This window comes from Urocitellus parryii, chromosome 4 (genome assembly GCF_045843805.1).
Source record: "Urocitellus parryii isolate mUroPar1 chromosome 4, mUroPar1.hap1, whole genome shotgun sequence".
Lineage (NCBI taxonomy): Eukaryota > Metazoa > Chordata > Mammalia > Rodentia > Sciuridae > Urocitellus > Urocitellus parryii.
In genome coordinates this window covers 187,391,315-187,641,692 of record NC_135534.1, presented here as the reverse complement: position 1 = coordinate 187,641,692, position 250,378 = coordinate 187,391,315, and the positions used below count along the sequence as shown (strand labels likewise).

General features: G+C 38.6%; 6 protein-coding genes and 1 non-coding gene across 11 annotated transcripts; 5 read left to right on the top strand and 2 right to left on the bottom strand.

Annotated features, from left to right (window-relative positions):
• The first annotated feature begins 13,622 nt into the window (after positions 1-13,622).
• On the top strand, positions 13,623-96,558 carry Tmem245 (transmembrane protein 245). 4 transcript variants are annotated; one of them, XM_026391155.2, is made up of 18 exons: positions 13,623-14,238; positions 21,606-21,723; positions 23,219-23,320; positions 31,655-31,771; positions 34,283-34,519; positions 36,275-36,444; positions 37,858-37,881; positions 42,061-42,165; positions 48,969-49,051; positions 53,151-53,241; positions 60,291-60,389; positions 62,330-62,461; positions 68,330-68,452; positions 68,581-68,726; positions 81,261-81,361; positions 82,830-83,004; positions 84,395-84,589; positions 91,585-96,558. In XM_026391155.2, the coding sequence occupies exons 1-18, from the start codon at positions 13,657-13,659 to the stop codon at positions 91,628-91,630; spliced, it is 2,646 nt and encodes an 881-aa protein (XP_026246940.1). In that variant the 5' UTR covers positions 13,623-13,656; the 3' UTR covers positions 91,631-96,558. The 4 variants fall into 4 exon arrangements, with proteins under 4 accessions (XP_026246940.1, XP_077653199.1, XP_026246941.1 ...); XM_077797073.1 differs by lacking the exon at positions 31,655-31,771; XM_026391156.2 differs by lacking the exon at positions 60,291-60,389.
• Positions 96,559-97,966: 1,408 nt separating this feature from the next.
• On the top strand, positions 97,967-162,911 carry Ctnnal1 (catenin alpha like 1). 2 transcript variants are annotated; one of them, XM_026391127.2, is made up of 19 exons: positions 97,967-98,231; positions 114,040-114,229; positions 120,353-120,540; positions 122,667-122,786; positions 125,491-125,580; positions 126,594-126,764; positions 130,199-130,399; positions 132,366-132,452; positions 135,846-136,004; positions 136,344-136,436; positions 140,888-141,038; positions 149,101-149,138; positions 153,934-153,984; positions 154,074-154,228; positions 157,803-157,851; positions 160,730-160,786; positions 160,931-161,044; positions 161,678-161,761; positions 161,893-162,911. In XM_026391127.2, exons 1-19 carry the CDS (start codon positions 98,100-98,102, stop codon positions 161,956-161,958), a joined length of 2,196 nt encoding a protein of 731 aa, XP_026246912.2. In that variant the 5' UTR covers positions 97,967-98,099; the 3' UTR covers positions 161,959-162,911. The 2 variants fall into 2 exon arrangements, with proteins under 2 accessions (XP_026246912.2, XP_026246913.2); XM_026391128.2 differs by lacking the exon at positions 122,667-122,786.
• A 552-nt stretch (positions 162,912-163,463) lies between these two features.
• On the bottom strand, positions 163,464-170,238 carry Abitram (actin binding transcription modulator). Its single transcript, XM_026391129.2, has 6 exons — positions 169,906-170,238; positions 168,826-168,877; positions 168,003-168,132; positions 165,241-165,317; positions 165,057-165,126; positions 163,464-164,965 (listed from the first exon to the last, which is right to left on the bottom strand). The coding sequence occupies exons 1-6, from the start codon at positions 170,114-170,116 to the stop codon at positions 164,828-164,830; spliced, it is 678 nt and encodes a 225-aa protein (XP_026246914.1). The 5' UTR covers positions 170,117-170,238; the 3' UTR covers positions 163,464-164,827.
• Positions 170,239-170,305: 67 nt separating this feature from the next.
• On the top strand, positions 170,306-226,395 carry Elp1 (elongator acetyltransferase complex subunit 1). Its single transcript, XM_026391126.2, has 37 exons — positions 170,306-170,457; positions 173,605-173,809; positions 174,761-174,913; positions 176,507-176,588; positions 177,342-177,422; positions 179,487-179,572; positions 182,268-182,364; positions 182,692-182,782; positions 184,081-184,204; positions 184,883-184,976; positions 188,942-189,172; positions 190,257-190,427; positions 191,993-192,092; positions 194,681-194,863; positions 195,654-195,760; positions 196,172-196,275; positions 197,240-197,293; positions 197,380-197,485; positions 198,012-198,127; positions 198,698-198,771; positions 199,157-199,235; positions 199,326-199,405; positions 200,526-200,663; positions 200,770-200,855; positions 201,069-201,217; positions 202,797-202,920; positions 203,754-203,851; positions 204,973-205,174; positions 207,517-207,578; positions 215,465-215,527; positions 215,827-215,887; positions 217,766-217,879; positions 218,923-219,034; positions 220,138-220,265; positions 220,727-220,881; positions 222,766-222,841; positions 225,932-226,395. Exons 2-37 carry the CDS (start codon positions 173,660-173,662, stop codon positions 225,994-225,996), a joined length of 3,996 nt encoding a protein of 1,331 aa, XP_026246911.2. The 5' UTR covers positions 170,306-170,457; positions 173,605-173,659; the 3' UTR covers positions 225,997-226,395.
• LOC113184458 (small nucleolar RNA SNORA42/SNORA80 family) lies at positions 216,355-216,488 on the top strand. The gene has a single exon (XR_003300997.1). It is a non-coding gene; the product is annotated as a small nucleolar RNA SNORA42/SNORA80 family (small nucleolar RNA).
• A 3,600-nt stretch (positions 226,396-229,995) lies between the features above and the next one.
• On the bottom strand, positions 229,996-231,318 carry Actl7a (actin like 7A). Its single transcript, XM_026391177.2, has one exon. It carries the CDS (start codon positions 231,316-231,318, stop codon positions 229,996-229,998), a length of 1,323 nt encoding a protein of 440 aa, XP_026246962.1.
• A 2,973-nt stretch (positions 231,319-234,291) lies between these two features.
• Actl7b (actin like 7B) lies at positions 234,292-235,548 on the top strand. The gene has a single exon (XM_026391176.2). It carries the CDS (start codon positions 234,292-234,294, stop codon positions 235,546-235,548), a length of 1,257 nt encoding a protein of 418 aa, XP_026246961.1.
• The last annotated feature ends 14,830 nt before the right edge of the window (positions 235,549-250,378 follow it).

Genomic DNA, 250,378 nt, shown 5'->3' with positions numbered 1-250,378 from the left:
TGTTGTCAAAGTCAGCATGCATTAAAGTATGCGTTGTTAACAGACATGATTAAGTATGTCAGCATGATTAGGTATGTGTTATAATAGACAAATTATCTTACTAAAAATTTAAGTCATTTTAATACTATATGAATATTTGGGGGGATTTTAGAGATTTGGAGCCAATAAAAAAAGATTTTTTTAAATTAGAAAATGGGAAAATGACCCATAAAATGAATTCACCCAAAGTATTCATTCAAAATGTTCAGGCTTGTGAATTGGTCTGGCAGTCAGCATCATTCATAACAATGCCTTGATGTAATGTGTTTCCTTTTTTTAAAAAGAAGCCCAAGTATACCTTTGTTCCTAACGTCTGTGCTAACCGCCCACTAGACAAGAGGGGTCTGTGGGCACAGTCACACTACTGAGAGGCACTTCCGCGTGGTGTTCTAGAGTCCTCTGACTTGCCCCAGTTGCTGGCTATGACTTTGTGTTTAAATCGCACTGGAGATTGTGATCTCTAAAGCCACCTTTGAGATATATGTCAGAGGTGAAAGGCTGCCTGTGGGGAAAGCTTTCACATTCTTCTGGGCCTGAACCAAAAGAAGGAAGACCTTGATGCTTTGGGACATCTCACAGTTAGCAAGTGCTTCCAAGAGATAGAGGAGAAACACCCCTCACTGCAGACAGGGAGAAATAAAATGACATCAGGTGAACGATGGAGCTCCAGATTCAAGCCCATGATGACACCTGACTACCAAGACCTCAATAAGCCCTTCCTGGGTGGTGGTGGCTGAGCCTGGCCTGTGTGTCACCTTCTCAGCTCTAATGGTGGTTTAGGAGTAAGGATATTGAGTATGCGGGAACCCACATTGTAAATAAGAAGGCAAATATTTTTGTATTTCACTCTCTTATGTGTATAATAATTGATCTATAAATAGATTAAAACAAAAAAAGAGACTTCAGTGAGTAGCAGGAAAAAATGAGTGGAGAATCCTTCCACTTACATTTCAAACCAAACTACTTATTTCACTAATTCACTCCTTTGCTTATGGCTTTGCATGTCTATGCTTAACACTTCCAGTGACTTCTCCTTGCCCAAAGGTAAAACACAAAGTTGGTGAGCTCTGCTATCATCCCCTGCTGCTCTCCATCACTAAGTCCCAGCAAGACTGAAGGACTCTGGGTTCTTCAGACCTGCCCACTCTGTCACACGTCCCATGTTCACTCACTCTTTGCCTCCTGTGTATGATGAACAGCCACTCATCTTTCAGGTCTCACCTTAGTTACTTCTTCCTCCAGTCCCCTGGACGTAGGTTAGGTCCCTACCCAGTGCTCCCATAGCCTCCAGGGGCTTCCTCCTCATAACACTCACCATATTTCATTTTAATCACTGACTTTGCCCTCCCTGCTGATTCCCTAATGCAGGGTCTGTTTCTCATTACTCATCACTGAGCAGACACTGCTCCACAGTAAGTACTCAGCAAACATGCGTGGAAAAAAATAAATAGGTGAAGCTATGGTGTGACAGCATATCATCTTTGGTTCAAAAGACATGTATTTCATATACTTTACCAGACTGGCCAACATTTTTTTATTCTTCTATCTTCAATTCAAACCATAAATTATTCTTTTATCAAATGCTGAACTTTTTTTTTTTTTTTTTTTTTTGGTACTGGGGATTGAACTCAGGGACACTCGACCACTGAGCCACATCCCCAGCCCTATTTTGTATTTTGAGACAGGGTCTCACTGAGTTGTTTAGTGCCTCGCTTTTGATGAGGCTGACTTTGAACTTGTGATCCTCCTGCCTCAGCCTCCCAAGCTGCTGGAATTACAGGTGTGCACCACCATGCCCAGCTGAGCTTTGTCTTTTGAAACAGAAATGGGAAGATCCTTAATAACAGTGCTAATAATTTGCCTACAGTGAACATTAGTTGACTCCTCGGCTCCCCACAGAATTGGGTTTTGAACCTAGAGGGTCATACAAATTAAACACTCTACCATTGAGCTACATTCCCAGCCCTTTAAAAAAAAATTATTGTGATACAGGTTCTTGCTAATTTGCCTGGGCTGACCTTGAACTTATGATTCTACTGCCTCAGCCTCCTGAGTTACTGGGGTTAGAGGCATACCACTACATCCAGCCTAGTTGACATTTTAACACAATAATCATTGTGCAGAAGTAAAAATTCACACAGACTAGGGAGGCAGAATAGTATTTGTCCGTCATCTCAGAGAATCATCAGTTGATAGACATGCTAAAATTAAAACTCTATAGACTGATTCCTTCCATTCTTTTTTTTCCCCCAAATGCCTGAATGGAATAATTGTAAATAGCTGAATGTGGTTAGTGCTGTTCTAAGCACTTTATGTAGATTAACCCATTTAATCCTCACGACCATAGGAAGATTCAATTATTAATCCAATTTTACAGATGAAAAAAAAATGAGGCTAGTCATTTGGCATAAATCACCACAGCTGGTAAGGACTTTAGAGAGCATTTAATCCATGCATTTATATTACAAGGAAACAGCAAAGGCACTGGGGGGGTGAGGATTTCCTGCACCTTCATGTGGATTCACTAAAAGTTGTATTCAGTGAAACCTGCTACCCATATTCAACTGAACTAGGTGCCTTTTTTTCCATTTTAGTAATTTACATTGAATAGGAGGACTATTTATAGTTATATTGGGAAAAGAAGTACATTTTATTTTGTATTAACTTTCTTTCCTGCTTAAAAACATTTTGATTACTTTACCAGTCGTTTTAGTGCTTTTTTTCTCACAATTAAAAAAAAATTGTTCTAATTAGTTAAACATGACAGTAGAATGCATTTTAAAAAAAAGTTTATTTATTTATTTTTTCATGTGGTGCTGAGGATAAAACTCAGTGACTCACACATGCTAGGCAATTGCTCTACCACTGAGCTACAACCCCAGCCCCAGAATGAATTTTTTAAAAAATTAAATAAAAAAAAATTAAATTAAAAATTAAATTAAAAAATACTATACACATTAGGCAAAATGGGACGAATGTATTTATCTTAGTTTATTTTAAAAAGTGACCTGCCTAAAACCTAAGTCTATATTCTCGCTTGGAATCCAATGACCTTTTTATTTTTTGTGCTACTGGGGATTGTACGCAGGGGTGCTCTACCACTGAGTTATATCCCTCTCACTTTTTGTTTTTTATTTTGAGATGGGGCCTTGCTAAATTGCAGAGGCTGACCTTGAACTTGTGATCCTCCTGCCTCAGCTTCCCCAAAAGTTGGGATTATAGACGGTGTCACCAGGCCTGTCTCCAATGCCCTTTTATTGCTCTACTCTAGTCTCAAAGGTGAATTTATAAACATGATTTCAGATAAAATGTAGGAGCTATATTTAATTGTGTTGGGTTGCCTTTTGTCATTAAAGAATTTAGAAAGTTTGGACAAGTTAGGGATGGATTTCCTTCTATCCTAGATGGAATTTTCTGCTATTTCTGTATTAAAGGTTAATATCTATATTAGGATTTTGTCTTAATAGATATTACCACTGAGGTTACCACTTAGCTCTAGCCAGGGTTTGATAAATTTTTGTGTAGCTGGGCTGTAAGCATTTTCAACCTTGCACTCTGTGTCTCACTCAGCTGTTCCATTCTGCCATAGACAGCATGTAAATAAATGAGCATGGCCATGTTCCAACAAAACTTAATTAACACAGAAATTTGAATTTCATATCATTTTCACATGTCACAAATGTTCTTTTGATGTTTAAAAGCCCTTTAAAATTGTGAAACCCATTCTTAACTTTGCAAGCTGAACAAAAACAGGAAGCAGGCTGGTTTTGGCTTGTGTACTATGGTTTTCCCACACTTGCTGTTGGTCAGGAACACAGCAGTGTATCATGATCTGTGGTAAATTATATGGCCAACAATTTATTATAGGCTTACTATAAAAATATTGAATAGCTTATTTTAAAAATAAATTATAGTTGATTTATTGCTATAAATAAATGGCATAGCCAAGAATGATAGCACACAGCTGTAATCCTAGCTACTTGGGAGGCTGAGAGAGGAGGATCAAAAGTTCGAGGCCAGCCTGCGTAACTTAGTTAAGACCCTGTCCTCACACAAAAGATAATTAGGACTGGGATATAGCTCAGTGGTAAAGTGTCCCTGGGTTCAATCTCCTGTATCGAAATAAATAAATAAATGGCATAATGATATTCCCATGCACTTTATTCTAATATTTTTTTCTGGATTTGATGTAAAACAGGTAGGTGGCAGTAAAGCAGAGAGCTGGGTAAGTTACGTATTTTACCTAAGCTGTGGCAATCATGAGCGACTTTTACTATTGAACTGCCCTTCACAGTGATGGTTTCAATGTGTCAGAGTGATTTATTTCCCTGAAGTAATTTTAAGTTTTATCAACATGTGCTACACCCACAGGAGTGTTTTACACATGTGACATGGCATCTACCTTATGTAATGGAAAATATTTGAGAACCAGGGCATGAGGCCATATGCTGAGATGTGTATACTTTGTTATCGTATATATTGTATATCTTTTCTCTCTAAACAGAATTGGTTATGTTTAGTGAATAGTTTGATGTTCTCGGTGTGTTTATATATATATTTGTACATACCTGAAGGGGTGTGGGTGTGTTTATACATAAATGCATATATATGAGCATTTAAAGGTCTTTATCAGGGCTGTTTTTGTTTCTGATCTCATGAATACTTTAAAACCCATGAGATAAAGCATTATGTGTATTACAGGGTAACCTACCCTTGAGTTTATAGCAATTTAGTTTATAGAAAGGATTCCTGTAACAAGGCTTGCCTCTTCCATTCCATATTATATGAATTGTTAAGAGCGTATAAAGTATCATTGTTGAACTTGACTGACTTTTCTATACCGTTAGTGAAGAAACCACGACTAGTGTTAGGTAACTGGCATGTCGATGCAACCTATACATGCTTCATATTTAATTAGCCTCCTGATTCACTTATTTAATTAGAAAATTATTTAGTTTCAAGTTGGATTTCTTTGTTTCTATATTTAATGATGACTTGCATATAAGTTCTTTTTCATGAAAATAGTAGCTAAGCCAATGTGATTTTAAATATGTCAGGTGACTAAAACTTTGTGACTCGTTAAGATTTGGGGGGATTTTTTTTCCCTTAAAATACACTGTTGCTTGGTTAAATGTTGTTACTTTTCTCCTGGATATTTGCTATTAGGTGAAAAACTATTCAGTTGGATTCTTCTGGAGAATAATCAATTCATTGAGGTTATGGGGTACTGCAGTGGTGTGGCATTTGCCCAGGTCACTAGAGTCCTTACTGTTTCATCACCTAGAATGTCCTGGTCACCTGGATGAGTGACACAGCTTCGCCACATGCCTTATTCCCCCTGACGTGTTGATGTGCTGGAACAATCTGGGATCTGGGAGTATTAATATACTTTTTTGAGCCTGTCTAGAAAATACTATTTTGTAAAAACTATGCCTTTAAATAGACATTGATGGGTTATATTTGTTTTATAATAATTGTGTACCAAACGTTCAATTGTGATTGATTTTGAGATTACATATAAATGTATATTTATAAGCCTGTTCTATGTGAATTTTTACTCAGACAATGTGGTACATTAATTACTAAAAAGACATGGATTTCTATTTATGTAAAGTAATGGTAACAATACTCCTAAATGCTGCCTAATGATTATTCTGTCCCTTTGCTATCCATACTTTTATCTTTAGAGGATTATGTTACTGTCAGAATATATTAACGAGATTTAAAATATAAATTCTCAACATAGTTTGAAATCCTTCCTGTTGATGTAATTAAAATTAGTTTATAATTCTGTATTGCTTTGCCCTGCATTTTTTTGTTTTTCCGTTTCTTTGTTTTAAATCCTTTCACTGCTAAGTCTCCCTCAAGGCTCTCTGAATCTACAGACTGTGGAGAAGATGGCAGCCTGTCTTGTCTGACCAAGAGGAAGATCACATTGTTGTAGTCAGGTAAAAATCCCTATAGAGGAGCCATGTGCAAAGTAAATTTATGTTCATAGCTTCATTTTAATACCTTATCAAGTTTTAAGTGGAGGTCTGTAATCCCATTTCGAGCATATCCGTTGGTTAATTGCACATAGCTATCTCTAAGAATTTCAATTAGGAGCCTTATTGCCAACTAAATCATATTATATCTTAAGAATAAATAGACTTCATTTGAAGAGTCTAGTGAGTCATCTGGGAGGTTTAGAAAATATAAAATGCAGAAGCTGAGCTACCAGTTCTTTTGGGACTAGGTTGAGAAGATCATGTGTTATAAAAGAATTAGGCACCACCACATTCTGCTTTACAGCCCCTAATCCTCATCACAAAACCCCAAACATTTTGTCCTTGTTTGGTATTATAGTTGTTTCCTCTGATATTTATTTTGCAATATCTTCAGTGGGTAGCTTAGTTGCCAGACCCAACCCTAGCTTCTGTTGGACTTGGAAATTTTGGAGGCTCCATCCAGGTATAAGGGCCAGCAGATAAACTGAAAGAGAACTGGAATAGATTTGAGTAACTGGGAAAGTTATCTGCATCCAGAGGCTCCAACCACTCATTCCTTTAATAATTGTTTATTGAAGACTCTCATATGCCCATCCCTCTACTAGATAGCCACACCTAGAAGACTCCAAGAAGAACAGTTCTTGATTTCTAACTCTAAGGAGTTCAGAGCCTAGTTGGGAAGTCAGCCACGTAATACCATGACAGTACCTCGTGGTGAATGCAGTGGTATGGAAAAGCCTGTCTGGAATCCAAACCTGGAGCAGGGGTCCTTCCCCCACTCCTAGGGCCATCAGGAAAGCAGGCAATAATACTGAAGTTGAGTCTTAAAGAGGAATGCTGTGGAATGAATGCTTGTTTCCTCTCAGTATTCATATACTGAAACCCTAATTCCCAGTGTGATGACATTTGGATATGGGGCCTACAGGGAAGGATCAGATCACAAAGGAGGAGTCATGATGGGATTAGTGTCAACAGAAGAGACAAAAGAGAGTTTGCTTCCTCTATCTGCTCTCCACCATGTGAGGATACAGCAGGAAGTCAGCCATCTTTGAACCAGGAAGAGGGTCCTCACCAGAACGGAACACTGCTGTCACCTTGATCTCCAAATACCCAGCCTCCACAACTATGAGTAATACATTTCTGCTATTCAAGCCGCTAGTCTGCAGTAATTTGTGATAGCAGCCTGAACTGACTAAGACAAAGTGGTAAGCGTAAGCAAACAAAGGGTATTGGGAGGCATCTCCTGGAAAAAAAAAAAAAGAGTGCAACCTTAGAAGAAAGACCAGCAGGAAATGTTCTGGAACCACTGTCGTTCAGCAAGGCTTGCATTTGTTCTCTATGGCTCCTGCAACAAAGTATTACAAATTTAGTGACTTAAAAACAACACAAATGCATTCTCTTACAGTTTGGAGGCCAGAAGCCTGAACTGAATCTTATGGAGCTAAAATTGAAGTGTTGGCAAGGGCTGATTACTTTAGAAACATTTCTTTCCTCTTCTAACTTCTGCTGGCTGCTGGCATTCCTCAGCCTGCGGTTTCATCACTCTAATCTCTGTCTCCATGGTTGAACAGCCTTCTCTGCTATAGTCTAATATCCTTCCTCCCCACCTTTTTTTTTTTTTTTTTATTTTGGTGGTAGTGAGGAATAAACCCAGGAGAGTGAGCTACAACCCCAGCCCTTTTAATTAATTTATTTATTTTTAAAAAATATCTTTATTTTGTTTATTTCTTTTTATGTGGTGCTGAGGATCGAATCCAGTGCCTCACATGTGCGAGGCAAGCACTCTGCCACTGAGCCACAACCCCAGCCTAACCCCCTTTTTATTTATTTATTTATTTATTTAAACAGGGTCTTGCTAAATTGAGGAGACTGGCCTTGAACTTAAGATCCTCCTGCCTCAGTCTCCTGAGTAGCTGGGATTATAGGCATGAGCCACCACACCCAACTCACTGTTCGAATTTCTATTGTAAGGTAATCATTTTAATCAGGTTCAGTTCTTAGCAGCCAAGTGCTCTATATACAGAGGCCCACGGGAAGGGAAATAATGCCTACTTTGGCTATATACTATGCTAATTACTTATGTACACTAGTTCTAATGCTCACAACATCCTGGCCACATAGATTTATCACCTCTGTTCAAATGTGGAGACATGCTTAGTAAGTTAACTTATTCAAGGGTACACAGCAAGGAAGAGACAGCAAGGATTACAACTCAGCTCTGTCTGCCTTACAAGCTTATATTCTAACAGCCTTTACAATAATATATGCTGTATTCATTTTTTTTTTCAATTATTAAAAATAAGATGTTCACAGTACTGAAAGAAATACAGAGAATCTCACTCACCAGTTTCCCTCAAATGAGGGATTCAGATGTTTGTGGAAATGATTAGAATATTACATAGTCCATACTTGAGTGAAGGTAAATCAGGCGCTACATGGGCACAGTGAGGTAGCTGCCAATTTTCCCTGGATCTGGGACATTTCTCCAAGGAGGTGACTGTGAGCTGGAGCTAGAAAGATGAATGAGGATTGTCTAGATAGACGAGGGGGAAGACCTAGGGCCCAATCATGTAGGGATTTATATACCATGGAAAATAGTTCATTCTTTTGTTATGAAGAACCACCAGTTTTTTTTAAGCAAAAAAGTGACATTTCTAAATTTATATATATATATATATATATATATATTCTTTATTTAAAAACATATAATTTTCACTTAACATTCTTTTTTTTCCTCTAGGAACAGTGATTTTATTTATTTATTTATTTTAATTAGCTATGTGATAGAAGAATGCATTTTGATTCATTGTACACAATTGCAGCTCAACTTTTCATTCATTTGGTTGTATACAATGTAGCATTGCTCTGTATGTGCAGCCATACATATACCTAAGGGTAAGGATGTCCCTCTCATTCCACTATCTTTCTAGCCCTCTAAATTTATATTTTAGAAATATAATTTTAGGCACTAGAGCTGTTGCTCAGTGGTACAGTATGTGTTTAGCATACTCAGTGTCCTGGTTCAATCCCCAGCAGTTGCCAATAATATCCTTGTAGAGAGGGGACAAGACTGGAAGCCAAGACATCTCTTAGAAGAACATTTTGTAGTTGAAACAGCTCAACAGTGGTGAAGGGTCCAGAATGGAGAGTTCTGTATCTGGCTGTCCGTCCTATGGAGACAGAAGAGACATCCGAAGCATGGTGCTATTTGGAGGAACTTGCTGCTGGTACTTGTTGCCCAATTTCAGGGGACACCTAATGTGAATAGTAACTCCAAGTGTGAATAGTATCCCCTAGAATTGTGTAAAGTGGTGGTCTTGGACCATAGGGTGCTCACTGCAGTTCTGGGTATTTGACATGCTATTTGTAATTCTTATTGCCACCCCACGAACAAAGATTATGTTCCCTTTATGGGTGAGGAAGCCCAGCTCAGAGATGCTGTGTGCGATGACAGATAAGTGATAGATTGGGAATCTGAATGCATGTCTGTCCAATTACATTTTCATGTAGTTTCTTTCTGCACTGTACATACTAGTTTATATACATGACACACGACATCGTAAGTTCTGGACTTTGTACCAAATGGATATTCAGCATATTTCTGGAAAGGTTTGCAGAAACACATGGAAACCCAAAGACAAACACATACAATGTCTGGAGAATCCCTTCTCTGCCTGTGTGGTCACATCTCTGGAGTTATTATCTTTAGACCTCTGGAGCCTGTGGACATTTTGTTAAGAGATGCCTTTTGGCTTCTGTAGGACAAAACAAGCCACTGTCATGTTGTCACCATGTCCCAGCACTGTGTTGCTGCTTTATATATGTGTTCTCGTTTCATCTTCATAGCAACCTTTCTTATAAACCAGGAAGCTTTCTGCTGCAAATAATGAAAAAACCTACTCCAAAGAGACTTAAATGATGAGAAAATTCATTGATTCATCCAACAGGAAGATGAAAGGCAGTCTGGTCTCCAGGTCAGCATCTATTTTACCTCCACTGTATCCTGAGGTGCCCAGGGAGCTGTTCTTTTCCTGAGATCTTCAGCATGAGTCGCCATGTGGTGTCAGCACAGAGAGCCCAAGCAGCCCCGCATTTTGGAAGAGATACCTAAAAGCAGCTGCCCTGTGAGCTAGAGATTTAAATTAACCCTAGGTTCCCTCTCAAATTCAGTTATTAGGTCCTGTGTCCCAGCAGTTTAAGTATTCTCTGTTTTCAACTACATGAATGCTCAGTAGAAACATCCCAGAGTTTCAATAGCATATCTTGCAGAAAGCAGAAGTCGGCTTTTGGGAACAGATCCCATTCATTCATTCTCAGCCAATCTTAGGGTGCTTCTACTCTGTATTATGAATGTCCTATGCTGTGTCAGTTGCTGGTGACATCGAAATGAAGCAAATCCAATTCTTGTTCTCTGGGAGCTCTCTAGGAAGACAAATGCATATACTACTGACTTTGACTTTGGTGTGGAAAGTATGATCATAGGAGGGGTGAGCAAAACCCTGGGGGAGGGGTGAGCAGAACCCTGTGGGAACCCCACCTCTGTTAGGCCATACACATGTTAGTCTAGTTAGTTTGTTCATTTCTGTTAAAAGTTCTGCCTGCCACCTATTGGTTCTGTTCTCTTGGCCATTAGAACATTTTTTTTTTTTTTTAAATTCAGTGCTGAGGATGGCACCCAGGACTTCACACATGCTAAACAAGCACTTTACCACTGAGCTACATACCCAGGCCCCATTAGCATGATTTTCAAATGCTCAACAATTTTGCTTTTCATTGAGACTTGGAAACAGAGTTCTTGTCGTGAGCCAGCCATGGGCTGTGTGTGTGAGCTGTGAGCATTTGAGCGCATGCAGGCACTGGACTGACATTGCTTCCCTGACTGGGCCATGCGACATGTTTGTGTCCTTTGCACTTGCTCTGCCTTTGATCCCACATAGCACCTGAGATGGGTGTGGACTTTCAAGATGTCAGTCAATCTGCTGACCAGACTCATCCCCCTGAAACCTGACCCTTTGCCTTATTTGGAAAGAACATTCCATTGAACCTCCCCTTGTGTGCCTCCCTATAAAAATAAAGAGTCCAGGTGCAAGCTCTCTTTTTCCAATGGACCCCTAAGGTGGAGAGCCATCAGGGATTTTGAAAAGGTATTTCTGTGTGCTTGCATGCTTTCTTCGCTGTTTGCTCAGTTATTGATGTAGCCAGATTTTGTGAACCCAGCATAGGTCGCCAGCCCGGCTAGCTGGCGATAAATTTCTAGGACAGGGTGTTTTTGATTTGCTGAAGTGGGACCCCAACTCAATTAAGGCAATATTAACACCCCTGGTCTTGTCTGGTTTGTTTGTATTCATTGATAAAACTTTTACAATGTAAGAGCTCTCCTGTAGTTCCTGGTGGAAGAGTCTGGTTGGAGGAGGACGGACAGGATGGTTTGGTCATTTCCCCTCAAATGGCCATTTGTTTAGATGACAAAGGGGCAGGAGTGGATGAGATTATTCACGAGAGGATTTATAATACATCAGGCACAAGAGACTTGGGTTGGGTTTGGCTGACAAAAGTGTACCGATTTGGCAGTTAGGGAGAAGGAATTCTTCAACTCTGAATGGAATCTAGCTCTGCAGATTAGAGTTTGAGAACAGTGATACAGAACACTGCAATCTAGAATGGGCACTGAACTCAGTGAGCTCCATTGGGCAGCAGGGCGACACAAAAGGCTAGTGGTGATTCGGGTTGGTGGTGATTCCTGTCTCTGATCTCATATGAGGCATTTCCTGTGGGACCCCTTAGAAGTGACTCAGGAATTTTTGGGAGGGAGGTTGAAACCTTCTTATATAAATAAGATCTTTAGTCAGTGAAAATGGGGACTGAAAGCTAATGTGACCATAATTTATGATTTTGATCTCAGAAGTTAAGCAGCAAAGCAAAATGCAAGAGCAACTGAAGGAAGCATTCATTGAGTCAAACTCCAAAGGCCACCAGAAAAACTGTGACCTGAAAGTGATAAATGAGATACTAAGGAATTTCTTTATTTTTCACTTCATTTACCAAATCCCTTTGTCTCCAAGACTTAGTAAGCAAGTTTATTCGTCTGAAAACTGTTTACTTTAGAAGAGAGACAAAACTTATGTTAAAGTTAATATAAAGATGTGTTGAAAACGGGAAAGGAATAACTTGCAGGGTTTGAGCATTCACATATTGATTGTTCAGTAAAGGCTTTCCATTGCTAAACTCTAAAGATAAAAGCACTATTTTTTGTGTATTTTTGTAGATAGAAGGTTTGGATTCCAGCGCTTTTCCAACAGAGCAGAAGCACCCTGCACTGCCCAGAGCTTCCTCTTGTCCACAACATCCCTGAGGCAAGAGCTTCTATTATTATCATTCCCACATGACAGAAGAGACATTGAGGTTGGAGTATTAATACCCCGACACCCAAAAAGAAACAGTGGCAGTTTAAGACTCTGATGGAGGGCACTTTGAAGTTTGGATTGCTCCCATACTGATGAGACAGGAAACACCAAAGGGACAAAGGATAAATGCACTTCCAGACCTTGTCTCATGGCCACACAGCAGCCCGTAGGAGGCTTGATGTGTGCCATCTTCAACCAGTGTCAGTTTTGCTTCTAAGGTCAGTGTGCCTAGTACATGTTCTCCTGAACAGCTGCAGTAATTTGTTTTTAGCATAGGGCAAAATGCTTGAGTTGAGTATACCTATGGCCAATTAACATGCCCACCCCTGCAAATAACCAATAAAAAGAGCTCCCTTTTGTTCAAGGAGCCAATCTTACATCTCCTTTTAGGGGCTGTCTCCCTTCCTAAATGGAAACCCCAATAAGAGGCTTGATGGCATATTGGCTTGATGGGCTTGATTTCATTTCCATTCTCATGGAGTTAAAAGATTCTAGTGTTTGGTAGCACGGACACCAGCACACGTGGTTGTCAACAGCGACTGCACATTACAGTGCTTTGAGGAGCTTTAAAAACTGCCACAATATTCCGTGGTCAGACCAACTAGCATGGAAGATAAGGGTTACAGATGCGGGAGCTAGAGTTTGAATGCCGCCTCTGCTGCTTGGTAGCGGTGACCTTAGCCAGGTGCTTGACTGTCCCCTCGTTTTTTCTATTTGTAAAATGAGTATAACATCTTTTTTTAAGGGTTATTTTAAGGATAAAAAAGTTAATAGTAGTGAGGCACTTAGAACAGGGTCTGCCACACGATAATCGCTATATAAGATCTCGTCGAATACATTAGAGTGAAAACGGCGTTTCTTAAATCAGTAAAGCAGTCTGGGCAGCGGTCTTGTGCAAGTATTCCCCGCAGGTTTTCTGTCTCTGTACATAATAGCTCCTTTTCTGGGACCCTGCCTCCGCAGTTGACATCAACTGAAGAGGGAAGAGAGCTTCTTATTTTTTTTCCTGGGATTTGGGAAACTCATTCTCGGGATCTGCAGCGACCCACGCGCGCGGGGCGGAGCGCTCGCGGGGTGCCCTGGGACTCGTAGTTTCCCAGGAGCGCGCCAATGGCCCAGCCGGAACTACAACTCCCATAAGGCCGCGCGGCGCCACCCCCGTCCCCTCCCCCGCTGTCCGCCTGCTCTCGGCTCAGCCTTTCGGCCGGGGGGGGGACAGAGGCGAGATGGCCGACCGCGGCTGCCCTGCCGAGGCGACTGGCTCGCGGAGCTCCCCGCGTCCGGACCACCGGGCCCCACGCGCGGCCGGGCCGGGCGGCGGTGGAGTTGGCGAGACCCCGCGCACCGCGGCGCTGGCGCTGCGTTTCGACAAGCCCATCAAGCAGGCCTTTTACAACACCGGGGCCGTGTTGTTCGTCTGCCTGTGCTGCGGCGCCGCCGTGCTGGTCTACTTCATCCTCGAGGCCTTCCTGCGGCCGCTGCTGTGGGCCGTGCTGTGCGGCACCTTCCTGCACCCCTTCAAGAGCTCGCTGACGCGCCTGGGCCGCCACTGGCTGCAGCGGCTGCACCGCGCGCACACCCCCATCGTGCTGGCCGCGCTGCTGCTGCCGCTCTGCTTCGCCGACTACGGCGTGGAGGCCCTGGGCGAGCAGGCGCTGCGCCGCCGCCGCCTGCTGCTGCTGCTGGGCGCGGGCGGCCCCCTGCTCTATGGCCTCTACTGCCTTGGCAGCTACCTGGGCGTGCAGGTGCTGCTGGCCCACGCGGGCGCGCTCATCTGCCGGGGGCTGGACTACTTCAGCAGCCTGTGGGTGAGTGAGCGAGTGGCGGGCCGGGCCCCCTAGGCGGCTTGCCCCTCCGCGCACCCTGGCGTGTTGGGGCGCTACCGTGCAGTTCCGACTCGTTGCGAAAGGGCGACCAAAGGTCCTCACCTGTGCTGCAGTGAGGGTCGGCGCCTCCTGCCTACCTACACCTGGAAATTTGGCTTACTATCTTCCAATTTGAGGCGGGTGCGATTTGCAACATCCCAGGGCCACAAGTGCCCTGGCTGAGAAGGCCTGTTGCACTTTGCGGGCAGAGGCCCCAGAGAGGGAGTGATTAGTTTTACTCCGGGTTGGAGAGGGAGGGCTGCCTTGGCCACTCTTAGTTATGTAGATCTGGGTGCCAGAGCTGGATGGGATCCTAGAGTTCAGTTTGCTATCCTACGGATAGGAGAGGTGACTTACTACCAGGCCAGGACGAGTTAAGGACAAAGAAAAGACTGGCTAATTCAGCTTTCTCAAGTCCTAAACAAAACTTTCTTCACAGTCAGGTATTGCCTCTCAATTCAGGTCTTTAATAGAGTGTGTGTGCGAGGCCCTGGGTGCTGAGCGCCCACACTCTACTTCTGGGGAACTACTTTTGTTGTGTGGTGATCAAGGCACACATCCCTTCCTGCCTGGATTATAGCGTCCTGCTGGGTGAAGGAGGTAGATTTGTGATGCTCGGATCATCACGAGTTTACTCTTTCAAAACCAGGGAGCCTTAGAATTGGAATTTCAAAGATAACCTTTTAACACACTTTCCAGCTCGGTCTTTTGTGGGCCGGTTTATCCACATACTTACTGGGAACTATTGAAAACAAGTGGATAGTTGAGCTTAAGAATGTTAAGAATGTTGATCAGTACTACAGGGGCTGGGGGTATAGCTCAGTGGTAAAGTGTGCTTACATGTTGGAGGCTCCTGGGTTCTGTCCCCAGCCCCCCAAGGAACAACAAAAGCGCCCCCCACCAACCCATTTAAATAATTAGGTTCAGTGTTACTTAACCTAATTAAGTTGGTTTTGAATAGCCTGAGGTATTTGGTAGGGTGGTTAATCCCAGAACTCTTCTCATGCTTATGGATACCATCTCTCAGTTCCACTTTTCAGTTCAGATTTAAAGTTGGTCAAACATGATGTTAGGACCTTTTTGAGGGATTTAAAAAAATGCTAAGATGCAAGCTGTGTCTTCCAGGTGCATATATAGTCTTATATGAGATTTATCTCTCTTTTTTTGTTGTGGATTGAACCCAGGGCTTCATGCATATTAAACGTGTGTTCTACTTTGGTCCCCCCTTATGTAAGCCTATTCTAATGGAGACAATTATCTGCATATCAGACATTTATCTGATATGCAGATAAATGTTCATTACCCACCAGTTATGGGCCACAGGCTCAGAAGTCACAATTTTTTTTTTTTTTTTTTTTTTAATGCTGGGAAGTGAGCCCAGGGCCTTGAGCATGCTACTGCTCTACCACTGAGCTACACAACCCACTCTGTGGTTCATTTTTACAGAGCACAGTGCTCTTACCTTGTATCATGGTTTACTTAAGTGGATTGAATGCCTCATAGAAGGCAGTCTACTGTGTGCCCATAAGAAGAATGACATGCTTGTTATCCTCAAGAAATTAATATTGTCAAAATCAGACACATTTACAGATTCTGCTAACATTTCTGACTGTTGATACTGCCCGAGTAGCATAGTCAAACTGTAGGAAATCAGGAACAGAAAGATCTGTCATGTATGACTAGTAAGTATTTTCATCTGGAGCAAAAAGAGTTTGTAGGTTAGGTGGACAGTTAGGGGAAAGAGAGGCAACTCTGCCAGTCCCTCTTCAGATGCTCAACTCAGTGGAAAGAGTTGAGGAAGTGGGTACCTGGGAAGAAGTATCTGCAGTTCAGTGTGTGTAGCTTTGAATATCTTTATACTGAAAATAAACCCTCATGTTTCCTTTTTCTTGTGTGGGTTGTAGATGGTGAGTCGCAAGGAAGGGCCAGATAGATTACTGGGGGTTGGAGGGAAAAGGCTCAAACTTAATTTTTTTTTTTGTGGTGGTGGTTGTGGTGGCAGTGAACCAGGGCCTTTGTATGCTAAGCATGTGCTCAGCCACTGAGCTACATAAGTCAGCTGTTGGTCCACAGTGATGGGAGCAAAGGAGAAGGGGCTTAAAAACCGGAAACCTATAAATGAGCGGGAAGTGAGTAGGGAGTGGTAAAAGCTCTACATGTGAGAATAGGGACTCTGCGTTACCTGAATTTGAGAGAAGCAGGCTTAGAGTTTTGCTGAAGTAGTGCTTAGGGCTGGGTAGTTGAGTTGGGGTAAAGTATACTTGGAAAACAGAGTCCTTAGCCCTCTGTGGAAAGTGCTGATTAAGGCCTGACCTGCAGCAAGATGGCTGTGTGACCACCAGGGGCCCTCTCTGTAATTCTCATTGTCCACAGCAGTTTTGTTTTTTGAGCCTAAGCAGGGTTGCCTGGTACAGAACAGCAGTCTTTATGCTTTCTAGACATCTTGTAAATGTGAGCCTGCTGCCGAAAAGAGGGATAGGTAAGAGAGGTAGAGAGAAAAATTACATTTGGGTAATCCACATTTTGGTGAACTGACATTTCATACATTTAAGATCCAAGGGTTGAACATTTACCATGTGCCAGGCACTGGATTAGGTTTTTTCATGGATGTAATTTTGTTCTCAGTCCTGTGAAATGGGAGGAAGGAATTTCATATCTGAGAAAACTAATTTAGAGGTTGATCTGTGCATGCTCTCAGTTAATGGCCTTCATTGGACCTACCAGCAAGTGAAGTCTTGCTGTCACCAAAACTCTAGTAACCTTCAGTAAGGATTTTAAAACGTTGTTCCCATTGGCTTATGTTTAAAAAAAGTTTTTAGTTTGATTTTTAAAAATGTCAATTGACTTTAGTTATCAGGAAAAATAGGATTGGACTAACCACAACTGTTCTCCCAAAGATCCCTGGATTCTAGTTAAGAAACCTTAGTCATTCTTTCTCTGTTGTGTCCCTTTATCTGTGTAGTTTTTGCAGGTCCTTTCCAGTTTTCCTTTGTAGTGTCCTGAGTGCTTGTTCTTTTCTTTGTCACAGTTTATCTTTGTAATTCCTCTTTTCTTAAAAAAAAATTTATTTTTTAGTTGTAGTTGCACACAATACCTCTATTTGTATGTGGTCTGAGGATCGAACCCAGGGCCTCGCACATGCTAGGAGAGTGCTCTTACCACTGAGCCACAACTCCAGCCCCCTTTGTAGTTCCTCTTGATGTCACTTTGGATCACTTCAACTCTTTGTCTCCAGTTTCCTCCTAACCCTCCATTATGGTTATAGGTAAAAGACTAATTAATTCATTATGTTATGAGTAATTCCTTTCAATAATAAATAAAATAAAAATCTTAGAATATTGTCCTGACACTGATTTCATAATGCTTAAAAAAAAAATTGGGCTGGGGATATACTGTATTTTACTGCATAATCCTCGCAGATTTTATGCCAAGCTTTTTGGCAAAAAGTGGGGTATGACCTTTATTTGAAGTTTTTCTTTAAAAAATTTTTGTTGGTATTATTTAAAAATAATTTATTACTAAACACTCTTTGCTGCAAATTAGGATGCATGGAATATTTATAAATATGTGTGGTAAATTATGTGGTAAATATGGTAGCTCAGTGGTAGAGCACTTGTTTAGGATGTGCAAGGCCCTGGGTTCTCAGCACATATTCCCCCGAGCCCCCCCCCCCCCCCGAAGTTTTTGTTGCACCAAGCAGACATGTGATTCAGCTTGACCTCTCCTCATGGTGTGGAGTTGTGCATGATAAATCTGAAAAACTGATGACCTCCCTTGCTTCACATTTTTTGTTACTGTTGTTTGTTTTTGGTACTGGGATTGAATCCAGGGGCACTTAACCATTGGGTTACTTCCTCAGCCCATTTTTTTGCAAGTTGCTTTAGGACCTCACTAAATTGCTGAGGTTGGCTTTGTTCCCATCTCTCCCCCATTCGTTCAAACTTAATAGAAAATTTGAAGACTGAGCTGGACCCAGTGGCGCATGCCTGTAATCCCAGCAATTTGAGAGACTGAGACATAAGGATCACAATTTTGAGGCCAACTTCAGCAACTTTGGCCTTAAGCAGCTTAGCTAACCCTTGTCTCAAAAAGAGTGGTAGAACTCCTCTGAGTTTAATCCCCAGTCCCATTTATAGTTTTGCAGTAGTAATAGATTTCTTTTCTTCATAGTTTCTGTTCCCATTGTTTTCATCTTAATTTAAAAACAACAACAACAAAGCAAACAACAACAAAAATCAGGAGATGGACTTGCCTTGTGATCTGAGACAGACAAGACCCTACTCTTGGCCACTCAGTCCTGGTTGTGTAAAGTGACCATGGGCTTGGCTGGTATCTAAGTTTCTGCTGTTGGGTTTGCTCCATTCTACTTCTAAACACTGCTTAAGTTTGTTCCTGGTTACCTGGTAGCAGTGAAGAAGTTTCCAGAGCTTAGTTCTTTCAGTTAAAGACCTTTATTATAAAAAATTCTTGACTCTTAAGTTTCCATATGACAAAAAGAATAGTTCACAAATTAGAATTAAGCTATTTTAAAGGAGAATGAAATACTTGAAGCAATTGCTGATTCTGGCTCTATTAGGGCTTGGGTACCATAATTTGAGACTTGTTTTCTTCTCTCTGAAAAAGACTTAGGAAATGTTCTGCAAAAATACACTACTGAAGCAAGCCAGGTTTTTCCAGTTGATGCCCAGATGACAATAAATAGCATGAAGGCATAGTCTAAAAGGAATCTCTACTTAATGTTTTATGAACTTAATATGTTGTTTAGCCAGGATCATGTGGTTTATCATTACAAATGAAAGGAAAATGTGATTGTTGATTAGTTTGCTTTATTTGCAGTGCTAAGTAAATTTTGTTAACTTTTATGCAGCTTAGGTAGTATCTGCACATTAGTACTGAAAATGACTATGGATTATGTACTTTGAAAAGGAGACATGGTTGGTATTTGAAGAAAATAAATTTGGGAACGTGTTCCCTCTTATCTCATTGCTTCATCGGTTTATGTGTAGGTGAGAATTCACACATGAACAGATTTGCTTACAGGCTAAATATATCTAAAGTTGACTTGTTGACCTCTGGCTTCTGTGTTAGTGAAGGTTTAAGAATAAAAAACTTCATAGGGGGGCTGGGGATGTGGCTCAGCGGTAGCGCGCTCGCCTGGCATGCGTGCGGCCCGGGTTCGATCCTCAGCACCACATACCAACAAAGATGTTGTGTCCGCCGGGAACTAAAAAATAAATATTAAAAAAAACTTCATAGGGGTCTGAGACTAGGAACTATATGGAGACTGGGAAGGTGTCTCATGCTAGGCTTGGCCTGGCAAGTACAGAGGTACTGGGTAGACCCTAGTACTGCAAGAATAATGAAAAAGAATTGTGTATCAAATGTGAAAATATATTCATTTTCACTGTTATTTAAAGAAAATATTTAATGATTTAAAAACTTGACTCTTATAAAATGTGCTCATGATATAAAAAACGATTTAAGTAGCCTAGAAGTTTATTTGTAAATGATCCCTTTTCTTTGCCACTGTCCCCAGTATAGATGTTGCTATTGTTGGCTGATATACAGCCTTTTAAATTTCTATCTGTGCCTTAAAAAGTTAAGGGTTTAAAAAAATTTTTTTTAATGGATTTCAAATATGTATTTCTGTACTTTCTTCATTTTTCCTTGTATTGTGGACTTCTTCCTCTTTGGTGCTTATATAGACTTATTTCTTTTTAATACTGCTGTAGTAGATGTGCCCCCCCCCCATGGCTTTTAGAAAGTGTTTCTGACAGATTATCTTAGTTCTGAGGTTATATAAGAATATTCTGATAAACATTTTAAATAATTGTAGAATCAGTGTTTAAAGTCTGCTGAGGGCAGACTTTCCTACCTTATCATCCCCAAATTATGGCCAGCAATTGTTCAAATGTAGCTTATTCTATTTTCAGAGTACTATCATTTGTTAGAAAACTTTATTTTCATATTGAGCTGAAATTTGTTGCTTCCTAATTTCCATTTATTATTATTTCTGCTTCAGAACCGCAGAAAATTAAGTTTTAGACCTCTTCCATGTGACATTTTTCTAGCTATTTGAAGACAGCTATCAACCTTGATATTCTATTTTCTTTTCTAAGCTGCTTTTCTTTCCCAGCTATATGTGTATCACATATGCTATAATTTCCATTTTCTTTCTCAGCCTGATTTTATTGTTCATGCAGTTTGATAGTGCAGAATTCATCGAGACAGTCACTTTCCGTGATACTAATATGGTCCTTAATAAATAGTCAGAAGCTATGAACCATTTTAAGACTTAAAGATTATATTTATTGATAGATATGACCACAGTAATGTAGGAGATGGGTTCTTTTTCCTTGTAATAATGCTTAATTAATTTTTTTACTTAATTATTTTAAGTAAAATAACTTTTATTTATTTATTTTTTATACTTAATTATTTAAGTAAAATAATTTTTATTTATTTATTTTTTACTTAACTATTTCAGTAAAGTCCTTTAATTTCCTTGTAATATTTTTTTCTTTATGTTCTGAATTATATCTTTTTTGTTTTAATTTTTTTTCCAGGTTCATGTCAAACTTAAATTTTTCATTCTTGGACTGAATTCTTGGTGTTCAAAGAGTGTGTATTTCTTCCATCTTTTATAAATGCTCTATGAAATACAAGTTCTGTAGGCTACACTGGTGTACCGTGATGCTTCTTGAGGCCTAGTCATTCAGCTTTAGAGAGAGAGGATGGTTCTTCTGTTTTCAAGTCTTGCCATTTCTTTCACTAGTAATGTTTTCATGTGCACTACTTCAGCTTTATCTCAGAGGGTCACACCTCAGCTAGCTGCCTAATTCCTTTTACAGTGACATCTGTTTGATGGCCTTTAAAAAAAAAATCAGCACGGGCTGAAATAGAATCTTTTTAGAAATCTTTTTTCTCCTTTTCATTTGTTTTCCCTAAACATTAATCGATGTTGAAAACAGAAATTCCACAAGATTTGGGTTACAATTTAAATCCATGGTTTATTTATTGAATATTTCACTTTAAGTATTTTTATACATAAAATGGGTTTTGAACTTTAATGTCTTAAGTTTAAACAATATAGTTTTTGTTTTGAATATTTAAATATTGCTACATGAAATTTCAAATGCCTGTTTATCTCAAAATAATTTATCTAAACAGGGGAGGAGACCTAGGCATGAATCTTCTCTGCTGTGTGCAGAGCACTGTTGGGATACTGATGCTTACAAATGTTGTATAATTGTTTACTCTTTTTCATGTATATGTATTTTACAGCTTTGTCTATATTTCATTTATTTAAGATCTGGACGTTGGTAGTTGGCTATGTGTTGACTGTTTCATTCAAGTGGAATACAAGCACTGAACGCTACTTGAGAGCAATTTCAATTCCTGTCTGGATTATATTGCTTTTTCATTTAGGTGGGTCCCTTCTTTTTGGAAAAAAAAAAAGTCTGGGTTAAGTTCAGTAGAGACTATGAATGAAAGTGGATTCTTTTTAGTGCTGTGTTGCATTTAAAATTCTTTTTAATTTTTAGAAAATGTTATGCTTTAGTTTTTTATTAATCTTGAATGAAAATGATATTCTTTTAAAATATCTTTTAATTATTTCAGTAAAGTCCTTTAAAAGTAAATATATCTTAAAAAGTAGAACACGCATGACTGTCATTCGTGGCATTTTGTTGACCGTCCTGCTTGGCATATGGATACGCATTCAAGGACTAGGAGAGGCCCCCATATATCTCGCAGTTAAAAGGACTGAAGATAAGAGGGGGGAGCTGAGCCAGTGGGGCTGGGAGGAGGTGGAGATAGAGATATAAAATGTGAAGGCCGGTTTCTCATAGTGGAAGGCTTTCTGTCCTGTGAAAGAGTGGTTTAAGCAGATCTCTGTAGTCATAGGTAGCTTCAGAGAAAGTCCTTGTTCCCCATAGAGACTGTCAGGTGTCCCAGCTGCTCTGAGTAATGAGATCCCTGTTGTGTGAAACCACCCACTGTCATCTGGGGGGCTGCTAGGATGTGGTTGAGTGATTTTTTTTTTTTTTTTTTCAGCATGATGCATATGGTTGGGACTTTTTATTTCCAAGTCTGAGTTGATGGGAATAATAAGTTCTAATTTAAAAAACAAAATTCAGTGGTTTCTAAACAGAAAATAAATTTATTTAAATTTTTTTTTTTTTGGTTTTTAGACTATCATCTTCTAAATTAATTTTTAGAGCTATTGTTATAAACAACAACAAAAAACAGTCAATTGAAAATGTCTCTGCTTAGAGTCAGATGCTGCACAAAGCAGCCTTCTTTCTCTAGCTTTGTTGAGTTGGAGTACTTCAGTTTATCTGTAAGATCGATGGTCTTACAGACTCCTTTTGACCTTGGGGAAGGGAGAGGAGGGAGGCAGGCCAGTATGTCCATGTGGCTCTGATGGACTCAGGCAGGTGGAAGTGGTTAGAGACATTGACCTAACCCATAGCAACCTGTTAACACTTTACTACTGAGGAGCATACGTTGAAGCTTTTGCCGTGTCCTTTTGGGCCATTAGGTTCTCTCTTGAAAGAGAGGTTCACACCCCGTGGGTATTTTCAGAAAATCTAGTCAGGTTCCATGACTTCAGGGTCTGTTCCCGAGTCTGCTCATTTTGGGGTCAGGTGGGTGGTTGAGTTTGAGTTCATCTTTAGAATGGACTAGATTCCTTAGGCAGTACAAGCCCATTAAGGGCAGGCTGGCACGAACCTGAGCGGAGCCTTTGAGAGCAGGGAATGGCGGTGTTCTGTTTATGGCCTTTAAAAAGCTTTTTCCCTGTGAAATAATTTTGTAGTTAGCATATATACTAAATTATTTTGTCAGTCAACAAAACTGTTTCTTTATGAACATGTACTAGGTTTTGATTTAACTAAAAATGTTAATTCTTAATGATTTTCAGCATCCCTGGCTGGCTCATGGAGAATTCCAGTGTTCCTGGTTATTGTTTTCCTGATGTCTGTGGGCACCCTGTACGAAAAACAGAATGGAAAAGAGTCTGCTGGTAAGAAATAGTGCATTCTGTGAATATTGTTCTTAGAAGAATTTTGGAGAATAACTTTTATTAAAAAAATGCTATGATGAAATAGTTTTAAATCTACTTAAAAAAACCTGTAGTGGTTTCTAAACAGAAAATAAATTTATTTAAATTTTTTTTTGGTTTTTAGACTATCATCTTCTTTTTGTACACCCTTTCCCCAGTACTGGGGATTAAACCTAGGGATGCTTTTACCACAGAGCTATATCCCTAGCCCTTTTTATTTTTTTATTTTGAGACAGGATCTTGATAAGTTGCTGAGGATGGCTTCAGATTTGTGATCCTCCTGAGACTACAGGTCTGCCAGCCACACCCAGCTCTTCTTTTTGTATTTTTTATTGAGATATAATTCGTATAATATACAATATACTGTCAACCATTTAATGACATTTAGGATATTTACAAAATTATTGGGCAACCCTTAGCTCTCCTAATTCCAAGACATTTTTGTCATCCCAAAAGGAAACCCCTACACATACATTAGGACTTCATTCCTTTTTATAGTTGGATAATATTCCATCATATGGATATACCATATATTGTTTATCCATTCATGAGTTGCTGGATGTTTGGGTTGTTTCCATCTTTTTTTCTGTTCTGAATGGTGCTGCTATGTTTGAATAGTCATTTTCAACTTTTTAATTTTTTTATTTTTATTTTTTTATTTTTTATTTTTTTAAATATTTTACATTATTTTTATTTATTTTTTTTTAAAGATTCATTTTTTTTTTAAAGAGAGAGTGAGAGAGGAGAGAGAGAGATAGAGAGAATTTTTAATATTTATTTTTTTTTTAGTTCTCGGCAGACACAACATCTTTGTTGGTATGTGGTGCTGAGGATCGAACCCGGGCCGCACGCATGCCAGACGAGCGCGTTACCGCTTGAGCCACATCCCCAGCCCATTTTTTTATTTTTTGAGGTAACGGGGGATTGAACTCAGGGGCACTTGACCACTGAGTCACTCCTCAGCCCTATTTTGTATTTAGAGACTGGGTCTCACTGATTTGTTTAGTGCCTTGCTTTTGCTGAGGCTGGCTTTGAACTTGAGATCCTCCTGCTTCAGCATCCTGAACCACTGGTATTATAGGCATGCACCACTGCACCTGGCTCATTTTCAACTTTTTAAAATTCCTTTTTAAAAATTTTTAATTTTAATTTTATTTTTTAACAAATACATAAAAATTGTGTGTATAAACTAGGTATCATGCAGTGTTTTGATACATGTATGCCCTTTTCAGTTCTTTAAGGTATATATGTAGGAGTGAAATTACCAGGTTATATGTAGTTCTATGTTTAACTTTTCCAGGAATTGCCAAGCTATTTTCCATAGCAGCTGCACCATTTTGTATCCCACCAGCAAACATGAGCGTTCCAGTTTCTCTATATCCTTGCTATTTTCCATTTTTTATAATGACTAGTATAGTGGATATGAAGTGGTATCTTGTGGTGTGGATTTCTGATAGCTAATGATGGTGAGCAATTTTTCGTGTGCTTGTTCTTTATTTGCTTATCTTTTTGGAGAAATGTCTATTTAGATTCTTTGCCCTTAAGGTTGTTTGCCTTTTTGCGGTTGGGTTTCAGGAGTTCTTTATATGGTCTGGATACTTCCTAGATATATGATATGAAAGTATTTTCTTCCATTTTGGGGTTGTTTTATCCTCTTGATAGTCTCTATTGATGTGCAGACTTTTTTATTTTTGATATCTAATTTTTCCATTTACCTATTGTTGCCTGTGCTTTGCCCACCAAGGTCATGAATATTTATCCCTAAGTTTTCTAATGAGAATTTTATGTTTTTATCTTATATGTAGGCCATTGATTCATTTCAAATTAATTTTTTGTTGTTGTTGGGGTTTTGGGGATTTAACCCAGAGCCTCTTGCATGCTGGGCAAATGCTCTGCAACTGAGCAATACCTTCATCCTTTTTAAAATATTTCCCAGGCTGGCTGCAAATTTGTAGTCTTCCTGCTTTAGCCTCCCAAATACCTGGTGTATCTGTACCTGTCTGTAATCCACATTTTATACTTATGTCATAACATCTTTCTCTGTCAGTGAATATGCTTCTACAGCATTGTTTTTAGCATCTTCATTTTATTTTAATCACATTTTATTTTAAACACACTGGTGTGTTTGTACAGCTTCCTTATAAAGGTGTTTTAAAAAACTAATTGCTTTCTGTTTTATTTGGTAAATGAATAATGCCTGATAATTGTAAGATAGCTTGTATCCATAAATGTATGTTTCAAACCCTTATCTGAAACAAAGAAACCTTAATTACATACTTTGACAGTGGAAAATAGGGAATATTTTATTTTCTATTTTGCCATTTTTTTAAGTTTTCTATTTTCAGCCTGTATTCCTATTCATAATCTGTTAGATTCTGTGATTATATATCAGACCAATGGAAATAAATTTCCTGTCTGGGCATCTAGTGTAGAAAGCTTGGTAGTTTTGCTTGTTCCTCAGGTTAGTTTTCTTTTTCTTCCTTTCCCCTAGTTGTGGGTCATTCAGACAGCTCTTTACCTCTCACCTGGGGTGGCTTTCTCTTTTGATTGCTTTTGCCCAGGGCTGATTGAGTAGGGTCAGCTCTTTGTAGGTTCTGTACCTTTGGATTCAACCAACTGAATATCATAAATATCTGGGAAAAAAATGACATCTGTATTTAATATTAACAGATTTTTTTTCTTGTTATTATTGCCAAGAAAATACAGAATAACAGCTATTTACGTAGCATTTACATTTTACCAGTATTATAAGGAATTCAAAGATGATTTAATATGTATGGGAGGATTTGTATCTGTTATATGGAAATCATGTAAGGAATTTGAGCATCCTCACAGTTTACTTTTATGGAGGTTCTGCAACTCATCCCTTATGATATCAAGGGACAGCTGTACCTTAATCCAAGAATATGATTAATGCAGGTTTAAAACAAGGGTTTCAGCTGTTTTTTTTTTTTTTTTTTTTTAATAGAGTATAAATTCTAGTCATCTGGTAATGATAGCCTAGAGAACTGTGAGAACAAGAATTCTAAAACCATGGGGAAAAAGAAGACCAGGTCGGTTATTATTGTCAGCCACAAACCTGGAATGGTGGTGTGTTGGCATGCAGGTTAGATTTATGGTATTTGTGTTCTTGACTATGACAATGAAGGAGATTACATCGTTGCAGAGTAGATGTTGAGAGCAGATTTGGAAATGTTGGTTTTCCTTGTTTTGTTTTTCTCTCATTCTACCCACCCCCTTTTTAAAAATATTTTTTAGTTGTCAATGGATCTTTTATTTATTTATATGTAGTGCTGAGGATTGAACCCAGGGCTTCACACATGCAAGGCAAATGCTCTACCACTGAGCTACAACTCTAGCCTGCTTCTTGATCTGGAATTCTTTTATGGTCTTCTGGTCTTAATGCTCTTCATAAAATAAATCTATAAAATATTTTTTTTTCTAAATTTCTAAATATTTTTCCTCATGCCCTTAGAACCTTGTTTCTTTATGAATCAGAACTTAGCCTCCCTTGTCCATAGTGGGGCTGCTTTTTCCTTCCCTTGTGTGGATACAGTTAGGTACAGGATTGCTTCCTGGTATGGCCTGGCCTTGCTCTTGTGCGCCAGTCCCCTGTGTGGATATCCTTCTTTATGTCTTCTGAGCTTTGAATCTTTTGCTGCTGTAGAAGCTTTTGTAGTCTATGGTTCACTAGATTCACAAAGTTAGTTCTCTCGATTTCATTAAAATTCAAAGCATGAGTTTGTTTAGTTCCTAGATCCAGAAAATTCTTACGGTCATTGCTGAGTTAGTTTCAGTAGTTTCTCAGTGGCTTTCTCTTGGACCTGGGGAGCTTTTTCATTGTATTTTCTGGAAATCCAAGGTAAAATGTAGGGGAAAATGTTTCAGTGACTATTATGGGCTGAGAATTCTGTTTTTAAGTGTGCTCTTTGTAAATCCACCAACCAACTAACCTACCAGCCAAAACCCCCAAACCAACCAAACAAAAAATAAGCAAATAAAACTTTGTAAAACTTTGTAAAATTTGTTCTTGGAGACATTTAATTTCAAAGGTTAACCAATCACAGTCACAGAGATGAAGCTAAGATTTAAAACCAGTGTTCTTGTTCCTAAGCCCAGTGTTCTTTCCCTTTCCCTGGTTCTTTCAGTAAATGACAGTTATGTAGTAAAAAAAATTAACAACTACTGATCCTTCTTGCACTAGTTGTAGTTGTCAACTCCTTCATTCTTCATGTTGGCCCTGTTGGTGTACCGTGGCCATAGGACTTAGCTTCTCTGCCTCCTGGATTCCACAAATCTCAATCAGAAACTTGGTTTCTTAGTTCATTTTGTATTGCTATAACAGAATAACACAGGCTGGTATCCTGAACAGGACTTTATTGCTCCAAGTTCTGGAGGCTGGGAAGTCTGATACCAAGGTGCTAGCATCTGTTGAGGGCCTGCTTGTTGAGGCCCCACATGGCAACTCAATACTGTTGGTCTCTATCCTATAGTACCTCTTGATACTGTTACATGGTGTTTAAATTTCAGCATGAGTTTTGGAAGGAACAAACCATAGCATCTGTGTCCTCTTGGCCTGTGAGAGAAGAGAAACCTTAACATTATTCCTATCTCACTGATGAGGTTCTGTTGCCTCTTCAAACATGCCATCTTAGCAAGTGGGTGAGATTGGTATTATAGTTATTTTACAGATGAAGAAACAGACTCAGTGAGCCATTTGCTCTGAGAGATTTCTTGGAAAGTAAGGGAAATAAGCATCAGGTGTATCTTTAGTAGCCTGGGTACCCATCCTGAGAGTACTGAACACAGCTGTCTCCTGCTCTTCCTGACATTGGTAATTGTGACCAGAAGTACCTTTTCAGGGAGGAACTGATAGTTACCTAAGTTGTTTGGGATAATATGTAATATGAATGAACAACTTTGGCCCAGGTAAGCTAAAATCAGAAAAGGAAAGGAGAGAACTAAGTTTCTTACTGCTCATCTCTTGCTCCCTGATTATGGTTATTACTATTTAGGCAGGTGCTGAGAAACTTCTGGTCCACATCCCGGTCCTTCTGAAGTGATGCTAGAAGTGATCTAGAGGGAGATGTATCTTTCACATTGGTAATGGAGACAGAAGCCTACTCAAGGAGACTTTGCAAGCTGGGGAGGCTTTATTTGGTATGCTGTGCCTCCTCCAGCAAGCATCTTTGGATATATTTCTGGCAACTGCCACTATTTTGTGAAAAAGAACAAAGTAAATCAAGAGGTATCTCCTCATTGAGATTGTTTTCAGAATATATTTTCCCATGATTATTTAACATTGAGGTACCCATTGTTGAGTTAGTCATATTAATAGATTTTAATCTGACTTTGTTTTTTCTGTCCTGATTGGTGACTGCTTGTTTGAACTTGTGTAGAGGTCTCACTGCATACTGCCCTCATCCCTGTGGAGACTGACGCTTGAAACCTTGGATGCTCTTTTCTTTTTTGTTTTTAGACCTTGAGTCCCAAGAATGTGTTCCCTTGTTTATGTGCCTATTTTTAGCTGGGAATTTTTATCTAATACCACGACCTTGACTAGAATCTCAGTCCTGGCATACTTCTGTCCAGACCCTTGGGTTTTTGAAGTGCTGAAGGACACCACTAGGATAGAAGTTATTAAGATACATGTGTGTTTGATAGGAGCAGTTATGGTCTTATAGCCATAGTTTTCAAATGATCTTTGTTGATTTTTCTGAGTGCTACTTTCATGCTTTTTTAAAGTGTGAGGTGTTCTAAAAATTGGCTGAACCATTCGTATGTTAACTAGAATGATAATCACATAATTCTCATGGATGTAGCTAAGAGTTATTGAATGTTTATTGCATATTTTACTGACATCAAGTTGGAGAGTTATTCTTAAGTCACAGTTTTGAGGATTTAATTTCCTTTAGTTTTCCTCAAGTCTTTCAGTGCTATGTAAGATACTTATCGCTGTGGGAGAGCTAAAAACCTCTACTAAGGGGAAGAGACTTAGGGAAATGGCTATCCTGTGATGCTAAGGGGTGAGTGGTACAGAGAAATATTGTGGAAGTGATAGGACTTGTGCTTACATTTGATGCCATCAAAGCCAACAGTTTTGGTATAGATGATGGTGATAATTAAGATTTATTGGGCATTTCCTGTATACCAGGCATCATTCCAAGCGTTTTATTCAGACAGACAGACACACACACACACACACACACACACACACACATACACACAGTTTCACTTGATTCACATGTGAAGTAGGAATTTATATGAGCCCCATTTTACACATGAGGAGACTGATGTGTAAGAACTTGACCATGGTCATCCAGGTAGTAAGGACTGGACCTGGGATTTGAACTTGGGCCATTTTGGTTCCTCACCTGTGCTCCTGCTCCAGTTGTCTCCATAAGTCATGTTTTTTCTTTTGAATCTCACAAAATACCAAATTTGTAATTTATCAACATACACTTTTTTTGTGTGATTAATTCACATATGTCTCTTGCATCAGGCTCCTGGAGGCTGGGTCTTTGTCTTTATCCCTCACACACATTATAGCAAGTAATGAGTACATAAGCCTTTGCCCTCTTTTTAAAAAATTTGTTCTAATTAGTTATACATGATAGCCATAGTGTCATCTTGGCACCAGCCCTTGCCCTCCTAATTGTCATCTTGGAAGGAACTTGGAAGGATAGGTGAATAAGGTCCCAATCCAAATATATAACTTAGACTTTCTTCTCAGACTGTGAGTTTAATTTCTTTCCAATTGCCTGAAAGTAGACTTCTTTCCTGCCCCTGCAATATGTATTGGAGGAGGGATAGGCTTGAGGTAGGTGAATGCTTTTGATCCTGATATCTGACTATATCAGAGTCTTCTTGGGCTCTGGCTTGCTTATTTCTGTTTGTATGTGGTGCTGAGGATCGAACCCGGGCCACACACATGCCAGGCGAGCGCGCTACCGCTTGAGCCACATCCCCAGCCCTGGCTTGCTTATTTCTGGCAGATGGCCAGCCTTGAAATTGTTGGTTATGCAGAGCTAATTTGGAGCTAAAAGTCACTGGCTTTCTGAAGGGTTGTGGTTCTTTTTACTTGCTTGGCAGAATTCTCTGTTGTCACACTGAATATTGGTCTACCAAAGGTAAGGTCATAGATGTATGAGTGTGGTTGTATGATTCGGTGAATAAAATGGCCTGTATTCTTCGATTGTGGACAGTAGAATCCATTCTAGATGATATAAATAGTAAGAATTGTTGGTTAGAATTTAGAAATTTCAGCATGTGCAATTTTTGGAAACTAGGCTTGGCTCCAACAAAGGCAGGAACACTGCAACCAGGAGAGCCGCTCAGTAACACCAAAGGACAATTCATACAGAAGACATGGCTGCTCCTGCTGGCCATTAGAAATCAGATAGCAGAATTCCTGCAACTTTTGCTGAATTGCTGCAGAAAATTATATGCCTCCATGACAATTTGATGTGAAAGCTATGTGGCTTCTAAATTACAGAGTGACACTCTGTCGTCCAAGCCTTGCACAGGTGTACTGGCTTGATAGAAACTGCATTACACGTGAGATTTTCATTGTAAGGAGTCTAAGAAATACTTATTCTTTGCTTTCCAGCCTCTAGTGTGCAAGAAAGCACACTCATACCTCATGTTTTGTGAACTAATCATCTGCCATAGCAGATCATTGCAGACAGTCCTTGTTTGTCATAAGTGTTTTATTTGAGCTTAATGTAAATGATTAGGCTTGGTACTATTAGGAAGTTAACACGGGAATATATAACATGAAATGAGGTCATGATGTTTTTATAGATTTTCAGAGTGGTGGATTTTGCCTGTGCTGAATTGTGTGGTTTTTGCATAATATCCATGTATTTGCATGTTCATTTAGGAAATGTATTACTGAGAACACCAATTGTGGGGTGTCTGTGCTAGAACCTAGTAATACAAAGGGTAAGACAGTTTAAACAGCTTTTAAACTTGGTGTGGCAGTGTTTTTTCATAGAAGTGTGTATTAAAATCAACTTGTGAAGTTAAATATAAGCTCCAAACTTCAAATTTATATATGCAGTATCTCTCACACCCACCAGCATCGTCTCTAAATGAGAAAGACTTGAGCTTTTAGCAAATTGTCTTGTGATTTTCAAGCATTCTTCCTCAGTGAAGAACATTGGTCCATTGGGTCAGAAATAACCATTTTGTTTTACTGTTTTTGAAAATTTAGGATTGTTTAAATTTGCAACCTTTATTTCCTGCTTTGTTCATTTGCTTCAAACACTTTAAGAACGTGTGCTTCTTTTACAGGGGCAGAGTTACCAGGGCAAGTAATCTCCATGGCAGCGTCTACTCTAGCCAACTTGGCCATCTCCATCACGGGTTATGAGTCTAGCAGTGAAGACCAGCCCTCCACTCAGCCTGCAGGTGATTGAGGTCCTGAGGCGTTCAGAGTTATTCTGGAAAATGAGATCTAAATAGAGGATGGAGTTAAGAAGAGTGCTGCTTGTCTTGCTGGTCCTTCATTTTTTCTCTCTAATGACCATTCTTACACCATTCAAGGCCACCTGTCTTTGTCCTCATGTCACTTTTTCATACATTTAATTGTTTACCTTCTTGAGTTTCTTATCTTGGCTCTTCTACCACCCCCTTTTTAGAAATGCTTTTTTTTTTTTTTTCTTTTGTTCTTTGTCACTTTGATTTTTCTTTTCTTGGTGTCTTATTTACCTTTTCCACAGTCTCTGCCTTAGGCTGTTTCTCATCTCCCATTTCTTTATAGCTGTCACTTCTCTTGCATTGATTTATTTTGTTCTATTTCTTTGTTACTTTTTCTTTTGCTTCCTTTTCTCAATTCACATTCTTTTTTTTGCAGGGGAGGGGTATGTTTTCATCCATTTCTCTGGCATTCTTTCTTTTATAAAAGTTTGGTTTGCTTGCTTTATGCTGTGTATATTGACTGATCCCTGAACTGACCCCCCCTACTTATTTACTTATTTTCTGTGGCCTGGCTCTTGGAGTCACAAGCTCCTGTGAGGTGCTCCTGGTAGATTTACATCTGAATATGTTACTGTGCCCTCCCAGAGCTTGAGAATGTGGAAAGCCGCCTTGGTCTGTGCTGACACACCTTTCTGAGCTGGAGCCATTTGGAGTTAGGGAATATTTATATTGAGCTGTTGGTGAGGAACTGACTTTAGACACAAGTGGAAGGAAGCAATCATACAGAGAAAAGAACCAAGAGTAGTAGGAGCACTTATATATATATATATTTTTACACATTGAATCATGTTCTAAAGTGGAAAGAAGATGATGGGTTATGAAGTGGTTATTCTTCCAGATATCTAACATACCCACCAACATAGTGTTTCCAAACTAGAAAGATAATAAGAGAGCAAAGTCAAACAAAATCATGCTATAACTAGCTTGGCTCCTAGCCCTTACTTCAGGATAGAATGCTAGTCTTAGTAAGGTGAGCTGACTTACTGTGGTACAGAGTATCTCAGCAGTAAAGTTTATTCACAGCTAAACATTTAACATTAAAATAAGCACTGAGGAAATTATGATAGAACATTCAGCTGGATACTCTGTGGCTGCTTATAAAAATGATGACATAACAGGGAATTATTCATTCAACACATATTTAATGAGCACCTACCTACAGCAGGTCAGATACTTTTCTGTGTGCTAGGAATTCAGTGGAGGAAGAACAAGATAGACAAGGTCTTCGCCCTTTGGCTGACTTTGTTCTGAAGTGAGAAAATGGAAAAAGATAAGTGGAACATGATATAACCAGGTGAAGCTGTGTAAAAGACTAGGGCACCTCAGCAACTTAGTGAGACCCTGTTTCACAACAAAAATATAAGGGATGGGGAATGTAGCTCAGTGATTAAGCACCCCTGGGTTCAATCTCTGGTAACAAAAGAAAACCAACAAAAAATAAAAAAAACAACAAAGATTGGGGCAAATAGGTTGATTATAGGTATTCATTTCTGTGTTTTTTTTTAAGACTTTCCAAAATATGATTTACTTTTGTAATTAATATTTTTTTTAATGGGAGGCAAGATGAGGTATATGGACTAAGATTGAAGTATATGGACTAATATTGTATTAAAATTTGTATGATTTCTGGTGTATATGGTATGTCTTGTCAAAACTAGGAAGCAGAAATAATTTATAGTAAAATGTAGCAATTGTTACATCATTAGGAAAGAAGAGTGCCTTATGTGAAACAATCCTGTGTAGTTTGCTTTATTTGAAAATTTCTCAACCCACAATCTCTCTTTGTTTTACATCTCACTCAAAGAAAAGACACATTTGAAAGTCCTGGGTTCTTTTAATAGCAATTGGTTCTATTATAGGAGAAATGACACTAAAAAAGTCACATTATGTCAGAAGCATGTCAATACATCTAATCTAAATTTCTATTGAAAGAAGAAGGGGGCTGATGTTGTAGCTCAGTAGTGGAGTATTTTCCTAGCATGTGTGAGGTCCTGGGATTGATCCTCAAGACTGCAAAAGCAAAAATATAAGAAAGGAAGAATTCCTATATACAGAAATTCTTGTATATGTATTTGTTGCTTTATGTGGTTTGAATAATTTTTGATTATTATTATACTCAGCTACATTGTCATGTATTTTTCTCTAGTTTACGTAAATGATATGTGTATATTAGTTATAAAAAACATTTCATCTTCCAACAGTATTTCCCAACAATTTCCTTAGATTTGACCTCTGAAGGTAGCATAATTCTCCACAAGTTTTTCAGTGTGTATAAAAAGATTTGTAAACACATACAAATCTTTTTGTCTTTTTAGACATAATGATATTATATATTCTGTCAGAGTACATTTAATAATATAGGGCAGGCTAACAGATTGCTCTGTTACTGTTTCTTAAAGTGGACTAATATGATCTGTGATTTTTTTTTTTTCCCCTTTTCAGAAGCCACAGACAAGGAAGAACCCCCTCCAATGCTGTCTGTCTCTTCCTCACCATCCTCCTCTTCCTCACCCTCCTCCCCTTCACCCACCCTGGGCAGACAAAGACCTGAAATCGGAACATTTCTTAGAAAGAAGAAAACTAGTGACATCTACTTTGTGTCTCTTGTTTGGGCCATCGTTGTTGTCCAGATCTGGTTGAACCTGTGGATTGTGCAGTTGTTGCCCGTGCCTATTGCAGGTCATTATCTGGTTAATTAAAATCTGCTCTTGTCTCCAAAGATTCCCCCCCCCCCCCTTTTTTTCTTTTTTGACTTTGGATTTTAGCATTTGATAAAATTTTATTGTCACTTTAAAACAGTTGTATATTTGCATTTAAGTCATGGAACAAATGTTATTCTGGAAATTTGTTACTTTGATATTTCATTAATATTTCACCCTTAAGCACATATATACTTAGCTTCTCATTGATTGGAAATCTGTTTTCTACTATATCCAAAAGCCTAAATTTCTTTTCCTGTATGCCTTTTGGATCACTAGTTTTCACCACTTCTTATTCTCATTGTATTGGTCAGCTAATTAAATCTTAGCCATTATATTAAATGTTTATTTTGACCAAACACTGTAGAGTGCTGTCCTGAGGGAACATATAGTATAAATAGTTGAAATTTCTGTTTCTTATGTCCTCAAGAGAACTTCTGGTAGGCACTTAGAACAAGATGCAGTTAAATTAAACAAGTCACCGAGAACATACTATGGCTCTGCTTCTTAGGGCAATTATAGAAATGCTTAGTGAAATGTGGTTTAAATTGCTATTCTAGATTGTTCCATCCTTTTTTGGTTCTGCCTGATGATTTCCTTGTGCTGGCAAATCATGTGTTGGGGTTGTTAGAACCCCATTTTTATTAAGGTTTGTTACCAGGAGTTAAGTTTCTCCTGGACATATCTGAACCTTCTGGTCATCAAAGGAATTTGATATGGTCTTGGGAGGGCAGGCTGTAACTAAGGTGGTCCCTCAAATGCTTTCTACAGCCTGTGATATCATGGAGATATCATGATATCACATAGATATAGAGCTTTTCTAGGGATTTAAAAATGCTAACGAAGGAATTGTTGAACTGGTAAGCAGTACAGAGCTCATGGTTCAAAATAGGAAATGGATCCTCTGGTTATAAGGTCAGGGCTAAGAACACAAATCCCTGGAGTTAGGGAAATTATAGTAGATGGGAGCAGTTATCCAGGTCCAACCTTCAAGGCAGGCCCCACAGATCTGTAACACTGCCTTCTGGGCCCTCTACCTTCTGAGTTGTCTTTATTAGGGGGCTTAACTGCTTGAAGGGCCATTGCACTGCCTAACTCCAGGGGGAGACATTCCCATTGTGGTTTCCTGAGGTCCCCACTGAAATTGTGCAGTGCTGTCTGAGGGCTGCTTGCACTCAGCTGACTTCTTTGCTCAGCCCTGGCATCTGCTCAGATGTGCAGAGCAGCATCAAATGAGAAAATGGGAACACACTTGTTACCCTGCAGTCGCATAAAATCATGATGTGTGTGAAATACCTTATATTTTTCTGGTTGCTAAATGTCAAAACATCTAAGGAAAAGAACCAAGTTCTGAAAGAACAACTGTAATAGCTAGAGAGATTAGAAAATATCAGGGGTTAGTTTTCTTTATTTAGGAAGGGGAAGAGTATGGGGACTGTTATAGTTACTGAAACCTGCATGATAAGAATATCTTGTATTTATGTGAGCTGTAAAATAATCCCTGACTCCTCCGAAGATTCAGACGTCACAAAGAAGATAGTATGTGGGTGGCAGGGACTGTGTGAAAAGTTACCTGGCCAAGTTCATCTGTTTAGAACTTGAATTCTTCCACTTCTCCCTTTTTAGCATTGATCTTTATTTTAATAATAGTTTAAGTGTTTTAGAAAGGAAATTAAGGAGTCTTTTCATATTATACCTTTCTGATCTGTATTTTGTTTGCATATGTATTTTATAGTGTGGATCATCAAAAAGCTTGTTATTCACTTTGGTGTTGTGGACTTCCTGGAGAAGCGCTGCCGGGTTTGGTGGCAGGTCATTGAGCATTTCCTGAAGGAGCGACAGGAGGCTTTAGCACCGTGGCCAATCATTGGGCTTGGGAAATTCTTGTTAAAAGTTGACAGCAAGGTATCATATTTTAAGAGCTTGGTCCAGAGTTTATATGTTTCATGGTTTGAAATGTTTCATTCCATGGTATTTAGTGTTTTTTCATAACTGTTGATGATACATTTAACATCTAATTCAATGATGAAATTCTGAAATTTGGTATTATGGTTCATATAAGGATAGAATGGATTTATTTTAAATAAGTATTATGTGGTTTTCCTCTTAAATATGGGAGAAAAGGATTTTATGGAGTACCTAGTTCAACTCTTTCACTTTTTTAGGACTAAACTGAAATCCAGAAATGTTAAGTGATCTGCCTAAAATTATATAACTAGGTAATGGTTCAGATCAGTGAGTATTTTTGGAGTAATTCCTGTTTGTCAAATATTGTGCTAATTTCAGGGAAGGTCAGGTGAATCATGGAAAACCAGATATAGTAGCTCATTTAGTGGAGATAAACAACAATTCATGAAAACCCAAGGTTTAGTGGGTTAAAGAATGTGGACTCTGCATCCAGACTCTGGTTTCAGATCCCACTTCTGCTGCTTAGTAGCCTTGTGACCTTGAACAGGTATCTTTAACTTTTCGGTGCCTTGGTTTTCATTTCAATAAAATGGGTATAATAGCACCTACATCATAGAATCATTGTGAAGGTTAAGTGAGTTAATGTCAACCCTATGTCAGTGCCTGGTACTCAGTAAGCTCTATGTAAATGTTATCTAATTTACTTTATATACTAAGTACAGGATTCAGTGGTAGCACCAAGCAAGAAATGACTTCTGTTGATAAGGAGGTGGGAAAGGGAAGTTTTACAGAAGATGTGATGGCAGGGCAAGTTTTGAAGCACAGAACAAGTTTTGAAGTAGGAGTTCATTAGGTAGATCTGGCAATCGCATAGGGTAGAGCCAGCATGGTGGCACTTGCCTGAAATCTCAGCCATTTAGATTCAGAGACAGAAGAATTCAAGTTCAAGGCCAGCCTCAGCACTACTTCCTGAGAATCCGTCTCAAAAACAAACAAAAAAACAAGGACAGGGGAGTAGCTCATTGGTACCATACCCCTGGGTTCAGCCCTCAGCACCCCTCCCCCCAAGAAAAAAATAGGTAGTAGACGCGGCAGTAATAGCAGGTAGATGGAGCAGCGCAAAGGCAGACACTAAGCCTGCAGCATTCAGGTTGCTTTATGCATTTTATTTGTTGGATTACCAAGAATGCTTACAGCTCTCATCATCCCAGTCCTTGTTGGTCATAGAGGAATGCTACATTCTCTTGATTTGAAGCTTCTTAAATGTGTTATGGTTTTCTCCTAGTTTTTCCTGACAATTTCCTTCTCATGCTCTCAGTGACTTTCTTTTCTTTTCATACTGTAATTGCATTCTCTAATGATGTTCCACTGTTCTTATCTTCTCTTTCTCACCTTCCCCCTATCCTCAAGCTCTGGCACTGGCTAAATAAGAAGGTAAATGAATACACAGATGTTGGTTTTTACTATTGAATTCTATAACCTGCTCCTCCCCCAGTATCTCCCTTTTCTCTCTGTGTGTCTGTCCATATGTCAAACTAAGCTTCTACTTATATAAGCTATGGAAGGTCGTGAAGCATGAATACTGTCACAGTTCAATTTGCTAAAACCTCAACAAAGACTATTTAGGATATGGAGGATATCTCCTTGCTCCAGTGCTTGTGAGAAGGTCTGTCTTGTGGTCTTTGATTTCCATGCCTTTCCAGCGCTGTGATGGGGCTCCTCTAGTCTCCTCTGATGTATGCCAGCACATGAGGCGGCAGTTACAAAGAAAGAGCTTTTTTACTTTTTCTATAAATAATTCTTAAAAATGACAAGTCTGATATATTTGTATGATTTCCTTGGTTAGTCATTTTATTCACATACACACATAGGCACATGTATACACACACACACACACACACACACACACACACACACACACAAAAGAACTAGTATTTCAAAATTTGATTTTTAGCTTAAAACAGATTGTAGTCATGGCCTGTGACATCTAATTTTTTTATGTTCCCAAGGCATGGAGTTGTGTAAGACTCTAAAAAGTCTTCAGTGAATATTTTATAGCAGGCCATAAGAAAAATATGGTACTTCTTTGCAATAAGCCAAAATTAGACTTGCAAATGTAGTGGTTAGGATTTTTTTTCCTGTCAAAAGGAGGAAAAGGAAGACTTTGGCAATGCATAAATTTCAACTTTGGATTGAAAACAAGCAATGTATGAAATAGACTCCCCCAGTCGCACACATATATGTTGTATACTTGCCCATTCCTTATAAAACTAGCATGAGTAGATGAGTTTAATCCACAGCAAGTGATGTGCAGAAAGTCACGTTTTCTTATTTTGATCAAGGTAGATGATTTTGTATATTTTCCCAGTTTATCCTGAAGAAATGAAAATTGTTCCCAAGGAAAGTGAGAAAGGAAAACTGACTTCATTAGGTTAAATTTGATCTATTGTCAGTAGACTAATGAGTTAGATAACCTTGATTCAAGAACTTGATTCTAAACTGCATAATTAGATTAGTTAAAAAGAGTCCTATTACCTCAGCCATCAGGAACTTCCCTTTTCTTGGATGATTCCATGTAGCATGTGTGAAGCATTGTTGTGGAGTTAGAGTAACTGCTTGAAATTCTGAGTGTGTTCCAGGAAAGCACATAAATGAAGACTGTTTTACTGCATTACAGCCAAGGTCAGAAAATGGCAACCTTGGGTAATTTTGATACATAAAATGTACAAGTGGAGTGAATTAGGAAACTGATTCAATCAAGAGGACAGGGCAAGAGCATCCATCTTATGGTTGAGTGAAATGTGATCTGTTTCTCAGGGCTTATTTGTTATTTATTAATACTATTCACACTAAGACTCAAGTAGGAGCTGGTTAAAGAAGTAAAGCAAAACGTGGGCCTGGGGTAGGAAATAGAAGAGAAACTCAGTAGTGCTTGATGAAGTCAGCTTAGAGGTTTTTTGAATGGCTTTTGGTGTAGGTATAAATTACAGACATTTATCTTATTTTAAAATTATCCCCTTCCCCTTAAAAAAAATAAACAACAACAACAAAAAGCCTCACATGTTAAAGTAATTGGTCACAGCCTGGAAGCACTGGGGGATTATTGCTTGAGGCCCTGCAGTTTCCATGAGCCAGGCAGGGTGCTGGGTGGTCTGGTGTTCACTGCCCACAGCAGAGCATGGGACAGGGTCAGCTTCCTGGGATGGCATGTCTGGCACGTCTTTAGGAATTCTGTTCTCTGGAGCCATCTGCATTGCTTCCTGTGTCCACGTCTCTTGTTCTGTCTCTGAGATTCTGTTTATTTGTGGGTCTCGTTCTATTCACTTTATCAGGGGTGTGTTGTCCTCCCCCTCTGAGTTTTCTATCCTTTTGTTTTTTTCTGCTCTTATGGTCCTTAGTTATTTATGTACCAACTCCCATGCCCACATTTCTTTTCTAATAACTTTTTCTATGCCTTTTTATTCTTTAATAAGTCTTTTTCTGTCTTCTCCCGCCTGTCTTCTCTGTTTCACTGTCTCCCTTATCACTCCGTTCTCAGTTTAATTTTAGTTGACCATAATGTGAATTAAAAAAAAATAGCTTATGTGTTGCATCTTAAATAATTTTTTTTAATTTTTCATGAAACAGCTAAATATCCCTGTTATCCCTTGGGCATAAATTTTTATTTAGGCAACCTGGGTATAGGGCATGTTAGTTATACCAGGGGCATCCAAAACCTTCAACAAGTACTTTATGCTTAATTTCTGACAAAATTGGAATTGGGAAAATTCTACCCTAGCTTAAAAATATGAAGTTTGATTTTGTAATCTTTGTATACATAATATGTTTCTGGATTTTCTGTTTTATATGTTACATACCCAGCTATAAATTTAGATTTCTATACTTTCTAAATAGAACTTAATTTTCATTTAAAAATACATTTTGGGATATGACTTTTCTAAAGAAAAAAAACAGAAGCTCCTATCTTATTAGTGGATATGAATCTAGTCATAATTCTCAAATTACTATATGCTTGCTTTCTCAGCTATATGTTAATTGAATGCTTGCCGTATGCTTGGTACTGTTAGATTTTGGAGATACAAAGAGGAGTAATGGACGAAACACTAGCCCTTTCTTCAGGAAGTTGTCCGAAGAACTGGGGGTTCAGCTGGTTGCTGATTGTGCACTTTTCATTTCATTGATTTTAGAATTTACCTTCAAAATCAGACATCTGACCTTCCATATCTTAGAAACTTGTTATTTCTTTTTTAATCTCTGCATTGTCTTTGAAGCTTTGGAAGCATGCACTGAAAATTAACTCTTCTGTTTGAAGCTCTAACTGTCCAGATTACAGATTAACTTTTTATCTTTTAGTTCACCTTAGCATCAATCACTTAATGACAGTGTCTTTCATGAAATAACAGATAAGAGGACAACCAGCTTATAAGCATGGTGTAGAAAATAAATGTAGGAGACGTGGTGATTTTTTAGCAAATATTCTTTGCTCTTTTAACTTACTGTTCAGAGAGCATGTAATTCAGATTTAAATTGATAATAACTTTCTTAGTAATGCTATAGTTCATGTTGGATGGAGGAGTATAATGTAATATCTTAGTAATTGTTACTCATTAAATTTTAAAATGTTAAGTGGTAGCTTTGCACGGCAGGAGTTTTTGAAATCTATGGAATTGTTATATATTCTGCAGACAGAAATTGTTTAACATGTAGGATTATTTGTGGTTGTGAAAGATGAGGGAACTCATCGTCAACATATCAGAAATAGCATTTAGGGGGAGAGCATAATTTTAATTATTGATGAAGGAATGACCATTACATTGATTTACATTTGATTAATTATAATGTCACAAAGCTTATGTTTTCAAAAGAATATTTACTTCAAATGGAATAACAGTCTTTTAAGAGCACTTTATTATAAAATCTTTCAAATGTAGAAAGATTTAGAGAATACTTAATTTACCTAACCCCCAGTTTGATAACACTACCTAAATAATTACCAATTTGTGCATCTACCTCCCAACCCTCCTATCCACTCCCTGTAACTGCTATCTTGAATTTGCTATTTATTTTTGCTTGAACATTACATTTTTTATTATTACTATCTTTATAACCATAAATAAAGGGAAAAACATTTCAAATGTTACTGCGATTTTTACTTTACTCCTATTTTATCTGTGTAATTTAGGGCATACCTGTATTATAAGAACCATAATTTTTCTAAAGTCATCTATGTCTCCCGATTAATAGTCAACTTCATGAGATTTTTAGGTCAGCTAATGGATTTTCATTGTTTTGTTGGAACATTTACCATATGATAAATTATAATTTGAATTGTAGATATACCACACTATGAAATTCAAACATAGATATGGGGTTATTTGCCAGTTGACTGCCTTTTCTTAGCTATGACTGTAATGTACTCTTCCCATAACACACAGTAGTAAGAAATAGTTAGTTTACTTTCTAAAGTTACTTACAGCTTTTATTGCTTTAATTAGTGTGCCATAGTTTGCTTTGCAATGTTGAGATTTATATTTGTGTTCATGATACTTTAATACATAAGTGCTTTTATTAAGTTGTATTTTAAAGATAATTCTCTTTTTCGTTTCTGTGCAGATGATCATCTGGTTGGAGAAGATGTTAGATAAAATAATTAGCATTTTCATCATATTTTTGCTAGTAATAGGAACCCTTCTTTTAGCCCTTCTCCTGACTGCAAAGGTAAAGCACAACAATTACTATTCTCACTAATAAATTCATAATTGTTAGAATCATGGTGTAGATGATAAGCCAGCAGAAGAGACGTGGAACATGTTACTTGACTTATAAGTATATACATAAAAACTAAATCTATTTATGATGTGTATATTAATGATTTTGCAATGAATTTGCCTAGCATGTTTTCTTTTTAAATCTCTTTTATCTGCATTTTATTTTATCATCAAAATCCTCAGGAGGAAATGCAGATAAAAAAATAACATACTGAAGAACAAATGCTGTTTTTTTTTTTCCCCCTCTTTCAGGAGAATTATGGACTATTCTCAAGATTCCTAATCTTTTCACTAGATCTGAATTCTTTCCTTCCTCACTCCCTCCTTTCTTCCTTCCCTTCTCTCCTTTCCTTTGTTGTGATGAGGCCTTGCTGTGTTGCCCAGGCTGGCCCCAAACTCCGGGGCTCAGACAGTTCTGCCTCAGTCTCTCTACTAGCTGGGACTGCAGACACATACCACAGGACCTGGCTTCAAAATTTCTTGAGTAGCTACTTCCTTTTTTGTCTTGTTGGTCTTTTTGCTGAAATCCCATAAGGTCTTTATTTCTTTCTTTCCAGATTGTATTTCCATTCTCCCCTTTCATCTCTTCAAAGAAATCCATTTCCCAAAGCACAGCTAAAATTTTTTTCTACAGTGATATCTTTTATTTACTTCAGGTTTTTTTCTCCCCCTTTTACTGTGCATTTTAATCTTTATTTTATCTGAACTCCTAGATTTTGGTTTGTTGTTTTCAAGGGATTGTAAAGCTTACATGAAATCATGAATATAAAAATTTTTCTTACAGTCTTGTAGAGATATGTTTGTAAGTGTTACTAACCTGATAACCTGATAAGCAGCAGTTTTCTAAAGAATTGTTTTTCTTTTTTTTAATTGTAGATGGACAAATACCTTTGTTTCATTTATCTATCTCATGTGGTGCTGAGGTTCGAACCCAGTGTCTCACACATGTGCTGCAAGCCCTTTGCCACTGAGCCACAACCCCAAACCCCCCCAAAAGAATTGTTTCTTGTCAGGTGGTGTGTCCTCTTACAAGTCCTGTTCTCAGCCTCTTATGTCCTCACATTTATCTATCATTTATTCATAGACACTTGCTCTCTCAGGACTCCTGTTTAAGCTGTGCAGTTCTTATCTGTTCTTTGGGTGTCAATCATATATACTCACTTGAATTTACTGTACAGATTTCATAGACTTTATTTTTGTCATATTTTGCCTCAACCTGCTATTATTGCGGTCTTCTAGTTCTAGGAGAAACCTTTCATCAGTTGAGCATTTCATTGTTCTTTTCGCTCCTGCTCTTTCTTTAATTTTTTTTTTAAATTTTTTAGTTGTAGATGGACATAATACCTTTATTTTTTAATTTTACGTGGTTCCGGGGATCGAACCCAACGCCTCACGCATGCTAGGCAAACGCCGTACCACTGAGCCACCACCCCGGCCCAGCTCCTGCTCTTTCATTGGGCTTCTCCTCCCTTTGCATGTGGTCTTCTTGCCTGTCCGTCTCAGTTATGCTCTTTCAACTTTTTTTTTCCATTCTGTACTTTTGCTTCCCTGAACCCCCATAATAGGTCTTACTGAATTTCTTTCTTTCTTGTTTGGGATTTATGCATACTGAATTTTTGAGGGAGCCTTATTTTGTCTAGTTTATTCTCTCTCTAGTAAAGATGTCATTCTACACAACACAGTGACAGCATCCTCTCGAATGTCTAATAGATCTCAAACGAAACATCAAAAACTGAATTCTAGACCTTCTCTCAGGTATCTGGTCTTCCCATTTCAGTAGGTGACAACTTCATTCTTCTGCTTGCTCAGAATACTCTCAGGATCATCCTTGACTACTTTTTTTGTTTTATATCCACATGTATTTTGTTAGAAAATGCTTTTGGGCTCAATCTTACTAATATATCCTGGGATAACAGGATAAGGATGTCAGGTCTTTCTTTCCATAGAAAATAAGAATAAAAATCTTTAAAATTATTAGCAACATCATATAAAGGCATTGGAAAACAACCATCTAGGAACAACTGGGGGAGGGTTGGCTAATAGCTTGGTGCTATTTGTATGCTGCCTTGTGTAGGCAGCAAAACCCCATAGTTTTTCTGTCAGTTTTTCCTGAGGGAGGTGTCCTTTGATACATGGGAATGTGTAAATTTGGGGTGGTCCTGTTTGCCATTATTTGCTCTTGTCTTTGCTAAGCCAATTGGAGGTGAGCAGCACTTCAGAGATTTGTGGGGTAATATCAGGTGTTCTAATAGACATATAATTAGCATCCCAGAAGATGAGGAGAGAAAGAAAAAATAGAAACAAATTTTGAAAAAAAAATTGCTGAAAATGGTTGAAAACTTCCTATATTTGGTGAAAAATATTAACAGATCCAAGAATTTCAACAACTTCTCAGTAAAATACACAAAGATGCCCAGACACATTGCAGTGAAACTGCTCAGAGCCAAAGATAAAGAAAAAAGCTCAAAGGAAGCAAGCAAATTACATACAAGGGTGCAGCAATCCAGTTCATGGCAGTTTTTACAACAGGGAACACCAAAAGACATGGGAGCAACATCTAAAGTCATGGAGAAGGAAACCTGTCAACCAAGAATTTTATATTAAGGGAAACTTGAGTAAAAACAAAATAAAAACATTTCTAGATAAACCAAAACCGAGGGAGTGTGTTGATAGTAGACCTGTGCTTTAAGGCATGCAAAAGAAACTCCTTTATACTTCAGAAATAATTTGGACCCAGGGGAAGGAATAAAGAGCACTTGGTCGGTATGTGGGTAAATATATGTCCTTAAGTTTTCCTTCTCTTTTTTTGGAAATTGTTGGTTTTTTTGGTGGGCCTTTGGTTTTTTTTGGTGGACCTTTGGTTTTTTTGGTGGGCCTTGCACATACTTAACAAATGCTTGACTACTGAGCTACATCTGTTGGCCCTTGTTATTTTTTACTTTTGAGATGAGTTGCCTGAGCTAGCCTCAAATTTGCAGTCCTCCTTCCTTAGCCTCCTAAGTAGCTGGGATTACAGGCATGTGCCACTGTGTCCAGCTTCCCTCTCTTTTAATTTGTTTAAATAACGTGATTATTTAGAAAAATGTAATACCCTACTGTGGGCTCTATAACATATATAAATGAACTATTTATAAGTAGTATTTTTACATGTAATATAAAGAAGAGAGCTGGGAACTAGATCTATTCTGGTGTGAAGTTGTAAATATTTTTGTGGATGTAAGTCATTAACTTGAAGTAGATTTTGATCAGTTAAATGTGAACATTTTAGATAAATACAACCACTAAATAGTGTGAAGTTTAGGAAAACTAAAATGATAAGCTAAAAATATTTGCTGAACATAAAAGGCAGTAAAGGATGAACAAAGGAACAGTAGAGATAGGTCACATAGAAAGTAGAGAGTAAAATAACTAAAAAAATCATTAAGAAATATTATTAGGGCTGGGGTTATAGCTCAGTTGATACAGCACTTGCCTAGCATGTGTTAGGCACTGGGTTTGAGTCTCAGCACCACAAATAAATAAATATATATACACACACACACACACACACACATATACATACACAAAAATTTATATATACACAAAACATTTTAAAAAATGAAGGTATTGTCCATCTACTGTAAAAATATTAAAAAAAGAAATATTATGAGAAAAATAAGGACTTTTTATAATATGATGTTGCAGTAAGTTATAAGTATGTATCCTCCTGATATCAGAGCTCTAAAATAAAAACATCCATAGTTAAAAGGAGAAATAGACACATCTATGATTTTAAAATTTTTAAGTTTTTTTTTTTTTGGTACTGAGGATTGAATCCAGGAATGCTTTACGTTGAGCTACACCCCTAGTCTTTTTTCTAACTGAATTGCTGAGGGGCCCATGAAGTTGCTGAGGCTGACCTTGAACTTGGCATTCTCCTGCCTCAGTCTCTGAAGTTACTAGGATTATAGTCATGCACCTCCATGCCCAGCTCAAATCTATGATTTAGTTTGGCATTAAATACTCCTAATAATAATAAGGAGATAGAAAATTAGTAAGGATATTTAGAAGTCCTCTGAAACACTGTCAACAACCTCAACTTAATTGACAAATAGAATTACATTATTACATTAATTGACAAATAGAATTATTTTCATATTTATAAATATGAAATACTAGGATAAACAATACTTAATAAACTTGGAAATCTTAAAATTCTAGAGCATGTTCTTGGACAGCAGAGCTAAATTAGAAATCAGTCACAGAAATCTAGGAAATCCCCCAAATACTTAGAAATTGAGCAACACAAAAATAATCTGTAGTGAAGAAGGAATTGCAAAGGAAATTGGAGAATACTTTAAAGTAGATGTAAATTAAACTGCTGCATGTCTCAGTTTATGAGATGCATTTAAAACATTCCTTAGAGGGAAATTTATAGCATTAAGTTCTTAAATTAGGAAATAAGAAATTGGTGATCTAAGCTTTACCTTAAGAAGGTAGCAAAGAAGAGCAAATTGAATCCAAAGTAAATGGAAGGAAATGATAAAGGTCAAATGCAAATCAATGAAATTGGAAGTATAGAACAGGAAATAAACATTAAGATAACAAACAATTTCTTTGAAAAATATAAAGAAAATTGATAGACTTTTATCCAGATTTATCAAGGGAAAAATAGATAACAATAACAAGTATCAAAGAGGAAATATCTCTGCATGTCTCATAGACGTTAAAAAGAAAATAAGGGAATATAGTGAACAAATTTGGGTCACCAAATTTGATAATTTTGATTAAATGAAGAAATTCCTGTGAGGAAGAAATGGAACAGAATTGAAAAGAAATAGAAAAACTGAATAGTTGTATACTTAGAAATTGAATTACTGCCTGCAAATCCTTCTACAAAGAAGAGTTTTGGCCCAGATGATTTTACTGATAAATTTTTATTAAAAATTTTATCAAACATTTAATGAAGGATATTACCTGTTCTACAAAACACTTTTCACCTGTCAGAGGAAAAAATACCATTTTCCAGCTCATTTTATGAGGCCGTTGTTGCCCAGACACTAGTCAAAGACATTCATGGAAAGAAAACTACAGATCAATATTTCAACAGATGCAAAAATCCATAATAAACAAGAGTTTAAGTCTAGCTATATATTGAGGATGATATACTATAACCATGAGGTTCATTTCAGGAATACAAACTTGGTCTCTCAAAACAGTCGGTTAATGAAAGCTGTATCCCAAATGCAGTCCCTGCTTTCCTCTCCACCACTGCCCTGCTGAAATCTATCACCAGCCTTGATTTAGTTCAGTACCCTCCCAATAGAGCTTGCTGCTTCATTATTTACTCTGTTCTGTATGCAGCATCCAGATTTACTTTAAAAACTTTAAGTAACATGTTACTTCTAGGCGTTAAGTCCCACTAAATGAAAGTTAAACACTTCTTAAGAACTTATAAGGCCTTACTTGGTCTGGGGCTTTTTTCAGGCATTCTCTGTGGGTTGATTCTCTCCTCACTGTGTTTGAAGTTTGTCTTCCTTTTCAAGCTACAGTTGTCTTTTGGTGTTCTTCCCACTTTTGCTGGGGCCTGATAGAATTGGAAGTGGGTTGCAGTGACTGCTTCAGTGGCTGTTAGTGCAGGTGGACTCTGTTCTGCTCCACATTTTGTCATGTGATTTGTTCTAGCATTTTTTGCCACTTGGCTGAGGTCATACACATCCCTGTGGGAAACTGCCCTCCTCTTTACAAGGTTTCTTCAGTTCCTTGCATGTTCTTGAACTTCACGGAGAGGGAGAGGTGAGGAGAAGAGGGTATGGTGAAGCAGCACCGTTGATCTTTTTCCTGTGATTTATCCGTTTCTTCTCTACTGTGGCTTCTGCCCTCTTCAGTCAGAAAAGGATAAGGATTTGGTTTTCTTTCGGCAGATTTGTGTGCTACATGTGAATCTTAAGGGTTTGTCAGCTCTGGGTGTGGGAGTCACTTAGGAATGAGCTGTCAGGCCTCTTGTGCTCTAGACAGTTCTGTTTCTTTACCTGATACTGTATTCCAAGTGGCACTGAATTGTTTCTTTCCTTGTTTTGGTGTCACAGATAAACTTTTCCTCATCTGGTGCATTTCTTTTTTTCCCCCTCATTTCCTTGGTTATCAGGCAAGGCAAAGTTAGAGGTGTAGTTTCAGTTGGCCTTTTTTTTTTTTTTTTTTAAATATTTGTTTATTTTTTAGTTATAGATGGACACAACATCTTTATTTTATTTTTATGTGGTGCTGAGGGTCCAACCCAGTGCCTCACACATGGTAGGCGAACGCTCTACCTCTGAGCCACAACCCCAGCCCTCAGTTGGCTTTTTGTATTTCCTCAGTTGCTTATTTGCCTGTACATCTCACCTAGCAATATAATTGTTAGCTAATAGAATGTCATGTTGCATATGTAGTTACAATATGTATTCACACACGTATATATGCAAACTAAACGTTTTGTATATGTATTAAAATACATATCCTTGTATTTTAAGTAAAATACATACCTGTTTGTGTTTTTTTTCCTCAAGTAAATTGTTGAGCTTCCTGAGGACAGGGAACTGTCATGTATTTTTTATTTCTTTTAGTGTGTTTCATAGGGCATGTAAAGCAACTTTTCAGTGCATATTATAAATTAATTAAAACCAAGATGCGTAATTATGACTCTAAAAGCATTGCTCCAGTTAGAGTAGAAAGTTAAATTTTAAATTAGTTTTATTAATTACTGAGATTCTTTTTTCTTTATCCATAATACAGGTACATCAAGAGAGTGTACACATGATTGAAGTCACAAGTAATTTGATTAATGAAACCCTAGCAAATCACCCTGAGTGGGCAAAGTAAGAATATTGTTTTGGGGGAAAAAAAAAGTAGTGATGGATGACCTAATTTCAACATCTGTTGGCATGAAATGATCTTTACCATTACTGCTACATTAGAAGATTAAAAGATAGGGTTTGCCAAAGCTTTGATAAATAATATTTTTTTTTTCGGAAGAATGGCATGTAATATGGGAAGAGGAGGGGCAAGTGCTTAAAATTTTAGGACTAATGTTTGATAAATGACTTTTTTAAGATGGGATCTTGCTTTATTGCCCAGGCTGGCCTTGAACTCATGATCCTGCAGCCTTAGCTTCCCCAGTAGCTGAAATTATAGGCATGCACCACTGTGCCAGCTCCATACCTTATGTTTGAATTGAGATTTATATATTTACATCATGTTTATAATTTCATCTACCTGATGTCATTTGTTTGCATAGTGACTGAGGTAGATTGAAGAAATTACCCTCATTTTAGAGATGAAGGACCAGGATTATAGTTTAACAACTTGGGATAGTAATTCTCCAGTGGCAATCAGTACTTACAACCAATGTGTCTATCCAGCTGAAGGGAACCATACACTATATGTGTGACTCCTCAACTGTCTATGTAATTCTTGAAATAGTTTCATATTTGTAATAATTTGGGGGGGGGGATAGGCAAACTTGGCCCAGGATCAAATCCATCTGCCTGTTTTTATGAATTTTTTTTTTTTTTTTTTTAAGCACAGCTCTGCCCATTCATTTACTTATTGCCTCTCACTGATTTGGGACTTTGAGCATTCAGAGTTGAGTAGTTGTGGCACAGAGAGCCACATCTGCAGAGCCTAAGGTTTTTATTCTTTAGCCTTGCACAGAGAAAGTTTACTGATCTCCTACCTCAAGGAGTTCTGTATACTTGCTTAATTTAACTTGTGTAAAAAGGGTTTTAGGTCTTTGTGGGGAATGGTAGCAGAGTTATGCTGTTTACCTACATTATACTTCATTACAAATGGCATGGCCTGCTCTATTACCCTTTTTAGTCACTAATTAAGTCAGGAAATAATCTGATTTTAGGATTATAAATTGAAATTTATGTTGATTTTCTCCTTTGATTTCTTAATATAAAGCCTGCTTTTGGTATTGCTTGAACTTTCTTTAACATCACATTTGAATATTCTTAAAAGAATTCCTTTGAAAATGTATTTCTAATGACTTACCATATTACCTAGAGTATACCCAAGTTACTTGTCCTCAGTACTTCTCGTTAGTTTAAAATTGTGGCATATCTATACAGTGGGGTATTATTCAGCGTTAAATACAATACAATGGGGGTATTATTCAGCGTTAAATACAATTGAACTAATAGTACACGTACCAACATGCAGTATGAGCATGCTGAGTGAAAGACATCAGGCAAAAAAAAGACTATATAGTGTATGATTTTATTTATGTAAACTTCCAGAGAAAGCAAACTCTGCAATTTGTAGTGACAGAAGGATTACACATTGGGGTAGGGTGGGCTCCAGAGTGGGTGAAAGAGGGGTGCAAGGATGTTTATTTTCTTGACTAAGATATAAGAAGCGGGGGCTGGGGTTGTGGTTCATCGGTAAAGTGCTCGCCTAGCACATGTGAGGCCCTGGGTTTGATCCTCAGCACCACATATAAATAAATAAAATAAAGGTCTTGTGTCCAACTACAACTAAAAAATAAATATTAGAAAAAAAGATATAAGAAGTGGAAGTGTTATCAGATTTCATTCTAGAACAGTCTTCCCATCTGCATTGTGGGATGTAAGATGTAGCCCTTGAGACCAGCTGAGAATCATAAAACCTGATAAGAGGTTGTAAAGTCCTGGACTGTGGACAGGTCTAGTGGAAGTGGGCAGGAGAGATAGAGTTGTACAATCTTAAGGAGATTTGTTGGTTGTGAACTAGATATAGGAAGAAGAAATCTAGTGTGACTTGCTTCTGGCTTAAGAAATTAATATATGATGGTGGATTCAGTAAGACAGGAAATGGAAGAGAGGTTTGGTGGGGAAAATTCACTTTTTTTTTTTTTTTTAATTTAACCTGTTAAGTTTTAGGTATTTGCAGGAAGGATAGGTGGAGGCATCCAGGAGGCTAGGTGGGTATGCAGTGCAGGAGAGAAATCAAGGATATAGGGAAGGAATTAGCAGTTGGTGTGAGTCCAGAATTGGAGGTCTGGGTTGCATTAGAGTGTATTAAGAAAGAATGTATGTGATGCACACAGAGGACCCTGGGTATATGCCCTCTGGATTATCTCTGGCCTTTAAGACTGAAAAGAAAACCATAGGTGGCAAAGGAGAATGAGAGAAACAAGAGGAAAGCCAAGGGCAGAGAAAATTTTAAGAAAGCAGTAGTGGATAGCAGATGTCAGATTGCTGCAGAAGGGCTGGGGCACATGCTTAGTGGTAGAGAGAGAGTCATGCTGAGTATGAACGAGGTTTGGGGTTCAGTCCTCATTATTGCCCCTCCCCCCAAAAAAGGCTTCAGAAAAAGTAAGAGTGAGATTGGATGTAGTGACTACAGTGTATTCAGTTAGTAGAGCAGAACCTGATTAGATTACTTTGTGTTAAATTATGGGGAAGAGAGAAAGTGGAGAAAGTAAGTGTGAGCTTATCTTTCCCATGTTTATCTGTGAAAGAGCAGCTGATGGTTGAAGGGAGGTGAAGAGCAAATTTAAAAAAATTAAGATGGAGGAATCTCATTTATTTGTTGAAGGGAAGAAATTGGTAGGGTAGAAGGAATTGAAAATATTAGGAGAGGGGTAATTCTTGGGACATGTCTCTGAGGATAAAGCAGGAGATGAATCCACAGCACAAATTGAGGAAAGCAGATCAGAATAGATATGAATATAAACCCTTGAGTTTAGTGGGTTGGAATGGGGAAAGTGGAAAATTAGGGCAGTATGCCTTTGAGGTAAGAAGTGAGATCATCTGTCCTCTATGCCCTTTATGTTCTTTTAACATAAAATATTTTGAAATGAGAAAGCAAGGAATCAACATGATCCATCTATTAGGGTTTAGGAAAGAGCCACCTGATCCAGGCAAGCCTTCTCCCAGGTGTTGTCCTCTAGGGCTAGTCTCAGTATTATAAAGGATTCCTATTCTTTGGCAGTCATTCTTCTATAAGGCAAATAAACCCAAGTTCTTTCATACTGGTTTTGAATTGTAATAGCGGCACCTCTATTGCTATTTTGAAAGCACAGTAGTCAGAGCAGCCCTAGATCAGGTTGTTGTAGACAGGTGTTTTATTTATTTGGTTTAGCTTTTGAAGTCACATGAAGTTGCAAGACATGTATAGGGAGGTCCCCTATTCTCTTGATTCCACCCCCTCCAGTGTTGTCATTGTCCATAACTATAGGACAGTAAAAAAACCAGAAAATTTGCATCGGTGCAACATATTGTCTTTGGACTTTACTGGTTTTACATGCACTGTATGTGTGTGTGTTTACTCAGGAGTTCCTTACATCTTAAAAAGATCTTTAGTGGATAATAAATTGAAAATAATTATTTACCCTGTTAATTTTCTGAATTCTTTCTCAGTTTTTCACTTCCTTAGATCAATGAGTCTCGATTTTTCAGTAGGTCCAGGGTTGGCCCCAAGCATTTTTCTTTTTCTTTTTCTTTTTTTTATGTGCTGGGGATGAACCCAGGGCCTTATGCATGCGAGGCAGGCACTCTACCAACTGAGCTATATCCCCAGCCCACATTTTCATTTTTCTAACAGGTTTTCAAGCAGTTTTGGTGCTGCTGGTTCATGGATCGCACTTTGAGAACTTTGTTCCAGATTTTGACTATCCCAGTGTTCCAGAACTACTTCTGGTGCTGAAATAGGCAAATGACCCAGATTATATGTGAACAGAGAAACAAGGCAAAGTGGAATGAAGGAGGAAAAGTGGGTCTAAATGCTAAAGAAAGATCGAAGGGAAATTTTGAGTGTAACAATTAGGCCAGTCAGGCCCAGATGTCAACAATCCTTGCTTGTGATGCACATCTGTGTATTAATGACTGATTGGCATTATTGCTTCCTAAAGTAACACATCATGTTTAAAGTGTTTTTGGAATGGTACACTAAAAATATCCTTTTTTTTTTTTTTCATTTTTTATTTTAAATTAGTTGGCTTCCTGAGGCTCAGGTGGTCCAAAGAGCCCTGAATTCTGCAGCTAACAATGTCTATCAATATGGGCGAGAATGGATAACCCACAAGGTAAGGAAAGAGCCTTTCTGTGGCTTTCTCTTTGCAGGGTCTCCGTTGGTAGTGACTTCTTGCTTCGAGAAAGCATAGAGATTCTGTTTGGAATGATTTCCATTTTTGAAATAAGCTTAAATCTACAGGTTGACAAGCAACAAAATGAAATTAAAGCTCTAGATAATCACACCAAACAGTGCTAGTAGCCTCAACAATCTAAGAGGTTACTCATTTACTTTCTTCTTGAGCTGGATCTGATTGTTATTATATTTTAGGACAGAATGATCACTAATCTTGGATGGTCAAATAGGGTCAAAGGAGGAGAAAAAGGTAATAAGCCATCCTCTTATCTGCCTGTAACAGTGCTTGGCAGTTTCCGATTAGGTTCATTTAATCTTTTCAAGAAAGCTACAGGAGTCTGAATTATTTTGCTTGCTTTGCAGATGAGGAAACATACTCAGCTAGGCTGGGTAGATCCCTGTTGGTCATATAGGAAATCAGCTTCAGGCTAATGACCAGCTCCAAATCCTTGTTCTTTCTGCCATAGTGTGGTAGTGGTGTGTGCCTGGAACTGGAGAAAGTGCTTTCATATGGCACTTGAGATAAACTTTGAAGGAAGGGCAGATCAAGGAAGAGTGTATTTTAGAAAGGGTAGTTAATGTGAGCAAAGAAGCAGAGACAGGAGTGTTCTTGAGGAGATGACCTTGACTGAAGGGGAAGGAAAGACATCAGTTGTCACAGTTGGAGATTAGCTTCTTCAGTATGGGTTTGGGATATCCTTTTTTTCTCTCCTACTGTTGCCCATGGGAGTAAAGTTTTAATATACTGAAGTAATTAGAATCATATGGTGACAAGTTTTTTTGCAGTGAGTCTAGTGGCTGGAAAATTATATTAGTATATGATTTCTTGTTTGAAAGCAAATCTCTTCCTCCCTCCCCAGAATTATGGAAGATATATATATGTATGGTAATCTATTAACCTAAAGATGAAACAAGTCTGGTTAAAAGTTGAGAGAGCCACAGGTTGTAGTGCACACCTGTAATCCCAGTGGCTTGAGAGGCTGAGACAGGAGGATTATGAGTTGAAAGCCAGCCTCAGCAAGGCTCTAAGTCACTCAGTGAGACCCTGTCTCTAAATAAAATACAAAATAGGGCTGGGGATGTGGCTCAGTGGTTGAAAGTCCCTGATTTCAATTCCTGTTACCCCCCAACCCCACCCCCCAAAAAAAAAAATTGAGAGAAAGTTGTGCCTGTCCCTTCTTTAAAAAAAAAAAATGTATACATGCATATATTTATTTTTTTATATATGAGATAAGCATCCACAAATTTATCTTTTACTTATCTTAGAACTGTCATAAGAGGAAAATCCAGCCATTGCAGAAGATTTTCAGCTTTCTAGGACATGTTATTTTGCTTAAATCATGGCATTTTATTCTTTATTAATATATCTGGGAGAAATTTTTATTCTAGAATCCTTATCTTTCTGGGAAGAGTATAAAGTAGAGGGAATTTTGGGTAGCCGGAGACATGGACCTTAGATTTTAAAGAAATAGATATCAAGTTACTTAGAGAAAAATAGGTATAAAACCTTCTAAAATGAAGATGATGGGCATTTAATCACAAAAATTATAAAATATGTGTGATCTTGATTTAAAAGATTGAGGAATAATATCTAAAAACATTGAATGTTCATAAAATGGGATATATTTTAACCATATAAAGGGATGAAGTAATGATGAGTGTTACAGCATGGATTATTCTTGAAAACATTATGTTAAGTGAAAGAAGCAGTCATAAAAGAATGTAAGATTTCATTTATATGAAATGTCCTGAGAAGGCAAATTTATAGAGACAGAAAATAGAGTTATGATTTCCAGGAGTGGTGGGGCTGGGGAAGAATGAGGGAGTAACTGTTAATGTGAATGGGATTTCTTTTTGGGATGATGAAAATGTTTTGAAATGATATATGGTAATGGTTGCATGCTGTGAATATACTAAGAATCGTTGAATTGGGTACTTACATGAATTATAAGTCCTGTGAGTTATATATCAATAAAATTATCTTTAAAAAACTGCAGATGTAATTTTCTAATGAGCTAAAAGTCTTATCTAACTAAAAATCATATAAGAAGAATTGGGTTGTAAGAGCTAAAGTCCAGAGAGGCCTGAAATAGGGGAAAACATCATTCCCAGAAGAGTTTTTCAGGGTGTATGTCTGGTCTGCCTGTCCCCAGCTTATGTTGTCAGCCTCATCTCCTGTGTCCCTTCATATTGTTTGGGTCATACGTGGACCTTCCAGTTGGCTTTCTTCACTCAGCATTCTTGCTTGAACTACCCTTTCTACTTTTTATGTCTTTAATAAAAATCTGGGATAGCAAGAGAATAAATAATGTTTACTCTGTCCCTCCTTCCATGATCAGAATGAAGAAGGTTCCAGTCAGCCATAAACAGGCCCCACACTGTGCTAGGTGTTAGGTGGAAATGGTAAATTACAGAGTTTCCACTCTCCCAGGGATTACACTCCAGTGAGAGGAGACCGTCATCAAGCATGCAAACAAATGAAAAAACTCAGGTGCTAATAAGTGCTGCCTTATTGAGTAATGTGGTGGAGTGACTGAGCATGATGCTTTAGCTAGAACTCTAGAGAAGGTCTCTGAGAAGGTGACATTTCCATTAAGACTTAATGATGAGGAGAAGTCAGTTGGCAAAGGATTAGTAGAAGATTGGGTCAAGCTGAGGCAGCAAGGCAAGCCAAGGTCAGGACAAAGAAGGTGGGGGTTTTATTTTAGTTATAAATTTAGGCATTATGCAAATTACATAGAAGGGGATGTGACCTGATTTAGGATGTTGGACCTTATTTTGGCTGCTTTATGGAGAAGGGGGCAAGAAAAGGAGAAGACAGAGAGGCCAGATAAAAGGTTATTCTAATAGCAACTAGGTTTGTGGCTCAGTGGTAGAGCACCCGCCTAGCGCAGGTGAGGCACTGTGTTCGATCCTCAGCACCACATAAAAAAATAAATAAAAATAAAGGCATTGTGTCCACCTACAACTAAAAAAAATAAAAATTAAATTTAAAAAGAAAGGTTATTCGGATAGACCATTTGAGAGATGTTAACTACTTGGACCAGGGTTGTAGAAATATAAAATGGAAGAATTGGTCAGATTTAGGATTTTCTTTCTTTCTGTTTTTTTGTTTGTGGTAAGAGGAATTTCTCATAGATTGGACATAGAACGTAAGGAAAGGAAGTTTTGGTTATTAACTAGAAGAATAGCTCTGATGGAAAAGATGTGGAGGTGATAAAAGGGTTTAGGTGACGTGGGTGGATCAGTAATTAAATTTGAGGCATAGTTAGTTTGAGTTACCTATTAAATATCTGGATAGGACTGCCCTGAAGGCAGGTGGACATACAGAGTTGGAGTTCAAGGGAATAGATGGCAACTTAGGAGTCATCAGATGGGGCTTCTGCTGTGTCACCGGGGGTGAATGTGGAACCCTAAGGCCTGATCTACCCAAATGTCAGGTCCAAGCTTTACTTTGTTGGGTATTCAGGCTATAGGAAAACCAATTCATTGAGAAGATTTATTCTATATATTATGACTACAGAGTCTTGGGAAGTAGATGAAGATGAATGTTCTATGTCATGTAATATTAAAATTTTGAAGTTAGAAGACATTTGCTAAGTCAGATCACTTCAAGTGTGTTGAAGAAAGCCTGCATATATTATCTTCCAGACATTTTGATTAAAGTATTCACACATTTATTTCATGCAAAAAGAGTAGATGTTTATACCTTTTAAAGTGGATTCACCAGATACATTTAAAAGATTCCTTTCCAGAGGCCCTGAGATTAATGGAACATGACATATGTGGACCCTGCCCTTGTAGAACTTTGACTCTGCTGGGGAAGTCAGCCATTTAATTCATGTTATGCATGATTGATTTTGGCAAAGGAGAATAAATTATTCTAAAGGAAATAAAATAACGTAGAATAGATAATCTGGGTAAGTCAGAATATTGTTTCTTTGAATTTTTTCCTTTTGAGTTTTGTGCTGATGTTTTAGTTTGTTAGTAAATTGAAATTATTTTTGGTTTAGAAAAAGCATTGAAACAAGAAATTATATATAATGTCCCTCTTATTGATACAGGCATAATCCACTCAGTTCCTGTGTTAGATGGTTGATGGATGGACTTTGTTTGATTTTGCCAGAAAATTATATTCGTTGACTCTAATGGTCACTATGAAATTGGAATGAGGAAAATACAAAAGGTGAAAAAAGAAAAAAGAATTATTAGATGGTACCCATGAGATTGGATGAAGTGGCTTCTATTAATTTGCAAGGGATGACATAACAAAGTGCCACAGACTGGTTGGTGTAAACCATGGAAATTTATTTTCTCACAGTTCTAGAGGCTAAGTGAGATTCAAGTGTGGTCAGGGTTGGTTTTCCTGAGACCTCTCTCCTTTGGCTTCTAGATGTCATCATCTTCCTGTTTCTTCACCTCCTCTTCCCCTGTGTGTGACTGTGTCCCAATCTTTTCCTGTAAGGATACCAGATATATTGGATTAGGACCTATGCCAATGGCCTCATTTTAACTTCATTACCTCTTGAGAGACTCTCCCAAATACAGTCACATTCTGAAGAATTAGGACTTCAGCATGTTAATTTTGGTGTGGACAAGTACAGCTCATAACATGGCCTAAGTAGAGAGGGCAGATAGAAGAGGATCACAGGTAGACTCCCGGAGCACTTGAGGTTTTGGAGGTCAGAGAAGGAGCCCGTGGACTGAGGCATAGTCCTGAGGTAGAATGAAAGCAACCTGTGCAGCCCGGAAGCCTAGAGAAGAAGGTATGTCAACAAAGACCTCCTCAGTCTGGCAAATGCTGAGATTTCAAGCCGGATGAGTACAGAGAATTGCCCCCTGTCTTTATCATTCCCATTTTAGACATGAGGATGTTTGCCTTCTCAAGTCATTTTCTGATGGCTTTTAATGCTTTCTTGCCTTTCACATATAGAGAGCATGTCATATACTACAAACGATATGTGCCCTTCATTCATTCTTCGGGGGATAGCAATGTTAAGTCCATCAGACTCTGTTCTCTAGCCCAGTCTTCCTTGTGACTTGCACTATGTATTTAAATGAGCAGGACAGCGTTCTGGGTCTATAATATTCTGCTATAGTGGATATTACCAGGATTTTGGAAAGAGTGTTTTATAATATGTTTGTAAAATTATGCCATTTTGTCCTTTAATGATTGTGGTATTTAGCTGTTGTGCTGAGAGTGAGACTTATAAAGAGATGCCTGCTTAAAATAGTGCTTTACTTTGTAAAAGGCCACCGTGTGTGCACGACCTAGATTGATGCCAACTAACAATTTTAGGGTTTTTCTGGTGAGGGAGAGCTCAGAAACTGATGGGAGAATTGGTAGGAAGTTAGTGTCTGACAGTAATGATATATACAAGACTAAAGTAACTAAAGGAAATTAGATTATGGGCACTTGTGGATTTTAATAATTTTGAGTAATTTGCTCGAGGAGGTGTTCTTTGTTCATAGGTTATATATACTGTAGTTGAAATAACGTTAGAGTTTTTATCCTGACTGCTGTTTAGCTTCGTTACCCCCCCACTCCCCACCTCCTCTTTTTCTTTTCCTGGTGGTGGGCATTGAACCCAGGGTCTTGTGCATGCTAGGCAAACACTCTCCCAGCTCATCAAAACCATTTTCTATCTCTTGGGATTGTTGTAAAAATCATCTGATGTAGGTGAAAATACATTTGTAAATTTAAGCTACATAGAGATAGATGGCTTTTATTATATTCACTAGTTTGTGTCTGGTTTATGAATAAATCAGGCTTATATTTACATCAGCTATGTCTAAAAACTGGCACCAAAATCTGTGAGACCAACATCAAATGGACTAAAGGTGAATTAATATACAGTGTAAACCAGAATGGAAAAATGATCACCTACTAAATTATCTGAAAGTTTTCAGTTAATCCATAGACTTCTGGGAAATTGTTATATCCATATGATGTTGGAAAGTATTAATTGATACAATCCTTTTAGAAGACTGTTTATCAATGCATAGTCAGAGCCATTGTTTTCTTTGATTCCTATTCATTTATTTACTGTTAGTGGTAAGAAAAAAATAGCTATATATAAAGATTTATTTATGACATTAAAAATTGGGAGCCATCTATATGATCTATGAGTGGGTAATGATTAGAACTTAATGGTATAATATAAAAATATTAAAAATAAAGATGATAAATGTCAAAGATGCAATGTTTATGATGCAAAAGACCACATAGATTTCTGAGAATAGTCTATAAGTAAGTAGAAAATTGCAGAGGAAAAGGAAAAATGCAAATAGTTGTATTAAGGGAATGGAATTACAGATCAGTGTGTTTTAAAATTGTCTTTAATATTGCAATATGGTTTTAGTCTGATCAGTCATAGTTGTCTGAGGCATAGTTGTCTCAATGTACAAACTGAGGGAGGATTTGTGTTTATTGCTAAGGTCCTAAAATTTTACTTAAATTTCTGTGAAAATTCTTAATAATAGAGATATGTATCTCTATGATTATAATATGGTACATTGTATATATTACATATACAATGATACATTGTATTATGATGTGTGTGTATATATATATGTAAATATTTATATAAACATGTGGTACATATGCACTGTATAAATATATATATATTTATGATACATATGCATACATATATATGATACATATGCACTGGGGTCATAGGGTTAAGATTTTTCTCTGGGTACATGAGCCCAGAGAGGTCAATAAGTATGGCTTCATTTGTACCGTTTTCTTATGTATCTCTTCGAGACCTGGGAACAGAGGAAAGAAAAAAGAAGCAAAAACATGAGAAAGGAAAGGGAATTTACTGGGAATATTGAGAAATAGAATATAAGAAAATAACACAGTGAGGCTAGCCTTAACTAAATAGTCTGGAACATTTTAGTTTGGTTTGGACAAATGAAGACCCAGCCTGTATTGAGTTGTTACCTGAATTATTAAATCAGATTATATCTGTATTTTTTTCCTAGCTTCATAAAATTCTAGGAGATAAGATGAATAATACAGCTGTAATTGAGAAGCAAGTACTAGAACTTTGGGACAGACTGTATCATTCTTGGTTTGTAAAGGTAAGTTATCTTAGCAAAGGATATTCATTGTAAACTGAAGTCCTTTTAATGTAATTTATACATTCATTGACTACATAGGATTGTATTCACATTGGCTTTTCATTTATTGAAATTCTTAAATAGCAGGATCTTAAGCCTCAGGTCACTAAAAGTCATCTTATGTCAATGGTTTGTCCCCTGGCAGAACTTGTTAACTTGGGTTATCTGTTGTATCATTATTCTGTCCTCTGCTTGTTATAGATGGCATCTTGTCCTCCAGACTAACTCTATGCAGTGGAAATGTAATGTGAGCAACATGTTTGGAGTTTTTTTGTTTGGTGCTAGGCATTATACCCAAGGTCTTGTGAATGTTAAGCATGTGTTCTACTGAGCTGTGTCTCCAGCCCTTGCAAGCTGCATGTGATATTTTATATTCTTTTTTTAATCCTAAGCTTTTGAAATTTAGTGGGCATTTTATACCAAATAGCACATCTATTTTGGGGCTACCTACATTTTAAGCTTTTAGTAACCACAGGCTAGTTGTTCCTGTTTTGGACAGTACACTTCTACCTATTTAAGAACTTTTCTCTGAGAAAGTGGAAATAGTACTAAAAGTTTAGAGACCTTTACTTTAAATCAACCTTGTGTACTGTTTATGTACTTTTACTTCAGAATTTGTGATGGAAAGTAATGCAGTTTTTCACCTAGTATAAAAATGATGGATTAGAAAGCAGCGTGTTCTGCTGAGCTGTGCTCCATACCAGGTCCAGTGGCTGTCAGGAGCTGAGCTCTGCATACTGAAGGGCAGAGGCATTGGTTCTTTCCCAGGTTGATGTAAGGAAAGGAGGAGCAGCTGTAAATCTCTTAACCTGGGGTGCAAGCAAGGGGAACTGTCTTTAAACTTGAATTTGTGACTTACTGACCTGTTTTGAATGTATTCTCTTGCCTTTGTATGAGTTGAGGGAATATGGTACTGGTTTTCTTACCTTTCAAAGACTGGGAGTTAAGACTTTTAATGGCAAATTAGTTTGAATATCATATAATTCATTCTGATTGCTGAAGAACCAGGTAATTATAAAGGTCATATCTATGTCCTTTGCCAACTCTGGGGCTTCTTAACAGAGTTTCCTATGCCTCACCCTTTTAGTATAGATCTATAAATAGTATACTCTTTCTTTCTTTCTTTTTTTTTTTAACCTCTTTCACCAGGACCTGAGTCTCTGCATTGTGTAATGGATATTAATATCATGTTTTAGTTGCAAAAATGAGAGAATGGAAGCACATGCAAAATATAAGAACTTCACCCTGAATTTTAACCTCACTTTGTTTATTCACATTTTTTTTCCAAATATAATTATGGTGGCATCCCTACCAGTGTTGTTCCCTTCCTGATAGATGAATTGCATTTTCCCCCTTATCCTTGATTCTTTGTTATAGTCACTTTGCTCCTCCTTTTATCTTGTACAAAAGACATTTTTCCTTCTTCCTTTTTGAGACTGGCTCACTGTGTTGCCCAGTTGATCTCAAGCTCCTGGGTTCAGGCTATCCTCCTGCCTAATCTTGGATGGCTGGGATATAGGCACATTATTACTGTGCTGGCTTTTGTATAGAAGGTTAATAACGGAGATGAGGAAGGAGGAATAAACAAAGGTAGAAGACCAAGAAAAAGGTGGAGGAACTAAGAAGAAAAAGGTGAAAGTGAGTGGTGTTTTAGAATTCTGTTGTATATATTGAGTGTTTCAAAAATGTATTTAGGAAAGAAGTTCTACCTAAAATGTAAATGGAAAAGTGTTACATTTCATTTCTTTAGATGTCTTTACTTGATTTCTTAAATAATATAAAGGTTTTTCACCTTTGAGTATTTCCTGAGGTACACAGTGGACCTAAAGCAGAATGGGACATTTATACTTTCACTCTAGGTTAAGATGGAAGTTTCATGTTTGAACTGTTTTGTCTCATAGAATGTAACACATTCTGGAAGGCACAAAGGACATAAGATGCATGTAAGTCGTCAGAACAGCTGGCTGGGAGACATTCTGGACTGGCAGGACATCGCCTCCTTTGTTCACGAGAACATTGAGACATTTCTTTCGGTAAGGAATAGTGTTTATAGTTATGGTGGACTTACAGATTAAAAACAGAACTCTAATTCCGGGTTTTCTTTACCCAGTATGAAGCCTTCAGTTACTCCGTTTTTAATACCATGACATTTATAGGCTGGAGAACTCTTTTTTTTTTAGTTGTAGATAGACACAACAACTTAATTTTGCTCATTTACTTTTTTATGTGGTGCTGAGGATTGAACCCAGTGCCTCATACATGCGAGGCAAGCCCTCTGCCACTGAGGCACAAACCCAGCCCAAGGCTGGAGAACTCTTCCTGCACTAGAAAGATATCCAAAAGCAGTTTTCTTCAGGTGTTCGTCCCCTGCCTTGCCCTGTTGAAACGCACTTGTAAGATGCTGAATCCTGCAGCAAGTGAGTGAAGCTGTGGGCTCCCATGTTCTCAGGAATCCTCGTCACCCAGGCTGACCAGAATGTTCCCAGCTGGACATTAGAGAGATCTGTTTTTCTAGTGGGCGAAGCCCTTGACATATGGAAATATGACTCATTCATTACATTACAGAAATTGAATATGTGAGGACTTAGCTTGTTGTCTTCCCCCCTACTTTTCTGTCATGTACCATCCACTTCTGCAGCCTTATAGCATTGCTGAGTCTTAACGTCTACTCTGCATCATTCTGGAGTAGACTTTGTGGGGTGTTTTGGCATGTGGTTAGTCACAGAGATGAGAATGTTCCTGTGAATAGACTAGTGGATTCCAGTAAATTAACAAAAGTTAAATTTTTAAAAATTCAAGCTTTATCTAAGTAATAATTTTAAATTTTTAAAAATTGAAGCTTAATCTAAGTAATAATATAGTTGAAAAGTCAGTGCTTTAAGATTTTTATTAAAAAGAAGTAATGCCTTGTTCTTTGCTTCCCAGAGACAACTTCCAGAGTTACTTTCTGTTCCAGAAGCAGCTTTCCCTGGGTGTTTACCTCTGGATTTCTAAAATAATGCTTACACTGCCCTTTTTTGTTTTTGCTATTTTAGGTATTATCTTTTGGCTTCCAAATATGGAAGATGAAGGTAAAGATGTGACTTCTTCAAGTCCTTCAATGCCTTCTAATAACTCCCTTGTGATTTTTCTATGATTCTCCTCTTGCTCCCTGTACCTGCAATCACACTCTTCCCTTCCTCTCACTCCTCCCTGATTGCTGTAACAGTTTACAGTTAAGTCTATAAATCATGTCCTTCAGTTTTTATTTTATAGGGTTTTTTTGGTCTTTTTTTTTTTTTTTTTTAAAGGGGCTTGTATTGTCCAGACTGGCCTCAAGCTCCTGGGCTCCAGCTATTCTCCTGCCTTAGTCTTCCTAGTAGCTGGGGCTACAGGTGTGACATACCTCACTAAGCGCTTATGTTTTTGATAATCCTTTCTCTATGTTTCCTCTAGTCCAGTGATTCTCAAACTTTTGATCTAAAGATTCCAAAGTGCATATTTATCTCTTTATTAAATAACAACATTATGTGTTAATATATAGAGTGTGCTTTTAGTTTGTGAAAAATACTGTTTTCTAAAATGAAAAAAGAAGTACTGGCAAGAGTGGCTTTCTTTAAATTTTTCAGTCTGTTAAACGTCTGTATTCTTAAGTCTGCTCTGCCTCCAGTCTGTTGGGATTGTTTATTTGGTTGAAGTATAGGAAGATCATCCAGTCTCACACAGGTGTCTAGATAGAAAAGAGAGAAATCTTTTAATAGATTTTTATTGTGGCTATTCTTTGATACTACATCAAAACTCAATTAACTTTTAAAAGGTTAGTTGCAGGGTGAAATTTAAAATCGTATCTGTGATCTTTTTGTATTCTCGTTTATTAAAGTCTTATGGTCCATCTTGGTTGGGAGTGTTTCAGCCTTGTGTGCTTTGGTAGTATACACTGATCATTTGGAATATCAATTCACTGGTATCTGTACATCTTCAAAATATTGATACTTTGTAGTATTAAAAAATTATGTTCTTTAGCTATCAAGGCCTCAACACCTGATAAAAATTTCCAAAATTAACTTTTTTTCTCAAAAGCTCAAATTTTGTTGTTGACCACAAATACTGGGTGATTTTTTTTTAAGTGACACTTTATTCAGTTGTAAATGAACTTTATTCATTTTGAATTCACGTGAAAATGGTATTCAGTGAGAAGTTCAGCTAGTTCTGTTCCCAGGTCAGTCACACAAGTGCCCTTCCTCAGAGGACTGTTGAACTTAAGTCAGTGAGTGGCAGGAGTGTGTTTTGCTTACTTCCCCTTTCCTCACACAGAATGTTTAAAAAAAAAATAAAGACAAGTATTCAAAGATGGATACTAAATTGAATTAATGACTTTTCCTGCTGCATAGAGTATATGCTTAAGTGAAGCTGGTGCCAGCTGTGTGGCGGTGAATGCAATGAACTCTAGAACAGTCTTGTGCCCACTGCCTTGATTCCTGCCATGTCCTCAGCAGCTCTGCCCATCATTGATTGTCTTTATACCACCAATGCAGAGGCGAATGTGAAGTAAAGTACTGGCTTGATTATTATTAAGAAAATAGCTTTGGCTTCACATAACCTCAGAAGCACCTTGGGGGTGTGGGTTGTCCAGGAGCCATATTGTGAGCATCACTTTCTAAAGTGCCTTTTAGTCAAGTGTCGGATTGCTTAATTTTATAAACATCTTTTGTTTCCCTTTTTAGTACTCCCACCACCCCCTCCCAAGTGGCTTCAACTTTACTCTGAAATCTTGATTGAATTCCTATTTCTGCTATCATACTTGTAATTTCCAACAGCTCTTTCTTATATACCATGCCTTCCTTTGTTATTTATTTGAGAATATTACTAATAAAAGTTGCCCTCTGTTTGTTCTGAGTCTCACCTTTCACCTTTGAGGCTATCCTCAGATATATGTCTGGTGACCCTTGGCAGTTTGATGCTTTCTAAGAGTGAAACAGCCAGTTTGAAGGTCTTCAGCCAGGTCAGCTTGTAGAAAAGCCCAAGGGTCAGCAGGTTCTACTCAGTTTATGGACCTTCCAGGCAATTTTTTCATGCCAGTGCATATCCAAGATAACTTATTGTCTAATAATAAATACATTTGAATGTTTGTTTCCCCCCAAAATTCAGGTGTGTTAACAAGAAGTTATTGACTCCTTTTTTTGTCTTACTTTGAGCCTGCAATAGTTGAATTTTAAAGGATCTATTACTGACAGATGAAGTGCTGTTACTGAATCAAATTAAGATAGATGATACAAAAGAATTATTTAAATTTTATAAATTTTTATGGAAAGAAAACAAATGGGCAGGTTTTTGAAATTAAAACAATTTAGCCATGAAGTCCCTCTCCCCCCCTAAAAAAGGACACAATTCTTATGTCTAAACACATTTAAATATTGAGTAGTAGTTCAGGAAACAGATTATTTAGTGTTTTTTATATAAAATATTTTATGACAAATATTGTGCTAAGTTCTTTAAAATATTTTCTAAAATTTAATTTTCATAAAACTTCTGTAAATCTAAGATAATTGCTTTCATTTTGATAGGATAGTGGCATTAAAAATAACAGTAGATATTCAGATTCAATTCTTCTTTCATTGGTTCCAGAGACCATACTTGCCATAATACTGCAATATCTTTCAAACCATATTTCATACTCTAGAAGACTCTGCTTTTCATAGTCTTATTCCTTTATGCTTTTATTTGCTTTCTGATCTTGTAGTCCATAGGCAACTTAGAGCCAGTCTTGTTTGTGGACTCTTCCTAGTGATTTCAGAACACATTGAGGTTCCCCTACATTTTTTTTTTTTTTTATTTTGACCTCTGCATCCCTATAATGTTCTGTTTTAGTCTTTTTCTAAATTGCTTCTTTTGAGTCTTCATGAGTTCCATAGAAGGTGTGCTAAGGACTCTCAGTAAATAGCTGGGAAGTCATATGAATAATCAGAGGTTATGTGGTGAGCAGTGGACTCGGGGTGCAGGGATGCAGAACAGCTAGAGGATGGTGAGGCCTCCTTGATCATTTCTTACCCACAGCAGAGACCACCTTTCATGAATATGCTGCTTTATGGCTTAGGTGTCTCCTGGGTTTTTTGTAAGTGTTTGAGGACCAACTACTCTGTTCTTGACATTTTTTGAATTATGTTTGTATCCTTGACTAAATCAATAGTAAACCTGGCTCACGTTTTCTGCTTTTGACCTGAGATATATTTATTTACATAAATCTGTTTCATTTTCAGGTTCAGGGGCTTTGTTACTATTTCTGCCTTTACTAATTTCCTCTGTTTAAGACTGGCATATAAACTAGAACTGCTTTTTACCTTAAGATTTACTTAAGTTTCTAGGAATGTCCTTTCTTGCTTTCTCCAGCATATTCCCTTTTTTTTTTTCAAATAAGAAAAGTTACTTGAATTACTTTAGTACCATTAATATTTTCAACTAATTTCTTAAAATTGCCACAGGGTATTTTCCATAAGTGTGACCCAAAAACTATTTAAAAATATTTTTTGATTAAAAATTCCAGAATGACTGAGCCCCCAAAAGAGGCTTGTCAAAATCACAAAGGCCTTGTTGGTTTGTTTCTTGGAATCAGTGGCATTGTTCATTCATTCTTTATCCCACCAGGTCAAACAGTCAATCATGCATATTTTTGTAGGCATTGTGAAACACTCTCAAGATTTTATATAAGGAGTTTTTGTAAATGAAGCCAGCCTGCTGAAGTTCTCTTATGAAGATTGAGCTGAGATCTGCAAGAAAGGCTGAGGGCAACAAAACATGCTTTTATAAATGATATATTTGCGGTAGGAAAGGAATGGATGGGCCTTTCATAGAACAGATGGTCTAACATGAATATATGACAAAAAACAGATCTGCTGTTTTCAGAAATGGCACCAGAATAACAACCAGGCCCTCTGAGTTCTTGCCCCAGCCCTGTTTCTCCTCCTTAGTTCTGTGCCCTTGGGCAAGTTTTTAAAAACCTGAGCTTCAGTTTATAAGTGTATAAAGCAAAGATGATATCATCTCCATTTCTTCCCTCATAGCACTGTTATGAGGTTTTTAGAAATATCTTGAAAACTGTTAATTAATGGAAGGTGTTTTCCTGACTACATATTTTGCTTCCATGTTTTTCATTACGAGGGAGGATAGTCTCCTTGGGAAGAATAGAGCAGACACTACCATAGGTAATTGAAGTTCATGAAAAGCAAGGCATTAAAAGCATGGAGGTGGGCTGTAGACACTGTTCATTTCTTGGCATATTTAACATATAATAGCTATCATCTTGATATAATGTTTTAGTGAATTTGCAGGGAATACATGAACTTAAGTCAGTAAGTCTCAATATAATAATCATGGTCTATCTCAGGAAAGAGACCCTAGTGATTTTAATGGTTGTTCCTGTGGTATTTTTTATATTTGTAGTTGAATCTAAGATGGCAAGAATGGAATGAAGCCGATAATACAATAAGTGCTAGAACTTCATGGCCTGTACTTTTGATCCTACAAGATAAATATGTATACAGGATGTATTCTGACATATTCTCCTGTAGACATTTTTATGTGCATTCTATTTTTACATAGTTATAACCATACTATATAAATTTTTTGTATTCTGCTTTTAAAACTTAGTGTTATTATAATCATTTTCCTATTATAATAGAAATGTTTCTAATAACTACCTGCTATTATTTGAAGTGGATTCATCATAATCTTGTAACCATTTTCCTTATCATTGAACATGTAGATGTTTTTGATTGACACCCCCCCCCCAGCCGCCCTCTTAAGAAGCTCATAGTTCTTGTCTTTCGATTATGGTAGTAAGACACTGTATTCAAAGCAAACTAGATGGCTGTAGCAGCTCCTTTCATGAGGATGAGTTCTGACATCCAACTTTCCCTCCTTGACAGATCTTGGAGTCCCTGTGGATAGTTATGAGCCGGAATGTGAGCCTGCTGTTTACCACTGTCACCACGCTCCTGACCATTCTTTTCTACAGTGGCACTGCCCTTCTCAATTTTGTACTCTCTCTGGTATGTCTGTCTAGATAAGTACTTGTCACATTCTCCACTGAAGCATTTTCTTGGTTCTGTTTGCATTTGTGGCTGTCGGTAGTTTCCCAGATGTGATTTTTTAGGAGATACTATCCTTTTTTTTGCAGATAATTTTCCTGACCACACTATTTTATCTGTTAAGTTCCAGTGATGAGTACTACAAACCAGTGAAGTGGGTGATAAGCCTGACACCACTATCTCAGCCAGGCCCATCTTCTAATATTATCGGCCAGTCTGTGGAAGAAGCTATCAGGTAGGGGTAAGATTTATGCTTTTGTTCTCTTCACCAACTGCTTTCCATGAGAGCCTCTTGTCTGTCTTGAACTTCCTAGTAATATTCATCACTAAATTAGTGAAAGACTCTGGTATTCTCAAGATTTTCATCTCATTTTGAGAAGATGCTATAAGTAGTACATATGTTAATAACAAACAAACAAAAAAAGCTAGAGTTTGATTTCCAAAGATGCCATGGCCTGCTGTCCATCAGCAGCTCATAGTCTAATTCTTGTTGTCATGCCACTTGCATGGGAGAACCCCCTTCTTCCACCACTTCACTTCCTCAGAACCTTCTTCTGTTCTCAGGAATTCTAGCTTAGATCTGGGAGGGCAGTAGATGGCCTTCATGTTTCTTTCTGTCTCCCACTGCAGCCAGGCTGTGCCCTCTGCAGGGACAGGTTGGATACTGGAAATGCAGTCTTTAGTTCAAGTCAGAAGCTCTGTGTGCATAGTAGGTTCTGTCCAGAAAATTCCCTCATGCCTCTGAGGTCCTTGTATGGCAGGCTTGCTCTTCGAATGAGGTTCTTTTTCAACTTGTACACTCCATAGCTCTTTCAAAGCCACTGGCTTCTAGACCCCATTTCTTTCTTCTCTTCCCCATGCCTAGTAGGGAGACGCTTTTTGCCGTATAGATCTCTCTCAACTCATCCCCCACTCACTTCCTCTTATTACTTATTAATGTGACTCTATATTTTTTACTCAAGTTAAACCCTAATATCATCCATTAGAACTCTTCTTTCTAGTAATTCTTCTTTCTAGTTACTAGTAACTCTAGTAAGTTATTAGTCAGGTGGTCTTAAGCTTTGTTGAATAGTAAATCTTAGGCATTTCTGTTTTCCATATACATTTTAAAAATAGCAATATTTGGCTGGATGTGGTTGTGCTATTCAGCTATTCCCAGCTATTCATGAGGATTGCAAGTTTTAGGCCAGCCTTGGCAACTTGGTGAGAACCTATCAAAAAAATAAAATAGAAAGGGCTGGGAATGTGGCTCTGTGGTGCTTGCTGCACTTGTCTAACATTTGTATTTTTGAGGTCCTGGGTTTAATCTCCAGTACCATAAACAAAAACAAAAATACCGATGAATCAACCACAAAGTATTGTTGGAATTAGCCACCACAGAAATCTTGATTTGACCTGACTCACTAATCTTAGCTTACTTTTCCATGTAACAGGTAGGGAGAATATATCATTTCTGGAAACTTCCTCAGTTTCTAGGTTTTCTTGTTAGTCCTGCTAACAAGGCATGGGTAAAATCTTCACAGATACTAGTGAGATTTAAAAAAAAAAAAAAAAAAAAAAAAAAAGCTCTTAGTACTCATATGGTGCCCTGGAGTATCTACATGGGTTCATCCATGTAAAGATTCCAGATGTGGGAGTGTGTTATCCAACAGGAGCTGGCAGAGTGATGCTGTCTTTAAGAATGTATTATTAGCTTTAGTATCCCACCTAAGTCTATGTGAGCCTGGGGCATCGTCCTTACCTTTGGGTAAATAATGGAAATTGCAACAGTAGGGTTTTTGTTTGTTGTTTATCTCAGATATTTTTCTTAATTAAAAAAAAAAGCATATGCAAATACTCTACCAAATGGAGTATTTCTTTCTTTCCAAAAGGAAAAGGATGTTGACCCAGCCATATCAGAGACTGGCAGCAGTCCTCCTGTCCATGTGACTTAGCAAGCCATACAGAGGAACATGTACCTTGCCCATAAAGAGCTTTAAGAAAGATGGTACTTCATTTCCCTAAAGTAACTGACTCTTCACAAAAGTTTTTTTCTGTTTTCAAATCACAATTCTTGAGTTTTCTCTTACTTTCTTAAAGTATACCACTTTCTAGCTGTCCTCTAAAATGTCTGTTATGGAGTCACCCTTTTTTTTTTCTTATTTTTATCTTTTGGACATCAAATATTGCTGCCTCCTTTGTTTGGAATTTAAGTTTTTAAGTCTTGGCTGCTAATAGATCTGTGGTCATGGTAAGTACAGCTGTAATTTGCACCTGTATCCAATTGATCAAAAGTGCGTATCCTGTTATTCCATGATACCGTCTTCCAGAAGAAGCTGGTTGGGGTAGAAGATCATGAATTAAATTTGCAGTATTGTTTAGACCATTTATGTAGACACATGCAGCTGGCAGCTGTATTCGGGCCTTTAGCTCAGGGAGACTTTGAGATTAGGAAGAGTGCTGTAATCTTCAGATATATGAAGAAATGTGTTTTTTTACAAATTAGTTTGGCCTTTTCTTGCTGTACACTAATTATGCAGTATGCCAGTAGCCCATGAGTGGTTCCAAAGTATATTAAGACAAAAACCATTTCATTTTTTATCATACCATTTTTAATACAGAATAAAAATTCAACAGTTTTCAGTACCCAACTGTTGGTACTCAAAACTGATTGATTTTTGTGAGTCTGATAAATCTGTATAGACTAGAAAAAGTGTTAATACTTGAGCTGTCTTTCGGATCAAAGCTATATCAAGTTATGTAAAGATTGTAATTCAAGATGATTTTTTGCAGTCTGTGTACTTTGGGTTATTTCTTTATTAGGTCAAATTCTGTGTAAGTCTTACAATGGATTCCTCTCAAGAGCCTTTAGGATAACAGTGAGCTATTTCTAAGAACTCTTGTTAGATTTTTTCATTCTGAAGGATTGTGTTCAAGTAGGAATATTTCTTCATTGAGAGATTTTTAAGAGGGAAAACATACAAATGATTATGAAAATATTGTTTTTAAAGTGCAGCTTGGTCTGTAAATTTTCAGTGATAACAAGTTTCATAAGCAGCAGTCATTAATCATCATCAGTGTTGTAGTTAAGTGGAAGTCATTAAACTTGTTTTATTTGATCTGTTAATGTGTTAAAAGTGGAATGAAACTGGAGGCTAACTGCATGACCAGACAGTGAAAGTATCTGTTCCTGAAGCTTTGCCTTCTGATTTATGTGTCTCCTGTATGATCACTGTGCCATTGAATTTTTGAACCTTAATTATTACTGAATCAGTATTCTCCTAAATTGAACACTTTTGTGGTTAGGTTTTCATTTCATGGATTTTTGAGTTAGTGGCATGCATCCTTTATCCCTAGACCATTTTCCTCCCTTTAGCAGCATGTTGTCTCCTGAATGTACACATCACACCCTTCTTCCCCGATGCTCCCATTCTGCTTGCTCTGGTGGAGATATTGCACATTACTAAGTTGCATGTTGTCACGGCCTCAATGCAATTTAGTGTGTGTGATATTTTCACATGAGTGCATGCACACGGGTATGGCTCTTGCTTGCTGGTATTACAACTTTGAATGCTGGTGGGTGGAAGTCCTACTGGTGAATTAGATGGGAGAATGTGTGTACTGTAAGACTTTGAGTTGGAAAGTGAACATACTTCCACTTTGACACCCCAGTTTTGGAGAATTTTTTAAATCAGCATTTCTGTTTTTTACTTTGAGCAAATTAAATAAGCATTGGAAAGAAACTTTCATGCATTTAAGGGTATGAATAGCATTTGTTTAAATTGTATAAGGAAGAGTTTAAAGCTTTAAAAAAGTATTTTCATTTATTTGCGATCTCCTAACATTGAATTAAAGAGGGAGAATTGATTCTGCATATATGAGAAATTTAAATGAGCTGGAGTTATTAAAAAATAATCAAGACAATAAATACCTGCCTTTTAACCTACTTGATTAAAGATTGGGTCTGAAATACCTGAACCTTTATCTTTTTTTAAATTTCCAATGAAAGTCACCTAAAAATCTTTGTCTTATGTGTAATTTCTCACTGTGATGGTTTAGAAATTGCTACATTTATTTTAATGGGCTTGTAATAGAACTAGTTTTGAGATATGAATGTTTACAATTTGTCTTGGTAATTGAAACAACCTGTTGTTATATTTTTAGCATAGAGTAAGCTTCCATGATCTACAGGCATTGTTAAGGACACAAAACATGTATTAGTGGTATAAAAATAATTAATATTGCTACTGCCAGCATCTCCAGATGATTTACTGAATGACAGTGTTGTGTGCTTCTGCCTGTGACAGACTCAGAACCGTTTTTGTGGGAATGGAAGCTTTCTGTACAAATGGCTCTTTCCTGTACCCCTCAGCCAGTTTTCTGGGCCTGAGTGCACATCATGACCATTCCGCTTACACTGAGAATCCATTGTCAACCAGGTTTCAGTGCTTTGTACTGTGGAGCTGAGTCTCTGGGCCAAATGAGCCACGAATGGGAAAGAGGGATGTACTTTCTCAGGAGAGGTTAGGTGTACAGACAAACCCTGGAGATAATGCAGGTTTAGTTTTAGATCATTGCAATAAAGTGAGTTATGTGAATTTTTTTTGGTTTTCCATTGCACATAAAAATTATGTGTACCCAATACTATAACCTATTAAGTGGGTAATAGCATTCTATCTGAAAAAACTTTTGTAACTTAATTTAAAAGTATCTTATTGCTGAAAAAGGCTAATAATTATCTGAGCTGTTGGAAAAATGGGTTTCATAGACTTACTCAACATAGTTGACACAAATGTTCAATTTGTTAAAAAAAATTGCTTTACAATATCTAAAGTGCAATGAAGCAAAGTATAATAAAGGGAGCAGGAGGGTACTATTCCCAATTGGAGTTTTATATGCAATGTCTCTGAGAGCTCACTGTTTTCCTTTGATAGCTCACCTCTTGCTTGAGACACACTGTTGCAGTGCTGGGAGAATACTGGTAAGGCTGATATTGATAGCTGTTGGTTGTCCTGGGAAATGAGAATCTAGTAGTCTGTCTGCTTTAGGGTGGGACCAGTGTACAGAAATATTGTAGAGTAGACAGAATGTGATTTTTGGACTCTTCGCTTCCTTGCTGATTCTTCCTTAGACATGTGCTTCTTATGTGGCCACAATGTATGGCCTTGTGTACTTCCAAATGCGCAGAGGTTCTTGACTGATTGTAATTCTCCCAACCCCAGGACTTGCTTCAGAATCTCATTTCATGAAAAGCAGGTCTTCTGATCCAATTCTTACCTTAGGTGAGGCATTGCTGGATTGGAGCACTATGGCCTGCCTTCTATTAGAGAGGTGCCCTTCCCTGGAATGGTCTACCACAGTGTGGGACAAGGGAATATATGTGTAATAATGGGAGGTCTCTGTGTGAGGAAGTGGCCTTGTTGAAAAGGGGGAGCCTCCAGCTCGGTGGCTAATGTCAGTTTTTTCTTCTGTTGTGCTAAATCAGTCCTGCTGAGCTACCAAAAGAGAGGAGAGAAAGAGTTTCCAGAATATTCTGAATTTGATTCTCATCAGTTGCTGATTACTGGAGAGCTTAAAGATGTGGTTAAAGAACAACTGTCAGTCATCTTTGAAGAATCACTTGTAAAGAAGGGATCCAAAGGGCTGGGGTTGTTGCTCAGTGGTAGAGTGCTTGCCTTGCATGTGGAAGGCACTGGGTTTGATCCTCAGCACCACATAAAAATAAAATAAAGGTATTGTGTCCATCTGCAATAAAAAAAAATATTTAAAAAAAAAGAAGGGACCCATAAGTCAGAACATAGTCAATGCTCTTTCTCCCACCCCCCAAAGAAAGGGTCGAGGGTGGAATAGGATCATATGTTATATAAACATTGGAGTGATGAACCTGATTTAGGTTTTCAGTCTGATTCTACAGTATGTGCTTGATCATATGGTTGTTAGCAGTTGTAAAGGGGGAAAGGGCAATGCTTCATGGCACCACAAATTCACACAGCCACCCAGAGGGAATGCCACAAGTTCTGACTCTACTGGGATTTTTGCAAGAGATTTGACAAAGTGTGTCATGTTTTTTGTTGACAGCAAGGCAGGGAAAGTTCTCACTGAATTTGAATATCCAAAAAAGTGTTGATTAATCAGTTGATACCAACGAGTGAATGAAATGAAGGAATTGTCTTTCATTGGTATGATTGTAAGAAATATTCTTGCATTGATTAATAATTTCTGGTAATCCCTTTAAACTATATTATGCACATTGTTAGTTATATGCCAGATAAAGTTTTAGTTGACTCTGAGCGTAAATTTAATGGGTGTTAGGTGATATCTCTTATTGATTTTATTTTGCATTTCCCCAATGATTTTGCAGTCTCTAACCCAGAGCCTTGCCCATACTGGCAGGTGCTATGCCACTGAGCTGTATCCCGTACTCCCCGCAAAAAGTCCATCTTTGTACCTGTGGTTTGAAATGCATGCTTTATTTTATATTAAATGTCCACATACAATTTGTTTTACTTCTGGACTTTGTATTCTTTTATCTTATGGTTTGTCTATTCATTGGTGAGTACCACAGGTCATTAATTATAGGCACATAAAAACGATTTTTTTTTAGTATGTGCATGATTCTGATTATCAAACTAGGGCCTCGCATGTGGTAGGCAAGCATTCAGTCTACCACTGAGCTATATCCCCAGCTTCCAGTCCCTGAATTTTAGGTTCCAGAGAACCCAGAGATGAGTATTATAGGTTATTGCTTTTATAGCTTCATCTGTATATTGTTCAGCTAAACAAAACTTGCTGGCATGCTACTTGCATTGTATTAGTTTCCCATTGCTGCTATAATAAGTTGGCAAAAACTTAGTGGCTTTAATAACATATACTTTTTATTTTTTTAGTTGGGAGGTTAGAAGTCCTAAAAATCAGGAGGGTTGTGCTTTTTCTGTAGGATGTAGGGGAGAATTTGTTTTGTCTTTTCTAGTTTCTAGAGGCTTCCTTCATACCTTGAATTATGGCTCCTCCCTCCAGCTTCAAGGCCAGCAGCGTGGGATTTCTGATCTCCCTGTCTGAGCTCTACTTCTGTCCTAATGTCTCATTCCCTGACTCTCACTCTGTGCCTCCCTCTTCATGTTAATTTTTTTTGTTTTGTTTTTTGTTTTGGTACCAGGGGTTGAACCCAGGGCCACTCAACCACTAAGCCACATCCGTAGTCCTTTTAAAAAATTTTTTAGAGGCATGGTCTCACTGAGTTGCTTACAGCCTTGCTAAGTTGCTGAGGCTCACTTTGAACTCATGATTTTCCTGCTTCAGCAGACTCCCGAGCTGCTGGGATTGCAGGCATATGCCACCACTCCTGGAATTTTTTTTTAATTGAGATAAAATCCATATTAAACTCAATATTTTAACTACTTTAAAGTATATATGTAATTCAAAGGTTTGTAGTTCATTCACAGTTTGTACAACCAGTGCCACTAATTCTACACCGCCTTACTCACTATATAAGGACTTTTAAAAAAACATTTTTCTTTTTTTAAAAAATAATGTACAGTTGATAAAAATATATATTTTCTGTGTATAATTAAATGTTTTGATATAGTGCATAAATTGTGAAGTGATTAAATCAAGCTAATATATCGGTCATCTCATACATTTGTTAGTTTTGTTGTGAGAACACTTAAGATCTACTCTTTCAGCAAATTTCATGTGTACATTATTATTAAGAATAGCCACCATGCTGTACAGTAAATCATCTGGACTTCCTCATCCTGTACCTACATATTTGACCTTTTGACCAACTCTCTAACCCCCTACTCCCAGCCTCTGGCAACCACCTTTCTGCTTTCTGCTTCTTTGAGTTCAGTTTTTGTATTCCACATGAGTGAGATCATGTGGCATTTGGCTTTCTGTGCCTGGCATATTTCACTTAGCATAATGTCTTTCAGCTTTGTCCATGTTGTTGAAAATGATAGAATTTCCTTCCTTTTTGATACTAAATAATGTGGCCTTGAACGTGTGTCTTCACATTTTTTTTATCCACTCATCTGTTGATGGAAACCTAGGTTGGTTGTGTATCTTGGCTGTTGTGAATGGTGCTGCATTAGGAACATAGGGCTGGGCGTGAAGCTCAGTGGTAAAGCATGTATGAGCCCTTGGGTGTGATCTCCAGCACTGCAAACAAAACCAGAAATCATGGAAGTAATCGTTTCAGTTCATTTGGATTGGATATATACCCAGAGGTGGGATTGCTAGTTTTTTGAGAAAACTCTATAAATGCCATTATTTTCCATTTGACTCTACTAATTTACATTTCCCCCAGCAGTTCCCTTTGTCTACATACTCACCAACTTTGCCTTTTTTTTTTTGATGGTGCTGGGGATTGAACCCAGGGCTGTGTGCATGCAAGGCAAGCATGCTACCAACTGAGCTATATCATCAGTCCCCCTTTGTCCATTTTTAAATTGAGTTATTTTATCCTACTGACTTATTTGGATATAAACCTGTATCAGTTACATGTTTTGCAAATATTTTCTCCTAGACTGAGATTGTCTTTTCATTCTGTGGATATTTACCTTTGCAGAAGCTTTTTAGTTAGATGAAATGCCATTTTGACTATTTTTGCAGCCTGTGTTTTGGGGGTGTGGGTCATATGTTAAAAACTCATAGCTTACACCAAGGTCAGGGAGTTTTTCCCTCTGTTTTCTTCTTGTAATTTTATAGTTTCATGTCTTAAGATTTAAGTCTTAAATCTATTTTGAGTTGATTTTTATATATGATATGAAAATAAAGCTCCATGTCATTCTTTAGGATTTTAGTAATTATATTGGTATAACTAGGTAATTCAAGATTCTTAATCACATTTATCAAGTACCTCTGTCTTGTGAGGTGACAGTATCACAGGTTCTGGGGAAAAGATGTAGATATTATTGTGGGGCCATTGTTCATGTTACCACATGTATACTTAAAAGTAAATGTTAATTTCTCTTGAACTTCCCTTTTCTAGTATGCAAGGCTCTGGGAGTTCACACTTCTAGAGTTTTCATCAGAATCCCTTAGGTGTTGGTCAAGTATACACATCTTACAAACTCTGATCAGAATACGTCAGTAATAGCTGCTGTCTGGTGAGCACCTGCTGTGCATGGGGTCAGTTACTAGACGCTTTAGGTGCACTGCCTTTTAGCTTTTCATGAGCTGAATTGCTTTTTCTGCCAGTATCAACTCCCATAAAGCTGTTCAGTATGAATTTTGATATCACACTTTGAGGAGATACCTTGTGGTGGAGGTGTTGACTTCTGGGATGATGTCCATGGACTGCAGATTTTTTCTGAATTGGGAGATCAGAATAATTGTTAGTGCTTCTTTTATAAAGGTAAATAAATAGACATTGTGTAACCCAGGGTCCACTCCTAGATATTTATCAAAGAAAAATGTTGACAGTGTATGTTTACACAAAGATATATACTTGAATATTCATAGCAGCTTTATTCATGATAGCTTTAAAACTGGAAACTGACCAAATGCTCATCATCTGGTAAGTAGATAAACAAATTTTGGTTTATCTATATAATGGAACACTACCCAGCAGTCAAATGACGGACTACTATTGCACTCAACAATGTAGATGAAGCCCAAAAGCATTAGGTGAAAGAAACCAAACACCAAAAGCCACATAATATCAATCAATGTAATGTACTGCTGAATTACACACTTAAAATGATTAAGATGACAAATGTTATATTATTCCTATTTTACCACTTTTTTAAAAAATGCTATATAACGTATGATTCTGTTTATATGAAATTCTAGAAAAGGTAAAATTTATAATGAAAGAAAGCGTATCTAATGGCTGTTAGAGGTCAGGGGCTGGGAGGGACTGACTACAAAGCATATGAGGAAACTTTTTGGTGATGGAAACATTCTAAATATAGTGTTGTGTAACTTAAGTCAAAACTTAATTGCACACTTAAAGTTGGCAAGTTTATTATTTGTAAATTATCGTTCACTAAAGCACAAAAAGAGAAGAAAACATGGTTAGGAATTTGAGGGTGTTGAAAATTCAATCTCCTAGGATTTTACTTTGCTGTTTTCTAAAGGTTGTGCATAAGATCCTAAGTAATGCAGTAAAGGGGAATATATTGTTTTTTCACCCCTCATCAGGTTCCATGAATATGTTTAGTAGCTACAAACAATATATAGTGCATTTAGGATCCACAGAATTATTTAAAAGTTGCCTTAACAAGAATATCACAATCAGCATTCCCAGATGTAGAAGAAAGGAGACAGTGTGTTACTTCCTACTTGTGGTTCCTTTTGGAATGAGCTTCGCTTGCTTACTACCAGAGGGGTGATTCATTTGCAATATTGTTTTAAAAAAACCTTTTTTTTAGTTATAGGTGGACACAATGTCTTTATTTTAATTTACTTATTTTTCTGTGGTTTATCGAGCCCAGTGCCTCACCCATGCTAGGTGAGCACTCTACCACTGAGCCACAACTCCAGCCCTCATTCGTAATATTTTGTTGTAACTTGGTGTCAACTTATATTTGTCTTAGACATTTCTACATATGTAAGGTAAGATCACATCAGTATCTTTTCACCTTGATGTTTCTCTAATTCTAGGCAAATTCCATTCTTTCTCTCTCAACGTTGTTATTCCCTCCCTCTCAATAGCTTCCTTCTTTTGTGCTCTCTGGGAATATGGCACTCTGTTAATTTTGCTCCCATTACAGAAATACTTTCATTCCCTCTGGCTGGTATGTCTTTGTCCTTAGGTCCCTTATGAGAGCATAGCCAATTGCTTGGTTTCCTCTACACTCGCCTCTCAGGAATATCTTGTCCTCTCCTATAATAGTCTACTCTGAAGCACCTCAGATCTCTTGTTCTAAGCTCTCATTAAACCTCACCTCTCATTTCAGCTTCCTTTAGGATGTTTCCACAGGCCATTTTGTTTTGTGGTTCTAAGAGACTGAACACAGAGGCACTTTACCACTGAACCACATACCTGGCCTGTTTTTATTGTGAGATAAGTTCTCACTAAGTTGCTGAGCCTGGCCTTGAACTTGTGATTCTGCTGTCTCAGCCTTTCTAGTTGCTGGGATTACAGGTGTTTGTGACCTGGCTTCCATTTCCTGACTTACCATTGCCCAAACTAAACTTAATCCCTTTTCTTCTATTCCTCTTCCATTGTGTCCTTCTCCACATCTTTGAGACACTGCCACTCTTTTCCTTAGGGTTAAGGTCTGAAGCTCTGCCATTTTCTCTTTCCTCTGACTCCTCTATTCAGTTACTTTTCAGATTCTATTTCCTGCAGAGTCTCTCCCCTTTTTGGTCTTTTTGATGCTGCTTTAGTCTGGATCCTTGTTGTCAGCGTCTCATGACACCTTTAAGATATTCTCACGTGAAAGCTTTTGGTAAGAATGACAGGTTTGTACACTTGGGGAGCCACTGTGTTACAAAATCCATGCCTCAGAGCCCTGTTAGGTGGCTGAATCACCAGATTTCAGAGCCTGACTTCCTTGGAGAGTACACCTTGTGGTTCCCTTTGCAGAACAGTTTCCTTGTGTGTACACTTTCCCCTTTGCTGCCTCTGCTTTTTCAGTTACAGCTTTCCCACTTCATGAATACATCAGTGCTCCCTTGTTCCCCGCAAAGCCCAGGCTTTTATAGTTTGTGATACTCTTGAGATTATTTCAGGTTTCTGCTTTTGTGCTGTCTCTAGTCAGGTTTTCCCTCTCTTTACGCAGTCTTGTGTTACTAATCTTCCAACCAAAATGCAAAAAGAAAGTGCCTGATACTCTCTTTTCATTAGAGAGAAATTGAAAGAACAGCTCTATAAACAGAAATTCATGTGCTAAATTCCTATATTAATCACTAAATATGTGTGTGTTTTAGCTTCCTTGTGTTTTGCTCTCTGATTTTACTTTGGGGCTAATTTTGTCGTTGTTCATTCCCCCCCAAACCCCCATGACCTGCCTTATTGATAACCCTTATAGCAGAAGTTACTTTGTAGACTTGGTTGCTCAGTTAAAGAACAATGGGGAAATTTGTTAACAAGAAAAGAAAGATTGATGAAGGTTGGGATTGTATCCAGGGTCTAGAGCATGCTAAGCATGTGCTCACTGAAATATATGCCCAGCCTAATTTGCTTCTTTTCTTCCTTCTTTCCTTTCCTTTCCTTTTCTTTTTTCTTTCTTTCTTTCTTTCTTTCTTTCTTTCTTTCTTTTTTTTTTTTTTTTTTTTTTTTTTTACCAGTGATTGAACCCAGGGTTATTTAATCATCTGAGCCACATTCCCAACCCTTTTTTATTTTTAATGAACTTGCAATCGCCCTGTCTCAGCCTCCCAAATTGCTGGGATTCATAGGTGTGGGACACCATGCCTGGCTCATTTGCTTTTTCTGAAGAGAAGGGCTGGCCATAGATGGGTTTCTAACCTTGGACTCATGGTATTCACACTTAGGAAATATAGTCAGGAAATAGTCATTGCAAATGAGTTATCTGCTTCAGAAGTGTAAAGTTGATGAAAGTGTAAAGTGTAAAGTGGGTAGGGTATTTTAGTGTTCTGTTGATCTTTTCATCAGAGAGAAATTTAAACAACAGCTCTATAAACATGTTAGGATTTTAAAATATAAAGTCTTTGTATTTCTTTGCAATAAAATGAAACAACATTCTCAGGTTAGTATAAAAATTGAAACTTTGACCAGATTTGGAATGAAGTGACCAGAAGCCTAGAAGTATTAATTTTTCAGAACCCCTGCATGATGCTGTATTTATTTACTTTTTCTTTTTATCTTTGGACATTCTAGAGGGGTATTTGATGCTTCCCTCAAAATGGCTGCCTTTTATGGATTGTATACCTGGCTGACTCATACTATATTTGGCATCAATATTGTCTTCATACCATCAGGTAACAACCATATCGTCACTTCCACTGCCCTCTAAGAAAAGTTAGACTATTTGACATATGTTAGGAAATGTCATTTTCTTTAAGTTTAGAATAAATTTTGTAATTTGAGACCTAATTTAGTTCAGATTAGGAGCAGAAATATGGCTTGTATTATCCTTTTTTTTTTTGTTACTATTTTCCCAGTGGCTAGAACCACACCCAGCACGTGTTAGCACTTATCACACACCTAGCATGTAACTGGTGCTCAGTATATCAACTAACCCAAAATAGCTTTGTCCTGCCCCAGGGAGAGGATGACTGCATCTGGGAGCACATAGGCTGAATCTAAACCTGTCATGATCTGTTCTGGTAATGTCTCATTCCATAAGTACTAGGTGGTTTAATGACCTTTTTGTGCTTTTTTCCTTTATGTAATCTCTGTTCCTGTCCTTTGGCTTTTTCTTCCTTTATTTCTGTTACTCCCTGTTTTCCTAAATATTTCTGCATTCCACATTACCTCTATCTTCATCTCTTCCACTTTTCTCTCTCCCCTCCTTCTTTACCTTCTTTCCTTCTTGGTGTCCACAAACCCACACTGTGATGTACAAGCACTCTGAGAACATGTGAGGGTTCTTATTCCATAATCACCCTGAGAGGCAGTCAGAGTGGTGATGTTCATGTTGTCTAGATGAGAAACCAAGGTTTCCCAAGGTCACACATGTGTTTAATGGTGCCAGAGAGAGAAAGACAGACACACCGACCGACCGACCACTGAGCCACATCCCCAGGCCTATTTTGTATGTTATTTAGAGATAGGAGCCATTCCTCCTTTAGAGCAGTACCATTCCTCATTGATTTGCTTAGTGCCTTTCTTTTGCTGAGGCTGGCTTTGAACTCAAGATCCTCCTGCCTCAGCCTCCGGAGCTGCTGGGATTATAGGCATGTGCTACTGTGCCTGACTACATTTCATTTTTATTTGAAGCAAAGTAAAGAATATACATTTATATCTGGGTATTAGAAACTGATTTCTTTTCCCTCCTCTCTCTTTCTGAGCCGGGGATGGAATTCAGGGCCTTGTACCTTGTACCGGGGATGGAATTCAGGGCCTTCTACCACTGAGCCACACCCCAGGCCTAGAGACTAATTAGCTTTTGCACTCAATAAGAATGTTGATAAATGTGCTACCCTTTTATAGGACTGTATTTTAATTACCCATTCAGAGTAATACCTGCAGAACACTAAGATTTTATCACTGACGAACAGATTTACAAAGTAGACACACACATTATAAAGATTTTTAATGACAAGTTTTAAGGTATTAGACTCTTATTTAACTGAAAAATTCAGTTAAATAGGGCTTATCAGTCTCTTAAAATTAGAGTTTGTGAGTTTTGGTGGATATTTTTAAATAGGGAGAGATTAGTTTTTGCTGCATTGTGATTATTTTGTGAGAACCTTGAATATCTTTTCTTTTTTTGTGTTTTATTAGCCTTAGCAGCAATACTTGGAGCAGTGCCATTCCTTGGGACATATTGGGCAGCAATACCCGCGGTTCTAGACCTGTGGCTGACACAAGGCTTAGGATGCAAGGCCATTTTGTTGTTGGTTTTTCATCTCTTGCCAACATACTTTGTAGATACTGCAATTTATTCTGATATTTCAGGGTGAGTAGTCCGAAATTACTGGTGAATGATCGAGCAGTATGTATTGGTTTTTTGAAGCAGTTTTGTATTTTGAGGGGAATGGGGTTTGGGGAAAGAGCTGATAAAAGGAATTTTCAATAAAGTAGTCTTTTAAATTTTAAAATAACATTGTTTATAAGGTATGTTATATATTTTATATTTTGTAAGGTACATTTTATCTCAAAAACAAAGACAAAAAGGATATGGCTCAGTGTTTGAGCACCCTTGGGTTCAGTCCCCAGTACCACACATACACACACAGAAGACAGTATGATTCAGTGATGAATACAGGTTAAATTTAAGACAGAATCAAAACCTTGGTCATATAACAAGTATCTTTTCATTTTGCTTTTTTGTTGTTGTTGTTGTTTGGTACTGGGTTTGAATCCAGGGATGCCTACCACTGAACTATCTCTCCAATCCTTTTTAATTTTTTATTTTGAGACAGGGTCTCAGTAAGTTGCTTATTAGGGCCTCACTAAATTGCTAAGACAGGCTTCAAACTTTCAGTCCTCCTTTTCTTAATTGTTGGGATTGCGGATGTGTGGTTTCTGTGCCAGCCATTTTTTTTTTTTGGTTTTGATAACTTTGTAAGAATTGCATTAAGTAAATCAAGCCAATTGTCATTTAGTCATATATTCAGATTCACATTGCTTATTAGAATTTAGGTTGTGACCAAAAGTTTATGGCCTACTCAAACTGTTTAGTACACTGAATTTTTAAATAAAATAAAAGGTAGAGTAGACAGGGTCAGTGTTTCCAGAAGTAGTACTCTTCAGTTAAATTATGTAGAGAGTAATTGAATACTAACTTGTTTTCTCTTTTTAGTAAATTAGAGTAGAAAATAACTTATGTATAAGAACTCTGAAGTCCCAAAGTTCCAGAGCAAAAAGAGACAAGCAACTCTATAAGCCAGCCTTAGGGAACTGGTATGCCTAAAATTTGAGAGAGAAAATTAAAGGAGAACATCAGGGTGTGGGTAACTAGTTTAATAGATGAGTTTTGAACACTAGGAATAAGTGTTTTCATTTATTTAAACTTTGCTATATATTTTATATTAAGGTAAACAGTTCTAAGTCAGCATTAATCTGCAGGGACCCACCTGCACTGGGTACAGAATATCTGTTAACAGTGCTATTTCAGTTGTAAAGAGGCAGATGTCACACACTGGTGCATGGGCAAGTAAAGTCTTATATCTTGATTTTCTTACCATCAGTGATCAGTTATCTTCATGGAGGAATTTAAAGAAAGCCTGCAATAGATTAAAAAGCCCAGTGTACTGAAGAATGAACATTGGGTTAGAAAGATTTTTCAGAGTTGTGTGAGGTTTGTTTGTTCATTCACAAGCTAATCCCCGTGCTCTTTTTTCCAGAGGTGGCCATCCTTACCTGACAGGCTTGGCAGTAGCTGGTGGTGCTTACTACCTTGGCCTGGAAGGGGCAATCATTGGGCCCATACTTCTCTGCATCCTTGTGGTTGCTTCCAATATCTATAGTGCCATGCTAGTGAGTCCCACGAATTCAGTACCCACGCCAAACCAGACCCCATGGCCTACTCAGACTCAGCGGTGAGTTCATGCAGAATGATCATAAACCACATGTGAACATTGAACTGTCTTGTCTCTGTATTTGGTAAATAAATTATCCAGGCTTGTCAGGATAAAGGTGTTTGAATACTAATGCTGTGAAAAAGACTCTAAAGAAACAAATTGTTTTCAGATTGGGTTTCTTATGGCAGGAAAAATTTAAAACTATATTAGATCAGAATTGTTAATGTCATAAAAGACCAAAAATAAGTAAATTTAAGAGAGATTGTAGGGGGAGACTCAAGAAATTGGACAACCAAATGCAGCACATGAATCCATGGTAGGTTTCTGGATTGGGGATGAGCAGAACTTATAAAGAACATTTATGGAACAATAGGGAAGATTAACCAAGGACTGTGTTTTCCATAATATATAGTCACTGTTAAATTTCTTAGATTTGATGATGGTTTCTTTTGGCTATATGGGGGAATGTCCTTTAGGGATAACATGCCATGATTTTTAAAAACTTATTTTCAGACAGTTCAGCCAAAACAGAGTGGGGGGCGAGGAGGGAGGGAGAAGGAAAGAGAAAGGACTGTAATAAAACACTGGTGAATCTAGATGAAGTCTTATGGATTCCTGGCCCCCCCACCCCCCCAACCCAAGTTTTCATTGTTGCATTATAGTTTGTTGTTAAATATTTCTACATACACAGTACAGGTATTAAAATAATAATTGTTCTCATCTGTTATCACCAGAATTTCATAAAGTAAATTATAATGTTTAAAATATTTCCCAATTATTTCATAATTTTGTTATAATATTTTATTTAGGCATATCTTACGGTGATATACAAATCCTCAATATATTAAGACTTATGCTAATGATCTTTGTTATATATTTATATTCACGTAACTACCACCCATATCAAGATACAGAACGTTCCCATTATTCTGGACGCCTTCCATATGCTTCTTCAGTTAGGCCCCTCTGCCTGCTAATATTCTGACTGAGTCACTTTAGTTCTGTGTTTGAACGTCATCAATGTGTAAACTCTTAAGGGAGACCTCTTTTGATGTACATTCTGTCTCTGGGGTTTACCATTCTTGTTGCACTTTTTTCCCCATTGTTCATTTTTTCCCACTGTTATCTAGGATTCGAGTATATGAATATACTACAATCTCATTTATTCAGTGTAGTATTGACAGGCATTTGGTAATTTCCATTAATAGCTGTTATAAATCGAGATGCTCTGACAAAGTGGAACATCTGGGTATACATCTGGTTTAATGTTAATAGACTCTTGCAAAACAATTTTCTATGTGGAATACCAAAAATTACATTCATAACAACAAAAGTAAGAGGGACAGTGTAAGAATAGATTGTAACTTTCCAGAGTCTTTATTGCATCATTCTTATTATCCTCAACTGGAAAACACAGTTTCTCTGCCTTGGGTTATTCTAGTGTAATTGAGGAGTCATTGACAAGTTGCTTCTGACCATGTACTTAATAACCATTTTATATTATTATATACAATTCTTGTATATAATTCTTGTATATATACTTCTTCTAAGTGTTAAAGAGACATGGTCTTTTTTTTTTTTAAATTTTATTTTTTGATACTGGGGATTGAGTCCTGGGGTGCTCTACCATTGAGCTACACCCCAGCCTTTTTTATTTTTTGAGACAGTTTCTTGCTAAGTTGCTGAGGCTGGCCTTGAACTTGCAATCGTCCTGCCTCAGCCTCCCAAGTCATTGGGATTACAGTTGTATACCTCCATACTTGGCAAGACATGATCCTTTTAACTCTGAATAAGTGAAGTAGTTTCTGAGTTAGAGTTGGTTGGTCAGAGGTCCATTTGAGCTAATGCAGTACTCTCACAAGGTAACAAGGAAAAATTGGCTTCCTCAGCAAGAATAGATAGAGGGGGACCTACGAGGTTTTGACAAAGACCTTACCACTTGGGATGTGATGACACTAGGATATCTTTTTCTGCCTTTACCTCTGAGAACAAAGGCTTTCTTGGGAACCAGAGATGCCAACAGACTGTAAATTGAAAGTAACAGAGAGCCCTTGCTAAGTTGATACCTATTCTTTGGGCTTACTGAACAAGTATAAAAAAGCAACATTCATTAGTGTTTTGCTGTTACATTTGAAAAAGCTTGTTAATGATTCTAAGTTAGTACAGCAATAATTAATTTTTAGCTGAAGCAGAAGAAACTAATATGAATAGTTCAAAAAGCAAAAGACCTGTTCCCTACTTCCTCTTCTGAAAGTAAGCAGCTGGCATGGGGGTTTGAAGAAGGCAGTGTGAGGACCACATAGCCTTCATTGTGTGTTTTTTTTTTTTTTTCCTTCAAAGTTAATAGGAAGTTTGAATGACTTCTTAAATAGTAACAAGCATAACTTTTCTAACATTGGAACTTACTGTGTGCTAAGTTTTGTGATAAAAATTTTACACGGATTGTCTTATTTTTCTTAGTCTATGCAGTATTTTTGTATGCCATGTTTGTAGATGAGGAAATCAGGTTTGGAGAGGGTATCTTGGCTGCATTCACACCCCTGGGAAGCCCACAGGCTGGTGTATTTCAGCTTCTGCTGTTTTTCTGCCTTTCCTTCCCTAAACACTTTGGGGTACCAGGAGAAATGCAGTATTCTCCGGTTTACTAGCTCAGTAACTGTCCCCTCACTTTCCTATGTCATGTTTGGTTGTCCTTATTACTTCCTATGTCCTCATTCACTGTCTTTACTCCATCCTGCCAGTATTACCTCAAGTTTGCCCTTGTGCCTTGTCCCCCATTGCCACCACTGTTCTGAGCTGGTGCTTCTTATGGATCTGTTGCAGCCCCGTTGGTCTCCTGGCTCATCTCTCAGTGACTATTCTAACTGTTCTTTAGTTTGTTTTTCATACTATGGCTAATGTGGTCTTTTCAAAATGCGAGCATGTCTAATCACGAAATTGTCTTACCAAAAATGGCTTCAGTGGTTTTAGGAGAAAGATAACATGCCTGATGTGGTTCTCAGAGCTGCCCTGTGTGAGCTGGCCCAGGCCTGCCTCACTTTTGAAAGTCTAATTAATAGACTCATGAAACCAAAAACAGATCAGATAAAAAAAAGATTTTTGCAATGTGACCTTAAGCCTGATTTAAAAAAAAAAAAAAAAAAAGGATGAGATATAATAAAGCCCAACTTTAGAACTTCATTCCAAGTATTTGGAAGGCAAGGGATATGAATAACTGTGATGCTCTGTCACAAGGGTTGTACCCTTGGCTGTGCAGAAACAACTAAGTTAAGTTAGTCTGTTAAAGCTTTTTATTTTTATATGTTTAAATTTCTCTCTGCATTTCTGGGAGACTGGGAATCAACAAATCTTGTTGTTAAATCAGAAAAGATTTAAACATTTCCGTGGGAGAGGAATTTGTAGAAGTCTCATTGAAACTTAAAAGGAAACAATTCTTGAAATGTTTTCAAAGAGCAAGAGATGGTGAGAAATTACAGGGCAAAATCCCTGTTGCTCTTAGAGGAGGTATAAAATGTTAACATTCCTCTGCTCAAATCCCTAGCCACATATGGTCCTGTTCTGGACTGCTCGTTTTCAGATGAGGAATCATACAACTGTGGTTCTTAGGAGCACAATAATCCTTATGGTTTGGAAAAGAATGCTGTATGTAGAGGGTCTAGATAGGACATTATAGTGCAAGGTATTGAACTCAGGCCTCTTGCGTGCTAGGCAAGCTGTCTACCTCTGAGCACATCCCCAGCCCAGTGTTTTTAGAAATAGCATCAATGCAGTGCTTATCCCTTTGTTTCTTCCTAATCCAGAAAGTTACAGTTTTTTAGACCTTGCCGATTAAAGCAATACCTCTTGGATAGGCCAGAAACAAGTAGGTTATAGATTTTGTCTTCCTGTATAATTTGAGGTTTGCTCAAGATCAGTGTTACCTCAGTTGGATTTTATATGCCCCCCACGATCAACACGACACCCTATATACCAGAGATTACATTGAGATGGAAAATGTTTATTATCTATTTTCTAAGCTTGTTTCACTTTTTTTTTTTTTTTTTTTTTTCTTTTGAATGCTTCTCCAGGCTTTCTTGGCCTGGAGGCAGCTCTGAATAGTAGGTATGAATTTCAGGGTTACAGCTAAGCCTTCTTGTCAACAGAAAGCAGTCACTAGGATAACCACAGTCTTAATCTTATTTCATGCATCTTTGCCCAGAGGCAGAAATTTTCATTCATAATTTAGAGGAAATGAGTACTTACGACTCAAGCTTCCAGATATCTTAGAATTTTTAAAAGATGTAGAAGGATGACTTAAGAAACTTACTGGGTATTGGAAAATGCTTCATGTTATTGGCCAGCTTTGGGTTATTGATTGTAAAAAATTTTCCAGGTCTTCACAGCATTGAGTGCTACCTGAAATTCCTATTGTCAGAAAGAGCTTGCTGTCAGATTTGCATATAGAAGTGTAAAAACACAAATTTGGATGAAACTGAAAATTAGACATACAAATAGGAATCTAGAGCAATGATTCTGGTGGGGGTGGGGGGAGGGGTGAGTTTTCCCTTAGACATCTGGCCATGTCTGGAGACATTGTTAGAACTCTGGATAGAGGCTAGCAGTGCTGCCTTTCAAACATCCTGTATGGCACAAAGATATCAACAGTGTCACTATTAAAAAACGATAGGTAGATAGATAGAAGGAATACATATAATGTTCATGTATGTGTAAATCTTTATTTTTGGACATTCTTTTCAGAACATGAAAATATTTAAGGAAACAACATTCATTCCAATTCTTAGACCTGTCAGCATACTTTTTTAACATGGTGAGTTTAGTTATGTCATAAAAGCCCTTTCAAAGCTCAGGAGGCATAGCCAGGAAGCCTACCTGTTTCTTAAGGCTGTTCTTTTAAGAAGAGCTCCGCCACTGAGAGTCATGCTTCAGAGGTGCAAGAGCTTAGGTCGCAGTCCTTGAAAGAGCCTTGGGGTAACTGAGCATCCTTGAATGTGCTTTCTCTTTTGTGACATTTTACTTGTGTTCCTCTTGACCTTGAAGTACTTTCTCCTTTGTGTTAAAAGTTTAGTCTTCTGTTTATCTCTGGCTTGCCTGTCTAACCCTGTTTGTTGGACTGAAAATCAAGAAGACAAAAGGAGTCAGGGAGGTAGCATGATTGCAGAATTGTATTTGAAGTTCAGATAATTTGCTCTATGATTTTTTTTTTTTTTTAGTTGTAGTTGGACACCATACCTTTACTTTATTTATTTACTTTTATGTGGTTCTGAGGATACTGAGGATAGAACCCAGGGCCTTGCACATGGTAGGCAAGCACTCTACCGCTGAGCCACAACCTCAGGCCCTGCTCTGTAAGTTTTTAGGTGATTGTATCTAATGAAAAATGTTTGCCGACTCTTATTTCTGCAGTTGTGAGCCATTCCCTGAAGGTGGAATGCTTAACCTTGTCTTCTACTTCAGCTTTATTTTTAATGAAAATGTTGAGCAGTTTGTTTTTAATAATCAATACTTGGTTATTGGTATGAAAATAATATTAGCTTTATTTGACTATTAGGGAAAAAAAATCTAAAAATGAACAACATGCTATAGTGATGTGGCCACAAACCAATATAATTAGAAGACATTAAAATTCTTTTGAAAAAGTGTAGGCATTTTAAGGTTATTCTTTTTTACACTCCTAATTGGTGGTATTGTTAATAAAGGAGCAAAGAAATTTTATGTAAAAGGATGGGAATAAACTGTCCTTCATGACTATATCACGTAAGAGATTTGCTTGTACGTAACCCCCAAACCAACCCACTATCAGTGGAACGCAAAGTACCAGTGACTTCAGCTAAAATACTCATATCTTGCTGGGGTAAAATGTCCAGAGGGGAGTCCAGGGCCAGTATGACTATTTTGTAAACATCTGGGCCCAGCTTCTCTTCATTCTGAAGTGCTGCCAGTTGTGACTTGAGGCTCTATGTTTTTTGATAAACCCTGGCCTGGCCATTAGGCTGTCAATACAGATAGAAATCTGACTGGGTGACATTTACAGCTTAGACATGTAAATTTTGTATTAAAGGCAAGTTAGCAGAGCTGGTGCAGTGGTGGTACATGCCTGTAGTACCAGTGACTTGGGAGGCTGAGGCAGGAGGATGGAGAGTTCAAAGCCAGCATCAGCAATGGCGAGGCACTAAGCAACTCACTGAGACCCTGTCTGTAAATAAAGTCTACTGTCCCTGAGCTCAATCCCTGATCCCTGCCCCCCCCCCCCAAAAAAAAAAGGTCTGGGATATAGCTCAGTGGTAGCTTGAACCCCTGGGTTCAAGCTCCAGTAACAATAACAACAAAAGTCAGCTTACCGAAGGCTGATGTATACAGAAGACCACCTCCATCCTGTCCAGATATTGCCTTCCAGTTAGCAGCATTCACTTAACACGTCTGATGTGGTCAGAAGCTGTACAAATCATTGGATTAAAAGGTTTGCCCCATTCCTGAACCTCATCCTTCAGAGCTTGGATTCTGTTGGATCACTTTACTGTTTTCTAATAAAACTTATCCATTCAGTGTTTAATCTTTTATCTCTGTTTTTCTCTTCAGTGTTATCATATTCTCTTTCCAGCAAGTAAAAAGGTCAAGGAGTTGAGGGAGATTTTTCTTCTCTTTTAAAAAATTGTTGTAACACCCCAAGTGGCATAACACTTCGACTTACATCCCATGAGTCAAAACTTGGTCAGGTGGTCAGTCGTGTGTAGTCTCGAGGAAATCTGGGGAAATAGTCTTTTGAATGGGAGATAAAAGACTCATCAAGAAACTGGATTCTTGTTAGTAAAGAATGAGGGACAACAAACAGACTTTGAACAATTTCAGTGAAAATGTTAAGAAAAAAATAGTGGCTGTATAATCTCATCAAGGCTCTCAAGTTTATAAAGTACTGTTGTCTGGTGACTGTTTAGATGCTTCCTCCAATGTGACTTTGTTGCCTCCACCCTCTTTTCCAAAAGCAAAACTAAACATTCTGTCTTTTCTTCTTTTAGGACTTTTCGTGACATCTCTGAAGATTTGAAATCTTCAGTAGACTGACTTGGTTTCACTGCAGTGGTTTCTCTAGGAAATTTCACCTTGACAGTGAGTTCAGCTGAGCTGAGGCCTTGTGTCCTTTCAGCTGTGCCTAGAAGGCAGAGACAAGAAAAGAAGCCTCCTGGCCTTCCATACAGAACACCTGGACAAGAGAAACTCAACTGAGGGCTGCTTTGCATTTTAAAACATAGAGTTGAGACTTCAGAAATGTGTTTGCTCACTTAACTGTTGCTAAGATGGCTTGAAGTTTCTGTTTATACACTGACACCGTGGCTTGAATTTTTCCCACTTTGATTATAGTAATATGTATTTATAAATTCATTTTAAGAATTTGAAACTACCTGCTGTTAAAAATACATACAATGACATTTTCTCTTATTTTAAGAAATCAGTTCATAAACTTTTCTATGACAGTCACTTTTCAGTGAAGAGGGCTTTCACTTTTGAGTATGTAGTTATGTGAGCAAGATTACCCTTCTTGAACAATGTACTGTTTCCTCTTTGAGAAAAGAACAAATCTTAAGTGCATGGGTAGGGAAGCGTATTTGATGTTCTGCTGAATGTTGCAACCAGAGGAGATCCAGAAAGTCTGAGGCTCTTCCTTCTCCCTCTGTCCGTCATTACAGTGTTACCAAAATAAAACTTGGCTGCCCACATTAAATTTAAATACATATGAAGCTGCTATGAATGTTAAACAATATGAAGGAATTCATGCTCATTAAGTTTTTTCTTTTAAATGCTTAAGTGAAAACTCAGGTGTAGCGGTACTGATTTCTAAATGTATTCCCTATTATTTGGAACTCTGCCAGGTAGTTATTTAGCAGTATAATTTTTTATTTATATCTTGTCACTTAGCACAGTGCCTTGCACATAATGACTCTAGATGAATGAATGCTTGCTGAACTGAATTGTAACTTCTTAAATATCTCAGATATTACATTAACCAGCATAGTGCTTTACATTTTATACAGTCCTTTTACACATATTATTTCACAACCACTTCACATTAGCATTCATGTAGCTTTTTATTATTTTACAACATTTTACACTGATGGGGAAGGTAAGGTTCTGAAAAGTGACCACTGTAGTCACATAGTTTAGTGAGATTTGGCCTCAGCTCTTTCTGACTCCTTAGGTCTGCATACTCTGTTGTACTAGGGAGTGTTCTTTCTCTATCTTTTGCAGGTTCCCCAGTCTTGTGAGCCAGAATGGGTGCTGGCATTTGTTATGTCTGCAGACTTGCTCTGCCGTTAATCACAGTGCTGGGACTGAAGCCCTGCCCTGTGCTTTGTACCCTTTCTACCTTTTAGAATAATCATCAGTCCCATCCTTTGCTCTCAAAGGAATATAGAGTAGAAGGAGTTTATAATGTTGAAGGTTTACTTTTTTAGAAAACATTTAAAAGTAGAAGTTTTTTTTTTCCTAAAACATCTCACTAAAAATTGATAATTTATTTGCTTAACTTTATTCTTATACTACTTAAACAAAAAAACCCATCTAGAAAAGGTTACCAAGATGTCTTTCTTTTTTTTTAAAATATTTATTTTTTTAGTTTTTTAGGTGGGCATAATATCTTTATTTTTTATTTTATCTTTTTATGTGGTGTTGAGGATCGAACCCAGCGCCCCGCGCATACCAGGCAAGCATGCTACCGCCTGAGCCACATCCCCAGCCCAAGATGTTTTTCAACTGTTGTTCTATAGTAGACTACCTGTAGATCTATTATTTGTATTATAAATCCTTCAAAATTTATAATGTGTTATTCCATTAAGTGTTAGATTTGACCACTAAATAGCTTATTCTCTTCTTTAGTCATTTATTCAGTGATGCATTTGTTCATTAGCACATTTTTCAAGAGTTTGCTAACTCTAGGTTCCATGCCAGGGACTGTACAGGGTGGTGTGATGACTCATAAAGAAGCGCTGTCACCTTAAATCTTAGCCAGATCATGTGTAATATTAAATTAAAAAAGTTTGTATTAAAAGGGTTAAAAAAGGAAATCAAGTTTGTTTTCCTTAACTATATACTGGTAAGTTTATAGGTATAATTAGCACACGTTCATAAGAGGGAAATACTATACACAGTGAATAAATGTGTGTATACAAATTATGTTCCTTCAAAATGCTTTTAGCTGTGTAAGGTGATATTGCAAAAGACTAAACTTGAGCTAATATATGACTGTTGCTGGGATAATTATTAGTATGAGTATCAGGTTCTTAGAGAGGAACTCTGAGCTGTGAGAGAATAGTTTCAAGCTGCCAAAATTAGCAACAGTGATGTAATACCACCCTGAAATATCAGGAGCAGAGGTGCCCCAGAGAGCTTCACAGTCCTGATCAGGAAACTTGAACTGCTCTGTTGCTATAGTGACAGCGTAAGGACTGGTTCAGTCCATCAGCTGGGGAAATCTGAACCTGAGAGAAGCACCCCAGCATGTGTCCTTAGGTACAGGGAGAAGGTTTTATAGAATTTCCACAGGATGTAGTTAGAGATCAGGTGGTATGACAAGGCAGGTATCAAAGATAACTTGTCCCAAAGAATCTCCTTCAGAATTTAACACAGAAAGAGAAAGTTTCCCTAGGAATAGACAATGTAGCAACAAAGTAGATGTAGCTTCAGTAAAATCCGAGTACAGAAATCTGTCCAAGTATCTTGTGTTGTATAGATTTATTAAAAATTACTTTCAGGTTCACTATTAGTTGTACACTGAATGGTATGGGGGTTGGGGAAGATACACTCTCTGCACACAGAAATGCTCCTGTCTTTCCAAGCAATAACAGGGAATAGGATTTTCAACATAAATTCCACATCCTGTAAATCCTTTTTGAATCCACATTCTGTTCCTGGACAATTTCTGTTTGACTGCCTTAGATGCTAGTCTGGATATTGTCAAAATTGCAAGATATTCTAACCCCCTCTTCCATGAGAGGCAGTTAATGAGCAGTTTTTTTCTTGGTCTCAGAGAGTAGTGTGGATTGACTCTTAACTGTGGAAACATTTGCAAATCACATTATATTGAGACCCTGTATTTAAACAAACTTTAGCTTTTGGAATTCGCAGCTGTTTATTCCAGTTAAAGGCCTGCTATAGGGCTTGCAGGTGAAGTTTTCTGACTAACCTTGGTCCTAACATGAACCCATTGTGACTTATCAGGACTATCTAGTACCTCTAGTTGCCACCTTGCTTATGTTAGTACTTCAGGAATGTGTCACTGCTGGGCTAGACTACTCAGAAATTCAGGCCATGAGGGGTTAGATTAGAGCACACTGATTTAGGTAAGCTATCTAGAACTTTCATCCTAAGTGTTTATGTGTAAAATGCTCAAGACTGCACATTCCAGTCTTGACCTTCAGTCCTCTCTGAACTCTCCCGGGACCCTTAAAGAATACTACAGTAGGGCTGAGAATACCATTTTCACAGTTGAAATAGCTTCTGGCAACATGCTTCCAAATGCTACTTTGAGTTAAGGATACATACTTTTTATTTTTATCAATCTGTTGTATTTATACATTTTACCATCAAAATGTATTCATTTCATTAACATTGATTATTGAGAATCTGAAGAAAGTATCTGAGGCCACTACACAGTTTTTTTTTTTTTTGATAGTTTAAACATAAAAGAATTGTAAATCAAGATGTCCTGTCTAGTTACTCAAGATGTCCTGTCTAGTTACTAGAGTGATAGAAATTCTCTGCTAGAATGGGTTGCATATAATTAGGTGATCCTGTAATTTTCTAGAGAAGGAAACAAATGCCTGGGTGAAAGTGCACACACACAGTCAAGTCATGGAATTCAGAATGGAATACAGTTCCTGTTTCTCTCAGTCCATGTTCTATTTCTCTTCCTTTTTTCTCATTGTTAAGCAGCTTTTGGCAAAGTGTTTTTCTTAATAGCGATAGTTCCAAGATATGTTGATGTTATAAGAGGAAAAAGTGTGTGTGTGTGTGTGTGTGTGTGTGTGTGCGCGTGTGTGTGCGCGCGCGCGCGCGCACCATGCTCAAGTAACATTGAGGAATGCTGAGCTTCTTTTCCTTGGGATTTCTAAGAGTTCTTAACATGCTATGATAACATTGTGAATTTATAAGAGGAGACAATTACTGTTTGACTTTAGATTGTGCCCCCCTCCTCTCCTTTTCTCTGAGCATTGCATTTCAAAGGACTACCGTCTCTTGGGAAATACAGCTCTTGTTGAAGTTTACATCCCTAGTGGTTATACTGAATGGTGAATGTGATATCCTGCAATCATTTATAAATCTCACACTTTAGTGAGATACTAGAAGCAAGCATATTTGCCATTCAGAGCTATACTTTAAAGTATAGAGGTTCTTTTTCACTGATGGTGTGTAAAATCAGTATTTGTGTTTGATTTTGCAAGTTTTTCAAGGATCAAGTAATGTGCAAACACAGTCATATAGATATTACATTTTAATAATGTTTTGTATGGCACTTTATGGTTTTTAGACACCTTTGGGAACAACCCTGTGAGCTAGGCAGTATTATAATCATTGCAGATGAGGCACTGGAGGCTCTGAAAGGATTTTTTTTTTTTTTTTAGAATTTCCCTCTAAGTTTAGACCACAAAAGGATGGAGCCAGAATTTATTTGCAGAACTTCTGACTCCAAGTCCAGAGTTCTTTTCTCCACACCTGATCACTTATGCTTCTAAGTTTAGATTTTACAGTGAAATGTATGGAAGCAAATCTTAGAGTAACATCATTTTAGCTTATTATGAAATACCAATTCTTTTGTACAGCAGTGACCCAGATGTGAGCTCTCATTGTGGCTATTCCAGAGAAAACCCTTCTTTGTCCTTTGCAGTGCCAGTTGTTGAGGTGACTGGAGTGTATTTCAAATACCATTTGGTTGTGAAACTAAGATTGGACATAGTTGTAATTACTCATGTATTCTTTGAAAATGTATCATCTCCACATTCTCAGGCAAAAGAGAGAGCTTGAAAGTAAACATAGTCAATTATGACAAATAAATATTCTTTATTCTTACACAAATGCTGTTTCTTAGCTTTAACTTGTTCTGACAACTACTGATGTAACCTCTTTGTAAAATGTAAAATATTTATATTTTGAAATAAAATTACTGCTGTTGAATGGTAACCTTTGCCTCTTGTTTCTTGAGAAATTTGATCTTTAGTTGTACTACATCCATCTCTCAGGCCTTATATCCTAACTTCTCTTTTTGGCACCAGTGACCACTGAATTTTTATGAAATTTGATCAACTTGGATGAGGGAGGTATGTCTGGAGAGTGGATGTAGGGCACTTTGAAAAGATGCTAAGGGTCCCCAGCTGTGGCCGAATCCCTCATTGCACTGGGGAAATGGTTTTGTGATAAAGAAATGGTGAGGTGCATGGCTGAGCTGTAGGAATTGGAACTGGAAGAGAGTTGAATTAAGGAACTGTACTTTTTGAACAAAGAGAACAAGTCTAAGCTTGGCTATCATCAATGCCTAAGATACCTGTGTAGCTCTGGGAGAGGAAGCTGGACCAAAAATGGAAGCACTGCTAAACACATTTCAACAGTGCTTGGAGAACAGCGCCCAGCACCTCACTCAGATTGATGGTACCCAGCTCATTAAGTCAGTTGCTCAAGTCTAGAACTTCTTCACAGGGTGAATGCTTTTGACAGCCTCCGTTTGGCTTTCCTTCTGGAAAAAAAGGGGTGTTCCACATTCCCTCCTATTACCTGGGCTCTGTGTAAGTAAAATTTGGGCTCAGAGAACGATTCTTAACCTTGCCAGTGACTACGGTCAGAAATACACAACGATAATCTTTGCATTGACCTGTTAAGAAACTACTCTGTCCCTGGAGAAAAATTAATTTTGAAAGTAGTTTAAAAAGTGTTAGGATTGGACAATAGACAACGCTTTTTCATGCATAATTTTGTTTTGGAGAATAAACAGCCCGAAAGATATACCATCTTGCCGAGTACCCAGATATTCCCTATCGCGTCATCAACTGTTTTCATTTTCAACCCAAGTACTAGAAATACATGCATAAAATAAGGGTGGAAAAGGGACCTTCCCTAGAGGCTCAAAGACGAGAGGCCCCGCCCCCTGACTTTTTCAGTCCAGCGCAGCTTCCAGAAACTTTTGCGGGGGTTTGGAATTGATTTCGGACGTTATCTATTGGGAAGATGGGAAACTTTGCCAGGGACCTTGTCCTCCTGGGAGGCTCTCAGCTGTCCTGCTTCTGGTTTGCGGAGAGTTGGAGAACCCGCCGCCGAGGGAAGGGGGCGGGGCCAGGCGAGGGGGCGGGGCTGGGAGAGCCGACTGGAGTAGGTGGGGCGCTGGGCGGGGCCGGGCCGGGCAGTGGCGCGGGCCGGGGGCGGGGCCTGCGGGGAGCGGGCCGCGGGCTGCGCGGGTGCAGTGCGGCGGCCGCAGAGCCGTGGGCTGACTGGCTGTGGGCCGCGGGCCCGCAGCGGCGCGGAGAGCAGGCTGCAAGACCTGCGCGGGGTCATGGCTGCCTGTCCCGGCCCCGCCGGTACTGGAGCAGTCCACGCCGCCGGCCCGTCAGGCTTCGCCTTCGACTCAGAACTCGAGATCAAAACTCGGTCGGTGGAGCAGACGCTGCTCCCGCTGGTTTCTCAGGTAAAGCGGCGCCCGGAGCGGTCCCTCTTCTCCCTCCCGCGCGGTCCGCGATGGCGGCGGCAGCTCGCGCGACCCGGGCGGACCAGGCGGGGCGGGAGGCAGCCGCTGCCCCACATTCCGCGCGCGCGCTGCGGCCGGGGTCCACCGCCTGAGTGGGCTCGCGGGCTGGCCGAGGCCGTGACGGCCCGAGACTCGACGGCCCCGAGTCCGGCGGCCCGGCACAGCGCGCTGAGCAGCGAGGCTGCGGGACCGCGGTGCGGAGCCTGGCAGGTGCCGCCCCGCCTGTGCCCCGGGGCCCGCCTCGCGGTTGCGGCCCCGCGGGCCCTCGGCCCAGCCCGCGGGTAGAGAGGACCACCGCGGGGCCCCCTGCACCCTAGGACCTGGTTAGTGGCCGTTGCGCGGCCAGTTGCGGTGGTCAGCTTGCATGCCGGACCACAGCCCCGGAGGTTTGCTGGAAATAGGTCCTTCCTACCAGCCTCCCAGTCCAGCGTGCTCTCCAGAGGCCTTTGTCCCCTTCCCCTGCCGTGTGTGGGCTCGCCCAGCCCCATCCCCTCGACATGTCTGCCCACTTCTGCCTGCGTTTGTCCGGCGTGTTGGAAGGGTGACGGGAAGGACTGCCTCAGAGTTAATCCGGACGCACACCTCTGGGCCAAATCCCACTGAAGGATGCGTTGTTGTATTTGTCCGTCCTAACTGAAGTCCGGAATCAGCTAGCTGGTGCACTTAGTGTTAGAGATTTTGTAACTCTGAGCTGAGGTATACATAGCCCGAGGGCTAGAATTCCTCACTTAGATCTGAGGTACTGTGCCAAGCACTGTGGGGACTGAAGAATTATGTGCCTTCTTAAGCAGCGCATTGATGATGCGTGACTCATACCTAGATTGTAACATCTTGGTGACTCATACAGGATTATCAAGATTTTAAAGAAAGAAGAAATATTAAATTATCCAACTCTGCATTTAAAAAAAAAAATTCTCTTTTACAGCATCCTTGACACCTGGCCACCAGTATTCCCTGATTAACCATGTTCAGTGATGGGGAGACTGAAGCTGTTTGTAGAATTTTAAATGCTCCCTTTCTCCATCCCAGCCTTGTAAACATTTGAAAACAGCAGTCTTCCTTGTCCCTAAATTCTTGTTATGCTGATTATTTAAATATGCAGCCCATTTTCTCCACCTGTTTCACATGGCTAATGGAGCAGTGACCCTCCCTGGGCCTCCTCTCCTTCCTGTCTGATGGAGGCACTGACCAGTGGGATGAAGTGCTGGGATCCCTTAGTAGTGTCTGCTACTTTCTGTCCTTAGTAGTGTTTGTATCTTTCCTTCCCCTAAAACACCACTACCACCACCACCAGGACAATCATCAACCGAAGTGAGAAACACTGAAACAGTTTTAAGAGACAGGAGAGCAATGGAGTTTATACTATGTTATTCATTTATTTAATAATATTATATGCTAGGCTATGGTGTAAGCACTTTGGAATTAGAACATTCATTCTTAGAACAATTCTGTGAGGTAGATAAATATATATTTTCATGATACCGAGAAGGAAATTAAAGAAGAGCAAAATCAAGTAACTTGTCATTAGGACTGTCAACTCCCAAGTGCTACAGTGAGGTTTGCACCCAGGCAGCATCACTCCAGAGCTGTGTGTTTAGCTACTACTGTATGCTGTGTCCCCTCTAGAGAGTGGAAGCAGTGATGAAGTCACCTGTCATGTACAGAGAAGAGTCAACAGTGGAAAAAAACAATGGGGGCAGGTTATTATCTGTAGAAATGATAACTTTTTATAGTATCACTGCTAAAAACCTGAGTCCTAGGAGATACATTGTATAATTCTGGGGTGAAAGGGTGGGGAGAAAGAGGAGGAAAAGTGAATGGCAGCTGAGAGTTAATTAGAGGTCAGTGCCACAGAGGAAAAATACCTGTTTTTTTTTACCTCCTCCTGTCAAAGTCAGGGCAATGGCTTAGTTTCTGCATCCCACACATTATGCACAGCTGTTTCTCTGTCGCAATACTGTAACTGATATTCCTAATAATTGTCCTCAATAAGAAAAAATTGTTTCACTTAATATAAAAAAAAAATATATGAAGCATGGGTAGAAAACTCTGTAAACAAGGTGAGTAGGAAAGTGTGAAGTATAATTTAGAACAGTTTGATAGTTTCAGTGAGTGTTAGGAGATTAAAACTTCAGTTCTCTGAAAAACATATCTAGAAGTTTTATATTTCTAAGGATGTTGCATTATTATCTATTTTTTAAAATATCTCATTCACACAAGGATATTGTAAGTACTTGTTTTTTTTTCTTTTAAAATTGGGTACCAGGGGCTGAACTCAGGGGCATTTGATTACTGAGCCACATTCCCAGTCCTATTTTGTATTTAGAGACAGGGGTCTCACTGAGTTGCTTAGCACCTTGATTTTGCTGAGGCTGGCTTTGAACTCAAGATTCTCCTGCCTTAGCCTCTCGGGCTCCTGGGATTTCAGGCATGCACCACTATGCCGGGCTATTTTAAGTAATTGTAAGCAAGGATTTATTATGTGCTTACTTACTAGTTGCTGCTCTTTAAGGGCATATATTTTAGTTGGTAAATAGGATATGTATAGACTATCCCATTCCAAGTATCAAATGAACATCATCAAACGCTAAGTGCTCTGAGAACTTAGACAAGGCACAGATATCTGGGAGTGATGGTGCACACCAATAATCCCAGATACCTGCAGGGGTGGAGTGGTGGCTGAGGCAGGAGGATCAAAAGTTCCAGACCAGTCTAGGCAACTTAGCCAGACCCTGTCTCAAAAGAAAAAATAGAAAGCCATGGATGTATCAGGAACGATGCTTTGGAAGAGACAAGATCTTGGGGTAAATAAATATTATTAGCACTGTACAGTTTAATAGAGAGTTTCTATTTTGGTTTTGTCTTACTGTTTTGACTCTCTTAGTTATAGGTCTTATTCTAGAAATGCAAGATGGTATCAGTATTAGAAAAATGTGTACAATTTCTGTCTTAACAGACTAGAAAAAAATATGTTCCTAACAATATTCAGACAAAGCATTTAGTTATATGCAGCTTCTAATCATGATCAAGAATACCTAACAAGCTTTAGTAGAAAAAAAACAAAACGTTTCTTTCACCTAACAGAGCATCTACAGAAAAGTTACAGTAATATAGCAACAATCAGATTTAAAACAAACATTTCTATTAAAACTGTAATCAACTATTGACTAGCACACTGTACTTGAAACCCTAGCTGGTACAATAAGACAAGGAGAAGAAATAAAAGGTATAGAGATAGGAAAGGAAAAATAAAAAATGTCATTGTGATATTATTATCTACATAGAAAGCTTAAAAGAGGCTATGAATAAATGATAAAAATTAGAAATGTTCAGCAACTTCACAGAATATGGAGTACTATAATCAATTTTATTCCTCTACATTAGTAATTAACAGAAAAATACTTCTAAAGCCAGATATAGTAACAACAGAACAAAATATGAGGTTCCTAGGGGAAGAATGTGTATCTCAAAAGAGTGATATCAAACTTCATGGAGAAAATTTAAAACTTTTATCAAAAGCCAAAGTAGAGTTAAATAAATGAGAGAAAAATACTGTATTCATGACTAGGTTGACATGAAGTTATAGACATATTTCAGTTTCCTTCACTGACCTACAAATTTAATGCAATCCCAATGAAAAATTTATTAGGATTTTTGGGTAGAATTTGATTAAAACAGTTCTAAAATTTTACATGAGATAACAAAGGACCAAGAATAGTGAGAATGGAAATAAGTTGGGTGGACTTGCTGTAGCAGATTTCAAGACATTATAAAGCTATAATGTGAAAATAGGAACAAAGAGGACAAACTAGAAAAAAACTATAGTAGAGATACCTGGAACAGATCTCGACCTGCATGGAGACTTGGTAAATGACAGTTTTTGCTCAGCGAGGAAAGGAAGAACTGTAAAAAATGAGATTGTGATAATTTATCTAAATAGAAATACATGAAATTAGGTCTCTGTCTTGCACTATGTTAAAAAAAAATTCTAAGAAACAAGAAAGAAAAAGCAAAAAAAAAAAAAAAAAAACCAAAAAACCAAGTATATAAATAGGAAAGTAAAGACTTATAAAACAGAAAAATAGGGCAATATCATTATTATGTTATCATGGGAAAGGATTTCTTACTATACCAAAAGTACAAACTAAGAGAAGATTAATTAATTTGATTCCTTTAAAATGAAGAACCTCTGTTTATCAAAAGACATTATAAGCCAGGTATAATCATTATACGCCACTTGTGTAATCCTAGCTATTTGGGAGTCTCAGGTGGGAGGATTGCAAGTTTGAGGCCAGTCTGGGCAACTGAATTAGAGAGACCTGTCTTAAAAATAAAACATAAAAAGGGTGAGGGACAAGGCTTAGTGGTAGAGTGCTTGCCTAACATGTCTGAAGCCCTGGGTTTAATCCCCGTAACTCAAAAATGAAAACTTAGAGATGTTATGAAAGTGAAAAGATAAGCCATAAAGTGGGAAAATATGATTGCAACACAGATAGCCAAGAAATGATTAGTAGTCCAGAATAAAATACTCCAATGAAGCAAAAATAAAAAGATTAGATGTTGAAAGCTGTTAAAAGCAATAGTTTTCTTACAGAAGAGGAAACAAATGGATAAAAGATATTTACAAAGAAGTTCAAATTCATTAGAAATATGAACCACAATGAGAACAAGTGTTGGTGGGGAAAGTGGAGATGGTGGAAACATTAATGTCAGAACCATTTTGGAAAACATTTTGGTGTAATCTATTAAAATTGAAGGTGGAGGTTGAGGATGTAGCTTGGTGGGCTTGGTGTGCTTAGCATGGGTAAGGTCCTGGGTTTGACTCCCAGCACTATAAAAAAATAAACCAAAAATAAATGTAAACTTAATATAAAAGTTGGTGTTACCAATGGCCCAGTAACTCCACTTCCAAGTCTTTACCTCCAGAGAAACCCCTGCATACATATTAGAAAAATTTCTAGGAATAGGGATAGCATTTTTACTTGTAATAACCCCAAACTGGAAACCACCCAGATGTCTTTTAACAGTAAATATCTGAGTAAATCGTGCAGTGTTCATCCAGTGGGGATACTTTGTGCCAGTAAAATGAACCACAGCTGTAATTATCAATAGGGATGAAATAATGTTGAGTGAGAAAAAATTAGGGTTCAAAGCCAGGTGAAATTAAATCATACATCCTTTAAGGCTGCACTGTATATGCAACAGTTTTAGGGGAGTAATGAATGCTACATCAGGTGGTATCTTCTGGGGTGAGGGAGGACAGTGATATAGACAGGGAGGAGCCTGCAGGACAGACACATGGGCTCTCAGAGGTATTGGCATTTCCCCCTTAAACTAGGTGGTGGGTACTTGGGTCTTCCTTTCATGTTTTTAAACTGTGCATATTTATATTACATATACTTGTCTGTTGCATATTTTAAAATTCAAACACTTTTTGAAAAGCCCTAGGCTAAGAACCAAAGATATGTTCTGCACAGCAACTACCCACCTCCTTTAATAATCACTTTATTCCTATCAAAACTCACATTCCAGGTCTTAAAATGTTTTTATCCAAGGAAGGGAAGAAGGATATCTGCCACAGAGCTCCACCCTAGTGCGGAATGTTATTCTACTACCTACTGGTCTTTTCCTGTCTGTGATAGATGTCCTGCATTCACCATTTCTAGACCCTTTACATTTCTAAGGTAGCTCATTTCATTTTCCCTTTTCTCTCTGCATCACCATGGAAACACTTAGAATCCTTTTTTCAGAGAGTAGATGAGGGGTCTTCTCTGCTGTTTGCCAATTTATGTATGTAGATATAAGTGTTTTTAATTGCAAAGATAAAAAAAAGCCAAACAGTAAATTGGCTTTGTTCTTTTTTTCCTTAATTTGCTTTCTTGCCTCCCCACAAGTAAGTAAATAAACTAAAAAAGTCCTTTTAAATCTAGGATTTGCTGTCAGTTTTTCTACAAATTAAAAACGTCACAAAAATGAGTAAAGAAAAGAGATTCTAGAAATCTAACCAGTATAATGATGTCTAACAATTAGGTTGCGCTAACTGTATAACAAGCACTATTTTAAATACAGTCTTTTACATTTATTCATTTATTTTTTCCACACAATAACCTCATGGGATGGATGCTATTAGTATTCCCATTTTTAAAAATGAGAACAGTCCCAGAAAGAACTAGCTGCATGGTCATGAGGCAGAGCCAGGATTCAAACCCAGGCAGAGTCCATGCTTTTACTGCTAGCATATACTTTCTTGTAATTTGTACTTCATGACACACTTTGTCAGAAGGTATCAAGTAAGCCCTATTTCTTATTCTTTTCTTCCATTGCAAAGTTTAATACATCAGCTCCTCTTTCTTTCCCCATGGGATGCCTTCTCTGCCCTCTTTTCTAGCTCATTTAGATGTTCTTTCTGGAACATTTTTAGGATTTGTCAGGAAACTCCAACTTGTGACTCTCAATTTAATATGCTGCCTATTTTTCAAGAGTAATAGCTGAAATTTTATTTTATGTGATTTTTCAAAGCACTCTCATAGCTGTTTCCCCCTTGATCCTTGTAGGTAAGAGAGACAACTTCCTGGCTTTGTGACCTTGGGCAAATTCTTAATCTCTTCAAATTTCATGTTCTTTATCTGTAAAATGAGGGTAGTAGTATTATGTACCTATTAGATATTAGAGATATAAGCCTTAAAATCCATTGTCTAGTGCCTGGTACTGTTGTGCTTAATAAATATTAGCTAGTTTTATTTTTTGCTTAAGGAAATTGAAGTTTAATTTAAATTTTATAAAACTATATATTTAAGTTTGTATATTTATAAAACAAGACTGACAAGACTGGAAAGAATTATGCCAAAATGCTCACAATGTTATAGGATTATTAGTGATTTTTATTTCCTGAAGTTTTCCTATATTTTTTATTTTCTCTTTTGAATGAAATCATGTATAACTTTTAAAACTCCCTTTTTATACAAGATTGAAAATAATTTTAGGAAATAAGATTTTTTTTTTCTTGGTGGTTTTTGGGATTGAACCCAGGGCCTTGCACATGCTATACAAATGCTCTACCACTGAGCCACAGTCCCAGCACCACTTTTTATTTCCTATTTTGAAACAGAGTCTTGCTAAGTTGCCCAGATTGGCCTTGATTTTGTGATCCTCCTGCCTCAGCCTCCAAGTGGGTGGAATTGACTATGTGAGCTATGGCACCTGGCAAATGTAGTTTTTTAATAAGTAATGTGTTGAGTCAACTTAGCTCCCCTAAATGTCATATCTTTATTTAGATCAAACATTATCCACACTGCTTTGAGTAAGAGGAAGACAGCCACACCTAATTATGCACTGGGGAGGATGCTTGCAGTGAAAGCCAAGTGTGTGCTTGGGAACTGAACAATGGTTGGTATTTTAGCCTGATTGCAGGATCTTTCCTTTATCATTGAAAATTTAGAACTTTATGTAAATAAAAGATTTAATGAACTCTCATACTTTGGGCTGCTATGAGAAAAAGACCATAGACTAGGTATCTTAAACAATAGCAATTTATTTATTTATTTAAATTTTTTTATTAGTCGATCAAAACATTACAATGATCTTGACATATTACCCCATTTGAAGCAATTTATTTCTCACAGTTCTGAGAGGTCTAATCTCAAGATGCTGGCAGACTCTGTGTCTGGTGAGGCCTGCTTTCTGGATCACAGACAGGTATCTTTTCACTGTCCTCAAAGGGCAAGGTTTTTTCTGGAGACTATTTTATAAGGGCACTAAAGCCGTTCCTGAGAGCTCCATACTCATGACCCAATCACCTCCCAAACCCCCACCTCTTAATGCCCTAGCAGTGGGGCATCGGATTTCAGTATGTGAATTTTGAGGGGACATATTCAGTCCTAGCAACAACTTCCACTCCTTTTCGCTCCAGAATCTTCCAAGGTGGTAGGTTAAAATAGTCAGTGGTGGTAAAACTCACCAGGTGTGGAGAATGGCATAGGTGGTGCCAATACGTTTCGTAATTGTATCCTGCTTCCCAGCACCATGACCCACAGTCATCCACAAAAATGAACTGTAACAATTCTTATTTGATGTGATTACATAGTGGGCTTTTAGGTAACTTTTTATTTTATTTCCTGTTTCTTAGTTTATTTGAAAGAAAGGATTCTATTTCAATAATACTACTACTAATAATAAAAATTGAAAATCTCCAATAAAGGAAAGAGTACTGGATGGTTCTGGTGTCAGATTAACCTGGGTTCATATTCTAGTCTACTTATTAGTTGTGTAAGCCAAGTGCTTGATTTTACTCAGCCTGTTTTCTTTAATAATATATAAGGATCAAAGAGAAAAAACACAGTATGCCTTTGAATGCTTTCCATGCATTGGGTAGTAAGTTATACCCTGTGCTTTCGTCACTGCATTAAATCCTGTTAACATTAAGGCAGAGAAGGGAGTGTAGCTCAGTAGTTAAAACTGGGCTCTGCATGTAGAATATCTGTATATAATTCCTAACTTTTCTAATCTCCTTGATGTCCAGTTTCTTCATTTGTAAAGTGGGGACAATAATAGTACTCCTTTCATTGAGTCATTGTGCAACTTTACAGGGTAGTGTGTTCAAGAGTACAGTCTCTGGAGTCAACCTGATTCCAAATTCCAACTCCATCCCTTATTAACTGTGTGACTTTAAATAAGCACATTTTAGCATCACTTTCCTTATTTGTATAAAGGACACAGTACCTATGTCCTAAGATTATTATGAGGGTTAAATTAGATACTTTCATGTGCCTGCCACATAAGAGATGTTAGTGTTACTCCATCTAGTCTGTTTCTCATACCACACATTTAGGGGTCATCTTTGATACAAACCAATTGAATCCATCAAGATATTCCCCAGGGCTGGGGATGTGGCTCAAGCGGTAGCACGCTCGCCTGGTATGCGTGCGGCCCGGGTTCGATCCTCAGCACCACATACCAACAAAAGATGTTGTGTCCGCCGAGAACTAAAAAATAAATATTAAAAAAAAAATTCTCTCTCTCTTCTCTCACTCTCTCTTTAAAAAAAAAAAAAGATATTCCCCAGTTCACCGATTTTCCTTCCCCTTGACTATTGTCACTTTATTTCACATTACCATCATCTTTTGCTTGAACTATTGCAACAGCTTTCTAACTAATCTAATCTAATCTTAGGAGCCAGAGAGTTCTTTTAAAACACTCACATTTGAGCTGGGTGTGGTGAGGCATGCCTAAATCACATTAGTTTAGGAGGGTGAGGCAGGAAGATTTCAAGTTCAAAGCCAGCTTCAGCAATTTAGCAAGGGCTTAAGCAATTTAGCAAGTCCCTGTATCAAAAATAAAAAATAAAAAGGATTGGCATGTGGCTTAGTGGTTAAATACCTCTGGATTCAACGCAAGGCACACACCCCCCCCCAATAAATGAATTTAAAAAATAAAAAAACCCTACATTTAATATTGTGTTGGTTGTTAACTGTTGCATAACAAAGTACCCCCAACCCCTGCCAAACATAATGGTTTAAAACACCAACCAGTTGTTATCTCAGTTTCTGTGAGTTAGGAATGTGTGAGTGGCTTATTTGGGTTGTTCTGGATCACTCGTGTCTGTTAAATGGGGTGTCAGAGTCTTGATAGCTATTGGCAGAAACCTCAGTTCCTTACCAGGAGCCTTCCCCTTGGGCTGGTCAAGTATATTGATGACATAGGAACTAATTTCCCCTGAGGGAATAACTTTAGAGACAAAAAGGGAGCTGCGGTGACTTTGTGGCTGATCTTCATGGGATGGAGAACACTGTCGCTTCTGCTTTATTCTTTTAGTTAGAAACAAGTGGCTAAGTTCAGCCTGCAATCAGGAAGAGGAGCATGAGACTCTGGACATATTTTAGAGATTCCATACTCCAACTTCTGTTATACATTATTTACTTTCATCCCATCTGCTAACTGCCTCTTCCTGTCCTAGCCCTCCCCAAAGCTATGGCATCAACTAGAAATCCAGGATATTGGCATCTAGATCTGGTCCAAACAAGGGGGTGATAGCTGCTATTGTTGCTGCTTCTCTTCTTTCTTCTGCTCCTCCCTTCCCTTCTTCCTCCTTACCTCTCTCCTTCTCTTCCTCCTCCTCCTCCTTTTTTCTTTGGTACTGAGGATTGAACACAGAGTCAACCACTAAGCCACACCCCCAGCCCTTTTTGTTTTTGAAACAGCATCTTGTAAGTTGCTGAGGCTGGCTTTGAACTTGCAAACCTCCTGCCTCAGCCTCCAGAGTTGCTGGGATTACAGGTGTGCACCATTGTGCTTGGTGAGATGAGGCATCTTATTTATGTAGTTGTTCCTTAAGTGTAACTCCTTCCAGCTATAAGATAACCACTATAGACTCTCTCTCTCTCTTTTTTAGAGGGCAAATAGAAGTTGAGAGAATAGGTATTGTATTTTTGCCTAGAAGCCATTCTTAATTTTAGCTTGGTGTGCTATTTGGTTTATAGCATTCTGAAATCCCCCTGGGCACAGACTGATAGTTCCTTGGTTTTGACTCAAGTCCTAAGAATAATGTTTCATCACTGTTGGCATTGCCTTCTCCTTTTGCCATCCTGTTGGCATTGTCCTCTTTCATGAAAGGTAGCCCTTGTTTGCAGTTGATAGTTTTCTTAGCTTGCTGCTTGTTCATGGAAGCTTGGGGGTATAAAAGCTTCCTTTCATTTTGTATCAGTCTTTTTTTTTTCTATTCAAGTTGATGATGTTTTTGCCAACATAATTATATTTATGATGTTGGTCTCTGAGTCATATTGGACTCAGTGTATTAATTAGACAAAAGCCATATCCACAAGTCTCTTTGAGATAAGCTCTTCTCTAACTGGGCTTCTGCTGGAACTGCTTAGAAACAAAACCTCTTAAGTGTCTTAGGAAACTTGTTTCTTTGGCTCATACTGAGATTGTAGCATAAGATTTATAGTTATACCCTTACCTTTGTCTTTAGATCGTGCTTTCTTGACAGATTTTTGCCTAGAAGCCCTTCTTAATTTTAGCATGTTGTACTATTTGGCTATAAATTTTCAAAATGAGTAAGTTCTGGCTTGCTTTTTAAAAAATATTTATTTTTTAGTTTTAGGTGGCTGCAATATCTTTATTTTATTTTTATAAGGTGCTGAGGATTGAACCTGGTGCCTCACACATGGTAGGCAAGTGCTCTACCTCTGAGCCAGCTCTTGCTTTTATTTCACAGTGTTTCCTTTAACTTTTCTCTTCTCTTGGATTTTACTGTAATCAATAGGAAAAAGCCTGGTAGCACCCTCCAAGTCTTCTTTGACATCTCCTTAGCTAGATCACTGAGTTCATTAGATACATTCTCTTCTTTCTATACTACATAAGAAGGATCCCCTTTTTTCTGTTTTCTATTGAGATTTTTCTCACTTTTCATTAAGCTTTCTCTTATAACGTCTGCAATGATTTGGTTTCTTCCCACAACTGATAATTTGTAACTTAACTGCCCTGGTGCTATTATCAACTTTTGGGAGGTGATTAGGTCATTAATGAGTCTAATATAAAAGAGGCGGAAGGAGCCTATTTCCCCCTCCTACCATGCCAAGACACCATCCACCAAGAGATGGCCCTTACCAAACACTGAGTCTTATGGAGCCCTAATTTTGAACTTCTTGGCCTCCAAAACTCTATGTAATGAATTTCTGGTGTTCATAAATTACCCAGTGTAAGATATTTTGTTATGTGCAGATTTGTAGAGCACAAATTACTGTGCTCTACAAAATTTCTTCAACAATCTTCTAGCTTTTTAAGAAATTATTCAGAGAATTAAACCCAGGGCCTCTTGCATGCCAGACAAGTGCTCTACTACTGAACTACATCCACCATGGACACTTGGTGCTTTGACTCACTCCTTAAAGTCCATTCAACTTCCACATACCAATTTCAAAGCTACTTTTACATATTAGGTTTTGTTATCGAGTTACTCCAAACCAGGTTCCAAAATTTGTATTAGTTGTATATTGACATGAAACAAATTCCCCCAAATTTAATGCCTCAAAATAATAATTATCTTACAGTTGCTGTAGGCCAAGAATTCTGGAGTTATTTACTTGGTGGTTCTGGATTCAAGTCTGCCCTGAAACTGCAATAAAGATGTTTGGCTGGGCCTGTAGCAGTTCAAAGGCTTGACTGAGCCTGGAAATCTGCTCCCTGGTTTGCTCATCTGGCTGTTGGCAGGAGACCGCAGTCCTTTCCTTCCTGTTGTCCAAAGTCCTCACCTTGTGGGGCTCTCCATGGATTTGTTTGAGTGCCTCCATGAGACGGCAGTTTTGTTGTTTTTTTTTCCTACTGTGATTGATCCTAAAGAGTGGACAGGTGAGGTGGAAGTCGGGGTGTGTTCTGTGACCTTCCCTCAGAAGTACCCCATTCTTCCATTCTGGTCTGTTCTTTGAGTTGAGCCCACACTCTAGGGGAGAGAGATGAGGCTCCACGTTTTCAAGGGAAAAGTATGAGAGAATTTATGAAGACATTTTAATACCACTACAGAGATCATACCACTTAAAAACATTTCAGTAGCTTCCTGTGATGCATAGAATCAAACAGATTCTTGACTCCAATTCCCAGCCTTCCATGGCTAGTTCTTACCATCCCATGTCTTGGACATCGGTTTTAAACTTGCCTCCTTGCTCAATGTGCTTTGACCACCTCTGACCTTCATTCCTACCCCTGCTCTTCATTCCTACCCTTCATTCCCTGATTGTTCCTGCTCCCTAGAACGCTTTATTCCCTGGTGTTCACCAGCCTGGCTACCTGCTACTATTTAGATCTCTGCTTAAATTTCTTTTCCTCACAGAAGGAAGACAAACAATCTCAAGCAGCTACACAGATTCTTTAAATCATATTATTCTATTTAAACATTTTCCATAGCATTTACATTAAAGTTTTTTTCATTTCCCATTATTTCCATACTTTATATTATTTTATTTATCAATATTTTCCAAAATGGAATTTTTGTGTGAAGAGTTATGAACACGTTTAACACAAATCGTCAACTTGCTTTCCAATAAAGGGATACCAATCTACGGCTCACTGCTGATGATTGTGCTTTCTCTGTTCTTAGTCTTTGCATTTACTAGCTTGGTCTTAGTGGATTAAAGGGTTTAACATTTAACATATGAGCTTATTTTTTTCAACTTTTATTTCATTTTACAGATTTCTATTAAAATAAATCATTTCCTAAAAATAAATGAATATGTTTTCAAAAGTTGAAGTTGGGCTACTTAAGTCTGTACATACCTCCTCTATACATTTTTTTGGGGGGTGGGGTATACTGGAGATTGAACTCGGGCATTCTGAGGCACATCCCCAGTTCTTTTTTGTGTTTTACCTAGAGACAGGGTCTCACTGAGTTGCTTAGGGCCTCACGGTGGCATTAAAATTTTTGGTGACCTCTTTATGTAATTATTGTATCTCCCCACCTCCCCCATTAGAACGCCAATTCCATGAAAGCAATGGCTTCTGTTTTCTTCATCACTGTTCATCATTGCCTAAAATTTTACTTGGCATATGATAGTGTGCAGCAAATACATTATGTGTGATGGAATTATTGGGCTTCTATACTGTAAACCTAATGGAAGCAGGATCCTATGAGTCTTACCTATGCCCCCTCAGGGCATCTAGTAGATACTAAAACTATGTTGCAAAACATTGTAGATGTGGAAATTTAAAGAGATTAAGGATATTTTGCTAGGTCATTTAGATAATGGCAGAGAAAAGATTCAAATCAAGGCCTTTCTATTCTAAATTCTTAATACCTGACATACAAGCACATACTAGTTTCTCAAAGGATAAGAGTGATTCCCTTTCTCTTCTCTTAATTCTCTATTGTGGTCTTTGTTAATGTGCTATATAAATAATTTCAAAGTTAAATTCTACATACATTTACTAGTTAGAATCTATGTTTTTCATGTACCTTTCTTTTCATGTACCTGGGGATGGAACTCAGGGCCTTATCCATGCTAGGTATATACCCTACCACTGAACTTTACCCCCAACCCTCATGCAATGTTCTTTAATAAATATTTTTCATACTTCAGCATAGTTCATGTATTAGTTTTCTGAATATTTTTTAAAAATTATGTTTGTTTCAGTGATCTGAACTTATCTTTTTTTTTTTTTTTTAATTTGGGGACCTGAGACCAAGTGTTAAAACCCTTGGTATTTATTTTACTTTGAGACTGGTGCAACAAAATTGAGAGAGGACAAAACATAGAGTACACTGGTCATGCTAAATATTTAATTAATTCTGTAACTACATGTGACACGTGTACTACTTGGTACAACCCATGTACCATGGTAGGCCATGGTGTGGACTGCAGTGGAGAGATGGCTTCACCTTCACAGTGGCTCAGGATATGGCAGAGGAAGCTAGACCTGAAGTACTTGGTTTTCTGTGAGTTCTGTGAATGTAATGATTTAGCCTCTCCTTTTCTCCTGCCTAAGATTTTATTGAAAGATCTGGAGAGCTGCTAGAACTGTGTGCCCCAGATAATTGCCCTCAGGTGCACTTGGAATCATAATTAATGGAAGTATTGTCCTGAGGAATGATGCAAGATACTTTGCTGGTGTTGTCCCTGGGTTGAAATATCGAAAATTATTAATATATTGATTTAATCTATTGGGCTAGTCCACTGCTGTGCTTGATTTTCTTATGTGATACAACTTAAAAAGTTGAGATAAAATTAAAGCTAGTTTAATTAGAGAAATGCAGATTAAAACTGCATTGAGATTTCATCTCACTCCATTCAGAATGGCATTTATTAAGAATACAAATAACAATAAGTGTTGGTCAGGATGTGGGGAAAAAGGTACACTCCTCATACATTGGTGGTGGGACTGCAAATTGGTGTAACCACTCTGGAAAGCAGTATGGAGATTTCTCAAAAAACTTGGAATGGAACCACCGTTTGACCCAGTTATCCCACCCTGGATATATACCCAAGGACTTCAAGTCAACATACTATAGTGACGAGGCCACATCAATGTTTATAGCAGCTCAATTCACAATAGCTAAGTTATACAATCAACCTAGGTGCCCTTTAACAGATGAATGAATAAAGAAAATATGGCACATATGCACAATGCAATATTGCTCAGCCATAAAGAAGAATGAAATTATGGCATTTACCCATAAATGGATGGAACTGGAGACAATTTTCCTAAGCTAAATAAGCCAATCCCCCAAAACCAAAGGCTAAATGTTCTAATATTTGAATACTAACACACAGTGGCGGGGGGTGGGTTGTAGGGAATAATAGACGTACTTTGGATTTTAGACAAAGGGGATGGGTGGAAGGGAGGGTCATGAAACAGGAAAGACAGTAGAATGAACCAGACGTAACTTTCCTGTGTTCATATGTGAATATATCACCAGTGTAACTCCACATCATGTACAACCACAAGAATGGGAAGTTTATACTTCATGTATGTATGTATGTGGAAAAGTTTATACTTCATGTATGTATGTATGTGGAAAAATACATTCTATTGTCATGTATAACTAAAAAGAACAAAGAGAAAAAAGTCTGGTCTCAAGCATAAACTTTTAACAACATACCTGTCACATAGAAATGATGATGTTTGAGGAGATAAACATGCTTGTTAGCCTGGTTTGGTCTTCATGTCTGTGTCTTGAATTGTTCTGCTCTATCTCAAAAATAAATACAAATATTATGTCTCAAAGAAAAAAAATTAAAGCTAGTTGCATTTATCTTTTTAGATTACCACACTTATTAATCATAAAGATAACACCAAAAAGTCTGATAAAACTTTGCAAGCAATTCAGCGTGTGGGACAAGCCGTCAACCTGGCAGTTGGAAGATTTGTTAAAGTGGGGGAAGCTATAGCCAATGAAAACTGGGATTTGAAAGAAGAAATAAGTATTGCCTGTATTGAAGCTAAACAAGCAGGTATGTGAATATTGATTTTGAAGTCTATTTATACCAGTTTTATTGCTTTGGATATGACGACAGACTACTGTTTTATTATGAGTAAAAATGTATACTGATTTTGGGCCTTCTGATAATAGACGCCCCGGACATTGAGGACCTGGATTAGCTTCCAGGAATTTTGAGCTTTTCTTGGCTCAAGTTCTAAATCTGAAACATAGGACTCTTTCACTGGTCACACTGGTGACGTGTCATCCTCACCATCAGCTATTGAGATGAGAGGGATGCAAAGTGTGAAGCCTGGGCTCTGTCCTCAAGGAGCAGGGTAGCCTACCTCCTGCCATGTAGAAATGTTACAACATGAGTGTGTGTCCATACTCTATGGCAGACAAATCATCATGGCTTCAGACCTTATATTGTTATAGTTCTCTATATAGCTCGTAGTCCAGAAGCATTTCAGAACCCGGGGTGTTTTGAGGACTACAAATAGTTCAGTTTTGTTAAACTATCATTTATGTCTTTATTCTTTCAATAACTATCTACTGAGTGCTGGCAATAACCAAGCATTATTCTAGGCTGTAGGGGTGTATCCATGTACAAAAGTCTGCCCTCAAGGAGCTTGTAAATATGAGTAAATATAGGGTTGGGGATATACCTCAGTTGGTGGAGTGCTTGCCTTGCATGTAAGGTCCTGGATTAAATCCTCTGCACCACACACACACAAAAAAAAGATCTTAAGTATCTTAAAAGGCAACTGGTGGTTTCGATATAGAGAGTACATTTTAGGGGGTCTGATGGTAGAATCAGAGAAGTCAGTCAGAAGGCTGTTGCAGTGGTCCAGGTGACAGATAATGGTGAGCTAGGTTAGGTGAATGCATTTGAGGTGGTGCAAGGCAGTAGCATCTGACTATGTTGTCAGGTGAAGCAGATAGGACTTGCTGATATTTTGGATAGAATGTGACAGAAAGAGGAGATGTGCATACTGCAAGGTTTGGGGTATGGACAGCTGGGTGAATGGCCAGTTCCTGAGGTGAGCAACCCTGAGAGAGGAGCAGGTATTTTGGAAGGGTCTTTAGGGGAAAGGTATAATAAGATTAAGTAAATATAGAGGGCCAGTTCATACATGGTATATGAATGATGTAATATAGTCTTCTATCAGTAATAGGGAGTCATTGAGGAATTTTGAGCCAGATGAGAGAGACTGTTAGAAATCTTTTTGATGGTAGATGCATATATGAGGACAGATTGAGAGAGGGTTGAGAAGGAAAGCAGAGAGATTAAAATGGAAACATTACAGTAAAAACAGCCAGACCAAGACAGTGTAATAGGGTTATAAAGAGCGGGGAGAGGGCACAAAATACTCATGAAGGTTGTTGGATCGGTGGAACCAGATTTTTGACTAAAGGAAAGGGAAGATCTGGTTTGACTCTCGGCTTCTGGCTATTTGCTGGATTACAGAATAGGTCTTATGTGAGAGGCAGGAGAGAGAGACTTATTCTATTCATAATTTATGTTTCCTACTTTAAAAAAGGATTTGAAATAGCTTATAATGAAAAAAAAAACTGAAACTTTGGCAAACATGATTATTTTAATTAAGCATGAAATTTATCTTTGTACTTCCTGAAAGGCAAAACAAAAATGTGAGAAACAAAGGGTTATATAATTCTTATTGTTTGCTAAAAGGAAACAAACCAGCTTGTGAGAGGAGAGAGAGAATTTTTTCCTGGCACTAAATTATTATGTGGGCACTTATAAAAGCCATTACATAAGACGGGGGACAATGCACAGAAAATGCAGAGCCATTCTTCATATTGTTTCTTGTAACAACTATTGATAAAAGCAGGAGTGAAGCCCTTTAATGAAAGGGTGTCCGGAGTCCTATCTTTATTGGCTTTGTGGTGTGCCATTGTGCTTAGGATAGGGCAAGCACAAAGGAGGACAGGAAATGGTGACAAGCTCTGGTGGAGTATAGTTCTCTGCAAGTACTGTAAGCTCAGGCAGCTGCTTAGCTGGAATCTTTTGGAAGCCACCAGATGTCATGGATGCCACACATCATCTCTTCTTATTCAAGGTGCCCTTTTCTCTCATAGTCACTTTGTCACTCAAGTAAGAGAATGAGAATGGAACCTCCACATTTTTTTTGTTTGTTTGTTTAATGTGTATAGATTTAAGACTTACATCACTGAAATGTTTCTGACCCAGTTAGTACATATGAACCATTTTCTCCTCTGGACAACTCAGCATTCATCTGAGGGGAATAATGAAAGTGGTGATAGAGCACGAGAGCTGTGTGTCAGATTGCCCATGTGCCAATCCCACTCTTCCCAATGCTAGCAGAGAGACTTTGGGCAAGCTACTAATTTTTTTGATTTTTTATTTGTTTTAATTAGTTACACATGATAGCAGAGTATATTTCAATTCATTGGACACAAATGGAGCACAACTTTTCATTTCTCTGGTTTAACATGATATAGAGTTACATCACATGTGCAGTCATACATGTACCTTGGGTAATGATGTTCACCTCATTCCATCATCTTTCCTACCCCCGTCCCTCCCCGATTTGCCCAATCAAAGTTCCTCCATTGTCCCCATGCCTCCCTCATTGTGGGTCACAAGCTACTAATTAGTGTCATCATCTGTAAAATGGGGCTTTTAGCAGGGGGTGATGTTACGCATCTATAATTGCACCTACTAGGGAGTCTGAGGCTGGAGGATTGCAAGTTTGAGGACAGCCTTGACAATTTACCAAGATACTATTTCAAAATAATGAAAAAGTAAAATAATAAAATAACATAAAATAATAAAATAAAGACAAAGGATGTAGCTCAGTGGTAAAACACTTGCCTAGAATGTATAAGAATCTGCGATCAATCCCCAATACTGGAAAAAAAATTAAAAAGTGCTATTATTGTTCATAGAGTTATCTTACTGTAGTGCATATATGCATTTGACACATAGTAATGTTCAATAAATATTAGTGTCATTATAATTAGTTTTTATTCTTTCACTGTGTTGAACTCTTGCATTGTATTTTTACTTTTTCCTTGGCTACCGGGCAAGGTTTATATTTTATATGGAGGATCAATTAATTTAAATGTTTGAGTGGCTTTGGATTTTCACTTTAAGACAGAATACTGGTTGCATAGTAAAAGAAACCACAACCATGAAGCTGTAAGACAGCTTTGTGCTTTTTCAGAGAACTAATTTCTGAATAGGCTACTCTGAACTCTGAACAACATTAAGGAAGTACTTAACTATGTTGGGAGTTGATCAAATGTTACTATCTCATGTATTTACGAGTTAAACACCTGGGGTTCAGTCAGAAAAAAGGAAGGGTTAAAATAATACATATGTGTAAGCTTACGTGATATCTTTGGTGATTGAGATTAACAGGATAAATTTTTTCCAGAGAAACAGAGGAAATGATTTTATTTTTTCAGCTATTGCTGGTAGTATACAAACTGATACTTCTCTTCCTGTCCCTTTCTGTATTCATTTGGGTTTGATTCTAAGTGCTTTGTTTATTTTGCCATAAAAACTGTTTAATAAAAACTTTGTATTGCTGTAAAACAAATTAGCTCAAAGGTAGCAACAGAAAGTTGCAAATAGTATCATCTCTGTCAGTTTCTTCTTCTTTCTTCTTCTTTTTCCTCTTCCTCCTTCTCCTTCTCCTCCCAGGGGTACTCAATCACTGAGCCACATCCCTAGCCCTTTTTAATATTTTATTTAGAGACTGTCCTGCTGAGTTGCTTGGGGCCTTGCTTAGTTGCTGAGACTGACTTTGAACTCATGATCCCCCTTCAGCCTCTTGAGCTGCTGGGATTACAGGCGTGCCCCACAAAGCGTGGCTCTCCCTCAATTTCTGAGAGTCAGGAATCCAGGATTTCTGGTGGGGCAGGGGTTTTGGGTCACTGGTCTTACCAGGTTGCAATCAAGTTGTCATTTGGGACAGTTGCATGAGACTGCAAGATCTGCTTCCAGGCTCCTTGACTAGATCGTGGATTGGCTGCATTTGCTGCCTGTTTCTCACTGTGCAGGTGTTGCTGTGTTGAGGGCTGCTTATGATATGACAGCTGGCTTCCCTCAGAGAGAGAACAAGATTATTGTCTCTAATTTTTTAATAGCCTAACATCAGAAGTGACCATCATTTCTTTTACACCAGCCCTGCTTGGATGAGAGAGGGAGCTACATGAGGATGTAAATACTAGTAGTTGGGGATCCTTGGGGGCCATGTTGGAGACTGGCTACCATAGGCTTTATCTGTTGGTAAAGCTTCAGCTATTGCAATTATACTGTCACTTTCAAATCAGCTGACTAGTCTGCATTTGGGGGCTTATGTTTTGTGTATTCCTGTATCATTTAAAACTGTTTTCTGAAACTAAATTTATCATCTCCTTTCCATGCCCTTCTGATTTTCTTTAAATGACTAAGGTTCACAATCTTGAAGCCATTTTTCACTATTCCTTTCTTTTTTTTATCACTGACCAGGTACTAATTTTATATTTTCTTTTCTCAGTCTCTCTCAAACCATCTTCTTTCTATTCCTGTGGCTGTCATTTCAAAAGTCCTTACCACCATGATTACTGTGGTAGTCTAGTGTTAAGTCTCTCACTTCCAGTCCATTTTATGTGCTCCCACCAGATATGCCTTTCTAAATACTGACTTTGTTTTATGCTTGTGATCTGTCCTTTAAGGTTCTATCTAGTACTTTTGCAAGATCCTTAGCCTATTGGCTGAGACATTATTGTATGTATGGAGTAAAATTGACAGGAGAGCGTTTATGAAAGTCTATCACTAGATATACAGGTTTATTTAGAACTTAAAAATTATCTTGAAGACTACAAGATGATAATTCATTATTTTAAAAATCTTGTTGACTTTAATAGCAAGAAGTTTTGGAGGTTACTCTAGGTTTTGTCTTTGAGGAGAACAAACATTTGTGTTGTTTTTGATGAATATTGCTTTATAGAAATGAAATAGAGCTAAGCATAGTGGTTTATGACTGTCATTCCAGTGACTTGGAAGTGAGGCATGAGGATTAAGGCTGAGGTAGGAGGGTTGCAAGTTCAAGGCCATGTTGGGCAATTTAATGAGATCCTGTCTCAGAAAAACAAAAAGCCGAAAGCAAAAAAGAAAGAACCAAAATGAATGGTGTGGGAGCTGGGAGGTAGCTCAGTGGTAGAACACCCCTAGCTTCAATCCTTGTGTCACTAAGTAAATAGAAACCAAACTATTTGATGATACCAATGAACAATTTTTCTTTTTTCTTTTCTTTTCTTTTTTTTCTTGGTACTGGGGATTGAATCCAGGGGTGCTTTGCTATTGACCTTCATCCCTAGGCCTTTTTTCAAGTCAGAGCCTCGCTAAGTTACTAAGGCTGGCCTCAAACTTGGGATCCTCCTGCTTCCCAAAATTGTTGTTGTTATTTTGTTTATTAGGATTATGTCACTTCACCTGGCCTATAAGAGAATTTTTCTAGAGGGTTGGAAGTATATCTGTTTGGTAGAGTGATGTGCACTGGGCACCACAGGAAGTGTGAACTCCACCTGAAAGCCTGAGAGAGAGGGTCAGCCCAGGATTTGAAGTCTTATGGGGAGAGCGGAGGGGGGGGGGTTTCTTTGTTTGCTTTCCCCACCCCAAGTCCAGGCTGATGAGCAGACAGTCTTCACTTCTCATTGACCATATCAACCCTTGGGGCCCAAAGCCTTGTCATTCTGCTCTCCTTGGATGACTGTACAAACCTAAGCAACTTCAGGCCAAGCTTCTGCTTTCTATTCTGGATTTAGGTTCTTTGGTTTTTGTCTCGTATGACTTATTTTACTGTCTTGCAGAGGAGGAGGCTGTTAGATTGTAGAGTTGGCCATACTACTAGAAACAAAAATTCTGTTTTGTAAATGGGGTGGAAGCAAAAGTTTGTCAGTTAAATTTGTCACAGTTCTAAAGAGTGTGCTGTTATTTTGTTATTAGAAAGCTTCATTTGATAATTTCTCCAATCATCAAGAGAAACCATTTCTTGTTCTTGAACTAATGCTGCAGAGTCAACTTTTCCTCTGTCATGCGTGATATCCAAGATCAGAAAACAGTTTGGATTTTTACTTAAGTGTCTCGTTCCCAATGTAACTCCTCCCCCACTTTTCTTAGGAGAAACAATTGCAGCGCTTACAGATGTGACCACCTTGAATCATCCAGAATCTGAAGGCCAGATCATGATTTTTACAGACAAAACAGGAGTTATAAAGGCAGCAAGATTACTTCTCTCTTCTGTAACAAAAGTGTTGCTGCTGGCAGACCGAGTAGTTATCAAACAGATAATAGCATCGAGAAATAAGGTACTTGCTTTTCTGATATTGCAATACTTTTGTTTAAAAGTGTTTCTCTGGGTTAATTACATATAATTTGGCAGTACTTTTCTATTATAATCATTAATAGTACTAATTGTGTACAGTTTAAGAGTAGTGTTTCTTCTGTCCTTTTTTTTAAATAATTTTTTTTTTAGTTGTAGACGGACACAATACCTTTATTTTATTTGTTTATTTTTATGTGGTGCTGGGGTTCAAACCACTGCCTCATGAATGCTAGGCAAGTGCTCGACCACTGAGCCACAACCCCAGCCCTGTTTCTTCTGTTCTTGCTGTCATTCCTAAGTAATGTGTGCACAAGGCCTAAACTTTTGAATGCAAATATAGTTTCTTCTCTGAAAATCATTGTCTGCTTGCTAAGGATTACTGGAAAAATGTAGTAAAACCTAGTTAGTAAAAACCTAGTTGCTGAGTTCTTTAGTATGTTTTTTCTAAGTCAGAATGTAACAATTTATAAGCTTAAGACAAAATTAAATCATCCGAGACTATAATCATCCATAGTAATAAAATTTTCTGTGTGTAGCATCCCTAAACATTCCTGAATAATTACAAAACTCTTCCAGTGTCTTAGTTGATGGTTATACTTCTTGGTCATCTAGGAACCTGGGGCATGTATGATAATTTCTTTCCCTGGATGGTTCCCTAGCCAAGAAGGAAGGCAGTCAGCCAGGGAAGGGACTGTCCCAGTACAGTCTGAAGACAAAACCACCTGATGAGTATTGAGGAAATCAGAAAGTATAACTTTAAAGAGAATAAGAAATTGGAGAGGTGGATCAAGCAGTGCTAGAGGAACAGAATCAACTGTCTTCTCTTTGAAAGTTGGAGGCTCTGCTTGGTGTGGAAATCTTCCTTATCTCTATTAGTTTCCTGTGCTTCCTGAGCTGCTAGGGCAGCTTAATATGACAAATATCCATCATATTCTCATTAAAAATAAGTAAACACAGGATATCTGTGTTTTCTTAACCTCACTAGGTCTGACTAAAGCTAACTCAGTGCTGTTATTTTAGAGAAATATATTTGAAAATATGTTTCACATCTATTTACATCATTTCTTACATCAAGAAAATACATTATCTGTGGCTCTGCTATAGATTCACATGTCTATATTCACTTCTGATCTCTGAAGGTTCTAGGCAATGAATTTATTTAGCATTGATAATTCTTGATTAATCTAAACTTTTTTCCTGCTCATAAATCCTGAACTTCCTTTTCTATTCCTCATTCTGCTGATGACCTTCCTTCCATTTTACTGACATGATTGGGATTCCTCCAGTTCTGGTTCAGTGAACCATATAGCTTCTGTGTTGTCTTTTATCTTCACTACATTCTTAGTTCTCAGATTTGATTACTGTATTAGTCCATTTTCTGCCACTATAATAAAATATCTGAGGCTTGGTACTTTATAAAGAGAAGAGGTTTACTTAGCTCAGTTTTGGAGCTGAAGTTACACAATCAGGCAGACCCATTTGTTCATCCTTTGGTGAGAGCTTCCTGGTGGCTGGCATTACAATGGTGGAAGAATGTGCAGAAGAATCACATGGCAAGACAGGAAGCCAGAGACCACGGAGGGGCCCTGTCTTGTCTTCAAAACAACCCGCTCTCAAGGCAAGGCACCTTGTGAGGAATGAATTTATCCCTTCTCCTGGAAGTATCCCCAGTGACCTAACCACCTTCTAGTAGGCCCACCTTTTAAAGGTTCCACCACCTCTTACACTCCAGAAATTGTCCTTCCAGCTCAGGACACACTGAAACCACATCCAGGCTGTAGCAGCGACCACAGTCCATCCCATTCTCGCCTTTGCTATTGGCTACATAAATGATCTTTCCTCTGTAAATCTAGTCATCTAGAAATTTTTTCCTTTTAATTTTCAAGTAAGCCCAAGTTTCCTCATCCTCAAACCACGCCATTCCCTAAGAGATCATGACCTTTGAACCAGCTTCTCTGAGCACTTTCTTTCCTGTCTTCTTTTCTGGTTCCTCCTCCTCAGCGTCCCTCTAGAATTTAGAATCTTCCTTTTTTCTTCACTCTCCTCAGCCTTGACAGTCTCAGTCTCTTTTATATCTATTATCTAATAATAAAATATTCTGTTTTGCAGGTTCTCGCAACTATGGAAAGACTAGAGAAAGTTAATAGCTTTCAAGAGTTTGTCCAGATATTCAGTCAGTTTGGAAATGAAATGGTGGAGTTTGCACATTTAACTGGAGACAGACAAAATGTAGGTATCTACTACACTTCAGAATCTTTAGATAAAGGCATAATTTTTGGTTTGGATAAGGTGTGGTCTTCGAAATCCCTTGCTTATTAATCTATAACCTTGGTCTTAAAAACACCTCATAAATGAGCCAGGGTGTAGTTAGTTGGCCAGCATATCATTATTGGACACATGTAACCATTAAATATATTCTCACTAGGAACACTCATACGTGCCTGCAAGGCCCAACTCGAGTACTTTCTCTTTTGTGAAGCTTTCTAATGACTCCTCTACCAGGGCTCAGATAAACAAACGGAGCCATCATTCATATTCTTAGAGTATTTTCTTATGTATTTCTGTTTTTCTTAGCACATTAGGTTAATGGTAATAACCCATTATTTATTTGCACTGGCTCTGTTATATGCTTGGTCCTTAATACACATGATCTCATTTAATTCTCAAGACATTCTTATGAGGTAGGTATTGCTATTATTGTCTTACACAGGAGGGGACTGAACCTGAGATGATAATTCTTTGCTGACAGATGAACTCAGTTAAATCTGATTTTAAAGCCTGTCATTCTCATACTACAACATAATATCTGTTTTTCATGGATTTGTTTCCCAATTCAGACCATAATCTCCTAAATTTGGGGATGTGGAAACCCATATTATATTCGGGACTGGCTTTTCCTTGTTGGGGAATTTGTGCATCTGTCAGCAGATTCTTGAGATGCTTCTAGGAATGGCCATATAGGTCACTTCCTTAGTTTTGGATGTGAACTTTCCTGGTTGCCGCAGAGTTGGGAGATGAGTAGTGGCTTGGAAAGAGCAGGCTGGACAGTGGTGTTAGGCTCTAATCAAGCTCTCTATATAGGTACCTTACTGCTTCATTTTCTGTTCCTCTGTCTCTGTTTTTATAAAATATTTTTTGCTTTTATTTCTTTTTCTCTCTCTCCATCTTCTTTATCTTCCTCTTCCCCTATAAAATTATTAGCATGAGTATTGTTATGATAATTATATATTATCTAACATTTTCTCGATGCAAGCATGGTGTGATTTTTAGGTTTCAAAGCCACCTCTCTTCAGTTATGCTTTCTGCTGGATCCTCTTTGGCATCTGGATGTATATGGAAAACTAACCATATTTTAATTTGTAGTTAGAAATTTGGTATGGAGAATGTATATTTTTTTCTAAGACTATTAAGAATATGATCCAATGTTTTAAAAGGGTCGAGGGCTTTAACTGAAGTTATCTGTTTTAAAATTTAACTCTTCAGATGCGGGACCCCTAAAACTTACTAGCAGAAATTTTGGCATCTTTGTGATTGATAAGTGTTATCTCTGGATCACTTTCATGGAATATGTCCAGGGTAAAAATGCTTTCTCCCTTAGTATAGTTAGAATATGTTGAAAATAGATGTTGGTCAGATTCATTCATTCAATTCACTTAGCAGGTATTCATTAGCTGCTTACTCTGAATCAGGTTTTAGTTTAGGTATTGGGGATACAATAGTAAATAAAAGAGATTAAAAAAAACCCTCTTCCCTCACAGAGCTTAGATTTTATTTTATTTTTATTTTTATTTTTTTTACAAAAAATTAGTTTATTAAAGTCAATTATTTTCCCCCATATTTTTTATTGTTGCACATAATGATAGGATTTGTCATTCCATATTCATTCATTACACATACTGTAACAATATAATTTGGCCAATATCATTCCCCAATATTTCTCCTTTTTCTTCTTTCCTCCCTTCCCCATGGATTGCCCATTGATGTTCATGAAATCACCCCTCCCCCAACTTTTTTTTTTCCCTTTTTCTTCTCTAGCTTCCATCTGTGAGAGAAAACATACGACCCTTGACCTTCTGAGTTTGGCTTATTTTGCTTAACATAATTGTCTCAAGTTCCATCTATTTTCTTATAGATAACATAATTTCATTTTTCTATTTTTTTAGTTTATTTTTAATTTATTTTTTAGTTTTAGGTGGGTTCAATATCTTTATTTTATTTTTATGTGGGCTGAGGATCGAACCTAGTGCCTCACTCAAGCCATATCCCCAGCCCCTCCTTTTTCTTTTGGCTGAATAAAACTTTACAATGTGTGTGTGTGTGTGTGTGTGTGTGTGTGTGTGTGTGTGTGTAAACACCTACCACCTTTTCTTTATCCATTCATCTGTTGATGGACAACTAGGTTGGTTCCATAGTTTAACTATTGTGAATTGTGCTTGCTATAAACATGGCCTATATTGCTATAGTATGGTGATTTTAATTCTTCAGGATAAGTATCAAGGAGTCACATGGTAGTTCCATGCCTGGTCTTTTGAGGAACCTCCATACTGATTTCTATAGTGGTTGTACCAATTTACAGTCCCACCAACAGTGTAAGTGTGTTCTTTTTTATCCACGTTCTCTTCATTATTTATTATTATTTTTGGAGCTTACATTTTAGTGAGAATGGGAAGAGACGGTAAAACAAAAATTGACAACTATTAACTAAAACCTTGGAGAATGGAACTGTGGATATGGGTGTGGGGACTACTGTGTTTAGAAGGAGACCGTAACAGTTCATAAAACTTTGTCCTGGGTTCTTTTTCTTTCTTTGTTTCTTCCCCCGCCCCCCCCCACAATGTTACTGAATTTTTAAGTAATGTTGAATAAATGACTTTTCAGAAATTGGTTTGTTTATATGATCTTAAACGGTTCAGTGATATTATTTCATCTTTAGGATTTGAAAGATGAAAAGAAAAAGGCAAAAATGGCAGCAGCTAGGGCAGTTCTTGAAAAGTGTACAATGATGCTTCTCACAGCTTCAAAGGTAAGAAGGTTTTTGTTTTACTCTGTTATAAATTGTAGTCAGAAAACCCATTAAGTACATCTAATTTATCTATTTCATGCCTTTATAAAGATTAAAGTGGTGACTTAAAAATTAGGCCTTGAATAGTCAAATCTCAGTTATTTGCAAGAATGCTGACTTTCTGCTCCAGCTCCAAACAGTGATTAATCTGCGTGTCAGCCTTGGAGGAGCAGCTAGGTGGAGAGGCTGCTGTGAGTCAAGGGCTGCCAGACATGCTTGCTCCTGCAGGGAGCCAGCCCATGTGCTCTAGAAAAACGCTGGGCAAGTTAGGATTGGTTAAGTAACAGTGCAATGTGAATGGGCCCTTAGTTTGTTTATTCTGTAAATTCATACCTCTAATTCCTTTATCTCCTTTTCACAAAATTAACAATCAGGAGCTTGTATTTCCAAATAGCAGTTGGCCCGCAAATTGGTACAATTCAAGAATGAACTAGCAAGTGTCTCATTAGCAGTTTTTTTTTAGCACCACCTCTCTGCTAGAGTACTTACTCTATGCTGGGATCAGTGAGGCCACAAAAACAGAGACTTAATGAAGCCCATCCAGACAGCTCCATTCATATTTAGGCCCTTGAGTACTTTTTCACATACATCATTTTTTGAAAGTCCAAGTTGTAGCTGTAGTCATGTATCATCTTGTTTATTTTTTTTCATTCTTTTTTAGTTCTTGCATGTGTAAGGCAACATTTAAAAAATGGTTTTAATCATAATGCAGAAATAGTTTTATTTCCCCCAAAGAATTTCAGGCAAGCTTATTGTTGAAGTGTACAGATACAGTTTTGCACTCTGCGTTTTTCACTTAACCTTGCTATCGCTTTTTACTCATCCTGCTTCCACTCTAGTGAGGAGAGGCAGCTGGGGGAGCCAGGGACCCAGGAGACTTGGGTAAAGAACCATTTTTATTAGCATGACATGTTCTCTGTAAGATTTTGTGGGTCATGAATGGGTCACATATTAAGATTTTCTATTATTTGAAGACATGTCTCAGGCATCCCAACTGCGAATCAGCTCATAAAAACAAAGAAGGAGTGTTTGACCGAATGAAAGTGGCATTGGATAAGGTCGTTGAAATTGTGACTGACTGTAAACCAAATGGAGAGTCTGATATTTCATCTATCAGTATTTTTACTGGAATTAAAGAATTCAAGGTAAGAATAAAGAAAGTATATTTTTTTCCTTTCATTTTAAGGAAGTATTGTTATGTAAGGTACCATATTTTTGTGTAAAGATTTACAGTGATGCTTCACAAAAGCAAATTTATTTCTTTATAGCAGCATTACTATATACAAACCTAATATTCAGTAACATTTGGCTTAGTATTTTATTTACAAAAGATAATGGTCTTTGCTTATAGTAGCTGCTCTGGCCCTGTTGAGCTGTATGATTTAGTCATAGCCTCCTGTTTAGAAGAATGATCTTTCCCCCCTTTTTTTGAGCAATTCCATACCATCCATGGTGATAACAGTCAGCAAATCATTTCTGCTAGGATCTCTGCTCTTCCTTGTAAGGCTAATATTTGAGACTGTAATATTATAATAGTATTAACAATTAAAATTTAAAATAAGCAATAATACTAAAAGTTATTGAGTTCTTACTCTGTGCCAGTCCTGGTCTGAGTGCTTTAAATGTGTGAACTTATATGCATCACAGGAACTGTTGTCATTGTCCCCATTGTATGGCTGAGGATACTTAGACACAGATGAGATTAACTAACTAGCTAGAAAGTACTAGAGTTGGGATTTGAAGCTAGGAAGTGTGGTTCCAGGCAGTCTGACTTCTTGTGGAAAGTCTGAAAGATAAAGGTGTTCTCTGGGTATGGGCAGTGTCTGAGCCAGGAGGGCCCCAGGAATACATCTAGTACAGTGCTCTCATTTAGCAGATGCAAAAACCAAGGCCCTGAGAAGTTTTCCAACATGCTGAGAGTTACCCCACCCCTCATAAACAGGGCTGAGACAGGAATGGTGTTCTTTCTAGCTTACTATACTTAAAATTGTATGAAGTAGAGAAAGTAGCAGAATTATTTATTTATTTATTTATTTATTTATTTATTTATTTATTTGGTATTTAGGATTGAACCCAGGGATGCTTAACCACTGAGCCATATCCCCAACCCTTTTTTTATACTTTACTTAGAGACAGGATCTTGCTGAGTTGCTTAGGGCCTCACTAAGTTGTTATGGCTGGCTTTGAACTCATGATCCTCCTGCCTCAATTTCCCTAGCTGCTGGGATTATTGGCATGAACCACCATGCCCAGCAGAGGCCATGTTCTTTATAAATATTGTATTTAATCCCCCACTGCCTTTTTTGGGTGGATGTATTTATGTCCCCACCCCCTTTTTTAGGAAGAAAGCTAATGAATGGTAAAGAAGGGAAGTGGGACCTTCTGTAGATCCCAGGATACTCTAGTTCTCAAATCTGACCTTTCAGCTTACACCTCTAGGTTTCTTTCTTTCTCTGATGCCAGTCCTACTCCTGCATCTCTTCCTGAGGGGACAGAAGCTGCAAGGACCAGTTAGAAATGTTGTTTCCGAATCTGAGAGATTAGTTTTCTGATTCCCTCCTCTTACAAGTGCTGAGGGAGGAGATCTGTTGCCAAGCATCGAAGGCTAACTAGGGAAACAAGTGGGCTTAGAAGCAGATCTAAGCCTTGCTTCTTCGTTTCTGGTTTTAGAGTAAGCCGGAACAGTGCTTGCCTGCCTCTGCTGCTGACCGCCCTTGCTGCTGACCCTTTCAGGATGAGGCACTTCAGAGGGCAGAGGCTCATTGTCAGTGGCTTCCTTTTGGCATTTTTTTTTTTCCTGATGGGGAATATAATCTGTACAGGGAAATTGGGTTCTTTTCTGTATTTGGTATTATGTATAAATGGACAAATCTTATGGAAACACAAATCACTAGCCTTCAAAAAGTTCTACCAAACTCTACTAAGTTGCTGTCTAAAAACATACATGTTCTCTTGAAAAGGAAAGTAACAACCTTATTATAAACGATGTGAGATCAACATGACTATTTTTTATGTTTTAGTTAAGTTCTTAAATTCTGATGCTCACAGTTGATTCTATATCTCACTATAATCCATGTTCTTTCTTAGCTTAAAAGAAAAAAATCCTGTAAACCTAAGAATGAGTGATTTACTGAATTTTGGTACTCCCATATAACCTCTTGATTTTCCCAAACTTTTGTATATTCATGGTTCATGTTAAAATGGGTCATAGGTAGGGTTAACTTGCAATATTTGTGACAGGACTTTAAAGTGCATAGCAAATGTAAGCCATCCTTATCAGCATGTTCATCATCGCCACACTCCTTTTTTCCTGTTGGCCCCCCCAAGTTATCTCTGTGACATATTTCATATTTCAAACTTTCGTATGGACTAAAAGTTAAAGTGGCATAGTGTGTCTTCAAAAGCTAAGAGAGGGCTGGTGATGTGGCTCAAGCAGTAGCGCGCTTGCCTGGCATGCGTGCAGCCCAGGTTCCCAGGTTCGATCCTCAGCACCACATACCAACAAAGATGTTGTGTCTGCCAAGAACTAGAAAATAAATATTAAAAAAAAAAAAAAAACCCCAAAAAACTAAGAGAGAGAGAGATTGCACAAATGAGCCTGTGTTCATACAGTCAGGCAACTCCGGACATAGGATGACTGAAGTTTTTGGGGGGTTTGGGAGATGAGAGACTGTTAGAGAGGTTTATAAAGACAAGACCACAGAGGATTTTGTGCTATATCATAGAAGTCTGGGCTTGATTTTGTAGATGGGAAAGAGCTAATTATAGGTTATATGGCAATAGAAGAGGGCTTATGTTTTGGAAAGATTATGTAGCCCCTCTGATTGAGGTTATCTGAATCATTGAGGTCTATTGGAGACATAAAACAAAATGTAGGGAGACCAATTAGATGACTAGGAAAGTTTTTTTATGAATTAATAAAGGAAAATTGATGTTTTTCCCAGTCTCTCTGACCCTCCACACCTATCCCCCGGGCTCAGTACATATTCATGTTTGGGTGTAACATATCTTACAGAACTTTGCTTAGGCATTTTCTCAGATGTAAATTAGTTAAGTTTTAATTAGTTAAGTTCTTAAATTCAGAAGCTCACGATTGATTCCATACCTCACTATAATCCATGTTCTTTCTTAGCTTAAAAGAAAAAATCCTGTATACCTAGGATGGAATGATTTACTGAATTTTGGTACTCCCGTATAATCTCTTGATTTTCCCAAACTTTCGTATTTTCATGGTTCATGTTAAAATGGGTCTTACGTAGGATTAACTTGCAATATTTGTGACAGACTTTAAAGTGGAGGCTGTTTCATTTTTTTCCTGCCAGTTGCTATGTGATGCTGCTCTTTTTGTCTTAGCAGTTACTGATCTCCTGGGAATGTCATTATATTAACAACTCTAGGAATGAGGCTATGCATGTCCCTGATGACTCTTGAAGAATGTGTTCTCCTGGGGTAGTGAAAAGTATAGTTATCATTGTAGGCTATATTTCCTCTCAGCTGGGAAAGAAATTGATAGTGTTTAGCCCATTTTTATCAGGTGGGAATATTGATTCACAGGAATGTATATTCTTTTTATTCTCAGATGAATATTGAAGCTGTACGGGAGAACCCTTATTTTCAGTCCAAAGAGAACCTTTCTGCAACATTGGAAGTCATCTTGGAGCGCACGGAGGATTTCACGGATTCTGCTTACACCAGCCATGAGCATAGGGAACGCATCTTGGAACTGTCAACTCAGGCGAGAATGGAACTGCAGCAGTTCATTTCTGTGTGGATTCAAGCTGTAAGAACTTTTTTCCATCAAAGTAAATCTTATATAGTAGCTTTTCAGTAATGTTTTGAGACATGTGGAAGCTAACATAATCACCAGGAAGATGAATTTGGTCAACATGAAATGAGGATGTCCCATCTCTTTTCTCCCTCCTAGTTTGCCAAAACATCTTTCCCATCCAGCATTCACAGTATGTGACATTTTCCAGGCCAGTCCGGACTCTGCTACTGTCACCATGTTTAGTTTGCCCTGTTGTTTCCACTCTTCCACCAAACTCACCTCTACAAAATTTCTTCCCAGAATGCTTCTTCAGAGTGAAGCACAGAGGGGTAGATTCCTACCTAGAGGTTCTTGGTATCTGACTCTTACTGCTGGAGCCATGCATATGTGTACAGTTCTTAACTCTGAGGACAGCTGATTGATAGACACAGTGCTATAAGACATTTGCTGAGGTTTAGATGCAATGAAGACAAGGGTAGATCCCTCTAGCAAGTAAAAATCTTTCATTCTTGGACAGATTCCTGGTCTAAATCCATTGGCAGCTGTTTAGTGGACCTCAAATAGGTTATTAGTGTGCTTAAAATATGGGAGGCTCTTTGGGCATGACTGGTAAAGAGAACAGCAAGTGTGTTCTCCATCTTTCTTAGCAGTGGATTGCAAAATGGAGGGACAGGCCTGAGGCATGTCGTTGGCACCATTTATATGTTTTTTCTTAGATCTAGGCTATGTCAGAAAAGTATTTCACATGACATATAACACACAGCAGAAATAGAACTAATCCAGAGTCACAAACAAAAGCTTTGGCTGTAAAGATGAAGGAAGGTGAATATGGTTGAGATCATGAAAAACAAAGCAGCCATCTACTTTATGGTAACTGAATTGATTTATTAATGAAGAGTAGATATGAATTACAGATTTCTCAGATATTTTATTGGCATCACAACAGAGCAAATACTCATTAAGGAGGAATCTTACCGTAGAGTGGTATAAAAGACTTAAGCAATATTTTGTATTTAGTTTGAATTATCTATGTGACATTTAACACTGTAGATTACTGTTAAATTTTAAATTAAACATTATAAAGAGCTTCTTGTGTTGAAATGCTCTGTTAGAAGCCTGATTCTACCAATTCTTACATTTGCAATTAACACCCTTCACATATTTCACAAGCACTCAGAGCTTTAATTCTGTACCAGATATACTTTTTTTTTTTTAAGCAGTTCTTACTGAGTGCCTTTTATATGCCAGGCACCAGAAACTTAAAGAAGAATAAGATACCCCCAAAAAAAAATTTTTGTAAGAACATGTGTTGAGAGGGTTTTCAATAGGATAAGTTTGTGCTTAGCAAGAGGAATCAAGAAGACTTCATGAAAGCACTGACATTTGACTTTGATTACTTATTTAAAGAATTGAACACCTCAGACCTGCCATGTACTGTGCCAGGTACTATGGATTCAGTGGTGATCTTAGTCTTTGTGGAACTTTTATAAGCCTAATGGTGAAGAGAGCCTTTAAACAAACAAATATAAACTAAAAATGAAATATATAATTGTGAACTGGAATGATTTCTTAGAGAAAAATTTAGAGTGTGTTTGAAAGAGGTTCATGTCTAGATTGGGAAATAACCTGAGAAGGCTTTTTGAGAAAGTGACATTTATGTAAGGTCTTATAGTACTTTGATTTTTAACTAGGTTAAGAGTGAAGGGGATGAACATTCCAGATAGAAAATGAAAGAGATTAGTTTAGGCATGAGTTTATTAAAGAAAATGAGTTTTTAAAAATTCATGTGTTTATAATTAGTATGGAAAAATAACTAAGATTTTATTTTCCACTTTAACCATAAGCAGGTACGTTTTAACAATATACTTTATTATATCAAAAGATATAAATTATTATAATTTACAATTTAAATGAAATTTGAATACTAGATTTAAAAGATGACATAACATTATATATATGTACTTCTTAAAATTTTTAGCAAAGCATCAAAACAAAAAGTATTGCTGAAGAATTGGAACTCACTGTTTTGAAAATCAGTCACAGTCTCAATGAACTTAAGAAAGAAGTAAGTATGGTTTGAAATTTAGCCTCTTTTAATTTTCAGTATGAATGAAATCCATGTGTATTAATGTGTGACTAGAAAATGGATAAAATTTTTCCCTTTGTCATAGTTTGAAGCCACCATTTATTTGTGTTATCATTCTCAAAGCTTATACATGAATACTCACAGCAACTTCATTTTTAATGGCCCCAAACTGGAAGCAACCTAAATTTCCACAACAAGGGAATTGATAAATGACTTTTTCTGTAACTCTACCAAGTAGTACTTGGCAACTTAAAGGAATAGTATGTAGCAATCTGGATGAATCACTAAAACACTATACTAAAGGGAAGAAGAGCCAGGCACAAAATATGTGTGTGTGTGCGTGCGTGTGTGTGTGTGTGTGTGTTTGTTTACATTGTGAAAAAAAGTTCTAGACAAGGAAAAACTATTTTTTAATGACAGAAATCAGATTAGTGGCTGCCTGAAGTCAGAAATTGAGGGATGTTAACCGATGCAATGGTGCAAGACTAATCCCAGTGATTTGGGAGGTGAGGCAGGAGGATCTCAAGTTCAAGATCAGCTTTGGTAACTTAGTAGACCCCATCTCAAAGTAAAAAAAAAAAAAAAAAAGTCAAAATACATAAAGGCTAGGGGATGTAGCTCATTGGCTAAGGGCCCATGTGTTCAATTCCCAGTACTACTACAACATACAACAAAAACAAAACAGAAAAGAAAAGAAACTGGGGGATATTTACTACAAAGGGGCATAGGAAGCCTCTATAGAGTAATAAACTAATAATATAATATTGGTTATAGTAGGGTTATATGGCTTATGTGTTTGCAAAACTTATAAAACTGGGTTGGAGTTGTGGCTCAGTGGTAGAGTGCTTGCCTAGCATATGTGGGGCTGGGTTTGATTCTTAGCACTACATATGAATAAAATAAAGGTCCATAACAACGAAAAAAATAATTTAAAAATAAAAAAACTCATAAAACTGTACCTTTAAGTTGGATATATTTAAATTAACCTCACTAGAGATTTCCCTGTTCTTAAATAAAAACTTGGTCATCTCATGACTTATTGGATCACTCAGGTAATTGGAAGTTCTGTGGTTACTTTAAGACAGGGGTTTGTTCACAAACTACCTCTGGATTGTCTGTTTTCCTAAGTAGTGTTTTGGGACAAAATTCTGCCCACTTTGTGTGCAGGCTATCTACTATTTTCTTTCTGTAATAGCACAGTAGAGAGTGAAATGAAGCCTGTGTGGCCTGTAAAGCCTAAAATAGTTACTGTCTGCCCATTTATAGAAAATGTGTGCCAATCCTTACTTTCAGTGTTAAAGCACAATCTCAGTTCAGAAATCAGAAGGTTCACTCCAGTCTTCATTCAGTGGTAGGACTTCTCTGCTGCTCCCAGCCCCTGGCAGAGCTTTTGGGAGAGATGTGTTCTCTTCTCTTTTCCACTCCCCTCATCCTCCACAGTGTAGCTGCTGTTACTGATTTTCGCAGGTTGTGGCACAGGGAGAGAAAAGAGAAAGATGGGGTGGAAAGTTCTTAAGGACTAGTTCCCCTGTAAGACGGCTTTGGCCTTAGTAGACCCTTGAAGCAGACTCTGTCTCATGGATGCTTGTGTGTGTCCCTCAGAGGTTCTCCTCAACACTATAACTGCCAAGTCTTATTACTCTCTCTACTCTGAAGGGTGCTTGAAGAGGGCCTCATAATAAGCACTTAAGCTCTTCAGAGAGATCCTCCTCATAAAAATTTCTCCCTTATCTCTGTTTTCATAATTCTTTTATGTTTTTTGAAGTGAGTCAAAGGCTTAAATTGGGTTTTGGATGTTTCTTTTGTAAATTATGTGCATGATGATCTGTTTCACATCTCAACTTGGTTCTGACACCTCTGTTGAAACCTCCATTCAAACCCGCCATTGAACTTAGAAGAAGGTCATGGTTTTCTATGCCTTAAAACAAAGCCTACCCATACTATTTCATCCTATTCAATTTTAGCTAAACTATTGTTGAAATCCTGTACTCTCAATGCAGCGTGAAATCCTTTGGTGATAGACTGAGGGACTTTTCATAGGTTTCATTTTCTTAGCTCTTAGATGGACATAACCACATCAACCTATAAGGATTAAGGGAGCTGAAGTATATAAAGCTGCTTTCAGGACATGGCACAGAGCATGTTTGTCTCTTTTTCTTTTTCTTCCCTATGGTTGTTAATGGCTTGTCCCCAGAACCATTTGTAAGAGTTATGTGACCTTGGCAAGTAACTCAATCTCTATGGACCTGTTTCATAGTCAGAAAAATAAAGGGTTGGCAAAATAAAGGCTTCTCTGAAGCTGGTTAAACAAAACCTTATACAATTCTTACATGGCTTTAGTTTTTAAAGGAAAACAGTTCTTAATGTCTTTGTTTCTGGCTATTATTATTCTCACTTGGTTGCTGAATGCAGACAATCCTATTGTTAATTTTGCAGAAAGTCCTGTAATTTGAATTAACATTGGATTATTTCCAGGAAAAAAGAAATTGCTTCATTTAAATAGGCTTAATTCAAGTCGAATTTTCCTTAGAATGATGTTTTTATGAAAAATAATCTCTTTCAGGACAACAAATCACCTGTTACATTATTTTAAAAAAGAGGTAAGATAAGAAGAAAACATTTTTAGAGTTAATAGTGTTCAGAAATATTCAGATAGTGAGCCATGCTTAAAATCCATTCCCCCACAAAGTCAATCATTGCTTTAGGGTTTGGGATACCTTTGTATCTGTTATTTCCATCGGGATCCACTTTATTATTAGAGAAGAGAGTAAAGTTCTGGATAGCAACCATCATTGACTGTACACCACTGAGAGCAGGGACTGGGTCCTACTTGTCATGCATGTCTAGCCTCTAGGGCAGTGCCTGCCACAATATGGGTATTTAATAACATTTCATTAAATATTTAATTGAATCTCACATTGACACTTCTTCAAAAGTGTGCTAAAAGACTTCTTAGTGATCATGAACTGCCATTTGATTTTTCCTCTTAGCACCATATAATACTTTCAATACTGTGAATTCCTCACTAACTCTAAGAGTAGCAAAAACACTGTTGACCAAGAGAGAAGCTGTGTGGGAAAGAGCTGATTGATTATAGGATGAAAGAGCCCTGGCTGCTCTGCACTGGATGGCCAGGTCACTTTCCCCAGACAGCAGTATCACCAGCCCCAGGAGATGCAAGAGGAAAAGACCTCACCTGGTCCTTGGGAGGGACTACACTCTCCAGGGCTCCACAACTTCTGTTACATCAGCCCATCAAATGGGACTGCTTTGAGGCTTTTGTTCTGTAGTTCTAAGTGCTTGTCAGGTGATTGGTGACAAAATGTATTTTTTTTTCTTTCCTTCATTGCCCTTCACACCCAACATCTGCAGCTTCACAGTACAGCAATGCAGCTGGCAGCAGATCTGTTAAAATACCATGCTGACCACGTGGTTTTAAAAGCATTAAAACTTACTGGAGTAGAAGGAAATTTAGAAGCTTTGGCTGAATATGCCTGTAAACTCTCTGAACAGAAAGAACAGCTTGTTGAGGTGAGTAATAGGTTTGCTTGCTAAAGAAATTGTAGTTTATGATACAACAGCTAAACAGGAGAAAATGTTGAGTACAGTTTTTGGTTAAAGTCCTGATCAGATTGGAAGTAGAGATAATATGCTATGCTTTTATTTGTTCCCACTTTGACCCTAGAGAGTCTGTTGGTGAACAATATAGCTTTTTAATAATTTTGGTAATATGCAAATGTATTCTTATAGATTTTAATAAATTTTATTTGTAAAATTTAACTTTCTTTATAATTATGAAGTAATAATTATGAAGTGTAATTGTGAAGGATGTGAGTATGGAAGTTGAACTATAGACTTGTTTTCTTGTAGACCTGTCGATTATTGAGACATGTATCTGGGACAGAACCTCTTGAAATAACCTGTATACATGCAGAGGAGACATTTCAAGTGACTGGCCAACAGGTAGGCTTAATAGCAGATTCTTTCCTCCATATTATGTCTTATCTGATTGCTATAAGAATTTTGAGGAAGGAAGGTGTAAATGGTTCTGCATAACTGGAGGCCAGATCTACTAAGAGAAAGCAAGATAATGGACTCTTCATTGGTAATATGCTGGAAATATGGCTGACATTCCATTGGATTATATAGTTGTCTGTCAAATTGGAGATTGGCACCCTGAAATTCTAGTTTATAACTATTTTAAATGAAGCTGTTTATAATGCTTTAACATGTTTGGAAGTAAACTACCATTATGTAACGAACCATAAGAATAATCTCACATTTCAACCTAATAATTCCTAAAGGTATAGGGGGATTTAAAAAACAAAACAATTCTTGTTACATTATTTATAATAAAATTCAATTGAAACAAAAACTATTCTTAAATTAGGCAAAATATTTGAAAATATGAAATTGTAATATATTATAATGTTAAAATAATAATATGATAATCAGAATTAGCAACATCAAAATATTTTGTTACAAAGTTAAAAGAAGTGGTACACAGATTTGTGTATATTCTATAATTGCTACTATACAAAATGTACATACCCGTGAAAATGATTACATGGGAATATGCAGAAGTTAAAATTCTGCCTATTTAGATTATGAGTTATTTTTCTAAATTTTCTATTAGTGTTACTTATTCTTTATAATTTAAAAAGCCTTTTTAAAACTGATATCCCATTTGTTTATACTTGGGCTTGAACTCAGGAGCACTCAACCACTGAGCCATATCCCCAGCCCTTTTTATATTTTATTTATTTATTTATTTTTTGTGCTGCTGGGGATTGAACTCAGGGTCTTGTGCATGCAAGGCAGACACTCTACCAACTGAGCTATATCACCAGACTCCTTATATTTTATTTTGAGACAGAGTCACACTAAGTTACTTAGGATCTTGCTAAGTTGCCAAGCTGGCTTTGAACTTGTGATCCTCTTGCCTCAACCTTCCAAAATCACTGGGATTACAGGCATGTGCCACTGCACTCAGCCAGATATTCCATTTAATATTGTCTCTGTCAAATTTTATAACCTAAAGACAAAAAAAAAATTATTCTTTTTTTTTGAGCCCAAGCTCTAAAATAGTTTTCCAGATGTTCTTATTTAATTTATCATGGTCAACTGAAAGAACTTGCTCTTAAATTGCAATTTTGAATGATGGATGTCAAGTTCCTGAATATTTGAGTTATATCCAATAACAGTAAAAGTAACCTAGAGACAGTTAAGTTGTAGTCCTTTAGCATGTTGGAGGCTAGAGGGAGATTACATGCCTCCTCTAGAGATCTGTGTCAAAAGCTTATCATAGAAGTGGGAGCTACCTTAGTCAGCTTCCGTAATGATCATATATATGCAGAATACTATTACAAACAGGGCATCTCTGCTTAGCGGGTGAAACCAAGGCTTTAATATCTGTCTGTACACATGAGGGTCAGCCCACTTGCCTTGGTAACTAATATATTTTTGAACTGGAGTGTTTGGCTTTCTTGCCATGTGCAATCAGTTCTTGTTCCTATCCTCAGGCTTTATTTGCCATCCGTTTTCTGCCTATGTTACAAATAGCATTTCTTAAGTACTTTGTTTAGAGAGTGATTATTACATGAAAGATAAAATATTAGCTGTTTCATTAATTCATTCATGTAGCAACTAATACAAGATCAAACATGAAATACCCAAATAACAGTGGCTTAAAGCAATTGGCTGCTCCCTTATTGATAGTCCTGATTGGTGGCATGGCTTTCCTCCTCTTGGCAACCTAGGCTTCATCTTGTGACTTGCTAGCCTGCAGGACCTCAGACTCCCTGCTGGGTCCAGTGCACTGAACCTTCATATGGGGCAGGGAGAGAGCACTGAGGCGCATGAGAGAGGTTTGAATGGGCCAGGCATGGAAGTGGTGGCCCAGGCTAAAGTGAACAGAATTTAGTCAATGGCCATACCCCTTGTGGAGAGCAGGCTATCCTGCTGAGTTACTCCACGATGTATAGACCAGACTGTGTTCTCAGACTGTGCCTAAATCTATGTTACTCCATTTTATAAAGCAGTAATTTTACCATAAGCCATTTTGAGTTTTAAGTGTGAGGTGGAGTGGTCTTTGTATGGTTATAACAGACAGGAGAAACTACCCTCTGCTGAAGTCCAAGGAAGAGATTTGGAAGTTCACTGCTGTGGTGGAGTGACTCTATACTTAATTTTGACAAGTAAACAACTACCATCTGCTTAGTACAATGATAAGGCACAAACTGTTAAATAAATTAATTGTGGTAACAAAAGTGACCACCTGTGACTTATTGAATTAGTCAGAAGCACATGAATGCATGGGTGTATCACACTCATACTGGAAAAACTAGGCCCATGAGCCCATTGAACATTTTAAACCACCAAATGAAGCTATCCCTTTGCTTGAGACCCATAAAAGGAGGAGCACCCCAAGTCTAGACACAGCCACACTCTGACTTCCTCACACTAGACACAGCCACACTGTGACTTCAAGAATCAGTGAAGGGAAAGGGAAAAAAAAAAACAAGAGAGAGAAATGAATTAAAGTAGATGGGGTAGAGAGAGAAGATGGGAGGGGAGGGGAGGGGAGGGGAGGGGGGATAGTAGAGGATAGGAAAGGCAGCAGAATACAACATACACTAGTTTGGCAGTATGTAAAAAAGTGGATGTGTAACCAGTGTGATTCTGCAATCTGTATACGGGGTAAAAATGGAAGTTCATAATCCACTTGAATCAAATGTATGAAATATGATATGTAAGAGCTATGTAATGTTTTGAACAACTATTAATAAAAAAAAAAAAATCACTTGTTGTGACTCTTGCCCAAGAAAATCTCCACAGCAGTGAACTTCCAAATCTCTTCCTTGGACTTCAGCAGAGGGTAGTTTCTCCTGCCTGTTATGACCATGCAAAGACCATTCCTAGCTGACACTCTGAAACTTATCCTCTTGCAGGATCTTGACCTAAAATAAAATCCTATGCTTTGATAGCTCTGTCCCCTGAACAAGCTTTTTGTCTGGTTCCCAATCTCATCTGACCACATACAGTGACTCGTTGCCTTTCTGTTTGCTGCTCTCAGTTCAGCCTCTTGAACCCCTGTGGCTTTCTTAACCTTTTCTTAGCCTTTATGTAAATTATACATATAATTGTGTAAGGTGTGATATGTGACTTGAATGTATTAGCTGTTTGAAATTAAGGCTGGAGGGCTGGGGATGTGGCTCAAGCGGTAGCGCGCTCGCCTGGCATGCGTGCGGCCCGGGTTCGATCCTCAGCACCACATACCAACAAAGATGTTGTGTCCGCCGAGAACTAAAAAATAAATATTAAAAAAATTCTCTCTCCTCTCTCTCTCTCTCTCACTCTCTCTTAAAAAAAAAAAAGTAAAAAAGAAATTAAGGCTGGAATAACAGAACTTGTGTTTGCCCAGTTTATGACTATCAGGTGACCTGCAAGTATTCATCCATTAATGAAAATGAATTTATTGTTATTCAAGAAATTGTGACATTGTGGAAAGACACACGTTTGGTCTCTGTTAATGATACAGCTTGCTCATGATACCCCTCTATCAGGGAGCCTGGGAAATATAATCTTGCTTTGTGTCGGGAGCAGGGTGGTGACAAGATTTTGATGAAAACATAACTGTCTCTACAATAATTCTTTAAATTATTCACACATTTATTTAGCCCATATGGTGGTATGTAAAAGTATGAGGCAGATTCTTGCCCATTTTACTGTTTTGTGAGAGGCAGGATGATGTGGTGGAAAGAGTCTGGACTGTGGGTCAGGTAGATCTGAGTTTACTCATCAGCTCGGCATATGCTAGATACAGGTCCTTGGAAAAGTTACTTGGCATCTCTGAGTTTCAGTTTCTTTAGCTATAAAATGGGAATAATGCTTATTTGAGAAGGGTAATATTTTGTGTGTTTTTGAGGATTAATGTACATCAAACATTTATAAGACACAGTGTTTCGAGCATGTTATTATCTACTATGTACTCACAGATGTGTGTACATGTTACTACTACCAGTACTACGGTCTACCTACCATTACTCCTGCTGCTTCACCACTATTACTTTCTCTTCTACTACCATATACAGTACACTATTTGTAGTCAGAGTGTATGTCTTTGAATTGTGCTACAGAAATAACTTTGTTGAAATAGTCTTCCTTGAATAAAGATAATTGCCCCTTGAATGTAGGGGCAGTAATGTATACTGTTTATCTGTAAGTCGGATTTAAGAAACACCAGGTCTTATTCTATTGTGTATCTCTATATTACTAAACATAGGGCTTGTAGAAATTATTTAATAGTTGTTTTTTGAATTGAATTGAACAGTACAGACTTAAGTTTGGTCTCCAATGTGATTCTGAGGGCTAAGATTTAAAAATCCATGCCTGTGTATGTTGTGTTTCTTTAGATAATTTCTGCTGCCGAAACACTGACATTGCATCCATCTAGTAAAATTGCTAAAGAAAACCTTGATGTATTTTGTGAAGCTTGGGAATCTCAGATTAGTGACATGTCAACACTGCTGAGAGAAATCAATGATGTGTTTGAAGGAAGACGAGGTGAGAAACTGTCCACATATTTTATGATTTTTTCTCCTTTATGTTTTATTATTTTAATATAACTCCATAAGTTTTTTAATTGGAAGCCTCAGATGCAAAATGAATTATCATGTTATAACCCAGCTGAATAATTTCTTGAATATCTGCCACAAAAAATGATAAAAATATTTTGTCTTTATTTTTAGTATCTAAACAGTACCATTTGTGGTATAACATAGTAGGTTTCTCTGAATTAACATTCTAGCTTTCCTATTGAAATATTATTTTTAAAATTTCTTCTAAATCATTTTTAATTTTAGTACAAAAGCTCTTCTATAATACAGAGATTTTCTGATTTAATTCTACTAATTTCATAATGAAATGAATGTAGTTATTTGATTTTTGAATTGCTTTCCTTCCACTTGGATGGAACCTCTTTCCTTGATGACTACATAAACTTGGAATATTGCCTGTGGTGGGTAAGTTCATTGGTATTTCTACAACATATAGACTAGTACCATACATTGTATAGGAAGGCATCATTTTTGCTCATTATTTTCATAACTACTGGGAATTTTATTTTTCCATTGTGTTGTGTGTTCTGTTATTTGTTTATGCATTTTTATGTATATATACATATATTTTTTTCCCTTTGAATGATTTCTGTTAGTGTCAAAGCATGATTTAAAAAAATAAAATGTCATTTAAAGTTATAATATCCAAATTACATGTTTACTTTCACTGAAGATGAATATTTAAACACCTCATTAGAAAAACCCATTCAGAATGAATGTTATTTGCTTAGAAATCAGGGAATGATAGACCTTCTAGTTATAACATAATTTGTAAAGTATAATAAATATTTACTGTGCTTCTATATTTAAAGATTTCTGCAATAGCTAGTGTGGATGGTATATCACTTTGAAGCTTTGCTAAAGGATTTATAGTTACAGGGATCTTTATGTGAGGCAAGTTTTGTATGTTAAAAGGTTAGGTCCACATTTAAGGAAGTATCACTTAGCCGTAGGGATTGCTAGGAAATGAAGAGAAGTGGCTTGGTGTGGTGAAAGGACACCTGGTCTGGGAGAGCCAGAGCACCTGCTAGGCTCAGCTCCTTCTCTAGCTGGACTCAGGCAAGCACTCCTTGCCCTGGCTGTGAGTGTCCTCAGCTCAGTGACGAAGGCCATCAGCTGAGTGGTTTCAGAAGCTCTGCCAATTCTAAAAGTCTTTTGTGAGCACTCCATGAAGTTGATGTCCTTTTGAGCTTTGGGCGAATGAGATTCCATGAAAAATAAAACCACAGGCTACTAGTGTCTGTGTGGGTAACATTATAAATATGATATTTATATTTATATTTGGAGGCATATAAATCATAATAATATAAACATACAAATGAAATACTGAGAAATTACTGTGTGCCAGGTTCTTTGATAAGTGCTAGACATGCATTATCTAATTTCATCTTCTCAGTGACTCTATAAGATTATATTTCCATATTTTATTTATGATAATACTGAGGTTTGAAGAAGTAATGTCAGTGTTCCACAGTGAAGAAGCTACAGAGGCCTGGGAGTTGTGCTTTATCTAAATGAAGCCAAAGATAAATATTATCAGCCACTCATCCACTCTTATCACTGAGGTATTCTGATGGAAATGAACTGATTCTGTGAAAAATGCTCACAACTGCCATGCAGGGTTTTACTCTTGTCTTTGAATTTTTTCCAGAAATGGCTGGGAGATCCCAAAGATGATGTTATAGCCCTTGCTCTGAAGAGCAAGGAGCAAGCAGTTGAGGGCCAGAAGACTGGATCTTTGTTTTAGTCTGCTACTTATTAGCTGATGATGGGGCCGTCTAAATTATAGAAGATATGATTGGGTATATAGTATATTAGTAATGGCAGCCTAGGCACATTACCTGGCCCTTTGATTTTTAGTTTTTTTCTTTTCTTTTTTTTAATTATAGATGGACACAATACATTTATTTATCTATCTATCTATTTATTTGTTTATTTGGTGCTGAGACTTGAATCCAGTGCCTCACATGTGCTAGGCAAGTGCTGTACTACTGAGTCATGATCCCAGCCTTATTTTCAGTTTCTTTATGGCCATAAATGAAATAATTTGTCATGGTACTTGCAATATATAAATGGTAAGTAATGTGTTCTTCTGTTTTTACCATTAGGTGACCTCAAAGAAGTCCTTTAACCTCTGTTTCTCAGGTTCCCATCTTTAAGGGCCTTAGCTGAGTATGATGGCATTCACCTGTAATCTCAGTGACTCTGGAGGCTGAGGCAGGAGGATTGCAAGTTCAAGGCCAGCTTCTGCAATTTATTTATTTATTTATTTTAATTTTTTTTTTAAAGAGAGAGAGAATTTTTTTAATTTTTTTTTTTTTTTTAGCAGACACAACATCTTTTTTTTTTATGTATTTCTTTTTTTTTTTTTTTTTTTTTTTTAGAAGAGAAAAAAAGATCAGTATACATTGATCAAGGGAACAATTCATCACAAAGACATAATTATTATAAATACATAAGCAATATCTTGGAGCAATCAATTTTTAAAAACAACATAATTAGAGAGAAATAGAAACATAGGCCACAATAAATATATCATCCAGATTTTTTTAAAAATCAGCAAAGAAACATCAGATTTCCATTGTACTATAGACTGAATGGATTAAACAAACATCTACAAAATATTCCATGCAACAATTGCAAAATATACTTATTTTCTTCAGCATACACAAAAAAATGTTTTCCAAAATAGACCATATATTAGGCCATGGAGCAAGTCATACCAAATTTTTTTAAATGAAATACTTTTTTGGATTTTATCTGATCACAATGAAAAGAAACTAGAAATAACTGCAGAAATTACACAAACACATGGAGATTGAGCAACACACTACTAAATGAACAATAGGTCATAGAAGAAATCAGAAGGGAAAAATTTTTTTTTTTATATATATATATTTTTTTAATTGTTGGTTGTTCAAAACATTACATAGTTCCTCATACATCATATTTCACAGTTTGATTCAAATGAGTTATGAACTCCCAATTTTATCCCGTATACAGATTGCTGCATCACATCAGTTACCCTTCCATTGATTGACATATTGCCTTTCTAGTGTCTGATGTATTCTGCTGTCTATATTATTCTCTACTATCCCCCCTCCCCTCCCCTCCCCTCCCCTTTTCTCTCTCTACCCCTTCTACTGTAAATCACTTCTTCCATTTGAATTATCTTGTCTTACCCCTCCTTTCCTCTTATATGTCATTTTGTATAACCCTGAGGATCGCCTTCCATTTCCATGCGATTCCCCTTCTCGTTTCCTTTCCCTCCCACCTCTCAACCCTGTTAATGAAAATCTTCGTCTCAAGCTCTTCGTCCCTACCCTGTCCTTGTTTCCTCCCCTTATATCAGAGGAGTCATTTGGTATTTGTTTTTTAAAGATTGACTAGCTTCACTTAGCATAATCTGCTCTAATGCCATCCATTTCCCTCCAAATTCTATGATTTTGTCATTTTTAAATGCAGAGTAATACTCCATTGTGTATAAATGCCACATTTTTTTAATCCATTCATCTATTGAAGGGCATCTAGGCTGATTCCACAATCTTGCTATCGTGAATTGTGCTGCTATGAACATCGATGTAGCAGTGTCCCTGTAGCATGCTCTTATTAGGTCTTTAGAGAATAGACCGAGAAGGGGAATAGCTGGGTCAAATGGTGGTTCCATTCCCAGCTTTCCAAGAAATCTCCATACTGCTTTCCAAATTGGCTGCACCAATTTGCAGTCCCACCAGCAATGAACAAGAGTGCCCTTTTCCCCACATCCTCTCCAGCACTTATTGTTGTTTGACTTCCTAATGGCTGCCAATCTTACTGGAGTGAGATGGTATCTTAGGGTAGTTTTGATTTGCATTTCTCTGACTGCTAGCGATGGTGAGCATTTTTTCATGTACTTATTGATTGATTGTATGTCCTCTTCTGAGAAGTGTCTGTTCAGGTCCTTTGCCCATTTATTGATTGGGTTACTTGTTGTCTTATTGTCTAATTTTTTGAGTTCTTTATATATTCTGGTTATTAGGGCTCTATCTGAAGTGTGTGGAGTAAAGATTTGTTCCCAGGATGTAGGCTCCCTGTTTATCTCTCTTATTGTTTCTTTTGCTGAGAAAAAACTTTTTAGTTTGAGTAAGTCCCATTTGTTGATTCTAGTTGTTAACTCTTGCGCTATGGGTGTCCTATTGAGGAATTTGGAGCCTGCTCCCACAGTATGTAGATCATAACCAACTTTTTCTTCTATCAGATGCCGTGTCTCTGATTTAATATCAAGCTCCTTGATCCATTTTGAGTTAACTTTTGTGCAAGGCGAGAGATAGGGATTCAGATTCATTTTGATGCAAATGGATTTCCAGTTTTCCCAGCACCATTTGTTGAAGATGCTATCCTTCCTCCATTGCATGCTTTTAGCCCCTTTATCAAATATAAGATAGTTGTAGTTTTGTGGATTGGTTACTGTGTCCTCTATTCTATACCATTGGTCCACCCGCCTGTTTTGGTACCAGTACCATGCTGTTTTCGTTACTATTGCTCTGTAGTATAGTTTGAAGTCTGGTATCGCTATACCGCCTGATTCACACTTCCTGCTTAGTATTGTTTTTGCTATTCTGGGTCTTTTATTATTCCATATGAATTTCATGATTCTTTTATCTATTTCTACAAGAAATGCAGCTGGGATTTTGATTGGCATTGCATTGAACTTATAGAGAACTTTTGGTAATATCGCCATTTTGATGATGTTGGATCTGCCTATCCATGAGCAGGGTATATTTTTCCATCTTCTAAGGTCTTCTTCTATGTCTTTCTTTAGGGTTTTGTAATTTTCATTGTATAAATCTTTCACCTCTTTTGTTAGGTTGATTCCCAAGTATTTTATTTTTTGGGGGGATATTGTGAATGGAGTAGTTGTCCTCATTTCCGTTTCAGAGGATTTGTCGCTGATATACAGGAATGCCTTTGATTTATGCGTGTTGATTTTATATCCTGCCACTCAGACACAACATCTTTATTTGTATGTGGTGCTGAGGATCGAACCCAGGCTGCACGCATGCCAGGCTAGCTCACTACCGCTTGAGCCACATCCCCAGCCCCCAGCCTCGGCAATTTAGCAAGGCCCTGAACAACTTAGTGAGACCCTGTCTCAAAAAATAAAAAGTGCTGGTGATGTAACTTGGTAGTTAAGCACCCTGGGTTCAATCCTCTATATTCAAATAATAAGGGCATTAGACTAGATCAGAGTAGGCAGATGTATAGCACGAGTGTGTACAGAATGAGTGCCACTCCTCATTCTTGTCCCATGACAAATACTGCAGATTGGTCTTGAATTTTTCTCACACTGAGGTTATTACATGGACCCCCGTTCTTTCTCCACACAGTACTCTACCATTCACTGTGGATAGAACAGAACTGAAACAGGAGAATCTTGTGCTTGTTTTGGACCACATGTTCACTGTGGTTTCTTTTACTTTTAAGCTGGATAGGAATAGAGGGCAAAACAAACAGGTACTTAAAAGCAGACTACAGGGATTGGAACTTCCCTGTGATAAATATGACTAGCTGGTGGTAATGGTAGCTAGCCAGATTATATAATTGCCTCCCCTTTTGGAGAATAGATGTGACCATTTCATGGTCTGGGCATTATGGAACATCAAGCTTAGATAATACAAGATTCCTTGCCTGAGCTAGTTATCCTTAAGTAATGATTGTGTCCTCCTTTTCATAGCTTATTAAGGCCCCATTTTAGAGATCTTATGGATAATATTCAGACTTTGAATTAGCTAGGTGGTAAATTTTGACATTTGAAGTGACCTGAACATTATTTTCTGTTAGTCTTCATGCAGCTAAGTCAGGCACTTTTTATATTAGAACCTGGCTATAAGACATGAAAATAGCCTCCCATTTAAGGGGTTTTCCCTTAACAATTCTTTTTTTTTTTTTTTCCTGGTACCAGGGATTGAACTCAGGGGCATTCAACCACTGAGCCACATCCCCAGTCCTATTTTGTATTTTATTTAGAGACAGGGTCTCACTGAGTTGTTTAGCACCTCACTTTTGCTGAGGCTAGCTTTGAAATCTTGATCCTCCTGTCTCAGCCTCCCAAGCCACCATGTGGTGTGCCACCACACCTGGATCCCTTAACAATTCTGAGTTCAAAAAACTACTAATAAAGTTCTCTTACAATTCTGATATTACAGAGAAATTATTTAAATCAAATTATTTTGAAATACCACTGGCTGACCCTTAGCAATAATTCATTTTTTTCTTTTCCATATTTCTTATTGGTGCATTATAGTTGTATACAAGGGGATTTGTTATTATATACTCATACTTACACACATATACCAATAAAATTTCATGAATACCAATCCTCAGTATGTCCCCTGTCCCTCCCCTTCTCCCTCTCCCTGGTCCCTTTCCTTTACTGATCTCCTTTTGATTTTCATGACACCACCTACACACATATACCTTTCTTTTCCTTTTTCCTCTCTAGCTTTCACTTGTAAGAGAAAACATGACCAGTTACTTTGAGTTTGGCTTATTTTACTTAACATAATGTTCTCAAGTTCCATCCATTTTCCTGCAAATGACATAATTTCATTCCTCTTATAGCTGAATAAAACTCCATTGTGTATATATGCCATGCAATAATTCATTTTGTAGATCAGCTCTGTCCAATAAAAATAGAATGCAGCCCACATATATTATTTAAAAATTTCAAGAAAACACAAGAAAAATAAAAAAACAGGTGAAATTTGTTTTAATAATAGGTTTTATTTAACTTAGTATTTTCAAAGTATTATTTCAGTGCATAATCAATATTTTAAAATTAGTAAGAAGATATTTTACATCCTTCTTCCCCCTTTGTACTGTCTTTAAAATCTGGTATTTTACATTTACAGCACATATCAATTCAGACTAGCCATGTTTCAAGTGCTCCATAGTCACTTGTGGCTAGTTGATTCCATACTCACTAGGGCAATACTAAATGAAACTTTTAGTATTTGTATAAACTATTCTGAGACCAACAGGTGTGCCTTGTTCATATAATAGTCATTCTATAAGAAAATGAATGATTAAGGGCTCTTATGTTTTCTTTTATAAGGTTAGACTATATGAAATTTGTTTTGTAGTTTCCAAGTGTTTGTACATGATAACACTTTAATTTGGCTCAACTTGATATATTATAGCTGAACACACTTGTTTTCCTTCAAAAAGCAATACTATTCAAATTTCATCTTAAATTCTTACACCAGAAACCACAAACTAGTTTTGAAAAATCATTTATTATTTATTGTAACCAAGTCTGTACATGATCTGGGAGCTAGAAAATGATAAGACCATGATGAAGAGGACATTGCCTGTTTCCTTCCTTTCCTGAGTTATTATGCTTCATGCCATATGTCAATTCACAGCCAAAAAACTCTATTGTTTGCTTTATTTCATTTTCCTGGGCTGGGGATGTGGCTCAATGGTAGAGCATTTGCTTAGCATGAACAATGCCCTGGGTTCAATGTCCAGCACCAAAAAAAAAAAAAAAAAAAAAAAAAAAAATCATCTTTCTGTCTTGTACACTGAGGTTGTCTTCTTCCCTGACTGAGAATACATTATGAGGTTAGTTGTAAATGATTTGATCTGGTACTTGCAGAAAAGGAAGAAGTACTGATACTGGTGCTACTAAAAGAGGACTTTGGTTTCAGTAGAGGCAGGCTGTGGTAAGAGGAGCACTGAATGAATGGAGCTAATTGCAAGTGAAAGTCAATGTGGTCAGGCATTTTGCTTTTCTCCCTTTTGAGTTGGGAGAGACCAGACATCTCCAGTGCCTTAAGGGATGCAGGTGTTTGCAGTCTTCACCTTTGCCTACCAAATTATGATCTGATTTCTGAATGACATGTAATTAATAGGCTATCAAAATGAATGTACTAACATTCTTGTTCATTTAATCTTTGGTAAAAGTTAAATGTGTATAATATAAATGTATTATTAGAAACAAATTTTTAAGTTATATATGTTATTTGTAGGAGAGAAGTATGGCTACCTTTCACTTCCAAAGCCAGTGGTAAGTAGAATTATGTACATTTCAGACTTTTTTTTTATATAGAATCTAGATTGTGTTCTTGTTGCCTACGGCAGCTACTTTCCTTCCCTAAAGAAAAAGGTTAGGATATTAGACTTTGTTCAGAGTTGTTATTCTTGGTAGCAATCTACATGTGGCCCATACTCTGAATATTTGTGTTGGGTTTGAGGATTTGAGAGGATGGGTAACAGAATTTGTGATTAATAAACCCTAATCTAAGGTCAGAAGTCAAATTAAGGTCTAATTTGCTAGGTTTTGTTGGATTCATTTTCTATAAATTAAAAATTTTAATACACTTTCTACCTAGATGAAAACATACCATGTGTTTGGGAAAGATACAGGGGGTAACTGAGCTGGGCACTGGTCCTAAGATCCATTTTGGGAATGACCAATTCCTGTCTTCTGGCTGATAGCATTTTAACATCGGTCATGTAACCCAGGAGATGTTTTGAGGACCAGAGCAATTTGTTTATAGAGATCATTCTATAGAAATTTATAGTTTTGAATGAAATGCAAGGTATGAAAAGCGGAGATTATAGTAACAAAAAATCATTTATCAAAAAGGATATTTTTCTAGAATCATCAAGTGTCCTAATAATTCTAACTTCAGAAATAGAGGGAAAACAATGGCAAATGAGAAAATAAAAGAATGGTAAATTATGCCCCACATAAAATTATACCCAGTTCCCTAGTCACAAAGAAGGGTAATTTTTACAGCTGAAAGTTCTTATAACAGGTCAATGTTTCGTGTGAGACAAAAAAACATTCATCTGTTCATCTGTTCAACCACTAAATACTCCTTGGCCATCTTCTGTTTGCTGGGCAGTAGGCTAGGCACTGGTGCAGTAATGATGAAAAAATGCTAAAAGATATATTCTGCAGGTGGGGATTTTAAAGACATTTTGTTAAGTGCAGTTTTCCGTTTTCCTAGAACTGCCTATACAAGTATGTCACTTAGAAAATAATGCAATAATTTAGTCAATGAAAAAGGCAGGCTGGTTTCAGCCAGCCTAGCTTGGACTTGTCCAGTAGAAATATGATTCAAGGCATACACGTAATTAAAAATTTTAAGTGGTCATATTTTTAAAAAGAAAATTGTGAAATTTTATATTATATTTAATCTAGTATATCCCAAATATTATCATTTCAACATATAATCAACATGTAACTATAGAATCTTTTTGAAGTATTCCTGTCAGCCTAAGTCTTTAAAGCCTGGTGTGTATTTTACACACACAGCACATCTTAGTTCAGACAGGCCATATTTCAAGTGTTCAATGGCAACATGTGGCTAACTCTATTGGAGAATACAGGTTTAAACTCACAGAAAAATAAAATGAATAGAGAGGAGAGAGAATTTATGTGAAAGATTATCAAGAAGAACAGATGGTGAGTATCAGAAGAGAGAACTGGCAATGAAGAGATAGAGAGTAAAGTGCCCATGTTTGGGATGTAGAAGTAACAGTGGGTATGGTTGTTGGTGTAGGGGAAGTGCAAATGATTAAGCAAACCCCCAGATTTAAAAAATGGCATATACTTAATTAGTTTATTTTAAAAAGAAAACCGGCATTTAATATTGAAAATCAAAGGCTGGGGTTGTGGCTCAGTGTCAGAGCGCTTGCCTCACATGTGGGGCACTGGATTCGATCCTTATAGCACCACATAAAAATGGATAAATAAACAAAGGTATTGTGTCCATCTAAAACTAAAAAATAAATAAATAAATACTAAAATTAGTATTTGAAAACAATGTAGCTGGTGCAGAAGCAAATATAACACTGCAAAATAATTGTGTGTGTGTGTGTGTGTGTGTGTGTGTGTGTGTGTGTGTTTGAAAAGAGCTTCTATGCCTTAACTATCCTCAGGGCGTTGAAAGTCTAGATAGAAATTTGTCTATTTTTTTTTTTGTTTTTTTAACCCTACTTAACTCTACTAGTTTATATTATAGTTAATATCCTATTGGGTTTAAGCAAATAGGGATAGCTTGAATTTTTTTTTCAACTCCTATAATTTAGGATTATTACAAAATATTTTTTTGAGGTTAGAAGAGACATCAGAGCTTTTTAAATTTCTTTTTTACTTTTTTAGTTCTAGATGGACACAATACCTTTATTTTATTTGTCTTTATTTTTTATGTGGTACCAGGGATCGAACCCAGTGCCTCACACATGCTAGGCAAGGGCTCTACCTTTGAGCCATAACCTTGGCCCCAGTCATCATACAGCTTTTAATAGGTGGAATGGAGCAAAGATTTTATTGGACTAAATAGCATTATCTTTAGGAAGAAATAATTTCAGAATCACAAACCATCTTCTTATTTGAGGATAACATAGCTAATTATATTCCTAGAAATTTGTAGCTCTCTTTTCAGAGGCTCAGTCTTCAGCCTTAAGCAATTCAAACTATTGCACCTGACTGCATTTTAAAATAGTGTCCACTAGATGGCAAGCGAGGTCACATTAGTAAGATCAAAAGAATAGGTCAATTCTCTTGTAGTCTTTGTTAAACTCTTTAATAACAATTTGTAAAATTAAAAACATAATAAATAAATACAGCTAATGTCAAAGAATACAGTGGGATGTAAAAATTCTAACTAAAATAAGGCCGAAAAGTCTTGAGAATATTCTTAACTTTCTCAATTGCTTTATGATTTGCTTTATAGACTGCTAGAAGGAAATAAAGATGATATGACTATCCAAGGAGAAGCTAGAGATCATTGATCATGTCTGTTTGTTTTCTAATAAGCACAAGAGCCAGCTTGCATTTGCATGTGTTAATGTATGTGTATAATTTTATAGTTCCTCTATGCATATTTATTTCATGTCCTTTTACCTCATTTATGTGTTTAAAATAAACATAATTTAAAAAATCTCAGAATGGCTATGTTCAATGAGTGCATCTAAACTATGGAATAGGAAAAGAAGGGAACAGTTTTGTTTTGAAGTGAAATTGGTAACAGAAGTAACAAGTCAGGTTGTAACAAGGGAAACAAAAAAGGAGCCCGAAACACACACACACGCACGCACGCATGCACACACACACAGGCCCCTATCACTTGACAGTGGGGAGCATATTCTGAGGAATATGTTATTAAGTGATTTCATGGTTGTAATAATATCATAGTGTACTTGAACTAAGATGACTATGATATTGCTAGGTGATATAATCTACTGGAACCACCATCGTATATGCTTTATTTAGTTAACCCAAATGTTACAAGGAGCATGATATGTACACACATGCATGTGCGCGCACGCACACACACACACACACACACACACAGATGGTCCTTGACTATGTGATCTTATCACTTTACAGTGGTGCAAAAGTGATACCCATTCAGTAGAAAGCATACATTATTGTTGATCTTTACCAAGCTTGCTGTAAGTAGTACGATGCTGGTTGGGCAGTGGCAGTGGGCCAAAGCTTCCAGTGAGCCAGGTAGGTGATCATGAGGGGAGCAGCTGACACTCTACCATATATATGTTGATAAACTATGAGACTCAGTATGTTAGGTATGTTAAATACATTTTTGACTTTTGATATTTTCAGCTTATGATGGGTTTATCAGGACATAATCCCCTTGTAAGTTGAGGGGCATCTGTATACACATCTTAAAGGTATTGGAGAAACATGGTTGTTAGTACTATAGGGTCTATCCTGGTACCCTGTTCTTCAAATGAGTAGTTATCTGTGAACTTGTATAGATCTAACTGGTATAGATCTCTCCCCTTCTAGGAGAAATATATTCTGAGTTCCAAACAATTTATGTAAAAACAAACTTGCTCTTTCAAAAATAGGAAACCATTGAACATTGGTTTACATATTAAATCTTAAATTCTAAATGTAATCTTTATAACCTGGGATACAGTCTGAACAATTGTGATGACGATGGAACAAAGGTGTTGAAATTTAGCCTTCTAAAGGCACATTATTTAAAGGAATTTAATTCTGGAGTCATAACCATTGGGAAAGTATGAAGTACTTACAGGTGTTTTTAAATTTTTTTTTTTTTTTTTTAGTTTTCAATGTATCTTTATTTTATTTATTTTTATACAGTGCTGAGAATTGAACCCAGTGCCTCACACATGCTAGGCAAGTGCTCTATCACTGAGCCACAACCCCAGCCCAGTGGTTATTTTTTTTTCTTTTCTTTTTTCGTTTTTTTAATTGTTGGTCGTTCAAAACATTACATAGTTCTTAATACATCATATTTCACAGTTTGATTCAAGTGGGTTATGAACTCCCAATTTTACCCCGTATACAGATTGCTGTATCACATCAGTTACCCTTCCATTGATTGACAAATTGCCTTTCTAGTGTCTGATATATTCTGCTGTCTGTCCTATTCTCTACTATCCCCCCTCCCCTCCCCTCCCAGTGGTTATTTTTAATACATCATTTCATAAGAATAATTCAAGCATATAATAATCTTGTTGCAATAGATAAGCCAGAGAGGTTTGAGGGACATTATTATTGCTTCCCAAGGATATTGCAGAAGTGTCTTGAGAGGTCCCCAAAACCCTTGTGCAAAGAGGAGAGCAACTGCAGACACAGAGGACACTGTGAAACAGGACACTGACCTGCTTTCCCTAGCTCCAGGTTGCAAACCAATGACCATTCAAAGCTGCATGCAATTCAGCAATTGTTTGTTTAGTTTAAAATACTTAATATGATTTAGCTATATACTAGATGACTTTGTTACATTATTACTATTATATTTCCTCACAATTAAAAGTATTGCCTTTAAGAAATCTCAATTTTTTTATTGTCACAGAAGAATAATGCAAACCTGAAATCATTAAAGCTGGACAAGCCTGACTCTGAGGTAAAGCCTTTTCTTTTGTAATAATCTTACATCTATTCTTCCTTTTGCATCAACAATGACCAAGTTGTGATTAAAATATATGTTTGTAGGAGCAAGCCAAGATAGCAAAGCTTGGACTTAAGTTGGGTTTGCTCACCTCTGATGCTGACTGCGAAATTGAGAAGTGGGAGGATCAGGAGAATGAGATTGTTCAATATGGACGGAACATGTCCAGGATGGCCTATTCTCTATATTTATTTACTAGGTAATGTGGTTACATTTTGATCTTTTAAAATTAGTCTGATACTTGGTATAAAGAAAAAGTGCCATGTTAAATCATTACGAGGTTAAAGTCTCTAGCAAAGGCATGGTAAAAAGACTGGAAGTAGTTAAACCATGTGCAGTGGTACACATCTCTAATCCTAGGGACTCAGGAGATTGAGGTAGGAGGATCACAAGTTCAAGGCCAACCTGGACGACTTTGTCTCCAAACAAAGTAGAAATGGCAGGGATGAAGCTCAGTGGATAGTATGTGTGAAGACCTGAGTTTGATCCCTTGTATGCATACACCCCCCCCTCCGCGCCCCCCCCCCCCCACAAGACTGGAAGTACTTACTATGACAATTTACTTCAGCAGGTACAAGAAGAAGGTACACATCTATTTAATTGAGAGTTAGATGTAAAAGTGATCCTTTTCTAGTTTTGTATCCTATTCTTTCCAGAATTTTGAAATAATTTACATTCTGCTTTTTGTCAACCTATATATCATATCTCTCAGCCAACACCAGTACATTTAGATAATGTACCTTTTATATCTTTATACAAGTAATGATTAGACAAAGATTAATGAATAGATCTATGAAGACCTATCTCTATTGATTGCCAAATCTCCATGAATCACCTTTCATTATGGAGAGGAGACTTTCCCTAACTTTAGTATTACCTTTTCTGTATTCTCTGTCTTATCCATGTTATAAGGCTCTTGATCAAATGCCTTATTCATGTCAATTTTGATCATATTCCAATCTTTTGCTATATTAAATCATACACATTCTGCTTAGCTAAAACCAGTTATCTGCTTAGCTAAAACCAGTTATCTGCTTAATAATCTGTTCTAGATTTTTTTTCTCAAGGAATGACTTCAAACTTTTATTCACTTTCTGAAATTTATCTTTTTCAGAAATTTGGAAAATCAGGTTTCGATACTTGAGTATCTCCTAGGTAGCTCCTTTCCTACTCATGTTGGCTTTGAAAAAATTAATAAAGTGGAATTGAAGAGTGCAGGCAAGTAGGGCTTTAAAAATGATCCCCAGAATGAAGCAGTCTTGCCTCCTGGGGCAGGATGTTCTCTAAAACACATGGAAGTGCAGGTGGCTCCCAAAGGCATTTCACTCCCAGGGAAAAAGGAGAGAGGGAAAGGCTGTAATTCCAACTGAGTTTTTCAGGGTCTCCACAAAGACTGAAAAGATGAGTGTCTGCCCATCTTATGGGGTAGAATAAATGACATGGCAGACAGAGGTGAGGGATGTTATGTTTGTGGAGTTCCTTCATGTGGAAGGAAGACCAGGAGAGGTCGCGAAGCATTCCACAGGGAAGAGGCTTCAATTGCCTCTTGATGATGTCTTCTGTGAAATGATAGGAGTCTTCTGTGAAATTTTTCTGCTAACTAACAATCTCTTGTTAATACCTTACCGTATTTTCCATCATTAGATACCATTCCTCTTTGGTGGTTTCCTTTCTTAGTTTTTAATTGTGTTTAGTGAGCTTCTTCTCAATTGAGTCTTCCCAGCAATAATTTTGATCTTCTTGCTTAGTTCTTACTTTTTTAAAAAATTTGATGGCTTAAGTCTACAAAAAACATAAAATGGGACTGATTGCTGTGACACACACTTATAATCCCAGCTACCTAGGGGGCAGAAGCAGGAGGATCATAAGTTTGAGGCCAGCCTGAACAAAATAAAAAGGGCTGGGGATGTAGCTCATTGGTAGAGCACCCCTGTATTCAATTCCTAGTCTCCCTTTCCCCGACTTCACACACAAAGGAACATAAAAAATGAACTCCTGTGTTCACATAACAACCAATTTCTATAGATTGCTGAAATTGAAATCTCAACCTTTGGCTGAATCATGCTACTTATCTCTAACTAGCACGAAGATCATGCTTTTTTTAAAAAAAAGTTTTTGACTAATAAAAGTTGGAGAAATACATTATTAATTTAATGAATGTAGTATGTAAACATTCCCAAAATGTTTATCCGATTTTTAAAAAGATATATCTGCTCTTTGTTATTTCAGAATATGTCAGGAAAATATGATAAGAATTTTTTGTTATTAAGTCAGAATAGTGGATTTGGATATGGACAGAGTCCATCCCAACAAGACTGGGAAGTGAAGGGGCTGTCTCATCAGTGGTAGGAATTTCTAAAACTGTGGAATGGAGCTGGTCATGATGGTGCTCATCTCAGCAAAATAGAAGGCTAAGGCAGAAGGATCACGAATTCAAGGCCAGGCTCAGCAAATTAGGAGGCCCTAAGCAACTTAGTGAAACCCTGTCTCAAAATAAAAAATAAAAAAGGTTGCGGATATGGCTCAGTGATTAACCACCCCTGGGTTCAATCCCCAGTTCCAAAATAAAACAAAAACTCCGTGGAATGGGACTTGTTGCTAGAATATGGTTATTTGACAGAAATGAAGTTTAAGACAAGAAGATGGATTTTCTGTAATGGAGAAACACCTTGTATCATTTAAACAAATCTTGGTAATTCAATTACCTCCTTGTAATAACATCCTAGGTTGGTTTTGTTTTGTACCCACACTGTTTACCCGTTTCCTCAATAATTGTCTTCATTTTCCCTTAAGACCTGTGGTTTGCCAACTTCATCTATGTCCTTGTTTCTGACTGTGAATCTTCACAGTATTTAGCTTTGAAATTTTCTCAGGCAGTTTCAAACCTCTCCTCAGGCTGTTGTTAAACTTTCTTATAATAATGTATATGGTTTCTTAATAAGTTATAAGCAATAATTTATATTTCTTAATTTATATGTTTAAAATTTTCTAATGCCTATTAGTTTGAAAACATTTCAAATGTACCAGTGCCTTTTGGTTTTTAACACGTTTTTTGCTTTATGATTTCTTTAGAGAATCTCAACAATTTATTAGGGATCAGGAATGATTTGGTCACAAAGCTATTAAGTGGAAGTACTGGTTGTTACTAGAGTACAGATTTTCTGTTTTATGTCTAGTATATTGCTGGTCTTATGTTCTTTCTGTTATTTTCTTTGTTGCAATCTACTTTTCATCTTTTAGAGTTGTTAAATTTTTTTGGTAGTTTTGAATTTGATATTTCCCAATTTCTTGGTAAGACTGGTAGCACAAGAATTATCGTGATTATCTTATGCATTCAAAGTTGAAAATATGCCTTTTTAAAAATGAATAACTGAGTTCCTACCAGAGTTGAAATTAGAAATAGAATCTTCTGACTTTGATCTGATTTGTTTTCATTATGTAACAAAGGACTTTTAGTTAAGATATTATAAATCTCATATATTTAATTCATGAAACAACACAAAAAAAGATTAAAAAGGACAAATAGAACTCAAATATAACTTGCTAATTTTAAATGTCTTTACATTATAAAATCAACATATATAATGTTTGCATGGACAAAAAAAAGTGCACAAAGAAGTTATAAAGATTATAAAGTTATAAAGATTAAATGTTCCAATATTATTAGTCTGTTCCTGGGATCTGTCAATACACAGAATGTTCTGAAATTATATTTTGCAGTCAATTTTCAGCCAACAATTTTTTAACCTTACTAATAATTCATTTTATTTTAGAGGAGAAGGGCCACTGAAAACTTCCCAGGACTTAATTCATCATCTAGAGGTATGTTTTATTTTTTACTTTATACTGTTTTAATGTTGGGCTAAAAGTGGATTATAACGGGGTTCTTAGTGATTTAGTATATTGTGTACTTGCACATGTATACACCTGTGCTTTAGAGAACAGCAGACAAGTAGAAAGAAAGAGGGCTTGCATAATGTTTTGTCAAGCTTTCTTGGTTATCTCATTAGAAACCAAAATATTATAGGGATAAAGCAGAACAGGCTTGATTGGTAGTCAACAGATGCAATGTTGCAAACTTGAAACAGATGCAAGTCCCAAGTAGATGAAAATATCCTGAAAGCAGATGCAAATCCCTTATATCTTCCAGAGTTCTAGAAAAGTTCTTTGGCCTCTTCATAATTGCATTGGATGAATGATATTGATTTAATGAGGTAACACATAAAAAAATTTTCAGAAGTAATAGACTGAAAACCACTAGAAAGTACTCAGTACTTGTTAGTTTCCTTCTTTTCTTCCATGTTCATGATGATATAGGGAATTTAGGGAGAGAGGTATTTTGGTACCACCCTTTTGCCCTGTGTCTAATGGAATTCCATGTAAACCTGTCTCCATTTATCTTTCCTCTGGTTAGAAGCTTTAGATTGGCAAGTGTGTTGTAAAATTTCTTTCCTATTTTCTTTTCTTCACTTTTTTGAGGTGGGGTATTGCTATGTTGCCCACGCTGGTCTGGAACTCCTGGCCTCAAGCAATCCTCCCATCACAGCCTCCCAAGTAGCTGGGACTCCAGACACATGCCATCACCACACCACTCCTCCTTTCCTATTTTACCCTCCCTATGTTAGCCTGTTTTCTAAGAGAATTCCTACATTGAAATCTGAAATTTCTATCACGCTTTCACTCTCATATAGTTTCCTTTGGCATACCTATCCTTCTGCTTGCACCACTTCAGGAAAAGGATTTCAGCTAAAAGGGGTGATTGTCAACAAAGAAGAATCATAGCACATATTTTTTTCTGGATTTTTCTATAAATTAGATTTAAAAATGAACTTTCCCCCTTAACACAACTGCAATAAATTCTGGATTCATTCTGTTTTCTTTGGCCTATGTTCATTCTATTCTATACTGCTCATTACTCATCTTCTGTGTGAGCATATGCATTAAACCTGTGTCTAAACTAAGTTTTGTCTCTAAACTAAGATGAACATAAAATGGCATGTTTCACACAACAAATATTTATTGAGCTACATGTCAGATGGTGGGTAAGAACTCTGGGGAGAAGAGTGAACCAAGAAAATCCCCTGCCCCCATAAGGCTTATATTTTAGTGTCAGGAAATAGACATTAGAAAGTTTAGTATGTAATGCACATATATAAGTACTTGTAGATAAAATCATGTAGGACAAGAATATCAAGGTGATAGGATAGAAGAGACTTCTCTAAGGAGGTAGTAACATCTGAATAGAGACATTAATGAAGCAAGAGAGTGACTTGGATGGATAAGTGGGGGTAGAGTATTTCAGATGGGCAGAACCAGTACAAAGGCCCTGAGGTGTAAGGGTAAGGCTACATATCATCTGAAGAAGAATAAGGGAACAATGTTGGATGGAGTGGAGTGAGTCAGAGGAAAGTGGTGAAGCATGATGGAAAATCCACCGAGGGTTTTCAGAAGCAGTAGCATCATCTGACTTAAATCTAAAGGTTTTGGCTTGGCCAACATGGTAAATGATAGTGTCATTTACTGAGCAAGGGAACACTGAAGGAGAACATCAGATTTAGAAGGTCGAAATCAAGCATTTTGTTTTGCTCATGTTAACTACAACTGCCAAGTAGAATATACAGGGCTAGTGCCAGGGTAGTTCAGGAATGGAGAGAGCACCTCTCCATTATCAGCTTTAAGCTGGTTTTAAAACCATGTTATTCTATAAGATGGGCAAGGATCTTGACTCCAAGGAGTTTACAGACTGAAAAGGAAAGAGAAGATATGCAGAAGAGAGAGTGGTAATGTGGAATCGTGAGGAGCACCCAGGGAAGTGAGACATTCAGTTAGACTCTGGATGTAGCTGTGGTTTCCCTTTCAAAGGGCAGGGAAGGAAGCAAGGACTCTTATCCTTGAGACCACTTTACCAACAGCAGCAAGGTGTCAAGGCTGTTGAATAAAGGGTGAAAGTTAACTTTGGATTAGTCTCCTCATTATTTTTTAATCTAGTTTATTACAAAGATCTGTTATTTTTATTTATAAATAACTTTCATATTTGCTCCATTCTGTCCTTTATTTCTGCTGCTACCTAAAACAGAGTCTTCGTCCCTTTATGTCCACGGTACCTCTCACACCATTTTAACACGATGTCCTGAATATTCCTGTCTTACTTGTCCAATCCTATTTTTCATGTTCTTCTTCCTGCTCACTAAATTGTAAATAAAATGCATGGTGAAGAGGCCGTCAGAAAACAATAACAAAACCAACAACTGAGTCGATCTTCTCAAGTGGCTGGGTGATGGAAAGTGTATAGGTGACACATTTAATCTTGGTTAAATGTAAGTAAGAAAGTTCTAGCCTTTTTGACCTCATGCACCAAGACTCATCACCTTTTTATGATTGGGGATTTTATGAGTTGAGCTCAGGGTCCCTCCCAAAACCAGACATAATTTGAGTATCACAGATCTGTGTAACCCTTCAGAATAATTGAAAGTTTCCAGCTACAGAGGAGCCTCTCCAGTGATTAGTTTGTATCAGATCCAGGAAAACTTCTGAATTCAGGTAAACCTGTTTCCTGGGTACACAAAAAATGTAGGAGTTCTGTGACTTGCTTTTAATGTATAGGTCGTATTTTTCAAACTGTATGAAAATATTAATGTGTATATTTCTTACCAACCCATAAGACATCGATCTAAAATAGTGATTGTTTTCATTCTACCAGGTTTTTGCTGCAGAGGGTTTAAAGCTTACTTCAAGTGTACAAGCTTTTTCAAAACAGGTAACACCTGCCTTCTCCCTATCTAGTACTGGTGGTGGTATCATGTATACCCACTTTGGGAGTATATTAAGATATAAAGGTATTTAAAGTATTAGAAGATGCAGTTTTGTTGGGGTTGTTGTAACTTTCTAAATTATATTTCAGCTGAAAGATGATGACAAGCTTATGCTTCTTCTGGAAATAAACAAGTTAATTCCTCTATGCCACCAGCTCCAGACAGTAACTAAAGCATCTTTGCAGAATAAAATGTTTCTAAAGGTAAAAGAGAGGGGGATTACTCCGGGAGACACTTGAGAAACTTGTATACCTGTTCTTCATCAAGTTACTCCAGACCCTTTTTTAAAAAATAAAGTAGGATATAGAAGGCTAATTTCCATTTTTCATTCCTTGACTGAAAAAACTCATTATCTGCTGTTATAACTGACCCCAAGGAACAGGCTAACCAATTAAATTAGCTTTTTGGACATAGATTAATTCCATAACACAGAGCAGCTACCCTAGGCCTCACATAAGGCACAAACGCCTGAGTCTGGGCTCCCATAAATTATCTGAGAAAATGTAGGCTTATGTCCACAGAGCAGAGCAGGAGGAATTATAAAGTGGGGGATTCCCTGCCCCTACTTAGAGCTCTTTAAAAAATTCCTAAAGAGCTGGAGGTAGATGAATTGCTTTTCCACCCTTTCTTCCTGGGGTTCATGAAACAGGCATGAGATCTGGGCAACAAACCCTGCCCTATGTTCTGCACTTCAAGTCTGATCATACATTTATACCTTTCTCAATCTGTTAGATTTCCACAGTGGAAAAATGTTATCACTTTAAAACCAAATAAATGATAAAGGTTTTAGAAGTACCAGTTTTGGAATCTAATTTGCATGCTTTCTGTCACTGTAGGTTGATAAGTGTATTACAAAGACAAGATCCATGATGGTTCTCTTGGTCCACCTTCTCTCACTTTGCTACAAATTGCTGAAGAAGGTGAGGCAGTTTTCTATATTAAACTCACTTTATTAGCTTAAAGGAAAATGCAAAAGAAAATAATAGTTACTATTTAATTTTAAATTTTTTGTTTCAAGTAAAGCAGAAACTAATTATCTTAACTTTTCCAGCTTCAGATGGAAAATAACAGATGGGTCTCGGTTACAAATAAAGACGCTGTGGACATAAAAACTTGAGAAGCTCTGGGGCCAGATCTCTGGAACATCATGTGGCAAAGCTGACATTTTTAAGAAGCAAACGACTCTATATTTTCAGAAATTCAACAGTTTTATAATGAAAGCAGCACTGAAATCTTGCTTATTTTCTGATCTTCAGATTGTGATGCTTTCTGACAACTAATAAATGCCACAGTAGTTGCTAGAATTCTAACTGCAATACGATTTTAAAATGTGACATTGCATTAATAATGTTCTTTAAACATTAAACCAAATATCCCCGACTGTCTTAATGACAGTTGAATCCAATCCAAAGAAGCTATTTTGAATAAGGGCTCAACTTTGGCATATTGTACCTTAACTATTTTTTATTTAAGCTTATTCTCTAGAACCCTAATTTCAGGAGAAAATATACAGTAACCTGGGTGAACACAGGGCTTTCCTTTAACCTTTGGACTCTTCATTCCCTGTCCAGGTATGACAGGGGCCCCTTGGATGCCCCAGCAGACCCCCCATGCTAGTGGCAGTTGTTTTCTAACAAGCATTTCAGTGTAAGGGTTATTATGCCATGTGTCCTTCTCTAAGGCAGGTAATGGAAGTCACTCATAAAACCCTGGAGCAACTCCTGGAGGAGATGGATTTTAAATTTTTTTGTAGTGCTGGGGCTCAAAACCAGGGCTTTGTGCATGCTAGGTAAGCTTTCATCACTGAGCTACACTCCCAGCCAAAGGTAACTCTTTTGGTTCTAGTTCTAGCATAGTTGGTCAATGTGCCCTACTAGGTGGAATCCTCAGTCTTTCTTACTGGCTTATAAAACAATTTCTAACTACCCTTCTTATTAGTTGGCGGAATGGCAGGTAAAAAGGACACTGGAACCAATGAACTGTTTAAATTCTGAATAATAATATATTTTATATATGTGGCAATGTAATGTTCATCATAAAACAAATAAACATCTTTTTGAGTATTTTTAATTTTAGTGTTTGAAGCTTTTTCTGTTTTTGTGGGATGGATCTTTGATTGAAGGATCTGGTTTATGGGTTTTCTCCCTGTGATACTATACAGTTAACACTGTTTTGGAATGGTGTCAGCTTATACCCCAACACTTTGAAATTCATTTTGAAATCAGTCATGTCATCAATTGCAAAAGGCAGTAGATATGAGCTGGTCTGATGATCATGATCTTTACCTGTGTCAGTGAACACAATCCATGTTCACAAAAGATTCTAAAAAATCATTTTGTCACTAACTAGCTAGTTGGTATTTGTCAAATATTTTTACTATAGTCATGGGGGGGCGGATGGGATGCACTCAGCTGTTAGTGACCTTCATAAAATACCTATTTAAATAATCAAGTCATCAAACATGATTTTTATTCTGTGAAATCAAAAGTCTCAAATTACAATAAAAATTGAATGATATGTTATTTGTAAATTAAGACACCCAGTTCTCCTGTCTCTAGTATTGCTGTATGAAGACTTCAAGAATCAGTGTTTATGCTGAGGTGGGGATCTCCTGGCTTGGGCTTATATATTCAGCTCAGCACAATCACTGTAGGAGTTGCTACCTGTCGTGGGTCATATATAGAGGACAGTCATGTTGACATTCAGGTTTAAAGACATTTTTCTTATGAACTAAAAATAATTTTAAAGTTTTATTTACAAAATACTCTTTTAGATACCTGAGAATACTCTCATGGAAGTGAGTGGGGATGGGAAAGGGACAACATGATTTCAACAGCATCAGAGGATAAAGAACCAACGGAACCTACACATCAAGTGATTTTCTTTCCCTTTATATATCTATGTATGTGTTGCATACCTTAAATAAGATGTGAAGTTCTTTTTTGAAATTGTGTAAATTTAGTATATAATCTGTTTTTTGTGGTGCTTGGGATTGAACCCAGGTCCTCATGCATACTAGGTAAGCATTCCACCAAAGAGCAATACCCCCAGCTCAAAGTTAAACCATACATTCAGTGGGATTTTCTTTTCCCCCTAGTTTGTGAAATTCTTTATTCTGGTTCAAAGGCATCTATGCCTTTGGGCGAACTATTCTGTCATTTCTGTGCTAGACATTAACTGTATCTAAAATGTGTGAGACTGAGTGAACTACAACCTATGTATTGCAAGAACCAGATGAACACTGTCCTATTTCCATTTGCTAGGAAAGCTCCAGCAAAGCCTTTTTTGTGTCTGCAATTTAAGAAGTCAGTGTTAGAGATCTCATTCCTTGTAGAGGGGAGGCCCATCTCCATAGGGAGCTAAGAAGATATACTTAGCACTTCAGTTTTTTCTCTACAACCTAAAGGCAGAGGAGTTGAAGCAAAAGGGATGGGATGAGACTTTTTGGTAATGTTACTGAAGAAAGGCTGGGTACCTTTTTTCAAAATATTAAACTGAGGGCTGGGGCTGTGGCTCAGTGATGCAGTGCTTGCCTAGTATGCGTGAGACATAAAAATGAAATAAAGATATTGTGTCCACCTACAACTAAAATAAAAATATTAAACTGACAGAAAACTCAGGCAATAATGATAAATACATGGCACGTATTCCTCTATGTCATAGATACGGTAGGTAAATTGCTTTTACTTGGTTACCTAAAATTTTTCCATTTTCCAATTTTCCTGAAAGAGATTTGTTGTTTTTAATCAGAAAAACATCCCTTGCTTGTCAGTGGATAGACACAACACAGTGAGTCCCCAGGCAGGACAGATCTTGAAGGATGAAGACAAAAAGGGAAACTAGGTGACAGGAAGGATTAGGCCTCCCTAGCTGATGGTGGGTGCTGAGTATGCTTCACATACTCTGGGTTTCCTCTTTTAGTGCACTGACGTTTTGAGGCCAGGGTGGGTAAGTGTCCTACAGCACTTTTCACTCCATCTCAATCCTCATGATGTAGCTGTTGTGGCATTAATGCGTTTCACCACGACCTCCTCGTATTGTTTTTGTGTCAGTAACCCTTCTGTTACGCTTTTGCTCTCCTCAAATTTGGGTAACACAACTGCAATGTAGCCTTCAGTAGATGGCTGGAAAAGAAACAGAATATTTAACACTGTCAAATGATTCAAAGGGCTGAAGAAAGGTACATGAATGGGATATTTTCCTCCTCTTTTTTACCTTTTCTTGAAGAATAGATGGTTTGTGGAGAATGTTCTCATTCACTTCCATCAACCGTCCTCTAACACAACTGTTTAAAAAAGAATTATTTTTAAGAAACAACAAATTTTTATAGTTACTTCTCCTTAAGTAAATGATGGTATTTGTGGCTTTTCCCCTAAATTGTGGTTAAAAAGTTACTCACCTAGATATGGTATATTCCTCTCCATCTGAGCAGTAAATCTTACACAGAGGTGCAAGTTCTGTTAGAAATTGTGCCCCCTAAGAAATGAGAAGGGCGAGGTGATTAATTGATATACATTCCACTTTCCTTTGAGAGGCAGCCCTCAGTGTTAAAATACAATCTACATCTGAAACTGGTGTTAATTTAAATAAAAATCACTTAAATACATGGAAACCATTCATGTATTCAAACATTTACATACTAAGTGCCTACTATGTGCTTGGAACCAATCTTACACTTAACAGTTGACTAAGCTATATGTGATAATAGGTAATTTAGTTATAAACGTGTTACTCTTTAGATATTAGATGTCCTGGAAAAGATTGTGTCAGACAATGCAAGAAAGTTGAGAGGTGAAATGATTTGTGACAACTTCAACCTAATCAGTGCATTAATCTGCTGATGGGGATCTTAGTGGTAACTGAAGGCAGATAGGATATGGCTGGAGGAGGTGGATCACTGGGGGCATGCCTTTGGGGTATATATTTTGTCTCTGGTGGACTCTTTCTGCTTCCTGTTGGCCATGTCCTGAGCTGCTCTCCTCCTTTATACCCTTCTGCCATGGGTCCAGAGCATCAAAATCAGTCATCTATGGACTGAGACTCTGAAAAACATGAGCCCCCAATAAACTTTTCTTCCTTTAAAATTATTCTTATCAGGTCTTTTGATCATAGCAGTGAAAAAGCTGACTAAAACAAGACTAATAATATGTTTTCTCAACTGTAAATGAGAAAGTTACAAATAGTCATGTGTAAAGATTTCAAAATGTGGGAAAATCTACTACAAATAATAATATAAAATTCAACATGACAGGGTATGATAGCCATAGTGTTCAAAGTTAATTTCATTAAGATTCCTACCTAGGGGCTGGGGTTGTGGCTCGGTAGTAGAGCACTCACCTAGCACGTGCAAGACCCTGGGTTCGATCCATAGCACCACATAAAAATAAACAAAATGTATTGTGTCCAACTAAGACTAAAAAATAAATATTAAAAAAAAAGATTCCTACCTATTGTAAAAACATTAGAACTTAACAGATAAAGAAACCTCTTTATCAGGGTTAATCACTCAGACTTTCTGAAGAGGGGATTTTTCTAATTTAAAAAAATAACAAGCTGAGTGTGCTGTAATCCCAGCAACTCAAGTGGTTGAGACAGGAGGACTGCAAGTTCTTACAAGGTCAGTTTGGGCAATTTAGCGAGACTGTCTCAAAATTAAAAGGGCTGGGGATTTAGCTCAGTATTAGAGAATTCCTGGGTTCCATCTCCAGTCCTGCAAAAAGTTAAAAACAAATAAAATCTTAAAATATGCCATTTAAGAGAAATGCGGAAAAGTTTTAATTAGCCACATGAAAATGATTTACCTATTATCCTGTAACCCCTAAATTAATACCACATTTTGGTACATCTGTTTGTGATGTCAAGATTACTGTTGCATGCACTCCCATTAGATGGAGGAATCTGAGGAGGTCTGACAAATACCTACAAGGAGGCTCATGGGAGTCAAGGCAGGCACGTCTCATGTGCTGCCCTATTTTCAGGATCTTTTCCTGTAGCAAACAGGCATTTAAGATACTGTTCTTTATGACTTTTTAATTTACCTCTCAAAACATTACAGGATTGTATTCAGAGACTATTACTACATTGGTTTCACCCCTCTGCGTGGGGGGGACTTCATTTCAAAATACAGGTGTCACTGTGACTCTCCACTTTTGGGAAGTAGGAAGTGGGAACTTGTTCCAGAGGGCTTGTCTACAATTGGGCTTGTATCAAAAGAGAAGTGCTTTGACCCATTCTTATCACCTCCCTTGAGAGAATAAATGATTAGCAGTTGATATACAATTAAAACTTATCTGTACTGGGTTCAGTATGCAGGTCCTTTGTTCTTTGTTAATAACAGTATTGTTGCTATTTTGGACACTGAGAAGAGATCCATAAGCATTAACTATTATATGTATTTGTAGACTTTTTTTTTTTTTTTTTTTTTTTTTAAGAAAGGTACATGCTTTTTAATGTCCATTTGTTTCTGGTTGAAAAGTCAGGAATTATAAGGCATGCTATTACAGTGTCCTGGAACAGTAAGCATAATTTGCAGAAACTTTCCCAATCCGATGGGTTTGTTAGGACACTTGAATATGTAACTAAATTGTACTCGGCATGATATCCTTTTATTAGAGAGTTTGTTTTGCCTAGAGTTGTAGAGGACAGAGAGAACATGTTGTCTGAGCACTGGGTGGTAGTGGAGGTGAAAGACATGGGTAAATAGGTGTTGACTGGTAATGTTTTAGTGTGGAAAAAACACCACATTATTTTCTCAGACTGATTTTTTTCCTACTGTTTCAGGATTTTTTTCTTTTAATTTACATGTGAAAACATGGTAAAGAATAATCACTTAAAGTTTATATAACTTGAGATACTAGTTTAATAAGTCTAGAAAAGACAAAATATCTTGTTATTTTGGTATTAGAGTTGGGACAAGAGGAGTGGTGATACAGAACCTAACATGATAGATACCACACCTCCTGAAATACCTATTTTTTTGTTGTTGTTGAGAGAATTTCTTTATGGTTGGAGTATCTTAAAATCAACACCCTGAACTTCAGAAAAGAATGGATACACACATTCCTGAGCATACATATCTGGATCCTAAGGTAGACTAGATCTATTATATCATGAACATAGAGGATTTTGGTTGGTAATAATCAGAGAATTATAGGGACATACCCGCTTAAATTTCCCAGAGACCTTGTTCTGAAGTCTGCTACAATTGGTACTGATCTGATAGGAAATGCTTTTAATTGTTTTTCCACTTTGAAGAACTGGATGAGATTCTGCCAATGTGATGACACATATTCTACAGGAAGAAAAAAATTGATTTTGTGTTAATTCTTGCTATAATTATTTCTCCTGTAACAGTGTTCCCACCTGCACTAGTCTATATAAACTGACATTTGTTTAGTAAAACTATCATCCCCCTTCTTTTTCCTTTGGCTATTATTAGAGCCTAACTACAGTATGGAAAATTCAATAATAGATGAGAGAGTGGATTTGAATTTCCTTTCTAGGAAAGTGAACAGTAGCACAGGAGTTTAGGTAGCACTGGAGTAGAAGAGAGGAAAGTAAGGTCTTCCTGTGTATACAGGATACCACACATGCCTCTACTGTGATGGTCTCCATGGGCTCTGGCATTGGCTACTTTAGGTAGCAGATAACTGAAGATGTGTTCCATTTGAGTGTTTAGTTAATCAAAATTATATGTTCAATTTCTGCTAACCAAACTCCTATAATAATACCATTTCAACACAGTGGAAGGTAATTTGGTGATGTTCATTTAATAAGCTTTTTTTTAAAAAAAAATATTTTATTTTTAGTTGTAGTTGCACACAATACCTTTATTTATATGTGGTGCTGAGGATTGAACTCAAAGCCTCACACGTGCTAGGTGAGCGCTCTACCACTGAGCCCCAGCCCTAATAAGCTCTTTAATCCAAGACCATACCAGGAAAAAAGAAAATGTATGATAATTTATAATTTTTGACTGGCTTACCGGTTAGAGTGCTGTAGTATACAGTGATCTTCACAGGGTTTTCCTTTTACATCTAGAAAAGTAAATAAGTTTGTTGGTTGCTAAATCAATATTTACTACCATTACATGATACTTTTTTTGTTTCACTGAGATAAATTAATTATGAAGATAATCAATTAAAAAAATATAAAGTTTTTTTTTAAAGTATTTAAATGGAACCAGACCCACAAGAATCACTTATTTAATGTTAAGGTGATAAACCCCTGCTTTGTCTAGCTTTTGTCCTCACTTTAAAATGATTATACCCATTATTTCTGTTAAAGAAATACAATTAGTGTCACATTCCTTATCCTACATTGGCCTTTTGTTTGTTTGTTTGTTTTATTTATTTATTTATTTTTTTGGTGGTGATTTCTGAAACTATTCTAATGTTAGCAGAGAAAGTCTCACATTCCAGGAAATCCCTCAATACTGTGTGAACCAGGATGGCTGTTTACCCTAAATTTGACCAATAGAAAAACATGCTATAATATAAATGAGGACACCCATTATTCCTGACTGAAAGGGAGAAAGTAGGGATTAGGTTAGAGTCCCCAGTGATGCTCCTCCCACTGGTATTTACAGGTTACACAAAGCACTACCACAGGAATGCCTGCTTCTGTATGGCAAAATGGACAATACCAGCGGACAACAAAACTGTAGATTCTGCATGTTTGCATCCCTCTGCCTCTACTGCTAATTTTAAGGAACTGGCTACTTTCTAAAAGATCTATAGAATCTATCTTTCTATAGCCCCTCAAGTTCCCCTGGCACTCAAGGAGTTTAACAGCCTGGAGTACCTGTTTAGCCTGCGCGTTGTCTAACAAGCAACCCACTGAGCCTGCAGGGCAGTCGCCAAACCTAGAACGCGCCCGGCTGTATTTCAGGATTCCAAGTCTGCAAAAGTCATTGCCCCGGCCTAGAGGGGAGCACTAACGTCCGGCTCCTTCGGATGCTGGGAGGAAGCGCCAGGACTCGCGCGCGATTTACGATCTGTCCAAGTAGTCCCCGCAGCATCAGGCCGAAGCGGCGCAGCGGAGATCGCCCTCTTCCCGCACTTACCCGCTTTGTACCAGCGAGTGAAGTAACGATCCACCAGCGACGGCACCGCGGGCTCCGAAGTCACGGGCTCTGTAGCCATGGTGACCTCCCGCGTCGTGGCCCCCGCCCTGAGGCTCCTCTCCGGAGGTCTTGGCCAGAGAAGTCCTTCCGGCGCGCGGCTCGCGTGATGCGCACATGCGCTGCTCCCTAGCCCACGGGCTCCGCCCACCATCAATTACCGTGCGTGGATTCCATTGTCAAGTTGGGGATCTAGTAAAACAGAAGGTGCAGGAGGAAGGAAGCCAGCGGAAATGCTCCAACTCCTTCAGAGAAGGCCACGGCTATTGATCCGGGGCGCCGCCCCCCAGCATGGCCACGCCCTTTGCGCTGCGTGACGTCACTCCCGCGCCGCCATGCTCCTGAGTCTTCGTCGCACTGTTTGCTGCTTAGCCACGTTATAGCGTCTACACCTGAGGTCGGGTGATCACTGAGAGAGGGTCAGCGTGCTCCGCGAGAGCTCGGTTGCCCGGACGGAGGGCGTGCGCACACTGCGGGCCTCGGAACGCCGCGTAGGTGAGCATTCGTGCGCGGTATCTGGAGTTGCTGCATGGGACGGGGCCCTGTCCGCCCCGAGGCTTCCCGGTGCTGTGCACGTCGAGGCCCGCTGCAGACTAGGAGCCGAGTGTGGCGTGGGCTACCTCTTCCTTCGAGCCTTGAATTCTCTTGCAGGCTTCCCCCCCCCCCCCCCCCCGCGGCCATCTGGGACGCTTCGGGGCGTCGCAGCCTGGGCGGGACTTGCTGCTGTTCTGCTGTGCTCAACCCAGCCTGCGGATTCTTTGCAGGGAGTAGATAATAACTGCCCAAGGTGAATTGATTGATCAACGGTGGAAGGCAGTGGTTACTGGAGGTTCGGGAATTGTGCTGTGGGTCCTCTTCTCGCGTCTGAGATTTTCTTGTGTGTGTGTGTGTGTGTGTGTGTGTGTGTGTGAGTGTAAGTAGTGTCTCCTGTACTTCTTCATCCAGTGTGGTATACTATGTGGCTTACTCCCCCTTTCCCCGCTAAACAGTTATGGCAGTGACTGTAATCTTTATCTTCACATCCTAGCACTTAGAGAGTTTTGATGTCACAAACCCGGATCGTAGCATAAGGTATTTTAGCATGGGGACAGGGCAAAAACCCTAATTCCCAAAATAGGATGAATTGTTTTGTGGAAGAATAGCAAGCCCTTCGTTTTTCACATTGCTTTTGATATGCTTGTGATAACAACATGGGCTTAACAATGTGGGTTTCAAGAAATTGAGACAAGTTCAGTCAGGACTAGGTCTATTTAGTCTATCTGATCATCATAGTAGCGATCTACTTAGTACTTGTAGTCATGGGTACAGTGATTAACCCAGAGATTGGTAGATGAAGGGCAAAGGAAGAAAATGAAGGAGCTTTCAGAAAATTCGGAGATCCAAGGTTGATCAGTGCTGTGGAGGGATCATTAGCAGTTTGAAGGGCTGGAATAAGTTGAATCTGTGGAGGCAGGGGAGTTGGAGGTTGCAGATGTCAAAGAGTATTAACATGCTAAGGTCCTGGGGCATTTGGAGGTTGTGCCTTTCCTAGTCTTAAAAGAACAGGGGTTATGTCTTCCTCTGAAAAGTAAGGGAGTAGGATGGTGGGTGGGAAATTTCAGAAAGTTTGTTTTGAGACTAAAGGGATTAGGGTGGAGGGGATTGATGAGCTTGCTTTGGCTAGCTGTGAACTCACTGATTTTGAAAACATGGTGATCACAGAACCCTAGTTGTTTGCTGTGTTTGTCAGGGTTCAGTCAGAAAAGTAGAAACCATACAGTATTTCAGGAGCATCGAATGTGAAGAATTAGTTAAATGCTTGCTGGAGGAACCAAAAGTGACATTGGCAGTGCAGTGACAAAAGGTAAGCTGAATGAAGCAGCTAGGTAGGGGGTCAAAACAAGGGACAGTGCTGGAGACATCAGGTCCTAAACCTTGGCACAAAGGCACTGCAAAGCCTCAGACTTGAGGTGTCTAACTCAGTAACTCCAAGGAGATGCCCCTGGTTTGGATTTCAGAGGCCTGGAGGTAGGTGAGGCCTGCCTGAGGGATGCTTCTGCCTCTGGGGCTGGAATTGATGAGGCTGATTCTGGGAGTGCTAGAGATGGGGAGGGGGATAGAAGACCCCTGCAAAGGTGAGGGCCCATTATTGGGGTGAAAGTGACAGGAACTACAAGATAATAGGAAAAAATCAGTCATTTTCTTTTGCTTTAACTTCCCATTTAAGAGGTGACAGCATGAGTATCAGATAAACCAGTGTGAAAACCCACTAGGACACTCTGCACAGTGGCCTCTGTTGCCTGTCCTTATCTGCTCTCTGTACCTGGCTTACTTCCTTTGCCATGCATTCTTTCTTCTCACATCCGCCTTTCAGTTGTATGCCAGTGGCCATCTTGAAAGATAAAAGACGTGATTTTTATGATTGGAAAAACCCATACCCTATGTAATTATGTTTAAATGAAAAACCTGCATGGTATCATTTGGTTCAAGTAATTTCCAGAAGTTCTTGAATATAACGTCACCAAAATGTAATAAAGCCATATATGATCTTGCTTTCTCTTAATCCTCATATATTATATTATTCCTATTACACTTGACATCTGCCTAATACCATAAGGATTGATTCATCTTTATTCTTGCAGTGTCATATCCATGAGATGCCAAATGAAAGAATTCACCTTGGATTAAGGTGATAGGCCAGTGTGACCTGTGTAATTGCCATCCTTAACATGTACAGACTTCAGTCATAACCCTTAAAGGGATTGAAGCATAAATACCCAGCACATTAATATTTTTTCCCTACTTAGATAATGTTGAGTGTTAAAGAAAGTCTGATTTTGCCAGACAAAGTAGATGTCATATTTAGCATGTTTTTCTCATCTTTTCTGTTGCATTGGTAAAAGCTTGGCCAGGAAATGAAGTTTCTTTAAGTATTTCCATCAGGCCATCAAATGTTTCAAGATGTTGGTCATCATTTTTAAGCAGATTGTCATTTCACAATATTTTCTTTTCTACTCGAGAGCAGTAAATGCTTTTATTTAAATTTTAATTTTTTGTGTATATAAAGCAGTTTACTAGTAAATGTGTCTTGGTGAATATGAAAGTTGTTTTATTACAGATTCCTTTCAATTGCCAGTATACATACATAGTTTGTGTGTGTGTGTGTGTGGCTGGGGATTGAACCCAGGTCCTTGTGCTTGCGAGGCAAGCACTCTACCAACTGAGCTATATCTCCAGCCCTCATACATAGCTTTTTATATAGTTCTAATCAACGGGATATCTTTTTTTCCTTATAACTTCATAAATCTGTCAGGTTATAAATATATTCTATATGCAAAAATAAAATGTTTTCCCATTTATTTTGTGTTTTTTCACTTTCCTTAGGAGTAAATGATATTTAAATATTTTTTTCAAGAAAAAAACTGAAGTTGAGACTCTTGGCCTTCCTACAGAGTGAGAGCAGAAAATAGGTTTCAGAATCCCCCAGGTTGTAGACCAGAACTCTGCAGTAAGTTTGCTGCCCCACATCTGCACGGAGATGCATGTTCAGAGAAGTTTTCTCTCTTGCTTGTTCTTTCTACTGTTTCTCTACCCCACCGGAATCATTAGACTTTATGTGAGTGTGATCATTTGCCATTGTTAAGCTGCTCCTTTCTCTTTTAGGAATTAATGCTTCATCAAGGGAAGTTTGTATTTTCCTCTTGAGCATTGCTTCATCATGCGAAATCTAAAGTTGCTTCGGACTCTGGAGTTCAGGGATATTCAAGCACCAGGGAAACCTCAGTGCTTCTCTCTCCGAACTGAGCAAGGAACAGTGCTTATTGGCTCAGAACGTGGACTGATAGAAGTAGATCCTGTCACAAGAGAAGTAAGTTATTGATGGAAAATGCTAGCATTTGACATGATCTTTAATTTGTTTTCTTTCAGACTTTTTTCCCCCAAATATTCTTCTTTTATATCTTAATGAATTTACATCTTCCTTAATAAACATTCCATTTGTTTTTTATAGATAGCATACTAGATATAACTTAAATAGTAACCTCTGCTACTATTTTAAGCTACTTTATATTTTACATGGGCTGCCTCCCTTTTACCCTTTCTACTGTGTGAGAACTATTATAGCAGTGATTTTCACCTAAGAATGCACAGGAAAATTTGAACTTTTTAATTTTATTTATTTATTATTCTGTGGTGCTGGGGTTGAACCCTGGGCCTCTGCATGCTAAGCACTCATCCTGCCGCTGAGCAATACTCCCAGGCCCTGTCTATGGTACTTTTTGAAAATATGTTTGGGCCAGCTAAATCCCAATCTTCAGTGCTGGATTTTACTGTATAACTTTCTGAAGGTTGCGTGAGTTAGTTTTGATATATTCCCTTGTTATATTTTGCTATTTATGTGTTTTGGGAAATTACATTGTATTGCTTTTCCCCCTTATTATAGAAGTCTTAGAAAACCAGAGTTATGGAGCTGGGGATAAAGCCCAGTTCATGCACAAAGGCCCTGAGTTTTATTCCTAATACCAGAAGAGAAAAGCCACAGTATTTGGTTTGGTGTTTTATTAGACACGTTAAAAGAGACCATATTTCTTATTTTTGTTTGTTTTGTGTTTGGCAAGAAGGCCGTATTTCCTTTTTTTCTTGTTAAAGGTGATAGAGTTATAATATTTCTCAAATGAAAGTTTGGGCTTTAATCTAGAAACAAATTTTTAAAACTTTTATGTTATGAAAGAAGCATTAGAAAATATTTTATTTCTGGCACTTATGATTGTTCTCCAGAGTAGACTATGTTAATTTGTTTATGTGTTTGCTTTGGTGAAAGGTGAAAAATGAAATTCCTCTGGTGGCAGAAGGCTTTCTTCCTGAGGATGGAAGTGGCTGCATTGTTGGTATTCAGGACTTGCTGGATCAGGAATCTGTGTGTGTGGCAACAGCCTCTGGAGACGTCATACTCTGCAATCTAGGCACACACCAGGTGAGGAGGAAATCACAAGCATCCCCAACTGAGTTACTTGTGTTGAGGTTTTCAATCCATAGTGATAATATTTAAGCCTTTGCAAATTAGAATCTTCCCATTGTGTATTTTTTTGTATAAGGAAAGGCTTTAGCTATATTTCAGGATTTTTAAGAAATTCAGTTTTGTCTACTGCATCTATTGATCAAAACAATTGGGTCATTCTGAATTAGAACTTAAATACATAAAAACTGACCATTCTTGTATGGTGTATTGTTGAAGTTCTGTGGTCAGAATTTCATCCTGGGTTCTAATTTTTATTTCCCAGTTTAGGAAGTCTGAAATATTTTCTGTTATAAATTTTGGTGGACTATCTGTAGAGTCCCTGAACTATAAGCACTATAGTGATATACTGTCACTGCAGGCATATTTTAAGACTACCAGCAGAGATAGATTTCAACCAGTTGCTTCTTTCTCTACCATGAAGTCAAATTTCTGAATTTCCATTTTAACCTTTTAACTACATGGATTCTAATTACAATCACCTCAGCTTTTAAAATTGTTGATTACCTCATTAGTTGTTATCTCTTTAACATTGAGATGAGTTTTAGTATTGCTAATACTAGGGTAATAATACCAGCTTATATATATTAAATATTTGCAATGTGCAATTGCAAAAAAAAGAAAAAAAAAACAAACCACTTTTTCAAGTGCTTTTCATGTAAAACTTTATTTGTTCTTACTCTGGCCTTCTGGGGTAGATTGTTGTTTCCTAGTCTTCAGAAGAAGAAATTGAGGCACAGAGAACTTCATAAGGAGGCTACAATCACATAGTGATCAGACTGGAATTTGAACCCTTGCAGTCTAAATATGGCATCTTTATTTTTAATCACTGCATTTAGAACATTATTAATAAGCTTTATGTTTAGTTCATGGTGAAAAGTATCAAAAGCTATCACAGTTTTATATTTTTCATATTTAAAATGTAGGTGTTAACATTCAAAATGGTTTGTATAGTTTTTCCTGATAACTAGCCTCCGTTTATCTCCACTTAATGGGGCCTTTCATATCCCTTTGTGACTTTTTGATTATCTGTATGTTGAGTCTGTGTTTTTCATTGCCTTATAAGATCTTTAATTCCCTGTTCCCCATGCTGCCTTTGACCTTCATGCCTCCCTCATTCCTATGTAGATGTGGACCTTAGGCTCTGGGAACTGTTGATTTTTGACTGCCCTTTATGCCTTTGTGTCTCAACACTGTGTTTTTCCTCCTGATCTTTCTCTTCTCCTTTTGTTGTCACTCTGAACTTCACAAAGAACGTTGCTGGACTCTTTTGAGCTGCTTGTCATTCCTTCTGAGACCCACTTTGCTTCCTAGAGACCTAGAGTTGTGGTGTTCTCCCCCTCCTGAGACAGCTCTGGAGAAGAGGGATGTCCACTTTAACTCCTGTGCCTAATATCATTCTGGTTGCTGAAGACATGTTTGTTGGATAAATTTTCCTTCATCTAGTGTCCCTACTATGGCCTCAATCAAAACAAAAAACAAGCATATAAAGGTAAATTTATCCAACAAACCTAGTGTTCTAACTTCCCTTTTTAATTTTCCTCCGTGCAGTTGGAATGTGTTGGGAGTGTGTCCAGTGGCATCTCTGTCATGAGCTGGAGTCCTGACCAAGAGTTGGTGCTTCTTGCCACAGGTGAGTTAGTCCTTGGTGCCCAACTGAACAGTGATGCCTGTGTTATAGTGTGGAGTGGATGTTTTTCTGACTTAAATTTTATCTCTGTATAGTTATAAAAAGGTGTTTAAAATAACTTTTTTTGGTCTTTAGGAATAGAAAACAAGTCATGAAGCCTGTGGTGGCTACCGAGTCCACAGTTGCAGTTAAAAATTTCAACATTTATTTTATTTTTATTTTTTAAAAATATTTTTAAATTGTAGTTGGACACAATACATTTATTTTTTTATGTGGTGCTGAGGATCTAACTCAGGGCCTTGAATATGCTAGGCAAGCGCTCTACTGCTGAGCCACAACCCCAGCCCTCAATATTATTTATTTTAATCTACTCCATGAGTAAGAGTTGGTGTAAATGGAGTCTAAAAACCCCTTTTTGCTCCTGGTTTTTTCCTTGAATCTCTTTGTTCCAGATGAGCATGGCAAAGCAGTGTCAACTGCTGAGGTAGATAGTGAAGAGATGTCTGGAAGCTGGGAACATTGAAATCAGTGGCGGGGGTTGTGTGGACTTTTGTATTCAGTTTTACAAACATGAATATCTGTGGATAAGCACCAGGTTACTGATAAGCTTTTTTTTGTTAGTCAAAACTTTTGTATGCATTCTCTCTGCCTGCTTCTGACTATAACTCCTCCTCCATTTTGGTTTAGCGTAAAGTGCCACAGATGCCTGTGTAATGACATGAAAAACAAAATTATTCTTGTTTGTTCCCCTCTAAGGTCAACAGACCTTGATTATGATGACAAGAGACTTTGAACCAATCATGGAGCAGCAAATCCACCAGGATGATTTTGGTGAAAGTGAGTACAACTTGGGAACATTTTGTGACCTCCTCAGTTTTAGTCATTTACTTTTACACTAATAGCCACATCATAAGCCTGAAAAACTGTACAGCTTAGATCTTCAACAAAGTGAAGATCTAAGCCTTGTTCCTTCAGCACATCTCAGATCTTAAAAGGCTGACTGTGGTGCCTCTCCAGGTCTGAGGGTTGGCCTTGTTGATAATCCAGGAGATGGAAATCTGTGCCTAAGGTCACCTAGATAATTGTTGCTCTAACCCTAGGAAAGGCTTAAGCTGAAAGGGTCTGTCTAAAGCTAGAATAAGGAGAGCATTTCTAGAGTACAGTTTTGGGGAGAAAAAAACGAGAGGTGGGATACATGTAAGCTGGTATTATTACCCTAGTATTAGCGATACTAAAACTCATTTTGATGTTAAAGATTTGACAACTAATGAGGTAATCAAAGAAGATTTAAATAGAGAAGATTTAAATTTTTGTTTTTACTAGATCTGTATTTACAACTTCATGAACAGATTGTTTTCTTGCAAAGATCTGGCCAAGCTAATTTAGGCTTTGAGGCTGTGTGACTATTGTAGGAGGGAGGTGAGAGGAGATAGTATTGAGTAAAAGAAGCTCTGGCCTACCGGAAGGAGCCCAGTTGACAAGAGGTTTTAGGGGAGAAGGCATTTCAACTGTTGCTTAGGTCTAACCTCATTCCTTCTTGCTCCATCAAGTTGAGAAATATTTAGACAACTGCTACTTATTTAGTTATTCAAAAAACAGTATGTTCAGAAACAACTTTTTAGTAGGTAGTATGAATCCAACAGTGTGTTTGATGCTATGGATAATTAAAAAATGGGTAAGGAGTGTTGATATTGTGTGTAGGTGTTAGGATAGCAGAAGGAAGGGAAGAGAATAAAATTCTAACCCCTCTTATCCAGGGGGTGACAAACTTGTTTTATCAAGAGTTAGCATGTTTTTAGCTTTGCAGGCTTTACAATCTGTTGCAACTATTCAACTCTTTTTGTTGCAATGTAAAAGCAGTGGTGGACAAAAATAAAGTGCAGCTGTGTCCCAGTAGTCTGTCTGTGATGCAGGTGTTAGGCTGTAACTTGTAGGTCCCTGCTGTAATCCCATCTCTTGTTGTCTGATCCTGTTGGGAAAGTTCTCTTGCTTTACTCCTTGGTCCTTTACTTCTCTGTGGAAACTTGCAGATAGAAGCCCACGGGTGTGCACTAGGATAAGTACTGATCTTTGCACACGGCACCAGGGTGTGTTTTGATGACTGTAGTGCTGGAACAAGGCCATGCAAAGCAGACAGGAAATGGTCATGTTCACCAATCATTTGCAGAATTTATGAACAGTCCTGCTTCATCAGAATCAGAATCAACAGCAGGAGGGAAGTATTGGGTCCTGCAGCTAGCTGATGCTTTCAGGTCTGTCATCATACTACCTCTTGTAGATGGATTCTGGATCACACTTCTAGAAACAGAAGAGCTGCTTTGTTTCAGCAATTCTGACTTTATTTTATATAAAAGAAACTATATTTAGAAAGAACCCCACCCTGAATGGCAGACACTTGTGTTCTTATTGGCTTTGCCATAAGGGGATCTCAGTCTGTATGAGGAACTGGATTTGAGATCTGTAGTGCCCTTTTCCATCAGAAGGAAGGTTGGATACATTTGTTACTTTAAAGCTGGAATTTAGAATTTTATTCTCAGCTCTTGAGGGTTTTTTTGCTTTGTTTTCCATGGACATATTGTATAAATTCTTCATTTTTCATTTTTCTTATGTGTTAAGTGAGGGTGAGGTTGTTGTCTTGTGTCATAAAGGGAACTTAGAGTGTATAAGGTGATAGTTAAATGCTTTCCAAAATAATAGCTTTCAAATTTCTACAAATCACCACTGTATATGAATGGAACACGGGTTTTTTTCCATTATTGATTGCTGGTCAGTTTATTGAGAGGTCTTAGAGGATCCAAGTAATTATCAGAAGCTAACTTTGTGAAGAATGATAAATTGCTTTTATTTTATTTCATTCATCTTATTGGTTGTCTTGCATGTTCTGAACAAATTGTTCTGCAGGCAAGTTTGTCACTGTTGGATGGGGCAAGAAGGAGACACAGTTCCATGGATCAGAAGGCAGGCAAGCAGCCTTTCAGATGCAATTGGTAAGGTTGATCTGATGGTTTAAAGAACCTTGATTGGAATAAATTGAAGTTTTACTGCCCAGCAAAAACTCCCAAATCACCAGTTAGAGGCCAATAAATGGGCTGATCTCTTTGTTGTTGTAGTGAACCTGTAGCTGTTCAGAACCCTCATGGAGTGAGTCTCTTTATAAAGATCCTCCCCCCCCCATGTTGCCAGCTGTTTTGTATGATTTTTTAAGTATAGGAACCTGACAAATAGAAATGAAGCCACCTCGGTAGCCTTTTCTGATGCCTTCCCCATCCTCTCCAGAGAGACTGATATCCCTCACTAACTATTGATCATTCACATGTGTGTAGTCATACTTTTCCTCTAGATGTTGATATTTTTTCTTCTTTCTTTTTTTGTTCTTTTTCTAGGTATTTTTTCTGTTGGATGAAACTCTTTTTTCCTTTTTAATGGAATAGAACATTCTTAAGCTCACACACTGGTGTCTTAATGGCCCCAAACATTGCATTTCAATCTTCTAGTGTAGAGACCATCAGAGAACATATGTGAACATAGAACATGCTGGGGGCACCTGGAGAAGTAGCCTCAGAGCCTGCTATCACATTAGGTTTTAGAAACTATTTTGTTTTAGAAACTTATACAATATAAACTTTTAAGAGCATTAATTTTAAAATATTACCACTGAGTAAAATCAATGTGCCAAGAAGATATACCCTGTGTATCTTATGGCATATTGTCAGGTACCCCCACAGGTAGCATATGTCTTTATTAGACATTGTGTAGCTATGTGACCTTGGCAAGTTTTCAAACATTTCTGATCATTGGTATTCTTATTTGTAAAATGGACATAAGGACATCCCTTATGGGTTGTGTTTGGGAAGCAGTAGTGTATGTGAAATGGCACAGGACAGAGTTTAGGCACTGAGATAATAGTTACTGTCCTTATTTTAGTGGTTACATAACTTTTAGAACTTAAAAGCATAAGTTTTATTTCAGAACAGTAGTTGTAAGCAAAGTGTGAATGGTGGATCTACTTTAGCATTCTGAAAACTCTGCTGATCCATTAGAATCAGTGAAGGTTTATTAAAGGTCAGAAACACAACCTGTGTCCTTAGGATAAACATCTACAGTTACCCAAATCAGGACAACTAGTTTTTATGTTACCCTGTTTTTGTTTTTGTTTTTTTAGTTGTTATTATGTTGCAGAAGGACTAAAATGGGCAGGGATCAGGGGTTGAAGGAACTTAACCAAAGAAATAGTTCTTGCTCATTTGTATGTTTTTTTCCTCTTAGCAACAAGTAAACGTGCTATAATTTTCTAAGATCATGTATTTTAGATTTTAAAATAATCTTACTGATATATACCACTACATGAATGAACCTCTTAAATAGGCTAAGTGCAAGAAGCCAGTCACGAGACCACATATTGTATAGTTCCACTTATATATAAATGCTAAGAATAGATAAATCTGTAGTCAGAAAGTAGATTAGTGGTTGCCAGGAACCGGGAGTTGTGGGGCAGGGAAAAAATGACTACAAATGAGCATGTGATTTCTTCTCTGGGGTGATGAAAATATTCAAAATTTAGATTATGGTAATGATTACTCAACTCCTAAAATACATCTAAAGAACTTTGAACCATGCACGTTAATAGAGTATTCAGAATAAGGCAGCTTTCCATACTCTGTTAAATTCTGTAGAAAACATTTTACTTTTGGTACCCACGATACCAAGAGTTGCCTAAAAATGCCAAAATTAGGTTTTATTAATGACATAAAATGATTCAGATAATAAGAGGAAAAAACACAGAATGGATTCTAATATTTGACATACTGTTCAAAAGCTCTAACTTTTGTTCCTGAATTGTTTCTAAAGACTTTCCAGGGACTTAACTTGGTTTGAAAGTTCACAGCCACCTTTCGGAAAACAAAACAAAATACATGGATTTTGCTGGGTGTGGTGGTATGTGCCTGTTGTCCAGCTACTTTGAGAGGCTGAGGTGGGAGGATCACATGTACTCAGAAGTTTGAGGGCAGCCTCGGCAACATAGTGAAACCCCATCTTAAGGGAAAAAAACCAACCAACCAACCATGTACTAGTCAGATACAAGTACTCCTGGGAATGGCTTGGTTTTGTGTTGTATTACTCCAGCTCGCGGTGTGTTCCCTGCCTTGCTCTCCTAGTGCCCAGTAGCACTAACTCAGAAGGGCTGCTGTGAGATGCCTGTGGCATTGGAGGCCTTTCTTCCTCCTGTTGCAGAGCATAGAATGTTTTCTTCCTTGTTTGTTGCTGCTTTTACCACCTCTGTGGCTCTTGCCTGCCCACCTTCCTCTCACCTTCTTTACTCTGTGTGCCCTGTTGTAAAGCTCACACCATAATGAAGCCAAACTCTACCCTGTTAAATTTAGACAAACAGCATTTGTTTCCTTGCATAGTCTTCTGATAGGTTCCTTAGTTTATTGCTTTTATTATCTAGATCTATAACTATTAATGCCCAAAGAAGGGTTTTGTTTTGTTTTTGAATTCAGTATTTTCTTATTGATTTCTGGGTCTAAAAGCTTTCTAGAAAATTTCCTGAGGATTCCCTGAAGCTGTTTTTCTAGATAGCTTCAACTCATATGAAAGGTTTATATCTAATGGCAGAAGGTTGTTTCATTCTAGGCCCTGCAAAAGTCCCCCAGTAATAGTGGTGTTTCTTCCTCTGTTTAGCATGAGTCTGCGCTGCCCTGGGATGACCACAGACCACGTGTCACCTGGCGTGGAGATGGGCAGTTTTTTGCTGTGAGTGTTGTTTGCCCAGAAACAGGTATGGAAATAAATTCAATTAAACGAAACATTTTTTTTAAACTGTATTTAGATTATAGAAATTTGTCTTCCTTTTCCTTTAGTCTTACAGAAGAGATAAAGATATGCTGCTGTAGGTGTTAAATGAATTTAGAGTTAAGAATTAGAAGAGTCCTCTGTGGCCTTCTTGGCCAGCCTCCTACCTGTTAGGTACAAAATTTTAATAAGATTAACCTAATTTGCTTTATAAAACCACAACAGCTTAATTTATAAGAAAGTGAAAAGTTGTGACTTGTCAGCGTTGTCTTCATGTTTTAAGTGTGTTTGACTCCACTTCCCTCCCGCACAGGGGCACGCAAGGTCAGAGTGTGGAACCGAGAGTTTGCTTTGCAGTCAACCAGTGAGCCTGTGGCAGGACTGGGACCAGCTTTGGCCTGGAAGTGAGTGGGAGAAGAAACCTCGGGACTTTTTCTTAGAGAATTTCTTAGAAACATAGGCGTGGTGATGCCACTGAGTGTTGTTGTTTCTGTGACATAGAAGGATATTTGCCTTTTGTTCATTTAGCTGTAAACCTCTATCTAGTTTTCTTCTTTTCTTTTCTTCCATTAAGTCCAATTTTCTTTTTGTTTTTGTTTCTGTAGTACTGAGGATTGAACCCAGGAGTACTCCACTACTGAGCAAAATCCACAGCCCTCTTTTATTTTTTATTTTGGGACAGGGTCTCACTAAGGTTCCAAGACTGGCCTCAAACTTGCAATCCTTCTGTCTCAGCTTCTCAAATAGCTAGAATTATAGGCTTGCACCTTGCCTGTCTTTAAATCTGATATGACTGATAGATTCTGGCCTCTTCACAGGTTTCATCACTCCAAAGCCCCATGCATTTTGCCTTCCTACTTCCTAAAAGGTTATGGTTAGGGCCTCTGTGAAGCCATTGTAGAAAACAAAATTGGGCTTAGAAGAGAAGTCCTGCTTGGCTCTGTGGGGCAAATGGAGCTTTTATGAAAACTAGGAAAAGAGCTCCTTCCTTGGTGCAGATTCCTACAGCAAGGGATCTTTTTGCTGAAAAACTTGCAGGCTGGGTCTGGGCTCCTTCCTTCTGTTTACTTCCTCGGACCAGTGCTCTTGTGCACATCACTTCTTGCTTGTCCTATGCAGCTGCATGTAAATTGTAGGTAAAAGAAATACTGCATCTCTCAGGACATTCTGTTACTGCAAAACCACTAGATCTTTGGGTTTCAGACATCATGTTTTTTTAGTCAATATTTGAGTGGTGTTGGATAATAGAGCAAGAGAGAAGTGTTGTTGAATTAAAACAAATGTGAATAAGACAAGGGGTGTTTTTGGTTTGTAAGTCTTAAAAAATACCTGCCTAAGCACAGAATATTTACTGACGTCATCCTTGAAGGAGAAAATAGATGACAGTTTTCAGGACAGTTTACTTGGAGTGGTTTAGAAATTTTACTGGTTATTAAGAATGTCATCTAAGTGCAATTTAAATCTGTAAAGCTTGGAGGCAGATGGAGCCTTTGAGCAAATGAGGAAGAGGTATCCTTTCCCTGGGCAGGTGCAGCCCCACACTGGAGTAACTCACTTGCAAAGAGACAAGAGACACAAGGGATTTAACGTATGAGGATTTTTGTCGATTGATTTTTACTGAAAAAATTCTGTTGTCTGAAGTCATCTTGTTTTGAGCCTGCTGGCTGAGTTTGGATATGCTGACACTTGGATTTGGTTTAAGACCCTCAGGTAGTTTGATTGCATCTACACAAGATAAACCCAACCAGCAGGATGTTGTGTTTTTTGAGAAAAATGGACTTCTTCATGGACACTTTACACTTCCTTTCTTCAAAGATGAGGTCAAGGTAGGTGTCAGTTGTTTCCAATTAAATTTAGAGGACTCTCCTCAGCTTATATTGTTTCCAAATAAATTTAGAGGACTCTCCTCAGCTTATATTTGATTGGAGTGTATAAACGGAAGCTCCATCCAGAGTAGATAGGGATAGAAGCAGTGGTTTCTGTGACTGATTTGTTTTGTTTTGTTTAAATGAAAGAGATTGTTTTTCCAAGGAGACTTTGCAAAAAAGAAGAGCATTTCTGCTCCTATATAAAACACAGAAAGGAAATAGAAATGCTGTTTTTTATTTTTGATAAAACCATAATTTTTCCAGTAATCATTTGTAACATTTAAACCTTAAGCAGTTTGTGTGCTAGTAAAATCCTGTTAAAGCAGAAACACATCAAATGGTAATCTTTAATTCTGTAAAGTTTTAAACATTAAGAATATTTTTCATTACATAACCATAATTCCACAATTAACATTTTATCTTTAAGCATAATGCATTTATTTTTAAGTCCTTTATATCTAATGACATCTCACAGATTTGTTTAAGCACTCTGTAGTGTTGGTTGATAATTTACAGCTGGGGATTAGTTCAAGTAGTATGGGATGAGTTGGTGTGTGAGAGCAGGAAATTTAGCTGTTGGAAAGATTTTGAGGTAAATGTGTAGCTAAAGGCCAGTGACCTTTTTTTCCTTACTAGGTAAATGACTTACTCTGGAATGCAGACTCCTCTGTGCTTGCTGTTTGGCTAGAAGACCTTCAGAGAGAAGAACATTCTGCTTTGAAAACCTATGGTAGGACAGTTGGTGTATCTTGGCTTATGTTTCATAAAATGTAGTTGAAAGTAGAGGGTGTGAGTTTTCCTTCATCCCTTCTGTTTGGTCCCTTAGTGGGATCAAAAAAGCTAAAGTAATAAGAGATGGGGAGAGGTTGGGTTTTAATCCTAGGGATTTCACTGGTGTATCAGTTGGGGTTCTCTAGAGAAACAAACAATAGGAGAGGGGTGGAGTGTGGAAAACAGAGAGAGATAGGTGGGTTTATTGTAAGGAATTGGCTCATGCACTAGGAAGGGGATAGCAAGTTTGAAATTTGTAGAGGAGCCTGACAGCCTAAAAACTCAGGCAGGGTTTCTGTGTTATCATGTTATGGCAGAATTCCTTTTCTGGGAAACCTCAGTCTTTGCTTTTAAAAAAGGTCTTCAACTCATTGAATGAACCATCCATATTGTTGTGGGAAATCTGCTTTATTTAAAGTTAACTGCTTGTAAATGTTATTCAGATCTACAAAATAACCTTTTCAGCAACATCTAGACCACTATTCAATCAGGGCGCCATAGCCAAGGTGACACATAAATCATCAGGGCTTTCTCAAGTGGCATTGCTGCAGACAGTCAAAACACTAACCAAGCCTGGCACAGTGTGCACACCTATAATCCCAGTGACTCTGGAGGCTGAGTCAGGAGGATTGTAAGTTTGAGGCCATCTTGGGCAACTTAGCAAGACTCTGTCTCAAACAGTAAAAAGGTCTGGGGTTATGGCTCAGTGATAGAGCACCCTTGGGTTCAATCCCTAGTACTGCAAAAAAAAAAAAAAAAAACACCCAAACAACAAAACAAGAATGAAACACTAACCAAAGGAACACTATAGGATTGAAAGGATTTATATTGGATATAAGTAATGATCTTTTTTAGAATTTTAAAATATGTGTTTTTAAACATTAAATAATATATAAGAACATTAGAAAATAAAGATGAGGAAGAAAATCCTCTAATACTGAGTAATGAGCACTATTAAAATTTTCTTGTTCTCTAGATTTCTTTGCCTGAGTATCTCAGTAGAGCTATGATTTTATTTTTGTTTTAAAAGTATAAATATCATGCATGCCATTTTATGACTAGTTTGGATAATGTATCACAAGCTTGTTTCCATTTCTGGTGTAGATCTGCATGGTTTTAAATTTCTGTATAGTATTTTGTGCCAGTTATTAAATTGCTTGTTGTTAGACGTTTAGTTTAATTTCTCATTATTGTGAACAGCAAGATATTGAAATGTTTTTATTAATCTTTTTGCCTAAGTATTTTTAAGCTTTTTAGTAAGTAGAACTTTTTAATTTTTTTTTATTTATATATGATAGCGGAATGCATTACAATTCTTAATACACATATAGAGCACAATTTTCCATATCTTTGGTTGTATACAAAGTATATTCATACCAAAGTATATTCATGTCTTTATTCATGTACTTTGGATAATAATGTCCATCACATTCCACTAGCATTTCTAACCCTATACTTCCTTCCTTCCCCTCCCACTCGTCTGCCCTATCTAGAGTTTGTCTGTTCTTCCCACGCTCCCCTTCTCTACCCCACTATGAATCAGCCTCCTTATTTCAGAGAAAACATTTGGCATTTGGCTTTTTGGGATTGGCTAACTTCACTTAGCATTATCTTTTCTAACTCCATCCGTTTACCTGCAAATGCCATGATTTTATTCTCTTTTATTGCTGAGTAATATTCCATTGTGTATATATGCCACATTTTTTAATCCATTCATCTACTGAAGGGCATCTAGGTTGGCTCCACAGTTTAGCTATTGTGAATTGTGCTGCTATAAACATTGATGTGGCTGTGTCCCCTGTAGCATGCTGTTTTTAAGTCCTTTGGGTATAGATCAAGGAGAGGGATAGCTGGGTCAAATGGTGGTTCCATTCCCAGATTTCCAAGGAATCTTCATACTGCTTTCCAGATTGGCTGCACCAATTTGCAGTCCCATCAGCAATGTATGAGTGTGCCTTTCCCCCACATCCTCGCCAACACTTACTGTTGTTTGTCTTCATAATAGCTGCCATTCTGACTGGAGTGAGATGAAATCTTAGAGTAGTTTTGCATTTCTCTAATTGTTAGCAATGATGAACATTTTTCCATATATATGTTGATTGATTGTATATCATATTCTTAGAAATGTCTGTTCAGGTCCTTTGCCCATTTATCGATTGGGTTATTTATTTTTTTTGGTGCTCAGCTCTTTGAGTTCTTTATATACCTTAGAGATTAGTGCTCTGTCTAATGTGTGTGGGGTAAAGATTTGCTCCCAAGATGTAGGCTCTCTGTTCACCTCACAGATTGTTTCTTTTGCTGAGAAGAAACTTTTTAGTTTGATTCCATCCCATTTATTGATTTTTGATTTTAATTCTTACACCAAAGGAGTCTTATTAAGGAAGTTGGGGCCTAATCCCACATGATAGAGATTAGGGCCTACTTTTTCTTCTATTAGATGCAGGGTCTCTGGTTTTATTCCTAGGTTCTTCATCTATTTTGAGTTGAGTTTTGTGCATGGTGAGAGAGAGGGGTTTAATTTCACTTTGTTGCATATGGATTTCCAGTTTTCCCAGCACCATTTGTTGAAGAGGTTGTCTTTTCTCCAATGCATGTTTTTGGCGCCTTTGTCTAATATAAGATAATTGTAAGTAGAACTTTTTAAACTGAAATGTCATTAGGAAATTCATTTATTTATTCAATAATTCACTTATCATTCAACAAGTAGTTCTCAATCTTGATTGCACATTTTGAAAAAAAATGACATCCAGTTGTCATTTCAGAATTGGATTTGGTGCACTGGGATAGGGACTCTATCTCAGTAATTAATTAATTAATTCTTTCCTTTTGGCACTGTAAAACAAGGCCTTGAAAAATGAAAAATAAAGACAAACTTTCAAGTGATTTTTAACACAGTCACTACAGTTAAGAACCACTGATTAACCATGTTAGCAGTGAACAGCATTATGTTGTGCTCAGGATAAAAATGTTGCATGGGAAAAGATACTTTTGTTATCATGGAGCATGAACCTGTGATCTGATTTGCTAACTCATGGCTCTGTGGAGGTCTTGTAGTGGCATGATTAGAGAGCTGGGTTCTATATGCTGATATCACAAAGTGAAGAATTAGTGAGCAGGCAGGTTAAGAAAATACATTTCTTAATCTAATGAAGATTTTAATTTGTATGCTTCATCTTTTAGTAAAGGTGTCAGTTTGGGCATGGTCTTGTACTTTTAATACCTGTTAGAAAGTGATAATTGCGAGCATGCTCCTCTTCTTTGGGCAGCTAAATCATTGTTAAAAACAGTCTGGGACACAATTGCAGCAAACACTGATAAGAAAATAATCATCTAAAGACTAATTCAACACAGTGATGCTAGTCCAGACCTTAGGTTGGATATTTTAGTTAGTATTGTTATATGCCACATAATGGGCATTTCCATCAAGGATGGGCCACATATTCAGCAGTGGTCCCATGAGAGTGTATCACTCAGGGATGCTGTAACCATCTTATTTTTTAACTGTACTTTCTGATGCTGTGCATCAGTGACATTTCCTTATGGTGCATTTCTCAGAATATATCCCTATTGTTAAGTGACGCATGACTGTACTCTTATGATTGCCAGATTATCTTTTTCCCAACTCTTCATGGAGAACACTTACTAAAACACTGCCTTGTTCTAGTAGCCTTCTTTCCTGATCTTGGAGTTTGAAGATAGAGGTGTATTAAAATAGAATGTGTACTTCTTATCTTTTTTTTTTGTACTTCTGATTTTATTGATGCTTGACAATTTCTCCATCAATAACTGTCTTTTAACAATTATTAAAGTATTATTTTAATGAAGAGACTGAGCAGGGAGGATTATTTAAAGAAGAAAAAAAAAAACAGACTTACATGAGTCTGGTTCCCTGTCTAAAAGCCTTCCTTTCATTTTCCTTTGCAGTTCAGCTCTGGACCATTGGAAACTATCACTGGTATCTCAAACAGAGTCTGCCCTTCAGCACCAGTGGAAAGAGTAAGATCGTGTCTCTTATGTGGGACCCGGTGACTCCATACCGGCTGCATATTCTCTGTCAGGGCTGGCATTACCTCTGCTATGACTGGCACTGGACCACTGACCGGAGCTCAGGAGATAATTCAAGTGACCTGGCAAATGTGGCTGTCATTGATGGAAGTAAGCTGTTGGGAAGTGTGGCCATGAGTCTGCAGGGGATCCCAGGCCCTGCAGATGTAGTGGCTTGACCAGAATTGTAGAGAAGTCTTTGTTTGGGTTGTCTGCTTTTTATTTACTCATTTGTCTTTTTGAATGCCATTTGGTGGGGTATGTGCTCTCTTGAGAACTGTAGTTCCCCTCTCCCAACGCCTTCCCTCCTGTTCTGTATACCTGGCTTTCATAGTTGATTTGTTTGGCTTTTGAAGACTTTGCAAATTTTGACCTTTGTAGAAAAGATAACAGAGTCTTGTGGGAGTGGCTGTGTTAGTTGTGTCTTGTCTGCCCTGACAAAGACTCAATGTTGACTCTGGCTCCCCTTGACCTATGTTGCTTTGTTTCCTGACATAAACATCTGCAAATTATATCCCTTTTCCTTCAGTTTAGGTCATAGACATCTGTCTAGTATGAGGATGAGATTAGTATTTTATAATTAATTAGGTGGAGAGGATTTTGGGGTATACTGAATTGATGAGTCACATAGTTGATAGTTTACTTATTGTTGATATCATACAGGCACTCTTGCTTATAAGATGGTGACCTGAGTTGGTATATAATTTATGTTCTGTGTAGTGGTCTAATATTAATTTTATAATCATGTATTCTGTTTATTGAGAACACATGGTTTCTTAATCATTCTTAGTTCTACTTTATCATCAAATACACACATAGGAAAATACATCAAAGATTTTGAAGCTGTTGGTTTTGGCTGGCTTAGCTACAGGCCCAGATAAGAGGTTTAAAGTCAAAACTCTGATATCTCAGCCTTTTTTCCTTAGTTTCTGATATCTGAAACTTCCAGGTTCAGAGATGGACTGTTGTAGGCCTGGAGGTGATAATAACCAGATACAGACAGAGCTTGTGACACTTACCCTCACCCCCATGATGTTTTTAAACTTATTCATGAAAGAAACACCAAAAGTTGTTTTCAAGAATTGCTGTATTTTTTCTGCCACCATTATTTTTTAGAGGTATAGGTAAGTTCAGATGCTTTGTTTTCAGAATGACTATCTCACGTCTAATCTTTTTCTTTGTTTTTCATGTGTAGACAGGGTATTGGTGACAGTCTTCCGGCAGACTGTAATTCCACCTCCCATGTGCACCTACCGACTGCTGCTTCCTCACCCAGCGAATCAAGTCATGTTCTTTGCACACCCTACAAAGAGTAACGACCTTGCTGTTCTAGATGCCAGTAACCAGATTTCTGTTTATAAATGTGGTATGTTAAAAGACTGTTCCCAGAATATTCTGAATCAAGTGCCCCCTACACCTGCATGAAATTCTAATTAGATGTTGTTTCAGAAAATTTTGAAGTTATTTCATCATTATTATGAAATTTAATTGGCTTGTGTTTTGTTATTTTTCCTAAATTCTACTTGAGCTTATGGGAGCATTTCCTTTGCCTTACTGACTTGAAGAGTCAGTTAAGAATAACCTCTAACTCTGGGAATAACATAGTGTCTTATTACACCTTTAACATGCTTTAGTGTTTTTGGTGACTGTGCATACATCTCCAAGGAACTGTGTCACAGATGGTGCTAGTGCCAGAGGGTTTGCAGTTACTTGAACAAGAACGGGCAGGGACCTCAGTGCATGTGTTCCAGCTTCTACTCCATTTGTCTTTCCACAGTTCTGCTGCGTCAGTTCCTTGTTTTCCTGACGTATTGGAAAACCTGAAATTTTGTTTTTATCTGTGAGTTCTGTGGTAGTGTCAGAGTAAATGGGCATACAGTAGTGGTAGCCTTGTTTGCAGTGTCTTCTAGATTATCAGCTACGAAAAGCCTAGATAGCTGCTGAAGAGAATAATAAAAACTGATTAATTCATTCTGGAGTTTCCTACCTTCAGTTCAACTTTCCTGTTAAATCAACAGCTTGCTGTTTATATAAATCCTATTTGAATGTATCAGTTTCTCTGATTTTAGTTTTACTCTGTAAAATGCTATTATGCTTCCTCTTTAGTGCTTTAAATATCTTTTATAAAATAATGTGTGTTCATTATCAAGGCCATATGATCTGTTGGGTGGCAAGTGCTATGGAGAAAAATTAAGCAAGATGTGGTATAGGGAGGGCTTGAGTTAGGGGCCTGTTGGGGGAAGGGAGCTTTTGTTTTTAGGGTGAGCAGGGAAGTCCTCTCTGTGAAGGTGACATGGTAAGAATCAGAGTGGGAACCATGCAAACCTGTGGAGTGAGAGCATCCCAGGCCAAGTGAGAGCAACTGTGATGACTCCTGCTGTGTGGGAACTAGCCAGGAGGTCCGAGGGACTGCAGCAGAGCCAAGGAGGCATAGAGTGATGGCAGCAGCTCTCACAGATCCTTAAAGGCTTTTGCTCTGAGTTATAGGGGTTGGAACAGAGGATGCAATGTCCTGACTGGATTTTTTAAGGATTGTATTGGCTGCTGTGCGGTGAATAAACTGGGTCAAGAATGGAAAAATCGTGGGGGTTGTGGCTCAGTGGTAGAGCGCTCGCCTAGCATATGTGAGGCACTAAGGTCCATCAATAGCTAATAAAAACATTAAAAAAAAAAAAAAGAATGAAAAAATCCTTACCTGGTCTTGCTGAGATGTGGCCTTCATTGGTGAAGATCATGTCTGACATGGTATTATGGGACAGCAGGTTTTGGGTAAGCCTGAAGGAGTTTAAGAAAAAGAGGTTGGAATGTAATTATTTTCTAGTTTAATTTATTTGCCTTATAGAAGTCAATAACTATGGGAACCTATTCCAGTACTATTAGGAGAAATATTTGTAGTTTACAAATGATAATGTTTGTAATTTTGTTTCCTAGGTGATAGTCCAAGTGTGGACCCCACAGTGAAACTAGGAGCTGTGGGTGGAAATGGATTTAAAGTTGCCCTTAGAACACCTCATCTGGAAAAGAGATACACGTAGGTTCTTAATTATCTTGGGCCTCTGGGGAACAGAATCAGGCGGCATTTTGTCTTAAATGTAGCCTAGTATTATTTACTGCCTGTTGCTCATTGGAACAAGAGTAGATGGAATAGCCAGCCTCTGGTTTTTCAGGCCAGTTGGAGGGGATCGTCACTTTATTTATTTGAGTGCATTACATTTCAATGGATGGCAAGCAGTGGGAATCATAAGCTGGCCCAGAGCTCACTCCTTACAACAGCCCTTGGTTTTCCGGGGAAAAATCACATAGGAAAGATGAAGGTGAAGATAATAAGGCACATTTACATTTTCCTGTTGACAGATGGATGACCCAGTGCAGTTCTTTCTTTGCCTCATCCCAGACTCCTGAACTTCTGGGTATTGTATTTTGAGGCTCTTAGGGTTAAATCAGAATGTATTTTCCTACTAAAACAGTATTAAAAACAACTAGGCATGATTGAGTACCTTACGTCCAGTATAGGATTTACAAAATGACCCAAAAGCCAAATGATAATATCACTTCTATGAGAAAACCTTTTTTGAAAAACGTATGGTGAGTACTTACAGATAAGAAGACGAAGTTAGAGGATAGGTAATTGTTCAAGGTCATAGATCTGATAATTAGAGAATCCAGGATTTAATTTTCTTCTATTTGATAAGTCCAGTGTTCTTCATTACTGACCTAGTCTGTCTCTTGGTAGTATCTGTTACTAAATTAACCAAAAATTTAGCATAGTAAATAATAGAATGTAATAAATAACAGGTTTTATAAACATCCGTTTTACTTAATAGGTATAAGTAATTTTTTTTCCTGGTTGTACACAAAGTGTATGCACACCATTCTTCATACATGTACTTCATACATGTACCATTCTTCATACATGTCTTCATACATGTACTTAGGGTAATGATGTCCATCTCATTCCACTGTCTTTCCTAACCCCATACCCCCTCCCTTCCCCTCCCATCCCTTTGCCCCATCTAGAGTTTGTCTAATCTTCCCTTGCTCCCTCTCCCAACCCCACTATGAATCAGCCTCCTTATATTGGAGAAAACATTTGGCATTTGGTATTTTGGGATTTGCTAACTTCACTTAGCATTATATTCTCCAACTTCATCCATTTACCTGCAAATGCCATGATTTTATTCAGCTATCCCACTCCTCAGTATACGCAAAGGACTTAAAAACAGCAGGGACACAGCCATTTGCAGCACTATTCACAATAGCTAAACTGTGGAATCAACCTAGATGCCCTTTAGTAGATGAATGGATAAAAAAAAATGCAGCATATATACATAATGGAATATTACTCAGCAATAAAAGAGAATAAAATCATGGCATTTGCAAGTAAATGCTTAGTCATTTTTAAATAACATTTACATACTTATTTTACTTTATAGTGTGTTTTCATTATTGTAACAGAAACCTGAGCTAATTCAACTTGAAAAAGGAAAGATTTATTTTGGCTCACAGTTTTGTAGGTTTCAATCCATGACCAATTGGCTTTCTTGCTTTGAGTTTATGGCAGCTCATAATATCATGACAATAGAGTGTGGTAGAAGAGGCCTGATCACTTAGTGGCTGGGTATAAAAAAAAGAAGAGACCAGGGTCCAAGAGTTCTGAGAGCATGTCCTCAATGACCAAAGATCTCCCACTAGGTCCCACTTCTTAAATGTTCCACCACTTTCCAAGTGTCACTCGCTGGGAACCAGGCCTTTAACACATGGGCCTTTGAAGATCATTCCAGATCCCAGTGTTAGCACAGAGACCTGAAACTACCTGAGGATAGAGATGTAAGGAAAATTAGAAAGGGTGAGACAGTTGAGAAAACATTTTTATTAAAAAAAAATAATAATAATTAGGAGGATAACAGCAAAGTCATTCAGAAAAGGGTTCATGAAGAACATGAATTCGTATCTCGATCCTGGAGGAATGGTTTGGTTTGGGGTTGGCAAAGGACTGGGAGAGTGTCAGTGAGAATCAGAGAGTGATCTTGTATAGAGAGAACGCTTAAGCTGAATGCAGTGGAGAGACAGAGTCCAGGAAGAGCTGGTTGAACAGGAAGATCACCATAGCGACCAGCCTCTTAAGTGAGAGCTGAGAGTTGCCACGACCTAAACAGCTGGATGTAGCTTTTATGGATTCCTATGAGAAGTGGCAAAGACAGAGTCCTGGTCAGCTATATAGGTATGAGAGGCAGGAAAACCATCTCCCAAGCTAATAAGTCATTTTGACATGAGATGCTTAGAAAAATACTATTCGGTGGAGACCCAAGTATCATCTGCTGGTGTCTTTGAATGCTGGGAAGTGGGACAGCCCTGGGACTCATTAGTATAACACTGGGACAGTTAATATTCTTATACAGCCAGTTTCCTGAAGTGTTCTCTTCGAATCTAATTTAGAATAAATGCAAACCCAGATTCTTAAGCCAGACATATATTATTTTTGGATTTTCTGTTTGGTATTAGCTCAGGTTTTGTTCCTCCAAATAATTACGACTTGCCTATATATGAGATGATTCATTCAGGAAAGATTTTAAAGTTAGTTTTATTCATGTCTTGGATATTCTTCAATGTTTGAACCAGAATTCAGTTTGAGAATAGTGAAGACCAAGAAGTAAACCCACTGAAGTTCAGCCTTCTCACCTGGATTGAAGAAGACATTTTCCTGGCCATAAGTCATAGTCAGTCCAGCTCACAATCTGTCATTCACCATTTGACTATGGTCCCTTCTGAGATGGATGAGGAGCAAGGACAGCTCAATGTCAGGTATTGCAGTACTTCCTGTGTTTCATACATTAAATAAGCAAATGCAGTTATGCTTTTGTCTTTTATGAGGGTACATCTCTTTTTAACTTCTAGTGAGCAAGGCTGAGAAGCAATAGCTTTCTTGTTAGATTTAGTGAGAGGGTTAAGTCTGGGCTTAGGGTATAAGCTTAGTGGTAGCATTCTTGGCTAGCATATGTGAGTTTCTGAGCTTAATCCCCAGCACTAAATAAATAAATAAATAGGAATAAGTCAAGTTTTGAGCCATGTCAAAAAAACAGATTAATAAATATATCAGAAACATGGACTGGGGTTAGCTCAGTGGTAGAGCACTTGCCTCGCATGCATGAGGCCCTGGGTCCGATCCTCACACCACATAAAAATAAATAAATAAAAATAAAGATACTGTGTCCATCTACAACTGAAAAAATGTTTTAAAATATATCAGAAGCAGTGAAAAGTAGGACAACTACCAATAAATAAGGAAGTGGTAACTTTATAATGTAGACAATTAGGTGATTGGTTTTATGGAAAATAGAGCTAAGTAACAAGTAACTGCTTTATCTAGGTTTACACTTAGAATAGTTTATTTCCCATCTCTCTGTTTTCATAAATGTATGTGTGTATGTGTATGTTGTATTGAATCAGTGCAGCATCAAAGGGCTTATTTAAATATGCAATGTGTATTTCTCTTTCTGATTTGCAAAATCAGTAAGATGTCAGTACTTTTGAGAATAATGGCTGTTTATCCCTCTCAACTCCCCCCACCCTTTTTTTTTTTAACCTTCTTCAGTTCTTCTGTGACAGTGGATGGGATCATAATCAGTATGTGTTGCAGTCCTAAGACTAAATCAGTAGCAGTGCAGCTGGTTGATGGACAGATACTGAAGTACCTTTGGGGTGAGTATCAAAGTTTTAGGAAAGTATGTTTATGACTTATGTAAATTTTCAGTTTCTGAGAACATTACTTGGGAGTAGCTTGTCAGTATAATGTTGTTAGGGTTTCTTTTTTTCCCCTTGCATTATTGTGGATTGAACCCAGAACTTCACACATACTAGGCAAATGCTCTACCTCTGAGCAACATCCCTCAACTCAATTGTTAGAGGTCTTTTAACTACCCTGGAAAACTTTTAAGCTGCAGACCAGAAGTGGCAGGTGTATTCTATTACTGTTTTCTCTTGTAATGAACATAATATCCTAATGATATCCCAAATACCACATGTTTGGTGGTGGTATTTTTTTTATTATTATTATTGTTGTTGTTTTAAGAGTAGTAAGTGATTTATAAACCAAACCTGCCAATCTTATAGAGTCACCTTCTCTGACTGTTGAACCATGGAAGAACCCTGGTGGATTTCCTGTTCAGTTTCCTTATCCATGTACACAGATAGAATTGGCCATGATAGGAGGAGAGGTAAGTGAACATAGGGTGGGAATATTTACCACTTAAAAAAGTTATTCAGAGACAAATGTGGACTTTGGAGTTAGACATGGGTCTCCACTAAATCCCAGGTCATCACTGGGAAGTTAACTTCCTTTCCCAAGTCATACCTCTTTCATCAATGAAAAGGGAAAAATCAATGTCTTTCAGGGGCCTGGGTAGAATTAAATGAGATAATGTATGCAATTTGCAAATTTTATCCTTAGTTTACAGAATATTCAAAGTTATTTTATTAAATATCTCTTGAGGAAAGCACAAATGCAGTCTCAAAATTAGTCTTAAGTAGGTTGTCATTCAACAAATATTAGTCTGTATATATATACTAGAATGTCTGTAATTGGGGTGAATGGAAGGATATACTGATTACAAAATGAGACAACTGAGTTAATCCCTGCTCTGGTGCATGTGCTGAGATGTAAAGAAAGCTCTGCTTAGAAACAAAGAGTTTCAGGGAGAAGGAAATAGAGAACCCTGAGCTTGGCAAGATCTTGCCTTCTCTAGGAGGCTGAATGGAGGTATTATGGCTGGAGCTGAGGGAGACTCCATTGGAAAGAGTTTGGATTTTTTCAATAAAGGTTAGAAAGTTATTCATGATTTTTAATCCCAGAATAATATGTTCTGCTTCATGGATGATTTTGGCTGCCTAGAAGAATAGGTGGGAAGAAGAATAGATGGAATGGGGAATCAACACAGAGACTATTGGAGTGGAGTCCGTGGGAGGAGAAAGGACATTTATTTGAGGTAGAGGAGACGTGGCTGCTGATGGCAGGATGGCATTGTACTCCATTTTTCATTGGACATTCATGTCTCACATACATTTAGCCCTGATTACAAAGACATAGATATAGAATCATAGTGCAGTAAAACTATGTAGTAAAGAAGTTAGGCTTAATGAGTTTGAAATAAACTTGCTTATTTCAACTTTATTTCTTTGCAGGAATGTGTCCTTGGTCTGACTGATAGGTGTCGCTTTTTCATCAATGACACTGAGGTATCAAGGCTTGATTTGGTGCTGGATCCTCTTCCTAGTGTTGGCTCCAAGAACTAAAACTAGCTTTTTCCCTTGCCTCATTGCAGGTTGCATCAAATATCACATCATTTGCAGTATATGATGATTTTTTATTGCTGACAACTCATTCCCATACATGCCAGTGTTTTCCCCTGAGGGATGCTTCACTTAAAAGTAAGTTTTTAGTGTATGAAATGGGGACAGCCCCTTTCCCAGTATCTTTTTGTTTTTTGGAGTCTTGATCACTTTTAAATTCTTCACTTACTTTAGTTTTTTATCATGGAGTCCTAGACTAGAGGGGTGTGTGTGTGTGTGTGTGTGTGTGTGTGTGTGTGTGTGTGTGTGTTTTCCTTATTTGAAAAGTTGGTTTATTTTCTTTGCTACTAGCAAACAGGGACTTCCTTCCACTGATGGTGCTTAGACTATAGTAGTATTGCTAAAAAATAGAAAGGCTGTCCCAGTCACCCTGCATTTTTCCAAATTATTTGAGAAGTTATATATGTGAATATATATGATGATTCTGGGTGAGGGTGGGCCACCACAGAATGAGATTGTTTATAAAAGGGCTGATGAACTTGGAGTTGAATGAGAGAGCAGAGGAACATGGTTAATTACTCTTAGATAACATGTGCAGATTCAAGTGCAATTGATACAAAGTGGCTTGTTAGGAGAATTTTTTTAAGGCCAGTGGTATTTTTAGCATTACAGGCAGGTCTGTGCAGTAATCACACATCTAATGGGGAAGTTCTACGGAAGGTGGAGAGGGGTTCACGGATTGTCACAGTTGTGCCCCAGGACACAAAGCTTATATTACAGGTAAGCTGATGTTTTAGGTTTGCTGATTCTCCTTTAGTCAGTACCAAACTAGTCTTGCAGATTGTATTTTTGGCTGTCTTATCATTTTTAATCATTTATCATAAACCTTTCTGGCTAGGTTGTCTGTAACTTTATACAAAAAAGTGTTGAAGCTGGGCGCAGTGGCGCACACCTGTAATCCCAGCAGCTCTCCAGGCTGAGGCAGGAATAGCGTGAGTTCAAAGCCAGCCTTAGCAAAAGTGAGGCACTAAGCCACTCAGTGAGACCCTGTCTCTAAATAAAATACAAAATAGGCCTGGGAATGTGACTCAGTGGCTGAGTGATTCCCCCCCTGGTAATCCCCCTCCCCCCCAAAAAAAGAGAGTGTAAATACAGGCTCTGACCAGAAAAGGAAGCTTTCCCCCTAAATCAAGATACATATTGAGCACAACTAGAATCTACCACTAGCATTCTCATTTTATAGAATTATAGTAGTTTTTTTTTTTTTGAAGAATAGGTAAAATTGGCAATTTAAATTTTTCTACTTCATTAAATTCATAATGCTGTTTGTTTCAATTTGTTTATTTTAAGATGCCAAGGGGAAACTTAGAAGTTGTTCATCATCGAGCCCTCGTTTTAACTCAGATTCGGAAGTGGCTGGACAAGTAAGTGCCATGTGTTTGACTAGTTAGCTCATTGTAAATTGTGTGTAGACAACAAGTACTTTATTTATTTATTTATTTTTAAAGATAGAGTGAGAGAGAGAGAGGGGGAGAGAGAGAGAGAATTTTTTAATATTTATTTTTTAGTTATTGGCGGACACAACATCTTTGTTTGTATGTGGTGCTGAGGATCGAACCTGGGCTTCACGCATGCCAGGCGAGCATGCTACTGCTTGAGCCACATCCCCAGCCCTCATTTTTTCATTCTGTAATTTCAGAGTACAAATCAACTAGTAGTTGTTTTTGACAATTAGGCTATAATCTCATTATAATTGGTTTAAATAAAAATTTCTGTGAAATACCCTATCCATTTTTTGTATCCTTACAGACTTATGTTCAAAGAAGCATTTGAATGCATGAGAAAACTAAGAATTAATCTCAACCTGATTCATGATCATAACCCCAAGGTAACTCTAAATCTGACATTGACCCTGGCTTACTTAATTACTTTGACTAATGTGATCTGAACTAAAATGTTTGTCCATTTTTTTTGGTAGGTGTTTCTTGAAAATGTGGAAACCTTCATAAGACAGATAGATTCTGTAAATCATATAAATTTGTTTTTCACAGAATTGAAGTAAGTATTTTGACAGTTCCCAAGTATCATTTCCATAATTTTTTTTCTTGTTAATGAAATCAAACAAATAGAGAAGAAAAAGATTGTCGAGTTTTCAAAATTTCCCATGACTCTTAGATGCCAGTAAGTTTTTTTGTTGTTTTAAGAACAGCCTACTTAAGGCTATGAGACTTGATAAGCTGTCATTCAGAATTATTTGACTGGATTTGTAGGTCTACATATAAAACTGTTTATTCTTAGGAGATTAAAATCAAATGTTGTATTTCTCTGCAATGACCTTTTTCGTAAGATCTTAATGAAATAATTTAAACATGGAAAAACTGAAAGAGTTGTCTAGAAAGTGTCCTGTACCATCACTCAGATTGTCCAGTTTATATTTTCCTGTATGTGCTTTATCTATAATCTGCCCATTTATCATTCATCTTGTTTTGGACACATATCAGACTTTAGACATCAGTTCTTTGCCTCCTAGGATTTCACCTTGCATAGTGTTATTAGAGTATCTTTGAGTATGGGCTGGTTTTGGCCTTTTTTTAAAGGTCAAATTTTTCTTCAGTGAAAGACACAAGTTTCAGCAAATGTATACTTTCTGTAACCTGAGCCCCTGGCAAGTTAGCATTTCCTTCTTAGAAAATTCCCTCGAATTCCTTCTCAGTCAGTCCTCACATCCCATCCCTGTTCCAAGTGTTTCACTGGGAATCAGTTCACTTGTTCAATAACCTCATATAAAGGGAGCCAAATAGTATGTATTTTTCCTGTGTAGACAGAGTTTGTTTTCACTCAGCATATTGTCTTGAAGTTCATCTGTGTTCATGTATCATTAGTTCATTCTTTTTATTGCTCAGCAATATGCCATTGTGTTAATGTAGTACCATTTATTTATTCCTATTATTGGACACCTGGAGCACCCTCATTGGAGCTAATATAAATATAAATCTATGAATGTAACTATACAAGTCTTTTGTGGACATGTTTCATTTTTCAATATTTTAAAAATTAAACTGTTTTCCAAAGCCTTTTTTTTTTTTTTTGTCTTGTAAGTATGCTAGATACACATTAGTAGTTTGATCACTGGGCCATGTGTTAAGTTAGTGACCTGGTTATACACACTTTTTCTTAGGGAAGAAGATGTCACAAAGACTATGTACCCTCCACCAGTTAACAGCAGCATCCAACTGTCCAGGGATACCAGTGAGAAAAAACTTGACCTTATCTGTGATGCTATGCGAGCAGCCATGGAGAACATAAACCCTCACAAGTATGGGTGCTGTCATTATTGGCATCTTTTGAATAATGGAGATGTGTAGTTGTCCTTGTCCAGCTTATTCATCTCTCATTCTGGTGTTCTTCACTTGTTACCTCAGGTACTGCCTATCCATACTCACATCTCATGTGAAGAAAACTACCCCAGAATTGGAAATTGTCCTGCAGAAGGTACACGAACTTCAAGGTAGAGACCTGCTCATAGATAGAGGGTTTAACATGGCCTCACTAGTCTTCTGAGATGACCATCACCTCATAATTGTCACATCCCAGAGTAACATGTGGCCTTTGGGTTACCATTTTAAGACCTGTTGTTGTTTTTGAGTGGTGCCTTGCAAAGCATGACAAAATAGTCAAAAATATATATTCATCTGGTATTTGTTTTCTGAAACACTAACAGAAAATGCTCCATCTGTTCCTGATGCCGTAAGTGCAGAGGAGGCCTTAAAATACTTACTGCTTCTGGTGGATGTTAATGAATTATATGATCATTCTCTTGGGACCTATGACTTTGACTTGGTCCTCATGGTAGCTGAAAAGTCACAAAAGGTATGTGGAGTTACTGCTTTTGCATCATTTGGGGTCTTGTTTGTATAATCATAAGAGTGTGAACCCCAGCTTCTGGGAGTACAGCGTCTTGTCTATAAGCTATGGGTACGGGACTGAGGCTGATCTGTGAGTCTCTAGAGCCCACCCACTTAGCCTCATCCTCTGACGTAGTTCTGTGCTTACAAAGTGTTTTGATTCTGGGGTTGAGGAGGTGAAATAAAAATATGTCATTATTTCTAAGATATATTGTACGCACATGTGTGAACTATTATCTTGTAAAGGAAATGTTCTGAGTACTTCATATTCCACTGCAGTTCTCTTTTCCACCTTTGTGTATATGCTACAGTCAAAAAGTTTGAGCCCCCCCCCCCTTTTTTTTTAAGTTTTTCTTTTAAGTCTTCGTTTCTTCCCCTATTAATTTGTTGTTTGCTCTTCCTAGAACTGTTCTTTCCAAAAAGGAAACTCTGGTCCTTCATTTCTCTGCTTAAAATTCTTCATGAGCTCTTTATTTCCACTAGGATGTGGTTTGGGAGTCAACACATTGCTTTGGAACCCTCCCGCAATCTGGCCTCTGTGTACCTCTCTGTTCTCTTCTCAGCACATCTTGTTCTTCGCTCATGGAGGAGAGGCAGTGCTTTGTTATCCTCCCCCACTGCACACTGCTACTTGCCTTTGTTTAGGTAGCATTATGTCTGCCACCTGGGCATAGGCTTCTACTGCCGCCACCCTGGTAGCCTGGCTAGTTCTCTCCTAGTAAACCCTTCCTGCCCTGCCCCTGTTCAAGGACTGGGTGAGATACTCTTCTGGGGCACCCAGGGCCTATCCCTGCATAGCATAGTCTCCTACAGTGGCCGTTTCCTGAAGTGAAGGGCTATGTTTCATTTTTTGTACTTATCCAATATTTAATAAATATTTATTGATGAAATATTTGGCCCAAGTTACTTCCAGATCACAGTCATGAGCATTTAATTATTTCCATTTTTCCCCCAATATTGTTACATGTATTCATCCGTTTGTCTTATGAACAGAAAGCATTTCTTCTTTAGGAAGAAAAACAATTGACTTCTAGGGCATGGCACAGGGTTAGAAATGATATGAAGATGGTAGTGCCAATAAATGCTAGGTCTGTAGGGCCTCTAAGTTTTGTGTCAACTCAGTATGGTTTACCTTTGTTTTACCTGTGCTCTTTGTAAATGGGGGACACAGAATGTCATGAAAACAGTACCAAGAGCAGTGCCGTGCACTGTTAGAAGAAACTTGGGTGCCTTAGTTGCCTCACTTATATAGTATAACCTTGTTTTCCTAAACCTGTGAGGTGAGTGGCTTTTCTGAGACGTAGTTAAGGAGTAGTCATTAGTATTCCATATATGAACTAATAACACTATATGGGAAAGCATTTTTACCAAAACTTCTTCAATGTAGTTTGATTTTAGGTAATTATATAATATATAATTAACACAATAGTGCACTAATGTATTTAAAATCATATTGCTCTGAGTTTATTGCTATGGTTAAATGTTATATATTTATTTTCATATGTAAATATCAAAAGTAATAATATTCTCACTTATTTTTTTAGGATCCCAAAGAATATCTTCCATTTCTTAATACACTTAAGAAAATGGAAACTAATTACCAGCGGTTCACTATAGATAAACACTTGAAACGGTTTGAAAAGGCCATTGGCCACCTCAGCAAGTGTGGTAAGCTTGAGGATTAGTATGTTTATTTTTGCTTCAAATCTTCTTTGGAACCAGGAAAGGTATGAATTAAAGGTTATTTTAGAAAGAGACTGATTTGATTTCAGTTTCCACTCCTGAAACCTGTAACCATGTTCTCTACCACCTTATTTTGCCTTATTTTCTGAAAGGCTGAGGGTACACCAAATTGACTAGGAGGTGCTTCCTACCCAGGAACGTAGGTCAGATCCTTTTTGGGTTATGAGCACCTCCTAAGTTCAGTACCTCAGTCAAAGCACTATACTACCCTTCTGGTAGTGTTGGCCCCATGGGAAGGAACCCTGACATGTCTGGAGTGGGTGGCAGGGCCCTATCTAGTGCCCTGAGAAGACACAGTTTTAATTGGTAGTGACAGAGTAGAAAAAGAACGGTGCCTATTGATCTCCTTCACCTGGTCCCTGACCTGTGCTGGAGCAGTTGGGATTCTATACTGAGGTCTGACCTGGGGACAAGGAAGAATCTCCTAGGGTGTTTGTTAAACATTCAGCTCTGGGCTCATTTGGAGAGACTGATTCAGCTGGTCTAAAGGAGGACCAAGGTATATGTTTAATAAGCTCCCCAGGTGAACAGTGTGGGAAGAATTCCTAGTAGAATGCTGGTCCCAATCAGTGCTTCTCCTGCCTCAGAATCTGCAATGGTGCTCATTAAAAATTCCTGAAGTCCTTCTCCAGGTACTTAGTTTATGTAAAGTCTTAAAAAGGTCCCACATTAATTTTGTTTGGGGACTGTTGGTAGAAATGAAATCCATTTTGCTTCCAAAATCTTAAACCTTGTTTGTGTGAATCTTATTCCTGCAGGACCTGAGTACTTCCCAGAATGCCTAAATTTAATAAAAGATAAAAATTTGTATAAGGAAGCTCTGAAGTTATATCCGCCAAACTCCCAGCAGTACCAGGTGTGTGAAATAAGGCTTTGTGCTTTGGTTGGAAAGGGGTGAGTGAGGGTCCTGAGACCATAATGTCCTTGGTTTCCAGTTTTGTCCCAACACTAGCTTCATCTTGAACTTCTCATCTAGGGAGATGGCCCGACCTGTCATGAAGAATTACTTGGGGCAGAGACCAAGGGGTTGACCCTGACTGCTCACCTAGAACATCATAGCTGCTTCCCTCCTGCCCTCCTCTGGTCTGGCCTCTGGTCTGGCCTCATGCTGTATGATGATCCGTTTGAAAAATACACATCTTTCCTGTTAATTTCAGGAGAAAGGGAGTCGGTTTGGTGGGAGTGTTTTTTTTTTTTTTAAATAAGTATTTAGCTTTTTTTTATATTCCAAACAACTTTGCTTATAAACTTAATGTATTATGTGATCCTCATAACCTGGTAGGGTGTTGTGGACAACTTACAGATGAGGACACAATCTGCTATAGCTACAAAGTAGTAGCAGACCTGGGATATGGGGCCCAGGCTGACCTCCCAAGTCCCTGCGATTAACCAGCATGCTGCTGTCGGGATTTTCTCTTCATTTGCAGATTACACACATGCCTCTCCTGCTAGTTTTGGTAGCACCAGCTTCTTCCACTCTCCACAGTCCCTGTTACTTGGAGATAGTTCTACAGATATTACACTCTGTAACAGTGCCTCTGCCAGCATTCTGCCCTGCCTTCCTTCATGTGAAGGAATTTTTGTAGAAATTGTCTTCTCTAGAAAGCCATTGTTTATTAGATGTCAAACACTGATCTCCCGGAGGACCCTATTCTTATCTGGCAATTCATTCTCTGTTGCCATAAGAGCAGGAACTTGGTGGCAGTTCTTATTTGTTTTATCATTTGTTTGGTTTTATTTTTTGCATAGCTGTGTTCACTGGCTAGAGTAGTGCTTATGTAGGTACCTAGTAATCGTTGAATAAATAAATGGTACATCTCCAGTAAGGTTTTGCATGGAAAATGATTGAATTAACTTGTCAACCATAGGGTTTTCCCAAGTGATTCCTGAGACTCAATTATTAGTAATTAAGGCAGCCAATATGAGGCTTGAAGAAATTGTCACATTTCCTTACCATCTTATCTCCTGTTGTCACAGGCTATCAGCATTGCTTATGGGGAGCACCTGGTGCAGGAGCAGCTGCATGAGCCAGCGGGGCTTGTGTTTGCCCGTTGTGGTGCCCACTCTAAAGCGCTCTCAGCCTTTCTGACTTGTGGCAGCTGGCAGCAAGCCCTCTGTGTGGCAGCTCAGCTTGATTTGACCAAAGACCAGCTGGCTGACCTTGGTAGAACTCTGGCAGGTGAGCATAGTCATTTATTTTCTACTTCTCTAAAAGGTTTTTTCTATTGTTTGATTTGGAAATTTTGCAAATAAATTTGAGGCAGCATACATTAAGTCAGTCTCATGTTCACTGACAAAAGTTAATTTAGAATGCTCTATTGTAAAGTAGGGTAAAGGTTAAACTACTACAACAAGAGTCCCAATATATAGCATTCTAAAGAAAGTAGTTTCTTTAGAATGCTATACATTGGGACTCTTGTTGAAAGTGGAGGCAGGTTGGTAGTTTCTCTCTCATGTAAGGACTGGTACGTAGATCCTTCCTCTGTGAGCCTGTCAGTTTCTTAGATGGTTACAGCTTGGTTCTCTTTCCATCCAATATTCCAGTTCTTGGGGAAGTGGTGGAGAGTAATAGGAAGACATTTATTTTTAAGTTGGAAATGACCTAGAAGTTACACTGTTAGTTCTACTCTATCATTTACCAAACATCTATCTGTGGCCACACCTAACAGTGTAGCTGGGTGGCCATGTGCTTTGTAAAAAGGTAAAGATGAATTTTGGGATGGAGGCGTTCTGGCATAGACGTTGATTGTTGGAGTCCATAATAGAAATTTCTAAGAATGGAGTGTAGGAAAAGGCCAAAAGTATAAGCAGCCTGAAAGAGTGGAGACAGGTTGCTGGCTTTGGGGTGTAGGGATTAGGGTCTGATTTCTTTGAGTGGAGGAGAGGGTGAGGAGGTCTGTGAGAGGAGATGAGTAGGGCCCTGGCCTTCTCAGCAGTGCTTGAAATAAAGGAATGACTGGTATATTATTCCCTGCCTTTCTCTCCTAGTCCATTTTTTGTTGCTAATAGAACAGTATCACTTACCTGTAGACTAGGTTGTAAAGAAAAGAGGTTTTTTTGGCTCATAGTTCTGGTTCAGGATCAAGGGCCCGCATTTGCTGATGGCCTTCTTGTTGGCAATACTGAGGGGGTATGCGCATCTGTCACATTGAGAGACTGAGTGTGCTTCCAAGGGTGTTAATGAAGCCAGGTGCAGTGGCACACACCTGTAAATCCCAGCAGTTGCAGAGGCTGAAGCAGGAGGATCACAAGTTTAAGGCCAGACCCAGTGCCTTAATGAGACTCTCAGCAGTTTAGTAAGACCCTGCCTCAAAATAAAAATCTGATGTCTCTGGGTTCCATCCCTGGTACCAAACAAACAAACAAAAAATTGTGAGTGTGTGTGTACTCGAGCGCACGCATGTGTTTTATGATCTCTCTCTCACTTCTTATAACACCACTAATATTCAATCATGAAATCCACACTGATAACTCATCTAATTCTAATAAGTCCCCAGAGTCCCACCTCTAAATGCCATAGTTGGATTAAATTTTCACACTCTTAACTTACAATGGGGATTAAACTCCAACATGAGATTCTGAGGGGATAAACCAATTTCAAAAAGCCTTGTAAACACTGTTATGGTTTCAAAAGAAAATAAGCTGTCCTGAAAAAATTCCTAATTATAGCTTATTGAATTTATATACATATTCTCTTTTGTTATTTGTATTATTCCTTTTTCTGTGGGATTAGAAAATGTGTGAGATTATCATTTTTCTTATTCTGATTATTAAGATCTGTAGGCTTCTCTATAATCCCTCCTTTTACAAATGTTGACAAATTATTTTGGGCCTTTTTATTATTCTGGCTTTATCATTACTTTTTTAGAAATATACACTATTGGTAGTTCATACCTTTGAGCTCTGTTCTTGGAGGATCTAGTAGCTTCTCTGATATTCTTTACAACTCTTAGCCTACCGTTTACCATGTTTGTGATGGAGCATACCTGACTCTCTGAGATGAAAGGTGTGCTGGGCCGTGGGCAGAGGTCTTGAGCATTGTTGTACAGTAGGGTCACTTTGTGTGCCCATTTACCTGAAGCAGTTTACACAAACTAACAGAAGAAAGAAAACGATTTAAATAGTGGAGATGATCCTACCTTTTTTTTGTTTTAAGTGATAATATGCCCTGGAGTGAGCATGAGATAGGAGATAAGCCTGCCTCTTAGTAAGATGTGGGTTACATATGCCCCTCACAGGGCGATTTATCTCATCTGGGCTGATTGATTCTAGGAGCTAAGGACACCCCCAAACATAAGCCATCTACCTCCATCTAGTGCTCAACCAAAGAAACAGCAGCCTCTTCCTGTTAATTCCCATATGCATGCATTTTGAAGGTTAATTTTGACTATATGATTTTCAAATTCTTTACTAGATTTTTTAACTGCTGTTTAAGATAGGACTCCATGGTATGTGTACTTACTCCCTTCACAGAGACTTACAAAGTGCATAAGATAATATTGTGAAATATTATCTTTGCAGGAAAGCTCGTCCAGCAGAGGAAGTACAGTGATGCGGCCATAGTTCTGGAACAGTATGCCCAGGTGAGCTTACTGTTTTCCCTGTAGAGCCCCAGTCAGCAAGAAGGGGCTTGCTGGTTGCACTTTACTGATAGTGAAAATTAAAGGAACTGTGGGTAATCATTAGGTCCTAAGATAGTGGGAGGGTCTTCTATCTTGCTGACTTGACTTAGAAATTCAGTTTAATACATCTCTAAATACAGATTGAGTATCCCAATTCCAAATCTTAAAAACTTCAAAATATGAAACTTTTCAAGTGCCAATATGATGCACAGGTGGAAAATTCCACACCTGACCTCATATAATAGGTTGCAGTCAAAATGCAGGCACACCAAAAATACTGTATGAAATTACTTTCAGGACATGTATAATATGTATGCAAGTATCAATGATATCCCCAAAATATAAATATTCCAAAACCTGAAGAAATCCAAAATACTCAGATTCCAAGCCCTTCACATAAGGGATTCTCAAGATATAATTTCAAATTTTGTGGGTTAGAATCCTTTAGAGCTCTAGTATAATACATGCTAGTAATCTGATCTTGGTAAAAAGTACTAAATTCATCTCAAGGAAGTTGTGCTTTTTATGTTGACTTTACCAAAGTAGAAACAGTGAGAAAAGGATCATTATATAACAAAGTAATTCAACTTTAGATACGCTTTTGCCTTTTCTTACCATTCTCTCTGTTGGAAATGTTTCTTTTTGCCTCTGTCAGTTTAAGGAGTTCACTTATACAGCAGATTATAAGTACCCATATGAGCTTTTGCTAGAATTGTAGAATTTTTTGTAAAAATAAAGTGTGCATTGACACTGGCCAAGGACTAATAGGACACAGATACCCAGTTGATGCCAGGGATTTCTCCCTTTTGGAATAGATAGTCCATTTTTAGTCTGGCTAAAAATGGACTATCTATTGTAATGTTTTTGAGATTCATTCATGTTGTAGCTTAATTAGTAGCTTCTTACTTGTTATTGTGGAGTAGTATTCCATTGTATGGCTGTATCAAAATTTGTGGACCTGTTCACTGTGACGTACACTTAGATTGTTTTCATTCTGGGGTTTAAAGAATAAAGCAGTTTTGAGCTATAGTAACAAAAATGGCATAGTCTTGGCACCAAATTAGACACGTAGACCATTGGTAGAGAATAGAAGACACAGAGACAAACCTACATAAAGATAGTTATCTCATACTGGACAAAGGAGCCGAAAACATATATTGGAGAAAAAAATAACTTCTTCAATAAATGGTGCTGGGAGAACTGGAAATCCATATACAGCAAAATGAAACTAAACTTCTATCTCTCACCATGCACAAAACTCAAAGTAGATCAAGGACCCAGAATTAGACCAGAGACCCTGTGCCTAATAGAGGAAAAAGGAGGCCCAAACTTCATGTCAGATTAGATCCTGACTTTTGACTCCTAAAGCACAAGAAATAAAATTAAGAATTAATAAATGGATGGATTCAAACTAAAAAGCTTCTTCTCAGCAAAAGAAGTAATCAATTATGTGACACAGAGCGGGAGAACATCTTAATTACACGCACATCAGATAGAGCACTAATCTCCAGGATATACAAAGAGCTCAAAAAACTTAACAGCAAGAAAACCAAACAATCCAATCAATAAATGGGCTAAGGAGCTGAACAGACACTTCTCAGAAAAAGATACATAATCGATCAACAAATATATGAAAAAAATGTTCAACATCTCTAGTAATTAGAGAAATGCAAATCAAAACTAAGATTTCATCTCATGCCAGTCAGAATGGTAGTTATCAAGAATATAAACAATAATAAGCTTTGGTGAGGATGTTGGGTAAAAGGCACATTCATACATTGCTGGTGGGACTGCAAATTGGTGCAACCACTCTGGAAAGCAGTATGGAGATTCCTTGGAAAACTTGAAATGGAACCACCATTTGACCCAGCTATCCCACTCCTTGGTCTATACCCAAAGGACTTAAAAACAGCATATTACAGGGATACATCCACATCAATGTTTATAGCAGCACAATTCACAATAGCTAAATTTTGGAACCAACCCAGATGCACTTCAATAGATAAATGGATAGGGAAACTTTGGTATATACACACACTGGAATATTACTCAGCATTAAAAGAGATTAAAATCATGGCATTTGCAGGTAAATGGATGGAGTTGGAGAATGTCATGCTGAGTGAAGTAAGCCAATGCCAAAAAACCAAAGGCTGAAAGTTCTCCCTGATAATGGATGCTGATTCCATAATGGGGGAAGGCATGAGAAAAATGGAGGAACTTTGATGGGGCAAAGGGGAAGGAAAGGAAAGGAGGGAGTATAGGGGCAGGAAAGATGGTGGAATGCGATGGACCTTATTATTCTAGGTACATATATGACTGCACACGTGGTGTGATGCTACATCGTGTACAGTCATAGAAATGAAAAGTTCTGCTGCAGTTGTGTACAATGAATAAAAATGCATTCTGCTATCATATAGACCTAATTAAGATAAATAAGTAAATTTATTTTAGAAAAAGAATAAAACATGGGTTGGGGCTGTAATTCAGCGGCAGAGCGCTTGCTTAGCATGCGTAAGGCACTGGGTTCAGTCCTTAGCACCACATAAAAATAAAGAAATAAAATAAGGGTATTCTGTCCATCTACAACTACAAAATAATAATAATAAAAAGAATAAAACAGCTTCGAACATTTTAGTACATGTGTCTGTGGGGATAAGAGTAGAAATGCTAGATCCTGTGGTTATTCAGTGTTTGACTTTATAAGGAGCTGAAGGACTTCTCTGTATTGGTTGTGTTCCCACCAATGATGTGTAGTACAGCAACATCAGGTGTTACCTTCAGCTGCCACTACTGGGAGGATTGTGTATGGCCATGTAACAGTCGACCTCAGAATTCAGCTGCTTGAAACAATAAGGGCTTATTATCTCACTTGAATTAATAACAGATTACTTGTTGAACCTCACATTTAAATGAGCAAATGGCTTATCATTAGTAGTAATTGATTTTTTCACATTTTAGGAGATAACCAGATTCAATAATGGGAGTAGAAAGTAATTGAATGAAAACTGATTTTAGAAAATACCTCCTTGAGTCTATACTCCTATGGTATTTATTACATTTTTGGGTCAGCTTCAACTGTTAAGATAAATGTATATAAATACATACATATATATATAAATATATATATTTATACATATACACATATACACACACACATATTCAGTAACAAACTGAGTTCTTTAGGAGGGGAACAAAGTGATGTGTTCTAGAGCAATGTTTTTTGTTTCTGTCTTCTAGGCAGTGAGAGTGGAGTACGACACAGTAGACAGATCTATAATGTCATGAATTATTTGTTTCTGTGAAATCCTATAGGGGTATCACTATTACTTGGACTGATGAGAGGAAGTTTAAAAAACATACTTATCATGAAGAATTGGCATTTCCTTATCATGTACATTCTGGATCTGAACATCAGGGCCTTTAATATTCTGTACTGATTAATCCCTAGGAATGCAAAGAATAGTAAATTGCTATGTGAGTATTTTAAATGAATCATTTAAGACTTGCATAGTAAAGCAATAAGTATAAGCCCATCTGTCATTAAATATGGGATTTCTTTTTTCTTTTTTCTTTTTGTAGTGTTATCTCTTCCATGGGGTGAATCCAGCTTGCCACCTGTTTTTGTAAATAAAGCAATACAGCCATCCCATTTGTTTACATTTTGTCTAGGCAGCTTTGAAAATCCAATAACAGCTAAGGAGTTGTGACACAGATAGTCTGGCCCACAGAGCCAAAAATATTTACTCGTTAGCCTTTAAACAGGAAAAATATGGCAATTTTTGCTTTCTTGGATTAAGGAAATCCCTTCTAATCCTAGTTCTGAGCAATTTTGTTGTTTTTATCATGACTGGGTATTGAATTTTGTCCAGTGTGTTTTCAACTATGATCTGTTTTTGTTGTTGTTGTTGTTTTTTAGTCCAATGATGATAATAAATTACGCTGCTTGATTCTCAGTTATTAAACCAATATGGCATTCTAGGTTAAACCACTCAGCTATCATTTCTTATTCTTTTCCTATATTGGTGGATTAGAGGATTGCTTGAGCATTTGTAGTTGTGCTCGTGCGAGTTTTTTAAGTTTTTGTCTCGTTTCAGTATTAGGATGATGCTGTTCTTATAAAATGAGGGGAAGTGTTCCTTATTCCTTTTTTTTTTTTTCTGGAAGAGTTTGTGTATAATTGTGTTAGGAATCTGGCTCCTGGTTAAAGACTCCTGTGTGAGTTTTCAGACCTGACTGAGCAATTGTAGGAGCCTCGAAGGAGAAGCAGCCCCTCCCACACCCTGCCTGGTGCACTGCCTGTGCACTAAAGGGGGCGCAGCCAAGGACCCGGCCCCTAGTGGTCTTGTTCTTCCCATTTGTGCGTTCCTAGCCCTGGTGCTTTCATTTCTAGGTCTATTTATCTGAGGCCTTGGGCCAAGTTCATCTCTAGGCACCCCTGCCTTGGCCTCTGCAGTGCAGTGGAGGAGAGGTGACACTTAAAGACACTTTCCCCCAAGCATATCGCTAGCCAGTACTTTTCTACTGCTAACCACCTCCCCCTTTCTGTCCTCTGCCAAGGTCCATAAAATACTGTTGAAGCTTTTTGTTCTGGGCTCCCTCAATAGTGATAGAACCCGCACATCTGTGCTGGGCCAGGTGACCTGGACCCATGACTCTGGTGTTCCCTGGGGGAGAATGAAGAGGAGCTGGTGGTTTCTCTGGGGTTAGCCTCTTGCTTATCCCAGGCTTCGCTTTCATTTGGGCTCGGTACTCTGGCCAGCTCCTCTGACACTTGGCAGCACATCTCTCTCTCCCTGCTCAGCTTTTGACATACTTTTCCCCTCAAATATTTGGTTGGTAGAACTTATCAGTAAAGCCATCTGGGCCTAAAGTTTTCTTTGCTGTAAATGTCTTACTGTAAGTTTCTTTAGTAGACATATGCCTGTTAGAGTTATCTGTTTCTTCTGGAGTGAGCTTTGTTAGTTTGGATCCTTCAAGAAATTCATCTAAATTGTCAGATTTATTTACATAAAGTCATGCATAATGTTGTCTTACTCTTTTATTGTCCTATCTTTCAGTCCAGATATTGTTTACTTGTGTCTTTGGTTTTGTTGTTGTTGTTGTTGTTGTTATTGGCTAGAGGCTAATGAATTTTATTGGTCTTTTTAAAAAATGAGCTATTTCATTGTTTTTCTCCATGCTCTATTTCATTAATGTATTATTTCTTTATTGCTTGCTTTGGGTTAAATTTGTTTTTTATTTTTCTATTTTCTTAAGATGTTAGCTTAAAAATTACTGATTTGAGACCTTTCCCTCCTTAGTAGTTTAAGCACATGTTGCCATAATTTCCCTGGGCTCTGTTTTAGCTGCAACCTACAATTTTTGACATATTGTATCTTCATATTCTAATTTCCCTTGTGATTCTTTACTGACCTATGAGTTATTTTGAAGTGTTGGTTAGCTTGCAGTATTTGGAGATTTTCCAGCCATCTTTCTGTTATTGATTCTTACTTTAATTCTGTTATGATTAGAGAGCACACTTTTTGTTAATTCAGTCCTCATCTATAATCCAGTGTGGTCTGTTATAAAGAATACTGCGTGCCTGGGAATATGACATCTGTGATGTGATGAGGTGTTCTATCATGTTTATTAGATTAGGTTGATTGATTATGCTCTGGTTTTTTTGTCATCATTGATTTTTTTTCACCACTTTATCAGTGCTGGAAGAGAAAATGTTTAAATCCTCATCTGCAGTGGTGTATTTTTCTGTTTCTCCTTCCATTCTGCCAGTGTCTCCATCATGCCTGTCCTTGATGAATTAATTTTGAAGTATTACTCTTTATCATTGTTAATATTTCTTATTCTGAAATTCACTTTGTGTTATTAAGGTAGCCTTTTCAGCTTTCTTTTAACTACTCTTTTCATGGCGTATTTTTTCCATTCTTTTATTTTTAATGTATCTGTATTTGGTCTTTATGTTTAAGGTAGGCTTCTTGTTGACAACATGTAGTAGTAGTTGTTTTTTAATATAATTTGACAATCTTTGCTGTTTTCATTTCTATTTTAGTTTTCCCAGCACTAGGGATTGGACCCAGGGGTGCTTTACCACTAACCTACATCCCTACACAATATCTTTATTTTATTTATTTATTTTTATGTGGTGCTGAGGATCTAACCCAGCGCCTTGCACGTGCTAGGCGAGTGCTGCATTCCACTGCTGAGCCACAACTCCAGCCTCACTGCTCCTTTTTATTATTTTTTGAGACTATGCCTGGCTGATCTCAGATTCCCAAGCAGTTGGGGTTGCAGGCATGTGCCACCACATCCAGGCTCATTCGCTGTCTTTTAATTGGAGTGTTTAGGCCATTTGCTTTTAAAGAGATTACCAGTATAATTGGGTTTAAACCTATTGTCTCGATGGTTTTTTTGTTTTGTTTTGTCTAATTGATCTTTTTTTTCTTTTTATCTCTTTTCTTCCCTCTTGGATCTAGTATTTTTTCATAAATCCATTTTATCTCCATTATTGGCTTTGAATATTTTAGTAGTTATTCAAGGAGTTACAGTATATACCATAATCATTTATCATAGTATATATTCAGCTAATAATATACCACTTGATGTATAATGTAAGAACCTTACAAGAATATACTTACATTCCCCACTCTTGTCCTTTGTATAATTCACATTTTAATTCTACACATATGATAAACTCTGTAATAATTATTATTGTTATGATTAATTATTGTTTAAGAATATTTCAGTATAAGCCAAAAGCATCTTTTATTATTTCTTCTCTTTCAAGAGAAGTTAGAAATATAGATTTTTCTTTGACATTCCCTAAGTTTTCAAAAACTTCAGGTAAGGGGCTGGGTTTGTGGCTCAGTGGTAGAATGCTTGCCTAGCATGTGTGAGGCACTGGGTTCACTTCTCAGCATCATATATAAATAATTAAAATAAAAGTTCATTGATGACTAAAAAATAAAACAAAACTTCAGGCTACTCAAAATGGATCAACAACTTAAATTTAAGAGTTAAAATTCTAAGACTCTCAGAAGGAAACATAGGGTAAACCTTCTTGACCTTGTATTTGGTGCAACGGATTCTTAAAATTAACACAAAAAGCACAAGGAACAAAAGAAAAGTTCATAATTTGGGCTTCATAAGAATTAAGAATTTTTATATTTATAGACATTATCAAGACTGTGAAAAAGCAATCTCTAGAATGAAATAAAATATTTCAAATCATATCTGATAAACGTTTAATATCCAGAATATATAAAGAACTCTTAAAATTCAACAACAATAACAAAAACCCTTTTAAAATGATCACAGGATTTGAATAGATTGTTTTTCCAAAGAAGATATATAAATGACCAGCACATGAAAAGATGTTTACCATCATTAGTCATTTTCAGTTTTCTAAAGGTTTGAAATTTTTTGAAAGAAAATATTGGAGAAAAAAATAAATGTTGAAAAGAGCAAAAAGACTTTAAGATTAGTAGTTCTGGTCTGCTGTTTTTTGGAGTGTGGTGTCTTTGCTGAAATAACTTTGGTGGTAAAGCTGGGGAAATGGGCGTTGCTAACAGACCTGCCTGGTGGTTTTGATATCACGAAATGTAAAGAGGTCATATTTACCTGTGTTTTGTCATCATGTTGAGGAGCACCACCCCTCCTTTGTCTTTTGTACCAGTGCTTACAGAGAGTAAAACCAGAGTGTCTTAGCATGTCAGGAACCTTCGAGCTGTGACTCTGAGGGGTCTGAGTGGCGAGGTAGGCCAGGGATGTGAAGGCAGCTCAGGAAAGTTTTGTGGTTGGGTGAGGCTTCATCTGACACGCTTACTCCCTTCGCTGCTTGTCTTCCTTGCCAGGATTATGAAGAAGCTGTGCTCTTACTGTTAGAAGGAGCTGCCTGGGAAGAGGCTCTGAGATTGGTAAGAGAAATTCTGAAATCTTCCTATGTTGGGTGCTAATGAGAGAGAGCAGCAAGGGAGACAAAATAAAGTTTGACTGCTTTTTATTAAAGTGAGTTGAATTTCTTGGCTGCTAGGGAGGATCCCTGCTCTTCAGGAAACTATCCTTGATATGCTGAAGTATTTGGGAGTGCAGGATAATACCTAAACTAAAATTTTAAAAAGTTCAGTGAATGTATCAACAAGTGTATGTGTGTGATGCACGTGTATGTGTACACAGGAAGTTTTCTTGCCTAAAACTGTTATTCTTTTCCTCTTAGGTATACAAATATAACAGACTGGATATTATAGAGACCAACATAAAGCCTTCCATTTTAGAAGGTGAGGGTTACATTGTAGATAGCATTCTCCTGTTTGGAAGTATAGAGAAGGGGAGAAGAAAGATGTGGGGATACTCTGTTACTCTTTTTTGTTTTGTTTTGGTACCAGGGATTTAACCCAGGGACACTTTACCACTGAGACACATCCCCAGCCCTGTGACTGCATTTTAAAAGCATATGTTATATACACTCAATCATAATTTTTAAAACTATGCTGAACTGTTAGTTACACATAAAAGACTTAAAATATTAGAACCTATGATAAAACACAATTCAGAATTTTTGTGCCAGACTGGTGCACACCTGTGATCCCAGTGACTCAGGAGGGTAAAGCAGGAGGATCACAAGTCTAAGGCCAGTCCTGGTCACTTTGTAAGGCCCTGTCTCAAAATAAAAATGACTGGGGATATAGCTCAGTGGTCAAGTGCCTATGTATTTAAAAAACAAAAACCCACAAATCTTTGTAATGTATGGGTTTGGATTATGGCAGGCCTGGGTCACTGAGCGTGTCATAGGTCCTCTGCCAGAGCAAACTCGGGTTGCACACCATTGTTTGGCCTCTGTGTTTGTGGGCTGCTAGTACTGAAGTAAGTTGCCCAGTAAGGGGAGAAAAAGGAATCATTGTTTGGGGGAATAGTTGGTAAATTTGAGTATGAACTACATTAGGTAATAGTATTATATCAGTGATAAATTTTCTACATTTAATCTTGTGGCTTTATAAGATAATATCCTCATTATTCTTAAGAGATAAATGCTGAACTATTTGGGAATGAAAGATAATATCTGAAAGTTCTATAGCTGTGTGTGTGTGATACACATATGTGTACACAGGAACACACATGCACAGAGAAACAGGCAGAAAATAGGCAAAATGTTAACAATTGGTAAATCTATGTGAAGGGTGTATGTGTCAAACTATTGTGATTTTTATAAAACTAGAAGTAAAAAATAAATAAAAAGAACCTTTGTACATGATGTTTATGTATGGTTCTTAGAGAATAAGTGAATATTAGAAGTCTAGAATATTCTGATAGCCACTGGGATCCTTTAACAAGATGGGAAAAAACAAAATCAATTTGACTTCTAGAAATCTTAGGAGTGCACATTGGTTTTAATCTTAAAAAAAAAAAAAAAAAAAAAAAAAAGGACGTCTGACCTTTCTGACATTGCATTTATTTATATTCTCTGCCTTCCTGCTCCTCCTGTCCCCATCCTCACCGGAACTGTTGTTGGGGTACTTTTTGCACTCTTCGCTTTAATTGTCCCTAACTGGATACACGAAGCATCCTTCCTGGTACTGTAACAATTCATTTAGCCAGCTCTTACTTGGATCTACATGACTAATGAGAACATAAAAATATGTTAATAATTCATCTGCACAAGCCTAATACCTATTAATAACATGGGTCCTTGGAGGACCATTTTGATTTTTTTTCATATATTCGGCTAGTGACATTTTTTTCTTTTATTATTTTTCCTTTGGAAGTTAATTTTCAAAAATCCTTATGTTCATTTATTCTATACCCCTAGGCATTTTGATCTATGTTTAGGAAGAAACATTCAAGTAACTTTCTTCTTATTTTTGTTAATAGCTTCCTGTGCTCTCCCTTTATTTGCCAATCTTTTGGATAGATTCCAAGTCTTTGTTCAGAGGATTTTACAGTGTAGTGGTAGGTATGCTGGAATGATACTGATGAACTCAGATCTGGAATCTCAGTCTCCAGTTCATTAATGCTCATTAAGGAAAAAAATCCTGCTGGAAAATTTGTCACCTCTTTTTGTTGAATTTTAATCCTTCCTGACTGCTTTTCCATTCCCCTTAGTTTTTTCTCTTTGCTTAAACATCACATTCCAATTATTTTCCATTCTGCATCCTCAGCCCAGAAAAATTACATGGCATTTTTGGACTCTGAAACAGCCATATTCAGTCGCCATAAAAATCGCTTGCTGGTGGTTCGAGAGCTCAAGGAGCAAGCGCCGCAGGCGCATCTGGGTGAGTGCCTGCATGAAGCCTGTCAATACTTGTGGGATGGGCCTAGCACCACTGCGCATTGTCTAAGCTGCTTAGTGTCTGTCAGTCCATTTTCTATTGCTATAATAGAATACCTTAGGCTGTGCAACTTATAAAGAAAAGAGATTTATTGGGTCAGAGTTCTAGCATGGCACCAGCATTTACCTGGCTTTTTTTTTTTAATATATATATTTTTAGTTGTAGTTGGACACAATACCTTTATTTTATTTATTTATTTTTATATGGTGCTGAGGATCCAACCCAGTGCCTCACATGTGCGAGGTGAGCATTCTACCACTGAGCCACACCCCCAACCCCTTGCCTAGCTTTTGGTGAGGGCCTCATGACAGAAAGGGAAGTGGACATCTGCAAAGAAATGCATGTGTGCAGGAAAGTGAGGAGCTATGCCAGGCGCACTTTATAACAGCTCAGTATCACAGCAACCAGTTTAGCCTCATGGGAACAAGAACTCACTCCTGCAAGAAAAGCATTAGTCTCTCTTAAATTCCTTACCACTTTAGGTCTCAGTACTGTCCCTTTGAGAAATTAAGCCTCAAAATAAGTTATTGAATTGGACCAAGCTATATTCAAACCATAGCAGTTTTGTTTTTTTTTTTTTAACTGTACCATCTGGAGTCTGAGGCCCCTGGAGTCTGAGGCCCCTGAGGAGCTATGTATGTCTGTATTTCTGAGTCTTAGAGAAGGTCTTGGGGTCAGAACCAAGCATGAAACACAAGAGCTGTGCCAAGTATCCCCCCACCATCCCCATCCAACCAGCAGTGACTTGTTTCTGTTTCACAAAATAAGTTTTCCTCATTTCAAAGAAGAAAAGGAAAAATGTTTGGTACACTACTGATTCACAGTAGTAATAATTTGTGTTCAATATCTCACTTATTTGAGATTGACTATAATAATTTTCATCTGTCTTTCGATAATTACTAGTTGGTTGTAATCCATTTATCTCATTGAAGGTAAGTCTGTGTTAGCAGGGAATTTTTCATCTGCATGTGGTTCTTCTTTTCTAGATGAAGAGGTAACCCATGGTCAAGAGTCAGACCTCTTCTCTGAAACCAGCAGTGTTGTGAGCGGCAGTGAGATGAGTGGCAGGTACTCCCACAGTAACTCCAGAATATCAGCGTATGTATCACTCTGCTCAGTACATTGATCATCCCCTGTGTAAATGGGGAAAGTAGAAGCACATAAGTTGGTTTTCTACTATTACAGTTCAGTAGGAATGTTCTTCAAGGCCAAGTGGAAGTTGTGCAAGAACCTGTGTAATGTATTTGTGAGCTTAGACTTGGCACTGAACTGTTCTCTGCAGCTTCATGGCCTATGAGTTGCCTAGTGCCCAGGAGGTACTTTACTGGCTAGTCAATTTATATAACATCTGATTGTATTGGTTTAACAAAGAATGAGTGACTACAATGAAAATATTTTGAAAAAACAAAACACAAAAATTCCAGGTTTCTTTAGAATTCAGATTGGAAGAGGTTGTGAATATAAAATAAGGCATTACACTTTGACTTGGTGTCAGTTTGTCACAAGTATTGAATGTCAGTGCAGTGACTAGCAAATACTTACAAGGAGATTTGAATCATAAGAGCTTGGAGTCCTGCTTGGAAGACACAAAACAAGATTTTTTGTTCAAAGTGAACTTATTCATAGCAGAGGTCTGTTGAGTGATAAGAAACTGGAACAAGACAACTTGAATGGACTTTTTAAGAGAGAGAAAAAGTTCTAGAAAAACCAAATAACATGATTAAAGCCCTGCATCAGGAAGAAATGGAATTCATGTGTCTTCTGTTATATATCAAACTGGCGTGTCATATCTCCTTGTTTAAATTTTATTTTGTTGCTTTCACATTTATTTAGCTAGTGTAAAATTCAAGTTGGTTGATCTGCTCATTATTACAGGATGGTATAAGATATAGCTTCATTTCACTCTGTATTTTAATCAAAACTTTAAGGAAAAATACCACTCTTTAGATATTTCCTTATATCTTATGTAAGAGTTATATCCTTGAATATGATTTTCCCTATATCTTCTTCATTCCAACACTCACGCACAGCCCCCTTTTATGTGTTAACATGTAGCTTTAACACCTTAATGCCACTTCTGCCAGAATACGTGGACATCTGTAGACTCTGGTTTCCCAGAACGTCGGTGGCCAGTGGGCATTCATTTCAGTCCACTCAGCACAGGCGGAGCACCTGTTAAACATTTCTTTAATTTCTGACAGGAGATCGTCTAAGAATCGCCGCAAGGCAGAGCGGAAGAAGCACAGCCTCAAAGAAGGGAGTCCACAGGAGGATCTGGCCCTGTTGGAAGCATTGAGTGAAGTGGTACAAAGCACCGAAAAATTGAAAGGTATAGTCTTAACATTGATGATGATTCTTGACCACAAAAAAATTAGTAAATGGGCACCCAACCTAGTTCCATAGATGACAATTTTCAGTGGATACTATTTCCCCAATTTGAGAGAAGAAGAAATTTTTTCAGCAGGAAGGGCTGCTGCTGCGACGGCCCTGCTCAGCAGCAGCCTGCACACCTTCCTCCATTGGGGCTACCTCACCCAACTATGAGAGGTGAGCACTTAAGCCAGGATAAAGGACTGTGTGGCCCTGCTTCCTGCATGGCCCCAGTGTTTTTCCTTTTGCAGTAGATGTGTTTAATTACTTCAGCATTTGGGAGGAAAAAAGTAAATGTGAGAGAAAGCAACTGTAATGTGAAATTTTGTAGAAATTTTCTGCTTGATAAAGAAACTGTGGTCTGATTCTAGCTGTGGAGATGGGGACACAGCTTGCCACTCACTCAAATTTCTTCTCTAGATGAAGTACATCATCTTTTAAAGATGCTCTTTCTCTTTGAGTTTGATGAGCAAGGAAGGGAATTACAGACGGCCTTTGAGGGTGCTCTGCAGCTGATGGAAAGGTCACTGCCAGAAATTTGGACTCTCGCCTATCAGCAGAATTCCACCACACCTGTAAGTTTTCTCCAAGGCAGTGTGCAGTTTTCTTTCATCATAGTCACAGGTCATTACATTCACACAATCCCTTAAAAGTCAAAGCACTTAAGAAATTTACTGTTCTTAAAATACCATATGCCCTCCTTAAATTATCTTAGATTGTTGTTTAGGCTGTCAGTAAGAAGATTTTACTTTTGCCCATTCAGTGGCTAGTGCACATAGGCAGAGGTTAAGTGAGATATTCTTTCTCCTTTCTGGGTGTAAGTAACTTTCATTGAGAATTTGGAAATTTTTTCCCTGAGCATAGAGGATGGAGTGAGGAGAGGAGAAAGTAGGATTAGAGTTGACCTCTCATCTCCCAGTTGAGAAGTCATGGTTGGGACTGAAGCAGCTTCATGTCTCATCAGGATTTCTCATGTACAGTCATCTGTTTTTTGAGAATACCTCTGCTCACTCTGACCCTTGAGGTTTGTTGTAAAAAGTTTTGGTTTGGATTCAGAAAGGCCCGTCTTTTAGGGTCCAGTAAGGAAAATAAAAACCACAATTGTTACTTCCTCACAGAGAGTTTAATACATGGATTGGTGAAAAAATGTTGGGGAACTGAAAAGGCAAGAGGGGATCACAGAAGACGGAGGGACACTGAGATAGTAACTAGAGGATAGAGGATAATATTTGCTACTCCTAAAGCTGGAGAACAAAGGGAAGAGTAGAAGAGTTTCAGAGATTATTATAATTTAGAGGCCTGGCATATACTGGGCAGGCACTGTTCCCTGAACCACCGCCCCACAGCCTGGGTTCTTGAACGTACAGAAGAGGGTTCTGGTCAGCTCAATCTGATATTTCTGGGGGGTGTGACAAGGCTGGTTCTAAATGTACTGAAATAAATGGAAAGTATGAATAGCTGCTGCTGGGGTGAAAGCAAGCAAATCCCTTCTTCCTCCAGCCTTGCACTGTCCCTCTGGTGTTCCCTATTGGTGGAGCATAATAAGGAGTCAGCTGACAGAGAGGACTGTGCTTTCAGGCCCCAGCCCCAGCTTCACAAGCATTGCATAAGAATGGGGTTGTTTCTTTCAGTGAGGAGGTTGCAGTCATTTCAGAAATCTGTGCTTTTGTTTTGGTTAGTAAAAGTATAATGAGACGCGTTTGGGATATCCTGAGCCACAAGCTTTTGAGTGCATGGATTACTTCTAAAAATGTTCTTCTCAGGGACTGCATGGTGAGATGAGAGAGCAAACCAGAGGCTTGTTGAAGTCCTGAAACTCCTGTGAAGTCTTATGCTTTAACATGGGTGTGGAGTTTGTGTTCCACTTGTAAGATACACATATTTGTATTTAATATTAAAATGACTGTTTCCCATGACTAAGTATAAATGTTATTCTATATTATATAGTCTCTGATATTTTTCCCTTGTGTTGGGATATGGCTTGCTCATTTGGAAAAAGTCAGGTATATATCATTGTAAAGTCCCCCCCCCCCCATTATTACTTTACTCTTCTAGGAGGAAGGAGATTTGAAGGTCTGGCAAATTAAAACCACATTGAAGCTGGGCGCATTGTCGTAAACCCATGATCCCAGCAGCTCTGGAGGCTAAGGCAAGAGGATCATGAGTTCAAAGCCAGCCTCAGCAAAAGCAAGGCACTAAGCAACTCAATGAGATCCTGCCTCTAAATAAAAATACAAAATAGGGCTGGGATTATGGCTCATTGGTCGAGTGCCCCAAGTTTAATCCCTGGTATCCAAAAAAAAAAAAAAAAAATCACATAGAAAAAGAGAATTACTGTGTCAATGCAATACTAATAAAAATGTTAGGTTGTTTATTGCTATAAGAATTTGAGCCTTCAATTTTTGCAGAAATCAGAAGAATAAGTCAACCTTTGCTTATACACTCTATTTTCTATTTAGGTTCTAGGTCCCAATTCCACTGCAAATAGCATCATGGCCTCTTACCAACAGCAGAAGACACCAGTTCCTGTTCTTGGTTAGTACCTTCCCTATGAATTCTGAAAATACTGAGCAAAAGGATTATCCATCATAAGTGCTTTGAAGGTCAGCAGTACAAAGAGAGATTGGGTATTAACTAAATTCCCCCTCCATTCTGAGACTTCATCTTTAGTAAGATTATTTTAATGCTTCTTGTGGCAAGGCCCTGGTAAGGGAAAATCCAACATGATAATACATGTTTAATTTTTTTAAAAAAAATTAGCAACACTAAAATACTCTTGTTCATGCACCTCACAGTTACAATTTGAACAGTCAACATTTACACATATATTTGGAAGATTCTTCCAAATCATCATTTTTAGCTCTTGGCAGTTATACATTACATCTTGGGGGCATTTTCTTTTCTTTTTTTTTTTTTTTAAAATATTTATTTTTTAGTTGTAGTTGGAAAAAATACCTTATTTTATTTATTTTGTATGTAGTGCTGAGGATTGAACCCAGGGCCTTGCATGTGCTAGGCAAGCGCTCTGCTGCTGAGCCACAACCCCAGCCCCTTGGGGACAAGTTCATAATCCTTCTTTATGCATTGGACCTTTTTATCACCTTTATGAAAATATAATTCGAAGGCAAAACTAAAGAATATTAGCATTTTATCTGCATTTCCAAATTAGTTATTATACTTAAAATGTTTTGATTGATTGTTTGGGGAGATGGTTCTCAATCAGTTTATGTATTCCTAAGAGTTACAAGCCGTAAAGGCTTTGTTTTGAAAGTTGGCTAGAAACTTTTGACAGATAAATTTGGTGCCTGACCATTTGCTCTTCAGGTGGATCACTTAAGCGTACTCTTTGAAAATTTGGTGATCCCTTTGAGAACATTTGGCAGTTTTTACTACTCTAATTTGCATTTTCTAGCATGTGACAGGCAACATCTGAGATTTTTCATTTAAATGCTACACTATAATAGCATTTTGATGGCATGTGGCCTTCGGGGCTTCAGATTCATTTGACTCTCGGGCTGGGCTCACTCTAGCCCAGTGGAGCTCATGTTGCTGCCCAGCAGCACTTGCAGCCTGGCTCCCCTTCCTCCTCGAGTTTGCAGGGCTGCTTTCGGTGGCAGATTCAACACACACTTATTTCTGGGTGCTAAAAATTCATTTTGGACCTGAGGCGATTTGGTAATTGTTTAGTTTGTACTCTAACCCCCAGACCCTTCCATCCCTCGCTTCTTGATGCAAAGCTGAGAATGACCTTCAGGACAGGTCCAGACACACCATTCCCGGGGTGTTCTAACTGGTTTTCCACATCAAAGAGCACTTCTATTTTCCAACTAACCCTTAAAGACTCTCTAATACTTGAGGGCCCCTTATCATCTGAGTATTTGGGAATAGTGCCCTGTGGCTCCGGTAGGAAGAGGGAGGTTCTTATAATCTAAAAACAGGCCTTGATAAACTGTTTGCAAAATTAGTCCCACTCAAATATTCCTAAACTGCCCTTCCCCAGCCAGCATGGTTAAATGGATTCTCAATCCCCTGTGGGATTAGCAACTTGCTGGGTCATTTTCTGTGGTGGTGTCATGTTTCAGTGGGTGCATGGTCATGCAGGGCAGTTGTAAGTCTTGCAAATATGTAAGGTATAAAATGCATTAAACTGATATTAGAAAAGTGCTTAAATCATAGCTAGGCTGGGTTTGTTACAATTGACAGGTAGGATTGAGGTCCTTGGAAAAATTAAAAAGCCCTTAAGGTTTTTTTTTTTTTTAATAATTTTTTTAGTTGTAGTTGAACACAATACCTTTATTTTTCATTTATTTATTTTTTTTATGTGGTGCTGAGGATCAAACCCAAGGGCCTTGCATGTGCTAGGCGCGTGCTCTATCGCTCAGCCCCAGCCCCTTATTTTTAAATGACTCTTTTCATTCCATAATGGAAATGTGAAAGCCATCACACCTTGCTATCATAACAGTTTGTCAGAATTTTTACTTTTCTACCAAAAAGCCAACACCTGATATTTATTCTTAGTTAAGTCTAGACTCAAATATAATTATAGTTATGTCTAATTTTTAAAATAAGATAGATTATATACAAACTTTAATCACTATTTATGAAATTTATGGATGCTGTTAACCATGAATTTATTTATATAGTCTTTTTTTCACAGTTAATATATGACCAAACAAAATCTCTGGTGGGCTTTTGTTTATATAGTTCTTTTGTATAGCGGGTGGGTGGAGAGTAATAGTTGCATGTGTAATTATAAAACTGACATGATCATTAAAGAAAATCTGCATTGTAAAGTATGTCAAAGAAAAGTAAAATGTGATGGTTTTTAATCATATGGTATGTGTGTTTATGCATGTGTTTATATATAATATGAAAATCATTATGCTTTTTAAGAAAATCTTGAGATTTTTCTCATTGTTAAATGTTCTTTGAAAACCATTTTTAATATCTGCATACTGCATATTTGCCCATATACTGCTGAAAGTTTAATATCATCAAAATTGCTGAGCAATAACATTCTTATATACATATTTTTTTGTATTTGCTTTCTACATATGATTCCTAGTTAGAAAGGACTCCACAGATCTAAATGAAAGAGTACCTGGGAGTCTTTGTTACAGGGACAGGTCTTTCCCTCTGATGGCATCCCCCCATACATTTTGTTAGTTTTCTTTTTTAGCAGGGTATCTTAGTGAATCAGCATGTTCTTTACATTCTACCATACTTTTGCTTTTGTTTTTTAACTCTTTAAAAACAGTGGTAAATTTTATATATAGTAAAATATGCCGATCTTGGCATATAATTTAAATTTTAATAAATGTATATACTGCCATGCAACCACTTCCAGCCCCTCCGAGTTGAAATAATAGAAAATCTCCTACTTTGGATCACTTGGTAAACATTCTTGAAGTTGGATGTAGTCCCTCTTCTCAGGGAAGGCCCTCCAGGTTGTTTTTTCTGATCAGGAGAGAGGGTACAAGGGTAGCAGACACATTTACTAAGGCTGTGATGCTTTCTTGTTGTTGTAAAACCTAGTCACCCAGTTTGTTTAGGGAAGAGATACTGGCTCATTTCCCACCAGCAAGTGACTATAAGTCTGTCACAATTTCCCTTCCTTTCTTTTAGATGCTGAGATTTTTATACCACCAAAGATGGACAGAACCCAGTGGAAACTGAGCTTGCTAGAGTGACTGACCATTAGGAAGTCCCCAGCAGAGAAGACTCCTTCCACCCTATGTTCCTGAGGCCTGGCATTGGAGAACTGGAAGTGTTCTGATCTGTCTGGTGTTGCCGAGAGCTGCTATAGTCACAGACCTCAGCAGACACCAGGCAATTCTATTTTTATTTCTCTTGGAGAGGATATATCTTAGTCATTAGCAAAACTTTGAGCTGTAGCCAATATATCATAATTTCTTAAAGAATCTCTGCTCTTGTACTTAGTGCTGTTTGAGAGCATTATTATTTATGGTAATCATGAGATTAGGTCTCATTTCCAGCTACAAGTCTGATTTATATAGGGACTTTGGACATGTCACGCAATTGATTTGTACCTCTGTTCTTATCTGTTAATAGAGAATGATGTTTCATGGCTTCTACCTCAAAAATGTGAAGACAAGTAATGTTACTTACTTGTTTTATGTTACTGGAAGAGAGCACTATATATAAACAAAGACTAGTAGTGCTACCAGCAGTCAGATGTAGACACTTAACTGGCTTCACTTTAAAGCAAAATAAAAATCAAATGTGTCATCTAAGTCATGTGATTGAGTTTTAATTGGGCTCTGCCTCCTATAGTTACACTGTTAGGGACTGTTTCGTTGCCCATGTTTATTCTGCTAGAGAGTCAGCAATGTTAGAGCTGGAATACATCAGAATTTCTAAAACAGTATCATGTATCTTTGGTTTGGGTGAGTGCACGGTGTCTGGCATGCGTGACTGAAAATTATTCTTTGTTCTCTAGATACTGCTTCCTTTAACTGAAATGTTTATCTCAATGTCTAGGCCATTTTATTTATTATTTTATGTTTTTTAACTGACCTCTGTTTTATTCAGTTTCTCAAAAGAACTTTTATTTTCTTTGGAAAAATGAAAATGTTTTCTCTTTTTGGCAAGTCTAGAAAAAGGCTGGTTTATTTTTACCACAGTTTTGTGGCTAATCCTTGGGTGAAGTTTTAAAAAAAAGTTTTTAATACCAGAACCAGACCCTTATTTCTATATATGAACTAATAGGAAATGTTGCTTTTGGTTATCAGACTATAGATCTATTCCAAACTGTCATTTCAGAAGACATTCTTTACTATAGTATAATGCTAATTATAGAGTCCAGAGGTATTTGCTGTATAACTTAATTTTATTGTGTATTTGAAATTTTTCATAAAATAGAAAAAAGAAAAGATATATACTTTGCTTTGGGGAAATTGACTGGGGCGGGGGCAGTACTGGGGATTGAACTCAGGGGCACTCAGCCACTGAGCTGTACAACCCCAGCCTTGTTTTGTATTTTATTTAGAGACGGTCTCACTGAGTTGGCTTAGCACCTTGCTTTTGTTGAGGCTGGCGTTGAACTCATGATCCTCTTGCCTCAGCCTCCTGAGCTATTGGAATAACAGTTGTGTGCCACAGGAAATCTACTTTTCAAAACTCATAATGGATTTACTATAATTAGATGGTGTTGGCATAAGAGGTTTACAAGTCGAAGTTCACCTTTGAGGGACTATATTTTGTGATTCCTCTTTAGCATGGATAAATGAACATGGTAACTTATATAACATTTTAATATATTGTAGTGCTCTTGCTTTGAATAATAGTAAAGGACCCTTGCTTTGAACTAGAAATAGAAGTGAATGTGTTTGTTGATAATAGTGTGAATTTTCTTGAATGCTCAATTTCCTTAAAATAATATAATGAAACAGCAAGAAAGAATCTGTGTGATTGCAGATTACTATCAATACTATCTCATCTGAGCAGGGTTGAATTTCTTCATCTTGAGAAGCAGCAGACAGGAGCAGACCTTCTAAGTTGAAGGCAAAGCCAAGGAAGAATTTGTGGGGAAGAAATTGAGTATATGGGGAAAGGAGAAATTTGTGTCCTTGTGGAATAAATAGGTGTAATTCCTTAGCATTGCCACAGATTTTAAAATCAGTTTCTGTGTCTGTGTGTATACACAAACATTCACACATATCGGGAAATTTGTCATAGCCATAACAAGAAGGTGTTTTTAGAAAATAAATAAAACTGACAATTCTTGGTAATTTAAAGAGTCTGCAAGTTTGGGAAGCAAAATTAGATTTTTTTCCCCTCCTTTTGTGCCAGTCTGTAAATACTTTGGCTTCTCTGGAAGTACCATCTGAACAAGCCCTTGGGACTCTTTGAGTGTCCATCTTGTCTTATTTATTAGTACCTAGGGTGAGGGTGGGAACCTTAGAAGCTTACTAACTACAGATGTCCACAAGATCACAGACAGCCACACCTCACATGGTGCTGCTTGGCAGTGCTAAAGGCCTGCCTTTGAGTTCTGGGTCCTGTGCTCTGTGCTTCTGTGCCCTGTGTCTGCAGTTACTCTGTTGGCTCTAAAGGACCACCAGGAACATCAACAACAGTAGGTATCCTCATGGCATAAAGAAAAGAGCAAGGGTTTGAGCTTTGGGTCCACCCAGCTTGGTGTCTTGGACACAGTTGTTTCTTCTGAGTCTTGCTGTCATCCAGCTAAACAGGACTTTGCAGCAATAATTCTAATATTGTGAGTCACAACATTCTTTGGGAGTAGGGGTAGCTATCCTGTGTGTGGTGGGATGTTTAGGTACTTCTCTGGCCTTTTCCCTAAATTAGATTTCAGTAGTGCACACTCACATCCCCATTGTAACCACCAAAAATAGTTTTGATATTGTCAAAATTTCCCCCCAGTTGCAAATTTCTGGGCTTAAACGGCTCCAAAATTGCTCTTGGATAACTCTTAAGTATGCAGAAGATTACATTTGGCTTCTAGATAAAAGGTGGATATCTGCAAGGTTCTGGCTAGACATTGTGAGCCAGATTCTTGTTTTCAGGAGTTTGTTTCTGATTTTATGTCAGCTCTGTGAGGTATTTGGTTTTATAGGTAAGCAAATAGATTCAAAAAGATAGATGATAGCATAATAGGATTTCAAATTTTCACAGTCTAAAGCCATTGTCCTTTCTACTGTTTTATGCTACCTGCTAGTGTTTAGATTATGAATCTTAAAGGCAGGACAAGAATGTCCTTAGGGACCATCCTAAAGATTTTCCAAATTGGTGTATTCCAATTACAAACTCCCCCTGCAATAATACCCCAGAGCCTGCTGGGGCTTGGGAAGGCTTCTCTGCCAACTGAAGATCTGCTAATTCCTTTGGGTTCCTCAGCTGGATTAGAACAACCAACATAGAGCAGCTGTCTGTCCACAAACCCCCACCATCAGCCCCAGAATTTGCAGCTTTCATCCTGATCCACCCCAAATTCCTACTATATTCTAGACTTTCATCCCTGATCTCAGTGCTCAACTGAAGGTAAGTCTTTGCCCACTTACTAAAAGGGAGTGTGTATACAAACAACACTCATTTTCTGAAGAGTTGGTCCCTCAGGACATGTACACAGACCTTGCTGATAATATTCACTGTGGCCACTCACCACAATGGTTAATAAGAACTAGAATTGAGGCTTAAGTGTCTGTTGGAATTGAAAGTAGGTATAGTTAAAGCAGGGGTTCGCTACCTTCAGCAATTTCCAAGTCTTCAGAGTTGCTGGCAAGGTATGAAATACACACTGCTGCTCTGTGGGAGATTGGACTTTTACAGCATACTTCCTACTGGTGTTATGGAAAGAGTTTTCCATAGCCCCTTCCAAAGCTGGCTTAAACAGTAAAGTAGCTCCCACAGTGGGGAGAACGCACCATAAGGGACACATTAATTTTAGGTCTAGTTTCTCCCAAGAAAGCAAAGTGTTTAACCAGTCAACATATAATGCCTATTTCATTCATCCTTCCCCCACCCCTGCTTTTATTTTGGCAAATGCACATCTTAAGGCCAATTCTGCATCTGTGAAGTTGTCAGGAAATAGACAAGCTCTGGAGGGGAATATGAGGGGTGTTTAATGAAACAGTGATGAACATTTTGGCTCAGCTCCTGAAAGTAGGGTGGGTGCTTGCCCAGCAGAGCCGAAGTAGTGCCTCCTTAGTTCAGAAGCACCTTCTGTAGAGGAAGAAAGGCCCGTGCTCCTCATACTCAAAGCGGTGGACCCACAGTGGCTGGAAACCCTGAAGTGAAGCCAGGATCGATCCACCAGTCCATACTGCAGTGTCTCTCTCAGGCAACACGTTCACCTGTGGGGTGTCATTGGGACACATACTACTCAGTTCCTTTTGCAGACGGTTAGGGAAACCACTGAGCATGGTGCTTCCCCCACAGAGCAGGATATTCCCCATGAGGTCCCGCTTGAGGGCGATGTCACACTTGTTGAGGCAGGACACCGTCTGAGTGTGGAGGCCCAGCTGCATGGACTTGATGAGAGATGGCTTGAAGAACATCTCTGAGCAGAGGAACCTTTCCTGGCACAGGTGTATCTCCTTCCCGTCAGGCAGAGTATACTGAAGCTCATGCTCAGAAGGAGGGATTTTCTTCTCTTCGATGGGGTCCAGGGCCACAAAGCAGCATTTTGTCTTGATGTCCTCCACGATGCTCACCTGGTCCTCGGTGAAGTGCTTCCCCGAGTTGTTCATCAGGCACATCAGGTAGGCCGTCAGGTCGGAGCCTGCATAGTCTAGCCTTCCAGTGATGCTGGGCAAAGGATAACCCTCGTATATAGGGACCACGTAGGACACGCCATGGCCGACCTCCACCACCAGGCCAGAGGTCCTTCCATAGGAGTACATGGACAGGCGGGACTGGTAGGCAATGTGCATGGCAGGTGTGTTGAAGAATTCAAACAGCATCTCGGCATACTTCTCTCTGTTGGTGTGTGGGCTCAAGGGTGGATCTGACACCAGGACTGCGTGCTCCTCGGGCATGATCTTCATCTCCTGTCGGAAGAGATACTCCCAGATATCCTGCACTGTGTCCCAGTCCACGATGATGCCGTGCCGCAGAGGGTTAACCAGCTTGAGACGAACATCTGATTGGAGGAGCTCCTGCCCCACAAAGGTCTCCTTGCGATTATCCCCAGTCTTGGCGGTCTCCATGTAGGGCTTGCCCACCGTTGTGGAGATCTTGTGGGTGGGCTTTGGCAGTCCAGCAAAGCCACATTTACAGTAGCCAGTGCCAAGGTCCACGACCACTGCTTTGGTCACCTCTACCTTGGGCCTCTGCTTGGGCGCTGTGGACTTCACAGGTTCTTCCGGCTCTGCACTGTTACGGCCAACCCACACTGCCCGCTTCGCGGGGCCTTCCTTTAAGGATGCAGTCTGTAAGACCTGAGTCTGCATGGAGACCTGGTCCCCTGCTTTCTTGGCAGGCCCATCCCCTATGTTTGCTGCCTGAGGAGCCCACACACTGTCAAGAGCCATACTGCTCTGGAGAAAGCCCCTCACTCCCACTGGGTTCAAGGCCTGAGAGGCTTAAATCAGAGGACCACATAGCAATGTTCCCAGTGATGACATCGGTGATTGTGACATCATCCAGTGATCCAGGGTTTTCTAGGTACTAGGGACCTTTGTCGAATGTTAGAGCACCTTTGGAGAATTGTTTTTGAAATGGTACCCCTTCTAAATTTTGTAATGAACTGATTGTTCCTATCAATGAATGTTTATTGAGTGACTGCACTGGGCAAGGCATCTGGGAATACAGCAGTGGGGAAAAAAAATCTGCCTTTGTAGGGCTTATGTTCTTGTAGGTGGGGGTTGGAGGGAGAGACAGACAATAAATATTATGTATTAAACAAAATGCTGGGCTGGGGATATGGCTCGGGCGGTGACGCGCTCACTTGGCGTGCGTGCATCCCGGGTTCGATCCTCAGCACCACATACAGACGAAGATGTTGTGTCCGCCGAAAAACTAAAAAGTGAATATTGAAAAGATTCTCTCTCTCTCTCTCTCTCTCTCTCTCTCTCTCTCTCTCTTTAAAAAGAAAAAAAACAAAAATGCTATTTGTTAAAACAAAACAAATACATGTTAGAAAGTGTTCAGAGCAAAAGAGAGCACAGAAAGGGGTGGCAAGGCTATTGTGACCTGGGCGGGGCCCTGAGATGGTGGCAGTTGTGCAAAGATCTGAGGGAGGTGAGGAAGAGCCACAAGGTAGAGGACTGAGGCAGTCATGTGGCTAATGAGGTGAGGCAGGGGCCATCAGAACACAGCCCGGTCCAGCCTACAGATTTGGTTGTCTGAAAGTTTTTTATTGTAGACAAACACAGTACCTTTTTTTAAAAAAAGATATATTTTTTTAGTTGGACACAATACCTTTATTTAGCGCAAGGTGAGCGTGCTATTGCTGAACCACAAGCCCAGCCCCACAGTACCTTTTATTTATTTGTTTATGTGGTGCTGAGAATTGAAACCAGTGCTTCACAGGCATTGGGTAAGTGCTCTGTCACTGAGCCACGACCCCAGCCCCTCTGCATGGCTGCATGACCCTAAAAGTTTAATGAAAATCAATGCCAACTGTCTGGCCCTCCCCCAGCAGACCAGTGCCGCCTGTAGAAGGAGGCCGGAAGGAGCCAGTGGGAGGGGAGAAAAAAGTGGGTGGCGGAAGGTGACCAGCTCCCATGAGCCTTGTAAGCCATCACAAGGATTTTGGCCCTGACCAGGCGAGATGAGAAAGCACTAGACAATTGTGAGGAGAGGACTGATGCCATCTGAGGTTCATTTTAGCTGGAGCCTTTGTTGCTGTGGTGACTGTGCCAAGCTCTTCTGTCTCACTTCAGACCCTCACTTCAGACACTTAGGACAATCCTAAGAGGAGTTCTTTGGACATAATATTTGTCACCTTCTCCTTTATCAGGGTCATGGGGTCAGCAGGGAAATTGGACTCTCCAGAGTCCCATTAATGAGAAATGGAGGCGTAAAGGTGCGTGGGTAACTAAGGTATCCAGCCGGCGAGGCCAAGGTCTCCTGCTCCAGCTGCCTCCCTGGGGTGCGCTTGACACACCTCAATGAGACCTAACACGGTCTCAGGCTGCTCAGACACGGTCTGGCAGGCACTCTCTGAAGCTGGGCGTGTTGATGCGGAGGCTGCCACTGTCGGGCACCCAGAATCCAGTCTTCTGCTTACCTTGAACCTCACACCCAGCCCTGTGCTCTTTAAGGGGGCAGCCACTACAATGATGGGCTTTCCCCTATAAGGAGGTCGTGGGGGTGCTCTTGGCCTTGTGAGGTGTGAGAAGAAAATGACCAAGGACAGGCTTACGAGCTCTGTAACTGACGGGGACAGCCAAACGGGAGGAAAGTACTCTTGGACCCTCAAGCTTTCTAAGGAGGCTCGGTGGGTAGGAGTTGGATGAACTTGGATTAGAGTGCAGTGTGCTCTTAGGTTCATCATTTGGATTCTGAACCTCTGTACTCAGCTCTGCTTCCTCCCAGGATTCTGCAACATAACAAGTACCTGGTACAAGGGCAATGATATCAACCAAACTATTGCAATATCATGTGCATGTACAAATATTTAATGACAAATTCCACTATTATGTATGATTCTACTATACCAATAAAATATGGAAAAATATAAGCATAACAATAACAAAAGTACCTGGTGCAGTGCCTGACTTACTGTAGGAGATAAAATATTTATCATTCTCAGCAGAGGGTCCTCAACGAACAGGGGGTTAGGTGTGGAGTTAGGGGAGGGAGCATCTGCCACGCAACCAGCGTGGGCTTCATGAAAGAAGGTTCGGTTCATAAGAAATTGCTAGTGAGTTTTAAATTAAAGACACAGACTCTCATTACCTTTAATATCAGCTCCAAGACAGCTTCTCCTAGCTCTCGCCTCCAGCCACCTAATGCAGTGGCGAGGTTTACAGAAGAGACTAGCGAGAGAGGGAGAGCACGCCAGGGAGTGAGCTTTTATTGGGGAACAAAAAATTCCAGGGAAAATCCCATCCAATAAAGGTTAAGGGGGGCAGCATCCCAAGGTCAAGAATGACGATTGGGTCTTCAGGTCAGTGGCCAGGCACGCCTCTGCACAGACAAGCCCTCAGACCTGGGAAAGGGTGGGGAAGGCTCAGACACAGCTGTGTTTAAGCGCCTCTCACCCAGCCAGGGAGGTAAACTCAAATCACATGCGAGGATGGCCTCCCACAGGAGCAGAAATCCGAGGCCCTACTGTGCTTGGATTACTAAAACTGCTGGCCACCTGCTCCCGCCTGGAGCAAACTAAAGTTAGAAGGTTAGGGGTGGCAGGTGACAAGACCAGGCCCCCCCCTTAAGAGTGCCTGAATGGACCAGCTCCAGTGACATCACAATCCTAACTGGTTGCCAAGACACGACTGGAGGTGGATCTCATTTCTCCCTAGGGAGCTCTAGGATGTGGATGTGAGAAAGGAAGGCAGATGGCGACAAAGAACAACCCCAGCCCCATGCCCATGGGCACCGCCCAGGGGGACCCGGGAGAGGCAGGAACCCTGCCAGGTCCTGATGCCAGCATTCGGGACTCAGGTTCCACTGCTCAGCTGAAGATGAAGCCCAAGAAGGTGCGCAAGATCAAGGCACTCATCATTGACCTGGGCTCCCAGTACTGTAAGTGTGGCTATGCTGGAGAGCCGAGGCCCACTTACTTCATCTCCTCTACTGTGGGCAAGCGCAGTCCCGAGGCAGCTGCTGACGCAGGTGACACCCGCAAGGAGACCTACGTAGGCCATGAGCTGCTCAACATGGAGGCACCCCTGAAGCTGGTTAACCCACTCAAGCATGGCATCGTGGTGGACTGGGACTGCGTCCAGAGCATCTGGGAGTACATCTTCCACACAGCCATGAAGATCCTCCCCGAGGAGCACGCTGTGCTGGTCTCCGACCCTCCGCTCAGCCCCAGCAGCAACCGGGAGAAGTACGCGGAGCTCATGTTCGAGACCTTTGGCATCCCTGCCATGCATGTGACATCCCAGGCACTGCTGTCCATCTACTCCTACGGCAAGACCTCGGGGCTGGTGGTGGAGAGCGGGCACGGGGTCTCGCATGTGGTGCCCATCTCCGAGGGCGACTTGCTGCCCGGCCTGACCAGCTGCGCAGACTTCGCAGGCAGCGACCTCACCAACTACCTGATGCAGCTGCTCAACGAGTCTGGCCACAAGTTCACCGATGACCACCTGCACATCATAGAGCACATCAAGAAGAAGTGCTGCTACGCGGCTCTGCTGCCGGATCAGGAGCTCAGCCTGGGCCTGAACGAGCTGCGGGTGGACTACGAGCTGCCCGACGGCAAGGTCATCACCATCGGCCAGGAGCGCTTCCGCTGTGCCGAGATGCTCTTCAAGCCCTCCCTGATGGGCAGCCACGAGCCAGGCCTCCCGGCGCTCACAGCTGCCTGCCTGGGCCGCTGCCAGGACACTGGCTTCAAGGAGGAGATGGCCGCCAACGTGCTGCTGTGTGGCGGCTGCACCATGCTAGATGGTTTCCCCGAGCGCTTCCAGAAGGAGCTGAGCCTCCTGTGCCCTGGGGACAGTCCCACAGTGGCTGCTTCTCCTGAGAGGAAGACTTCCGTGTGGACCGGCGGCTCCATCCTGGCCTCCCTGCAGGCCTTCCAACAGCTCTGGGTCAGCAAGGAAGAGTTCCAGGAGCGGGGCAGCGCAGCCATCTACAGCAAGTGCTGAGGGGCGGGTCCCCAGGCCACTATACAGTTACAGAATTTCCCATAAAATTTTAACTTGCGATGGTTCTTGTCTGGTCTGAATTTCTTGGTCTAATCTGATAATAGAAGGTGTGGGCAGCTGGGCTTAGAAGTGATCTGCACCTTTGGTGCTGGGTGATGGGAGTGGGAAGTGGGGGCCAATCTGGATGCCCCTCCCTTTTCCTTCTCTCAGTAGGTGATATCAGCTCATAGCTTAGACTGTGGTGTTCTACTCCATTAAATCCTCCAGGTTCAAACTGGATTCAACAGACTCCGCATTGCTTACTCAACCGTCAGCCAAGAGGGAAATAGCTTTTGCTAAGGGACTAGCCCGGGAGGGTGATTGGCAACTGGAGGAGACTTAAATTCCTGGCATTAGTCTTTAATGTTCCTGGACCCAGTGCCAGGGCTGTGGGCTTGGGAAAGAACCAGAACCGTCATTGTTACCTAAGCCATGCTCACTAGACCTTCTTTATTACCCAAGGTCCATCTTCTGGCCTGAAATTTGAGTATCCAGCTCTGGCCAGACTTCAGTGCCAGGCACAGAACCTTCCTGTAGAGGGATGTTGCAGGTTGGAAGCCTGAAGGTAGACACATTTTATTTGGCTGGCACAGTGTATAAATTCTCCTCTTAAATGTGAATTCTTTAGTGGGGCCCTCATTCTCTACGCTGCTGAGGTCCCTACTGAATGATGTCTTCATACGTATGTACCTGCTTCTTCATCATAACTTTTACTTAACTAGCATTAGTTTCTGTTTCTTGCCACCCAGTACTGATCATAAATGACTAATACTGATCATAAAAACCTAATGAGGTGCAGAGAGGGGAAAGTGATATGCCCCAGTAAACAGGTGCTGCATGTGAACCCACTGCCACAGGCTGGTCTTGAAGATCTCCCCACGTCTATGTCTCCCCTCCCCACCCCTCTCTCACCTTTCCCACCCCCTCAGCAGCTTCTGCTGTGTCTGGTCACAGCTTCAATCCTGACTTCCCAGCAATATTTCTTTAACAGTCTTCCAATAATTGAGAGCTTTGCATGGACTAGCCACCGTCTTTCCACCTCTAAAGGACATTTTTTTTATGCAGTTTAATCTCTGTTTGGGTTCTGGCTCAATGAATTGGAGACAACTCACCAAATGCATCTTCAGGGGTTGGGGAAGAAATAACGAAAAAGAGAGTAGGATATTTTTATGGTCCCTTCCCTTTTTTTTCTTTCTTCTTCCCCCTTCCCCCTCCCTCCCTCCCTCCCTCCCTCCCTCCCTCCCTCCTTCCTTCCTTCCTTCCTTCCTTCCTTCCTTCCTTCCTTCCTTCCTTCCTTCCTTCCTTCCTTCCTTCCGCAAGAAGGAGCCTTTCCCCTGGCCCAGATCTTGAGAAATGGCTAGATTCAGTCCCAACTTAAGGATGTCTGTGCCTTAAAGAAGTTACACATGGTGTTCGCCATCCTTGGTCTTATTTTCCTATACTGGGGAGCTGGCACATATAGAAAACCATTTGGCAATCTTCAGTGAGCTTCCTGGCATGACAGTAAGTTCCTGAGGGTTGGGGTTTGTGCAGGGGCACCTATCAGGGCACTATCCAGGCAGTGTCTGCTCCGGTCTCCAATGCACACTGCTGTCTATCAGGGGACCCCTGACTCGTCTCACCTCAATACCTGCTCCCCACCTTGTCTGAACCTTCACTTCACCCTTGTTCTTAGATTGCCAACTGCTATGCTGTTCCTTAGTGAACAATTAGTAGACTTCAATATTTAAATCTACTGAAAAATTGAATTAGGTACAGGTTGTATATTTCCCTATCATTAAATTAGAATTGCTAATACTAGTAATAGTATTTTTTTTTTCCTGTTAGAAAGCACAGTTACACCTCCCTTGTGGCAATTAATCCTCACAGGTGGCCTAGAAGTAAAACTGGGTAAGAAGGTTTTCAGGTAAGAAAACTGAACCTCAGAGATGTGTTGAATTTAGTTCTTGTGCACATAGCACTGTGCCTGGCACACTGGGAGGACTGGGGACATGCTGGTGCCCCCTACCCCCAGGAAGGATGAAGGCTGGTGAGTCAGGTAAAAGGAACCTCAGAACACCTGACTTCTGTTCAATGCAGTGAGCTGAGTTCCATAGAATTTTCAATAAAGGACTGTTCAGTTTGGCTGGAACGCACATACAGGCTCTAGAAGGCGGGGTGGATGGGGTGGAAGGCTGGGAGGCTTCAGGATGGAGGTAAGGAGAACCAAGGATGTGGGTGAAATTGACAAAAGAAGCCAGGTGCAGTGGCGCACGCCTGTAATCCCAGTGGCTCTAGAGCCTAAGGCAGGAGGATTGAGAGTTCAATGGCCAGGCGCTAAGCAACTCAGTGAGATCCTGTCTCTAAATAAAACACACAAAAGGGCTAGGGATGTGACTCAGTGGTCAAGTGCCCCTGAGTTCAATCCCTGGTATATAAAAAAAAAAAAAATTGACCAAAGACTGAAGGAGGGGCGAGGAAGCTGCTAAGGGCATCATCCTGATGATGTTCTACTTGCAACTCAGATGTTCTTAAAGTTAATTAAATTCACACTCAGTAAGGCAATCCCATAAATACCAGGGAGACGGAATTTCTCAAAAGCTACAGACTTGCATAAATGCCTGTGTGGGCACGGGCTACTCCTGAAGGCAGGCCTGGAGGAACCAAGAGACTGAGGTAGGAGAAAAGCTCACTTTTGCTATGTACCTTTTAATTGCTTTTGTTTTTATCCTAAATATGTATGACGGATTCAAATGAAATTTTAAAGAAAATTTAGAAACTGTAAAATTTGGTAAATTGGTGTAAGAGCCTGCAAAAGGTGGCCCTCACTTGCAATTCACTCGGTAGTCACTCTGGAATGTTTTATGGACATCTATGGGTTTGGTAATTTTCACTCCTGAACACAGAAACTAGCTAGGCCTCAGGCATCCTGGCTCATGCTTTGGATGTGTTCACAGACTCTGAGCTTGAGGAGGAGATATTGCTTAGATTGCATACATTTTTCATCTATTTTAGTGCCTGCCATCTCTACTTCATGCACTTGGATCATGGGAACTATAATCAGCATTTTGACACCTGAGAATGGCCCAAAATGCCAGCTCAGGATTCTGGTCCCTGGGAAGTGCATTTGAACTTTTACTTCACCCTTGTTCTTGCATTGCCAACTGCTATTCTGGCAGATGGAGGGAGCTTTGGAGACCTTTGGTTTTCCCACATTTGGTAATGGACATGGAAGAAACAGAATGAGAAGGGAGGAACTATCTTTCCCCTAAAGTCACTGCTGAAATGTTCCAAACAAGAAACAGGAGAGGAGGTCATGGAAATGAACTGCTTCTACTCATGAAACTCCTGACACTGAATGTGAATTTTTTCCTCACACCAACTAATTCTCCTATTCCTGGGCACCAGGTGGGTGTCCTAATCCAATCCAATTGAGATACTAATTCCCTGGAGTTAGCACAGCCACCAGAGATTAAGGACTCAGTCCTACCAGACTTCCTCTCACTCCAGAGGCCAGTTGCAAGTCCCAGATCTCTTCTTGAGCTTTTGTGACCATAAATGAATCAGCAGTTCCATGATCCCTGACTGATTTGATAATTCATTATAATGACTCATAAAATCAGGACTGTGCTTTTCTTACTGTTTATTACCAGTTTATTATGAAGAAACAGCCAGAGGGAAAGATACAGAGGACAAGTATGGGAGCAGGGTATGGAGTGTCCTGCCCTCTCTACATGCTACTCTCCCTGAGCCTACAGGTGTTCATCAACTCAAGCTCTCTGAACCCCATTGTTAGGGTTTGGATATGAGGTATCCCCCCAAATATTCTTGCATTAAGAATGGTGAGAGCTGAAACCCAGTCAGGCCATCCTACTTTGAATGGACTGACTGGGTGGCAACTGGAGGCAGGTGGGGTGGGCAGGAGGAGGGTCACTGGGGGTGAGCCTCTCTGCTTTCCAGCCTCCTCCGCCATGCCCTTCCATTATGTTGTTCTGCCTCACCTTGGACCCAAAGCAATGGAATGAGCTCACCATGGACGAAATTCCTGAAACTGTGAGCCAAATATAAACTTTCCCTCCATGTAAGTTGTTTTTGTCAGGTATTTTTATCACAGTGATGAACAGCTAACACACCCTTCATCATATAGGAATTTTGATACATTACTTAAGCATGACTGATTTAACCACCAATGGCCAATGATTTGATCAATCTCCAGCTTCTCTCCTCTCCCTGGGGGTCAGGAGTGATGGGAAAGAAGGAACTTCAAACCTCCAATCATGTCTTGGTCTGTAAACCAGGCTCCATTCTGAAGCTATCTAGGGCCCCTCAAACAGTCATCCAGTGTACGGAAGGTATTCTTAGCACTCCAGAGATTTCAAGGGTTTTATGAGCTGCATTGTCAGGAATCTGGGACAAAGACCAGGGCTGGGACACAACCTGTCAAGGTCACACAGCTGGTAAGTAGAGGAGCAAGAGCATCAAGATGTTCTGGTTTTGGGTCTTGCACTCTCCACACCATTGGAGCTTCTAGTTCAGTTCTGCGTGGTGCAGAACACCCAGAATCTTTGCACTGTGTGTTCTTTAAAAACACTCACAGGGAACAGACTTGCTGCAGGTTCCAGTTACTTGGTGGGAGCACATCCTTTGCAGGAAAAATGTGATTGTCCTCCCTCTACAAAGAGCAAGTCTGAATCCCCTCCAGTGATCACCCAGTAAGCCATGCCAGGGGAGGAAAGGCCTCACCTATCAAAACTGCCTTTCTAGAAGATGGCCAAATTTCAGGTGAGTTCTTACCTAAGCTCCCAGGAATTTTTCTTTGGGCCCCACTCTTTCCTTCAATGTTAAGAACCTAAATGGCCAATCCTGTTTCGTCATGAGATGTAATGGCAAAACAGACCCAAATTGATGGCAAAGGTCAGAGCTAGGACAAGCTGAGAAGATGGGTCAAGCAGGAAGGTGGCCATAGTTGAGACTGACAGCTGTCCAGTAAAACCTTCCCCTGTGCAGTAATGGATTTTCTGATGGATATCCAGCTGGCTGCATTTACTGTCCTCCCTTGCAGCTCTGGGTGGCACATGACACTGAGGTCAACGTGATGTGCATGAAGTGCTATGTGCAACTGCTGGGTCACCTTCAAATAAAAGAAATCCCTGTATTGGAGCAGCTCTCTCTTTTCTCTTGAGCTGAAACATGAATGTGCCTGTGACCCAGCCTTGATCATGCAGACAAGGGTGATGCCTTGGCCTGGCAATAGGATGGAAGGAAACTGGGTTCCTCAATGATTGTGTGGAGTCAGAGTGCCAACCTGGTCCTCGGGACCATTAGTGACAGAAAAACAAGCCTCCATCTTCTTTAGACTAAGTAGTTTTGGAGGCCTTCTTTAGACTATAAGAAGTTTCGGAGGCTTTTGGAATTAGAAATTTACTCTGATTTGTCACAAACAACAGGAAGGGGATGGTATTTTTAGCACAATACCAAGGATCCTATTGCAGAGCAGGTAAAGTCCCTTACTTTTGGCAAATTATGGGATGGGGTGCTAAGTTTTCTGTAGAACTATTCCTTCTTTTCCTTTTCTGAAAATTTACTTAGTAAGCAACTTGACTTTCTCGTATAACCATGAAAATTCTACGAACAGAGTTTTCTTCCATCTTCAGGTTCAGAAAATTGAGATTTATAGTGGGGAGGCTATGCATTCCATATCACTGAACTAATAAACAATGGGCCCATGATTTGACCTTGGGTCTCTGCAACCCTAGAGTCCAGGCTCTTTGCTTTACAGCATGCTGCCCCTCCCAACAGGTAAGGACACATCTGAGCAGGTGCTGACTATACCAGGTGCTTTTAACATTTTAATCTTATAAATAAAAAGGGCATGGCTGTTTCATACCGGAAGAGGTTAACAGAAACTATTTCAGAATGTACCCGATTTATAAATGACCAGTTTATATTACTGTTCTTTGGAACTCTGGCCATGCCAGAGAATCAACATGATTCCACAGAATCATCGTTGATTCATGGTGACACATGTCCAGGCTAGTTCTCAAGACACCTCTCTTGACTTACAGTCTCAGGCCTGGGTACAAAGAGCAAGGAAAGAGTCATGGTAGTGATTATGATTCTCCGATGTCCAGATGTCCCCTGCTCGTGCCACCCTGTGCTCTGGCCTCCCTTGCCTTTGGGTTGCTACATACCAGGTCTCAGATTGCCACCTCCTCTACATTTCAGCCAAATCCTCTGACCCCTCAGTATAGCTCATTCCATGTAGGAAGAAATAAGCGATCTCATTGAACTGATTTACACTGACTGGAATATTCCTATCTGAGAAAATTCACCCCCCTCACAACAGTGGACTTTGACAGAGTTGTACTTTACACAGTGCATTTTATTACAGTGCATTTGTGATCCACAAACATGCTTGGATTAGTCCAGGAAATTAGGTTATTTTATTGACCACATTTACTTCTTGCAGACAGACTAAGATTAATATGGTAAGGCATAAACAATATGTTGAAGGACAATAAGGTGGAGAAACAAGTTCAAAAGGTGCTGGCTGTTTGGCTACCCAGTCCAATTGCTAGGAGACAGGTCTGTATTTACAGAGTTTGGAACTCGGGGGAATGATCTGGAAACACAAGGGCTATGTTGTAAGTCTTCTCTGCACCACACCAATGAGAATTTGGTTCAGAAAACAGAATCTGTTCTGCCTATTTTAAGCAGGAAGACATTTTAACACACTTTGCTTACGGAGAGTGTGGTGGGAGAGCTGGCTGTGGGTCTGGTGTCCAGGGGTGACTGTAGAATACGTCAGAAATGGCTCACCAGGAATGGCCCACCAGAAAAGCTACCTCCTTTGGGGCCCCATGAAAGTGTTAGTGCAAGAACCTTTCAATGTAGTTCTGACCAGAGATAAAGAAGTGAGAACTGGGAGGTGGCTGCCCCTGCTGGCCAGTCCAATGCCAGTGTCGCAGCTGTACACCCAGGAAGCTGCAGAAGAGCCACCCCCACTCATCTGGACTCATCAAACTCATACAAGTCTGTTGAGTAGGTAAGCCTGCAAAGACTGTGGGAAGCACAGCTTGAGCTTTGTAAGCTCTGCCTTACAGGAAGGCATTTAAGGTCCACACTGTCCAATAGAACTTTCTATGCTGAGGGAAATGGCCTCTATGTGCACTGTCCAGTACAGTAGCCTCTAAACAAATGTGACCACTGAGCATTTGAAATGTGACTAGTCCAATTTCAGGAACTGAATTTTAAGTAATTATTTCATGCTGAAGTTACATGTAGCTACTGGTTACTGACAAGTGTAGTTCCAGCAGAGGGCGGAACACAGGGTGAGTAGCCAGTTCATAGCTTCCCTCACACTGATTATGATCCTTGTGAATCACTGTGAAGGAAAACCTCATGTCCTCCACTTCTTCCCCTGTACAGTAGGGATAATGACCTCAAGGAAAATGTTACGATAAAGCGGCTGGAAACAGTCCATGGCTTGTAGTGAGCTCAGGACCAGGAATACCAGGGGCTGGGATGGTGATCTCAGGGGATGAAGATCAATACACTTGAAACCAGGGTCTGGCACAGTACTCCTGACATTCAAGTACTTTATCAATGGGACATCTCCAAGGAGAAAGCCACTGATACGTACATGGCTGAACTTGGCTCATCTCCAGTCCAGCCCTCTCTTCTGAGCTCCATGTCCATAGATCTCCTTACTGGAAGGCTTCACCTAGATGCCCCACAGTCATCTCGAATGAACTCACCTGTCCATCCATTCAACCATCCAAACATCCCAAATGCATAGTGTATGACTAGCACGTTAAGTTCTGAGCTAGGAACTGGGTGTAGTGCTGAATGGCATGACTGACACTTCTCTCTCAGGGCTTTTGGCTTAATGGGGAAAACAGAACAAGCCACAGAAGTACAGGCTGCAATGGAGCACTGATCTAAACCTGGAGGCTAGGCAGCATCGGAGAAGGATCTAGCCAAAATAGACAGAGGGGAATAGCACAAGTTGAAGCCTAGTTTTTCTGCCAGTTCTGGCAAAGCCTCATCATACAGTAGGAAAGGATCAGGTGTCCTGGGCCAAGGGCTGTTTCGGTGAGGAAACAGTTGAGTGCGTAAATCAGCAGTTGGGGGGTTTTTTGACGTCCTCTGCTGGACTGGGGGGCAGGGCCTGTCTATCGCCCTCGTCACCAGCTTTACAGTGTCTTCTCTGGTGGCTGTACTGTTCACTAGTGCTTTCTCTGGAAGTGAACGCTTTGGGGGTGAATGTGAAGTGGGGCTGTATCATCTGGACTGATGTGAGAAGCTGGCGTTGAGGACAGAGCAAATTCTGAAAATGTAAATCCCTGGGAATTAGCAGAAATTCTTGAGAGAATCCAGACTATCAAAAACTCTACCTTTAAAGGGTAGGGTCTGAGCTGAGATGACCAAGAGGGTAAAGGATGACCCAACTAATATCTGGGTGGTAGGTGGAGTAAAGGGAAAATTGCACTACTGTATACTTATGATTTGATGAAAGGATGAAATCGGAAAATAGTAAGATCCAGGGAAGAATGGAAGGATCTAGAATGCCTAGGAGGAGTGGCAGGATCTGCCAGGTTGGATGCTGTGAGGGGGGACTGTGGGTTCACCTTCCTGTTCAGGGACTCTGTTACCCTGAGGAATACTGTCACTGTGCTATGGCTCCAGGATGTGGTTCTAGAACTCGGGCACCCAGTTATGTGAGGCACTCGTATGCTTCAGACAAACTCTGCTCAGATGCATCTCAGCAAGTCTTGGGGCACTAGTTTCAGCTACACTGTAGTGTATGGGGGTTCTTTTGTTGTTCCTCTATTTACAGAGGAAACAACATAAAACTGACACTTTGAAAAAACACATACAGCAATCTGGAAGAGGGACCAAGGGCCAGACCTCAGCCGAGGCTGACTTCTTCCTTTTCACAGACTCCTCCCACTTTTCTAAAATCAGATTTGTGGGACACAAGGCCCACCCAGGATGCAAACTGTCAGGAAAGGTCAGCACAGCCTCAAGGGAAATGGAGGAGGGGCAGGAGTGGGAGCTGGGATTTATGTTTGAAGTCACAGACCCTCTGTCTGGGTGTGGTAGAGGGGTCCAGGATAAAACCCTGGTCACAGGATTCACTGGCCATGGACTGGATTATTAAGAAGGACGGCAGAGCCCTCGCCTCTGGTTCATCAACCATGGCCCCATCATAGATGTCTCTAGTCCAAGGCTTTCCCTTATTTGGGGGCTGATGGGGATAACAACGCTCAGAACCTTTGAAAGCCTCAAATCAGATACTGGGGCCCAAGCTCTGTCATCAGGGGCAGAGGCCCAGGGAGTGGAGTACACTGGCTCCTGTAGTTCTGGGAATCCGTGCCTACATCAGAGGAGGGTAGGAACTTAAGAATATCAGTTGAACATGACATACGGAAAACCCTTCTTGAAATTTGCAAATAAGGAATAAAGGAAAATATTTGTATCCACTGTAAAGTGAATAATGGGGATGAACCACAAAGCTCTATTCATTCAATGTAGTAAATCAGATTGTTCACAAATAGTGAATGCCTACAGCTTGCTTAGAAAGAGGAGAGTAAGAAATGGGCTCCAGCCATTCATTCTAGACTCTCAGGATCAGTACAGTCAAAAAGAGGAATCAAGGTATGGCACCAGGAGCTAAGGTTTTATCCAGTCAATGCCATGTTGCCCGAGGGTTAACCTTGATCTCACTTTTCCATGAGGGCCCAGATATACAATCTCTGAGGTCATCATTTCCTAGAGCAAGTTCCCATTAGAAACAGAGCTCTCAAAGGGGAGGCCTACAGGAAGCCTGTTCCACCCACCCATCCAAATGAAAAATGATGGGGCTGGGCCGTGAGCTCGCCCACTAGTGGGTGGTGTGAGGTATATTGGAATCACTATTGTTTTTGAGGGCAGAACTTCCAGGTCCTGATTTTGGAAAAACTGTTTAACTTCTCCAACATTCAGGCTGCTCCTGAGGTGATACCTGGCTTCCATACCTCACAGGGTTGTTGTGAGAGTCACCCAAGATAATGTCTGCAAAAGGCCTTACTATTTTTGTCACGAACCATTTTATCTTGAAGGGTGATTTTGATGTTTGTAGGTTCTACTCTCCCAATAAGCCTGCGAAAATACTGCTTTGCTCTTCTCTTCACCACATGTCACCTATGCTCTTTGTTTCTCTGATTGGAGAGATTAACCAAAAGAATCTGAGGTCTCAAGGGACAAGCTTTCCTGATGCTTTCCTGTGTCCCTTTTTCCAGATGGCTACTCAGTTTCAGGGCAGCCTGGGGTTGACCTTGGAAAGGAGCACCATAGGGTAGGGAGTGTGGATAAGTAGCCTGGGAGGAGGATAAGTAGCACTGCTCCGCCATAGTCCCCTGTCCCTGCTTGTTCTTTGAACAAGATCCTTGTTTTGGTCATTGGGGGCAAGAGTCCTGTTGTGAGCTGGGAAACATGGTGGCCATGGAAGCTGACATTCTGTTGTTTGGGAGCATGGGCGAAACGCTGCTACCTTGGAGTTCCATGGTTGCCAACAATTCTACCTTCCCACCAGATTCCACAGAGGCCCAAGTTCCAGACCATCTATTGACTGGGGGACACTGTGGACCCCTGTCCAGAGAGGCTCACTGCCTCTCTGTCAAGTACCCTATGAGGCTCATCTTCCCTCACTGGATGAGGGAAGATGAGCCTCATAGGTTACTGGTTCTTGTCCTCTTCTTGGGTCCTGTTTTCTGAAAATATCTCATTATCACGCTCTCCTCCATCACTGGCTTTCCTTTTGTGAAAAGTTGGTTGGAAAAGCCCAATTTCAAAAAGGTTTCTGAGCATTGTTCTGCTTAAAACAGAAACCTTCTTTCTATATGATGTAATGGGGTTTTCAGAGTTGTGTGGTCTGTTACAGCATTTGTCATCTCAAAATTATTTCTTGGCTGAGTCCTATTACGTAGGAAATTAGCTGATTAATTCCAAGAGATTGGTAGCTAAGGAAGCTGGGCGGCACCCAGAGGAAATTAAGTACAAACTCAACAGACAGTATCATGGCAAGCTTTAGCCAAATCATGAGCAAACTGTAGCCTTGTGTTGGATTCAAACCTGGAGTGTCTAAGACTGCATAAAAACATAAGGATAAAGACCTAGGAGGTATCGGTTAATAGAGAAGTGTCAACAATTTAAAGCTTCACTTGGCCAGGAAGAAAGAACACAGGAAAGAGCAAAAGCACATGCAAGTGAAAGCAGGCCAATTGGTGTCTCTGGCCATCTTGTCTGATGGCTCTTGGGGGAAGTTGTACCCTTTATGAAATCACCAACTTGGTTCTGATGGTCTTGGTGGAAGGTGCCTCTTCTGAGATCAGTTGCTGTGGAATGATTCCTCGGCTTCGTCTGTGACGACAAGACTTTCAGGGATGGTGGTCGGCTCTCCCGTCTTGATCTTGAGAGGCAGGGGCTTCTTGCTGTGTTAGTTGTTAATAGTACCTGGTAAAGCCCTTCTTGTGGAGATTCAACCACCGTCCTTCTGATGTCTGATACAGTAGCTTAAAAAAAAAATTGTGTAAGAATTACTCATTACCAAAAGGACAGAGAGTAAATAGAATATTCTGATGATTCAAAAGAAAACTGTTATCTGTACACAAAATAACTTGGCAATTTTATAGAAAGTAAACACTATTTTTTTTGTTTTTGGTGTATCATCTGAGGAACATGTGTATAAATAAATTCTTTTTCTATGAATAAATCCACTTACACAGAATAGACCATTAAATGTGTCTTTTTCTCCATTTATGTAATTTTTAAAAATTAACTTTAATATACCTTTATATCAAAAGAAAAAAATTGCCAAATATACATATAGTAAAATTACAGTATAGGATATAATTTATCTTTGGGTATTAAAAAATTAAAACAAATGTACATATTACACTGAATTGCCATTTTAATAAAGGAATAATTCATTAATAAACAGATTACATTATTATCTTGCTTACACATTCATACTTTTCTGTAATTGTTCTATTAAGCATAGTCCTAATCATTTTTATCAATCACCACAATCAGTTAAGGCATCCACTTTTTGTTTTCTCTAGACACAGGGAAAACTAAAAGTCAAGAAACCAAGATCTGCCTAGCTAAGTTTTATGAGTGCACATTTTAGAGTATCTTTTACATTTTCAGGAGATAGAACCAATACAGTACCCAAGGGCATTTACAGTTTCTGTAAGTCTATGGGCCTTATATAGTATATATAATGAGGATAAATTAAAACTAAATGTATATTATAGTATATGTATTTGCACATACACACACTAATATACTATATGGTATATATACTATATTCCATATAGTGTGTGTGTGTGTGTGTGTGTCTGTGTATTTGGGTCAGAAACTGTCCTTGTATTCAAATATATATATCAAGTAACTCAATGTTTTCTAAGGTTTTAAAATTTTAAGTATCTGGAAAATTTGGATGATGTAAGAATTTTACTAGACCTTTTAAAAGACAGCTATCTATGATTTAACTTAAGCAAAATTATTTTTTCTTAAGTTTTAAGAAGGTTAAAACAGTCTGCATATAGACTATTGTCTTAGCATTGTTAAAATAAAACAAAGGCAATAGAGTTCTTTAATAAACATGTTTATTAATTCAGTGCAATTTGTCTAATATAATCAGAAATATTACAAGATACTTTTTTTAAAAAATGTTTTAGTTGTAGATGGACACAATATCTTTGTTTATTATTTTTATGTGGTTCTGAGGATCAAACCTAGTGCCTCATACTTGAGAGGGGTGAGAGATCAGCACTCTACCACTGAACCACAACCCCAGTCCACAAAGTACTTTTTTTTTTTTTAACAGGAAGTGGGGAAGGAGAAGAGAGGTAGAGTATGGCCTCCCTGAGAAGGTGATTCTTTTTTTTTTTTTTTAAAGAGAGAGAGAGAGAGAGAGAGAGAGAGAGAGAGAGAGAGAGAATTTTAATATTTATTCTTTAGTTTTCGGCAGACACAGCATGGTGCTGAGGATCGAACCTGGGCTGCACGCATGCCAGGCGAGCGCGCTACCGCTTGAGCCACATCCCCAGCCCGGAAGATAATCTTTTACTGGGATAATTTCATATTTGTAAAGAGCCACTTCTCTTTGTTATTTCTGTACCTTTGCCCTTCTCCTCACTTGGGAAATTTTAAACAAATTATTGTTCACACTTAAGTGGTTCAAAAATGTCTTAAAAAAATTAAACTGGGCTGAGGTTGTGGCTCAGTGTTAGAGCGCTTGCATAGCATGTATGAGGTACTGAGTTTGATTCTCAGCACCACAACTAAATATTTTTTTAAAAAATTAAACTAGGGGCTGGGGATGTGGCTCAAGCAGTAGTGTTCTCGCCTGGCATGCATGCGGCCCGGGTTCGATCCTCAGCACCACATACAAACAAAGATGTTGTGTCCGCCTAAAAACTAAATATTAAAATTCTCTCTCTCTCTCTCTCTCTCTCTCTCTTAAAAAAAAAAAAAGATTATTTTCCTGTCATAGGGAGGAGGGAGAAAGTTCCAGGGCAGGAAACTCTTTTCATATATACAGAGATACAAAAGTAAAAGTAGCTTTCACCAGGAGATGAATGTCTGATCAGAAACCAAGAATTCCCAGCAGTGGCCCCAACCTTGACAAGCCCTGCCAAGTAGAATATCCCCCAGGATGGCAAGGGAGGGGATCTAGGTGGAATCCCAGCCATCTCTCTTTTAGGAAGACCAGATACATGATCTCTCTAAGGCTGGCTTTTTCCTTATTGCATAAGTACTTCCCAAATGAACATTCTTCTTCACGTCCAAGTTCCTCAAGTGGCCAATGTAACTGTGATCTGTTATGCCGGAAGACAGCACAAAGCTGCTTAGCAGTCGAGCCCAGGAGATGGCTTGCCTGTTGACCCAAGGTAAAATATGACATATTTCAAGCCCTCAGTGCCAAGTTCAAGCTGCCTCTACTTGCTGACCTGAGAAATCAGCAGTCACCTGGCATGGAATGATGTATAGTGAGATCTTTCTCAAAGATTTCTCACACCAGAGAAGACTGGGGAAAGTTCTCATGGATAAACAGAGGGTGTGGAAAGCCACATTTCACCAGGAGATGCAATGTCTGATCAGAAACCAAAAATTTCCAGAGAAATACTGAACCTAATACTGAAGGGTCTAGGACATAATCAACCAGGGTCTAAATTCAGTGCAAAACCACACAAAGACAAACTCTGAAGATCTTGAGAATTGAGGAAGCTCAGAGGTGCATAATGCTACCAAGTCAAGGCAAGCAGGCCAATCCATGGTCTTAAGGCTCTTGACCAGATCTCAAGGGAATCCTCCGTGCCCTAATCTAATCAGCTTCAGTTCAGCAGGAGCAAACTTTTAGTCTGACAAAGTTAGTCTGGTTGGCCTATTGCAGTGAGGAAGGTCTGCACAGCAGGGAAGCCATGGGGGTTGTCATCAAGAAAGGGAAAGGTAATGACTTGATTTTGACACTTGGGTGAAAATTAGATGAAATGGTATCTTGATAGGTTGAAGCAAAGCAGAGCTGTGTGTCAGGGGATGACAGCAGTTCCCATGGCCAGAAGGACATGAGTTTCTCTACTTCTTAGAAACTACAAACTGATGTGGATCGTTATGTCCAAAAGCCCCTTATCTAAATCTGTTGCTGGAAAAATCAATCTTGCTTCTCTTCGTCCAAGTGAATTAGATCTTGCAGCCAAGAGCAGGATGTTTTGTTCTTACTGAAATGATTTTAAAAACTAGGTTCTTGATAAACCGTGATTTT

What these genes read in the sequence shown, in the direction of transcription:
- Tmem245 (XM_026391155.2), top strand. Translation starts at nt 13,657, where the DNA reads ATGGCCGACCGCGGCTGCCCTGCCGAGGCGACTGGCTCGCGGAGCTCC. An exon ending in GGCACTGGCTAAATAAGAAG is followed by an intron (nt 37,882 to 42,060) that starts GTAAATGAATAC and finishes GTTTCTGTGCAG; the next exon opens with ATGATCATCTGGTTGGAGAA. An exon ending in ATCATTCTTGGTTTGTAAAG is followed by an intron (nt 60,390 to 62,329) that starts GTAAGTTATCTT and finishes TTTGTCTCATAG; the next exon opens with AATGTAACACATTCTGGAAG.
- Ctnnal1 (XM_026391127.2), top strand. Translation starts at nt 98,100, where the DNA reads ATGGCTGCCTGTCCCGGCCCCGCCGGTACTGGAGCAGTCCACGCCGCC. An exon ending in TAATAGCATCGAGAAATAAG is followed by an intron (nt 120,541 to 122,666) that starts GTACTTGCTTTT and finishes TCTGTTTTGCAG; the next exon opens with GTTCTCGCAACTATGGAAAG. An exon ending in CTGGAATTAAAGAATTCAAG is followed by an intron (nt 126,765 to 130,198) that starts GTAAGAATAAAG and finishes TTTTATTCTCAG; the next exon opens with ATGAATATTGAAGCTGTACG.
- Abitram (XM_026391129.2), bottom strand. Translation starts at nt 170,116, where the DNA reads ATGGTGGGCGGAGCCCGTGGGCTAGGGAGCAGCGCATGTGCGCATCAC. An exon ending in GAGGAATATACCATATCTAG is followed by an intron (nt 165,127 to 165,240) that starts GTGAGTAACTTT and finishes TTTTTTAAACAG; the next exon opens with TTGTGTTAGAGGACGGTTGA. An exon ending in CATCTATTCTTCAAGAAAAG is followed by an intron (nt 164,966 to 165,056) that starts GTAAAAAAGAGG and finishes TTTCTTTTCCAG; the next exon opens with CCATCTACTGAAGGCTACAT.
- Elp1 (XM_026391126.2), top strand. Translation starts at nt 173,660, where the DNA reads ATGCGAAATCTAAAGTTGCTTCGGACTCTGGAGTTCAGGGATATTCAA. An exon ending in TTCTGGAACAGTATGCCCAG is followed by an intron (nt 207,579 to 215,464) that starts GTGAGCTTACTG and finishes CTTCCTTGCCAG; the next exon opens with GATTATGAAGAAGCTGTGCT. An exon ending in GGGAAGAGGCTCTGAGATTG is followed by an intron (nt 215,528 to 215,826) that starts GTAAGAGAAATT and finishes TTTTCCTCTTAG; the next exon opens with GTATACAAATATAACAGACT.
- Actl7a (XM_026391177.2), bottom strand. Translation starts at nt 231,318, where the DNA reads ATGGCTCTTGACAGTGTGTGGGCTCCTCAGGCAGCAAACATAGGGGAT.
- Actl7b (XM_026391176.2), top strand. Translation starts at nt 234,292, where the DNA reads ATGGCGACAAAGAACAACCCCAGCCCCATGCCCATGGGCACCGCCCAG.